The sequence below is a fragment of the Geotrypetes seraphini genome, chromosome 2 (genome assembly GCF_902459505.1).
Source record: "Geotrypetes seraphini chromosome 2, aGeoSer1.1, whole genome shotgun sequence".
In the NCBI taxonomy this organism is placed as follows: Eukaryota; Metazoa; Chordata; class Amphibia; order Gymnophiona; family Dermophiidae; genus Geotrypetes; species Geotrypetes seraphini.
Genome location: NC_047085.1, coordinates 405,334,215 through 405,622,572, shown reverse-complemented (window position 1 = coordinate 405,622,572; position 288,358 = coordinate 405,334,215). Strand labels below are relative to the sequence as shown.

The following is a 288,358-nucleotide window of genomic DNA, read 5'->3' as shown; positions in this document are numbered from 1 at the left end:
TTGGAATCTAGGATTTGGAAGTGAAAGTGGTCGCGTAGTATGATGGCCAGGCCACCTCCCCTTTTAGAGTTTCTTGAGAGGGGGATAATTTTGTAGTGTGGTGGGAGAATTTCGGCTATGATGGCATCCTGGTCGGAAATGAGCCAAGTTTCAGTTAGAAGTACAATGTCTAGGTGGGATTCTTCAAGCCAATCTTTGAAGAGTTGGGCTTTGTTTCTGACTGAGCGGATGTTCAGGTAGGCACCATGAAGAATGGATTGTTCTAAGGGGGGCGAGGGTTCCGTGACTTGTAAATTTTTTAGGGATCGTTTTTTGTTTTGTGTTGGTCTGGGTGGGTGGTGTGTGGTGTGGATTACAGGGATGGGAAAAGGACCTGTTTCTGTGACATCTTGGACGAGCCGGTGGGATCGGGGGAGTTTGTCGGGTCCCTGGATTCTAGTCCATGTGATGTAGGTAGGTATAGGTTCGAAGGCTAAAGCTTTAGAAATCCAGCCTCTTGTGGTAAGCAGGTAAAGAAGGAGAAAGGCAGTGAGTTTGTGAGTGGGGCTAGACATGTTTGGTGATGGATAGATGGGATCTATCTAGGTACTTGGGACCTGGATTAGCCACTCCTGGAAACAGGATACTGGGCATGATGGACCTTTAGTTTGTCCTAGTATGGCAATTCTTATGTTTTTATGAACTCTTGTATTCTTCAGGCCTCCGGCAGCATGAAGTAAGCACAATGTCTTTGGCGGCCTGGAATTTTTCCCTCTACTACTGCTTTGCTCCTATGTGGGAACAGGAAGTATAGCAGAGGAAAAGCTTCCAGGCAGCAGAAGGCAGCATGTTTACTTCAGTCATGCTGTTGGTTGACCAAAGAGTGAAAGAGCAGCTGCAGCAATGGACCCCACCAGCCCCAGACCCACCATCTTTCTTTTTATCAACTACTCTTTCATCCAACATCGCTCTCCCTCCTTCACAACAACCCCAGGGTCCATTATCTTTCCTTTCTTATCCCAACTACTCTCCCATCCAGTATCTCTATAACCCCTCCCTCCACACCACCCCCTGGATCCAAATTTTCCTCCTTTCTTTTCTCTCTCTTCATCCCATTGTCCACATCTCTCTCCCTCTCCTCTGTTTCCAGGCCTATTATTTCTTCCCTTTCACCTGCCCCTCCCAATCCGGCATATTCCCTTTGAACCTCTTTCCCCCTCATGTACTTCAAGAAGGGCCTTTAGGGCAATCAGGGCAATTGTCCTTGGCCCCACGGTTTTAGAGCCATACCCCCTCCCATCCTCAAAGATCGGCATGGTTTTCCTTTGTTTTCACCTTCGTCTGGCATCTCCCTGGACTTCCTGGTCCTAATAGAAGTTAATTACCATCTGCAGAGGACTGCCGGCACTGGAGCATCTGTCCCACGCTGAAACAGGCTACCGAATCCTCTCACCTCCTCCTGCCCGCTGTGCTCACTGCTCACACTGAAACAGGCTTCTGAAATCGAATCCACTCATGCTGAAACAGGCTTCCGATTCCAAATGCTCTAACCTCCTCCTACTAATGCCGTGCTCAGCGATGGCTGTTCCTGCTGGACCGTTAGCGTCATTAATTTTCATTGGTTCAGTTGGGTCACAATGGACCAACCGGAAACAACCTCAGAATCTCTAAGGTAATTTGTGATTGGCCCGTTGTGCTGCAACAGAACCAATGGAAAAAAAAAAATCAGAAGTTTGCCGACAAATCCATTACCTGCCCAAAATAAGCCAAATTCTGGAGAAAAGTAGCCCCAAAACCAGCCACCCACCCAAGTCCTTTATTTTCCGCCCCTATTCCCTCTGACATATATTTCCTGTTCTGGGGCAAGGGACTGACCAAACCAACAGCTGTGCTCCTAAAGGAGTGAAGCTTTGCCTTTGGCTCACCCAAGCCCACCCATGACTATACCACTGAGTTATGTGCTTGTGAGGTAGCATTTACGACATGCTAAAATGCATGTTAACAACTAACAATAGCAAAAGGGTCTCTTAGTTTCAGTTTATTAAAACAAAGGTCTAACAAATAATTGTTGGTGATATTTTTTTATTGGACCAACTAAATATATTTGTGACAAGTTTTCCATGTATTTGACCAGGCTAACAACACGACAATCACTCTGCTTTACTCTAATCTTTTACAAAAGAAAATTTCTCTTTTATATATATTGTGATTACAAATATATGTAATCACTTTGGGTTCAGTTCAAAGAAAATATTTTTTGATCCTGCAGTGTAAATAGCTGGAATTTGCTGAATATCAGCTATTATAAATGAGAATATTCTATTGATATTTGGCTAGGAAACAATATTAAGCCTAGGCTGAAAAAGATGTGCAGCCCACACAGGTGAATGGGCCTTTATAGACACTCCAATAAAACACTTAACTCTGCCCACGAACCTCCCCACAAGGACTGATTCATCAGTCGAATGTATATGTACCATTTATTCATCGCCTTTGTCATCAGACTCAAATGGATTTGGCAGGAGTTACTCTGATCTAACAGCTGCTGCACATTCATTTCTGTGATTGCTTTTTTAACACTTTTAAATCTCATTTTGTTTTGCTTAAAATGTGTGAAAAGCACAACATGGAAATCATGTGTTATTGTACACAAAAATCAAGTGTTTTAGGACCCTATTTGCTAGGATTTTGCACAGTGAAGACATTTTATATTTACTTGTGGATTTTTGCCCTTTTCCCCAATTTTCACTTTTGGGGGAGTTTGTTTCATATATTCATATTAATGCATTTTTTAATAGCCATGCAAATGATTACTCGCAATTGGAAGAATTGGAAGCAGTTTTCCTTTCTGGTGGGCGAGCTTATGCTTAACTTATAAGTATGAGAAAATGAAAGCTGACTTGCTGGGACATAATAAGATATTCAAATTGGTTTGGGGTCCATTGACGTCTTTTGTAGATTTGTTATAGTTGCTCTTTATCTTTATTTTCCGTTGTATTGTACCCACATATCCCGGAGAGGGGGGGTGATGGATGGGCGAGGGAATTTTTATTTTTTGTATAGATTCTGATTGTTTATAAGTGCTTATTTGATTATTATTATTTGTATGTAAATTGTATTGCACTTTCTGTTGGCATTAAAAACTGAAAAAAAAAAGTGCATTAAAACGTTTTAACACATTGGGGAGTAGCCAAGATGGCAGCATGAGTGTTTGGCAGAGAGTACCTGTTCCATGATGTTGCACACAAAGAGAAAAGAGGTGCTTAAAGCCATTCATAGAAACATAGAAAATGACAGCAGAAAAGGGCCACGGCCCATCTAGTCTGCCCACTCTAATGACCCACACCCTAACTTCCTCCATGAAGAGATCCCACAAGCCTATTCCATTTTTTCTTAAAATCTGGCACACTGCTGGCCTCAATTACCTGTGGTAGAAGATTATTCCAGCGATCAACTACCCTTTCGGTGAAGAAATATTTTCTGGTGTCGCCATGAAATTTCCCACCTCTGATTTTCAACGGATGCCCTCTTGTTGCCGTGGGTCCTATAAGAACAAAGATGTCTTCTTCCACTTCGATATGGCCCATGACATATTTGAACGTCTCAATCATGTCTCCCCTCTCTCTGCATTCCTCGAGTGAGTATAGCTGCAACTTACCCAGCAGTTCCTCATACGGAAGATCCTTGAGTCCCGAGACCATCCTGGTGGCCATTCACAGAACCGACTCAACTCTCAGCACATCTTTTTGGTAATGTGGCCTCCAGAATTGTACACAGTATTCCAGATGAGGTCTCACCATGGATCTGTACAACGGCATTATGACCTCGGGCTTACAGCTGACGAAACTTCTACGGATACAACCCATGATTTGTCTAGCCTTGGATGATGCTTTCTCCACTTGATTGACGGGCTTCATGTCTTCACTAATGATCACTCCCAAGTCTCGTTCTGCTGCAGACCTTGCTAGGGTCTCACCATTTAGGGTGTAAGTTCTGCATGGATTTGTGCTGCCAAGGTGCATGACCTTACATTTTTTGGCATTGAAACTTAGTTGCCAAGTCTTTGACCAATGCTCCAGTAGGAGTAGGTCCTGCGTCATACTGTCGGGCACTGTGCTTTTGCCTACTATGTTGCATAGTTTGGCGTCATCGGCGAATAATGTAATTTTACCCTGAAGCCCCTCAGCCAAGTCTCTTACGAAGATGTTAAATAGGATCGGGCCCAAGACCGAGCCCTGCGGCACTCAACTGATCACCTCCATCATTTCGGAGAGGGTAACTTTTACCACCAACCTCTGAAGTCTACCTCTAAGTCGGTCCTTAACCCATGCAGTTAATGTTTCACCTAATCCCATCAAACTCATCTTGCTCAATAACCTGAGGTGTGGGACGCTACCAAACGCTTTGCTGAAGTCCAAGTACACGACGTCCAGGGACTCCCCTATATCCAGCTTTCTTGTTACCCAGTCAAAGAAGCTGATCAGATTGGATTGGCAGGACCTTCCCTTTGTAAATCCATGTTAATGGGGATCTCATAGATTCTCCTCATTCAGGATCGTATCCAATTGGTGTTTGAGATTAGTTTTTCCATAAGTTTACTCACTATCGATGTGAGACTAACCGGTCTGTAATTCGCAGCCTCCGTCCTGCATCCCTTTTTGTGGAGTGGAATGATGTTAGCCGTTTTCCAGTCCAATGGGACTCTTCCTGTACTTAGGGAAAGATTGAAGAGAGCGAGTAACAGTTCCGCCAGGACGTCACTCAATTCCCTGAGCACCCTGGGGTATAGTTTGTGTGGTCCCATAGCTTTGTTCACCTTGAGTCTTGATAGCTCATATTAGACACTGCTGGGCGTAAACTCGAAATTTTGAAACGGGTCTTCTGAGCTGTCCCTTGTCTGCAGCTGAGGGCCGGATCCCGGCGCCTCGCAGGTGAAGAGTGAGCAAAAGTATTCATTTAAAAGTTTGGCTTTATTGGCGTCCGATTCTACATAATTCCTGTCTGGTTTCCTAAGGCGTACTATCCCATCTGTGTTTCTTTTTCTGTCACTAATATACCTGAAGGATTTATCGCCCTTCTTGATGTTCTTCGCTAGATTCTCCTCCATTCGGAGTTTGGCCTCTCTGACTGCTGTTTTGACTGCTTTTGACTTGGACAGATAGTCTTCCTTAGATTCCCGCTTTCCTGATTGTTTGCAGGAGATGAATGCTTTTTTCTTCTTTTTTATGAGGTCTGAGATCTCCACAGAGAACCACTGTGGTCTATTGTTTCTTCGCCGTTTGCTTACTGATTTTATATAGCGGTTGGTTGCTTCGTGTATGGTTGATTTCAGAGTTGACTACATTACCTCTACATTATCTGTTTTGGCTTGGTTTTGCAGTGCCCGATGGACAAAATCTCCCATGCTTTTGAAGTTAGTGCCCTTAAAGTTGAGGACCTTGGTTGATGTGTTTGATTTAGTGAAACCTTTCCTGAGGTTGAACCATACCATGTTGTGGTCACTGGAGGCCAATGTATCGCATCAGGTCCAGTATTGCCTGATCCCTAGTGGGCTCTAATACCATTTGTCTGAGTCTTGCTCCCTTTATGGAGGTTAATAGCTTTCTGCTGCTTCTGGTTGTAGTGGAAAGTTTGTTCCAATCCACATCAGGCATATTGAAGTCACCTAACAATACTGTATCCCCACGCAAAGTGATATTCTCTATGTCCTCGATTAATTCTATATCTATGTCATCCTATTGCCTTGGAGGTCTGTATGCAATGCCAAGATATAGGCATTTGTCCTTCCCCCTAGCCAAATTCACCCAGAGGGATTCCCCAGTGTACTTGACATCTGCGATTTTGGTAACTTTGATGTCCTCTTTAGTGTATAGTGCTACCCCTCCTCCCATTTTGCCCTCTCTGTCTCGACGAAGTAAGTTGTATCCCGGTATAGCCATATCACACCCATGGAGTCCGTGAACCAAGTCTCAGATATCGCCACCATATCTAGGTTGGCGTTCCTCATTTCCGTCTCCAATTTCAGAATTTTATTGCCCAAACTGTGGGCATTAACATACATAGCCCTCCATACCTTATGTTTGCTATGTCTTTGTGGAGATTTGCCCGCTTGAGTTAATTTGACTCCTATAGTACTGTTTGCAATGTGTGTACTTACCTCAGACTCAGAAATGGATTGGCAACTTACCTCGCCAGGTTGGTTATTTATGCCAATATGTGAGTGGGTACCCTCCCCTAACTTACCTAGTTTAAAGTCCTATGAAGCAGGTGGGCTAGTCAGTATCCAAAGACGTTCTTTCCCCTTCTGGTCAGGTGGAGCCCGTCTGGTCCCTGTAGGCCTTGCAGCGTCTCTCCATGGTTCAGGAATCCGAAGTTCATCTCCTTGCACCATCCGTGCAGTCAGTTGTTTGTCCTCTGGATACAATCCTCCCTGGCTCTTCCCTTACCCCTCACTGGGAGGATCGAGGAGAAGACCACCTGCACTTCCATCCTCCTCAGCTTCTCACCTAGGGCTCCAAAGTCTTCAGGTATGTTCTCCGGGGTGTTCCTATCAGTGTCGTTCGTTCCGACGTGGATGAAAAGCATGGGGAAGTAGTCTTGGGGCTTGATGAGTCTGTCTAGGCAGGTGATTACATCTCGGATCCTGGCTCCTGGCAGACAGCAAACCTCTCTTGATTGCATATCCGGTCTGCAAATTGGTCCCTCGGTGCCCCTCAGCAGGGAGTCCCCAATGACTACCACTCTGCGCTTCTTTGGGGGGAGCTGATCTGTTGTCTCCGGAGCTGGATCCGTCTGTTGGACAACTTTCTGTACCTCATTGGCAGGTCCTTCCTATAACGGCTGGAATCTGTTTCTCAAGGTGATTTGTGGGGGTCGATGTAAAACTTTCCTGTATGCAAGAGAAAGAGACAGAAGAAGAGGAAGGTCTTCTGTGTTTGCCTTTGGAGGAAGTTGCCTGTGGAAGAACTTACTTCACTGACTGTTGCCTCTTCACCCATCCAGCAGAAACTGGACAAGTATGCTGTCAAAACCCTGCAATTCTCTGGCAAAAATGTTCCTGCTTCTAGTGTGGAGGAAGGAGCCTCCATGCTATTGGGGTGGATCAGATACTTTGTTGTTCCTGCCGGCTCTCGGCAATCCACCTTGTCCAGCAGAGCAGAGGTGTTATGCAAGATGAAAGTCGTTGAACAAGAGCACCAAGCAGAGGGAGCCAGACCCGATAAATCAACTGAGGATCAAGTGAACATAGGAGCAGCGTGTGTGTTAGCAGCTCCCAAAGTGGTAACCCTGGACAGCATTTGGTCAGTCCTAGAATGGCTGGATATTTCAGTTGTAAAATATTCACAAGAACTATTTTGTTAGGTAAAGTAGACATTTTATCCCAGAATCTTCAGGTGGTGAATAGGGATTGCATAGAGCAGGTTAAATAAGTGCAATTAGAACTTAGAAATCTAAAAGATAATATGGCCATGATGATTAGAGATAGCATAGTTACTCACCTGAAACAAGTGTTATCCGAGGACAGTAGGCAGATATTCTTACATGCTCTCTATGAAGGCGTCAAAAAGACTTGTTGCCTAGATTGAGGCTGTGGCTGAGTCTTCTATTGTCTTTGTTATGTTCATCAGGTTTTCTTTTGTGCCTTTGCCTATTCAGTTCAAGGTCAGATTACATTACAGTTACCCAGGAAGTTACAATGGACAGATTGTTGCCTGGGTTGTCTCTGAGTTGATGAGCAAGTAGACTTAGAAGGCTAGTTGTATCTCCATGTGGAACAGTAAGTGGAGCACCTAAAGGTATTAGAATATCTCCTTGGTGCTTCAGATTGGATCAACTTGGTGAATGATAAGGTGGTCAGGCAGTCAGTATGACTTTTGATCTGTGTTGCCTCTTCTATGTGATTTCCAAAGATACTGTCTCCTATGCAGGGATAGTCGATCCTGTACGTTGGCATCTAGGTCTGAAATTCATAGCCATGTCTGAGGTGCGAGAGACAATACCAAAAGCATCAAAAGTGGAATACACTATGTACTTTCTAGACTCTAGAAGATCATTTGTTAGGTGTTGATAGGAATTTAGATGTTCTGAGGGTATATATTGTTCAAAAGATGAAATTTTTTGGATGAGTGATTTGAAATAAAATGTCTTGTAGAAATTATAGTTTAAATTCTGTTAACCAGCATAATGTCTTGAAAGACTTTGCAACCAAATTTAGCCAATGTTCTGCCCTCTCTGCCTGGTGAAGTACTGTATATACTCGAATATAAGTCGATCCAAATATAAGTGAAGACCCATTTTCCCCCAAAAAGGAGGAAAATTGTTGACTCGAATTTAAGACGGGGCTTAATATTGAAGTGCCCTGCCCAGCCAGGATCTGTACCCCTCCCTTCCCTTCCCTCCCTGCCAGGCTCTGCACCCTGCCCCACACACTCCCTGACAGGCTCTGCACCCTGCCCTCTCCCTCCCTCACTACCCTGTACCATCTCTCTCCCTCCCGATGCCTTGCAGGCCTCCACCATGACAGCCGCAGGACCCAGTGGGCCAGTGGTGGGCCAGGATATGAGGGACCCCCATCTCTCGTCCTAGCCATATTTTTTTTAAAAAACCCTCTCACCTTCTACCCCATCTTCTCTGCGTAACACCCGACTCCTCGGCAGACTTGCAGTGGGTGGGACAGAAGGAATACCTTCTGCCTTCAGTGCCTGCTAAAATTGACAACCTCACATACCTTTCGGGTCCCTGGTAGCCAGCTGGTGCATGGAGCAGGAGCAATTTTCCTGCCCTCCTGCTCTGTTTGAGAGAACTTGCAGCAGCCAATCAGCCAGCGACCTCGAACAGTGCAGTAATGTGATTTTTGAGGGCAGAGGGGGTGAAATCTAAAATTCACTGTCAGATATTGACTCAGTATGGCCTTAGCACCATGAATCAACAAAAGGTTTATGAGTGGGTAAAAAGTTTTAAAGCGGGAAGAACAGGTGTAACCGATAAAGATCGTTCTGGCTGCCCATCAACATCATGCATAACATAATAATGAATTTCTAGACCGCATAACCCTTAGTTCAATGCAGTTAACGAAAGATTAGGCTTTGAGGGAATACAGAGATAATATAATATACAAAGAATTAACTAGCCAAAAATTTGGAGAAAATAAGTCTTCAGAAGTTTTATATAATGTTTATAAGATGTTGATCTGGTCAGTAATGGGCGAAAATCTTTGTCAAAATAAGCTGCTTGGTAGGAAAGACAGTGCCCATGATGTTTCTTGCTTTTACAGCCCTTAGCTCAAAAGAACGTAAATAGGGCATGAGATTTTCTACTGTTCTCATGTGTCATGAGAACAAATCTATCAACAAGATAGAATTGGGCAACACCAAAGGCGATTAAGAGAAAGAAGGTTATGTCTTGTTAAAGGCTGGAGGAGAACAGAGTGAAAGTTGGTAATTCCAGCAGGCTGAGTTCCCCTGGCCCCATCTACATGGAGTGAAGCTCTAATCATGTTTTAGAAAGGAACCAGATAACCTCCTACCAAGGAAGTTGCGGTAGGAAGGCTTGAGAGATCCAAAAGTGCTAATGAAGATAGAGCAGAGAATCTCCCTGTTTAAGGCCTGGAAAGGGAGAAGGGTTCCCCAGGGCCAGAGAAGCCTAGAAATGAGGGAAGGGTTCCTCAGCGGCAGTAAGAGACTCAGCATTTTAGAAGTTGAGCTTGGCTCAAGGAGGATTTCCAGAAGCAGAAGACAGGCACCTGGTGAGCCCAGGAGTCCATGGGGACTCAGCCTATGCTCACTTGGTCCTTACAGAGGGAAAGAAGTCATCCTAGCGTGAAGAGGAAGATGCTTGAGAGGAAGTAGTTTCCCATACCCAGACCTTGCAGCTTGGCAGTATGTAGGGTTATCAGATTTCTTCTTAAAAAAAGAGATTTGAAGTCAAGTCTTTTTAACAAACTCAGCATATAGACTTCTAAGGACTCCTTTTACAAAGGCACGATGGTGATTTCCCCCACAACAAATACACCGAAGCCGTTAGGAATTGAATGGACTTTGGTACATTTGCTACAGGGGAACTGCTACCACAGCTTTGTAAAAGAAGCCCTACACTAAGTCTCATATCTGTGTGAACCAAAGTAGATTCAGAAAGAGATGAATTAGCTCCAGTATATTATAATTTCCTTGATAAATACCGTATTTTTTGCTCTATAAGACGCACCTAACCATAAGACGCACCCTAGATTCAGAGTATGAAAATGAAAAAAAACATTCTGAACCAAATTCTCCCTGCCAGGCTCTGCACCCAACCCCCACACTCCTTGCCAGGCTCTGTACCCTGTCCCCCCTTTGGTGGTCTAGTGGTAGGCTGGGACAGGGTGGGCATGGACAGGGCATAGATATCAAGGCAGATGACGACATTAAAATATGCAATGTCACCTCAGTAACAACTATAGAAAAATAGACAAATATAGTGCAAAATATAGACAGCAGATATAAATTCTCAAAACTGACACATTTTGATCACTAAATTGAAAATAAAATCATTTTTCCTACCTTTATTGTCTGGTGATTTTTCTTTCTTTCTTTCCTCAGGCCCAACAATTGTCCGTTCCTCCCTCCCTCCCTCCTATGTCCCCCTCAATGCCTTCCAGCCTTTGTCCTCTTCCTCCACCCCCCCACCCCCATTGTCTGATGATTTCTTTCTTTCTTTTCTTCCTCAGGCCCAAGTGTCCCTTCCTCTCTCCCTCCTTCCTATGTCCCCCTCAATGCCTTTCAGCCTTTGTCCTCTTCCTGCCCCCCATTGTCTAGTGATTTCTTTCTTTCCTTCCTCAGGCCCAACAATTGTCCCTTCCTCCCACCCTCCTGTTCTCCCCACTGCCTTCCAGCCTCTCTCCTGTTCTGCCCCCTCCAAGTCTGCCCACCCACCCTCTGGATTTAATTACCTCCCGCTGCTGCTGTTGTGAGGACACGTCAACGAAACAGCAGAAGTGTGTGTGTGTGGGGGAATTCCTGACACAACAGCGCGGCACCCGAAATGGAAGGAATTGCTGGGAAGGGCCTGGTGGGTGCAGCGATTGCACACCGCTGGCCCAGAAGCCTTACCCCCGATGTCAATTCTGATGTTGTCAAGAAGGTCTGGGCCAACAGTAGCGACGGCGTCTGGTGAGGGACGGGCAGCAGTCCTTCAAGATAACGGGGGGGAATGGGGGGGAATATGGGTATTCGCTCCAAAGGATGCACCCTTTTTCCACCCAATTTTTTGTGGGGAAAAAAAATGCATCTTATGGAGTGAAAAATATGGTACTTTCTGTATTGTCTAGGGTTTGAAAATATCTATGGAAGTTTTTTATTGCATTATTTACAGAAGCACGGATTCTATCCAAATAGGACTACAGTTGGTGTTAAAAAATCATTCCCTGGCAATAAATTTCTTTCCCTAATGAGTCTTTAATTTTAAGCTAATGGTGTAAACAGGCATTCTATGCTAACTGATCTGATAGTAGAGCAGTATTTACAATTTTGCAGTTATGAGGCTGGTGTGTATCACAATGTTTCAGTCCCTCAGCTTCAATGTTTCATTAGAACATGCCTCAGTAAACTCATTATTAAACATCCATCTTGTTCCTTCTGGCAAGAATGCTTGACTGCTCATATGAGCGAGATATGATTGAAGACTTCTTTACTTAATTTTGCGAGTTTTCTTTGCTGACAATAGTGTTTTCCTTTTAATATAATTTGGATATTTTCCTTTAAGTTAGCAAAAAGTCATATTAATATTTCAAATATTACCTAATGAATATGTAATATAAATTGGTGGAAACGTAGAGCTATTTAATTTCTGTAAACGAAGTGGGGCCCAAAATGCTCTATGTAACAGAAAAAAACAATTTTGTCTCATAGATGCAGACACTGTACATCTCATCCTCCAAGACCAAATTTGTGGCCATTGAGACGCAGTAATTTGATGCTTAATCTTAATGCTCCAAATGTCCCGAAGACCAGTCTTTGGTTTCTTATTCATAAATCCAGATATTAATTTGTACCACTGAGCAGCCTGGCGTCCCAGAAAATCCACCTGAAGACACAAGAACGGCAAACTATACTGATTACTAAGATTTTTCCATTCAGGGAACCCTACCTGAATGGCCTGCTTCAATTGCAACCACTTACAATTTTGTGATTTATTAAGATCATATTTGTGTTGCAATTGTGAAAAGTCATGCAGCTTACCATTAAAAATAACATCATCTAAAGTGCGTCTACCTGCCTTCATCCAATATTTCCAGACGACCTTAAATCCACTAATTTGAATCTTGTTTAGCCATAGGGTCTGATACGTTGATTTAAGTATTGAAATAGGTGTTAAGTTATTAACATATCTTAAGGTTTTCCATGTATCTACTAATATTCTATTTTCTTTATATAACCTAGGCATTTTGATACTGAGAACATGGCTTAATCTCAGAGGAAATTCAAAAAGAGTAAAGATTAATAATCATAAGATCCACAAAAAAGTTAATCCAGAGAGCAATTATAAAGTCAAATCATTAGTATAAAAATTATTAATTAAGTGAAGGAAAAGATCTTAGAGTTGCCACTCTTAGGATCATAATAATATCATCCAATGTGGAATAGTGGCGTGGATATCTTTCATAGATCATAAAAACCTTCACTCATATTGTGTAATGATTTGACTAATTATGTCAACGTGATAATTAGAACTAAAACTCTCTACATCTTATTTAATAAAAAAGTACTTGAATAAAAACTATAAATAAAGTGACAAGCGCAATCCACAAGTTAAAGTGACTGATGCATTGGTTAAGAATGTAAACTTTAATGTGGCTGGTGCTATGACTGGCCTATTAAAGTGACTGATGCTATGGTTGACCTAACTAAGGTGACTAATGCTTTGTGCTACAAACTGTGCAAAAAAGACTAATGCTGGCTTAAATACTTTCCTAATTATAAAAAACTCTACAGTAGAAAAAGTGACTAGTGCAGAAAGCATTTTGATACTGAGAACATGGCTTAATCTCAGAGGAAACATGAGTTGCCATTCCAATGTCAACCAATCTGGGAACATTTCCTTGAGCTCTGGGAGGATCCAATACATACCTTGATGCATAATATAGGATTGAAGATACTTATAAAAATTAGGAAAATTTACCCCACCCTCCGTGATTGGCTTTTGTAAAGATACTAGAGCAATTCTTGCAATTTTACTCAGCCAAATAAATTTTGTAAGAATACTATTTAATTTTTTATAAAAGGACCCCAGAAAAAAAACCTGGCAACATACCCATTTGGTAACAAACCATAGGCAAAATCATCATTTTAATAGTTTGAACTCTTCCCCACCAAGACAGATGTAATGGATTCCAATGCTCACACATTTCTGTGATCTTCTGCAATAAAGATTTTTCATTTACTTTCATTGTCTCTTCCAGCGTATTTTTTATCCAAATACCTGGATATTTTATACCTTCTTCCTTCCAAACAAAGGGAAATGAATCAAATAATCCTTTTGTACAATGTACATTTAGTAGAATAATCTCTGATTTACTCCAATTTATTTTGTATCCTGAAAATTTCCCAAATTTCTCTATCAAATCCAGCAAATGTGGAATGGTTTCAGGATTCCTCAAATGAAGTCAAATAGATGCTGGCACTGTCATCTCGAAGCTGGGACATTAGATCATTTGTTATTCTATTGTCCATTGATTCTTGCTTTTTGGAAATCAATATGGGGTCAAATAAATTGTATGTTGGAAAATCCAGTGGTATTATCGTATGATACTGTGCTGTTTGGCATGTCAATGAGGGCTAAGAGCCAAATATCATCTAAGAATAACAGGCTTCTACTTATTATGACAGGGGTTTCCATACAACAGATTACGAGTAATTGGAAAAACTGGAAGAGACTTAATTACAGTTTCTGGTGGAACTCTTTGTCACATTTATAAAATGGAATGGACAATAGCCAAACAGCAGGGGAATTTTAGAAAATTTCCAGGAGATTTGGGAACCATTAACAAACTATTGTAATGATTGAGTATTATTTTTCCCCTTAAAAATGCACATCCAGGATGAGGGAGGGGGGAAAGGGTTTTTTGATTTGAATATTAAATAAGGTATATAGGAATGGGGTTTATGATAGGTTTTCTTGAATTTAAAGAATGTTATTGATTAGGGGGGGAAGGGGGATAAATTCTGATATGGATTTTAACAGAATATTAAGTGTTGTATTTGAGTTTAAAATGTTATAAATGCTGTTACACTTATTGTAAGTTTTTAAAAAATGAATAAAGAATTGGAAAAAAATAATAATAAATAGGTGGAAACTAGTTGCAGAGATTGGGCTCTAGGACATTGCTGGAATAGGAGCAGATGAGGACCAAAGGTAAAAGTTGATTTTAGGGGAGGTTGGTGTGTGGAAAAAAATAAATAAATAAATAAATAAAAACGGCAGGAACGGTGATATAGGATAGCCTAAAGGGAATGAGAGAGGCACAAGGGAGCCAGAGGAAACCTTAGGTTGGATAGTCTTCAAAACTTTTAAAGGGATAGTGATTATTGTATGAAGAGTGGGATGGCATATTTTAAGCTTATGGGGAGTATGGTGAGTGTTATGAATTGGTGTGAGTAGTTTTACTAGAGTGCTGGAATGCAGCATTGCTACTGAAGCCTAGGGCTTGAAGTTGTTAGGGGGGCCCACTGAAGAAACAGAGGACTCAGGTGTTTTTTTTCCTTTGGCAACATGGAGTCCCCCAGGAAAGATCGGCAGCACTGGGCCCTCCCCCTGACATCAACAGCAACGAACCAGAATAAGTAACGTCGAAGGGGGTGGACCGGCAGACGCGAGGAGTTGATGCAAGCTCCTGGGATGACTGCGTCTGCTGGTCCACTCCCTCTGACGTCATTTACTTCTTCCCTGAGCTAAGCCAGTAGACGCAATCATTGCGGGATCTTGCAGTAACTCCTCACGACTGCCAGTCCACCCCCTCTGACGTCACTTATTCTGGTTCATTGCTGTCGATTCCGGGGGAGGGCAGTGTTGTTGATCTCCCGGGGTGGGGGGTAGTGCTGCCAATCTTTCCCAGGGGGCCCGCATTGCCAAAGGAAAAAACAAACAAGACCTGAGTACTCTCTTTCTTCAGCAGGTCCCCTCTGACGTAGAAGGGTGGTGGAGGGAGAGAAAGAGGCCAGGGTGGTGGGGCAGGGTGGTATGGAAGGGTGGTGGAGGGAGAGAAAGGGGGCAGATGCTGATGGAAGTGGGAGGAAGGGAGAGGATAGACTGAAATCCCAGACCATGGGGATGTAAGAGAGGGAAGGGAAGGAGAGGAGAGAGATGCCAGACCATTGGAGGAGGGAAGGGAAGAAGATGGATGCCACACCAATAGGGGGGGGAGTAAGAGATGGAAGGGAGAGGCAGACAATTTATGGAAGAGGCATAGAAAGAGAGCAGATGCCATATGGAAGAGACAGCGAGAGGGCAGGTAGTGGATGGAAAGAAGAGAATGATGAGAAGATGAAGAAAGCAGAAACCAGACCACAAAGGTAGAAAAAAATTTCTATTTGTTTTATTTATTTCTTTTTGCTTTAGGATAAAGTATTATTGTAGTTGTGTTGATAATCGTTTATTAATAGAAAATGGAAATAAGGTGATTCTGTTTATTGGACTAATTTTAATACATTTTTTACCAATTCAGAGACCATAATTCCTTTCCTCAGGTCAGGACGGTGATACTATAACAGCAGTATAGTTTACTGACCTGAAGAAAGAGGTTTTAATCTCTGAAAGCTAAGTAAGAAATGTATTAGTCCAATAAAATGACAGGCACTAAATTTTCTTCCTGCCATGCCCCATGCCTCCTACCCATATGCAAAATTTTAATTGGTGGGCTTCCCAAAGCCCTGCCAGCTGAAGATCTCTTCATCTAGGAAGGAAGGGAAAATATTTTCAGAGATGTCTGGAGGTTGCATAGAAGAAAAACTGTACACTGGCACTGGTATGGTAATCTTTGTTGTTTGTTTTGAATTTTAAAAGAAAAGAAAGTAGAAATAAAGAAGTTTAAAAGGGGGTGGGGCATGGGTACAGGGCATGGAAGGGTAGGGCAGAGCAGGGGGACCAGTGTATTTGTGTGCCTAGGGGCCCTCGACAAATTAATCCTGCCCTGCATGAAACCTCTAAATGAGTATTCATATGAATTGAGAAATGAGGCTTGGGGAGATCAATGGAAATCACTGTTCCAAGTACATGTGTTTGAGTGTGGCTGCCTCTGAGCAAGTGTAAATGATGGTTTTTGATTGCTGAATGCATGGGTACTGGTAAAATTGATATTTAGTACCTATGAATGAAGTCTGGTTTTGAATTTGTGCTGAGATTCTATGAAAAAGTTTGATGAAGAGTGAGAAAGGAGACTATCAATAACTTTTGAAGAATATATGAGGGTAAATCAAAAAGTAAAGGCAAAATAAATTTAATGACTTTCTTGAAACTATTAGCAATTGAACATATCGCTTTTCCACATAGTCCCCATGCAAGACAACATTTGTTGTATTATTCTACTGGCTACTGCATTACTGCAGAGAAGAAGGTTTTTTTTAGCTGCTTCAGAAGCCAGATGGGCACCACTTCCTTTACTTCATCATGCTTTGTGTTTTGCTCTCCAGGTCACAGTGATGCACCCATGTCTCGTCACCAGTGACAATTCTCTCCAGAATACTCAGATCTTCTTCATACTGTCTCAGGAAATGGGTTGCAACTTCTACATTCTATTGCTTGTGCAGATCAGTAAGCTGTTTGGGAACCAATTGTACATAGACTTTCCTATATCCCAAGTCATCATGCATTATGGCAAATGCAGATCCAGATTTGCAGCCAACTGAGACACTTATCTATTAGTCTTCTCTAATCAAGGCATCCACCATGTCAATGTGCTCTTGTGTGTGCAATGATGATGGGTAACCAGAATGACCTTCATTAGTTACACCTGTTCTTCCCGCTTTAAATATTTTTACCCACTCATAAATCTTTCATTGATTCATGGAGTATTCATGTGGAGGGGCATAATCAAAAAAACCGTCTAAGTCCCCTTTTGGCCTAAGTCCTTAAATGTTCAAAGCAGAAGCAGGGAAAATGTCCATAACCAAAACAAACATCCTTGTTTTGATTATGGCCTGCCTCTACTAAACACCCAGATCACCACTATGTCTACAAGTAAACCCCCCACGACGTCTACACTTTTTGCCCATAATGAACCAAAAAATGACTAAGCCCCAAACGTCCAATACAAGAGCTTTTAGGCGAAGGAGGAGCCAGTCCTTCACCTAAAAACTGAATTCTGTAACTGGTGTCTGTCAAAAACAACACCGGTTACAGAACCCCCCCCCAACAATGATCCAGGCAGGAAGGTGCCCAAGCCCTCCTGCTCCGTCGAACCGCGACCCCCTCAATGACATTGGGGCAAGAGGGAACCCAAGCCCTCTTGCCCCGTCGAACTGTGACCCCCCCCTGATGGCACTGGAGCAAGAGGGAACCCAAGCCCTCTTGCCCTGTCGAACTGCGACCCCCCCCCCCCGACGGCATCGGGGCAAGAGGGAGCCCAAGCCCTCTTGCCCTGGTGATCATGCCCCCCCGACTCGATATAGCCAGGAGGGAGCCCAAGCCCTCCTGGCCCCGGCAACCCCCCCTCCGACACGAACGGGCCAGGAGAGAGCCCAAGCTCTCCTGGCCCCGGCGACCCCCCCCTCCCCGACTTTATTGGGCCAGGAGGGAGCCCAAGCCCTCCTGGCCCTGGTGACCCCCTACCCCCACTACAATACGGGCAGGAGGGATCCCAGGCCCTCCTGCCCTCGACGTGACCTCCCCGGCTGAACCCCCCACCCTCACCCCTTCCCCATACCTTTAATGTTGGCCAGACGGATGGGTGCCAAGCCCGCCCATCCGGCAGGCCAGCCGGGTCCAGAATGGAGCCGGATTGGCCCAGGTGGCAGAAACCCCGCCCACAGGTGCGGCCTCAGGTGCCTGGGCCAATCAAAATAGGCCTGGGAGCCTTAGACTCTTCCTTTGGATGGGGCCTTAAGCTTTTTGATCGTCCAAGTAGCCATTTAGGACACTTTTTAGATGTTTTTTTTTTTATTATGAACCCCATAGTTAATCCTGCGACACTTAGTCCTGCGACAGTTAATCACAGACACTTCAACCTTCAGACAGTTAATCCCACAACACTAAACAATGGAGCGAACACTAGTCCTGTGACTTCATTTCTGATTGTGTGTCTGTAGAGCCCTTCTCATCTCATGAATTCTCTTCTCCCAGACAGAAAATCAGACAATACTTGGCTGGGGTTCTTCATTGCCAGCCTGAGCAATGTGCCCTAGGGCATTGGGATACCAGGCATCCAGATCAGATTAGTTCTTCCTGGATCTCCATCAACTGTCTTAGATGTGAGAAAGAGAGCACATTGTTTGCTAAGTGAAAATAGAGAACAAAACGGTATCCCTGCTTCCTGAAGCCTGGAGAACAATGCACTAGAGAAGAATATGGGAAAAAATTTGTCCCTGTGAGCTCCATCCACACGAGCTCAGTCCCTGACCTACCCCATCTGTGTGAGCTTGGTCCCCATCCCTGCAAACCGTCTGATCCCATCTGCCCAAGCCTTGAATAGTTTTGATTTTATATTGAACTTATTTTATTAAAGTTTATAAAGAAACAATATTCTGTACAATTGTCATTTTATAAATCACAAATAATATAGAGCAAGAATCAACAAAACCCGTCTCCCCAACCCTCTTCCCCTCACAGGGCCGCCATCAGGGCAGTACTACCAGTCCTGCATTCAGGGGCCCGGAGCTGACAGGGGGCCCGGGCTCCCCCAGGGTCTCAAGCATAGTCTCCTCTCTTTCTCCTTACCTGCCCTGCCGCAGCACACAGCTGAATGGAAGTCTTCCCGATGTCAGCGCTGATGTCGGAGAGAGGGCTTAAGCAAAGCCCTCCCTTGCTCCGACGTCAGCGCTGACATCGGGAAGACTTCCAGTCGGCTGCTTGCAGCAGGGCAGGTAGGGAAAAGGCAGTCGTGTACCGAAGGGGGGGGCGGTCTGCCCCGGTGCAGTCATGGGGGGGAGTGTGCACAGCCGGTTAGGTCCCCTTAGCCTTGTGGCGCTTCCCCCGACCGACCGACAACAGGCCCGGCCGACAAACCTCCCTGCCCTGTAGCAGCGAATCTAAATTACCTTCTTACAGCAACTTCAATACTCCAGCTGCTGTAAGAAGGTAATTTAGATTCGCTGCTACAGGGCAGGGAGGTTTGTCGGACCGGGCCTGTTCTGCTGTCTGTCGGGTAGGGAAGCGCCACAAAGGTAAGGGGCAGGGAGGGAGAAAGGGAGGAAAGGTGGAGTGGAGAAGAAAAGACGCTTAAGGGAAATGGGTAAAACTGAGGGGGGAGAAGGCCGCTGAAAGCACTGGGGAAGACAAAGGGGTGGAGAAGGACACTGAAAGGACATGGGGAAGACAGGGGGGGGGAGAAGGATGCTGAAAGCACATGGGGAAGACAGAGGGGGGAGAAGGACCCTGAAAGGACATGGGAAGATGGGGGGAGAAGGATGCTGAAAGGGCATGGGGAAGACAAAGGGGTGGAGAAGGACCCTGAAAGCACATGGGGAAGACAGAGGGGGGAGAAGGACACTGAAAGCAAATGTGGAAGACAGAGGGGGGAGAAAGATGCTGACAGGACATGGGAAAGATGGGGGGGAAGGACGCTGAAATGAAATGGGGAAGAGAGAGTGGGGAGAAGACATTGGCAGGGAAGAAGACAGAGATGCAAGACTATGGGGGGAGCAGAGGGAAGAAGATGGGTGCCAGACCAATTTGGGAGCGGGGAGAAAGGGAGAGGCACAGTAACAGAGCAAATGGAAGACGCAGAAAGAAGAGAGACAGTGGATGGAAGGAATTAAATGAGAACATGAGGAAAGCAGAAACCAGGCAATAAAGGTAGGAAAAAAATTCTTTTTTTTTTTTTTTTGCTTCAAGATAAAGTAGTATATTAGTTGATAAAAATTTATAAACATTAGAGGCTCTGGTTGAAACCCGTTTACAAAGTATGTATTCTTCCCAATTAATATTTCCAAATTAATAAAGTTTTTTTGCTTATTTTTAAATGGGTTTCTACCAGAGCCTTTAATTCAGTAGCATAATTAAATGAAATAACTATTTCTGTAGTTTATAGGGCCGGGCCGGGACGGAGAGGATTTCTCGCGGGGACGGGTGGGGACGGAGGAATTCCTCACGGGGACGGGTGTGATTTCTGTCCCCACGCAATTTAAACATGCACCTTTCTTCCTCCATCCCATGCACCTTTCTTCCTCCATCCCATAACACACACAGCCTGGTGGTGATGATTATCAGATTGATTCATGAATATATAATGATGTTATGAGTGTGCACCTCTTCCTTTCCATCCTCCTTAGCATGTCACATACACCATGTTACATTACACAAAGTCTGTGCAATGTAACATGCTGTATGTGACATGCTGAGGAGGATGGGAAGGAAGAGGTGCACACTCATAACATCATTATATATTCATCCATAGCTGCATGTTAATGATGTGCTCATATGCACTTATTTATCATCATAACATATACATCTTTATTAACATGCAGCTGTGGATGTGTAAGGATAGGCTGAGGAGGATGGATGGGAAGGAAGGAAGGTGCACATATCAACATATCGTACATTTTTAACATGCATGATGCAGCTATAGGCAAGCTGAGGAGGATGGGATCATACAGATGTGTATGTTTAGATATGCGCTCAGATGTGTAGTTTTTTCTGATATATTTATTAAGCTTACAGTATTTATAAAAACACATTTAATACTTGTTACAAAAAATATTGTGCAATTGTGATCTACTTCTGGCCTACAAAGGTCAAAAGAAATCCTTAACTGAGATTTTACATTCAAAAGTGAATTATAGCTACTAGCACTATTATTTATTAGTTATTTATTATGCAGATGTTTGTTAGTTTGTTATTAGTTCAGTATTAGACATATGTTAGTTTAGAATAGATAGGTATAGATTAGTTTAGTTTAGGTTAGGTTAGGGCCCTGCTGAAAGAGTCTACCTTGATGTGGTTGCAGGCTTACAAATCTTTTAGTCAAAGAATGCGGCGACAGAGAAAAGTATATGTGTATTCGGCCCATGGAAGAAGAGGGGTTCGGGGGGGGAAGGGGTGCATGGGGGGGGCCCAATAGGATTGCTCAGTAAGGGGCCTAGAAATTTCTGATGGCGGCCCTGTCCCCTCACAAATATACCCTCCACTATCAAGAAAACTGAACAAGCCAAATTATTACAGAATGCTACATAGAAAAATCAAGCTAACAGAAAACTTCAGTCTCACATGGCAGGAATAGTGTTAGGGGAGTGCAACTAGGGCAACTGCCCCCTGATCAGAGATAGCCCTAAGCCAACTAGAAGCTAAAGAAGCATGGCCTGGGCTTTGCGGTCCCCAGTTATATCTAACACCAGCTCTAGCAGGATACATATTTTAAATCTGATATATTCTAATCACAAAATAGAAAATAAAATTATTGTTTTCTACCTTTTGTTGTCTCGTCATTTTATTCTTTAAATCATGTTGGTCTTAGGCTCTGGTATCTGTTTTATTTTGTCTTCTCATAACTCACTTGCCAGGATCTCATGACCATTTGATATTTATTCTTTTACCATGCTCACCATCCATCTTCTATCTCTGTGTATGTATTGTTCCCCAAGTCCAGCATCTTCCTTCTGCGTTCTTATTCTCCCCCATGTCTAGCCATCTTCTCTCTGTGTCCATAAACCCTCCCATGTCTGGCATTACCCATCTGTATCCATATACCAACCCCATGCAGCATTCTCCATTTTGTCCCTCTGCCTATGCTCCCATCCATGCCCACCATCTCCCCTCTTTTTGTATATCTCCCTGTGTTGAGCTTCTTCCCTCTCTTACTCCTTTAAACTAATGTGTCTCTTATCCTCTCTTTCCTCCCTCCCTCTGCTATGTTCAATATTTCACTCACTCTTCTCTCATCCGCTTGGTTCAGCTTTTTTCTTTCCCTTCCCTATTCTCTCCTTCCTGCAAGTTGCACCTCTTTTACTTCCCTCTAGCCCCCTTCATATTGGTCTGGCACCTCTCCCCCACCAGGTCCAGTGCCCCCACCATATGAGTTCAATATCTCTTTCCCTTCTCCCCACACTCCAGACCAGATCCAGCGCCTGTCTCCCTTCCCTTCAACTCCAGCTCTGGAACTAGCCACTCAGCACCCCTCATGGGTCCAGCAGTCCAAGCAACCCCATCTCCCTTCATAGGTGCAGTAGCATTCCTCCATGATCATGAGTTTAGCAGCCCTCCTCCTTCTCTCTTGACTGAGTATCCTGCAACCCCAGCAAACTCTACCCCATGGTTTAAAAATGGCAATCCCCTCCCGCAAATTCCCTACCGAGTTGATCCCTTTGCACCTTCTACCCTGGGCCTACTAGCATCTTAGAAGCTTCAGTGACCAAAGAGGTAGCATCGCAGGCCTGCTCCAGGGCATTCCTCCAGTTAAGTCCCTCCTTACGATGTAACTTCCAGTTTTGCAGTTTTGGTTTGTTTGTTTTTTTACATTTGTAACCATGGGTCTAGGTTTGCTGGGGCTGCAGGACCCATGACTGGGAGTGAGTGAGTGAGGGAGGCTGCTGGACCCATGATCAGGAGGGGGCTGCTGGATCTGTGATTGGGCCAGAGGGGAGGGGGAGGTAGGGAGGGACTCATGAGAACTTGCAGCAGTCATTCAGCTATTGGCTCTGCGCCGAACAAGAGCGCCAGAAGATCGCACCTGCTTGGCCTTCTACTGGACCTCCAGGGAATTGAAAGGTATATGGGGGAGGTGGGAGGTAAAAATTGTCGCAGTTGGTTGGGACAGGTGGTGGGAGGGATCCCTCCTGTCCCGGTCCACTGTGAGAGCACCAGGGAATTCAAAAGGTATGCGAGGGAGGTGGGAGGGAAATAAAACTTCTTAGTATATGGGTATAGGAGGCAAGAGGGATCACTCCTGTCCCGGCCCACCACGGGACCACCAGGTCTTATAGCAGGCCCAGTGGAGGATTGCAACAGGTCCAGGAGGAGGATGAGTGGGCGCTGACCCAAATATAAGCTAAGACTCCTATTTTTGGGCCCCAAAATCTTGGCTTATTATTGAGTATATAGAATAATTAGTTCTTTACTGGTAATATTGGCTTTTTAAATTTACTTGTGAACTTTTTATCAACTCCTAAGTGTTTGGTTTTGTAGGAGAAAAATGTTTCAGTTTCAAAGCTGTGGTAGAGTGTTTCTATTTTGCACCTAACAGAGACTGGGTTCATTTATAATGTATGACATGTACAATTCTTTTTCTTCTCTCTCCATTCATTATTTCTTACTAAGGATGAAAAAACTGTCACCAATATGCACAGAAGGGGCTCCTTTGGGTGGCATCATAAATATAGAACAGGTGCTCCTTTTCTCCTGCTGTCTCCCTGATTCCTCCAAAAGACTTATTTCAGATATTGTGAGAAAATATTAGCAAAAATATCGCTTACAAATCCTTCTTTTTGGTCTACCAAATTGCAAATGAAACCAGCAAAACCTTTGCAAGTAAATCTACCTAAGGGCTTCCCATAGCCAAATTTACTGTTTGTTATTTTCATTGTTGCCTAACGGCAATTCAGAGAAGGAAAATCCGTTGAATATATAAACTTTTAATGAATAAAATAGCAACAACATGTATCCAATTCACACGTCATAGAAAACAGCCTTGTTTTAGGTAAAGACAAAAGAATTCAAGCTATTTTGGGTCCTGGGTGATATCCAATTATCAACTATCCAAAATAGAAGACCAACTCAAACAAAATTCTTGTTCTTATTGTAATACCGCTCTCAGAGACCTGTGATGGTAGAACACAGCTGTGTTTTAAAACCACTCTGACAGGTAAATGGTATCTTTCATTGAGCCGGTATTGAACAATGCAGAAACTGCAAACTTTCTACAAGCTTTTATAAAGTGCTAAATGTAATAAATGTTTAAAATGTATATCAAAAAATTCTTTGCACTTATCTTGTGAAAGCTGATTTGTAGTTAGCAAAGGTAGTAATGCATGGCTGAACGCCCTACGGGACCCGTTTCACCACACACAATGGCTTCTTCAGGGGTCATGTCATTGAAAACTACAAAAAAAACAAAACAAAAAATCATTAATGAAAAAATGCAATAACAAGATACAAGAACCTAAACTAAATGAAGAAATAGACATACTCACAGTGCGACTTAGTGTTCGTCTGCACATAAAAAATGGCGCTGGCAAACCAGATTTTAATCCACGTGAGTATTTCACTCTCGATCCCATGGCTCGCAATTTTTTGAAGTAGCCGTTCAAATGGGACCTTGTCGAATGCCTTCTGAAAATGCAGATATACAATGTCGACCAGGTCACCCTTGTCTATCTGCCTGTTTACAACCTCAAAGAAGTGCAGTAAGTTCGTCAAACAAGATCTTCCTTTGCTGAAGCCGCGCTGGCTGGTCCTCATTAGATTGTGTCCATCTAGGTGATCAATGATTCAATCCTTTATCAGTGCCTCTACTACCTTTCCTGGTACCGAGGTCAGACTCACCGGTCTGTAGTTTCCCGGTTCTCCCCTCAAACCTTTCATGAAGATCGTAGTAACATTTGCCACTTTCCAGTCTTCCGGAATCCTTTACGATTTGATCGACAGATTGGCTATTAGTTGGAGCAATTCAGCTATAGCCCCTTTCAGTTCCTTGATTACCCTCAGATGGATGCCATCCGGTCCTGAGGATTTATCAATTTTAAACCTATCAATATGTCTGTATACCTCTACTAGACTGACTGTCAACCCTTTCATTTTCCAATCTTCGTTTCCTGCGTATAGCCTGTTGGATTCCGGTATGTTGAGTATATCCTCTTCGGTAAATACAGATGCAAAAAATGTGTTTAGTTTGTCGGTGATGGCTTTGTCCTCCTTTAGCACTCCTTTTATTTCATAGTCATCCAACGGCCCCACCGCTTCCTTCGTGGGTTGTTTCCCCTTAATATATTGAAAAAATGGCTTGAAGTTTTTTGCCTCCTTAACTATTTTTCCTTCGTAGTCTCTTTTGGCCCCTCTTACCGCTTTATGGCACCTGCTTTGATGTCATTTGTGCTTTTTCCAGTTTTCGTCCGTTCTTGACCTTTTCCATTCCTTACACGAAGTCTTCTTGTCTCTAATCGCTTCCTTCACCGCTACAGTAAGCCACGCCGGTTCCTTTTTCTTTTTCCTCTTGGAACCCTTGTTGATACGTGGTATATATAGATTTTGCACTTCGCTGTCTGTGTCATTTAAAAGGGACCATGCTTGCTCTAGTGATTTTACAGTGCTTATCCTCTTTTTAATCTTCTTTCCCACCATGGGTCTCATCGCTTCATAATTTCCTTTTCGAAGTTCAGTGCCATGACCGTCGTTCTGGATCATATTGTGATCACTGCTTCCTAGTGTCCCTTCTACTTCTACGCTTTGTGCCGGTCCTCGTAGTCCATTTAGCATTAAGTCCAGAATTGCATTTCCTCTTGTATTTTCCTTGACGATTTGGTCCAGGAAGCAATCGCCTACAACATCCAGGAACTTGGTCTCCCTACTGCAGCTGGAGGTGCCTAGGTTCCAGTTTATCCCTGGATAATTGAAGTCACCCATGATAACTGTGTTGCCTCCCTTGCAGTTGCGTTTAATCTTATCCGTCATTTCTCCATCAGTTTCTTTGGACTGCCCTAGGGGTCGGTAGTAGATGCTGTCTTCATTTCTGTTCCATTTATTCCTGGAATTTTGGCCCATAGAGACTCTACCTTATTTTTCATTTCCAGCGTGTTCTGTCTGGTAGACTCAATTCCCTCTTTGATGTATAGGGCAATACCCCCATCTTTTGACCTACTCTGTCTCTGCGGTATAGCTTGTATCCTGGTAGTACAGTGTCCCAGATGTTTCCTCATTCCACCATGTTTCTGTGATGCCGATGATGTCAAGGTTATCTTTTTGTGCCATATCTTCCAATTTCCTCATCTTATTCCTTAGGCTCCTTGCGTTCGTATATATACACTTGAGTTTGCGGTCTGTTACTTTATTGTATTTCCTTATCTCTTGTGTCCCTTTCGATCTCTTAAGATTTCTGTCTTGCCTATGATTCGGTGAATCTTCCCCCGCTATCTTCCTGCACGGTATCCTCTGGGTATACCATTTCCCGAACCATCGACTCTTGGTCGACTGTCAGTTTTCCCCGTCTTCCTAGTTTAAAAACTTCTCAATTTCTCTCTTGATGATGCTTGCAAGTAGCCTTGTTCCATCTCCGCTGAGGTGGAGTCCATCCTTCCTGTATAGCTTGCTCTTCCCCCAGAACATCATCCAGTTGCGCACAAAGTGGAATACTTCTTCCTCAGACCAGCGCCTCATCCATGCGTTAACTGTTTGCAGCTCCGTCTGCCTCTTCTCATCGGCCCTGGGTACCATCAGGATCTCTGAGAGCACTACCCTCAGCGTTCTGGTCTTCAGCTTCCCTCCTGGCATCCTGAACTGGTACTTCAGTCCTTCTCTGCTGTAGTTCCTGTTGCTCACATTGTTTGTCCCCACGTGGATCACCACCGCCGTATCTTCCTCTTCCATGGTGTCGATGATCCTGTCAATGCGGCTCACTATATCTTCTATCTTGGCTCCGGGTAGGTAGGTCACCAGCCGATCCTGTCTTCCTCCCGCTATGTGGCTGTCGACTTGTCTGATAATGGAGTCCCCCATAACAATCGCTGTTCTCTCTATCTTCTCTTGTCTCTTCAGCCGCAGGCCGTGTCTCAGGTGTATGTTCACATTAGCATTAAATCTTAGTTGCCAAACTTCAGACCATTCCTCAAACTTTGCTAGGTTCTTCCTCATGCTATCCAAACCATCAGGGGTGTATTTTAGCATGTAGTTAGTGCACACAAATTGCAGATTTTGGTATCATCCACAAAGAGGCAAATCTTACCATATAGCCCTTCAAAAATATTGCTTACATAAATGTAATGCAGCTTAAAAGGGTATACTATGGGATTCACTCAGGTATTTAAATTTATATTGCAAATGTTTTCATTGTAAACTGCTTAGAATTTTCAGATTTGTGTTCTATAAGGTCTGAAATAATTTTTGTTAAAAGTCCTGATAACTGTCAAATCTGTGTGTACTAACTACATTCTAAAATACATACATACATAGTAAATTAATGAAATGATGGCAGATAAAGGCCTGAATGGTCCATCCAGTCTGCTCAATTATACATAAATTAATCATTTAATTTAAATCAGTGTCTCGCAAACTTTCTGGCCAGCGGCACACTAAATGCAGTGCCCCGGTTGGAATTTACCCAGAAGTGTGTGGTCGTCGAATCGATGACATCATGTGCATGCCTTATGTCATTGCGTCAACATCTGCACATCTGGCTGCAACCCGCATCATTGGAAGGATCCAGAAGGAGGAGAGGTACGGGGAGAGGAGGAGAGATGCCGGTGAGGAGGAGAATCATCCGCGCCAGCTGACTGCCTACAGGATGTGCCTCTCGCTGCGAGAGGCACGTCATGTAGGCAGTCAGCCGGCGCAGATGACTCTACTCCTTGCCAGTGTGTCACAGCACAACTGAAATCTCAGGAGGCACACAGTTTGCGATACACTGATTTAAATGGTCCTTTTTTCTTAGATATTTCTGGCCCAGAAATCCAGATCCCTGCCCAGTAGTGTGCTTAGGTTTTATCTACTGGAGCCTCTATCAAAACTCACTCTAGCCCATCTTAACCATCCCAGCTATCAAAGCCCTCCTCAACTGAATATCCATATTTTTAGGGGGCTTGTCAGTGGGGGAGAGAATGGATATTCCTGCTCTAGTTAGTGCAGCTACATTACCATTTGATAACTGGTTAGCATAGCAATAGCATATGAGCCATTACTTCCTATAAAATGGGTGGTAAAGGGCTCGTGTGATAAATTTTTTTTAAAGTATTGTATATATTTGAATATAAACCGAGATTTGCAACTTGGGTGATCCTGGTGAGCCAGTCTACAAAGATTAGACATCCTTGCCATAAGTTTTAACACAATTTTTTTTAACAACTTTGGAAATGACCCCTTATGATGGCAGGCATCCCTATCATATTTGTTTGCAATATCAGCAGCAGATTGGGGCAGGATCAAAAGGTTAATTCTCACATTATAGTAAATATTTTGCAATAATAATTATGGCAATAGACCCCCTTAAAAAAATACGCATCAGGAAGCAAAAATACCCCTTGAACACCCCCAATAGTTAGCACTTACAGTGTGAGCACACAGGGAAAAGATGAGGGAAGAATACCAGACCTTAAAGACTTACAGCACTTTAGTAAAAGGGACTCTAAGTTAAATGCATGGGATATACCAATGATTTACCGTAGTATGAACATCACATAGGTACTGGTATGTCTCTAAAAAGGTCAACAGGTATTCCATATGCTGACTGAGTGTGGGGTCCTGAGCATCCGTGCATGCCCAAGGCCTGGCGGCTCCCGCCTTCTCCGAGAATCATGGAGGGAGTGGGAGCTGGTAAACTTCAAACATGCGGAGACAATCAGGGCCATATTCTATAAACGGCATCCTGATTGTAGGAGGTCAACTGCTGCCTAACCAGCTAAGCGGGACACACGTTAAAAAAACCAACCTCCTGAGGCAGGCCTCCAGGTCCCTAGGGAGGCGTGTCGGCATGCCTAAGCTCGCCTAAGGCTAGGTGTGGGCGTGACTTAGCGCATAAAGTAGCTTTAGGCAAGCCTAGGCGGCCCTATGTGCTTCCATATACCCGCGGTAGATGCGTACAATGTAGACCAGCAAAATGCTGGCCTACATTGTAAGCATACGCGGCTGCTGAGCTTATCACGGTAAGGGTTCTCCCTGCCACGATAAGTTTAGAAAAATCATATTATTTTTATTCTATATAGTTCATTGTCCATGCACCTTAAGCTCACCATTAGCAGATACCTAACCTTTGCATTTTCAGGCTTTGCCAACGGAGACATTGTCATGTATTAACTATGCCCAAGCAAGAATTTTCTCAGGGAGGAGACTTTAAAGTATCTAGTTAGGATCGTATGAACAGGCAAATTTTGGTATCTCTTTAAAAGTGAACTTAAAAGAGATCAAATAGTGGAAGTATCTTCATTGAACAGCTCCTAGACTGGATGAGAGTTTTAAAAACTTTGATGGGATAATCGATGCTTGTGTGCATGTGACATCAATGGCTTACACCATAAAATGTCGGCTTTTTTGATGGTTAATGTCAAATGGAATGAGTTGAAAATAGTGAAGGGCTATAAGAATATTGATATTTGATCACTTGAACCTTGATCATATGAATCATGAATATGAGTTTAATTTTGTTTTACTGTGATTTTTGTTGCAGAGACCATATTTACAATCTAATTAGCATGTACTCTTAGCGAATATACTCCCATATGGTGCCAAAGCTATGGGATCAACTGCCTCATCACATTAGATCAATAGACAAACTGTTGTCCTTCCACAAAGCAGTGAAAACAATCCTGTTTAGTATCCAACTTACATTCTTACTTATATGGTTCTAAAATTACACTTCTTGCCCTGTATTTCTTTCCTAAGTATATTGATGTTTGTCATATATCTCTTGAACTATGTGCATTGTTTAGTTTAATTGTACTGTCCAATGTCTGTCAGCAAACTGTTCTGAGATCTTCTGGGGGGACGAACTAGAAAATGAATAAAACGGTACCCAGCACACGAGATAAGTTCAGGGTTTTTTTAAACTGAATTTACAAACTAGAGAAACTGAATGAAAAAATTGAACCACAAATGTGTAATGATAGGAATATGAGACTTTTCATTTTGGTCTTCACTGATTTCTGAGCAGAAGTGAGATCTGAAGAAGCCTCTATTGAAAATATAAATGCTTATTTAATAAGTGGTTTGCTGAAGGTTGTTTGTTTTTTGGGGGGAGGGGTTATGTCTCTTTAAAAGTTTCATATACAGACTGTAAGAAGAAGAAAAAATGGCCATGAGCAAAAATTTCAGAAGGGTGATCCCAGTGAAAGAGCTTTCATGGGTTAAGGGATAAGGCTTCTTGTTGCATTAATTTTGAGATATTCTATAACACGTACTGATTGTTTAAATATTCATACTATTTAGCTTCATAAACAATTTATTTCAGAGAAGTACATGATTATTCATCAATAGTTCATTTAATAGATTACAGATGCATTATTCATTTCCATTGTTTATGAATATCTTTGATTAGTCACAAAAGTTTGATGAATATTCTAGAACAGTAGTTCTTAAACCTGTCCTGAGGGACCCCCAGCCAGTTGGGTTTTCAAGATATCCCTAATGAATATGCATTGATTCACCAACTCCTCATTAGTAAATGGGATACCAGTATCCATCTATAGCTTCAATTACTAACCTTTAACTCCACAGGGAAGCATTGATTAAACATAAGGTATATTAAAATGATGGATGTTTATAGTTCTTTTGTGATACGTTTGTATGAATGTTTAGATGACACTGGGGGTCCTTACAGACACAGCTTCTGAAAGTGCGTAACAGCGAAACACAGCTTGGTGTTGGGCTACACTACATATTATGTATAGAAGAACTTTTATGAGCTTGTAGAACATTTAATGATCGTTTAAGGATCAATGTAGGATCTGGAGTTAATGAACACATTGATATATCTAGCAGTTTTGGAAAAAGGAACTAATGATATATGATGAATAAGGACAACTGCAGTTTTGAGGATGTAATGAATGGTGTTTAGTGTGTGAATGTTTGGTCTCTCTTGTGTAATTTTATGCATATAGTTATTTAAATAATTTTATAATGATTGTGAAAGTATTTTCTGTAACAAGGTGGTAAACCAATAGTTTAATAAAATATTTGAATGTTAAACTGTTAGTCTTGAGTATAACAGCTTCCCTGTGGAGTTAGAGTTAATGAATATGCCAGAGGCAGATTTGCATGCCTGCCACATCTATTATATGCTTATCTGCCTCATGCATATTCATTACCAAAATATCAATAAAGTTAGGACTTATTAAACCAATTCAATAGTTTGGCTAATCAATAAAAGATTAGACAACATATCCTGTATTTAAAGAGAAACTATTTTTACAATAAATATAGTATAAATATTTATACTATTTTTAATCTTTGTATTCTTTTTAATAATTTATCAATTTTCACATATAAATACAACACATTCTAACACAGAGAACCCCCCTACAATATATGCTAACTGTTCATCTTTCAATAAAGGAATACTAGATATGTCCATATTGTTTCACAACTTATTCAAATTCCTCTGTATCCAGTTCAATACTTGCTGTATGAAAACCTCCACAAACTGTCCAAATTGCAGATGAAGATGCAATTCCTCGCAATCTGAGCTGGTTATGTCCAATAAAATCACTTGCTCAATAGTATCACTTGCTCAACACGAGCCCATGTTTCACCTCACAGGGCGTCTTCAGGAGCTAATAGAGCTGAGGTTCCGTCTATTTTCAAATATACATAGTAATATTATAAACCCTATTCACTGAACATACTTATTAATTTTAACAGTTATCATCTATCTTATCATACCTGAGTATTCATAATATCTTTACTTCAGAAGGCTACTTGGTAGGTGATAATATCCAAACCAAGTTCACACCAACAATCTCATATACCAACATTCCAATTTCAGTTAAATCCCTCCTCTTCCTGTTTCCTTTTAACAGGTCACTGCATTAGATCAGGTGCCACTCAACTTCCTTGTTTAAACCATAGACTCTACCATATTCCAAGAATATATTAAACATTGCTCTTTCTTTCTTAGTATTTCAGAAATAATACCACTCCTATGTAATTGAACCTTCATCAATATCACAAATTTAAGAACATCTACCTCATGTTTATATTGACTCCAATGAGCTACTAGGGGCATATCATTCTTTATTAAATGAAGATTACTTAAATGCTGAGCAATCCGCTATTTAACTTTACGTTTGGTTTGTCCTAAATACTATTTATGACATGGGCACCTGATCCCATACACGACCTGGCTTGTATTGCAATCAATTTTATCATTCAATCTAAACACCTTTTGACTATTACGTATCTGAATAGTATCAGTTTCTAAAACAAATTTGCAATATACACAATTATTACATTTCAAATGTCCTCCCCCAGTATGCTCTCCTTGGGTAACACTATTGATTGACAACATTTCTTGTAAATTCCCCCCCCCCCTCATAAAGGCAAATCATGGTAAGTACTGTAAGCCAGGATGCAGCTGTAATACATGCCAATTCTGCCATATCACTTTTCTAACCTGCTGAGATTGCTTGGAAAATGGCAAAATACATGTCACACGTTTATCATTAATATTTTCTGCCGTTTAACCATCAACCAATCCCTATCCACATTTTTTGCTCTTTTCCAAAGCATGCTTAATGATTTTATGAGGATATCCTCACTGTTGTTTAACCCATAAAAATTGTCCAACCGGAACACTGACCTTCAGCGCCTTAGGATGGTAACCTACTGACCGGAACACTGTCCTTCATTATCATAGTTATCATCCTAAGGCACTGAAGGATAGTGTTCCGGTTGGACAATTTTTACAGGTTAAATGTCTTTGTAGTGAGCCAGCAGAATTCATAGTTCAATTTAATGAAATGACTAAGTGGTTTCAACAGCGAGGATATCCTCATAAAATCATTAAGCGTGCTTTGAAAAGGGCAAAAAATGTGGATAGGGATTGGTTGATGGTTAAACGCCTTCTCTCCACTCTGTCTTCCCCAATCCCCATTTCCCTTCAGCATATTCTCCCCACTCTGTCATCCGCGTTTCCCTTCAGCGTCTTCTGCCCACTCTGCCTTCCTCATTTTTTCCCTTCATCGTCTTCTCTCCACTCTGCCTTCCCCATTTTTCCCTTAGTTCCAGCAGTTAAGGGAGGGAATGCGCGCAGTCACCTCCCTCCTTCCTACCTACCAAATCTATCTCCCTCCCTCTCCCTTACCTTCGCGACGCATTAGTAAAGTGACTTGCTGAAGTTGGTCGAGCATGCCTGCAGTCGCGTGTGTGTGGGCGGAAGTTTCTCCTCTGACGCAACCGGAAGGTAGGAAGTAGAGAATGACACGGTGAAAAAATTGGTCCCCGTCACCGCCCCGTCCCCGTCTCACCATCCCCGTCACCGCCCCGTCCCCGTCTCACCATCCCCGTCACCGCCCCGTCCCCGTCTCACCATCCTCTTCACCGCCCCGTCACCGCCACTGCCACCCCATTCACCGCCCCGTCACCGCCACTGCAATCCCATTCACTTTTCTTTATTTACGTATAAAGGAAACATTCTTTAAAACTTTAAAACTTAGTTAAATATTAGTTAATAACTATACAAAAACAAAACACGCAGAGAAAAAATTAATTAATATAAATTCTCAAAACTGACACATTTTGATCACTAAATTTAAAATAGTTATTTTTCATACAGTTTTTCAATCACTAATCTTCCACCACCCCTGGGGCTAGCAATGCAAAAACAAACACGACATGTACTTTAAATGCTTACAATGTTAGCCTATATGGTAAGTAGACGCGGCCGCTGTACCTAATCGCGGCAAAGATCTCCCTGCCGTGATTAGCATAGTGACCGCGGCTACGGCTGCAAGTCTCCCCTCCCCCCAGCGATCATGGCAGGAGGGCACCCAACCCCTCCTGTAGACCCCCCCAACGGCCCTCCCGACAATCGCAGCAGAAGGGTACCCAACCCCTCCTGCCGGTCCTCCCAATGGCCTCCCCTAAGATCGCCGGCAGGAGGGTACCCAACCCCTCCTGCTGGACCCCCCCCCAACGAACCCTCCCACCCCGGAACCCCCTTAGTCTTACTTTCCAAGTTGGACCGGACGGCTCCTCACACGTATGGCCAGCAGGCTTGCCTCCGTCCAAATGAGGCGGGCCCGCCCCTACCCTGCCCAACCCACAGGATCCTAGGGCCTGATTGGTCTAGGCACCTAAAGCCACTCCCGCTATAGGAGGGGCCTTAGGTGCTTGGGCCAATCAGGCCCTAGGATCCTGTGGGTTAGGCAGGGGAGGGGAGGGGCGGGCCCGCCTCATTTGGACGGAGGCAGGCCTGCTGGCCAGACGAGCGAGGAGCTGTCCGGTCCAACTTGGAAAGTAAGACTAAGGGTGGTGTTTCGGGATGGCGGGGTTTGTTGGGGGAGGGACCGGCAGGAGGGGTTGGGCACCCTCCTATTGGCGATATAGGGGGCCGTTGGGGGTGCCGGCAGGAGGGGTTGGGCACCCTCCTACCAGTGAGGGCGATCGTCGGGGGGGGGGGGCGGGTTCTATTGGCAGGAAGGGTTGATCTGACAAATGAGGAGCACGGTGAAAATACAGGTAAATTGCGGTTCCTAGAGGGGGGGACATTGGCCTGCGGGGACAAATCTATTCACCGTTTTTGCGGTCGGTGAAAGGATTTGTCCCCGCGTCTGCGGCGATTTGCTAATGAGGTCACCATAACCCGCAGCCAAACCGCAGCCACGCAGCGGTTCGCTGCGGGGATCGCTCCCCGTGTCATTCTCTAGTAGGAAGGAGGGAGGTGACCGCACACGTTCCCTCCCTTAACTGCGGGGACAAGGCCATTCACCGCTCCACAGGGCAGTGGATAGCCTTGTCCCCATGCCTGCAGTGAGCACTTCCCCTCCCCCCACCATTTCAGTGGGTTACCCACGGCTAGCTGCATGTAACAGCCACTGTGTCATTCTCTACTCCCAACTTCAGGGTGCAGCTTTCACCACTGTGCTACAATCTCCCTAGACCTACAGTCTGTGATACAGATTAATGCATATATATGGCAAAGAAAAATTGAAGGTACATATATGTAATCATAAGGCTGGCTTTTGAAAGGACATGTGGTTTAATGGCTGAGGTGGGGGTAATGAGTGCAGGCAGACAAGCACTTTTATATTGTACTTTATTTTGGCGAAGTTGATTTCAATATGTTTCTATTACAAATGACATGCTAGTGATCCTAAAGTTGCTTGTGTAACAGAGATTAAAGTGTATTTTGTGAATGGGATAGTGGGCTGAAGAATTTGAGTTTGTAAGTTCAAATCCCAGTACTGCTCCTTCGGGAAGTGTTGAGCTATTTGATACAGGTTTACATAATTTTTTTTTACATTATTATTTGTGAGAACCTGACTATAAATATTTACATTCCTAGGAAAGGAGGCCTGCCTGTTAAACCTCCTGGTGAGGTGGTGCCAGGGCTCCCTATACTGGAGGTAAGTCCTGCGGCGGCCAGGGAGCATAAAATAATGATGCTCCCTGGGCAGGAAAAGGCTGACAAGGAGCCTGGAGTCTTTTGTGCCAAAACATGGCTGCCTCCTTGCAGCCAAGGTTCCAGAAATAACTGTGTTGTAAAAATCAGTGAATCTATGACATCACAACGCAAAAACGCAATTACGTCATTGCGAACCGCTTGGGTGTGCTTCAGGTGCTCTGGATCGGTGCTTCGATGACGCTGCTCCTATATACGTTTAAGGATGCCTAAATCGTTTCAAGTTTCAAGTTTATTATGGTTTGTTATCTACACAATATCATATATTTCAATGCGTATAACAGTTTTTTTTAAAAAAAGGGGAAGACAAAACAAACATTGTATACAAATTATATACGTTCTAATACAAACTGGTACAAAAGGCAAGAGGGATGAGCTACAATCTTTAAAGGAAAAAAGAAACATTTAGGGAAGAACACATATGGTGGGAACACATAAGAAAAAAAAAAGGAAAAGTAGAAGAAATAAATAAAAGGATTTAAATTTAGCGACCTACTCGTAGGATTGATTAAGGCCTAAGGATTTAGTAATTAGTAAGTTATGCTGTCTATGTTTCAAATGCATCCTTATACAGGTGAAAGCTTTTTAGGGAGTGCTTGAATTTATCTAAGGAAGGTTCATTACATAGGTATAGTGGTAAATTGTTCCAAAGCTGGGGTGCTATGACCGAGAAAATGGTAGATCTCCTGGTCCCTATTATTTTAGAGAAGGAATAGTTAATAAATGTTGTTGTGTTGATCTGAGTGCCCTAAATGGAGAATACGGTATTAAAAGACGATCCAAAAATATTGGAGCATGCGATTGTTGAATGTTAAAGGATAACAGTACGTTGTCATATTTTCATTTAATAAACAGTACACAGTGTCATATTTTCATTTAATAAAACGTTTTGGTTCCTGCTTCATTCTATAGCACAGTGGTTAGACTGAAGGTTGGCACATAAACCTTGTGTAAGTTCTAATCCCCCCAAGTACTTCAGTTTACAGAATAAACATTTTTTAAAAAAAAATACACACTTTAAATCTCAAACAGCAACACATTGCAATACTAGGTTATAAATGCTTAGGATATCCTAGCCATGGCATGATCTAAAGAGGTGTACCTGCAAACTGCACAATGCTGATGAAAAATGGCAACGTTCACCATCTATCCTCTCTTATGAGAGCAAATAGGAAGCTTTTAAAATTAGTGGAGGTGAGGGTGGGATTTGAACCTGTGAGCTCGAAAGGATGGACAAGGTTGAAGAAGGTGCCATAATCAGGTGAGCTACAAATGCTTTCTTTGTGGTGATTGTGATAGTATACCTAAGCAGATGATACATAAGCAGGTCAGTAAGCTATGATATGACAGGGCAGTCAGATCCACCTGATCAGAAGCTGATGTAGCTCAATATGTTAAAATCCTATGCTGATTTTCCACAGGTTGCGAGTTCAACTCCCAGCACATCTTTTTAATTGTGGCATTGTACCTTGCAGGTGCACCCTGATGATCTCATAGCCACATTAAGGTCTGTATCTGTTTTTTCTATTTTTAAGCTTTGGGAAATGAAGTTATTTATGTATGCAAATTATATTTTTTCATGTTTTTCCTTTGCTTTCAAGAATGAGCTGATTGCAGCACACTTTGGTCAGAAAAAAAGTGGAGGGTATTTTTTATTTTTTTTTTTTAGCAAGAAACCTGAAGCTGTGTTGTTCATGTGCTGTAATTAGCAAATCACTTGGCTGTTTGGCCAGAAAACTAGTAGGTTTGGCATGCAGTATGTTTGTATCAATTGTGTCCTGTTTATGTGGTGGCTGAATAACAAAATAAAATCCCAGAATTGTATTTGGAAGATCACATTGGAAACGTCCAAAGCCTGCCTATGTCCCATTCAGAGAACTCACATCTATCTAAAACTCAAACAACACTCAAACATCAATTTGTTTATATTGCCTATAGGACCTAGTTATTATGCAGCTTGTTAGCTTCCTGTGTAGCACACTGGTTAAAATTACACTCAATCCCACTCAGTACCTAGTTCAAATCCCACTCAGTACCTTTCACTGAAAATAAAATATTACAAATAATCCTTAAAAAAATGGCATGGTGTTATTTTACATTTAATAATGAAAAATAGTAAAAAATCATTAAATACTTTATATGGCCATCTTAAGTGTCGCCCAACTTTCATTAAAAAAACAAACACATAACAACGTGATTCTGTAAAGTACATCTAACATTTGGGATGCCTAAGTGACGCTGAGCATTCTTAAGCGCGATTCTACAAAGCACGTCTAGGCGGGACGTCCAAAGGACACCTTACTCTAGGCGCAGTTTATAGAATCAGGGCCTTTATGCTTGCCAAATTGCCCAAGGTCATCAGGAGAATATATGTATTGAATTCAAACACTGTAGTTAATTCCAGGTGCATTCTGGTTCTCATAGTTGACAAGTGAAAAGTTGCTATAGTTCTGAAAAGAATACATATAAAAAATAAAATTGATTTGTCTGATATTCAAAAGCATCTGAGCTCATAAATTTAAGCTCCCTAATTATGCCCCTGTTTGTGTTCCCATTTGCTGCCAGACTTAGGAGCTTAATTTTTGAGATGACCTGGATATGCTCCTAAACACTGTTTTGTAACTACTAGTGCACAGTTAGCAGGTGGAAAAATAACGCTTAGAATTTAGGAAGTTGTTTGCCTGGGCTGAGAATTTTCAGCACTCGCGTGTAACTTTTGGGACTGCCCCAACTCCACCCCAGACCACCTGAACAATGCCTGGACAGTAACATGGTGGTCAGAGGCGTTGGTCATAAGTGCTGCTGAATATACTCTTCCAGCCCAGTTAAACTCTTTTGAATATCGGCTCCTACTTTCTATGCTGCTAAATTCAGGAGTTTAGTGAAAGTTTTGAGTATAAATTTTAACCTTTAGGAGCACAACTCAAAGTTAGAAGCATAAAATCTTTAAATATCAGGTTGTCCTCTTTCCAGAATTCTCCCCTTTCTTCCTCACTCACTTTTCTGCCTCACACCCCCCCCCTCAAGTGTTGCAAGTATTAATGCTGAATTGGACCCTTGGTCCTACTGTTAATATGACATACTTACCTTTTGCCCCCTCCCCCTCCACTCACCATCCTTAAGTAAACAGGCAAACTACTTCTATGAAGCATTTCTGAGATAGCTGCCATGGTTATACTGGATTTCAACAGTTTTTCTAGAAGCTAAATTTGGCATCTAGAACCTCCCTACCACAACTTTCTATACCACAGGTGTCAAAGTCGGTCCTCGAGGGCCGGAATCCAGTCGGGTTTTCAGGATTTCCCCAATGAATCTGCATGAGATCTATTTGCATGTACTGCTTTCAATGCATATTCATTGGGGAAATCCAGAAAACCCGACTGGATTCCGGCCCTCGAGGACCGACTTTGACACCCCTGTTCTATACCATTGTTACCCACATCTATTTTGATATCTACGTCTTCCTAGCACTATCCAAAATTATGTCAAGGCCTTCACGGCTGGCAGGTAAGTTGCCAAGTAATCCTCATGTCCACTAGTCCTCAGTCTGGATTGGAGGCTTATGCTGATTGAACAATATAAGTAATTAAAACTGGAAAACTTTAAGAATTAAGAAGAGAGAACCTCAGAACTGATTAAGCATTTCTAATTGGATCATTAATATAAGGAACAACTGGTCTGGTCAAGCCTACAGATTACTACTCAAGGAGATATTGGGACTTTAATTGACTCATCAAGATAAGTGAGCTTAATTGGGCCTTAGCATCATTAAGAACCTTGAAGATTGATTGATGGACTCTACTTTAAAGCTTTAGATAGAACCTGTAGCTTTCCTCAGCCTATGATTTTGTTATTAGTAGCACTTTCCACTTTGTATTACATGTTATTGTAGATTTTAAATGTAGATTAAATAAATTTTGTTAATTTTTAGGATATGAATTGAATTAAATAAATCAATAAATTAAATCCTAACCCTTCCCTCTTGGGTGCACACCCCTGGAGACACATCCTTGGTGTGAAAGTATACTACATCAACAGGAGAGCATGTCTAGGCTACGGAATTAAGTACAGTGCTCCCCTGCAAATTCACGGTTGGTGGATCGCGGTCTCGGTCATTTGCGGTATTTTCCAACCGCGAATGACCAGGCAGGAGAAGGCAGCCACAGCACAAATGAGTGAAGGAGCTGCGTGTCAAAGCAGCTCATGATTGGTAAGGCCCGACTGTAGTACAGGAAGAGGTGGTCGGAGCATACAGCGAGTGATTTCCTTCACTCGTTAGCGCTCCAGCTGCCGTCTCCTGTCTCCCCTGCCTAAAAAAATGTATTTGCGGTTTTTCTAAATTCGCAGGGTTCCTGGAACGTAGCCCCCATGAATTTTGGGGGAATACTGTTCTGCAACTCCAAGATGATGCTCTTTTTCTAGGTGAACTTTCTTTTCCAAGGAAGCACAGAGGTTGCCAAAGCAGAGTTGGAACTTCTCTACTGAGTCCCTAATGACACCTTCTATATATCACACTGTTCTCAAGTCTGCGGCTCTACTGTAGCTTCCAGAGATTAGACTCATTCTCTGAGAAACAAGAGCTCTTTGCCCAGAATAACACATATATCCTCTTATCAACTGGGAGATAGTTATATTTGTTTGAGGGATAGTAGTTTGGGTGGAAGAGATGAAAAGTTGCAAAGTATGCACATATGAACACATAAAAATGTATGCTTTCAGAGTTGGTGTAAATATGTTCATGAGGATTTGTGTGCTACTGGGACTAGTTCTGGTTGCTTACTCCCATATATAGTGGCAAAATATTTTATATTATCTATATAATTTTTTTTATTGTACTTGTTTTGTTGTAGAATACCATGGAATGCAAAATATCATCACTAACCATATAGCTTTAGGGTCCGCTCTGGAATACTCTTAGCTCTGGCTATATACCACTGTATATAGGAAGAGCTGTGGCTCACTGGGTAAGCTGCTGCCTCTGCACTCCGAGATTGTGAGATCATAACCCAGTGCTGTCCCTTGTGACCCTGGGCAGGTCACTTAATTCTTCAGCACCCACCACTTTGAATGTCAGCTTTGAAATGCCAAAGCAACAAAAAGGCAGTATACAATTCCCCTATATGACCAAAAATTGTTTTTCTGAGTGCCCTGGAAAATTCAAACAGTACCCCAGAATGGTTGCATATGTCCATTACAGCATGTATTTTATAGGATTGCTCAGAGGGTTGATGCTGGAATAGCCATAATTTTAATGTTTAATTATTGAAAATTAGTCAGGGGTTATTGAAGGCTAAAAGTTCATTCTGGGCTCCTAATCCTCTTGCCCTGCCTAGGAGGAGATGAGGAGAAAGCTAACCAGATATTATGGGTAAATCATATAGGTGAAAACTATTTGCATACAATAGAGGCATCAGGATTTCCCCAATGAATATTGCCCTAGGTACATTAGATAGACTGTGAGCCCGCCAGGACAAACAGGAAAAAATGTTTGAGTGCCTGAATAAATTCATGTAAACAATTCTGAACTCCCCTGGGAAAATGGTATGCAAAACTGAATAAATAAATAAATTATTTGGATGTCTATCAGGTACATTGAGGAGGGAGATGAATAGAGATGACAAACAAGATAAGGCAGTGGAACCTGTATATACAAAGAAGAATCAGTTGTAGAAAACCTATCACAGGAATAATGCTAAACTTGAGGAAGGAGTTTCACAGGGTATTCAAGGGGAAAATACATTAAATATGATTTCTGCTAAATCAGAGGTGGGCAACCTTGGCCCTCAAGGGCTGTAACTGAGCCAGGTTTAAAGTATCTTCCTAATTTATATGCATAAGATCTATTTGCATACAATGGGGCATCAGGATTTCCCTAATGAATATGTATAAGATGTATTTTTATACCATGGGAGCAGTGCATGCAAATAGATCTCATGCATATTAATTGGAGGAATCCTGAAAACCCGACTTTTATTTATTTATTTATTCAATTTTCTATACCGTTCTCCCAAGTGAGCTCAGAACAGTTTACATGAATTTATTCAGGTACTCATGCATTTTTCCTTGTCTGTCCAAGTGGGCTTTCATATCTAATGTACCTGGGGCAATGAGGGGTTAGGTGATTTGCCCAGAGTCACAAGGTGCAGTGTGGGTTTGAACCCACAACCTCAGGGTGCTGAGGCTGTAGCTTTAACCACTGTGCCACACTCTCAAGAATCAAGGTTGCCTACCCCTATGCCATATAGATTTTTAATATAATTCCTAAGCAAAATTTGTGTTGTGTTGAAACCAGTGGCGTTCCAAGGGGGGGAGGTCTGCCCCTGGTGCAGCTTTAGGGGGGGGTGCACAGCCAGCCCGGTCCCTATCGCGCTCCCACCCTCCCAGCGAGAGCAACAAACCGCCCTACAGTAGCATTGGCTGCATCGCGGCTTTCTCCTCCCTCTGCCGTGTCACTGATGATGTCATCAGCGACGCTGCACCGGCAGGAGAAAGCCGCGAAGCAGCCGACGCTACTGTAGGGAGGTTTGCTGCTCTCGCTGGGAGGGTGGGCTAGGTTCACTTGGCGGGGGGGGGGAGGAGAGATAGGAGGGTCAGCAGGGGTTCGACTGGGAGGGGAGAGAAGCCGTCTGCCTCGGGTGCTCCAAGGCCTGGTGCCATTATCTTCTTCGGGCAGCAGCAGCGTTTACAATTCGCTGCTGTTGCCGGCTTCCGGTTTTCATGAAGACAGGACCCGACAGAGAGGAAGGCCTGAAGCCGGCAACAGCAGTGAATTGTGAATGCTGCTGCTGCCCGAAGAAGTTCAGGACACCAGGTTTTGGGTGACAGAAGGAGGAAAGGGAGCAGAGGGGGAGAGTGTTGCTCTACCCAACTGGAGGGAATAAAAGGAGATGCCAGGGCTTGGAGGGAAGAAGAGACGCCAGGGCATGGAGGGAAGGAGGAAGGTATGCCAGATCAAGGGAAACGGAAGGGGGAAAGGAAGGAGGAGATGTCAGAGCATGGAGGGGGAGGGAGAGATGGAAGAAAAGGAAAGGAGAGAGATGCCGGGAATCAGGGAAGGGATGATGCCAGACCGTGAGGTGGGAAGGAAAGAAAGGAGAAGAGAGAGATGCCAGAGCATAGGGGAGGGGGGTGGTGACAGAGAGAGAAAAACGGAGAGGTGACAGAGTTGAAATCAATCATGTACAAAGGAGAGAAGGGGCACGGGATAGATAGTTTATGGAAGGAGCATAGAAAGAGGGAAGATGCCATATGGAAGAGAGAGAGAGAGAGAGAGGGTGCACACTGGATAGAAAGAGCACAGAGGGCAGTGAATGGAAGGGGCGAGATAGAGGGTGAACAGTAGATGGAAGGGGTAGAGAGAGGGAAACAGACACTGAATGGAAGTGTGGGGGAGAGGAAGGACAGCTGCTGAATGGAAGTGTGAGGGAAAGGGGGAGCAGATGCTGGAAGGAAGTGGGGAGGAGAAAGAAAAAAAGGGCACATGCAGGATTGAGGGAAGAGGATAGAGTTAGTTACTGGAAGGGGTGAGGAAAAGAAGTGGCAAGCTATAAGTAGACACAGTGAAAGAGGGAAATTGAGGACTGAATAGTAAAAAATAATTTAGACAAAGGCAGAAAATAAATTGAGGAGGAGGACCAGGGAAGAACAGAAAGAAGGGAGCGGAGAGAGAGATGCCAGAGCAGGGAGGAAGGAGAGGAGACAAATACCAGACCAATAGGGGTGAAAGGAGAGATGGAAGGGGGAGGCATACAGTTTCTAGAAGGGGCATAGGATAGAAGATGCTATATAGGGGCAGAGAGATGGCAGACAGTGGATGGAAGGAAGAGAGTAACAAGAAGATGAGGAAAGCAGAAACCAGAGAAGACAAAGGTAGAACAAAAATTTTCTATTTATTTATTGCTTTAGGAGACATGTGTCACTGTTTCTGTGGTATTGCTTCTTGCTGGTTCAATTTAACCTTTGTCTATGTATTTCTATTTTATCCCCCCTTTTACAAAACTGTGGAGTGTTTTTTAGCGCCAGCCGTGGTGGTAGCAGCTCTGATGCTCAGAATTCTATGAGCGTCAGAGTCGTTACCATCGTGGCTAAAATCCACAGGGGGAGGGGTAAGTTTGTGATGACATTCCATACTAGGCGAATATGTTTTCTGTGTTCTGTGTGTTCAAAAGACATGGTTTTCTGTTAGGATTGACTGCAGGATTGATCTGTACTAGTCTGGCTTGTTTAGTTTTACAATGGATGTATTGCTATTGTACTTCTCACTACAGTATGTAAGATGCTGCCTTTTCCTAGGTACTCATGTGTGACGTGTGGCTTGTTACTAAAAATCATGTTTTTCGTACAGATGGGGGGGGTGCCAAAAAATGATGGGCCCCGGGTGTCACACATGCTAGGTACGCCACTGGTTGAAACACTACATATGCCTTGAAAGAAACCCTTTCCCACCTGTTTGAAGAGCCATTACTATGTCCTTCATTGGGAGAGGGGTACACACATAGATTAGGTGAAGAGAAATAGGAATAGTTCCCGCTGTTTTCTATATCATCTAGGACCTGGATGATATTGAAATCTGCAGAACCATTTCTCTATCTCTAGCCCTCAGACCCCCTACAAGGAGTAGATTTTCACCTGTAATGAGCTGTGGTTTGCATTTTTTTGAGATCATTAGGTTAGACTTTTTTGTTTACTTCTGCTGAGGCAAAACATTAAAATGACAGGATCCTGTCAGGTGCACTTCCTAGGCATTGCATTTCTCTGAAGTCCTCTATGTTTGTTTGGTTTTGGTTTTTTTAAATAATATGTTCATTGAAACAGGCAGGACAGCCAGAACACAGGTACAAACAAAGCAACAATGTGTCAATACAAAGCAAGAATATAATACAAGAAGTAAAGTTTTAGTCCTGAAGATAATTTGAAACAGAAAAGAATCAGTTGCTCTTGAGCTCCACTGAGTGGTTCTTGCTGTTACCGCAGACTAGCAAAATATTACTTTAAAAAAAAAAAAAAAATCTAATGAGTACCGTAATACCTTCATTGAACCTCTTGTTTTAAACTTTTGGTTAACTTATCCTTAAATAAATTACTGCTATTTATCCAATTAGCTTTATGATATAATTAGACTTTTTGTACAAAAGGAACCTGAATATTTAGAGCAGATGTTCCCATTTCAGGACATGCAATTTACCATTGTCCCTTTACTTCCTTGCACACTCTTTATCTAACCTTCAGATCACAAACTAATGTGGATATCAAGTATATAAAGAACTTTAACTTGTTGTCTAACAAGTTATAGGGGCCTTTTACTAAGCTGCAGTAATTGTGCTTAAAAGGGCTTGCTGCAGAAGATCTTGTGGTAAGTCTGAGACTATTAGTATTTTTATAGCAGGGGGCATGTTTGTGGGGGTGAAGATGGAAGTGTCATCACTGATCAGTTAGCCTATTGCGTGCTGATTAGTGCATGATTAGAAAAGGCAGCGGTGAAAGCTAGAAAGATGATTGTGTGTATAAGAAGAGAAATGACCAGTAAGAAAAAGGAGATAACGATGTCCCTGTATAAGAATGATAAAACCTCATTTAGAATATTGTACACACTTCTAAAGACAGCATCTTAAAAAAAATATAAACAGGATAGTGTTGGTCCAGAGGACAGCTACTAAAATGCTCAGTAGTCTTCATCTTAAAGCGTATAGTAACAAACTTAAAGATCTCAATATGTGGGGGGCACTAGAGAGCACCGCACGGTATGGTCGCCTAAAACCAAAGCTCTGGCATGAATTATTATACAGAATCAAAAATCACTATTAGTTTATTGTGCAACGACGACTAATCCTGCTTGACCGCTAGCATAAGGCCATGGCTACAACTAAATCTGTTAAGTGGTGAAATCCTATGGTAAAAGCGCCTCAAAAGATCGACACAACTAAATCTGTTAAGTGGTGAAATCCTATGGTAAAAGCGCCTCAAAAGATCGACGACGACACGTCCTGCACTCTCCTGGAAGAATGCGTGAACTGCGTTCACTGATGTTGGATCTGAAAAGCAACTTCGATGAGATTAAAATGTAGTTTGCCACCTATAGAGCTGAACTCACTGATTTAAACAAATGAATGGAGAGTGCAGAGACAAAAATTTCTGTTAATAAGGATAATATAAGCACACTGCAGCGGCAGGTAAAACAGATTGAGTGATTGGTGTTTGAATTAGAAGACTCTAACAATCGAGCAGTAATTTTAGGGCTGCCAGAAGCGTGTGAGGGACATGACATGCTGAAGTTTCTGGAAACCATGCTGCCAAAATTGCTAGGCCTTGAATTCACGCAGCAATTTGAAATTGAGAGAGCGCATAGGGTGCCTGCACATACTACACAAACCGACATATCCACGTGCAGTGGTAGCAAAATTGATAAGGTATAATCAAGTACTTGACATTATGCAGAAGGCCCGTCTCAATAACCCGGTCAAATTTGAGGGGTGCACACTGTGTAAACATACAACTAAGGCCCGTAAACAACTTCTCGAGTACCAACCAAAGCTGAAATCCTTGGGAGCAAAGTTTGGAATGTTATACCCAGCAAAAATGCGAGTCACCTACAACAACTGCACCAAGGATTTTACTAAGCCCATGAAGCTCGCTGATTACCTGGAAAAGCTGTCATCCACCAGAATTGACAATGCCTGATGAATATAACTTTAGTTGCTCTTCTCTCATATCATCTTTGACTGTATACTACTTTGCTTCTATGGCGTAGAGCCTCTCCTTATATTACAGCTCCAGGCCTGTATGCTTATCAATTGTTATATAATATATGATAATTCTGCATAATTTCTATTTCACGCTGTTATGTTTTGGTTAAGCACCACCTGTGGGTTCTCTGACCCGTGTTCCTCTTCACCCAATGCATAATGAGTTCTTGTATAGGTTTTTTTTCATTGTTAATGGATGACAGCCTTAGGATTATTTCACACTATGTTACTTTATTTATTGATGTACCAGCCTTCATGTACGTAGACTCACGCTGCATAATATGACATGTCCCTAACTTGTTTAACCTTAAATGTTAAAGGTATGAATAACATTATCAAAAGGAAAAAACTACTAAACTATTTTACTGAATTCAAAGCAGATATCATAATGATACAGGAAACGCCCCTTGATGAATGTGAATCTAAGAAATTCTCATTAGCTTGGGCTTTCCCTGTAATTTTTTTCTCCCTCGGTATATAGAAAAAATGGTGTGTTGATGTTAATTAGGAATAGACCTGATATTACTATTATGTCTCAGCTCACTGACAAACAAGGTCGGTGGATATTGGTAATACTTGACATAGTGAGTTGTAAAACTATGTTCATGAATATCTATGGCCCAAATATTGATGATGTCAATTTCTATAATGATATTGCTGATCAATTGCACAATCTTGCTGATTTGCCATGTGTACTAGGGGGTGATTTTAACCTGGTTTTAGACCCTATTAAAGATAGGAAGTCTACTTGTACACATAAAAAAACAAGTCCTGGCATAAGTTGCAGGATATCAGTGATTTAGATTACACTTTCTACTCAGCACCACATAATTCGTACTCCTGAATAGACTACTTTTTGGTTAGTCTACCACTGGTGCAACATGTCCAGACTACTGATATTAAAGGAATTAATGTGTTGGAGCATGCTTCTGTTCTGCTAACATTTTCTGGCATAGGCAAGCCTTCGCCTCGCAGACATTGGCGATTCAATAATAGTCTGTTACAAGATGCTGACTTTATACCATTTATTTCTAAAGCCATTAGAGATTATTTTGACCTAAACAGCCCTGGGGATACCTCTCAAATTGTATTGTGGGATGCATTTAAAGCCTACTTAAGGGGCATGATTATATCTTACGCTGCCCACAAAAAAAGCAGGCCAAAGACCAACTTCTGAGTCTTGAAGTAGAGATTAAAGCACTTGAAAATCAGCACAGCGGTTGTACTTCAAATATGCAACAATTACAAGCCCTTTGTCTCACAGTTTGAAATTCTCTGTTCACAACTATCCAGCCTGGTATTGGATATTTGTATCTGATGGGTCGAATTTGTCAGCTTTTCCTGGAGTGATGCTAACTTCAGAGAATTATTCTGTATCTGTTGAGAGTTATCCTGTAACATCACCTGCAGGTTTTTCATTCGTACGGTCAAGGATCTCCATAGAGTCTGATGGTAAAGGCACTTTAGATGGAGTCACTGGGGTTGGTTTTAGTCTTTTGCCTTTCCCCTTGGCAGCAAATGCAGAATCCAGAGTCAGTTGTTTTCCTGAGGTCATCAGAAGTCAAATTGGTCAAACTAAAGGGAATCAAATAGTTATAAAGGTTCAGTGTATATGTCCAAGGGAGGAGCACTGCACTCACACAGCCATTCTCATCGCCTCCAAGTTTCGAAATCAACACTGAAACTTTCTAAAGACCATGGTAAATTGCTAAGATGCCTATTACTTATTGCACTTAAAACTATACTATCTAATTGGAAAAACAGTCATAATCTTTCTTATAACTTATGGTGGCACAATGTATGCACGATTGCTAAATTTGACCGTATATACGCTGAAAAATTGGTCATGTAGCTGTGCATGACACAGTTTGGTTACCATTGACTGAGTTTTGCAACTCATAAAGTTATTTCTGTTGAAGGTTTTCTTCTACCTTTTATGCTGGTGCACTTCTTTTTCACCCTTTACATAAGAACATAAGAATTGCCGCTGCTGGGTCAGACCGGTGGTCCATCATGCCCAGCAGTCCATATTAATGTTAATTTTAGATATTAGAGGCTTAAGATTAGGGAGGCCTTACCGGGGTTTCTGTCTACCCTCTCGCCCCCCAAAAAAAACAGAGGCATACACCATGGTTAATTTTCCGCTAAGGAGTTTATTCATGGCCGCAGCATGGTTATAACACAATAACATTAACCATAATCACATTTATGTTCATAACATGATTAATATGATAACATTGGAATAACAATAACTTGTAAACATACCATACTTCAAATCATCCTAACTTATACTAGCCTCACCCTTGGGGGAGGGATCTACCACCCTACCAAGCGGGGCCCAAACTGGGGGGTCAATCAGCACTGCATATAAGTAGGCACCGCCGTTCAAGCGAATGCTCTACTCCCACTTGGCCCGAGCCACCGTCCAAGCATCCCGGGCCCCGTTTGCTGTCCCCCCAGATCGACGTCCAAGTGATTGGGGGTAGCGATGGTCCATCCTGTGCTTGCCCCTCCATCTAAGAGGGGTCCCAGGCACGCCGCAAAAGGAATGGCTGCCAGGAGAGTCCGTTTTTTAAAGTTTCCCGCTGCCCCTCCCTTCTGCCTATCCCTGCCTGGCCCTTATGTCCCATAGGGGTTGGAGAAAAGGGAGGGATATAGAGAAGAGCATCAGGGAGGGGGACTTTAGATAAGAGCATTGGGAAAGGGAGCTAGAGAGTATAGGGGTGACATTGTACATTTTAAAGTCATCTGCCTTGACCTCTCTGAAAAAAATCAGAATATAAAATGATAATTAAAATTTTCTCTGCATAAAGTAAGCTTTGTGCAGGTTAATTTTCCGGTTACCATTTTGTATTGTTAATAAGATTATATTGTGTGTATATGAAGAATGAATGGAGGAAATGACATTACAATTAGTACTATTATTATGGGGTAGGGTGTGGGGTAGAGCTTGGGTAGGGTCTAGGGCGGAACTTTTGGGTCTCAACAAAATTTAAAAAGCATTCTGCTGCCTATGGGCTATGGTCTTTATCTCATTCATTTCTCTCTGTTTTCTCTATTATCTAAGTTTCTAAGAAGAGTTTGCTTTATGTATATAAGAATGTTACTGGTAAGAGCTAGATATGGCTTTGTACTATAGTGATATCTCTATGAAATTTAACTTAATTAAGTGAACCCTAGTGTGACAGATTAAGGGGTTTCCCTCCGCATGAAAATATTATACCCCCAGGCAGCAGGGGATGCTAATCAGAAAGTGAATGAACTACATGTCCTAGAATGCCCTGAAATTTGGGATTCAGTGCTAAGTCACAGGGGTGAGACTCACTCAAGAGAGGTATTTCTACCCAGGCTAGGGTCTTCTAGAGAGGTCCCTGAGAGAAAAAGAGGAACTCTCAAGTTTTCCCTAGACATAAGCAGTGGCAGGCCTTGTTAAAATAAATTGATGCCTGTAGCAGCTGACTGAGGTAAGACAGGGCTATATTCTTTGATTGGTGTGAGGCAAACAATAAAGCAAATTGTTTATGTTTCTGTGAAAGGTATTTCTGTGCTAATTGCTCCTAACAAGCCAAGCTAGCCTGCCAAGCAAGGCTAATCTCCCACACCTAGGGAAAGATTCTCAAAATTTTAACCTGGTTACTAAACCGGTTCCAGCAGGTTTAGCATTCATGTATTTTAGCAGCGGATTATCAAAACAGCTTACCTTGGTATTTTCCAAGCTTCCTAGCAATGTTTGACTCTGCCATGCATATGTATTACAATAAGGTCATTAATATTTAAATGAGCACTCCGGGTGATTCTCTATTATCGCTGGGTGATTCCCTAACCCTGCTGTCCTACATTTGCAAGCAAAATTTTCTGGCAGGTCTGAGCTGTCTTAGCCTTGCTTTCTGGTCAGTGCCTGAGCACTGATTGGCTCAGGAATTGACAGCAAAGTAAGACTTGACAGCTCAGACCTGCCAGAAAATTTTGCCACAATTAAGCAACCCCCTCCCCCTCCCCATACCACCACCCGACATCCCCCGGCAACAGGAAGGATGCCCACTCCCTCCCACTGCTGCTGTTAAACAAACACACACACTCCCAGCAGTGGGATGGATGCCCACTCCCTCCCACCACAGCCGTTAAGCAACTCCCCTGACACCCCCCCAGCAAAGGGAGGGATGCCCACTCCCTCCAGCTACTGCCATTAAGCAACCTCTCATACATTCTCAGCAGTGGGAGGGATGGCCACTCCCAACTGCCGCCATGCCTCCGATGATCTCCTCACCCCCTTACCTTGTTTACGAAGGCTGGTCTGAGGGATGCCTACTTCCTCCAGCCAGCAGTCCCACTTCTTCAAAATAGTGGGCCTTCCCTCCACGGTGCATCCTGGGATGTGCTGGGGAAGGGCTTCAGGTTCTGATTGGCCCAGGTTGCTTAAGGCCCCTATGGGCCCCAAAGTAGGGACATTAAACAACCTAGGGAAGACCTGCCATTTTGAAGAGATGGGCTTGCTGGCCAGAAGAAGTAGGCATCCCTCCGACCAGCTTTTATAAAAAAGGCAAAGGGGTCATCAGGGGCATAACGGCAGCGGTGGGAAGGAGTGGGCATCCTTCTCACTGCCAGGGGTGGGGGGTGGGGTAGTTTGAGGGCAGCTGGAAGGAGTGGGCATGCCTGCTGCCAATCTTTGATTTTGGATCTTTTATTATTTGTGGGTTTATTCTGTGCATGTGCCAATCGCTATCACCAGCATTCGGCACATGCAAATTTATCAACCCTCTGCAAACCTCATTTACATGCAAGTATTTTTTTTGTAAGAATGACTCACCCTTTTGAAATTGTTACAGTAGTTGCTGTGACAGGGGCCTGTTGGATTTTGAAGCAAACATTTGAGAATCTTCCTCTTTTTGAAAGAGTGAAAAAAAAAGGATTCAGGTTTACCTGTTCTACCCTATTCTCTGCTTATGTTTTTGAAGCTGATTACAAAAAAATACCAATTTCATAATTGGTGAAAATCTTCATTGATCAATCATTAGTGTTCTTTTCTGTTTACGTTTCTTGCTGTTTAGACTAACCTTTGAAAAAATGAATACATTACTGTCTGTGATTATCCTTTTGCAAAAAGCATATGATTCAACTTTGTTTTCTGGAGCTTCTCAAGGAATAATTCATGTGAAACTTACCCCCCTTCTACAAAGCCGCGCATTAATGGCCCCAAAGCCCATAGAGATTTAAAGGGCTTCAGGGCTGTTGTCACGCGGCTTTGTAGAAGAGAGGGTTAGTTGTTGAACTTGCACAACCAGCAATCTGGCAAGGCAGTGTTTGTCAACCTGAATTTGGATCAGGGTGTGTTCTAACTTTGCAAAAGAACTCCCTGTCCTGTCTCCCAGGTTGCATCAGCAGTGTACGGAGTGTTTTCCATTGGCTGTCACATCAGCCTGTGGTCAGAGTGTGCTGCAAGTAGCATTAGCAGCAGGCACTGCTCCTGTCACCAGGGGTAATTACTGTAACCAATCTGCGCAGTGGGATACTGCTTCATCTCCCTTCAAGCGTGGACGCGCTACAGCTACCTCCAGCGTGACGGGCTCTACAAGTCTCAAGCGGCTGTCCATCTAGCAGGGCACGCACATGATGGTCTACGCACTACAGTCCAACATGAGCACCTTCAGCAGCGCGGACGAACAGCACAAATACCTGGAACAGGTGAGAAGAAAGGAAAAAATGTGGGTAAAATCCAATGGGTGGATATATAACAGCCCCAAAGAGAAAATAATAAAATATAAAGATTAGTTCCAGATAGATGAGGAGAAGGAGAGGGAAGAAATGGGAAAAGCAAACCTGTAAAATAATTAGAAGACCGATACATGGAAAGTGTAGAAGAGACTGGGACCAGCCCATTAGAGAAACAAAGTGTGCAGACAGCAAAGGTAAAAAAACAAAATTATTAAAAGCCACACTAGAAACAGCTGTGCAGCCAAGGCCTCGAAGCCCTTTAAATCCCTATGTGCTTTGGGGCAGTTACCGCAGTGGCAATCACTACATGGCTTTGTAAAAAAGGGGAGGGGGTAATTCTTTTAAAGAATCAAGATGTGTCTGTTGTGGGAAAGGCCTCAGCGGCGACACCTGAACAAACATATTTCAGTTCAGTTCAGGTATTCATGCATCTAGCCTCCACATTGGTCAGCCCTCCATTTTCCACCGTATCTATATTTTCTTTTATATTTCTCTTTCTAACTTAGGCCCTCTTTTACTAAGGTGCGCTAACTGATTAGTGCATGCTAATCGATTTAGTACGCGTTAAACGCTAACGCGTCCATAGACTAACATGCCTGCGTTAGAGTTTAGCGCATGCTACATTGATTAGTAAAGAGGGGGGTTAGTTTTAAAGTGAGTATTTACTCAAATATAAACTGGAATTTTGGGGCCAGTAAGGAAGCCGCTCAGCACCGAGAAGCAGCGCCAAATCGCGCTGCTACTCATACTGCTCAGAGGAGATCGCGCAGCGGGTCAGGAGTTTGGAACGCTTGCTCCTGCCCGCTGCACCTTCACCAGTGATCGGCAGAGGACCCGCTTCACCTCCACCAGGGATCAGCAGAGGTATGAAGATAGGGCAGGGAGGGGGGGGACAGAGGGCAGAGCCTGGGAGGGAGAGTGCAGAGTCTGACACGGTAAGGAAGGAAGGGTGCTAGGTGCAGAGCCTGTCAGGGTAAGGAAGAAAGGGTGCTTGGTGCATAGCCTGACAGGGGAGGGGAGGATGGAAGGGTGCTGTGGGCAGAGCCTGACATGGGAGGGAAGGAAGGATGCTTGGTGCAGAGGCTGACAGGGGAGGAGAGGAAAGAAGGGTGGTGGGTGCAGAGTCTGACAGGGGAGGGGAGGAATGAAAGATGCTGGGTGCAGTGCCTGACAGGGGTGGGATGGAGGGAAGGGGGCTGGTGCAGAGCTTAGCAAGGAGGGGGTTGGGTACAGAGCCTGACAGGGCAGGACACTTGACTATTAAGCTGCTCAACTTATATTTGAGTCAACCATTTTCCCTCCTTTTTTGGGGGGTGAAGGGGGTCTCGACTTACATTCGGATTGATTTATATTCAAGTATATACAGTATCACAAATTTAAAGCTGCTCTGTGCTCATGTAGGGTAGGACACACCGTACCCTACATGAATACCTGAACTGAACTGAAATATGTTTGTTCAGGTGTAGCCGCTGAGGTCTTTTCTCCATATAAATGATTATATAAGATACACGTTAAATGTTTTGAAAAATTGTGAATAGAAGTGTGAAAGACTCAGAGTAAAGAAGATTAATAAAAGATTGAATTAATACTAAAGTGGAGTTTGATAAATGGACTGAATGATATAAGGAATTGCTTCACTTATAATAGATAAAGAATTTTTGCCAGTTAAGTGAGTGCTTTGGGAAATGTGCATCTTTTATTTTTTTGTATTTTGCAGAATACAAGAGAAAATGCATTACCGTTACGTATGCATTACAGTATTTTCATTGCTTATAGAGTCTGATTTTCTTTGGGAGGAGGTATCTCCATTTCAGGGTTTGTTTGTTTTTTCTGCATGTGCACAAATGAGTGAAGCGAAGGATTCATATTTCACATTTATTTAATATATTAATTTATTCATTCAGTTTTCTATACCATTCTCCAAGGAGAGCTCAGAACGTTTTTTTTTCCATCTGTCCCGGTGAGCTTACAATCTATCTAATGTACCTGGGGCAATGGGGGGATTAAGTGACTTGCCCAGAGTCAGAAGGAAAAGCATGGGTTTGAACCCACAACCCCAGGGTGCTGAGGCTGTAGCTTTTAGCCACAGAAAATACTTATCTAAGTTTACAATACAATTAAAATCAGAGGAGAGGAAGAAAAGGAAAATATGAGAGGATATCTAGGATTCTATAAAATGTGCCTAAACCTAAATGCGCCTAGGAATGTGGTACTTAATGCACATCAATCTTAAGTTAAGTGCCGTTCATAGAATTCCAATTAGCAGCACCTAAAGTGGACTTAGTCACACCCTATTTATAGCAGGATTTTCTGGCCTAAATATCAGTGCCTAAACCCACTTTAGGCACCTACATGGAAAACATGCCTATGATCCACCCATAATCTGCCTCTAACCATGCCTACTTTCCTCAGTACGAGAGGACATTGCATCTTCTGGAGGGCATGTCTTAGCTATAGGATTGCTTCTTACTTCACCAGGGTGATGATCTCCTTTAAGAAGACCTTCCTCTCCGAGGCAGCACAGAGACTTCTAGGCTGGAGGCGGGACTTCTCTACAATGTCCCTGTAGGTCTTCCTTATGTACCTCACTGTCTCCCTCTGCTTCTCCAAATCTTCTTCTCTAGCCTCAAGAGATCACACCCATTCCCTGAGAGCTAGAAGCTCTCTACTCTGAGCACACACATAAGACCATAAGGTATGTATCTTACAGAGTAAATTTTTCTCTATCAAACAGTGTTGCTTTTAGGAAGATATAGTTAAAAACAAAAAATGGGAGAAAGCACAATTCAAAAAGAAGCGTGAAAAGTATAATCCAACAGTAAAAAAATAACATGCTTACTGGAAACACTTAAATAAACTCAGAATAACTGTCAAAAGAGTTTATAATTCAAATTTTCATATGTGGAAAGGTTGTGCTCAGAGACATGGAGGAAAAAGGGGAGAAAGTCCCCAAAAAACCTCACCACCCAATCATTGCAGTACTTCCACTTGTAAAATAATAAATAGAGTGCAAAGCATCAAATGTTGAAACAACAGCACTTATCTTGTTGTGTAAAGTTCTTTGGCCTCGACGTGCCACGTTTCAGTATTTCTTCAGGAAGCCAAACGAAGCCTTTAAATGACAACAGTCTTCTATACTGGGTGTCAGTCTCTGAAACACAAACCGCAAAATAACATTATATTAGCAAATAAAGAGAAACTGAATAGCACTCAAAAAATTATTATATGGAAACTAATATTAAAGTGATTTAAGGCAAAAAACAGAAGGGTACCTTCTGAAGCTCATTAGATGAAATTTAACAAGTTCCACTCCTCTGCTCACAGTGTGTTTAAAAAGGAGAAAAATTAGCACCAGGCAGCATCAACCGCGTAAGCGGGCTTGACATACAAAACATGCACTACTGCTACGGATGGTAACATAGGACAAACCACCTCTGAAAATAATACGGGCATAAAGGATATGTAAAAGCTGAGATGGTAAATAGGCTGAAAGCGGCAACTTAAGATGCAAGAAAGGTTTGCCACTCTATTTCATCGTACCGGTCTTGTTATGTGTCTCACATAAAGCTTCAGGCAAGAGCACCGAATAATATAGAGTTGCTCATCCCATGCTGATTTTATCATCAAAGCCGAGGAAATGAAAAATAGGATTCTGGCACGGGAATATCCACAGACAGTCATCAAAAAGGCTTATAAACGTGCTTTATATGCCCAGTGGTGCACCCTACTTACTCCTAGTGTTAAATCTCAAGAATCCTCTCTCGTATATGTTTTACCTCATACACAATATTAAGCATATTATTAAGTCTAATTGGGGTGTCTTATGTTTTCATCCCATCTTTCATGCACCATCACGGTCTGCCTTCTCTAGAGGCAAAAACCTACGGTAGACATTGATGAAATCTCAATTTAAATCCAGCCATGTTGGGGACAGTATGATCAGAAGAGGCCATTATGCCTGCGGCAAGTGTAAAATGTGTGATCTCAGTGTCCCTTTAAGAGATTTGGACCTTCCAGAATGGGTCAACAAATGTGGGAGTCAAAGTTTTTCCACTTGTGAAACGAGTGGGGTCTATATTATTCGGTGCCCTTACCTGAAGCTTTTTGTGGGACACACAGCAAGACCAGTTCGATCCCGTATAGGGGAACAAATTAGTAGGATTCACACACAGACTCTTTCAGCCCCCCTGGTACAACATTGGCTGTCATGCCAGCACACTACAGCACAATTACAATATTCAGTTTTAGAGGTTCCTCAATTAACTTGAGGTGGTGACCTTGCAAGTGTTTTATGGAGTAGAGAACAAAAATGGATTTACAAATTGAACACCTTAAACACGCCAACAGTGTGTTTAAAAAGAAGAAAAATTAGCGCTGGGCAGCGTCAACTGCATAAGCGGGCTTAAGATACAAAACGTGCACTACTGCTACGGATGGTAACATAGGACAAACCACCTCTGAAAATAATACGGGCATAAAGGATATGTAAAAGCTGAGATGGCAAACAGGCTGAAAGCGGCAACTTAAGATGCAAGAAAGGCTTGCCACTCTATTTCAATATTTAGCCCAGCCGGAGATTTAGCCCAGCGAGCAAGCAGGCACGCCTCGTCGAAATGAGGCGGGCCCGCCCCTTCCCGGCCCATCCCGCCGAAGCCTAAGGCCTGATTGGCCCAGGCTCTAGAAGCCTGGACCAATCAGGCCTTAGGAATAGCGGGTCCGCCCATCCCTACTAAGTCTAAGGTCTGATTGGCCAATCAGGCCTTTGATTAAGTGGGGATGGGCGGACCCGCTATGCCTAAGGCCTGATTGGTCCAGGCTTCTAGAGCCTGGGCCAATCAGGCCTTAGGCTTTGGCGGGATGGGCCGGGAAGGGGCGGGCCCGCCTCATTTCGACGAGGCGTGCCTGCTTGCTCGACGTGCAAGACCCATCTGTAAGAACAGGTTTGGTGGAGTGGGGGTTGTTAGCGCCCGGGGGGGGTGCGTCTTCGGGCAAGAGGGATTGGGCACCCTCCTGCCAGCAACCGATATTGTCGGGAGGGGCGGTCGGTAGTGTCAGGGAGGGGGGTGCGTCTTCGGGCAGGAGGGTTTGGGCACCCTCCTGCCAGTGATCGGTCAGGGGCCACGGCCCGCTATACTTATAGCGGCAGAGAGATCCCTTGCCGTGATAAGTATAGCGGCCGCGTTTACTTACAATGTAGACCAGCATTTTGCTGGCCTACATTTTTAAGCTTCTCATCTACTAGGGAGACGCGTAGGGCCGCCTAGGTTCAGCCTAAGGCCCGCCTAAGGCCCTTAGACGAGCTTAGGCATCTTGCGGGTCTCCCTAGGCTCCCGGAGGCGCCTTCAGGCCTGCCTGGGGAGCATTTTTTTTTAAAAAATGTGCATCCCGATTGGCTGATTAGACAGCTGTAGGACGCCTACAGCTGCCTAAAATCGGGACGCACTTTTAGAGAATCTGGGCCTCAGTGTGGATATCAAGAAAACCGAGCCTCATACTCAGGCTCAAATGGATTTAGGCAATATTTCAGATATTTTGGAATCATCGTTGGTGCATATTGAGGAGAGGGCAACTCTGCTTGTCTCGTTTGTGTTTCAACAAGATTTAAATGCTATAATGAAAATGTACTTCAGGAATGCACAGAATTCTTTCATGGGTCAACGGATTTGGATTTATCTGGATGTCAACAAAGAAACCCAAGAGAGGAGGAAAATTTTCCTAAATATGAGACAAGAAGTAAAGGATTTGGGGGCAAATTTCCAACTAGCATATCCGTGTAAATGCCTCATTAAATATCTCGGATTGAAGTACACTTTCTTTGTTCCAGACCATTTACGGTCGTTTCTGGACTTAAAGAAGATCACCAAGGGTTAGATTTGGTCAATAAGTCTTTAGAGGAGAATACCCGTTAATGCCTATTTTGATTGCTTGTTGGATATATAAGTCTTTATTTGCTTTGGGCCACCATACTGTATTCTAAGTTGGGGTCTAAGAAGAAGTTATGAATGTTTATGTTTCAGTAATATTATATTACCTTGTATTTTGTTTCCTTTCGCTTTGCTTAAACAAGCATTGATGCTTGCTTTATATTTTAAAACTTAATAAAAAAAAAAAAAGAAAACCTTACTGGCTAGGGTTCACCTAGGACAGGTTTTATCAAGCTGCGTTAGAGGTTTTTAGCATAGGCCAGTGAGGTATGTGCTCTGACGCTCATAAGAATTCTATAAAATAAACTTTTTTCCTTGAGAGGAGTATGTTTGATATTGGAGGAAGATGTAAGAGTAATATGTTACTGTATTTAGTTTTGTTTTTTTGTGTTGTTATCTTTTATGATATCTTGTTTTATCCTGTGGTTCAATGTGGCTATTTGTAAAAATCTTTCCCATTAATAAATGAAGTTCTTTTCTCCCTTTTATTTTTTAGTCTGTACACCACCTTGTCTGCTTGACAGATAAGGCAGTATAGCAAGTGTAAATAAGCCATAAATCATTGCAACAATAGTGTGTCCTGTTCAGTAATGTGCACTATTTACCAGTAGGCACATTATTGCTTAATAATACATACTATTAAGAAACAATGTGTGCTATAGATGACATTGGCCCCCCCAGTGAAAAAAACAAAGGGATTCTTATACTAAACCAATGCAAAATTTGCAGTTTTCATGGAGTTTTACCATGCGGTAGCATCAAATTTAACATGGCGTTCCCAGCATTTGTCACATTAAATTTGCTGATGATTTGCAATACTGTGTTTTATTAATGCTGAAGCTCTACAGTAAGTCATTTTGCATTAACTGGAAATGTGGCAATTAGTATAAATTATTTGTACTGCACTGATCACCAAACATTTTCTATGCCCATTCTCATAAGAACATAAGAACTGCCATCTCCGGATCAGACCTTCGGTCCATCGAGTCCGGCGATCCGCACATGCGGAGGCCCAGCCAGGTATACACCTGGCGTAATTTTAGTCACCATATCCCTCTAAGCCTCTCCTAACACAAAAAGCACTTAACGTGTAGCTTACTGTGCATTAATTGCAAAAATACTGCAAAGCCCCTTAATATAGTTCTGCGCTAGCAGTTATCACTTGGTAAACTATGTGATAAGTGCTTGTTTCGGTTTAATAAAAGGGCTTCCATAAGCAACATAGAAAACGAAACGCAGTGAAAGTATTAGTCGTGCCCACTCTGTTGGTTATCATGTGATATTCTTTTGCCCTAGACTTTTTGCTTGTACTGATATTCATTTGCAATGCTATATTCACTGCCTGCTATATTTTTTCCCATAAATTTCTCTTTCAGGCTGCCCCTTTTTTGATCTTGTTCATGTGTCTTGAATTGATTATCAGCTGGATTTGGAAGGGAAAGCCAATCCATATCAACGAACGTTTGACTTCCCTCTCTGCAGGCATTTTATCTCTTCTTCCAGAGTAAGTCTGATTGTTCTTGTCTTTGATGAAGGAGACCCATGGGACAGGGATGGATGGCAAGACTAACTGGTGGTGATGGGATGGAGGGAAAGAGACTGTAGAGATAGTTTGAAAGAGGCAGAGAGACTAGTAGAGATGGAAAATGAGTGAAAAGAGCAGTAGCGTACTAAGGGGGGGCATGGGGGGCGGTCCGCCTCAGGTGCATGCCTTGGGGGGGGGGGGGTGCACAGCCGGCCCGGTTTTGAAGGCGATGTCAGACGCTTAGCTGTCCTGTTCTCATTGCATGTAACGCCGGCCCTGCAGCTCCGGACTTCCCCCCCCTCCCCCCCCCGATCGCTATTATTTTAAATGTTATAGCCGCAGCGCTGTATCCATCAGTGGAGACGTCTAACCTCAGCCTGCCCCGGAACTCTTACTGCAACAGTGACTTCCTGTTCCTGCCTAGACAGGAGGCTGCTGCAGTAAGAGTTCCGGGGCAGGCCGAGGTTAGATGTCTCCACTGATGGATACAGTGCCGCGGCTATAACATTTAAAATAATGGCGATCCGGGGTGGAGGGGGGGAGAAGGTGTGGGGAAGTCCAGAGCTGCAAGGCCGGTGTTAGAGGGAGTAAGAGTTGATGGTGCCGCAGGGTCCCGCGGGGGGAGGGAGGAAGGAAGAAGAGGAACCAAAGCATGGCAATTTTGGGGGAGCAGGTGTGGGGAAGTCCAGAGCTGCAGGGGAGAGTGTTGCTGTACCCAGCTGGAGGGAGAAGGAAGATGAGGGAGGGAATGAAAGGAGATGTCAGGGCTTGGAGGGAAGGAGGAAGGTATGCCAGACTAAGGGAAAAGGAAGGGGGAGATGTGAGAGCATGGAGGGGGAGGGAAAGATGGAAGAAAAGGAAAGGAGAAAGATGCCAGAGAATCAGGAAAGGGAAGATACCAGACTATGGGGTGCGAAGGAAAGAAAGGAGAAGAGAGAGATGCCAGAGCATAGGGGATGGGGTGATGACAGAGAGAAAAAAATGGAGAGGTGGCAGAGCTGGCTGGCTTTTGGGGTGGGCAAAATCTGGAAGGCAGTGGGGGGACATAAGAAGGAGGCACTGGGGGCACTAAGGACATGGGAAGGAGGCACTGGGGGCACTATGGACATGGGAAGGAGGCACTGGGAGCACTAAGGACATAGGAAGGAAGGAGGGAGGGAATAGAAAGGGACAATTGTTGGGCTGCGTGCAGAAAGAAAGGATACACAGTCAATTAATAGATATCCCCTTTTGATGAAAAAAATAAATGGTCACATTACCACTGACTTACTTTCTCTTCAGCAGAGTCGGCAGCTGCGCTGAGGTGCAGGAAGGTCCCGCGATGACTCGTCTGCTGCCTCTGCTCCGGAAGAAGTAAGTTATGTCAGAGGGGGTGGACCCGGCGGGGCTTTGCCACAACTCCCTGCGTCTGCCGGGTCCACCCCCTCCAACGTAACTTACTTCTTGCAGAGCAGAGCCAGAAGACAAGTTATCGCGGGACCTTCCAGCATGCGGCTGCTGAGTCCGCTCTAGAGCAAGTACGTCGGAGTGGGGTGGACTGGCAGCAGGCAGCTACAGTCATCGCGGGACCTTGCTGCATGAAGGGAGAGAAAGGAGCAGGACTCCTGGAATGGAAGAGTGGTGGAGGGAAAGAAAGGGGGCAGGGTGGTATGGAAGGGTGGTGCTGATGGAATTGATGTACAGAGAAAGGGGAGAGACATAAGGGGGAAGGATATTGGAGGGAAAGAAAGGGGGAAGATGCTGATTGAAGTGGGGTGGATGGAGGGAGAAAGGGCAGACATTGGATGGTAGTGGGGAGCCTATGCTAGATGGAAGTGTAGATGGGAGAGATAAGGGAGCAAATGCCAGAAGGAAATGGGAGGAGAGAAAGAGGGGAGTTTATGCTGGATGGAAGTGGACAGAGAGAGGAGAAGGTACTAGATGGAAGGGTTGGAGAAAGAGGGTACATGATGGAAGGAGGGGATAAATAAAAGGAGGACACATGATGGGGAGAAAAGGATTGAGTTAGGGAAACACTGGAGGGGTGAGGGAAAGAGGTGGCAAGCTTTAGGTAGACAGTAAAAAAGGACATTGATGAGAGGGTAGTAAGAACATAATCTAGACAGATGCAGAAAATAAATTGAAAAGGGAAATGAGGGAAAAAAGGGAAAGGGTATGCAGAGGAGAGGTGTGGGAGAGGGAAGGAGAGGAGAGAGATGCCAGACCAATGGGGGTGAAAGGAGAGATGGAAGGGGGAGGCATACAGTTTCTGGAAGGGGCATAGAAGGAGAGAAGATGCAATATAGGGGAAGAGAGACGGCAGACAGTGGATGGAAGGAAGAGAGTTACAAGAAGATGAGGAAAGCAGAAACCACAGAAGACAAAGGTAGAAAAAAAATTTCTATTTATTTATTGATTTAGGAGACATGTGTCACTGTTTCTGTGAAGCATTGTATGCAGAGTCCAGCTTCTTGCTGGTTCAATTTAACCTTTGTCTATGTATTTCTATTTTACCCCCCCCTTTTACAAAACTGTGAAGCGTTTTTTAGCACCAGCTGTGGTGGTAGCAGCTCTGATGCTCAGAATTCTATGAGCATCAGAGCTGTTACCTCCGTAGCTAAAATCCACACTACAGTTTTGTAAAAGAGGGAGGGGTTAGTTTGTGATTACATATTCTATACTAGGCGAAGGTGTGTTCTGTGTGTTCGAAAGACATGTTTTTTTGTTAGGATTGACTGCAGGATTGATCTGTACTAGTCTGGCTTGTTTAGTTTTACAATGGGTGTATTGATGTTGTACTGCTCATTGCAGTATGTAAGATGCTGCCTTTTCCTAGGTACTCATGTGTGACGTGTGGATTGTTACTAAAAATCATGTTTTCATACAGATGGGGGAGGTGTCAAAAAATGATGGGCCCCGGGTGTCACATATGCTAGGTATGCCACTGGAAAAGAGAGATTCTGGTGGGGGTGAGCGTAGTTGTGGCAGGTCAGTACTTCTACAGGAAGAAGAGGTGTGGTATGCAATAGTTAAAATTGAATTAAAGTTTGAACATCTATTAAATATTGTACTTCCCAATTTTAGAGGCAGTCAAAGTCCTTGTTTACTACTACTATCTACCTACTACTATCATTTCTACCAGATGTACGCAGCGGTGTACAGAGTCACAAAGAAGAAGAAACTGGCCCTGCTCAAAAGAGCTTACAATCTAAACAGGCAAGACAGAGAAACAAGATGTCATGGATACAGTTAAGGGGAATGATTAATCAGCTGGCTGGGTTGGAGGGCAGAGGAGTAGGGTTAAGGATTGAAGGCTACATCAAAAAGGTGAGTTTTCAGTTTGCTTTTAAACAAGGGTAAGGGAAGGGGCTTGGCGGACAAACTCAGGTAATTTATTCCAGGTACAGGGAGCAGCTAGATGAAAGGAATGACGTCTGGAATTGGCTGAGGAGGAGAAGGGGACAGCTAAGAGTGGCTTATCTGAGGAACGGAGTTCTCTGGGAGGTGTATAAGGAGAGAGAAGAAAGGAGAGATATTGAAGGGCAACAGAATGAACACACTTGTAGGTCAGCAATAGGAGCTTGGGAGCCAGTGAAGTGATTTTAGGAGAGGGGTGACATGAGTGTAGCGAGGTTGGTAGAATATGAATCATGCAGCAGAGTTTTGCACAAATTGTAGGGGGGGAGAGGTGACACTGCGGGAGACCAGTTAGGGTAAGATGTCAGTCCCTCATGTTAAGACTGGGGCAGCAATGCTGTCTGTAGTAGGTGCCAAGCTCTGAATGCGCTGCCTGGTATTCTGCGATTCTGTGATGGGAGACTGAACTTTAAGAAAATGTTGAAAACACAATTATTTGTCAATGCCTTCATGTGCTAATGCTATTTTCTGTTAATGCTTTCCTGTCCTGTAAATGTTTTTATGGGATTTTGTCTTTCCATCTTGTAGGATGAATTTAAAAGAAGGTTCTAATGATACCGTTAGTTAATGTTTTATTATATCTGTCTTGTTGAAACATGTTTAGCATTTTTAAATATATATGCATTTAATTTTGTAAACTGCATAGTTTTTATGCGGTATATAAATTTTTAAATAAATAAATAATAAACAAATAAGTAGATTGCAGTAATCTAAGCATGAGGTTATGAGAGTGTGGACAAGGGTCTGGGTAGTGTGCTCAGAGAGGAAAGGGTGAATTTTGGTGATATTGAAGAGATAGAAGTGACAGGTTCTAGCAGCTTGCTGGATGTATGTAGAAAATGAGAGTTCAGAATCGAAGATGACTCCAAGGTTGAGAGCAAAGGAGACTGGAACAATGATAGTATTATTTACTGAGATGGAGAAAGGAGGAGGAGGAGGAGCAGATAGTTTAGGAGGAAAGAAGAGCAGCAGCTCAGTCTTGGACATATTTAGTTTCAGATGATTCCAGGACATCCAGGCAGCAATGCCAGCCAAACAGAGACTTTTTCTTGGACTTTAGATGAAATTTTGGGTGTAGAGAGGTTGATCTGGGAGTCATCAGCATATACATAGGTGATACTGGAAGCCATGGGAGGAGATCATGGCACCGAGGGAAGAGGTGTAGCGAGAGAAGAGGTCCTAAGACAGAACTCTGGGGTGTGCCAACTGTTAGCGGGGTAGCAGCAGAAGAGAACCCTCCAACGCATACACTAAAGGTGCGTTGGGAGAGATAGGAGCTAGAGAATGACACAGTGGCGATTTACCCGCGGCCACCGCATTTAGCCGCGGGTAACCCACCAAAACGGGGAATGAAAACTAGCAGTCGCTGCGGGGACGGGGACAAGGCCATTCACCGCCCCGTGGAGCGGTGAATGGTCTTGTCCCCGCAGTGAGGCATGAAGGATCGCGCGGTCCCCGCAGTCCACACCAGCCTGCCCAATCGATCCTAGTGATTAGCCAGCTCTCTCCCTTCTCCTCACCTTAGTTTGTAGGTTTCCTTTTTTGGCGACCCGCACGCTATCAAAGAGCCGCGCACCCGCTGCTGCTCAGTTTTGATCTTCTGCTCTGACGCAACCGGAAACAGGAAGTTGCAGCAGAGCAGAAGATTGAACTCTGAGCAGCCGCGCATGCGCGGCTCTTTGGGAAAGCGTGCAGGTCGCCGAAAAAGAAAACCTACAAACTAAGGTGAGGAGAAGGGAGAGAGCTGGCTAATCACTACGATCGATTGGGCAGGCGGGTGGGGGCTCTTTGGGAAAGCGTGCAGGTCGCCGAAAAAGAAAGCCTGCAAACTAAGTTGAGGAGAAGGGAGAGAGCTGGCTAATCACTACTATCGATTGGGCAGGCGGGTGGGGGCTGCGAGGACCGTGCGATCGCCATTGTTCCCGGCTTAAACTGGAAGGAGGGAGTGAAAGGGAAAAGGATTCTGGGCCAAGGGGATGAAAACGGAAAGAAAAACCCACAGCAGGAAAGAAAGGGAAGGACAGGCAGGTGAGCCAGATGCTAGAAGCAGGGGGGGGGAAGAAAGAGGGGAAAAAGCTAGATGGGGTTGAAAAGAAGAGACACACTGGTATGGAAGAGGAAGATAGGGGAAATCTCGACACAGGAAGGTAACAGAAAGAGGGGAAATTATGTGCATGGGGCATAGGGACAGAGACATAAAGGGGACATGCCATGGGGATGGTATATGGACACAGGGGGGGTGGGCAATGGCAGATACATAGGGGAGATATTAGAAATGGGGAAAATAGGAGCACAGAAGCGAGATGGTTTGTGGGGATGGGACAGGGACCGAGCTCGCAGGCTCCAGTGGCTTGCACAAATTACATTGTAACGTGCCATGAAAATAAGAGGGAGGAAGGTAGATAGATAGGCCACGCAAGAGGAGCTGAAGGGTGGTAGAAAGGAACAGATGGTAAAGGAGGGAGGGAAGGGTGGTGGTGGAAAGGAATAGGACAGACATTGAAGGAGGGTGGAGAGGAACAGAAGACAGATGCCAGACTATGGGGGAGCGGAGGGAAGAAGATGGGTGCTAGACCAATTGGGGGGGGGGGGTGAAGGGAGAGGCACAGTAACAGCAAATGGAAGACGCAGAGAGAAGACACACAGTGGATGGAAGGAATTGAATGAGAAGATGTGGAAAGCAGAAACCAGACAACAAAGGTAGAAAAAAAATTCTATTTATTTATTTTTTGCTTTAGGATAAAGTAGTATATTAGTTGTGTTGATAAAAATTTATAAACAAAGCCCTGCCAGCTGAACATCTCTTTCTCTAGTTCAGCAGCAGGAACTTTGATTTATAAGAAAGGAATAAGCTAAATATTACAGTACTAAGACTTATATGGATGCAGCGGGGACGGTGACGGGGCAGTGAATGGGATGGCAGTGGTGGTGACGGGGCGGTGAAAGGGGTGACGGTGACGGGGCGGTGAAGGGAACGGTGGTGACGGGGCAGTGCAGAGGATGGTGGGCCGGGTACAGGGCGGTGGCGGGGACAAATTTTTTCCCCGTGTCATTCTCTAATAGGAGCCAAACCAGGAGAGGACAGATTCACGGAATCCAAGTGAGGACAGTGTATCAAGGAGTAACCTATGATTAACAGTATCAAAGGCAGCAGACAGGTCAAAAAGGATGATGATCAAGTAAAGACCCTTAGATCTTGTCATGAACAAGTCACTTCAGACTTTAGTGAGGGCAGTCTCTGTGGAGTGTTGAGGCGAAAGCCAGATTGTAGAAGACTTAGAAACTGTTGAGTTGAAAGTAAGTCCAGACAAAGACAGAGAACAGCATGCTGGAGTTGCTTGGATAGGAATGGAAGAAGGGAGACATAGAACTACACTATTACTTTTAACTTTTTTTCACATGGGGGAAGGGAGGTTGTGTGTGCAAAAGGAAAATCAATCCACCAATGCCTTTAATAAAACATTCAGATTTTGTTTTGGAATATTTACCTACAGTAAATTGCTTATCACAGAGTCCATACAAGGCTCAAGGTTAACTGAGAATGACTGCAGCCTGTGTCAATTTACCAGATTTTACACGTGTAAACAAAATGACTGATCAAAGCTCCCAACATTTTCAAGAGCATTGTTTTTCTATTAATTTTTATGCATGCTTCTTTATCATTACTCCTGCCAAACTCCCCAGCAAACCTCTGCATTCAGCTATGAAAGAGTATTTATCTGCTGTGCATATATTATTCACAAATTTATTATAGCATATGCTGGCAGGAGCTTGTTTTGTTAATGATTACATTATGATAACTTACAAGGGAACCATTGCTATATACAGAGTATTTGTAGCAGAACTGACAAGTCATACATGTGTTATTTTTGTGTTGGAAATCTATATTGCTATTATTTCATCATAACAAATGAAAACAGCAAATAAATTTATAAGAGAAAAATGAAGGAAAGATGAGTTGAAGTCTATGTACCCAAAGCTAGGGGCCCAGATAATCTATACCCTAGAGTACTTCGAGAATTGAAAGATGTCCTGGCAGAGCTCTTCAATATTTCCCTATGCAAGTGAAGAGTGGCCCTGGACCGAAAAACTGCCAACGTTATCCTGCTCCACAAAAAGGGAGCAGGTCAGAGGCCAAAAATTATAGACCGGTGAGTCTCACATCAATAGTAAGTAAACTCATGGAAACATTGATTAAAAACAGATTGGACACGATTCTGGATGATGAAAGATTAAGGGATCCCCACCAGCATGACTTTACGAAGGGAAAGTCTTGTCAATCCAATCTGATAAGCTTCTTCGACTGGTAACAAAAAAACTGGATGGGGGAGTCCCTGGACATCATTTATTTAGACATCAGTAAGGCTTTTGACAGTGTCCCACACCGCAGGTTATTGAACAAGATGAACTCATTAGGACTAGGAGAAACACTGACAGCATGGGTAAAAGACTGGCTTAGGGTAATGGTAAATGGTATTCCCTCAAAAACGTCGAAAGTGACCAGTGGAGTGCCACAGGGCTCGGTCTTGGGCCCAATGCTATTCAATATCTTTGTAAGGGATCTCTGACTCAGGGACTTTGAGGCAAAAGTACATTATTTGCCAATGACGCTAAACTATGTTTCCACTATAAGCAGGAAGAGTATAACCAAGAGTCAGAAAAACACTATGCTATGAACAAGACAGACTGACTCTGTAACAGTATCACAACCCCGGAGGAGGACTCGTTGCACTAAAACTTAGCTCAGAGATATAAAACTCTGAAGAGGGAGAGGTAACCCCCTCTTAGGGAAAGAGTTTATCTTCCAATCATTGCTTCATAATATGTAACAAACGAGTCCAGCTCAAAGGTCTAAAAAGTTACAGCTGTGTATATATCTTAATGATGATGCAATATGCATTCCAAATACTTTCAAAAATCAGGTAAATTTTTGCATTCAGGTAAGCACTGAAATATTCATATGGATAAGTCTCAAAAAAATACTTATCAGGGTCCCGACGCGGCCCCGTTTCGGTGTCTACTTCAGGAGACCCCGTCCGACTAATAGAATTCTGCCATAGGTAAATAACTATAAAAAATTTCCAAAGCAGGTTCTGAAATGCAAAAACAAAGAGTCAAATTGCAGTAGATATGGGCTAATACGATTCAAATAGCCACAAACCCATGCAAAATGTAACAAAACTTCCAGCTAGCTTAAAGGACAGGAGCATAAAGGTGTACATACCGTTCTACAGTTGAAAAATCTCCGTGCTACACAAGGCGCCCGCCCCCACTACGGTATTTAAACCGGAGAAAGGCGGGAAAACGAACGTAGCAAACGTGATGATGTCACTGTAGCGCTGAAAAGTCAACACAGAGCAGAAAAACTTCAAAACAGAGCAAAAAACTTCAAATGTACCTAGTAAGTGCCAGACGAGATCAGAGGAACGCTACCCACTCGATTTCATTGTTGAGGCCAGAAGGATGAAGGGTGTTGAGATCATAAATCCATTTCTGTTCCTTTCTCCACAGCATACGGGCTATGTCACCTCCTCTGGTGTTGCAATAATAATCCAATACTGTGAATCTTAAATCTGTTATGGCATGATCGTTTCTCTGCCAATGCTGCACGAGAGGGGCCTCCTGCACTGCGGTGCGTATGCGGCTCATATGTTCTCCAATACGGTGTTTCAAACTATGGGTAGTATTCCCCACATATACAAGCTGGCACGGACATGATATAGCGTAAATAACATGATGAGTGTTGCAATTAGTCGCATGCTGAGTGTATTTGCATCGAGAAGGTAATGACATTTGTGAAGTCGTGACACTGAACTGACAGTATTTACAATGTCCACATGGTAGATGCTGGCCTCTGACGTAATCCAAAACCTCAGAGCTTAAAAATTGTGAATGCGTGATACGTTGTTTCAAATTGGAAGCTTTGGAAAAGGCAAATCTAGGGATTTCTTGAAAAGCTTCGTGGTACTGTAAAATGGACCAATGACGCTTGATGATTTTCTTTATTTGAAAAGCATGAATAGAATAAGGAATCACACATACCAATGAGCTACCTTTAGATTCATGTTGCGATTGCAGCAACAACGACCTGTTGGCGTATAATGCTCATTTGTAAGCTTTCTGAAGGGGGGTAACCCTTCTCCAAAAATCTGTGTTGCATTTCATCCGCTTTATGCACATATTCCTGCACTGTAGAGCAAAGTCTCCGAAGACGTAAAAACTGTCCCGTAGGTATGTTATTTCGCAGATGTTTCGGGTGAAAGCTATCGTATTGTAGCAGATTGTTTCTGTTTGTGGGCTTGCGGAAAATAGATGTATTAAACTGCCCATTGGTCAATGTGATCTGAATGTCCAAAAAAGCAATATGGTGAAGGTCCATAGTCATAGTAAACTGTAAGTTGGAATCACAGCTATTAAGCCAATCATAAAACCGTGCCAAGTCCTCGGGAGTGCCAATCCAAACTGCCAGCACATCATCAATATATCTCTTCCAGAATAGAAAAAATTGCCAAAACTCAGAAGGATACAAGAACTTACTTTCAAACTGAGATACATAAAGGCAGGCTATGGACGGGGCCATTTTAGACCCCATAGCCGTGCCTTTAATTTGTTTGAAAAAATCAAGGTCAAACTGGAAGTAATTCATGTTAAGAGCAATCTGAGCCAAATCTAGCAAAAACTGTACCCTAGTGGCAGGCAACTCCTGAGATTGTAATTCAACTTTAATAACCTCAATGGCTTCTCTTTGAGGAATATTAGTATATAAAGCTGAAATGTCAAAGGTCAGTAAAATAGCATGTGATGGTATATTCTGAAGGGAGGACAAAAATTGTATCATACTGGTGGAATCCAAAACATATGAGGGGGCCAACGGGACCCTGTCTTTTAGATAAGAATCTAAAAAAGCTGACAGAGGTTCCAAAAGTGATCCTATACCTGAGACTATAGGTCTACCTGGAGGGCTAGACAATGATTTATGAATCTTGGGAATAAAATAAATGACCGGGGTTCGAGGGTGTTTACAATTCAAATATCTGAACTCCTTGTCAGTAATGACTGCAGATTCTAAAGCTTGTAACAATACGTCAGAAATGACGTCATGAATGGATTGTGTGGGATCATGCGGTAATAGTGTGTAATATGTAGGGTCACCTAGCTGTCGTTGTGCCTCTCTAACATATGCACTAGTATCTTGAATAACTATTCCTCCTCCCTTATCTGCTGGATGGATAACAATGTTCGTGTCAGATGACAGGGTAGAAATTGCTATTTGTTGTTGTTTGGATAAATTGAACCGAGTGTGAAGAGGATTAATTTCCAAATCCCCAATGTCTTTTAAAATTAAATCCTCAAAAGTTTGAATATGTGGATCAACAACCGGAGGACACCAAGAGGATTTAACATGAAAAACTGGATAATTATCCTGGGAAGATTCGGTAGAAATGTCTTCTGTAAAAAAGAATTTTTTGAGTTTACAGGATCTTATAAATTTAAACATAGCCACTCTAGTGTCGAAAGCCGTGTAACGGCTAGTAGGGACAAAAGACAGGCCTTTATTCAAAACTGACAATTCTATAGGAGATAAGTCACGGTGGGAGAGATTGAAAACATTGGATGTTAGGGTTGTGTCCGGGGTTGTTTAGATCGTACCGGTCTTTTGTTGGGTGGTTTGGGGCCCCCCTGAAAATGGACATTGTGAGAAGGAACTTGACCGGAACCCTGACGTAACTTGTTGTCATCTTCTGATGTATCTGAAGAAGTATGCGTATATGTGGGACGTTTAGGACGCTTGATGTTACGAGTTTTATCCATCCACGCATATACAAACCCTTTCGTGTAGTCTATCTCGTCCCTACGAAGTTTTTTAATCTTAGTTTTCCTCAAATCTTCCTTAAATGTATCTATTTTAGAATTTAACTCCTGTAATGTTTTAGTGTAGTCATCTGTGTTAGTACTGGTGTGTAAAGAATCTTTAGCTTGTTGAAGTTCTTCTTGATAAGAACCTAATTCAATCTTGGTAGTTTCAATGACTAAAAGCATTAAATCTAAGGAACACTTATTAAGTATAGCGTTCCATTTGTCAAGGAATGTAGTGTTATCTAAAAATAACCTAGGTTCTGTCCTCATGCGTAGACCTCTAGGAATCCTTTTTAGACGACAATATTCAGCTAATGTGGCAGCATGCAGTTCAGCACGTACTATACGCTTCTGCAAGTTTTCTAAATGTTCCCAATCTGAAGGGATCATGGAATTCTCTTCTGACGTGAATAAATGAAAAGCTGATAATAAATCTGAAGCTTGTTGCTCATTATAAGAATGTGCTTCCCATCCTATAGCAGCCATGATGTAACCCTGCAATTAGGTGCAACTGTGTTTCCACTATAAGCAGGAAGAGTATAACCAAGAGTCAGAAAAACACTATGCTATGAACAAGACAGACTGACTCTGTAACAGTATCACAACCCCGGAGGAGGACTCCTCCGGGGTTGTGATACTGTTACAGAGTCAGATGACGCTAAACTATGCAACATTGTGGGCAGGGCAACAGTACCTGACACCGCATCCAGGCCCAACACTATGGAGCAGGACTTACTTTTACTGGAACAATGGTCCAGTACTTGGCAACTGAACTTTAATGCCAATAAATGTAAAGTAATGCATCTTGGAAGCGGAAATCCATGCAGAACATACACCTTGAATGGTGAAAACTTAACAAGAGCTACTGCAGAAAGGGACTTGGGAGTACTCATCCGGGAAGATATGAAGGCTGCTGATTAGGTGGAGAAAGCTTCAGCAAAGGCTAGACAAATGCTGGGTTGCATCAGAAGGAGCTTTATCAGCCGAAAGCCTGAAGTCATACTGCCGTTATACAGATCTATGGTGAGACCTCACCTCGAGTACTGTGTCCAGTTTTGGAGGCCACACTATCAAAAGGATGTGAAGAGAATGGAATTGATCCAGAGAATGGCCACTAGAATGGTCTCAGGTCTTAAAGATATCCCATATGAAGAACGGTTTGACCAGATTGTGCTTATATTCTCTCGAGGAGCGCAGAGAAAGGGGAGACATGATAGAAACTTTCAAAAACATCACGGGCCGCATTAAAGTGGAGGAAGAAATCTTTTTTCTTAAGGGTCCCAAGGCGACAAGAGGGCATCCGCTAAAACTTAAGGGGGGAAGATTTCATAGTAACACCAGGAAATACTTCTTCAACGAAAGGGTGATTGATCGATGGAATAGTCTTCCATGACAAGTGGTCAAGGCCAGTAGTGTGCTCAACTTCAAGAGTCGATGGGACAGGTAGGTGGGGTTGCTACAGAGTTATGCTTAAAAGATGATCTGTGAAGGGAGGGAGGGTTCTTGAGTGGGCAGACTTGTTGGGCCGCCGGCCCTTTTCTGCCGTCATACTCTATGTTTCTATGTTTCTATGAGGAACTAGGTGATTCCAGGAAATTTAAGGAAATTTGGGGACCATTGGAACTTTACATAAAAGATCTTTAAATAAGGTTTATATGATCCTGTCAACTTTCAAATTCTGAAAGCGTATTCAGAGTAAAAATGAGAGGGTGGAATTGGGAGGAAGGGTGGGTGAGAGGAAAAGGATTTAATGTTTTATATGTAGAACTGATGTGCTTTTATGGATTTGATTGCATTATATTTTATGCATTTTATGTATGATGTTATAAAATTAATAAACAGTTGAAACACTAAAATCACAACTTAGTGGTAAAGTAAACTATCTTAACCAGTAGCCTACATTGATAATTATGCCTCCTAGTGTCCTACATTTTAAGCTTCTTAAATTTAGTGACTTTACAACTTATCATTTAGAGGTCCTTTTACCAGATCTTGCTTATGCAATCATTCTGACACACTAAGGCCATTTTTACTGCATGGATAAAATGGCTGAATTTCCTTTTTTTTTTTTCAATTAATGGCCATGCACTAATTTTCCCTTTAGCATGGGCCATTGGTTCATGAGCCCCTACTACCACTTATTTTGTAGGCGGCAAGGGCTCATATGCAAACTGCATGCTAATTGGTTAACATACTGCAATGCCCATGTGCTAACCAATTAGTGCAGAACTAAATTTGTTTAAAACAGATGCCTATGATTAGTTATTTAAGGGCTCAAATATTGGCCACATTCACAAGAGCTAGAAATATGTCTAGTGAATGGCCTAGGTAAAGGGGTAGATGCAATGCTAATTTGACTGAAAACAGGAAATTTGTTTTTCTAATTTTAAGCAGTGTTTTTCAAAATCCTGTAAGAAAATACATTTTTTTAGCGCAGGCTAGCATGCTGAATGTTCTGCGCTGCTCCCACTATGCATGGGAACTCTATGAGTGTTGGTAGCAGCACAAAGTATTCAGCGCATTGGCCTGCAACTAAAAACCACTTTCACGGTTTTGTAAAATGGAGGGGGAGGTATATTACAGAAAAAAACCAATTAATTGATATTTTGATAATTACATTACATTACATTACATTAGGGATTTCTATTCCGCCATTACCTTGCGGTTCAAGGCGGATTACAAAAGGTTAGTTTAAAAAAAAACAGAGTTACAATGATTAGCTAGAGAGGTAAGTCGTAGATCTTATAAACATTTAGCAGGTTGTTGAGGGTGAGGTGGTTTGTAAAAGAGTTAATAGGTGGTCATAGTGGGAGTTCTTTTGTTATTATTAGTGCAGTAGTGGGTAGATCAAGTGTCAGTTTTAGAGTTACTAAGCGGTCGTGATGTTATTGCTGCTTCAGGAATTTCTTGAAAAGTGTGGTTTTTATTTCTTTTCTGAACGTCCTATAGTCTGGGGTGGTCATCAAGAGGTTGGAGATCTGGTTGTCCAGCCTTGCGGCTTGGGTGGCTAGGAGGCCGTCGTGTAGTTTTGTTCTTTTTACTTCCTTGATTGGGGGGGGTATGAATGGGGCGTGCGTTTTTCTTTGTCTTGTAGTGGGTGCTTGTATGAGGCGATTGTTCAAGTATGATGGACTGTCTCCGTGTAGTGTTTTGAATAGTATGCAGTAGAATTTGAATTGGATTCTTTCTTGGATTGGAAGCCAATGTGAGTTGATGAAGGCTTCAGTGATGTGGTCATGTTTTTTCAATGAGTAGATGAGTCTCAAAGCTGTATTTTGGATTGTTTGGAGTTGTCTGATCGTAGTTGCAGGGCAAGGAAGGAAGAGGATGTTGCAGTAGTCCAATATCCCTAGTATTAGGGATTGTACTATAAGTTGGAATTGTGTTCTTTCAAAGAATTTTCGGACTTGTCTCAGATTTCTCATGATTGCGAATGATTTCTGAATTGTTTTATTTATTTGCGGTTGCATAGTGCAGCATCTGTCTATGGTCATGCCAAGTAGTTTTATGGTGGTTTGGATGGGATATTTGATTGTGTTTATGTCTAAGTTGGTTGTGGTTTGGATCTTGTCATTTTCGAGAAGGATGAATTTGGTTTTGTCTTGGTTGAGTTTAAGTTTGTGATTTTTCATCCAGGTTGTGACTGTTTCAAGTATTTGGTGAAGTTTGTCTGTCATGGTAGGTTTAGAGTGATCGTATGGGATGAGGATGGTGATGTCATCAGCATAACTATAGGTGGTTATGCCCATATTGTCCAGATGCGTTCCTAGAGAAGCAGTGTAGAGATTGAAGAGGGTGGGGGATAGTGGAGATCCTTGTGGTACGCCGCAGGGGTTTGACCAGGATTCTGACTTTTCTTTGTTTGATTTTACGCTGTAGGTTCTGAGTTTTAGGAATCCTTCAAACCAAGAGTATACTTTATCTGAGATGCCTATTGCGTCTAAGATCTGTAGAAGGATGTTGTGATCCACTAAGTCGAATGCCGCAGTTAAGTCCAGTTGTATGAGAAGCATTTTTTTCCCTGTGCTAAGGTGTTGTCTGACGGTATCCATAAGGGAGCCTAGTAGTGTCTCTGTACTGAAGTTTGTTCTGAAGCCTGATTGCATGGGGTGGAGTAGGTTGTGGTCATCTATGTAATTGGTGAGGAGTTTGGCTACTAGGCCTTCTATAATTTTGACATATAGCGGAATTGAGGCTATAGGTCTAAAGTTAGATGGGTGGTTTTGTGGTGCTTTTGGGTCTTTTTGGATTGGGGTAATGACGATTTCGCTGAGGTCAGCAGGGAATGTGCCTTCTGTGAGCATGAATTGAATCCATTGAAGAATTGTGGTGCGGAATTTTACACTAGAGGTGGTGAGGAGATATGAGGGGCAATGGTTGAGGTCACAGGAGGCATGGCTGTATTTTTTGTAGAATTTGTTGAATTCTGACCATTGTATGTTGGGGAATTGAGTCCAAATTCTGTCTGCTGCAGTTGCCTCTTTTCCTGGAGGGTGGATTGTGATTGGGTTTTGATGGGATGGGTTAAGGATGAGAGTGGCTCTGGTGTTGGTAATTTTGTTCTTGAAGTGTTCTGCTAAGAGGGTGGGTGATGGTGGAGGAGTATTCGTGGTGGTTGTGTATGGTTTGGTGTCTGTTAATTCTTTCAGGATTTGGAATATTTTTTTGGAATCTTGGGTTTCCGTGCCTATGAGGTTAGTATAGTAGCTTTTCCTCTTATCCCTTAGTTGATTTTTGTATTGTTTGTTGATTTTTTTCCATTCGGTTTTTGTTTGATCTTGGTTCTTTTTTCTCCATTTTCTTTCTAATCTTCTACACTGTCTTTTGAGTTGGAGTAATTCATTATCAAACCATTGGTCTGATTTCCTGCTGGTTCTGGTTTTGGTTTGTAGGGGGGCCAGATCATCAAGGATGTTGGTGGACACATTTTTCCAGTGGGAGATGAAGTTTTTTGGGTCGCAGTCTTGTATAGTTTCGTCTACATTTGACCAAAAGATGGTTGGGTCGATATGTTTGCGTGTGGTATATGTGGTTTTTTTTGATTGGGGTGTGTGTTTGGTCATGGTCCAGTTGATGTTGAAGTTGTATGTGTAGTGGTCTGACCATAGGGATGGGGACCATGTTCCGTTAGGAGTTTGGATTGCTGGGTTGGATGGTTGGTGAGTCATGAATGCAGCAATGTCCAGTTGATGACCTTTTTCATGGGTGGTTTGTGGGTTTAGGATCTGGAAGGATAAGGCTTTGAGGAAGGATAGACAGTTATTTGCTGGTGTGGAGGTTGTGTCTTCTAGGTGTAGGTTTAGGTCTCCTAGGATGAGGTTATATTCTGCTGTTAATGAGTTTTGGTAGATGAAGTTTTCAAATTCAGGTCTCACTGTGGTCCAGTTTCCTGGTGTTATGTAGCAGAGCAAGCAGTTTAGTGAGTTTTTTAGTGTTGGGTTTGTGAGATGACATGCTAGGAGATCCATTTGCGGGGTGGATGTTTTTTCAAGTATGTTTAGAGTTAGGGAATTCTTGATTATTATTGCTAGTCCTCCTCCTCTTTTTTTTTCTCTATCTTTTTCTACGAGGTGAAAATATAAAAGTGTATGTTTTGAAATAGTCGTTTTTTCTTCCCTCAGTACAATAAACATACATGAGTGTAAAGAGCAAAGCAAATGTGGTTGTCATTTTCATTTCAGTGCTTTGATCATAGAAATTGAGCTTCTCTTTTACATCCACATTTGGAATAACTACAGACTGTTTGATTTGCCCGAGGACTCTCCTTGGACATGGTGGTTGACGTTCCTTGGTATGGACTTTGCATTTTATTGGCTTCATCGCACAGTTCACGGTAGGATGTTCAAAGATTTCTAATGTATGTGTACAGGTGTATATGTGTCTTGCTATATAAAAATTCATGTTTTCTGCATTCCAATTATTAAAGAAATTTTGCAGATTGATATTAGATCTAAAGAAAACACAGTCTAGAGCAAGTATTGTATTAACCATGTATTTTGAAACCTTTGGGAATCTGAGGCAGCAAAATATCTATTTTGGAGGTTTGTACTAAATTGTACAGAATTATGCATGGGCTGTTTTGCATGGTAAAATCATTAATGATGCATGTGCATCAGGATATCAGAGAACAAACTTTAGGTATCAACTTTGCATTCAGTTGCAGACTTCCAGCTTGATAGTTCTGCTCACACATTGGTAAAAAAAAAAAGATCAAGCTGGAAGTCTGTATTTCACTTTGAATTTACAGTGGTAACCCATGACACAACTGTGGATGAAATGGGGACTTCCTGTCGGGTTGAAGAGAGGTGGCTCGTTGTCCAGGACATGGATGGTTTGAGAGCGACAATATTTAATTCCAGATAAGTAATTATGTAAAACAAATGAAAATTTTGATAGTGCATGTTGATGTTTTGTATGCATTCCTGACTACTACTTACTGTTGATCCTGGGAATTCATATAAAACTAATTGAGATTTGATATTGAGCAGAAGCATATCCCAGTCATTATGTAACTTTGAACTGAAGACAATGAACTCTATTGCTGCTGGACTATATATGGTGGAGTATTTTCTTTGACCCATGAAGCATAACTGTTTCTCCATATTTAGTTTATATGAATCTTAAAGGCAATTTAGTTAGGTAGGTTGGTTAAGGTATAGAATTATATATTACTGGTATTCAGATAACACACCTCTTCCTGAAATATTTATAGTATGATTTCAATTACCTCAATATTGACTGGGTAAATGTAACAACAAGGGAGATAAGAAATTAAGGACTGCTTTATGTAGCAACTAGTTCAGGAACCAACAAGAGGTAAATCAATTCTAGATCTAGTTCTTAGTGGAGCACATTAATTGGTGCAGGAGGTAATGGTGCTGGGAATGTTTGATAACAGTGATCATAACATGATCATATTTGATATACAGTAATCCCTGGAATAAGTTTGCACAGGAAATCCAATACAACAGAACTTAACTTTAAAAAAAGGTGACTATGATAACATGAGAAGATGGCCTTTTCCCACAAGACCTCAGCTAAATCATCATAACTCTGATACTAAAAGACCCCAAAGGAACAACGGACCAACCATCCAACTACAGACCCATAACCTCAATCCCACTGTACTTCAAGCTAATGGAAGGCCTCATAGCTAAAGCCCTAACCTTATATGTAGAAAACCACAACTTACTCCACCCCACACAGTCTGGTTTCAGCAAAGAGACCCTACTAGGAACACTCATGGACACAGCTAGACAACACCTCAGCACTGGCAAGAAAATGCTGATCATACAACTAGACCTCTCTGCAACCTTCGACCTGGTAGACCATGACATCCTCCTATAAACACTAGACTCTGTAGGAATCTCAGGCAAGGTACTATCATGGTTTAAAGGCTTCCTACAATCCAGAACTTACAGGATTAAAACAAGCAAAGAAAAATCAGAACCATGGTCCAACCCCTGCGGAGTACCTTAAGGATCACCTCTGTCTCCCACACTCTTCAACCTATACATTGCTTCCATCAGCTCCTGCCTAGACAAACATGGCCTAACCTACTACAGCTATGCAGAGGACATCACCATTCGCCTCCCCTTCGACCAACCAGCGCCCACCATGATATGTACAATACACAGAACACTTGAAACAGTAAACATAGAAACATAGAAAATGATGGCAGAAAAGGGCTATAGCCCACCAAGTCTGCCCATTCCAAGTATCCGCCCCCCTGAATTCACTCCCTTAAAGATCCCACGTGAGCATTCCATTTGCTCTTAAAATCCGTCACGCTGTTGGCCTCAATTACCTGCAGTGGGAGCCTGTTCCACTGATCCACCACTCTTTCGGTGAAGAAGTACTTTCTGGAGTCTCCATGAAACTTTCCTCCCCTGATTTTCAGCGGATGTCCTCTGGTGGTCGAGGGTCCCCTGAGACAGAAGATATCATCATCTGACTCGATGCGACCCGTGATGTACTTAAACGTTTCAATCATGTCTCCCCTCTCTCTTCGTTCCTCAAGTGAGTACAGCCGCAACTTCTTTAGTCTTTCTTCATACATTAGGTCCTTTAGCCCCAAGACCATCCTGGTGGCCATTCGCTGAACCGACTCGATCCTCAGCACGTCCTTACGGTAGTGTGGTCTCCAGAATTGAACACAGTACTCCATGTGAGGCCTCACCATGGATCTGTACAGCGGCATAATGACTTCAGGTCTCCTGCTGACAAAACCTCTACGGATACAACCCATCATTTGTCTTGCCTTGGAGGAAGCCTTCTCCACTTGATTGGCAGCCTTCATGTCATCACTAATGATCACCCCTAGATCACGTTCCGCCGTGGTCCTAACCAAGGTCTCACCATTTAGTGTATAAGTTCTGCGTGGGTTTCTCTTACCCAGGTGCATTACCTTGCATTTTTTAGCATTGAAGCCTAGTTGCCAAGTCGTTGACCATCGTTCCAGCAGCATTAGGTCCTGTGTCATATTATCAGGTAACAAGCTTTTGCTTACTATATTGCAAATTTTGGTGTCGTTGGCGAACAGTGATACCTTTCCCCTAAGTCCTTGCGTCATGTCTCTTATGAATAAGTTGAAAAGAATTGGGCCCAAGACTGAGCCCTGTGGCACTCCACTAAGCACGCTCGATGCTTCTGACGGGGTACCGTTCACCACCACCCTCTGTAGTCTACCGTTCAGCCAGTCCCCAACCCATGTAGTTAGAGTGTCTCCCAATCCTATTGATTTCAGCTTGTTCAATAACCTTCGGTGTGGGACGCTATCAAAGGCTTTACTGAAGTCCAAATATACCACGTCCAGTGACTCTCCGGCATCCAGTTGTCTAGTAACCCAGTCAAAAAAGCTAATAAGATTGGATTGGCAGGATCTGCCCTGGGTGAACCCGTGTTGGTGGGGATCACGTAGATTTTCCTCATCTAGGAATGTGTCAAGATTCCGTTTGATTAGTGTTTCCATGAGCTTACACACTATAGACGTGAGACTCACTGGTCTGTAGTTTGCTGTCTCTGTCCTGCAGCCCTTTTTGTGGAGTGGGATTACGTTGGCGGTTTTCCAGTCTAAGGGGACTCTTTCTGTGTGTAGGGAAAGATTGATAAGCACAGATAATGGTTCCGCCAGGACCTCCCTTAGCTCCCTGAGCACCCTGGGGTGTAGGTTGTCCGGTCCCATGGCTTTGTTTACCTTGAGTCTTGTTAGTTCGTTGTAGACGTCACTGGGCGTAAATTCGAAATCCTGAAATGGGTCTTTTTGGTTATCTCCCATCTGAAGCTGTGGACCATCTCCCGGTGCTTCACATGTGAAGACTGAGCAGAAATATTCGTTTAGTAGTTTTGCCTTGGCAGAATCTGATTCTACAAAATTACCGTCTGATTGCTTCAGGCGTTCAATCCCATCTTTGTTTCTTTTCCTGTCACTAATATAGCTGAAGAAAGATTTATCCCCTTTCTTAATGTTCCGTGCTAGAGTTACCTCCATTTGTGTTTTGGCCTCTCTGACTACTTTTTTGACAGCTCTAGATCTGTCTAGATAGTCCTCTTTCGCCTCTTGTTTTCCTAAATGTTTGTAGGTGTTGAATGCTTCTTTTTTCTTTTTGACTAGGTCTGAAATTTCTTTGCTAAACCATTGGGGTTTTTTGTTTCTCCTGCGTTTACTTATTGTTCTTATGTAGCGGGTTGTTGCTTCCTGTAGGATGGACTTCAGAGTCAACCACATATCCTCCACATTGTCAGCTTTTGCCTGTTTATGTAGCTCTTGATGGACAAAATCTCCCATGCGGTTGAAGTCTGTGCCTCTAAAGTTGAGAACCCTCGTTGCTGTGTTTGACTTAGAGAAACCTTTCTTGAGGTTGAGCCATACCATATTATGGTCGCTGGAGGCCAGTGTATCACCTACTGAGACTTCCGAGACGCTATCTCCGTTGGTGAGTACTAGGTCTAGTATCGCCGGTCCCTGGTTGGCTCCAATACCATTTGCTTGAGACGTGCACCTTTTATGGAGGTTAAAATTCTTTTGCTGCTACATGTAGTCGCGGAGAGTGTGCTCCAATCTGCATCAGGCATGTTGAAGTCTCCTAGTATTACTGTGTCCCCGCGCAGTGTGATGTTCTCTATGTCCTCTAATAAACCCAGTAGCAACATGGATGACAGAACACAAACTAAAACTTAATCCTGACAAAACAAACTTCATCCTCCTAGAACAGTGTTCATCAACCACCGGTCCATGGACCGGTGCCGGTCCACAGAAATTTCCTGCCAGTCCACAGGGCTGGCAAGTGCATGAGGCCTAAAACTGTGTTCTTCAACTGCCGGTCTGAGGTGCTATCGATGCGTTATTAATAAGATTATATTGTATGTATATATGAAAAATGAATGGAAAAAAATAGTGTTACAATTAGGACTATGGGGGCAGGGTCTGGGGTGGAGACTGGGTAGAGATGGGCAGGGTCTGGCCAACAACTTAGCCCAGTGTTCTTCAACCGCTGGTCTGCGGACCGATCCTGTTCCACAAAATAATTATTTTATTTCTGCCGGTCCATAGGTGTAAAAAGGTTGAAAAACACTGTCCTAGAAAACAGCAAAACCCCAACCTTAACAAACCTAGTAATAAACTCGATCTCATACCCCATTCAACCCACGCTAAAACTCCATGGAGTTCTGATTGACAGAGGCTGTACCACGCAACCACAAATAAACAAAATAATAAAAACATCATTCACAACTATGAGAAACCTAAGACAAGTTCGAAAATTCTTCAACAGGAAGCAATTCCAGATTTTGGTACAATCTCTAATCCTTGGCCTAATAGACTACTGCAACCTACTATACCTCCCCTGCCCAGCGACCATGATAAAACAACTACAAACAATACAAAACACAGCCCTAAGGCTCACCTATTCGCTGAAAAAATACGACCACATCACAGAAGCAAACCATGACTCACACTGACTCCCAATACAAGCAAAAGTACACTTCAAATTCCATTGCCTACTATTTAAAGCTATAAACGGAGACAGCCCAACCTACTGGAACAACCAACTTACTCAATCCACCTCAACCAGACACAGGAGAACCCACACACTATTCACACAACCGCCAACCAAAAATGTCAAACGAAGAAGACTATATGACAACCTACTGGTCACCAGAGCAGCAAAACTGGACAGACAACTCACCAATCTGCTGTCTTCGACCACAGACAACAAAACCTTCAAAAAAGAAACAAAAACTCTACTCTTCAAAAAATATATAAAACCTATATAACACAACCAGATCCATCCCAAGCTTCACCTATAATACTATCTACTCTTTAACAAATCTAAAATGTTCAAACTACTCCTTATGTATTTCCTAATATCATGGCAATTCTTATGTAATCCACCTTGAATCGCAAGGTAATGGCGGAATAGAAATCACTAATGTAATGCAATGTAATTAATATGAAAGAGACTCACCTGTCTGCAATTGAATCTGCTAAGTTAGAAGGAGGATGGATAAAGCACTGTTTCTTTGCTCCAGCAATTGGGAAAAAGGCAGGAGTATCAATCCTGATCAACAGAAAGTACTCAGCCACATTTGATAATATTAGGACTGATCCTATGGGAAGATGGCTTCACATTAATATGACTTCAGGAAAAGATACCCTGATGCTTTTTAATAGTTATGCACCTAATTCGAATCAGGCTGAATTCTTTAAAAAACTCCAACAAATAATTCTGTCACAGGCTACTGTTAACTTTGTTATGGCCGGAGACTTCAATGCTATTATGGATCCATTGATTGACAAACAACCCAATAAACAATTAAAATCATTAGGGGCTCCTTTTATGAAGCCGCATTTGCAGTTTAACACTCATAATAGCATGCGCTAATTTGCTGGCCACGCTAGCCACTATGCCTCCTCTTGAGCAGGTAGTAGTTTTTCAGCTAGTGTGGGGGTTAGCGCGCGCTAAAAGTTGCATGCGATAAATGCACTAACGCGGCTTCATAAAAGGAGCCCTAGGTCTATATAACCTTATACAGTCATGTGGATTGAAGGATATATGTCAGATTTTCCATTTTAATGCTCACGAATTTTCGTTCTTTTCCCCAGTTCATAAATCATTTTAAAGAATTGATTATTTTTTTTATTTCGGATCATTTAATCCAACAGGTTACAAAGGCCAGCATAGATCTGATTCTTTTGTCGGATCATGCTAGAATTTGGATGGAATATCAGTTTACTGAAGTAGTTTCTAATAGACCTGTGTGGAGGTTTAATAATACATTGCTTGCAGATTCCAGCTTTCTAGAGGAAATTCAATTAAAAATGAATGAATTTTTCAATTCAACACCTCAGATAGAATCTTTTTGGAAATCATTTGGGATGCTTTCAAAGCTACAGTAAGAGGGCAAATAATTTCATATTTGGCGCATATTAGGAAATTGCTTAAATTGGAATTTTTCAATTTGGAGCAAACTATTCAGACTTTGGAGTCACAATTGGCCTTGAAATGGGAACAAAATACTTTGAATGCCTTGATGAAAGCTAAATATAAATATAATGAGATTTCCTCACAATTGGCTAGGAAAGAGTTGTTTTCTCAGCAGGCTCTGTATTATGGAAACTTGAATAAAGCAGGAAGATTATTGGCCAATTAACTTAAAGCAAAAAAGAGAAAAGTTAAAATTGTGGCCATTAAAGATGAAAAAGGTAAAATTCATAATTCTATTGAAGATGTTTTAAGACAATTTTTGGATTATTATAAAGCTTTATATTCTTCTGAGCTTTATTCAAATAAAGAAGTTGAAGGGAAGAGATTTCTTACATTTAATCAATGGGCCCAAAATTCCTGAGCATATAAAAAGAAATCTTGAAGCGCCTATATCATTTAAGGAGCTCCAGACAGCATTAAAGTCTCTCAGAGTTGGGTAGTGATGGATTTACAGTGGAGTTTTTCAAAATTTACAAAATTTACTATTACTTCATCTTTTAAATTTATATCAATCACAACTGACTAAGGGTTGTATATCAGGTACTATGGCGGAATCGTTAACCATTCTTTTGCCAAAGCCAAACAAAGATCCTATGTTGGTTTCAAGCTACAGGCCTATTTCTTTAATGTGGATGGGAAAATCCTGGCTAAGCTATTGGCATTAATGCTGGCGTTAAGGTCTAGTGCATGGCAATTTAGCGCATGCTATTCCGCGCGTTAAGGCTCTAATGCACCTTAGTAAAAGGAGCCCTTTATCCTTAGACCATAACGTCCATTCTACTAAATAACTAATTTTTCAAAACCCATGTTTCAGTTTACAAAATAAGTGCTGTTTCAGCAGCTTTTAAAGGTACACAAATCCCCTTGCTGCCTTATATAGGCCAGAAGTACATTCCATTCTCCTGGGACTGCGCTTGAGAAAATGCCCGCTCTAGTTGTTTGTAATCTTAAGTCTTTCCTTGGTGGTATAGATAAATCACTGTCCTGCAGAACGCAACTTTTGAAGCAGGACATAAGGCAAAATACTATCAATCAAATATTTTTGTGCCAACTGATATATACAGATAAGTTAGTAACAGCAATTTATATTGCACTCTATATTCTATTTTAAGCCAACAGAATGCCACATAATATTCCAACACATAATCACATTTTGCCACCCTAAAAAGGGCCCGAATGATGGAATTCTGGGTTACGTGTAGGACAATCGCAGCCAAGGAGGCACCTAACAGTACCAGATTACAGTAGTCAAGGCTAGTTGCACAACTGTCTGAAGAACAAGTTTATAGTCATTTCTGGAAATATTTAACCTTCATTCAACAATATTTGACCTTCATTCAACAAGAATATAATTTATATATGATTTCTAATATATAATAACCAATGAATAATATATATATATCCATATATAAGCATACCATATATTATAATTATAATATAATATAATCAAGTATTTGAAATTAATTTTAATCATGAACTAAGGGCTCCTTTTATGAAGGTGCACTAGTGTTTTTAGTGCACGCATCGGATTGGCACGCGCTATAGCTATAGCCGAAAATCTACCGCCTGCTCAAAAGGAGGCGGTAGCAGCTAGTGCATGCGGCAATTTAGCACATGCGATTCAGCGCGTTAAGGCCCTAGCGAACCTTCGTAAAAGGAGCCCTAAATAAATGCTATGAATAAAACCAAATGCCTTCCTTAGTAGATCCTTTCAAAACCTTAAAAAACATATCCCCAGCTACCTCATAAAATACAAATTTTGGGGGGTAAAAATTTTGTTCTTTTAAATGCTGTAAGTCCTAAGTTTTTTCAGTACAGGTTTGCCTAAAGTTAAGCACTGGGATGCTGTGCGCTATGAGCAATCCTCTCTTGCCCCCCCCCCTCCATCTGCACCCCCAGACCCACCCCATACCTCTTTAAATCTTCTTCAGCATGAGCTGCTTGCACTGACTTTCCCTCTGATGTAACTTCCTGCCCCCACAGCTAAGAAGTGATTTCAGAGGGAGCCAGGCTGGCACAAGCCGCAGGCTTAAGTAGTTCGCACTGGCGAAAATTTTAAAGAGGTATGTTGAGGGCAGGGAAGGGAGGGCATGAGCGTAACTTGGGGGGTGGAGAGTTGCTGGCACCTCTACCAAGACGACGCCCGGGGTAGTCCACCTCCCCCCTCTTACTATGCCACTGCATGTAATTGCTGTTATAGTTGTAAGCTGATACCAGTGCATTTAGGCACAGTTGCTTACACCATGTCAATGTCTGATGTAATGTCTATGCCTAAATGTTTTACTTGTACAGTACAGTAGACTCTCAGTTAACCGGCACCCATGGAGATCGATAGATGCTGGATAAATGTAGTTTCTGGTTGCTTGAGAGTTACTATAAAAATAGGCCTAACTAATACTATACACTAGACACTATGTTCCAGACACTATGTTCCAGACAAACTACCGGACATGTAGTAGGCAAAGCGTGAGCGTACTCAGATGTGGCATGCCAAGTTTACACTTAAATTTCTGCCTGAAATTGATTTTATTTTCATTTTTATTTAAAGTATTACAGTATTTCTTTGATTTTTTTTTTTTTTGCTTGTTGCTTGAGAGTTCTGGTTAATGGATCCAGTTAACAGTCTACAGTATTCTGTAACATTGGCATTCACACTATAGTACGTTCACGCTCTAACCAACACTACTTTGAAATTAATACTCCACAGACTTAGTTTTGGATAAATAAATTCTGGCCGCAGTTTTATTTATCAAGCAATGCAATAACATTTACCATGAATATACATCAATGAAATTTTCCCAAAGCAGTCTTCCCAAAACCCCAACCCATGTCAGCTGATCAGTAACGACCTAGCTAACAGCTCCCACAAATTCAAACTGTGTTCCCTCTTCACATTGATCCAGTCCTTGCCACCCGGCCTCACCAATACGTGTAGCAGTATCACAGATAAGTCCCATAAATAAATCATTGACCACCTGGAAACCCAATTTTCCGCCACAGCGGTGACAGTGCAAGCTTGTCACCGCTCCCCCCAAAATGATAGCATTAGGTTGTGTTTGCAGTACTAGTGGGACAATGACACACTAACTGCGGCCAGCCCGAGTCCCAAAAAGAGACTCTAACAGGTCCTGAATGGAACTCAAAAATATATCCAAACCAATATCGGAAAGATGAACCCCATCTGGACGATAAAGCCCAGGACAGTCCACCGTAAGCAAATCATGATGCAAAACCAAACCCCCAATGAACATACAAACTTAGCCATTTCCACATTCACTCACTTGTGCAAATGCTCTATACCCTTACTATTCCTCACCCTCCGCCAAACCAGTCGAGGAATAATTTGAGACCATACGAGTGAGGGGCAAACAGCAGGTAAGAACCATAAAATCCCTTCTCATGCAGCATTTAAGATCATCCCTTTAACAGTACATTCCCATCCAAATGCAATAGAATCAAGTCAGGATATGAATAGCATTGAGCATCCAACAACGCTTGTATCAATTGTTCCCAGAGCATTCCATGAAGTCCCAGCCATCGAATCTCAATGTCCAAATAAAATAAAGTGCAGTACACATAACTTATCCACTGCACATGTCAGTCCTGTGCCAAATCCCTGCATAAATGTCTGAAAACAGGACCAACCCATAGCATACCCCCTCCAAGTACTCCTATCCAAAGAAGTTTTCAACAATTCTTCAAAGATGACTGGACATGCTTCCAAAAATCCTCTGGCACAGCTGTCGGGGCCTGGTCCGCTGCTGGAGCTAATGCTCGAAAATGCACCCACTGAAAGCGAGAGAGAGCATGAGCGAGATCATTACAAACACCATGCACATGTCTAGCACCAAAGATAAATTAAGATGAAGGCATAACAGAACTATCAAACGCAACAGCTCTACCAACATAGGACAACGGGCAGTTTGCTTATTTATAGCTTCCACGACTGCAACATTATCAGAATATTCTGCAACTGCCCACCCCACAACAGTATAGCCACTTAAGTTGGAAAACGCTAATGCCACATTGGTACACCAACCCTTGTCCCTCCACCACTCAGGCCAAGGTTGAGTACACCACACTCCCTGAAAAAAGATGCCAAAACCATGATTGTCAGCTGCGTCTGTAAACATCTGCAAATCCAAGACAGACACTGCCGGCTTCTGCCAAATACAAATCCCATTAAAACTGGACAAAAAAGTCTACCACAAATGCAGATCCTCCTTAACCCTTTTGGGAAGACGAATATGATGATATTTCTTCAAAATCCCCATAGTCAATAAAGCTAGATGGTGAGAAAATACCCTTCCCATTACAATCACCCGAGAAGCAAAATTAAAACTACCCACCAGTGATTGAATCTCACGCAATGTGAACTTACTCTTCCTCAATGCCCTATCAATCTCCACCTGTAACGCTATCACCGTCACCCTGGGCAACCTGGAAACCATCTGCACAGAATCCAATTCAATGCCCAGAAAAAACAAACAAGAACAAGGGCCCTCCGATTTCTCTACTGCCATCGGAACACCCAACTCCAGCATGACAGTCTGAAAAACCTCCATTAAGTGTTCACACTGACCAGACGAAGTCGCACCCGCCAATAAAAAATCATCCAAAAAGTGAACCATGTAAGTAGATCCCGAACGTTGTTGCACCATCCAATGAAGAAATCTAGCAAATGCCTCAAAATAGACGCATAGAAACATAGAAAAGACGGCAGATAAGGGCCGCGGCCCATCTAGTCTGCCCACCCTAATAACCCTCCCCTATTTAACTCTGTGCAGAGATCCCACGTGACGATCCCATTTCTTCTTAAAATCAGGCACGCTGCTTGCCTCGATCACCTGAAGTGGAAGTCTATTCCAGCGATCAACCACTCTTTCTGTGAAAAAGTATTTCCTGGTGTCGCCGTGCAATTTCCCCCCCCCCCCCTGATTTTCCATGGATGTCCTCTTGTCGCCGTCGGACCTTTGAAAAAGAAGATATCTTCTTCTACCTCAATACGGCCCGTGAGGTATTTGAACGTCTCGATCATGTCTCCCCTCTCTCTGCGTTCCTCGAGCGAGTATAGCCGTAATTTGTCCAGCCGTTCCTCGTACGGGAGATCCTTGAGTCCCGAGACCATCCGGGTGGCCATTCGCTGGACTGACTCAAGCCTCAGTACATCCTTGCGGTAATGAGGCCTCCAGAATTGCACGCAATATTCCAGATGGGGTATCACCATAGATCTATACAACGGCATAATGACTTCAGGCTTACGGCTGACGAAACTCCTATGTATACATCCTATGATCTGCCTAGCCTTAGATGAAGCTCGCTCCACTTGATTGGCAGTCTTCATGTCTTCACTGATGATCACCCCTAAGTCCCGTTCTGCAACCGTCCTTGCTAGGATCTCGCCATTTAGGGTGTAAGTCTCGCATGGATTTTGACTGCCAAGGTGCATGACTTTGCATTTCTTGGCATTGAAACTCAGTTGCCAGGTCTTTGACCATTGCTCCAATAGGAGTAGGTCGTGTTTCATATTGTCCGTTGTGCTCTTGCTTGTTATATTACACAGTTTGGCGTCATCGGCGAATAACGTTATTTTACCGCGAAGCCCCTCAGCCAGGTCCCTTATAAAGATATTGAAAAGGATCGGGCCTAAGACCGAGCCCTGTGGCACCCCGCTGATCACTGCCGTCGTTACGGAGGGGGTGCCGTTCACCACCACCCTCTGAAGCCTACCACCAAGCCAGTCCCCAACCCATTTTGTCAAAGTGTCACCTAATCCTATAGAACTCATTTTGCACAACAACCTGCGGTGTGGGACACTATCATGCTTTGCTGAAATCCAAGTATACAACGTCCAAGGACTCTCCAATATCAAGCTTCCCCGTCACCCAGTCAAAGAAGCTGATCAAGTTGGATTGGCAGGACACCGAGCAGCCCATAGGCATACATTTGTCGAAATAATATTGCTCCTCAAAATTAAAACCCAACAAATAAAAAGATAGGACAGGAAACAAAGGAAAAGCAGACTCAAAATTTGCCTTAGCCATCAAGGCTGCTGGCCCCAGGGAATGCAACATATCTACAGCAGAATCAAATGAAGTATTATGAGCAGAACAATAACCCGGATCGATAAAGGAATTTACACTGTGACCCAAAGGGAAAGACAAATTATGAATGAGATGGAATTTCCCAGCCTCTTTCTTGGGCACTATCCCCAAAGGAGAAAGCACCAAATTAGCATAAGGAGGATCCCGAAAAGGCCCTGCAATCCTCCCCAAACCCATCTCCTTTTCCAATTTTCCCAAACCACCCCAGCATGAATCCGCATGTACTTAGCATTACTACAATGATGCATCAAAGGAGGCCCAGGAAAGGGTATTACAAACCTATCCGAAAACCCACCCCACAGTAAACTCGCATCACAACGATTAAGATATAAAGGCAACATTTTTTTTAACCCACAAATTAACGGGGGAAGGAGCCTTGACCAGCCACTCCGGAGGCTCCCGACCACCCAATCCGGACTGACTGACCCCTACCCCACACTCCCACACACCGAACTGCGGGGTGAGGTCCATTACACTTGGTACACTTGTGCAGGAATCGACAACCCAGCTCACAACACCCAGCATTGAACTGGAAGCAAGGCCCCCCGAACGATGATCCTCACTGACCACCTGGCCAACTACCTGACCCCCCTCTCCCCATTCTCCCTCCCCCCCCCGGCCGTCCTTCAAATGAAAATCCATATGCTCCTGCAGAAACTCCTGCCCCCAATGCCCCATGAACCCCTGGAGCCCCCGAAGGGGCACCCCCTCGAAAAAAGGATGGGTGTCCCACAGTCATATTAGACAACCATAAGTCGGCATCGCAGAAACCCCAAGCCTCAGATTTGTTCTTAGCCAAACTATGATGAAAATGCTCGTCATAATTTAGCCAAGCCAAGCCAAGCCTCCATACATACAATAAGACCGCAAAATCATATCCCAATAACTCAACAATCCAGGATATAAGTGAGGCTTAACTCCACCAAGAACATGAATAAATATTGAACCCCAATAACCAGTTAAAAATTGTCTTAGATACCCACATCTTTTTCTTTTTGCCATCATCCTTCCCTTCATCACTCCACTTCCCATCCTCATGCTACAATAAAGAAGAGAAATCAACATAATGTCCCTTCAAAATCTTCCGCTGCCACTTCTGGGACAGCAGACCATCTAAAGGAGCAATAGCAGACAAAGTATGACCACTAGGAGAAATCTGAACTATACCACCAGCATCAGGAACCAGCACTGGATGCCCAACCACAGGAACTACATCAGATGAAGAGGAGGAGGAAGGGGAGTCAAGGAATCAAGAAAAGATTAGATAAGTTCCTACTGAACTAGAACATACGCAGGTAAGGCTAGACTCATATAGGGCACTAGTCTTTGACCTAAGGGCTGCCGCATGAGCAGACTGCTGGGCACGATGGACTACTGGTCTGACCCAGCAGCGGAAGTTCTTATGTTTTTATGAATCGGATGATTCCCATACCTGCATAGCATCACCCACAGACATCCTCTGACTACTCTTTTCCCTATCCAAGTGCTTAACCACATGCTATAATCTCTTCAAAAACTTCTTCTCTCGCAAGGTCTTACCCAAAGACTTCTGCCCCCTACCAACCCTACCTCCTCCCTTATCACCCCTATCTCCCACCTGCACCACTCCACAATTCCACAAACCCACCCTCTAAAATAAACTAGCACATTGACTCAACTCACCCACAGTCAGCACAAAGGCACCAGCACACACACCAGAGGGACCTGGTACTTCACATAAGAACATCAAAATTGCCGCTGCTGGGTCAGACCAGTGGTCCATTGTGCCCAGCAGTCCGCTAGACTCTAGACTTGAGGAACAGGCACCACAAGGCTAGCAGCGGCCCGACGAGATGGCTGTTGATGAGACCCTCCTCTGGCAAGGGAAGAAACTCGCTAGGATGCCACCAGACCAGCAGCAGCTTGGCCACGAACACCCGCACCAGGCGCTTTCCGCCATGTCACACTGCTTCTCACACATGGCAAAAAAGTCACAATGAGCAGATGTCAATAATTTAGCCAAATGATATATTGCAACTTCTTTATTTATATGGATGCCACAATGGCTCAAATAGACATTGTGCCTTTATAGGGCACCAGAACTCCAAGGCACTATAAACCACAAAGAAAATGCAGGCAAAGAATAAGAACAGCCCAAAAGTAAAACAAACCACTCAGAAACCCCCCCCCCCCCTCAAAAAAAAAAGCAAAAAACAAAACACAGAATCACCCAATAAATAAAATCCAGCAATCACTCACCCTTACTGGCAATCGCTGACAGCAGCGGCGTACCAAGGTGGGGGCAGTCTGCCCTAGGGGAACATTTCAAGGGGATGCACAGCCGGCTGGGTCCGGAACCTTCCGCACTGTTCAAAACGGCACCTCAGCGTGGCTGCTGTATTTATTCCAGAGCAGAGTCGGCAGCCGCGCTAAAGTGCAGAAAAGTCCTGCGATGACTACTTCTGCTGCCTCTGCTCCCGAAGACGTAAGTGACGTCGGGGGGGGGGGGGGGGGGGGGGTTTGGACCAGCAGCTTCCGTCATCACGGGATCTTGCCGCAACTCCCTGTATCTGCTAGCCCAGCCCCCTTCCGATGTCACTTACCTCTTCCGGAGCAGATGCAGCAGAAGTAGTCATCATGGGACCTTGCTGATTTGGATGAAGAGAGAAAGGAGCATAGAAGGGTGGTGGAAGGAGAAAAAGGGGGTCAGGGTGGTATGGAAGGGTGGTGAAGGGAGATAAAGGGGGTCAGGGTGGTAAGGAAGGGTGTAGAGGGTGAAAAAGGGGGTCAGGGTGGTATGGAAGCGTGGTAAAGGGTGAGAAAGGGGGTCAGGGTGGTATGGAAGCATGAAGGATGAGAAAGGATGTCAGGGGGTTATGGAAGCATGGTGGAGGGAGAGAAAAAGGGGCAGATGCTGATGGAATTGCAGGGAAAGGGGAAAGAGGAGAGAGTGAAATGCCAGACCATGGGGGTGTGGGAGAGGGAAGGAGAGGAAAGAGATGCCAGACCATTGGAGGAGGGAAGGGAAGAAGATGGATGCCAGACCAATGGAGATGAAGGGAGAGATGGAAGGGGGAGGCATTAAGTTTCTGGAAGGGGAATAGAAGGAGAGAAGATGCCATATAGAAGGGGCAGAGAGAAGGTAGACAGTGGATGAAAGGAAGAGAGTGACAAGAAGATAAGGAAAGCAGAAACCAGAAAAGACAAGGTAGAAAAAAATTCTTTTTTTTTTTTTTTTGCTTTAGGGGAGATGCATCGCTGTTTCTGTGGTGTTGCATGGTGCTTCAGTTTAACCTTTGTCTGCGTATTTTTATTCTATCTCCCCATTTACAAAACTGTAGAGCGTTTTTAGTGTTGGCATCTGAGCTGTTACCATCATGGCTAAAAACCACACTACAGTTTTGTAAAAGGGGGAGGGGATAGTTTGTGATTACATACTAGACGAAGGTGTTTTCGGTGTTCTGTGTGTTCGAAAAGACATGGTTTTCTGTTAAGATTGACTGTGTAGGATTGATCTGTACTAGTCTGGCTTTTTTAGTTTTACAATAGGTGTATTGATGTACTGCTCACTGCAGTATGTAAGATGCTGCCTTTTGCTAGGTACACTCTTGTGTGACGTGTGGATTGTTACTAAAAAATCATGTTTTTCATACAGATGGGGGGGTGTCAAAAAATGATGGCCTTGGTTGTCACATATGCTAGGTATGCCACTGGCTGACAGGAGCCACTCTACATAGCAAACTGCTCCCGCACTACATGTTCCCTAGCCGCAGCAAACATACACCAGCCAATCACAATGCTGGGAAGCCATGGTCAGTGCAGGAGAAAACTCAGCCGCTCCTATTAAAGCACTGGGACGCCGGCAAGTCAAGCTCAAAACGAGAGTCTTCCAGCCGCTCCAATGTAACACTGCAATGCCGGCAAGATGAGCTCGCAACAGAAGAACCTCCCCTCCATTCCCGTGGACAGCAGAGAAGAAACCCCTTCGTGACACTGCAAACCTGGGCCCAACTCAAAAATTACCCCAACCACTGCAATTAGCACCGCGAACTCCAGCAAATTGCGTCCCCAGTCCAGAAAGGACACAGCCATCACCCAAACTGTGCCACAGACACCACCTCAAATCAAACTCACCCGGAAGTGTACCGAAGTGCTACATCACTGAAAAGGGCCCTGGAAACGGCTCCAACACTTCACACCAGTTCACCCCTGTCACCGAATCCAAGAAACCACACCAAACCTGATCCACCAGGTAAGCAGCCAATAATAAATAACACCAAAGATTCAAAATCCTCAATTTTCTTCACTTCCATCCACCTCCCTACACTACCTATTCACCAGCACCCCAACCACCCTCTCCTCGCTTAAATCCCCAATACTAAATTCCAACTCTCTCACAGCCTCAAACTCACGCCCAATCCCCCAACATTCTACCAATCATTTACCACTTTTCCCTAGCAACCATCCATTCCCTCACTATCCAACCATAACACCTCTTCAACCAACCTCCTCTTCTTCTAACCCCCCCCCAACCCATCAATACAAAGCTTCACTCTTCATCAGTGCAGCCAATGTTTAATCCGTGGGCCCTTTAATCTTAGTACATAAGTGCTGGGCACACCCCTAACCAGTCCATGGCCTGGATTCACTAAACTCACCGATCTGGATCATTGTTGGGCGATTCTGGGCCGAGTTTTGCCGAGCGACCGATTCACTACAGATTCTGCATGTAAATGATCCGATCGGATGCATGCCCTACAGTGATCCCACAGATTGTTGTAGAGCGATCGAGACGCATGCGCAGATTATCATTGTTGGTTGTAGATGCAATTTGCGCATGTGCTTGCTCTTTCCACAAGCAAGCTCAAAATAAAGGGGGAGGGGTGGCTGCAATTTACTTGCTGGCCCTATGAGTGGACATTTTAAAAGGAATGATTTCAATTTTTGTGCAGCCAGATTATGGAACAGAACACATTTAAACCCCCAGGTTAAAACCACGGGCTTGCACTGCGCTTTTTGCAGAATATATAAAAAGGGAGTTCGTATGCATATGTATAGTAGTTTTACAGTTTTATTTTTTATTTTGATGGTTGTTTTATATGGGGTTGTAACCTCGATACTGGGATTTCAGGGAGGCAGAGAGCAGGAGAGTCGGCAAGGACAGTAGCGGCTGGTCCTCAGCAGTCGCTTCATTTCGGATTGGCAAACCCAATCGGTGTTTCTTCTTCTGCTTCCGACTTATTCATGCCATTTCCCCGTCATTTGCATGGGCGGATCGGATCGGATAGGAGATTGATCAAGTAGAAGATTAGTGAATCAGGTCGGGACACGATTGGAATGTTTAGTTAATCTAGCCCCATATCTCCCCACTTGCAGTTGCATGCTATAGAATTTGTGTGCTAAGGTTATAGAATACCAAATGCAATTATGCATGTAACTGCAAATTAGTGCCAATTAACTCCAGTTATCACTAATTAGTTGTTTATGACAGCAGCTAATTTGTCAATTAACTTAAGTACATAACTGTTTGGTGTTCTATAACCTGCATACACAAAAGAAATGGGAGACTACGTTCTTCTTCACCGAAAGGATGGTTGATCATTGGAATGAACTTCCACTTCAGGTGATTGAGGCCAGCAGCGTGCCAGATTTTAAAAGGAAATGGGATACACATGTGGGATCTCTAGGGGGGTAAAATCAAGGGGGGTGGGTCATTAGAGTGGGCAGACTTGATGAGCTATGGCCCTTTTCTGCCGTCATCTTCTATGTTTCTATCTCTAACGAATTAAAGTGTTAGCCACATGTATAAGGAAGATTGTTATTCTTTTGCTTCGTCAACTGGAATAAAAGTAAAGTGCCTTAAACATTAAAAGTACTGTACACGTACTTATAAAAGTATTTATAAAATGGAAAGAACAATAGCCATTCAAAAAGGGAATTTTAATAAATTTCAGGATGTGTGGAGGCCATTATCTGAATATTGTAAAGAATAAGTATATATTTTTCTTCCCTATTTAGTACAAATGAAAAATTGGGAGGGGGGAGGGGGGATTTTTTTATTGAAGAAAATGATTTTATGAAATATAAAATGAAGGGAGAGTGGGAAATAAATTTAATTTGATAAAGATCAATTGTAAAATCTCAAGTAAATTATCTATGTTACAATGTTAATATCAATATTGATGTACTTGATGTAAGTTATAAAATGAATAAAGAATGACAAAAAAAAAAAAAGTACTATACTATAACCTGCATGGGCAGTTGTGACTATGCAGGTTATAGAATGTATAGGCTGAATATAAAACTGTGCATGTATGATTGTAGAATGAGGAGGAACGGGCTTGATTACTGTCAGACAAATCTACAAATGTGACTCTATCCCAGCTTGGCAATCCTTTCATATTTGAACTTTTTCTGTTTTGTAGAGGTTCATTTTATATGGGCGACACACCAAGTACATCACAGTGCAGAAACTTATAACTTATCCTTAGCACTAAGAATACCTATACTGCAGAGGTATACAGATTGGGTAAGTGACTTGTCATAATAGGAAAGTTTATACAATCTAAAAGTACCATATTTTCACGTATATAACGCGTGCGTTATACACGGTTTTTACAAACCGTGCATAACCTTGCGTGTTATACGCGTGAGCGCATTTTACAAATTTTTTTTACATAATTTCCCCCTCCCCCGACGTCCGATTCACCCCCCTGCAAGACCGCTCGCACCCCCACCCCGAAGGACCGCTCACCCGCACCCTCACCCCGAAGGACCGCTCACACGCACTCCCACCCGCACCCCCACCCTGAAGGACCGCTCGCACCCCCACAGCCTCCCGACCCCTCCCCTCATCATGTAGAAGCTCCTACCTGTGTCCTGCTGCTTCCTCTTGGCGGTCCCAGCCCTTCTGTGAGCCCTGCGTCTGTGCTGCTTCGTCTTCCGGCGGTCCCGCCCTTTCTCTGACGTCTTGCTCACCTCTAGTTGGACCAGATTTTCATCCTGATCTCCTTTTACAATCTCCTCGGGTTCCGGAATGTTGGTTGTGTCCTCCCTCGTGAAAACTGACGTGAAGAACTCATTTAACCTGTCAGCTATCTCCTTTTCCTCCTTTACCACTCCCTTTCTGTCTCCATCATCCAAGGGTCCCACTTCCTCCCTTGCTGGTTGCTTCCCCTTGACGTACCTGAAGAATGATTTGAAGTTTGTTGCTTCCCCCGCCAGTCTCTCTTCATATTCTCTTTTTGCTTTCCTAACCACTCGGTGACACTCCTTTTGGTGTTTTTTATGCTCCTTTTGGTTGTCCTCTGTTTGATCCTTTTTCCATTTCTTGAATGATGCCTTCTTGTCACTTATCGCCTTTTTCACTGCATTGGTTATCCACACTGGGTTTTTTGTTCTATTTTTTTTGCACCCTTTCCTGAACTTGTGGACGCACAGGTTTTGTGCTTCGTGCACCGTACCCTTGAGTAGGGTCCAGGCTTTTTCTACGGACTCCATCTTCCTTGCGGTGTCGTTGAGTTTCTTTCCCACCATTTTCCTCATGGCCTCATAATTCCCTTTTTTAAAGTTCAGTGCTGTCGTTGTAGTTCTTTTCACCTTTGATGATCCAATTTCAAGCCTGTACTGGATCGTGTTGTGATCGCTGTTTCCTAGTGGGGCTAGTACCGCCACCTCCTTAGCGGGCCCCCCTAGTCCGTTGAAGATTAGGTCAAGAGTGGCATCTCCCCGTGTTGGTTCCGTGACCAGCTGTTCCATGAAACAGTCCCTCGTGACCTCCAGGAATTTGGTCTCCCTCTTGCAGTTTGAGTGCCCGATACTCCAGTCTATTCCCAGGTAGTTGAAGTCCCCCATCACCACCACACTTCCGCTTTTGCATACCTGCCTCAGCTCAGCCTCCAGATCCTGGTCGATTTCATCCGTTTGTCCAGGTGGGCGATAGTACAGACCCAGTTTTATGTCTGCTCCAGTTCCTCCTGGTAGCTTAACCCATAGTGATTCCAAGTCATCCACCCTTACTGTTGTTTCCATCCTGGTTGAAGGTATGGAATCTTTTATATATAGAGCTTTTCCTCCACCCTTTTTGTGTGACCTATCTCTCCTGTAGAGTTTGAATTATCCCAGGACAAGCAGGCAGCATATTCTTGCCTGATGGGTGACGGCACCGACGGAGCCCCAGTACGGACAATTTTAGAGTGATTGCACTCTAAGAACTTGGAAAGTTCTAGCAGGCCGCACCGCGCACGCGCGAGTGCCTTCCCGCCCGACGGAGGCGCGCGGTCCCCAGTTTCTTAGTTTCTGCGGAGCTAAGAAGACGTGTGTTCAACGGCTGTTGAATATATTTTTCGATTTTTGCCTTCCACGCTCGTGTAAACCAATTGGAAAATATCATTTTCCTCATTTTTTCTTTAAAACTTAGTTTTCTTTAAAACTTAGTTATTTTTTCTTTTCTTTCGGTTTCGCCCCAGCGGGGCCTATTGCCACTATCGAAGCCTCGGGCTTCGATTTGGCTGAAGCCGTTTTTCCATTCATGCCCCCTCAACCCGGGTTTAAAAAGTGCCAGCGGTGCGCTCGGCCAATTTCACTAACAGACCCACATAACTGGTGTCTGCAGTGTCTTGGTCCTGATCATCGAGCGTCATCTTGTACCCGCTGCGCATCGTTAAAGAAAAGGACTCTAAAAAACCGCCAGATCCAACAGCGGTTACTTTTCGGTGCCGAGATGTCCGACTCCGCTGCACCGGCACCGACATTGGTTCCATCTCAGTCGGCACCTTCTTCATCGACACCGCGCGATACCGCGCCGGCGTTGCACCCCCCAGGTAAGCCGGCTAAGAAGCCTTCCCCGCTGGAGCGTCCTCCGGTCTCCTCTGCAGTGAGCCCAATCCTGCCGACCGTGAAACGCCAGCGGAAGTGCTCCACTCCGATCGAGGTTAGCCCTTCGACATCGGGTTCCTCTTCGGAGTGTAGAGCGGCACCCAAGGTACCACAGAAGAAAAAAGCGGTACCGGTGCCCTCATTAGATGAGCGCATTGCCGCTGTCTTACAGGTTCAGCTCAGGGAACAACTCCAGCAGCTGCTTCCTGCTATTTTAACCCCGAACCTTCCAGACCCGGTCCGGTCTGAGCCGCCGGTACCGGTAGTGCAGCAACCCCTTCTTTCTGCTTCAACTACTTCGGTACCGGTCCACTCGGCCTCATCGACATCGAAGCCACTCCTTGCTCCGTAGCCGAGACATCAGTCGGTGCAGACTTCGGCACCGGTACAACCGATGACATCTCCCGGTACCGTGTCGATGAGATCGGGTAAGTCAATGCGCAAATCACGACATTTAGAACCCTCGACTCCAGAGTCCCGGGACCGTACATCTCATGTAAGAGACCCTGATCTGTGGGGTGACTCTGAAGAGCCTTTTCTTTCTGAGGGTGAGTGTTCCTTTGAAGAAGATAATTCTGCGGTACCTGATCCATCTTCAAAGCAAGAATCCACATCTTTCACTTCCTTTTTGAAAGATATGTGTGATTCCATGTCCTTTCCTTTGGAGGCTGAGTCTAAAAAATCTAAAGCTTTTTTAGACGCTCTTGACTTTGACCAGCCTCCCAAGGAATTCTTGAAACTACCTCTGCATGATATCTTAAGGGAGACATTCTACAAGAATCTAGAGACTCCTTTAATAATTCCTGGAGCTCTCCGTAAACTAGATTCTTTGTACAAGGTAATCCCTATTCCTGGATTCGACAAACCCCAGCTTCCACATGAATCATTATTAGTGGAATCTACCCTAAAAAAATCCTCAGGAGCTAGTGTATATGCTTCTGTACCTCCTGGCAGAGAGGGCAAAGCCATGGATAAATTTGGTAAGAGGCTTTACCAAAATGCAATGTTGGCTAATAGATCTGGCAACTATGCGTTCCATTTTTCATTTTATTTGAAACATCTCCTTACCACCATGGCTTCATTTGAACAGTACCTTCCCCAACGAAAACAACAGGCTTTTCATCAATGCTCCTCTTCTCTATTCCAACTTCGAAAATTTATGGTTAGGTCTATCTATGATACTTTCGAGCTTACCTCCAGAGCAACGGCTATGTCTGTGGCCATGCGTCGACTTGCCTGGCTTCGGGTATCCGAGCTTGATGTTAATCATCAAGATCGGTTAGCCAATGCACCGTGCCTGGGGGATGAGCTCTTTGGTGAATCCATGGACTCCACCACTCAAAAGCTTTCGGCTCATGAAACACGCTGGGATACTCTGCTCAAAACTAAAAAGAAGCCCCCTACTGCACGGCCTTTCAGACAGCAGTCGGCTTATCAGCGCCGCTATGCAGCTCGACCATTGCAGACACCTTCCCAGCCACCTAGACGTCAACGTCAACAACAACGTCAACCTCCAAGAACTCAACAGCAACAGCAGCCTGTGAAGCCACCTCCACAGCCAAAGTCACAACCCTTTTGACTTAATTCTCCAAAGCATAGCCAGGGTTCAAATCTCCACCCACCTTCCTCAACCCATAGGTGGTCGTCTATCTCTTTTCCTCAGCCGATGGGAAATCATCACCTCGGACCAATGGGTCCTCAACATCATCCACCACGGCTACTCTCTCAACTTTCAAACTCTACCGGCTCTAAGTCCGCCAAAAGAGTCTGCTTTGAACACTCCTCAATCTGCTCTCCTTATTCAGGAAGTTCAATCCCTTCTCCTTTTAAACGCTATAGAGGAGGTTCCTCCAGATCAGCAGGGGCAGGGATTCTACTCCCGTTACTTTCTAGTCCCCAAAAAAACAGGGGATCTCAGACCAATCCTAGATCTTCGCGATCTCAACAAATGTTTGGTCAAGGAGAAATTCAAAATGCTTTCTCTGGCCACTCTTTACCCTCTTCTCAATCAAAACGACTGGCTATGCTCTCTCGATCTCAAAGAAGCATACACTCACATACCGGTCAATCTAAACTCCAGACAATATCTTCGCTTCATGATCAATCGTCGGCATTACCAATACAAGGTGCTTCCTTTCGGTCTTGCCTCCTCTCCAAGGGTGTTCACCAAGTGCCTCATTGTGGTGGAAGCATTTCTACGCTCTCATCACCTTCAGGTCTTTCCTTACCTAGACGACTGGTTAATCAAGGCCGACTCATCTCAGTCAGTTCTTCTGGCCACAAATTAAACCATCTTTTTTCTACAAATCCTGGGATTCGAGATCAATCTACCAAAATCTCACCTCATTCCCACTCAAAGGCTGCAGTTCATTGGAGCAATACTGGACACAATCCTGATGAGATCATTCCTACCATCCAATCGTCTTCACACTCTCCAATTTCTCTGTCAGCAGATACTTCCTCAACGTTCCATCTCTGCCAAGCAGATGATGGTTCTTTTAGGTCACATGGCCTCCACGGTTCATGTCACTCCCCTTGCGCATCTCCACCTGCGCACTCCACAATGGACCTTGGCTACTCAGTGGTCCCAGGCGACAGATCCTTGCTCACGACACATATCTGTGACATCATCGCTTCGTCAGTCTCTGCAATGGTGGTTGATATCCTCAAATCTGTCCAGAGGTCTTCTATTTCACCTACCTCCACATCAGCTTGTCATCACCACCGACGCCTCCCCTTATGCCTGGGGAGCGCATTTGGACGAGTTTCAAACTCAGGGGCTTTGGACACCTCAGGAAATGAAGCATCACATCAATTTCCTGGAACTCAGAGCAATGTTTTATGCCCTCAAAGCATTTCAACATCTTCTCTTTCCTCAGGTCCTTCTGCTATGCACAGACAATCAGGTTGCGATGTACTACATCAACAAACAAGGTGGGACAGGCTCTCGCCTCTTGTGCCAAGAAGCCCAGAGAATCTGGACTTGGGCCATAGATCACCACTTATTCCTGAAGGCGATCTACATCCAGGGAGAGCAGAACTCGTTAGCAGACAAGCTCAGCAGAGTCCTACAACCACACGAATGGACTCTCGACCCCTCGACCTTGCAGTCCATCTTCGACCAGTTTCAAGTTTATTAGGATTTTATATACCGCCTATCAAGGTTATCTAAGCGGTTTTTACAATCAGGTACTCAAGCATTTTTCCCTCTCTGTCCCGGTAGGGGCACTCCTCAAGTGGACCTCTTTGCAGCTCCTCACAATCATCAACTGCCCCACTTCTGCTCAAGACTCTACACTCCTCACCGTCTGGCAGCGGATGCTTTCCTACTAGATTGGTCCAATCTGTTCCTGTATGCTTTCCCTCCGCTACCACTCATGTTACGCACCTTGTTCAAGCTCAAGAGGGACAGAGCCACCATGATTCTGATTGCTCCAAAATGGCCCAGGCAGCATTGGTTCTCCCTTCTACTTCAACTCAGTTCCAGGGAACCTTTTCAACTTCCAATATTTCCTTCTCTGCTTATGCAACATCAGGAGACCCTTCTGCATCCCAACCTCCAGTCTCTACACCTGACAGCTTGGTATCTCTCGGGCTGACTTCACATGATTCTCTGCTGTCTCAGCCCGTTCGTTCTGTTCTGGGATGCTTCCAGGAAACTGGCCACTCTTCAATGTTACCATCAGAAGTGGACACGGTTTTCTTCTTGGTGTCTTCATCATCATCATAATCCTACGTCCCTTGCAGTGGAGACATTGTTGGATTATCTGCTTTCTCTGTCTGACTCTGGCCTCAAATCTACCTCCATCAGAGTCCATCTCAGTGCTATCGCGGCTTTTCATGAGCCAGTCCATGGGAAACTCCTTTCAGCTCATCCCCTGGTCTCCAGATTCATGCGAGGTCTTTTCAATGTAAAACCACCTCTTAAAGCACCTCCTGTAATCTGGGATCTTAATGTGGTTCTCTCCGCTTTGATGAAGCCTCCATTTGAACCTTTAGCTACTGCCACTTTCAAGTTTCTCACTTGGAAGGCACTTTTCCTTATTGCTCTCACCTCTGCCAGGAGGATCAGTGAGATCCATGCACTAGTTTCAGACCCACCTTTCACAGTCTTTCATCATGACAAGGTGGTTCTGCGTACACATCCAAAGTTTCTTCCTAAGGTTGTCTCTGAGTTCCATCTCAATCAATCTATTGTTCTGCCTGTCTTTTTTCCAAAACCTCATTCTCATCCTGGAGAACAGGCTCTTCATACTTTGGACTGTAAGCGGGCTTTAGCTTACTATTTAGATCGTTCTAAGCCTCACAGATCATCTCCCCAACTTTTTCTGTCCTTTGATCAGAATAAATTGGGATGTCCTGTTTCTAAACGTACGCTATCAAATTGGCTTGCAGCGTGCATTTCATTCTGCTAAGCTCAGTCCGGACTAACACTGGAAGGTTCAGTCACGGCCCATAGAGTGAGAGCTATGGCAGCATCTGTGGCTTTCCTCCGCTCTACGCCTATTGAGGAAATCTGCAAAGCTGCTACTTGGTCCTCAGTTCATACTTTTACATCTCATTATTGTCTGGATGCATTCTCCAGACGGGATGGTCTCTTCGGCCAATCTGTTTTGCAAAATTTGTTTTTCTAATGGCCAACCTTCCCACCATCCCTCTTTTTGTTAGCTTGGAGGTCACCCATCAGTCAAGAATATGCTGCCTGCTTGTCCTGGGATAAAGCACAGTTACTTACCGTAACAGGTGTTATCCAGGGACAGCAGGCAGATATTCTTGCGTCCCACCCCGGGTTGGCTTCTTAGCTAGCTTATCCTAACTGGGGACCGCGCGCCTCCGTCGGGCGGGAAGGCACTCGCGCGTGCGCGGTGCGGCCTGCTAGAACTTTCCAAGTTCTTAGAGTGCAATCACTCTAAAATTGTCCGTACCGGGGCTCCGTCGGTGCCGTCACCCATCATTCAAGAATATCTGCCTGCTGTCCCTGGATAACACCTGTTACGGTAAGTAACTGTGCTCTCTGGTAAGGCCACATCCCATTTATTGTCGTCAGTCCACCACGTTTCTGTGACTCCAATTATGTCTAGGCCCTTTTTGCTGGCTAAGACTTCCAGCTCTCCCATTTTAGCCTTTAGGCTCCTAGCAATGGTGTATAGGCAATGTAAGTCCCGGTTTTTCACCTTTCTTGCTGGTTTTCCTCATGGTTTGGCACTCCTGGCGACCCCCTCGTGTGTTGCCAGTCCCCAAGCCTCGTCTCGGTCATCCTCCTCCTGTGGTGTGTCAATTCCGTCCTCAGCCGGTTCCCCCATTTTTGGTTGTCCCTCTGGATTCCGTTGTTCTCTGTTAGTCCTGCTTGCCAATTTCATTTGTGCCCTAGACCCCTGCAATTCGTCCTTAGGTTATTTTTCAAAAAATACCCACTTAGTCTTGAGCCCTCTTTTACAGTGTCCTTGTTCAGTGTCCTTGGCCCAGGTCCCCTGCAATGCGTCCTCAGGTCCTTTTCCCAAAAATTCCCACTCAGATTTAGAATTAAACTGAAGTTGATGCATGAATGGGGTTTTTTTTATTTATTTATTTATTTTTTTTTTTTTTCAGCAAATAATAATAAACTTTTATTTTTTTTTAAAAATTTTTATTTATAAATTTTCCATTCTTACAATATCTGAATCATAGTAAATATTATTAAATATTACATATCTAGTATATTATCATTAATAATTCATAGTATTTAAAATATAATATGATAAAGATTATACAATAACATAAAAATATAAATCCCTCCCCCTTTTTATATAACATGTTTCCAATAATTAATCAAATCCCACCCCAATCATATATAATTTTTATCATTGTGCTAAGAAAACTAATCATTAGAATAATTAGTCAATGGTTGCCAAATTTTCTTGAAATTAAGATGATTCCCTTGTTGTAACGCTAATATTTTTTCCATTTTATAAATATGACAGACAGAATTCCACCAGAACTGCTTAGTTTTTCACAATTGCAAAATAAATTTGGATTAAATAAAACACAATATTTTAAATGGATGCAATTGAAGCAGGCCATTCAGGTAGGGTTCCCTGAATGGAAAAATCTAAATAATCAATATAGTCTACAGGTTCTATGTTTCCAGGCGGATTTTTTGGGTCACCAAGCCGCAAAATGGTACAAATTGATATACGGATTTTTAAATAAAAAAAAGAAAACAGGTCTTAGGGATATTTGGAGTATTGAGATTGGTCAGACAATTTCTGAGTCTCAATGGCCACGATTTTGGTCCTGGAGATTAAGATCTACAAAGTCAGCATCTATGAATCAAACATGGTTGTTCTTATTACATAGAGTGTTCTGGACCCCAACGCGCCTGCAAAAAATAGATAGTACTAGATCTAATAGATGCTGGCATTGTAAATTGGAAATAGGGACGTTAGATCATTTAATCTTTTTCTGTCCCTGTGTAAACGCATTTTGGAATTCAATTTGGCCCCAAATTAATAAGTTACTAGAGAATTATGTAGGACTCTCATATGATACCATATTATTTGGCACTGCAATGAGAACTAAGAGTCCGATTTCAGCAAATAATAATAAGCTATTACTAATACTAACAGGAGTCGCCATGCAACAAATTACTCAAAATTGGAAAGATTATACCAAATTAAATGGGGTTTTTTTTAAATAAAAATGTTGCCATTCCAACGGTTCTAATGCATTTAACCTAAAGACCCATCTCTGCTCTTTTTTGAGCTAGAGATCTTTTAAAATCCCCACCTCTCCTCCCTCTCTGTATTACATCAATGACAATTGCTCTTAAGGAAAAAAAATTCATGCTTTTTGTTTTTACAATGTCTTTCCATACGTGCCATTAATATCTCTCTATTGATGTTGCTTTTATGTTCATTAAGGCGTAAATTAAATTGTCTGGAGGTTTGCCTGACGTAGATTAAATTACAGGGGCATCTGATCACATATAATACCCCTATTGTTTTGCAATTTGAAGCATGTTTTAACTGGGCACCGTAGGGAAAATGTATTATCCCAGGACAAGCAGGCAGCATATTCTCACTGATGGGTGATGTCACCGATGGAGCCCCGGAACGGACCACTTCAAAAAGTGCATCGTCATTTTAAGTCTTTGGAAAGTTCTCGATAGCCCTCACTGCACATGTGCGAGTGCCTTCTCGCCCGACATAGGTGTGCGGTCCCTCAGTTTCTTAGTTTCCGTGGAGCTAAGAAGACACTTTTCAATGGCCGTTGAGACTTTTTTGCCTTCTCGCTCATGTGTTTTTGACTTTTCAGTCATTGTCGTGTTTCTTTTCCTTTACTTTTACCTTGCCTTCGGTAAAAAAAAAAAAAATATATATATATATATATATATATATATATATATATTTATTTTTCTCAATCACGGGTTTTTGGCCCGGCGGAGCCTGTTTGCCAGCCTGAACATTGATTTCAATTTGGCTGCGGTGGTATTCCTGTCGATGTCACGTCTGCTGACAGATTTCAAGAAGTACAGTTGCTGTGCTCGGCCCATCTCTTTGACTGACTCACATCGCTGGTGTCTCCAGTGTTTGGGCCCAGAGCACCGTCCCGAGACCTGTACGCATTGTTCTTTGCTGCAGAAAAGAACTCTCAAAAACCGTCTTCAACAACAGCAAAGAATATTCGGTGTTGCCATGGAAGGGGATCTGACATCGCTACTGACACTGGCAGCTCCAACCAAGATGACCCCGTGCATCTCGACACTGAGTGAGGCTCCGGTGTCGCAGCACACAGTGAGTAAGCTGGCTAAGAAGCCTTCCCCTACTCCATCTGGGACTCAGGTCAAAGCAGCAGTGAGCCAAGTTCTGCTGACCTCGAGAAAGTCCCATAAGCGCTTCGATATCGGTGAGTGCCTCGACATTGGCCAACTCATTGCCGGAGCGTAGCGCGGAACCGAAGATACTGGAAAGGAAGCCAGCGGTACCGGTGCTCTCCCTGAAGCAAAAGATTGACAACTTGCTACGGGAGGAACTGGGTTAGCATTTCCAGATGCTGGTGCCGACGCAGCTTTATGCTGTGACCAGCCAGGCTCTGTGCATGACATGTTCACAGGGGAAAACCCCAGGAGAAGCAGGACTAAGGCTAGGAAAGCTGTTCCTAAGCCCTGTAGAGCCCAGCTGCCTAGGTTCCCTGATTACGCTAGGAAGAATTTCACTGAAGAGGAGGTTCTTTCTGACTACTCAGAATCTGAGGAAATGGAGACTCAGCCCAGCTCTGCAAGGTTGGTTTCCAAACCTGTGAATATTAGGTTTAAGCAATCTGCCCCTGGGAAAAAACCTGGCATTTACCCAAGCATCCACAGGGGGAGCCCAAGAGAGCCTCAAAGCAGTGTAGGTACACTGAGAGCAGGGTGGAGCTCTCTCACTGAAAAGCCAGCAGCTTTCTCTCCAGAGTTAGAGAGGACAAGGAAGGGGAAGGGATCTCTCTCCAGTGCTCAGCAGCCAGCCAGACCAGAGCAACTGAATAATCTGGACCAGGAAGCTGAGGCCTTACCTCAGGTGGAAGAAATGGAGGTTTTTGAACAGGTATTTCCAGAACCTGAAGCCATGGAAATAGGTGTTGCCTGTATGGCCAACTGACTCAAAACTGTACTTGTTTTGTGGGAAGTTTTCAAAGCTATCCACTGTTCTGAACTGAACTGTTTTTGAATACTGCTTTGGATTTCTGGTGTGGACAATTAATGGGACTTGTGCTACAGCCTGTGACTTAGTATGAAAGAGGGTTTTTTCCTTTTTTCTACATGGGCTCACAGCACTGCTGAGGCCCAATGCAAGGCCGCAGGCGGGGGTAGGGCTCTTTAGCTGTAATTTCATAAAGGTCTGTTGCTGATGCTTTCTCAGTTTGTTTGCTGGAGAAATGGTTTGTTTTGTTTGAACGGCATTGTTTTTGTTTGAGTGCAGTAAAGACAGAGCAAAAGGGTCTGCAGTCAAAGATACAAGGGCAAACTAAAACAAGAAAAACTGCAGACAGGCATACAATGATGCAGGCTAAGTTTATTGTGACAATGGTTAAAATGCGGTTAAAAACAAACAAACCAATGGACCCAACACGGTCCGTGTATCGGAAAACACACCTTCATCAGGGGTCCCAAATGAAGAAGAGATCAGTAAAAACCACAAACAAGCTTATGCCCAAATGAAAGGAACTCCGGGAAGGAGTCTGTGTATGTGCTGCTGAAAAGCCCAGGAACTGAGAACTGTACTATTTTGGGAGAAGTTTGTCAAGATCTCGGGTGGGAATATTTGAATGCTGTGAATAGCGTGAAGACAAACTTGGCAATTCTCCTGACCTAGTTCAAGAGCAGAGTTGAGGACACTCCTGAACATTTTCTTTTGCATTTATGTTTTGTGGAAGTAATGCGGTGAAGATTATTGCACTGTGCTAGGTGAACTTAAAACTCCTGTTTGAGTAAGGCCCGATTCTAGGGCCAGAATAAAGCCTAGGCCCAGGTGAGGCCTAGCTTTAGAAGGCTATGCTGAAACTACTGAGGCACAGGGACTGTTTGTATATCCTGATTTGCTGTCCAGGATTTTCTGGCCTGGAGTTTTCCCTTTTTGTTTCTTGTTTGCCATTCTGTTTTTTGCACCATGAAGAAATAAAGAATTGTTGTTTTGCCTAATTGCTTGACTTTCTTTTTGACTATATTATTGAGAGAAGTTGCCTATGGGAACTGTCTTCTTATTGAGCAGCACACCAGAGCGGTTTGTCTGTGGGTCACTCAGGACACTATCAACCTAGGCGAGGGCCTAGTGGCCACAATGCCCATGTTGACACTGACTCTCCTGGTGCCGGTCTGGTCTGAGCCCACGACTCCGACTGCACCTACCTCTGATGCTACCCTGGTGTGGAGAAGATCTTCGACCTGGGAGTCAATACCTCCAGCTCCATGGCACCAGTCTTCCTCAATGCAAACATCTCCAGAGGTGACTCCAGTGTAGTCCCAGAAAGTATTGCATAAGTTGAAGCATCTCAAGCCTTTGACACCGAGTCTTCAACACCGTCCACATTCCATCCAGGATTCAGACTTGTTGGGAGACTCTGAGCAGGATCCATTCTTCTCTGCTGATGAGGGTTCTTCTGATTCTGATTCACCTTCACAGCTCATCTCGGGTTTCTCACCTGGAAAATTGTCTTCCTTATTGCTCTCACTTCTGCCAGGAGGGTTAGTGAGTTGCAAGCATTATTGGCAGATCCTCCATTCACAGTTTTCCACCATGATAAAGTGGTTCTCTGCATGCATCCGAAGTTTCTAGTGAAAGTAGTCACGGAGTTGCATCTCAATCAGCCAATTGTTCTCCCAGTTTTTTTCCCTAAGCCTCATTCTCATGCAGGAGAAATGGCATTACACACTCTAGACTGTAAGTGGGCTGTGGCCTATTGTATCAACATGTCAAAGCCCCATCGTACCTCTCCCCAACTCTTCATCTAATTTGATCCAAACAAGTTGGGGCATCCTGTTTCCAAGAGAATGATTTCCAACTCGCTGGCTGCTTGTATATTGTTCTACTATGCTTAAACTGGAGAGTCGTGTCACAGCCCACAAAATCAGAGCTATGGCAGCTTCTGTTGCTTTCCTTAGATCTACTCCCATTGAGGAAATCTGTAAAGCTGCTACCTGGTCCTCAGTTCATACCTTCACTTCTCACTATTGTCTGGAGTCTTTCTCCAGATGGGATAGGCACTTCGGCCAATCTCTATTACAAAATTTACTTTCCTAAAGGCCAACACTCCCACCATCCCATTCTAGTTAACTTGGAGGTCACCGATCAGTGAGAATATGCTGCCTGCTTGTCCTGGGATAAAGCACAGTTACTTACCGTAACAGTGTTATCGAGGGACAGCAGGCAGATATGCTCACGACCCTTTCACCTCCCCTGATTGGCTTCTTAGCTGGCTTATCTTAACTGAGGGACTGCACGTCTATGTCAGGCAGGAAGTCACTTGCGCATGCGCAATGTGGGTTATCGCGAACTTTCCAAAGACTTAAAGTGGCGATGCACTTTTGAAGTGGTCTGTACCAGGGCTCTGTCGGTGATGTTACCCATCAGTGAGAATATCTGCCTGCTGTCCCTGGATAACACCTGTTATGGTAAGTAACTGTGCTTTCCTTCTTATCCAAAGGGTTACAAAACACCCTAGTGAAATCCATGATCTTGCACACCTGACAAGTCCCACATATGGAGTGACCAATAGTACTTGTACTCTGCTTAATCAAGTTTCAAGTTTAATGAGGTTTTTATTAATCGCTTAATCATAAATTCTAAATGATGTATACAATAGTAAAATTACAAAATTTGGGGAACAATACGATGCTTAATAGAAGTTGAGTCCTGCAGGTCTATTGACAGACATGACAAAACTAAAAACACAAGGAAGGAAGGGAAAAGAACTACAAGTTATTTGAAAGTAAAGAAAACATTTAAGGGGGCACATGATGAAAGGGGGATTTACTTCAATATAAATATATAGTGAAGTTATAATTGGCTAGCAATCTAGCTAGCTAATTATCAAAGGCATCGTTAAAAGGAAAGCTCTTTAGTTTAATCACAGTTGTTGGTAGCATTTCTGGACATAATATCTCTTTCAAGTTTTTTGTTCTGTGATAAGCTATTCTCCAGTCCTGACCTTTAAATCTTCCAGTAATTTTCAACATCTGCCAGTGTTTTCTTATTATTTTGGAGACAGTATGACTGTTTTGAGCATAAGTAAGTACACGTCAGGTTCTCCTCCTGGCTATATGCATCGTCCTGTCGTTTTGAAGTCAACAACAGATCTCTATTATTATATGAGGCTCTTTTAAAAGCTATGTTAATAACCTTACTGGGGTAATCCCTCCTAAGAAATCTGTTCTTCATTTCTTTAGCCTGGTCCTTGAATTCTTCCACTGAAGAGCATATTCTCCTCAATCTTAGAAATTGAGAGTGCGGGAGGCTTTTCTTCAAAGCCGTGGGGTGGAACCTGGAGAAATGCAGTGCAGAATTTCTATCTGTCTCCTTTCTAAACACCTTAGTGTGGAATTCATTATTTTGCCAAACAATGCTGACATCCAGAAAGGACACTTTAGAGGTGTCATGTGTCTGGATAAACTTGACATTAGGATGACATGAATTTATGTGTGGAAAAAAACTTTTCTAATTCTGTATTTGTGTCAGTCTAGATGAAAAAAATGCAAATTGTTCTCTGGAAAAGCCATGTTTTAATAAGTGCAAGACATATAGAAGAATTGATACTCTTTTATGTAAAACTTAATGTACAATGTAAGTGACCTGGAAACGAATGACAATGCATGTGTCTTTTTCATTTTTCAGGTTTTTTACCTTCCCTTGGCTCTCTTTATACCGGTCCCAGTGTTTTCTGCTTGTTTTCAGTTCAGCCTTCTTTACCAGTTTGGGATACACACAGAGGTAAATCAGGGCTTGAGCTATACTTTCAAAGTAATCCTCACGCAGTATTCCAACAATCTACTTACAGAAGCTTTTTTTTTTCTGAATCCTTTAAGAAAAAATAAGTTTATTCTTTTTAACTGAATATATATTGCCAAGTTTATGTGAAACAATAAGACCACTTGGTCCCAATTAGATAACTCAACTCAAAAAAGCCTCCACCATATGAATCATCTGACTTAGGGTTGCCAGATTTTACATTCATAAAATCTGGACCCCTAGACCCGCCCCTAGCCTACTCATCCCTAGCCATTATGCCCCTAATCCTAGTCCTGCCCCTAATCCTGCTCTAGCCCCTCCCCACTGCATGCTCTGGTTGGGCAGGAGGGCATCCGTGCAAACACGGATGCCCTCCTGCCCAACACAATTTGGAGGAAGCATTTCAAAACCCGGCAAAGTGCCAGGTTTTGAAAAGCCGTCTGGATCCCCATATGTGTCCTCAAAAGGAGTACATGTCCAGGGAAATCCGGACGTCTGGTAACCCTAATCTGACTGTTCTTCTACATTTCTGTATCTTGTAGTTTATTAAACCTTGCTGGTAAAGTAATGATGGGTTAGATCAGGGGTCTCAAAGTCCCTCCTTGAGGGCCGCAATCCAGTCGGGTTTTCAGGATTTACCCAATAAATATGCATGAGATCTATGTGCATGCACTGCTTTCAATGCATATTCATTGGGGAAATCCTGAAAACCTGACTGGATTGCGGCATCAAGGAGGGACTTTGAGATCCCTGGGTTAGATGGAGATTCTGAGATGAAAAGCATTGTAATGTTCATTATGTAGCAGGAGCATTTTTGGATCATCACAGGTCAGTTGTGGCTTAGTTCAAGAGTTAAAATCTTGACGTGCAAAATATTGCATCCAGGTTTTTTTTATCAGGCAATTTATCTGTTTATGTATGCTAATCACACACTATCTTTTGTTTGGTTTTGTTTTTGTTACTGGGGCCATGTCATGGATTGGAAATGGGCATTTCAGCATCATCCACCTAGCCAGTGGCGTAGTGAGAGTGAGAGGTGCCGGGAACAGTGGTGCCTCTCCCCCCTCCTCATCTTCCCCACCCCTACCAAACACCCCCTTTCCCCCGTAACTGTGAGCAGCATCACCACCAACTTCAAGCTCGCGTCTGCTTTCCCTCTGAGGTCACTTCCTAAGCACTGGACCTGGAAGTAACATCAGAGGGAGAGCTTTCAATAAACAATATCATTAGGCATCTAGGAAAACAGCACCTACTGTATGTCATTCCAAGTTAGGCTCCGTATGTACAGGCCAGGGTTTTTGTGGCCTAAAATACCAGTGCCTTTCTTAATACATGCCCAAATTCTGTCCCTAACCATGCCTACTTTTTGGGTAGGCACCTTGGTGTAGGCGCCTACCAGCAATTTTTTAAATTGTTTTTTTTAATAGGTTTTTAATAGTACTTTCAATTATCAGCGCCAATTAAACAATTAAAAAATATTAAATTAGGTGCCTATCGATAAGTGCCATTTATAGAATCAGGGCCCAAATGTTCATGCCTTAATTTTTTGCAAGCTCTGCATTCTAATGCAAAACATACCCCTCCCCCTTTTACTAAACCATGATAGCAGATTTCATTTTAATTTATAAACCACTTAAGTCAATAAAATGCTGGAGCGGTATATCAAATCTTAAACAAACATAAACATAGTGCAGGGAGCCGCGCAGAATGCTCTGCGGAGCTCCTAATGCTCATAGAGTTCCTATAATCATGAGGAGCAGCGTGGAGTATGGTTTAGTAAAAGGGGGGGATAGTTCAGGACCTGAAAAAAACCTCTATTTTACAAATTATCACATTAAAAATGGGTTTATTGCATGGGAAAGTCCCACATTAAAATGTGGTAATCCTATTTTTAATGCATTTATGCTTATAAACTAGCATTTTTGAAAATATACTTGGGCTAAGTACCTATCATTTTACTCACAATTTTACTATACTCCTAAATTTAGAAGCATTTAAATAAAATGGACGGCAACAGGAGGTTTAATAGATTTCAATGCATTTTTTTCACTATCTGATGACGATTCACTAGTGGATAAATTGAATGCCACTTTTTTGATGTTGTTTGTTTGACGTTGCTGTTTGGTTTTCGCATTGCAATTCATCCATGGATATATGTGTCCTTAGTGAAATCCATCTCATCTCTTCGGAATTTTTTTATTTTAAATTGCCTTTGTTAGATTCTATATTTGTCCATTGTCGCCATGTGTTCCTGATATGAACTAGCAAATCCATCCTCTGAAGCATGTTGTGAGTGGGGTTGGGAAGAGATGGACTGGGGGTGGGAAGGAGGGATGTCACATTTGAGGGAAGGGATGAGGAGAAAGAGGGAAAGCATGCAGGAGGCAGAAAGTGGGAATCATGGGGAGAGAGGGAGAGATGGATGGGGAGGGTAGAAAGGAGGGATGGAGAAATGTCACACTCAGGGGAAGAGGGCAGAGAATACAAAGTTGGACATGGAGAGAGAGAAAGTTGCTTTGGAGGAGGGAACAAGGACTGGAGGAGATGAAGTATGCAAGAGGCAGAGAGAAAGAAATGTTGGATGTGGTAGCAGAGGGAGTGGGAGAGCTGCACCCTGGATATCTCTCTCTCTCTTTCCCCATTCCCTTTGCAGCAAGGGAGGGAATAAGAGAAAGACAGTGAGAGAGAGGGAGACATATTGCCAATGGGGGTGGAGGAGAGAGGAAGAAAAGTTGGACTTGTGGAGGGACAGAGAAAGATGTTTGTTGGGGAAGGGAATGAGGTCTGGAGGAGAGGAAGCATGCAGGAGGCAGAAAGAAAGAAATATTGCACAGTCAGAAGGAAGTGCAACCAGAGACTGATGAAATCACCAGACAACAAAGGTAGGAAAATGATTTTATTTTCAATTTAGTGATTGAAATGTGTCATTTTTGAGAATTTATATCTGCTGTCTATATTTAGCACTATACAAGTATTTGTCTATTTTTCTGTAGTTGTTACTGAGGTGACATTGCATATTTTAAAGTCATCTGCCTTGACCTCTTTGGAAAAAAACCCAAAACAAATATAAATGAGAATTAACATTTTCTCTGTGTACAGTGTGTTTTGTGTTTTTTTTTTTTAATTTTGTGGTTACCAGTATGTATTAATAAGATTACATTGTGTGTATATGAAAAATGGATGGAAGAAATTGCATTACAACTAGTACTATTATTATGGGGGTGGGGTCTGGGGCAGAGTTTGGGTGGGGGATACTCAGTTGATATTTGTTAGACTTAGGGGGTACTTGACTTGAAGTTGAGAAACTCTGATCAATTCAATGTGTTCTGTTGTCCTATCACTTGAGTTTACTTCGTCTCCAGTAATTCCCAGCCCTCAGCCACCATTTCTTTCTTTCCTTTATAACAGCCTCATTTTCATTGCTGTTTTTATGCTCTTTCATCTTAAGTAAATTGTAATTAATTAATTTTTTTTTTTTTTTTTAGATAATTGATAACTTGGGTCCTCTGGAACTAATTCTCAATACTCCCAGTCACCACCGAGTTCACCATGGTAAATCAATATTAGTATCAATCTCTTTCGTACTATTTACTTTCCTTATGCTCTGCTTTTCCTGACTCTACTGAAATATAAAACACTTAAGAGTCATGATTGAAGGCACATCGCTCGAAAGTAGACTGATGATATGCCATTAAAATAAAACAGAAATCTAATTATAGCGGCTATTTAATAAACCTGATCCAAGAATTAGCTCTAAAATGATTTAATTCAGAAAGCACACCAACTCAGTATCTCATACGACTAAAGAATCTACTTGTCAATCTTCTGGGATCTCAGTGATGTTACCCAATAGTGATTCAAACTTTCATTATCGCTAGGGATGTATGCATAAATCCCAATACATTTCTTAACTTCTTCTTAAATGACATTAATTCTCTTATAAATAGATTATATGATATTGATTGGGTGTATTCTCTGAATTTAAAATAAAGCAAAATATATGACTATGAAAGTTGGGTAGAGGGGAATGGGTAGGGAAAGTGAGATAATGAAAAGACCCAAGAATTGGGAATTTGTCAGAAGTTTTGCTATGTTGGAGAACAGTTCAGTAGTTAGATAAAGGCAGTATTCCTTGGACTAATAATAAATATATTCTATCTATCTATAGAGAATGAATGAATGAATATATTTATTATTAGTCCATGGAATACTGCATTTGTCTAACTACTGAACTGTTCTCCAACCTATATACTATATATAAAGTTATAGATAGATATAATCATAAACCAATCTTAACTCAACTTTTGTCACCTTAACTCTTCCATCTTTACTTGAGATACATCTACTTATCATTTCCATGCCTCTCTGCTAAATGTATGCCAGAGTTTGTGCTCCATTTGCTTTAAAATGGATGTATATAACAGCTGAAATTCTTTTCTATTAGCACAAAGAAATGACAAGCTGTTTTAATAGTGAATACTTTCCATGTTCTCTGTGGCAGAAGAAAAACATGAGTAAGAACTAGAAATGCTTTACTTTTCCATTCCAAATTTAGTTCAAATATTGTTTTCCTAAAGAAAGTGCAGTCTTTCAATGGTGATAATGTACATGCCTCCGTTTTGTATTCCATGAATTAATCACTTCTTAAAATTGCATTTCATAGGCAGAAATCCTTATTATGTTGACTCAAATTTCGGTGGCGTCCTCATTATTTGGGATAAGCTTTTTGGTAAGTGGAATATATTTTGCTATTAAGTTTTGTGGTTAGCAGTTTATGTCCCATTAACTTTACATTTTCTCTCGATTGTTCCAGGAACATTTGTGCCAGAAAAAGAGACAGTTATATTTGGGCTAATACACCCTATAAATACATTTGAACTTTTCCAGGTCCAGGTAGTTATTGATTTTTATTACATAATATTATGAAATTCTTTCATGTCACCTACAGTCTGAGCCTAATGAGATGACATTTTTGGACATACTAGAAACAAATCATAAAGTATTGTTATAAATGTCCTAAGATGTTATAGTTTCACATGCGCACAAAAACAACAACGAAGGAGACCAGGTGGTACTCAATCCTATTTATTAAACAGACTCGACATGATCGTGTTTCGGCCTACAAGGGCCTGCCTTAGGAGTCTAAGAAATAAAACATGTATTGAAAATGAAATTAAAATTAAAAAATGTGGAGGAGACTCGGGATCCAAGATGGCTGCTGACTAGTCTGGTTGAACGCCACGATTTGGAGCACCTCCATATACGGTTTTCTTTTTCTCTACTTACCTTGAAGCTAAAATGCCCAAGTGGAGAGGAAGGAGTTCTGCTACGACCTCGCGGAACTCTGGAGCGGCAGCTTTGGGTAATATTGAGGAGCTCCTGCGGCGGATGCAGGGATCCTCACAGCAAATCGGGACTTCCCCGCTGGAGACGCTCTGTGGGAACTGCACGGAAGGGATCACCTTGGGCCTTGAAACCACCCTCAGCCCCGATACTAGGGCGCCACCTCCTGTTGCCCGGATTGCCAGTTCCCCGTGGGCGGAAGAGCTTCCGGAAGTAAGAGCTCACCTTGTACCGGAGGTAGGAAAGATTACTGAGGGGAGCTTGGAGCTAGACTCCCTGCATTTTGAAGAGAGTCCAAGTCTGGATACCGAGGAAGAGGCACCGGAAGGAGCTGGCAGAATACAGAAGGGCAAACGATGAGAGACTGAGCCAGTTGGTGAGGAAAGTTTTAAACTTTGTATTTCTCAATTACAGAAACCCCAAGAGGTTAATTTAGACGTGATTTGAGACCTAGTTGCCAATCTTCCTAAATCGATAAACCCGCATTTCCAGTAGATAGAAGAGAAAATATAGATTCAGACAAGTGAAATTGAGAAATTAAAAACTGAATTGACTGGCTCTAAATCAGTCATGGACAATAACAGACGGGACGTTAAAACTACTAAACAAGTTCAAGAAACTATTATCAAAGACAGCATAAATCTCAGAAGGAAAGTAGAATTTCTAGAGAATGTTTCAAGAAATAATAACCTGAGACTAGTGAACTTCCCTAGGGTAATAACGGTAACCCCTAGGGAAATGTTGAAGAGATATATAATGGAAATTTTGGAAGTTACAGAGGAGGTTATACCTCCATTTTCCCAAGTCTACTATTTGCCTAACAGTCCTCAAAATCAACAAGGAAACAAACAGGAGATAATGAATGTATCTGCAATGCTAGAGATGTCTGAAAATGATTTGGTGGTACCAGCAACATTGCTTCTAATGGTAGCTTTGGCACTGGATAAAAACTTTCTGCTAAGACTATTCTTTAAAAAATAGACAAAAAGAATTTTTGGGTTTGAAAGTTCAAATGTACCCCGATTTATTTAGGGATACCAAAAAGCGTCGTAGAGAATTTCTATTGTTAAAACCTGGAGTACTAGCCCTTGGGGTGACTGTCTATTTGCATCACCCATGTAAATGTGTTGTGCATTATTCTTCACAAAGGTTTGTCTCTTTTGAACCCTTCCAATTGTCCACGTTTCTCTTTTTCTCACGGATGGAAAAAAAAAAGGATAAGACCTAAAGCCCTAACATGAAAATATGAACTGATTTTCCCTCTATTCAGCTAATCTAGCCTATGTTCTATTTAAGTTTTCCTTTAGTAACCGTTAAATATATCTTGGATCTAATTAAAGTGCACTTGAGCTGGAGACCAAATTAATAATTTGTTCCTTTTAATATAATATATAGAATTTTCTTTTCATATGTTTAGATCCTGCTTCTGTACAAGTTCATGCTTGATATGTTTAATCTAAAATTGATTTAAAAAATGGTTAAAAAATTAAAAAATGTATAATTATATAAAGAAACCTTCACTTAAAAATCACACAAATAAATGAATCCTTAACATACAAATATATAAATGACATGCATAAATACATAAATACCAAATTTCATGAATATTAAAAAAGAACATATATTAAAGTTATATCATAAATAATTTCATAACATATAATAAGAATGTCTCAAAAAACATAATGTCAGCACTTTGTCACCTTCATCCAAGACCATAAAATTAACTCAATAATACAACTTACAAAGTTTTGTAATATAATATTTTGGCTGCAGCTTTATTCAAACCAAGATTAACATGTTACAATAACACATTACTTCATAAACAATTCCAACACATAATGCGGCTATTTCCCAAGACCCCCTTTTCCTTAAGCTATTCGGTAACGAAAGTAGCTCTTCCTTCTTCCCAACCCCATGCCCCTTTTAACCATAGCATGATCCATGGTATCATCAGGTCATATCCCTCCCACTCATCACGGTAACGCCCATGAGTGATCCCATGAAATTCCCCCACCTCATGACGGTATCACCCATGAGTTATTCATTTCCATTCCCTCTTTTTCCATGTCCCTTAACTCTCCACCCAGCCGCATTTTACAATAATTTATCCCCAAACTTCGGCCACAAGTGGTGACAGCCAACTGCTTGTCACCGCTCCCTGCTCCCCATCCTCAAGCTATGGCCAAACCATCCCTCAAACACTCTTCCAATAAATCCCGAATACTACTCAAGAAAATGTCTAAGCTAATATTTGATAAATGAACACCATCCTGTCGATATAAACCAACGCAATCAGCAGTCAACAATTCATGCGCTAATACTACCCCCTAATCACTGACACAAACTTGGACACTTCAGCATTCACTCTACGGTGCAACTTTTCAATTGCCTTCACCTTCCAAATACCTTTCCATACTTTCCGAGGGATAACCTTAGACCATACAACCCTAGCATTTGGGAAAGAACTATTTACAGAACATAAATCTCTTTTCATACACTTGATCAACTCCGCCCCTTTAACTGAACATAAATCATTACTCCCCAGATGGATAACAATCAATACAGGAGAAGAAAACCGACTCGCTTGATGTACAGTCGGTAATAGTTGATCCCACAACATTCCTTGAATGCCCAGCCATCAAATTCGAATCCCTTTTTCCACTAGTCCCAGATTTGTACCCCAATGTGACTCTACTGCATACTTATGTGCCCAAAATACATAAGAGTGTCAACAGATCCACACACAAATGTCAGGAAGCGGGGGAGCTGAAATCCAATCGAGAAGCTGAACTGAAAGAAAAAGAATTAACAATAAGAAGTGCACACCTTATCAGCACCACACACATATCTCCTAAAGCGAGTAGATCTCCGTCTCCCTATTTTACAAATCAAAGCCTCAGATCCCCCATGACGAGCAGCAAAAGTGGCCGCCCCAATACGAAATGAATGAGTACTATATTCCCTGGGGTTAAACCCAGCCACCGCCAAACCTTTTTTCAATACTGCCATAAATTGAAATCTGGTCAAAGGCGCTGTATTAGCATGCATCAACCAAAACAGACCATCCATTGGTCGAATTGATGCATATTCATACGCTCAATGCACAGGGCAGGCCTCAACCTGCAATCTCTGATGCAATTGCACCCATGCTCCTTTACCTGCCTGATCAGTTTTAGACCGGCGGATACATAAACTAAGCCTCTGCTGCTCCAATTCAAAATCCCTCCAAAGCAAACTAGTTGCTCCCTGAGCCAATCATGAGGGTGCAACTAATTCCCCAATTCTACAAGCAGCAAAGAATGCCACTACAAAAGCTACTTTAAAGAACACAACTTCATATGGGGAAGCACAAACAGCAGGTAAGGCTGAAAATAATTTTACCAACTTGTCATAATCAATAGGCAAACGTACCAAACGGGGGCGAGTTAAAACCCCATGCCTTGAATATCCAATCAATAGCTTGCACACATAAAATGTTCATGTGGGATCCTGCCAACCCCAAATTTTAGCTAGGAATCCCACAGAAGCTATCGACTAGGTCACCATTCCATATGGCCAGCTCTGATCCAAAGAAAATAACAAAAATTGAATTATGCACTCTTCAGATAAAGGAAAAGCACACTGCCATCCAAACTGATCTAGAAAATGTCTATAACGTAGCCAACCAGTACAATATGCCTTCCAAGTACTAGTTGCTAACGCCTGCTGTAACAAAAATCCACTTGCAGACAAATATTTTTTTTGTTTACCCGCAACACCACACCTACCCTCTCACCACCTCTGAGCCCCCGATCCCTCTTATCCAGCACATTCCCCAAAACATTAAGCAAATCAGATAATAACTACCATCCGGTGCATGTGTTCCTGAATTATGAGAACCACTAGCCATGACTTCTGAAACATTCGGATCTTTATCCACCACCTCTTCGGGAAGCACCTCGTGCCCCCACCCGATCCTTCCCTTTTCCTCTACCTGTCAGGCAGCAACTTTCGCTTGAGCTCCAACCAATACTAGACCACCAGCATGTGGTCGACCTCTTCCAACCCCACGAACTGAAGTTCGACCACGCCCCCTTGACTTGTCGCCACCCTACGACATTGTCTTTCTAGGAGCCATCACCAGACCCCTTGAATGAAAATTCAACAATGCAAACAAACCACGTCCCAATAAAGTAAAATTGTTAGTTTAGTTAGTTTTTTTTTTAATCCAATACAATCCCCATAAACCCCAACAACCAAACAACTCCCTACAACTTCCCACTTCAACAAATCATGTCACATACCCCAAATTTCCAGAATCAACCCACCCCAAGACCCACCAAAATATTTCCCAGAAGCAAATATCACTCAGCAAAAAACCCTACCCAAAAACTGAATTATTACCATTCCCCACCCACACTTGCTATCCCGTAGCAATCAACACCCTTAATGGCTAAACAGAATCTAGTCTTCCCCGCACCACTTTCAATGCTACAAGCAGCCAAACCTCCGATACCTGAAAGGGCCGCCCACACTAAATGACACCAACTTCCTGCGTCTACCAACGGAGGCTCCTCCCGCAGATTTCCCAGACACCCCATACTGCACTGAATAATGTACTCACGTACAGCACCACAACTCCTGACTGCAGCACCGAATTGGCAGAGAAGAAATTTTAATATCGCCCCTCTGTCAGCACCCGAAATTAGCGCTGCACTACAACAAAAAAACAGCAACTACAAAGCAGCCCAAACCAATAATCTATCTTCTTCGTCCCAAACCCCCCCGAATTTGTCACATATCACCGCAACCTCCCTCTAAACACATTCGCACACCTCCCTCCAAACCTCCCACACCAGAATTAACCTTAACCTGCCAGAATCCATACACATTCCAACCAATCCTCAGCCTTCACTTCCAACCTATCATACTATTCCTCACCGTTCTTAGCACTTTTTTCCCCCAACAATAACTTTATCCCATAAATCCCCTAACCATTCCTTAATTTCCCGATTTCCTCCCTCCCCACACACACACACCTTCTCATAAATTATAACCACACAGTGACTGGCTCAGCTAATATTATGATCCCATCAGTCAAGTCTGGTGGGACCCTCTAAAATTAAAATGGACATAACAAGTAAACTTTAATGAAAATAACATACAATTTAAAAACAATGAATTCACTAAAATGTGCTTTAAATTTCAAAAACTATACAAAGACAATATACTTTGGTATTGAGTAATAAAACCTATGATGTATCAATCCAAATATTCCAATATTGCAATAAAAACACTGAAACAAAAAAACAGAAAAAGAGAATAAATAAGACCCCCAGAAAACATGAAGAAAAAGAAGAAGAGAGAAAAAAGAAAGAGAAAAAAAGGAATTTTTGTTTACAATACATCTGAAGCAAAAGTGTTGTATAATATAAATGCATTCTGTTTAAGTCTATCAATATTTTATGTTAAATAAATGATAAATTGATGCATAAATTAGTAAAGAATATAAGGAAAGAATGAATGAAATCTAATACAACAAAAAACCAAATTGATCACCAAATAAACTAAGGGCTCCTTTTACGAAGGCGAGTTAGGGCCTTAACATGCAGAATAACGCGCACTAAATTGCTGCGCTTGCTAGCCATTACCACCTCCTTTTGAGCAGGCAGTAGATTTTCGGCTAGCACACGCTAATCCGGTGCATGCGCTAAAACGCTTAGCGCACCTTCGTAAAAGGAGCCCTAAGTAAATCACATCAAGGAAATGATGTACTAACAATTGTGTGAATGAATTTCATATCAAGGTATGCTTTGCCTCCCATGGCCACTGTTCTCCCATACCAGTCCTGCCACAGACAAAGCAATTGCTAACATTAAGAGTCTGGCCTATGATTTCAACAAATTGCACAAACAGATTTCTAGTAATCACAGGTATGTCTATATCCACTTTCATATTTTTATAAAACTGGGGAAACACAACGGAGTGATGTACAGGGGCACGAGGGCTGGATACAACACGGACATACATGACAGTTCCTTGGTCCAGCCCTTTACCATCAATGTAGAATCCCATGCGGCTGGCGGTGGATTGGATCTGGGCATTCCAGGTCTGGAGGTTGTGGATAGTAAAGACCATAGGGTTACAGTGGCCCACAGAAAAGAGGGGCCAGGGTTAGGACCTTTGACAAGTGAAACAGAGGGGACCTTAGCTGGGTATGCGTAGGTAGGTAGGTAGGTAGGTGACACAGTGCCACACGGGGCATGCTCCACCTGTAAGGAAGTGTTCATCCTGGGGGCAGCTTTAAGGGTAGTTGGTTATACAGACACATATATTTATCACACGAGGTATAATAGCGTTGCCACTCTAGAGAACCACACAAAACCATATTAGGGGCTGTACCATGGCCTTGGGCGATATCAGACAACACACATGCATCAAAATACAAAGATACAGGATGCGTGGGGTCAACGATAAGGGTCTGGTTGAGGAGTGGGCCTTCAGCATTATCAATGCGGATCTCAGCCCACTTTTCAACCTCATTGTCGGTAGGTTGGAAACAGATGATACCCTCTGATGTTTGACACTTTCCGTACTTAACCCCTTCATGCTGGCAAACATCAGGCAAAAGGGAAGTGGGGCACTTAAATTGGGTACGGTACAAAAGGGCTGTTTCTTCCCTATTCCCATTATGGACCTGGGAAAGGCACGGCTTGCAGGGGCTAAGAGACTGTGACTTGTCCCCTAGTACAATAGGGAAGAAATACAGAAGAAAGAAACACAGGACAGTGAGGGCAAAGCAAAAATCAGATATATAATACAGAAGGTGCTGACAGTGCTGACATAGGAAGCTCATCTTGTCAGAAACAGTTAGAAACCAAAGACGGTTATACTCAAGACACCTGCTAGAGGCAGTGGTGAACCACAGGCTGTCAGTTAAACTCAAAACATTTGTGAAAGGGTTATACTCAAAACACCTGCTAAGCACAGTGGTAAATGTTCAAAACACTTTTGAGGTTTTTTAGAGATCTTCCACTGGAGATATGTGTTGCCTGGGGTGGCTTGCCATATGGCAGCTGGCTTGACTGTGCTGTAGTGAAACCAAGTTTCGTGTCTAGACACCTTGACAGTGGTGGGGGAAGAATTGAGAACAGTAAAAGGACCTATCCACCTAGGCTTCAGGTGATCTGCCTTCCATGTTTTCAGCCATAATGTATCTCCAGGGACATAATCATGAACTTGTGTGGCTATCGGTAGTGGGGCCCTTTCCATGAACCATTTGTGGAGCTCTTGGAGGGCCTTGGCTAAAGATTGGACCCAACTCCAGGATATCCGATCCCAGAGTAGCAAATGAACCAGGGTCTGGGTTCATGATGGGCGGTGGGCGGCCGAACATGAGCTCAAATGGGGATAATCCAGTGGGTTTGGATGGGGTGCACCTGATCTGAAATAGGACAGTGGGCAACAGGACAGGCCAGGACAGATTGGTTCCTTCAATTCGTTTTGTGAGAAGGGTCTTAAGGGTTCTGTTCATCCTTTCTACCTGACCAGAGCTTTCAGGTTTAGATGCAGTGTATAGCTTCCACTTAATTTGGAGGGCCTGAGCAGGTGTTGAATGACCTCGGCGATAAAGGCGGGGCCGTTGTCGCTGCCTATAGAAATGGGAAGACCGAAGCGCGGGATTATGTCATTCAGGAGGTGTTTGGTTACCTCCCTGGCGCATTCAATGCGAGTAGGAAAGGCTTTGACGTATCTGGTTAGGGTGTCTTTGAAGACCAGGAGGTGGCTAAGGGAGCGAAAAATGGGCATGTGGGTGAAATCTACAGATAGGACCAGCATCAGATGTGTCTCAACGGGTTGGGGGGATTTGTTTTAGAATAGATTATGCACTGTCAGACTGTATTTCGGACTAACTGATCAAGGTGATTGATAAAAAATGTCTCTTGAGGGTCATTTTCATAGCAGGTTCTCCAGAGTGTGCCAGGTCAATGCATTTCTTGGCAATCATGAGGGCCAAGTGTTGAGGAATGAATATGAGGGTACCCACTGCATTCGCGTTCGGTGTGTCGGTGTCTGAGTCTGAATTGGCGCATATCTTTATCCGCGCATATCTGTATCCACCCCCCTTTCAGGACAGATGGCCCGAGAGAGTGCGGGCCCAAGTCTGTTCCTGAGAAGATTGGGGCTGAGTGTAGGCTGTGGCCTCCGAATAAGAAGGCAGAGCAGTGGGTATGTCAAGTATGTCAGTTGAAGGGTCAGACCCAAGAACAGGAGTAGGACAATAGCGGTCATTGGTGGTTTTCCTAAGGGCGAGGACCTGAGACTGGAGTTTTGTGAGCACAGGAGGGAAAAGCCAAGAAGGCTTGCAATGGACCAGGTCTAACCAACTATCTATAGAAGGGAGTTGATTAGGGTGGCCAGTCTTAGGGTGGGTTATTACGATGAAAACCTGACGAGTTATGTCCTCATACAGGGAGCCAGACGGGGGCCAGCCCACATCGAACGTCGGCCATTCTAACTGGCACAGACAAATAAGGGTTGATCATTTAAGTGTGGTCCCATAATCAGAGCCACATCCCTTTTTAAAATTGACTAACATTGTATCAAGGAGTTCCCCATGGGTAGACGGACTTCCCCCCATCATGCAATGGAGGACAAAAACATAACATAAAATAACATTATACTTATAGACTGCGTTACCAAAAAGTTCTATGCGGTTTACAAAAGATTATAAACATTAAACATAATTGTATAATTGAATGAGCCAGCTAGTCAGGTATTTGGAGAAAAGATAGGTTTTTAGCTGTTTTCAAAAATATATGTAATAAACAGCTGTGAGTAACAATGATCAAAACTCTTTTTCATGAGAAGCTGCCTGAGATTCTAAAGCATAATTTAGGAATTTCTTGCTTTTACAACTTTTTACAGAAGGGAAATTAAACAGAGCATTAGTTTTTCTACTGCATTTGTGCATTGCTATAGAAAAACTATTAGCCAGATAAGTAGGGGCGGCACCATATAAAACCTTGTAACAAAAACAGCCCAGCTTGAACAATACCCGAGCTTCCACAGACAACCAATGCAATTCGCAATAAAATAATGTAACATGATCGTATTTCTTCAATCCGTAAATCTATCTAACTGCTATGTTCTGTATCAATGATAATCTCAATAATTCCTTCTTAGTAATTGATAAATAAGCAACATTGCAATAGTCAAGGAGACTCAACAGTAATGACTGGACCAATAATTTAAAGGCTGAAAATTCAAAATAGGGTCTAATTGTTCATAGTCTCCATAAAGTAAAATAACTTTTACGTACAACAGCATCTAACTGGGTTTTCATAGTAAGATGTTGATCTAATACGATTCCTAAAATTTTAATCTTTGGATGGATTGTATAAGATGTTGAAAGTATATTGATGGAAAGTTCATGAAAAATTTTGGTAGAAGATGCTACAAAGAATTTTGTTTAATCAGAATTAAGATTAAGTTTGAATTGCATCTAAAGATTCATCCTTTCCATTACAGTCTCAATTTGAGTAGTAATCTGAGATAGAACCAAATTACAAGGTAAAACTATTGTGATGTAATCGGCATAACTGAACAGTCTTATATCCAGATTGCTTAGGCACGAACCTAGTGATGAAAGGTAGACATTAAATAATGTAGGTGATAGTAGAGATCCTTGAGGCACGCCACATGTATTCCTGGCCCCGCCCATCTCCGGACTAGGGAAACACAGTACTAACAGGTCAATGGGTTGGGCACTCAGACACTCTCAAACAAAAACATAGATGACTTCAGCTTAGTTACCCAATCAGAAAGTAACAGTTCCTAGAAGTCCTCCCCGCGACTTCAGTGACAGATCAAGTAGCTCTACTAGGCAGAGGAAGAAAACAGGACAGAAATGGTGGGCCACCCCAGATTCAGACAGGTATCAGGTTCTGTACTTTAAACCAGGACTGGATAAATCAATTGAGCCAGTCGAAGCCACCGAAGTCTGCCGATCCCAAATAGGGAACCAGCCGGCTAGGCAGACGTGTCGACTCTTAGACTGGACACAAGTGACCGATCGAGTGACCGGTGGTCAAATGACCTTAAGTCCCTGTTCGTGCGCCAAATGAAAGGTCACTTGTGCAGTCACAAAACCAGAGACGTGAAGAAAATACAAAAGTATCTCTATTCAGCATATGCAGGACTCCTGGACAGTAAACATGCTGCCTCAGAAGTGCAGAAAACAAGAACTACAGTGACATTTATACATTTCCTGGCTAGACAGCTGGATGCTAGATACAATTCTTCATTTGCTAATTTTGCTATATTTCCTTAGCAAACATTGGTCCTAAGCCCGCACTTACTATTGGTTGAGGGCTTAACCTTATAGTCCTATAGGGATCAACTCTACTTTCCTAAGCCTTGCAGTTTCATTGTTACATGTCCAGGAGGGCAAAGTACATTATGCTTATGTCAGTATACATTATAAGTACAGTATAAGAAGCTAAGGCACACAGTACAGGCAAGCTAATATGAGAGATAGGTCATATCTGTATTTAAACACAAGATAGCATCCTTGGAAAAGGGAGAGCTTAGTCCAGAACTCAGGAAAACCAGTCCAGGACTCCTTCATATCTAGGAAGTGCAAACCTTTGCCACACTTTAGTAAAAAGGCCCTTAACTGTTATTTATACTAAAATATGTCAAAGCCCATTTTTAGACAGAACATAGAAATTGTAATTGAAGGAGCTCCCATCTGACCAGCATCTTAGTGCACACTGTTCAGCAATTGGGCAGGCACTGTAGCAGATTCCCCTTTGGTGATATCATCCAAGACCTAAGGCTGAATAAAAGCTGGGACTTTCACAGGATACCAGAGCTACCATCTGACTGGCATCTGAGTGCACACTGTTTAGCAATCAGGCAGGTACTGTAGTGGACTCCCCAATAGTGACATCATCCGGGGCCTGAGGCAAAATAAAAGCTGGGCCCTTGCATGGAATGTGGCACAAGGACATGTGCTTGATGGGGAGTTACCAAAAAGGTAGTCCATACCTCTTTGGAGCCTCTTCAGAGTCCAAAGGAGCAGGAACATAAATCTATCTTTAGCACTACGGGGAAGAAAAGAAGAGTATGAGTGCAAATAAAATTGGAAAGAGTCATCTGTGCGGGATCTTCTGGACCAAAAATTAGGGAATGGAGGGAAAATAATCAAAAAGCAAAAAAAACTCACTATATGAATGATATGACTAAAACAGCTGTGCACCAAGTCAGTCCCACAAACAAAAGAAAAAGCCTTCTGCTAATGAATACACTCAAGTTTCAAGTTTATTAAGTATTTTGTTATGTATGCAATATCAATGGCTTCAAAGCGTATAACAGTTTAAAAATGGGGGGCAGAACAAAACTGTTTTACATAATTACTAACAAATTCTATCCATTCTAATACATAACTGGTACGAAAGGTGAAAGGGATGAACTACAATTTTTAACGAGAGAAAGAAAACATTTAGTGGGAAACACATTTGGTAGGTAACACAAAAAGGAAAAAAAAAAGAGAAAGGAAGAGAAAAAAAAAGATGAATCTGTAATCTATACAGTAATCTAATTTAGATCTAAGAAGTTTAGTGATTTATAAAATTGTGTTATCTATTTATAAAATTGTGTTGTCTATTTTTCAAGTATTTACTGGTCTTTTGAGTGAAAACCCTGTTTCATACTACAAGCTGAGGATTGGGTGTGGCCCTGCTTCAAACTCACAACCACAGCAGCCATCTTGTAGCCCTGCAGCCACTGAGGATTCTCTCCCCACTGAAGAGTGCATGTTTTACCATCTGTTATTTCTGCTGCACATTGTTTATTGTGGTTTTTCACCTGTCTTATTTTATGCAATTATTTTTGAGCACAAAAAGACTTGTGCAATAATTTTTTTTATTTTTCCATTGTGAGAAACAAACCTTTTGTGTTTTACCTTTTTTGCTTCGGAAGAAGCAGTTCCTATAGCTGAAGCCTAAAGTAAATGACTGGCCATGGATGGGAATAACAAATATTTTTTTTGTTGATCCTTTCCATTTGGAAACATTTCTAGTGGACAAACCTATACTTCAAGGGGAAAGTGCCTAATATCTGGGGGAAATTTTCCAGGTATGATAAATGAAGAGGAAGGCTTATATAGTTTATTTCCTGGCCAATGTGAATTATAATTATTCTTGGTAAAAAAAAAAAAAAATTTTAGATGATAATTTTATTGGCTTCTTAGATGTGGACTAAATGGAAAAGATTTTGGATTTCTTTGTATTTGATTTTGTATTATTCTGATTACATTTTTTTATTTTGTATAGTGAATATATTGCAAAGAATACTAAAAAAAAAAAAAAAAAAAGAAAGAATATGAAATGTAGCTGCAAATGTTGGAAGCATCCATTTTACAGCTGTCAACATAGAAATCATCAATAGAAAGACATCTGCAACTTAAATATATAAGTGCCACCAATGGCACATGTAAAAGGGTATTTCAGAATATGTGTGCATATCTCCCATTTTAGAATCCTGCACATGTTAATGCTCATAATTAAGCACAGAGGGAAAATCAATGGGAGATTAAGAGGGAGGCCTCTCTTAATTACGTCTGTCCAAAAACAAGTGTTTTAAAAAAATAAACGCATGTGCCCTGCAGCAGCTGTAAATCAGAAGTTGAAAAATTAAGACATCCATGTATTTTCCTTTTGTGAAATAGAGAATGCAAGTGTAGATTTTGGTCCCTTTCAAGCCTCATTTCCCTGCCATCTGCATGAAGTGCAGCTTTGCGTGTATACATGCCAGCTCTCTAAAATTAGTATTTCTCATGTGTATCCTGCATATAAAAATGACATTGTATACATGTGTAAATCACAAAGAGAGCTTCTAAAATAACCACCATGATGATTTTCTGTTTATCCACAGTTTCATTATTACGGCCATATGTGGAACTCATTGCGGAACTCACCTGGTGTCTGCAATAAGCTTTCAGTCCTGTTCAAAGGACCAAGATGGAGTCCAGGCAAACCACGACTTGGCCTTCGTGAGGACATCCCTCCGGTAAACAGAGCTTAAACGATGTCTCTATTTTTCTAGTGTGTGTTTGGGTTTTGCTTCTTACATCATTTCTGTAGTAATATTTGTTTAGAATTATGATTTTTCCGTGATGCCATCATGAAGCAGCAAACGCAACAGGAGGCTTTAGGCAGAGAGAATCTTAAAGCAAGCGAACGGAAACTGCGGTTCAGCTGTGTTCTCCAAAGCAGATCTTTTATTGCCATCCTGAATGGCACACAGGTTTAGTATATTTACCCCCTGATTCTATAAAGTTATGCTTAGCTATGCTTAGAAGAGTGGCAGATATGTGTATAACATAATTTAATAATGAGATGATAATTGATGTTAATGAACAAGTATTGCCTGTAATTGCTGTTTGGGCACTAATTAATAGTTATACTCGTAACTTTCATTCTCATAGTCGGGATTCTAGAATTTGTGCATTGAAAATTTGTAGCGTGCATGTCATCCTGCACACATGGAATATTATTAGTTATACACCTGCCAGCAGTTAGACACAAGCCTTTATACCAGCCATTAAGGTGGCATAAGTGCTCTCACCAAAAATTAGATGTGGACTTATGGACTCAGGCACCTATTCTATAATAGTGATTATGTATACAATTGCCGTTATAGAATCCGTGTTTAGCACACATCATCCTGGCACCTATCTTTAGGCAAACGACAAAGCAAAAAGCAAAGGAACAAAGCCCCACGATAAATAAGCAAGCAATAAAGGAGTGGGGATGGAACTTGTGCACATCAACCAGAGATGAAAATCATTTAGTATTTATTGAAAAGTTCATAAAAAGACTCTCTATTAAGTATTTTTTTTTAATCTTTATTGATTTTCAAACTTCGACACTGCAATACAAATGATAAATCAGAAAAACTGCACAAAACACACTATTCACTATACAATCATTTTCTCCCATCCTCATCTTCATTCTTAATATAATAATACATATTAAGTATTGATTATTGATTTCAAACAATGTTGCAGAAGCTATAAAGCTATGCTAAAATCAGCACATGGTACACAATGGTTCCAACATGCCCTAGAGGTAGTCTCACAATAATGTCACTAGAGAATGCCAATACCACTTTGTACCCAGCACAAATAAGAGCAGAAGTGACTGAGGATCACTATTACCTGAACCCCAGCTAGACCGAAAGGACAATATATGAGGTGTATGGGGACAGATTTAAAGTCTGTATACTTTGGAGGAAAAGTGGGAGAAGGGAGATATCAAATAACATATGCAGATAAAGACCTGCATGGTCCATCCAGTCTGCCCAACAGTCATGTTAGAGACATTTAAATCCAAGCTCAAAAAATATATCAATGTTATTAGCCTAGTGGTGAAGATACCCACTGAAGCACATTTACTAATAGTGGAGAAAAAGCCTCAACTGCCTTAAAAAAATGCTTTCAATATCAGATGGCAACCCAATGGGTTATAAGCCAGTCAAATTCTGTCTCATAGACAAAAAACTCCATCAAGTAGAAAATGCTGTTTTCAAAAATGGGTTAACCCACACCACTGTGCACAAGAAAACAACAGAAGAACATAAAAAAGAACAGGAAAAATGCTTAACTTATCTTCACTAGCTGGTATCCTTGCTCACAGACTGTTGCAATCGGGCCCACAGCTGTTCATGTTGAAATCACGTCTCAACTAATCCACAGCACTGTGGTGAAGACAAGCAGCAATTATTCCAACGAGGCTCTTGTTTCGCCACCTAGTGGCTGCATCAGGGAAATATCCAATGGTCTCTCTCCAGCTCCGTGCACTGAAGACTTTACGCTGATGCCTGGATTTACAGCCAAGCTCCTCCTGACATCACTTCCGGTTAGATCAATTTCCACTCAAAAAAAGAGGAAAAAAAGGGGAAAAAACCTCTAATAAAATGCACACCATTCAATTCTTTGATTCAATCCTTTAGACCAGTGTCCAAAAAGAAAATGAACCGTTGCTCACTCTGGTAGAGTCTGGTTTTCACATCACCCCTCCATTGCGTCACGGACATTTAAATATCTACATGGTGTAAATGTGCATGAGTCGAGTCTCTTTCATTTGAAAGGGAGCTCTGGAATGAGAGGACATAGGATGAAGTTTAGAGGAGTAATCTAAGGAAATACTTTTTTTAAAGAAAGGGTGATACAGGCATGGAATAGTCTCTGGTAGAGGTGGTGGAGACAAAGACTGGGACAGACATATGGGATCTCTTAGAGAAAGGAGGAGATAGTAGATGCTGCGGATGGGCAGATTGGATGGGCCAATAAGAGAAAGGAGGAGATAATGGATGCTGCGGATGGGCAGACTGGATGGGCCATTTGGCCTTTATCTGTCATTATGTATCTATGATAGAGCTATGACTGAAGAGGAGCTTGACAGAGTGGGGGGCTTTAGGAGATGATTGTGCTTGGGGGGTCACTTGGAGAGCAGTTACTGGAAATTGTGGTCAGGCTTTGGCTTTGCAGACCAGTGCTTTTTGCTGAGATTATTTTTCTGGCTACACTACAAGCTGCATTACAGAATTTTTTATTTGCATTTATAATTATACATAATCCACACAAATGAAATACAAAGAAATCATAGTCTACACCAATAGGGAAAAAGCAACCAAAATAAAATAAAAAATTTGCTTTGATGAAGGTTTGGAAAATTAAGGGTCCACATATTGACTCTCTTCCAATAGTGGGGAATTCAACCTTTCCTCCTGGTATGGTTCAAGGCCCTATTCGTAGATGCACAGATTCTTTGATAGAACATATATTTTCCTTTGTGGGAGAGGAAAACAATATACTTTCATTTGAAGAATTATTAACTAAACTGGGAGTGAGATACACTGACATATATGCTTATGTGCAATTAATTCATTATATTAACACATTGAAAAAGGAAGGTTTGACATTGGGAGTGGGATATAGATTGGGAATGTTATTTGAACAGCTGGAAGCTCTACCCTCAATTTCATACTTTAAGAAATCCCTTGATTCTGTATACCCACATATGAGCTATAAAGGGATAGCAGATAAGTGGATTGAGGAATTGGGAATGGAAATTAGTGAGGTAATAATAGACAAGGCTCTTCAATTAGGCATTTCTTCAATTTGCAATACTTATTATAGAGAGTCTATTTTGAATGGTTATGAGAGCTTATGTTTCTCAAGTTAAGGCTTTTCACTTTGGTTGTGTTGAGTCAAGAATATGCCTAAAATGTCAAACGGATAATACATTTAGAAACAGAGTATGACGGCAGAATAGGGCTGGCGGCCCAAGTCTGCCCACTCAAGAACTCTCCCTCCCTTAAGAAACCATCTTTTAAGCATAACTCTGTAACAACCCCACCTGCCTGTCCCATCGACTCTTGAAGTTGAGCACGCTACTGGCCTCGACCACCTGGCGTGGAAGACCAATCCATCGATCAATCACCCTTTCGGTGAAGCAGTATTTCCTGGTGTCACTATGAAATCTTCCCCCCTTAATTTTTAGTGGATGCCCTCTTGTCGCCGTGGGACCCTTAAGAAAAAAGATTTCTTCGTCCACTTCAATGTGGCCCGTGATGTATTTGAATGTTTCTATCATGTCTCCCCTTTCTCTGCGCTCCTCGAGAGAATATAAGCGCAATCTGGTCAGATATTCTTCATATGGGATATCTTTAAATCCTGAGACCATTCTAGTGGCCATTCTCTGGATCAACTCCATTTTCTTCACATCCTTTTGATAATGTGGCCTCCAAAACTGGACACAGTACTCGAGGTGAGGTCTCACCATGGATCTGTATAACGGCAGTATGACTACAGGCTTTCGGCTTATAAAGCTCCTTCTGTTGCAACCCAGCATTTGTCTAGCCTTTGCTGAAGCTTTCTCCACCTGATTGGCAGCCTTCATATCTTCCCGGATGATTACTCCCATGTCCCTTTCTGCAGTAGTTCTTGTTAAGTTTTCAAGGTGTATGTTCTGCATGGATTTCCGCTTCCAAGATGCATTACTTTACATTTTTTGGCATTAAAGTTCAGTTGCCAAGTACTGGACCATTGTTCCAGTAAAAGTAGGTCCTGCTACATAGTGTTGGGCCATAGAGTTGATCATGCTTTTTGGTTATGTCCCAGAATTAGGAATTTTATAAATCTTATTTGTGCATTTATTGGATCAATTATTTCTAGGAATGTGATTCATTTCCCCCAGATGGTATTATTTCTTCAATGGGAAAGGAATTTTAAGAAAGGGATTAGGGGATTATTACGTAAATCTTTTATTGTGGGTCAGAAATGTATTCTACAACATTGGTTGGAAGAAAGTCCACCATCATTCATGCTGTTATGATTATGGAAGCTAGGGTGACCTCTCCATCTTATAAAAAGCAGCATAAATTTTGGATGCTCTGGGAACCTTATATACAGCAATTATCAGCCAGAGCACGCAGTTTTGTATTGAACTCATTACATTTGTAACCAGAAAGAAAAGCACTATTAATTAGTAATATCTGGGAGGGGGAGGATGGGAAGGGGGAGGGAGTATGTGGAGGTGATTTTGATAGGAATAGGGATTATGTAACGTGTTTATATTGTGATGGTATTGATTGTGATATCTTGAAATATATAAAATTCATATGGAATTGATATAATATTCATTGTAAGATTTTTGATATGTATATTTTATTATTAAAACTAAATAAAAATTAATGAAACATAAATTCAACAGTTTAAAACTCTCTCCCATTATCACCAGACAATTTTCTAATTTCAATGTATTCACTTTACCTCTCAACAGAAGCTTCTTTTTCAATCTTTCAAACTGGGTAGGTTCGAAGTAAATATATCTCATAGAATTCAATGTTATCACATATTTATAGGGAAACTGGAGGAAAAAAATTCCTCCTAACGCTGTTATCCTGTCTTTCAATTTGCATTATAGAATTAAATAGCTTTGCATCTTATTACTATGCACCATAAGATAACCTCAATTATGCTGCATTAAGGCCTCAACCTACATTAGAGTCCTTTAACACTCATTAAGAAGCAAATAATATCAGTTATTTATTTTATTTATTTAGCCTAAACAGCTTACAATATTCACAAACACAAATCCAGGATAAAACAACAAAATACATCATACAAGAAATAAAACAGCATAATACATCATTACAAGGACTCTGACACAGCTTATAAGTACTCCTTTAAATGGCTTTTCATCAGTTACTCTATTTACCACAAAGAAAATGACATTTTACTTTATAGAGCTGTGTACAGGCATTTTTAATGAAACATTTGAGTTGAATCCTGCACTATGTCTTCTAACATATTCTCTCCTTCCAGCAAGTTGCAGCTCATTTAAATAAATTAATTCAGGCCACTACAAGTGTTTGCAAACTTTGATATCTAGAATGTTAATCTATACCAGGGGTAGGCAATTCCGGTCCTCGAGAGCCAGAGCCAGGTCAGGTTTTCAGGATATCTACAATAAATATGCATGAGATAAATTTGCATCTGAAGGAGGCAGTGCATGCAAATCCATCTCATACATATTCATTGTAGATATCCTGAAAACCTGACCTGGCTCTGGCTCTCGAGGACCGGAATTGCCTACCCCCAACCTATATCACTGGCCCGCCATCCGAAAAGAACCCCTCTGGTTTTTTTTTAATTTTAGCTGCTTAGTATAAGATAAACATAAGTAATCTAGTCACAGTTTATAGAGCTAACGGAGCAAGAGTCTTTGACTTGGACATTCACTGACACTGAATGAACATAAGAACATAAGAAATGCCTCTGCTGGGTCAGACCCGAGGTCCATCGTGCCCAGCAGTCTGCTCACGCGGTGGCCCAACAGGTCCAAGACCTGTGCAGTAATCTTCTATCTATACCCCTCTATCCCCTTTTCCAGTAGGAATTTGTCTAATCCTTTCTTGAACCCCAGTACCGTTTTCTGCCCAATTATGTCCTCTGGAAGCGCATTCCAGGTGTCCACCACACGTTGGGTAAAAAAGAACTTCCTAGTATTTGTTTTGAATCTGTCTCCTATCAACTTTTCTGAGTGCCCTCTTGTTCTTTTATTATTCGAAAGTTTGAAGAATCTGTCCCTCTCTACTCTCTCTATGCCCTTCATGATCTTATAACTCTCTATCATATCCCCTCTAAGTCTCCTCTTCTCCACGGAAAAGAGACCCAGCTTCTCCAATCTCTCAGCATATGACAGGTTTTCCATACCTTTTATCAGACGTGTCGCTCTCCTCAGAACCCCCTCGACTAACGCCATATCCTTCTTAAGGTATGGCGACCAAAGGGAGGTAGGGGAGGGTCATTGATGTGGGCAGACTTGATGGGCCTTGGCCCTTATCTGCCGTCACCTTCTATGTTTCTATGTTTCTATGTTAATATTGGACGCAGTACTCCAAATGCGGGCGCACCATTGCCCGATACAACGGCAGGATAACCTCTTTCGTTCTGGCTGTAATACCTTTTTTGATTATACCAAGCATTCTATTCGCTCTCTTAGCGGCCGCTGCACACTGTGCCGTCGGCTTCATTGTCATGTCCACCACCCTTTCCTGGGTACTCTTATTCAATAATATCCCTCCCATTGTATAGTTGTACCTCGAGTTTCTGCTCCCCACATGTAATACCTTACATTTCTCAACGTTGAACTTCATCTGCCATCTCGTCGCCCAATCTTCTAGTTTGTTCAAGTCCCTTTGCAATTCTTCGCATTCCTCTGTAGTCCGAGCTCCATTAAATAGTTTAGTGTCGGGGGGCGTGGCTTGGAGCGCGCACAACATGGTGGCTTAGCCGCGGCGCTCCTCGTATCCAGGCAACTAACTGTAAAAAATCAACTGTTTTGCTTCGCTCGCCCGAGTTAAAAATATTAAAAAACAGCGTCGGAAATGGCTGCGACAAGGCAGGGAAAGTCCGAAAAGCCGTGCACTTCGGGTGTTTCGGCGAAAAGGTCAAAGGTTACTCCTGTGTCGCCGTCGAGTGTGCCAATCCCGCTGGAAACTGAAGATTTTACTGATAAAGCGGATATTATGGCAGAACTGTTCAAAATCAAGCTAATGTTAACTGACAACACCACCAAAATTTCAGAAGTCAAAGAAGAAGTGCTCAGTCTAAAGCAAGAGATCCAGACTGACAGGCAAAGGATCTCAGTGATTGAAGAGAGAGTCGAGCAGCTGGAAACTATCACACAAAAGTGTGAAGAGAAAAGGAAAGATGTAGCAGCCTTAAAAAATCAACTGGTGGATTTGGAAAATCGGGGAAAGAGAAAAAACATAAGAGTGCTTGGTTTAGCTGAAAATCTTGAAGGGGGAGATGCTATACAGTTTTTAGAGAACCTTTTACCTAAACTGTTACAGTTAAATTCTAAGTGGCCGTTAGAAATAGAACGTGCACACAGAATCCCCTCAAGAAAACCAGTAAACCAGGCTGGCCCTAGACCCTTGATTTTTAAAGTTTTAAGGTATTAGCAAGCTTTGGAAATCTTAAAAGTGGCAAAAGCAAATAAAAACTTAAATTATAAGGGGTCTAAATTGATGTTGGTTCCAGATTTTGCTAAATACACTGCAAATATAAGGAAACAGTTTATCACGTTCAGGCAGCAATTAAAAGAAAAAGGCTACATGTATGGCTTGTACTATCCATCGACAATGAGAGTGTCTAATGGGAATAAGTCCATGTATTTTCAAGATCCTGGAAAACTTAAAGAATTTTTAGCACAAGAGGAACCAATGTCTACATGAAAAGAAACAGAGTAATAGGAAAATTTCATCTGAAGGGAGAAGAAAGAAAGAAGAAGAAAGAAAAATGGGAGATAAAATGAACAAGAAGAAGATGGACAAGAAGAAAGAAGAGGACAAAGACTAATGATTGAACAGAATATTTTTAATTCATTTGAAAATTTTTGATTTAAATATTATAATATATTAAATGATATGACATAATCTTAATTACAAAGGAATCAAATTATTTTATGGAAGTTAGTACATTCATATATATTTATGCTAATATTAATTGAGATGAATGATAAGAAATTGTTAATTAAGAATATAAAGATAGGGAATTGGGTATTTGAATGGGGGATAATTAATAAAGAAGGAATTAATTTTAGATTTTTTATTAATTGATATGAAAATATCTACTTTATTCAAATAACTATTCATATTGAATTTATTATGAATAATGATGTGTGAGAATGTTTAAATTGATTATATTAATATTGTTATCAATATATATTAATTGTATGAAAGGGTATATCTAATTTAAACAATGATTATTTAATATACATGGAATATAGCTAAATTTGAACAATTAAAAAAAAACATATTGAGGGGGTAATATATTACTTAGAAGAAAGGATATGTTTATAATTTTATGACTTAATTACATATAAATCTTATAATCATAATTTCACGTATATATTAATTGATATGAATAACAAATTTATTAAATAAAGGGTTAAGTCTAGGGAATTGGGACTTTTAAAGAAGGGATAATTAATTAATGAGCAGGTAAAGGAAAATGGGATCTTAATTAAATTATATTACTATTTTTACTATATAATTATATTGAATTTTATATAGATTCTTTTCTGTAAGAATGTGGAAATGAATATTAAATGACTGAGTATATATAGATAAAGTAATTAAATATTTATATATAAGGGGAGAAAAGAATTGTTGAACTTTTGTGATATGTTAAATTAATATAGAGGGATATTAGTTGCCTGAGGGAGGGGATTTAGGTTTTGCTTTTACCAATGTGTGTTCCAGGTCAGACATTGATTATGGGAGGGAGGGGAGGGAAAATAGAGGGAGGGAGAGGGGATCAGAGGATTAATGTATTTATGAGAAATCAAAATGGAAGAACCATAAAATTTGAATTGTCTTTATATAATTTTATTTTTGGGGAGGGGAGGGGATGGGGGGATTGGGAAAAGGAAATATACCTAATAAATGTGCTGAGATCTGGTCATGTATGTTATCATAGAATATTGGTTAAAATTTGATTATGACTAGATGGATATAAAAATTTATTCTATTAATGTCAATGGTTTAAATCACCCTATTAAGAAGAAGAAAGTATTATCGTTCCTTAAGAATCAAAATGCGGACATCTATTTCATTCAAGAGACGCATCTTTCTGAAATTGAATCTAAAAAATTATCTGGGGGTTGGATTTCTAAATGTTTCTTTGCATCTGCAGTGGGGGAAAAAAGCTGGGGTTGCTGTCCTGATAAATAGAAAGTGCAATGCTGATTTCAAATTAATAAATTATGATCCTTTAGGAAAATGGGTGCATATCAAAATGGTTCTGGGAAATACAACCCTGGATTTATTAAATTTATATGCTCCTAATTCGAATCAAATGGAGTTTTTCAAACAAGTTCAACAATTACTGTTACCACTGGCTGTTTCTAATTTAGTCGTAGCAGGGGATTTCATTGCTGTAATGGATCCGATTTTGGATAAGAGACCAAGTAGAATTATGAAATCGTTAGGTTTAGATAATTTGGTTCAATCTTGTAATTTAGTTGATATATGGCGTATTCTTCATTTTAATGATCAGGAATTCTCTTTTTGTTCTCAGGTCCACAAATCTTTCTCACTAATTGATTATATATTTGTGTCTAATAATATAGCGCAGCGTGTGTTAAATGCAGTTATTGATCCCATTGTAATTTCTGACCATGCTGGAGTGTGGATTGACTTTCAGAATATTGATATAGTACATTTTAATCCAATTTGGAGATTTGATAATGCTTTACTTGCGGATTCGAACTTTATGGAAGATCTTAAAATAAAGATGAATGAATTTTTTCAAATTAATAATTCGGATAATATTAATGCTGAGATTTTGTGGGACGTGTTTAAAGCAACAATAAGAAGAAATATTATTTCATATTCAGCATTTATTAAAAAACAACTTAAAAAACAATATGTTGATTTGGAAAAACAAATTAAAATATTAGAAAATAAATTAATTGAAAAATGGGAACATAATACACTACAAAATTTATTAAAAGTAAAAGCGAAATATAATGAGATTTCTTCTCAATTTGTGAGGAAAGATATCTTCTATAAGCAAGTTCAGTACTATGGTAATTCAAACAAAGCTGGAAGATTATTAGCAAATTTTCTTAAAGCAAAAAAAGGAAATCTAAGATTATTGCAATTAAAGATACACAAGGCAATACACACACTAACACTAAGGATATTTTAATACAGTTTCTTGATTTTTATAAAGATTTATATTCTTCTGAATCTTATGAAAATAAAGAACAAGATGGGTTAAATTTCTTAAATTCATTTATTGGACCAAATGTTCCGGATCATATAAAATGAAGTTTAGAAGATCCTATATCTTTAAAAGAAATAGAATCAGCATTGAAGTCTCTTAGAGTTGGATCCGCTCCGGGTGGTGATGGTTATACTGTTGAATTTTACAAAACATTTCAAAATATTATCTTACCATACTTATTAAATTTGTATCAATACCAAATAAATAATGGGAATATATCAGGTACTATGGCTGATTCGATAATTATTGTCTTACCAAAACCAAACAGGGATCCTACCTTGGTTTCAAACTACAGGCCTATCTCTTTATTAAATGTAGATGGTAAGTTGATTGCTAAAGTATTAGTAATAAGATTGGCAAAAGCTCTTCCTTTTATTATTGATGTACACCAAACAGGATTTATTGCTAAAAGACACTCATCAAATAATACTAGATTAGCATTTCACTCTTTAAATTTAGCGAAAAAAATGAATGATCCAGCTTTTATGGTATCTTTAGATGCAGAAAAAGCATTTGATAGAGTGGAATGGAATTATATGTATCAAGCTCTGGAATGGTTTGGAATAGGCCCCGGTTTTATTAAAATGATTCAGACATTGTATAGCTCTCCTGGTGCAAGATTATATATTAATAATAATTTATCAGATAGATTTAACTTGCGTAGGGGAGTTAGACAAGGATGTCCTTTGTCCCCCTTATTATTTGATGTTGTTTTAGAACCCTTATTAATTGCAATTAATCAAACTAAGGAGATAAAGGGAATCCCATTTTCTTACTGGGAATTTAAACTTTCTGCATATGCAGATGATATATTATTATATTTAAGAGAACCGGGGAATACTGTTCCAAGTTTACTTAATCTTCTGGAGAAATTTGGAAAATTTTCGGGATACAAAATTAATTGGAGTAAATCGGAAATTCTTCCAATTAATGTTCACTATAACAAAGGATTATTTGACTCATATTCATTTATTTGGAAAGAGGACGGGTTAAAATATTTAGGAATTATTATCAAAAATACAATTGAAGATACAGTCAAAGAAAATGAAAAACTTTTATTAAAAAAAACAACAGAAATGTGTGAGCAATGGAATCCTTTACATCTTTCTTGGTGGGGAAGAGTTCAAACAATTAAAATGATGATATTGCCTGTGGTTTATTATCAAATGAGTATGATACCAATATTTTTTCAGGGGTCATTTTATAAGAAGTTAAACAATATTCTTACAAAATTTGTTTGGTTTGGGAAAAGACCCAGAATTGCTTTAGTATCTTTACAAAGAGCAATTGTGGAGGGAGGGTTAAATTGTCCAAATTTTTATAGGTACCATCAAGCCTATATTCTAAGACAGGGTATGTATTGGATCCTCCCAGATCTCATGGAGAATGTACCAGATTGGCTATATCTAGAATGGCGGCTCCTGTTCCCATTACATTTAGAACATCTAATTAGTATAAAAATGCCTAGACGATATAAGGATAACAGAATTCTATCAGATACTTGTAAGACATTAAGATATATTAGTAATCTATCACCAGAGCCAATTGCTAAATCTTTAAATCAATCTATTTGGGTAAACTCCAGGATCAAGATTGGCGGATACAAAATCGTCTGGAAACAATGGATAATTGCAGGTATACGAACATTGAATGATGTTATTTCAGAAGGATCAATGCTTAGTTTTTCACAATTGCAACATAAATTTGGATTAAATAAAACACAATATTTTAAATGGATGCAATTGAAGCAAGCTATTCAGGCAGGGTTCCCTGAATGGAAAGATCTTAATACCCAATACAGCCTGCAGGTTCTATGTTTCCAGGCGGATTTTTTTGGATCACCAAGCCGCAAAATGGTATAAATTGTTAAATGGATTTTTAAATAAAAAAAAGAAAACTGGACTTAGGGATATTTGGAGTATTGAGATTGGTCAGACAATTTCTGAGTCTCAATGGCCACGATTTTGGTCCTGGAGATTAAGATCTACAAAGTCAGCATCTATGAGTCAAACTTGGATGTTTTTGTTACATAGTTTTATGGACCCCTACGCGCTTACAAAAGATAGATAGTACTAGATCTAATAGATGCTGGCATTGCAGAGTAGAAGTTGGGACATTAGACCACTTAATTTTATTTTTGTCCCTGTGTAAATGCATTTTGGAAACTAATTTGGCCCCAAATTAATGAATTATTAGAAAATCATGTAGGACTCTCATATGATACTATACTATTTGGAACAGCAATGAGAACTCAGAATCAGATTTCAGCAAACAATAACAAACTATTATTAATATTGACAGGGATCGCCATGCAACAAATAACTCAAAATTGGAAGGATTATACCAAATTAAACTTTACATTTTGGTGGAATTCAGTCTGTCATATATACAAAATGGAAAAAACAATAGCATTACAACAGGAAAATATTCATAATTTTAAGAAAATTTGGGAACCATTGACTCGTTATTCCAATGATCAGATTTCATAGCACATTAGTAATAGTAATATTAGAATGGAGAGGGGAATGTATATTAAATGGATTTAAGAAATGGAAAAAGGGGAGGGTTATATTTTATGTGATAAGATGAATTCTTGTAATCACAATTTTTCATGTATTATTTGAAGTTTGATGTACAATTAAAATATTGTAAGAATGAAAAATTTATAAATAAAATATTAAAAAATAAATAAATAAATAAATAGTTTAGTGTCATACGCAAATTTTATTATCTCGCACTTCATCCCTGTTTCTAGATCATTTATGAAGATATTAAATAGCAGCGGGACTAGAGCATTGGTCTCCAATCTTTTTCATATAAAAGGCCACAAGAAATCTCAGAGGGCCACCAAAATATTTAAAGGGAAAGGAATTGGGACTTGTAAAACTACAAAAGGCAGTATAGAACAACACTGAAAACAATTTACATACAGGTACTTAAAGCATTTTCCCTATATGTCCAGGTGGGCTCACATTCTATCTAATGTACCTGGGGCACTAGAGGATTAAGTGATCTGGCCAGGTTTACAAAGAGCATCACGGGATTTAAACCCACAACATCAGGGTGCCGAGGCTGTGGCTCTAACCATTACACCACCCTCTCCTGCTTACATATATAAGCTTATACTAGTTAAATACCCTTTGTAATACTGCTACAGTTCACGTGCATCTAAATATGAGTGCTGATCTTTGCCCTGTCCTGTGCCTATATGTATGTATGAACAGCACAGGCATAGTAGGTCTTACTCCTGCCCTATACCTTGATCTGTCCTTGCCTGGCCGAAGGCAATAATTTTTTTCAAACTTTTAGGGGAGGGAATTCTATAAATGGCGCCTAGGTTAGACACTGCTAGGCGCCTACATCAACAGTGCCTTGTGGCGCCTAGCCGAATTCCGTGCGCACCTCCAAATTTGTTAATTGGCCACTACTGGAAACAGGAAACTGGGTTTGATGGAACTTTGGTCTGTCCAAGTATGGCAATTCTTAATTGACATTTTAATTGAAAACACCTTTTTAAAAGTCGATTTTTTAAAAACATTAACTTTAATTGAAGTTCTATGTTAAATTCAGCACCTAAGTCAAGGCACCTACTTGGCCTTAACGATGCTTACTTGAAAAATAGGTGAATATAGGGGGGGGGGGAATAGGTGTGGTAAGACTTAGGTGCTAGTAGCACCTGTGTTAGGCATCGTGGCCTAATAAACCAGTGCCTAATACTAGGGTGCTTACTGGTGCCTAAGTCAAGTTAGGCGCAATTCTGTAAACAGGGCCTAGTGGTTGATTGTCAGTAGCGCCGAGGGGTGCCTAGGAGATAGCCGCCACTAGGTGCCGTTTATAGAATCAGCCCCTATCCGTGCAGGCAGGATTGAACACCATGCATTTGCAGGACTTGAGCATTTCAACCAATTGTTTGAAGGCCACTATGGATGGCTTTGGGGACTGAGCTGCAGGTTGGAGACCACTGGTCTAGAGAGTCTGAAGAAAGAAATGGTTTATTGTACTGTAGAATGGGAATCTTGACTGAAAAATGCTTGAAGAGAGTCACTAAGGTTTAAGAGGAGAGTACTGAGGATGTGATATGCATTAATGTATAAAAAAGGGAGTCTGCTAGGAGGAGAAGTTTAGAGCAGCAGCATATTCTGGAAATGTCTGCCTGCAGAGAGAGTGAAGTGGCAAGAAGAAGCACCCAGAAGCCTAGAGGGCAAGGAAAGGGAGCAGTTGGATCAGAGCTTGAGACTACATCACAATGAGCATCACTCAGTCACTGAGGGCAGCACTTGATTGGAGGGAGAGTGTTACTTACTTCTGGCAGGGCAGAAAATGACAGTAGGGAGATAAAGGGAAAGGGGATGGTATTTGAAATACCACCTTTCTGTGGTTACAACCAAAGCAGTTTGCTTATTATATACAAGCTGTCCCCGAGTTACAGATTAGAGAATGACACGGTGACAAAATTCATCACCGTTCCCGCGGATAACCGCGGGAAACCATCTTCATGTCATTCTTTAAGGAGAGAGGGAAGAATCAGAGTATGAATGGCCAAAACCACTGACCCCCAAGCTTTGCTTTGAAGAATGCTGGTGTATAAGGACTGAGGCTGAAATAGACACTAAAAAATAACATGGGATTATTTCCCGCGGTTATCCGCGAGGACGGGAACGGTGATGAATTTTGTCACTGTGTCATTCTCTATTACAGATGCCTGACTTAAGTACAACTTGTACTTAAGAACGCGGTTGCAGCTACATTTGATTTCACTGAGCAGTGTTTCCAGGGGCATACACTTCTCCTGTAGCAGATTCAAAAATGATGCACACCATATTAAGAACAGTGTATGGTTGTGCATGTTGTACCTTAGAGGGAACACTGGTAGGGACAGTTGGCCCTTTTGTCAGTTGGGAGCAGAGGTAAGCAGCAAGAATCTTAAAATCTACTAGTTCTGACTTACATACAAATCCAACTTAAAAACAGTTTTAAAAACGTTCTTAAACCGGGGACTGCCTGTATAGGTATTCATTAGTACTGGAGCAATGGACGATTAATTAACTTGCCTAGTAACAAGGTGCTGCAGTGGGAACTGAATCCAGTTCCCCTGGTTTTCAAGTCACTGCACTAAACGTTAGGCTACTTACTCCTCCAATGATACAGATTAAAGTTATACCTTTCCTTGACTTCTGCTAATAAATTGACTTTGAGCATCCTGTGTTTGACCCTTTCATTTTGTAAAGGCACATTGATATCTGTGCTGCCTTTATAAAATAGGCTTCAAATAGGTGCCATCTTGGGACTTGGGTTGGCAAAAATCATAGAAACATGATGGCAGATAAAGGCCAAATAGCCCATCTAGTCTGCCCATCCACAGTAACCATTCTCTCTTTCTCTCTCCGAGAGATCCCACGTGCCAATCCCAGGCCCTTTTGAATTCAGACTGTCTCTGTCTCCACCACCTCTTCTGGGAGGCTGTTCCATGCACCTACCACCCTTTCTGAAAAAAGTATTTCCTTAGATTACTCCAGAGCCCATCACCTCTTAACTTCATCCTATGCCCTCTCATTGCAGAGTTTCCTTTCAAATTATAGAGACTCAACTCATGCGCATTTACATTACATAGGTATTTAAACGTCTCTATCATATCTCCCCTCTCCTGCCTTTCCTTCAAAGTATACAGATCAGGCCCAGAACTTAGAAAATCAGGCCTAAATGAATTTTTTGTGTACTGTTAAACATGCATCTAACATTCTTTATTGTGAAATTTTGCTGATCTTCATGATGGAAAATGGTGGACCAGAAGAATTTACCAGAGAAAACTGAAACTCATAATGAGTGTGCTTTGTTTTAGGTAACTGGAAAGGAGCTTCCATATAACCCAAAGATGCCTGTTTATCTTCAAGTTTATACTGTGCTACATGTTTTCATTATATTAGAATGTTTCCTGGACCTATTTCTTAATAAGATGGTAAGTACATTATCCCACCATCTCTTAACATTGCAGATAATTTCCTTTCTCTAAGGTCATCCATTTCCATAATGGTGGTAATCTTTCTGTCAAATATTTATCAAAGCGCTTAATGAAACTAGTGTTTTCTCTCCTGTGCTTGATTTTTTGTATGCCTTCTCTAAGCTAGAGCATCATTATGTACATTGCATAGCAGTGATTTTATAAAGATTTCTTTTTAAAGTATATGGAAATTGACCATTATAAAATTGCACAGGAATACTATATAATAATACAGAGTAGCTGCACCAAAAGATTGTGCCTACTTTTACATAATCTACTCATAAGTATGCATGAAGGTATAGTTTGCGTAATGCAAGTGTGTAGTGGCGAGGTATATGCATGTTGTGTTCTTATACTTGCAAGTACGTAAATGATTAGAAAAGCATTTGTGTTCTTGCTAACTAAAATTATAGAATTACACCCCCTCCTCCCAAATGGTACATGCATAGCTGTTAATTTGTGTGAGAATGTTTATGCACCATTGAGAATAATTGAGACCTTAATTTTATAAAAGCACATATTACTCCAATGATGGTTGGAGCCATAGGCAGCGGAATGCATTTTTTTTTTTGGGGGGGGGCTAAAAGCTCCACCCCCCCGGACCACACCCCATAATAATGATTAATAGTAATACCATTTTTTCCATTCATTTTTCAAATATACACACAGTATAATGTTATTAACAACATATAATGGTTAATCACAAAATTAAACTACACAAAGCACACTGTATGCTTCTCAACATTCATTCCTACCTGAACACCTGGCCTTGGTCACACATTGAGAACACAGATAATAATCCCTATGCTAACACAGGACCACAAACTAAAAGTACTAATATATACAAACGAAACCCTAAGATACCAGACTCTACATGGATTATAACACCTGAGAAATAGAAATTAATTTCTTCTTGAACAGTGCAAAATATAGGTAGCAAATATGAATTCTCAAAACTGACACATTTCAATCAGTAAATTGAAAATAAAATCATATTCCCTACTTTTATTGTCTGGTAATCTAATCATCATTTCCCAGTCTCTGGTTACACTTCTTTCTGTCTGTGCTCTTGTATTTCCATGGCCTTCTTATCCATTTGTTGTTTTTCTCTCCTTCACTTTCTGCCCTACATTCATTGTTGAACAAAACACAAAAAAACCCTCTCATCAATACTAGGCAAGTTTCTCAAGTAATATCTTCATATAACATTTAAAGGTTTAAATATTTAAATGTGCTCATAAGTGAAAGGTCACTTGGATACACAAAGTCAGAGGCGTGAAGAAAGTACAAGAGTTTTTATTCACAGCATGCCGGGACTCTAGTGCAGTTAATAGCCTGCCTACTAGAGTGTCAGAAACAGGAAATACACGGACTTTTATGCCCTTTTCGCAAACTAATATATGCAAAAACTACAATTTTCATTTGTTACTTCTATAACTTTCTACAATTATTATTGGTCCTAAGCCAGCACTTATGATAGGCTCAGGGATACAACTTATAGTCCTATAGGAAACTAGCTCATTTCTCTGCTTATCTAAATCTTACAGGTCTAAAGGCTACATGTACAGAAGGGCAGGGCACATCATGGCTCAAACTCTTATCTATTCAGCTTACAATGTGGTAGGGCAAGGACATACATTTCAGGCAGATGCAGTCAATAGATTATACACTGTTTTTAGCTATGTAGGCCAGAGCAATATTTTAAACAACAGTTAACTATTTCATGACCCTACATTCCCCCCTTTCAGGCTGGCGTACCTAAGGAGCCAAGCCTGACAAAATAAAGTTAGGGGTCAGAAAAGTCGGGGTTCCCAGTGGGTAAGGGACGATACTGGGAGAGGGCAAGGGCCAATTCAGCAGTGGAACGGTTGACAGCAGAGTCCACAGTGTGGTGAAGAAATTTCATAGCCAGTGGAACTAAACAAGGTAGACAACATAGTACCAGGGAGGACAAAGCAGTTATCAGCAGAATTGTTTTCAGGGTCATACCAGACGGTAACCAAGAGCCCAGGGAACCAGAGAACCAGTCTGTATTGAGGCCATGCCAGGTTTGAACAGGAACATGAGCCAGTTTGGTGATACGATCCACAACTTCCTCAATCACTTTACCATCATCATCAAGTTCAAGGCAACAGTTGGAAAGGTTGAATTTACCACAGACACCCCCTTCAGCAGCTAGTAAATAGTCCAAAGCTAGACGATTCTGATAAATAGCAGTGCGCATTTTAGCATTCGCTCTGCCAATGGTACTCAAAGCTCTGGAAGTCTCATTGGTTATCAGTTCAAGTACAGCTTGTAGACGAATAATGCGGTTCAGCATGTAGATTGGGGTCCGATAGCCCCAGGTGCCATCTTCGGCCCATGTGGCAGGTCCGTAAACAGCAATGATCCGTTCTGCAGGCCAGTCATTACCCCATTCACCTATTTTAAGGGAATTGGTGGAAGTAGACCGCTTTTGGCGACCCCTGGTGTTGAATACAGGGGCTCCCAGGTGTTCACCATCAGCCAGCGGTAACAGGAAGAAGCTGGGGCGGATCATGCCGAGTACACAAGTTCCAGTCCAATTTGCTGGCAACCAGGAGTATGCAAATAAGCCGCAGAGCCAGTATCGACCATCAGGGGCTGGCCAGTGATCATAGGAGATACCCTTGAGTAGATTCTGGAGGGGACTACCTGGCAGAGTGGAGGTGAGGTTAGCAGGCCAGGGAGTCCAGGTAGCTGTTGTGGCATTGAAGGACCAGAGCGAGGTACATTTGAGGTGTCCAACTTGAACATTGAAGGGACCATCAATCCGCTGCAGGCAGTGAGAGGCAATAATGGAGGTCCGCAAAGTCCATCGAGGAGGCCGAGGAGTGGAAGCAAAAGTAAGGTTCTGTGTAGATAAGCTTAACATGTCTAACTGCTTTGCCTCCCATGGCCATTGCTCACCCATATTAGTGCCACCACAAACAAAACAATTGCTAATATTAAGGGTTTGTCCAATAGCCTCAGCAAACTGTATAAACAAGTTTCGAGTAACTGCTGGAATTTCAATGTCTACTTTCATGTTTTCATAAAACTGTGGAAATACAATGGAGTGATGTACTGATGCTCGGGGTCGGGTCACTACATGGATGTATAGGTCTGCACCTGGGTCAGACCCTTTGCCTGAAATTCTAAACCCAATACGCCATTTCACATACTCTAATTTCTGATTCCAATTTTGGGGTTTCATGATAGTGAAGGAAACTGGGTTGCAGGCCCCTATCGGGCAGGTTGGGCTAGGCATAGGGCCTAAACGTAGAGTAGCAGAAGCTGGGGGCGGCTGGCCTTTTCCGTGGGTTAGGGGGTAAGTAGCCCACTTAATCTGATGGTCATATTGACAGGCAAAGGCACCATACTTTCTCTGCCTGTACAGTGGAGAGATTATAAAAGGGCACATGTATTTATCACATGTGGAGTAATATCTCTGCCAACTGAGGGACCCACAAGTAACAGAATACTTAGAGTTCTCCAGACCTGCAGCCCTATCAGCAACCCCACATGCATCAAAATACACAGTTACTGGCTTCCTGGGATCCACTATGGGAGTTTGGTTAACAAGCGGACCATCAGCCCCATTAATGCGGACTTCTACCCATTTTTCATCTTTAATACTAGTGGGTTGGTAACATATGACTCCATCAGTGGTTCGGCACTTACGATAATTGACTCCCTCATAGGAACAGACATCAGATAAGGGAGCAATATGACAACGGAATTGGGTTCTATACAGGAGGATAACAAACAAACTTTACACAGGTTCCAAATGCAATTGTCTAGATACTTTTGAATTATTGAGAATTTTTACTCTTGAGAATAGGAGGGGAAGACCTCAGAAGCCTGCACCATCAAGAATATCAATTCTCTAATGATCGTTCAGCAGGACAGGTTTTTAATCATAGGTCTCATACGCCCCTCCACACCGGTTAACAGCTTAATACTCCGATTATATATTTAAATCCTTTGCTCATTTAGACCGGTGAAAGAATGAAATGCACTTATCTGTGGTTAGGAATAAGAGCCCGACGGGACCCGTTTCGCCACACTCTAGGCTTCGTCGGGGGACTTTTTTTGAGAGCTGTGAAACAACACAGAACAAAAAGACAAGCGCTGTAACATTCCATATAAACAATTGTCTTCATTTTTATACGAAATAGTACTCACTGTGTTCAGTTTAGACAAACACTTCAAAAAATGGCGCCGGTGGCGCTAAGACGCCACACCGGCGTATTTCTAAGCAAAGCGTGATGACGTCACTCTGCACGTCCACAAAGTTAAAGCACATTAGAAAGTTCAAGCACATCTAGAGGACTTCAAAAGAAAGAGTGCCAGCCAATATTGCTATTCAAACCCGGGTTTGAATAGCAATATTGGCTGGCACTCTTTCTTTTGAAGTCCTCTAGATGTGCTTGAACTTTCTAATGTGCTTTAACTTTGTGGACGTGCAGAGTGACGTCATCACGCTTTGCTTAGAAATACGCCGGTGTGGCGTCTTAGCGCCACCGGCGCCATTTTTTGAAGTGTTTGTCTAAACTGAACACAGTGAGTACTATTTCGTATAAAAATGAAGACAATTGTTTATATGGAATGTTACAGCGCTTGTCTTTTTGTTCTGTGTTGTTTCACAGCTCTCAAAAAAAGTCCCCCGACGAAGCCTAGAGTGTGGCGAAACGGGTCCCGTCGGGCTCTTATTCCTAACCACAGATAAGTGCATTTCATTCTTTCACCGGTCTAAATGAGCAAAGGATTTAAATATATAATCGGAGTATTAAGCTGTTAACCGGTGTGGAGGGGCGTATGAGACCTATGATTAAAAACCTGTCCTGCTGAACGATCATTAGAGAATTGATATTCTTGATGGTGCAGGCTTCTGAGGTCTTCCCCTCCTATTCTCAAGAGTAAAAATTCTCAATAATTCAAAAGTATCTAGACAATTGCATTTGGAACCTGTGTAAAGTTTGTTTGTTATCCACAGTAAGGAGGTTCAATTCCATTTCAATCGTATGGTAGTTTCTATACAGGAGGGCCATTTCTACCTGATTTCCATTACGGACCTCAGAAAGACATGGTTTACAGGACTTAAGGGGTTGTGCCTGAGCTTCTGGCACAACAGGAAACAAATACAAAAGGAAGAAGCATAAGACAGTAAGAAGAAAACAGCAGTCGGATATAACACATAGGAGCATTCGGCAATGTATACACAGAAAACCCATTTGTCACAGAGTGACTCTCAATGCACATAGAAGAAGGTTCAATTGGGGCAGTGGTTAACCACAAACAGTCAGTAAAACTCAAACACTTATGAAAAGGTTATATTCAGAACACCTGTCAAATACAGTGGTAAATGTTCAAAGCAATTTTGAGGTTTTAGAAATTTTCAGCTGGAGGTCTGTCTTGCCTGGGGTAGCTTGCCATACAGCAGCAGGCTTGACTCTGCTGTAATGAAACCAGGTTTCGTGTCCGGACACCTTGACAGCTGTAGGGGAAGAAATGAGGATAGTGAAAGGGCCTGTCCACCTAGGTTTTAGGGGGTCTGACTTCCAAGTTTTTAGCCATACCGTATCCCCAGGGATGTATCCATGGACTTGTGTAGCTATCGGTAGTGGGGCCCTTTCCAGGACCCATTTGTGGAGCTCTTGAAGGGCCTTAGCTAAAGATTGGACCTAACTCTGGAGGATATCTGATCCCAGAGTAGCAAAGGAACCAGGATCTGGGTTCACAATGGGTGGTGGCCGGCCGAACATGAGCTCAAATGGGGACAATTTAGTGGGTTTAGATGGGGTACATCTAATCTGAAATAGGACAGAGGGCAGCAGGACAGGCCAGGACAGATTGGTTTCTTCAATTCGTTTCGTGAGAAGGGTCTTAAGAGTTCTGTTCATTCTTTCGACCTGACCAGAGCTCTCAGGATGGTAAGCAGCATGTAACTTCCATTCAATTTGGAGAGCCTGAGCAGTTTGTTGGACAACATCAGCAATGAAAGCAGGGCCGTTGTCACTGCCTATAGAAACAGAAAGACCAAAGCGCGGAATTATGTCGTTTAGGAGGTGCTGGGTTACTTCTCTGGCGCGTTCAGTGCGAGTAGGGAAGGCTTCAACCCATCTAGTCAGAGTGTCTGTGAAGACTAGAAGGTGACTGAAGGAACGGGAAGTGGGCATGTGGGTGAAGTCTACAGACAGAACCTGCATCGGATATGTTCCAATGGGTTGGTGTCCAGGAGGTGGCAGTCGTCTGATTGGGGAATTTATTCTAGAACAGACAACACACTGTCGGACCGTATTCCGGACTAGCTGATCAAGGTGATTGATAAAGAAATGTCTCTTGAGAGTCATTTTCATAGCGGGTTCTCCAGAGTGTGCCAAATCATGGCATCTTTTGACAATCGTGAGGGCCAGATGTTGAGGAATGAATATGAGGGTACCCACTGTGCTCGTGTTTGAAGTATCAGTGTGTGGGTCTGGATTGGCACTTGAATTGGCGCATATTTGTATCCACCCCCCTTTCAGGACAGACTGGCCCGAAAGAGTGCGGGCCCAAGTCTGTTCCTGAGAAGTGTATTGGGGTGTAAGGGAGTCCAGAAAAGGAATGATGGTGTACAGAGGAGCCGAAGGAGGGGGGCAGAGGCTGGCAGCTCGGGCTGTGCGGTCGGCAAGGGCATTGCCACGTGAGATGAGATCAGTGACACGACGGTGGGCACGACAGTGCATAACCGCGACACGGGAGGGCAATTTAACAGCCTCAAGGAGGTCAAGAATGAGGGGAGCATGATGGATCAGGCGGCCGGAGGCTGTAATGAAACCTCGATGTTTCCAGATGGCCCCATGGGCATGCAAGGTAAGGAAAGCATATTTGGAGTCAGTGTAGATGTTGCAAGACTGAGAGGCAGAGTGGCGAAGGGCAGAAGTGAGGGCATACAGCTCAGCTTCTTGGGCGGAAGTGCCAGAGGGCAGAGGGCCCATGAGTAAAGGGGAAGTGGCAGAGACTACTGCATAACCAGCAATACGAGTACCAGAAGGGGTGACAGACGAACTGCCATCTGTGAAAAGAGTGAGATCAGGATCCCGGAGGGGGATATCAGTGAGATCAGGACGGGAAGAATAAACTAAGTCAACGGTGTCAAGGCAGTTGTGCACGACCGGCTGGGAGGAGATAGGGAGGAGAGTGGAGGGGTCAAGGAGTGAAGAAACAACAAGAGAGACCTGTGGGTTTTCACAAAGAAGGGCTTGGTATTTAAGGAGGCGCTCATTCGTGAGCCACAGGGAGCCTTTATGTTCTAGAAGAGAGGTCACACAATGTGGGACAAAGAGGTCAATATGTTGGCCAAAAGTGAGTTTATTAGCGTGCTGTAAGAGATCTGATACGGCGGCAATTGCCCGAAGGCAGGGAGGCCACCCAGCAACAACAGGATCCAATTGTCGAGAGAGATAGGCAATGGGCCTACGCCAAGAACCAAGGAATTGAGTAAGGACACCGGCTGCGATACCAGATTTTTCATGAACATAGAGCTGGAAAGGTTTGGAGGGGTCAGGAAGGCCAAGGGCAGGAGCCTGAGTCAGAAGTTTTTGGAGGCAGCGAAAAGACCGCTCCTGAAGTTGGGTCCAGACAAAAGGGGCTGAGTCAGCGCCCTTGGTGGAATCATACAGAGGACGAGCAATAGTACTGAAATCAGGGATCCAGATGCGACAGTATCCGGCAATACCGAGGAAGGCGCGCAGGGCTTTGCGAGTATCAGGAACAGGGAGACTACAGACAGCCTGGACACGGGTGTGGGGAAGGGACCTGGTACCCTGGGAAATATGAAACCCAAGGTAGGTGACACGAGGAAGGCACAACTGAGCCTTCCGGAGAGACACACGGTATCCGCAATGGAGGAGAAACTGAAGGAGAGAGCGAGTGTCCTCCTGACAAGCAGAGATAGATAGAGAGCAGAGAAGAAGATCATCTACGTACTGCAGGACTTGGGAATCAGATGAAGGGGAGAAATTAGCAAGGTCTGAAGCAAGGGCGGTGCTGAATAGAGTGGGGCTATTTTTAAAGCCCTGGGGTAGACGGGTCCAGGTTACTTGGGAGGTTTGTCCAGTGGAAGGGTTTTCCCATTGGAATGCAAAAATTGGCTGACTGGTAGGGGCTAACCGACAACAAAAGAATGCATCCTTGAGATCCAAAACAGTGAAGTAGGTAGCTCCAGGGGGAACCAATCCCAACAGGGTATAAGGATTAGGGACAGTAGGATGGATATCCTCTACAAGACGGTTGACAGCACGGAGGTCCTGGACGGGGCGGTAATCAGGGGGATCACCGGGTTTCAAAACTGGAAGGAGGGGGGTATTCCAAGGTGATTTGCAAGGAACCAAAAACCCACAATCTAGCAAACGAGACAAATGGACGTGTATTCCCTGGAGAGCAGACTGGGATATGCGGTACTGCTTGATAGAGACCGGACTGGCAGAAGCCTTGAGGGTAACAACAAAGGGTGGGATGTTACGTGCTAGTCCGGGGGACCCAGACTCAGCCCAAACAGTTGAATCAAGGCCCTCAAGAAAATCAGGTACAGAGAGTGGGGGTTTGCTTGCCATGGGTTCTGACAATAGGGAACAGAGGAAGCTTGGTGAGGGGGCAGCGGAGCGGTCAGGAATGGGTGTGAGGTTTGCAGAAGGAAGGTCCATAGTCAGACCATGAGAGGACAGACGAATAGTGGCTCCCAAGCGCTGGAGAAGGTCCCGACCAAGCAAGGGGACAGGACAAGAAGGCATGTACACAAAAGAATGTGGTATGGAATGACCACCAATGCGAACCGAAACTGGTTCAAGGATAGGGACAGAATCAGAAGAGCCAGTTGCACCCATAATGGAGATAGATTTGGAAGAACGCTTACTGAGAGGGCGGGTCAGAACTGAGTGTTTGGCGCCGGTGTCGACCAGCATAGAGATAGAATGGTCCCCTATACGGACATTGACCAAGGGCTCGTGGGAACCGAGCGAGTAAGTTGGGAACAATCCGGAAAGTCCCTGGTACTCACTGCGAGCCGGTCTGTCTCAGTAATCAGTTTCAGAGTCAGACTGAAAGGATGCCAAACCAATAGTAGGTTGGTCCTTAGTTTTAGCCTGACAGGTACGGGGCTTGCTTGGACATTCGTTCTTCCAGTGACCCCTCTCCTTGCAATAGGCACACTGATCCCGTTCCAAATTCCTAGGGGGTCCTGTCCTATCAAGCTGGGACCCCGTAGGTTTTGAAGGGCCAGAAAAATAGGGGGGGGGCGCTTGGAAGAGCGGGACTCAGAGTTTCGGGTAGGGGGCCGGTTACTTGGGAAAGTATTTTGAAGGGCTACAGCAAGGAGGTCCGCTTTGCGCCGGAGAAGCTTATCAGCTTCTTGCCGGTTAGCGCTGTCCCGGTTCATGAAAACGCGCTGGGCAATCTCAAGGAGCTGGACAGTGTTCATGCCTGCGAACCCATCCTGCTTCTGGAGTTTCCTACGGATATCAGGTTGTGTCTGGCTCACAAACGAGGTATTAACCATACGGAGGTTTTCAGGTTTTTCTGGGTCAAAGGGAGTAAAGGTACGGTAAGCGTCACAGAGACGTTCATAGAATGCGGCTGGGGATTCATTAGACTTTTGGAGGACCTCAGATACTTTAGAAATGTTGGTGGGTTTCCGAGAAGCCAACCGGAGACCCTCAAGGATATACTGGCGGTACCGCATAAGGAAAGTATTATGAGTGGCATCATTGGGGTCCCAATTAGGGTCCTGAGAAGGGAAATGGTTATTGATCCAGTTGGGGTCGGCTGCATCTGCATCCGCCTGGGCCTTTGTAAGGGATTCTTGCAGAACCCGTTTACGTTCTTCGGTATTTAGGAGACAGAGAAGTAGTTCCTGGCAATCTGACCACGTGGGGCGGTGTGTGCGAATGATGGATGTAATTAGATCAATAGTTGCCTGTGGCCGCTCTGAGTAAGGAGGACAATGGGATTTCCAATTGTATAAATCAGTGGTGGTGAAGGGCTGATATACAAGGCTAATAGTGGGTGGTCTAGGATGCCCGGCGGCATCCGGTGGATTGGCAACAGGAACCTGACGAAGGGGCATGGCCAAATTTGTAGCCTCCAGAGTCCCCTGTTTCATTTGTCTTCTCATGGGAACTATTTGAGGAGGATCAGGTCTCAAGCGATGGCTGATAGGAGAATCATCGGAAAGAGAAAGAGAGTCCAGAGGTGGATAAAGGACTGGGGAGGACAGAATGTCATGAGCTGGGCTATCAGCCAGGGCTCGGGAAGGGGAAGCTGGAAATTGAGCAGGGAGTTGTACAGGCTGGGAAACAGAAGGCTGAGCAAGAGAGACAGAACTGGGATTGGGTATGGGCTGTGGTGTTACCGAGTAAGAAGGAGGAGCAGTAGGTATTTCAAGTATGTCAGTTGAAAGGTCAGACTCAAAAACATGAGTAGGACGATAATTCTCATTGACAGTCTTCCTGAGGGTGAGAACTTGGGACTGGAGTTTCTTGGGTACAGAAGGGAAAAGCCAAGAAGGCTTGCTACGGACTAAGTCTAACCAACTATCTATATAGGGGAATTGATCAGGATGGCCAGTCTTAGGGTGAGTTACTATAATAAAAACCTGACGGGTTATGTCCTCTTCCAGGGAGCCAGAGGGGGGCCAGCCCACACCAAAAGTCGGCCATTCTAACTGGCACAGACGAATAAGGGTTGATTTTTTAAGTCTAGTCCCATAATCAGAGCCAAATCCCTTTTTAAAATTAACTAACATTGTATCAAGGGGGTCCCCATAGGTAGACTGACATCCCCCCATTGTGCAATGGAGGACAAAAACACTTCCCTGTATTCCTGGCCCCGCCCGTCTCCGGGCTAGGGAAACGCAGTACTAACAGGTCCGCACTCGCTTCGTCCTCAAGGACGTCTCAGACACTCTCAAACACACAAAACACAACAGACTTCAGTTTAGTTACCCAATCAGAAAATAACAGTTCCTATAATCCCTCCCAACGACTTCAGCGACTGATCAAGTGGCTTACTAGGCAGGAGAATAGAGACAGGATAGGAAAGATCAATTCCTACTTACCAGATAGTGGCCACTCCAAGACAGAATTAAACTGATACAGATTCTTGTACTTTAAGCTGAGACTGGATAAGTCAGTTGAAGTGGTCAAACTTCCTGAGGTCTGCCAAACCCAAAAGAAGGGATGCCGGCTAAGCAGACTAGTCAGCTGTAGGACCAGAAACAAGTGACCAATCGAGTAACCAGTGGTCAAGAGACCTTCAAGTCCCTGTTCGGGCGCCAAATGAAAGGTCACTTGGATACACAAAGTCAGAGGCGTGAAGAAAGTACAAGAGTTTTTATTCACAGCATGCCGGGACTCTAGTGCAGTTAATAGCCTGCCTACTAGAGTGTCAGAAACAGGAAATACACGGACTTTTATGCCCTTTTCGCAAACTAATATATGCAAAAACTACAATTTTCATTTGTTACTTCTATAACTTTCTACAATTATTATTGGTCCTAAGCCAGCACTTATGATAGGCTCAGGGATACAACTTATAGTCCTATAGGAAACTAGCTCATTTCTCTGCTTATCTAAATCTTACAGGTCTAAAGGCTACATGTACAGAAGGGCAGGGCACATCATGGCTCAAACTCTTATCTATTCAGCTTACAATGTGGTAGGGCAAGGACATACATTTCAGGCAGATGCAGTCAATAGATTATACACTGTTTTTAGCTATGTAGGCCAGAGCAATATTTTAAACAACAGTTAACTATTTCATGACCCTACAATAAGCTCTTCAGCAAGGCGCCACAGCAGCGGTACAATGTCGCTGGAAAGGTGCTTGAATTTTAATCACAACACATTGTATGGAGCAAGGATTCTTGCTTCTACTGGAGTGGCAAATGTTATAGCTCTACAAAAGTTGTTTAACAGTAGACCACTTATCTGAAAAGGTCAGTTCACGGCTCCAACACAGACTGTGTTTCACTACGCTACATCAGGAAGCCGGAAGAATAAGCTTTTTATATTGATTTTATTTGCAGTGTGCAGTGCCTAAGAATAAAAAAGTGCTATGAAAATTGACTCATAGTTAAGAAACAAAATTCATTATAAATATATAACAACTACCCCTCCCCTAACCCATAACCAAGGTTTTCTCCCCTCTCTGGGCCCTGACCATTTAATCTCCCTCCCAACCCCACGATGCCCCCATCCTCCTGGGCCTACCGAGGAAATGCTATGAGCAGCTGTAAGAGGTCACAGCAGCTATTTTAGAAGCCAGCCATGAGGAGGCAGGAGTGAGAATACCATGGTCCTGCCATGAAGGCCCCTGCTGGACCACCAGGTACCTTGTAGGCCCGGGGGTGATTGGGGGTTTTGGGGGGGATATTAAAGTGCCAGGTTTGGAGAGCAATTCCATCAGGCAGCCTCAAGGTTTTAGCTAGGCCGATCTGCCTCCAATGATGCAATTTCCTCTTTCCTTGGAGGCAGCTGGCCTAGCAAAGACCCCGAGGCTGCCTGATGGAAATCAATAAAATAATGCTAGCAGCAGCAGTGTGGGACAGTTAAAAACACAGTGAGCTGCCCCTGTAAGTACAAGAGGGCTGGGAAGAGAAGCTGATGGTGGTAAAATGTGACGACAGAAGGAGGGTAGGAGACTTACATCACCATGCCTTATACCCCTGAGAATGGTGCATGTACCTTCTGGGGTATGCGTATCGCATGTTGGGAACCTCTATTTTATGCGGTAAACAGTTTCCTGTTTCTGTTAAGATACATTTTCCAGTAGCATGGCCTCATCATGGGCCAAGGCAATCAACTCTGTGGAGATTTGTAGAGTGGCTACCCAGTCCACTCTGCACATGTTTGCCAAATTCTAGAGTGGATGTGGCGGTAAGACAGGACTCTGCCTTTGTGTCCTCAATCTTGAGGGTCGGCGCAGTCAACCCGCCCTCATTTTTGGGGGCTGCTTTTGCACGTCCCACTTGTCTAGAATGTCTTACCTATTTCACTGGAAAAATATATTATGTCCTTACCTTGATAATATATTTTCCAGTAGATAGGTGAGACATTCTAAACTTCCACCCTGTCTATCCTGTACCTGCTTACTGTCTCGTTCTGTTTATACTTCTCCAAGTTGATTCTTGATTGCTAGTCAGCCCTTTGGGCTGGGAATAATTCTGTACATACGTTTCCGATGCATACAGGGGTCTGTTTCCTGAGCTCCATTTATACTTTTGTTTGCTGTTTCAATTTGAGTTTACACTTTGAGCAGAACAGTTGTTTTATGGAATTTTCCCTTTCATGTCTCTACTTCACATTGATGTGGGAGCTCTCGGTGCTTGGGTACTAACTACAGGTGATGCTATAGCTCCTAGTGAAATACAGAAAAAAATCCAGAGTGGCCATTGGGATACAACCCACTTGTCTAGAATGTCTCACCTATCTACTGGAAAAGATATTATCAAGGTAAGGACATAATTTCTTTTTCTAATCTAATCTAATTTCCATCTTATATACCGGATCATTCCAGAACAGACTCGAGCCGGTTAACAAAGTTTAAAAGAATATAATATAAAATAATAATGAAGTTATTTCAATGAATTAGATCAGTCCTTGGTTAAGAAACTCTGAAAGGAGGGAAATTGTCAAGGTGTGGTAAAAGGTGGTCTTTTAGTGTATCGATTTTACTCTCAGAAACCTGTGATATCTCAGTCCCACAGGTTGCTAAATCCTATGCTAAAAGAATAACACTGCTTGTGAGCATTATTTTAGAGGCTTGGGAGTATCAGGCCACAAAGCTATGACCCGAAGCTCCTGGGCCTCTTCCTTAAGCCCCCACTCTGCCAATGGCTCAAGTCGCACTCCCTCCCCTCCCCCAATGTTTGAAACATAACCCCTAGTAGTAATCATGCATGACCATAGCTAGGGCTGCCATTTTGAAGACAGTGCTAGACTGAGCAGGAGCTACTGGCTATCACTTCTACCCAAAGAGCCCCTGGACCACCAATGCTTAATATAATAGGCCTTTTTGGGGTTTAGGATCCTTTAGGAGATATGGGGGTTTGAGCTTTGTGGGGGATGAAGCTTAAGCTGGGGTGGCTGTTAATGCCAGACAGAGCATCGGATTGTGGCCTTGAGGCTCAAACTCCATCTTTTAGCTGAAATTATTTTACCATGATTTATGGGCCCCAACATGACTTATGTCACTGCAGCAGCTTAAATATCATCATAGTAAATTAAGTCCCACAAAGAAACATTTCTCCACAGCGCTATATATATATATGTACATGCTGATCATAAAGCAAGAATGCCGTTTCACCACCGTGATATCGTATTGACATTGCTGATGTTTTCCATATCCAGTAATAAAGCCGATGGTTTTTTCATGGGGTATTTTTTATACATGGCAACATTTTTCTGTGAACAGTGATGCCAACTGTAGACATCGATTTCCCAAAACATTTTAGGCATTTTTTGATTAACGCTGTTAGATTTTGGGCATCTTCTGGGTGACAGCTAACTTCAGGTTTAGAAGTCATCAAAAATGTCCCTCTGTACCAATGTTTTAACATAGTAGCATAGTAAATGACAGCAGATAAAGACCTGAACGGTCCATCCAGTCATCAAAAACAACAATTAATTATTTATGTAGTGCTACCAGGTGCACGCAGAGCTATATATGCAAAAGATGGTCCCTGCTCAGAAGAGCTTGCAATCTAATTATGACAGAAACATGATTAAGTGTTTGAGGAAGAAGGATGGGGGGAGGGACAGATTTCATGTCAGATTAATTGTATTATCAAAAAGGGATGTATAATTATATATAAATTTGGAAGGAATATTTTATTGATATGGAAAAGGGTGAGAGGTGGGGGGGGGGGAATAAAAACATGTATAATAATATTGTTTAAGAATGCCAAGTGTGTTATGTAAATTAATTGTAATAATACTGTACACTTGTTGAAAGAAATAAAAAGGAATAAAGATTAAAAAAAAAAAAAAAAGAAACGTGATTAAATTGTCTTTCTTTGGCATTTCTGGGACAAAGATCATAGACATCCACCTGTTACTGTCCTTGTATCCTAACTACTGGAATTGTCATCGAAGCCCACTACCTAGTCTATGCAAACCATGAAAAAGTAGAACCTCTACAGCAGGGGTGCCCACACCTTTTAGTCTTGCAAGCTACTTTACAATGATCAAGTCAAAATGGTTAAATGCAGGAATACAAACTTTAAATGATATTATTTCAAATGGAAATATGCTTGAGTTTACACAATTGCAAAATAAATTTGGACTGAATAAATCACAATTTTATAAATGGTTGCAATTGAAGCAGGCCATTCAGGCAGGGTTCCCTGAATGGAAAAATATAAATTCTCAATATAGCATGTAATTTTTATGCTTCCAGGCAGATTTTCTGGGTCACCAGGCCGCGCAGTGGTATAAAGTTATTAGTGAATTGGTTAATAAAAAACCTAAAAATAGTCTTAGGGATATTTGGAGCATTGAGATTAAGCATCAAATTTCAGCATCTCAATGGCCACAAATTTGGTCTTGGAGAATAAGATGTACACTGTCAGCATCTATGAGACAAACTTGGTTTTTTCTCTTGCATAGAGCATTTTGGACCCCTGTTAGATTACAAAAATTAAATAGTTCATTGTCTAATAGATGCTGGCATTGTAAGCTTGATGTAGGGACTTTGGATCATCTTTTATTTTTTTGTCCCTATATATTAGCCTTTTGGAATTCGATCTGGGATCAAATAAATTCTTTATTAGAAAATCCTGTAGCATTAACTTATGATACTGTGATATTTGGCATGTCTATGAGAAAAAAGAGTCAGATATCGGCAAGTAATAACAAACTTTTATTGATTATGACAGGAGTTGCCATGCAACATATTACTAACAATTGGAAAGATCACAGCAGACTTAACTTTAATTTTTGGTGGAATTCACTTTGTCATCTATACAAAATGGAATGTTCAATATCAATACAAAATGGAAATTATAAAAGGTTTAATAAAATATGGGAGCCATTGACATTGTTTTGTAATGACTAAACACCATTTTCTTAACATAACTTATGAATGGAGGGGAAAGGGGAGGGATTGTATAAATGAAGAAAAAGGTAAAAAGAAAATATGAAAAAAAAAAAGATTGATTCAATTAAGAAAATAGTATGGAAAGGGAGGGGGGAGAAGGGTTTAGATATATATACATTTGTTATCCCAGGACAAGCAGGCATGATATTCTCACATGTGGGTGACGTCATCTACGGAGCCCCAGCGCGGACAGCTTTTCAAGCATACTTGATTGAAGTTTCAAGTTTGCTACACTGCACCACGCATGTGCATGCCTTCTTGCCCACTAGAGGGCGCATCCCCACCTCGTGGTCCTCAGTTCAGTTTTTTCCGCGGAGCCAGAAGCCCTGTGGAAATTGTGCTCTTCGAATTTAGCCTTCTGACACCGTGGCTGTGCGTTATTTCACGGTCGCTGTGCTTGATTTGCTTTTCTTTCTTTCTTTTCTTTTAGTTTTCGTCGAAAAAAAAAAAAGTATTTTGGTTCGGCTCCGGGGGCTCCGGGGGCTCCTCGTTCGTTCCCGGCCGGGTTTTGTGTCCATGTCCCGTCCCTTGACGGGCTTTAAAAAGTGCACCCGGTGCGATCGGTTGCTCTCAATTACCGATCCTCACCGGTGGTGCTTGGTGTGTTTGGGTCCTGAGCATCCTACAGACTCCTGTGATAGGTGCTCAACTTTTCAGTCTAGAGCTCTCTGCCGACGCCTTGCCCGGATGGCGGAGCTCTTCTCTGCGGACCCCGCGGCGGGGAAAGCCTCGACGTCGGCCTCGGCTTCGGCCCCGGCCTCGACCTCGGCCTCCGGTCCCCCGACCTCGCCTCGACCCTCGACTTCCTCCAAGCCTGCTGCCTCGACCAAGCCTGCTTCAGGTAAGTCCTCTCTTCCTTCCTCGACTCCAGGGTCAGCGAAGAAGCCATCCTCGGGCTCCTCGACTGCGGGTGGGTCGTCCTCTGCCCCGCCCCGAGTTGCAAAGCCCAGTGCCCCGAGGGAATACTCGAGACCGAGGTCGCCCTCCAGGGAGCACTCCTCGGCCCCGGACCTGCCTGATATGATGGGGGTTCCGGTCTTCCAGGACTTGCTTCGAGCGCTGATTGCCTCGGAGCTATCCAGGGCCCTCACGCACCTGCAGCAGGCTTCGGCCTCGACTGCTCCGGCCTCGACTGCCCCGGCGTCGGCGGCCTCGGTCTCGGTGCCTTCGGCTTCGGCCCCCGGGGGTCGGCCGTCCTCGACCTCGACCTCGGTTGACCAGCCTGAGAGGAGTGTCAGGCCTCGGGACAAGGTGCGTCGGGTTCGGAGGATCTCTTCCACGTCCTCTTCCTCGAGGTCCTCCCGGGGCTCTTCGCCCTCGGGTCGGCCTTGGATGAGGCGTCGGCCGAGGAAACCTAAGCGTTCTCGCGCTTCCCCTCGGAGACGCGGTCGCTCCTCGCCGACCGGGGGTGAGACATTGCGTGTCTTGGAGCTCCGCCTCGACAATCCGAGGCTCTTCCGCACCCCTGGGGGAAGGGGTTCGAGAGACTCCTCGCCGAGGCGCAGGGGAAGGACCTCGGTTCCTCATACCCCGGGGTCTTCCCCCAAGGGCTCCTCGGGGCTTAGGCGGTCCCCGACCTCTTCGAGGTCCCTCGGCACGGCCTCCTGGGGATCGGGTTCTGGTAGGGAGCCTCGGTATTCCCGCGAGGCCTCCCCCTCTTTCTTGGCGGCTCGGACCTCGCGTACTCCTTCCCCGCCAGCGAGGCCCTCTTCCTTTTCAAAATTTGTGCAGGATATGGCGCGGGCCTTGGACCTAGACTTGCTTGCTGGGTCTCAGTATACGAAGGAGTTTTTGGAGGAACAAGACCTGCCCACTTCCCCGAGAGAAACTCCTCGTCTGCCTCTCAATAAGGTCCTCCACCAGACCTTCCTGAGAAATTTAGACTCCCCTCTTACAGTCACAGCGGTGCCTTCTAAGATGGAGTCCAAATACCGGACCATACTGTGGAAGGGCTTCGATAAGGCACAACTGTCTCACCAGTCGTTGCTGGTGGAGTCGGCACTGAAAAAGTCGCAGCCCGCTAAGGTTTCGGCGGCGGTCCCGCCCGGACGGGAGGGGCGGACCCTGGACAATTTTGGTCGTCGCCTCTATTCCAACTCATTGATGGCTACCAGGGTCCTTAATTATGCCTTTACATTCTCCTCTTATCTTCGAGGCATGGTCAAAGACTTGCCCCGTTATCAAGGGGTTATGCCGGATTCCCACAAGGAGGGTTTTGCCACGTTCATGTCCAACTTATCTCAGCTGCGTCTATACCTGTTTCACGCTGTCTACGACGCATTTGAACTGGCCTCCAGGGTATCCGCCTTTGCCGTGGCGATGCACCGGCTGGCTTGGCTACGTACCCTGGACATGGACCCGAACTTGCAGGAACGTCTGGCCAATCTACCCTGTGTTGGCTCTGAATTATTTGATGAGTCCCTGGAGGCGGCGACCAAACGTCTGTCGGAACAGGAGCGCTCTCTTGCCTCCTTGGTCTGTCCTAAACCTCGGGCCCCGCCGCAGAAGCCCTTTCGACCTCCCCCGCGGCGATACCCCCAGAAGTCAACGTCGGCCTTCTCTAGGCCTCCGCCCCGCCGCCCACCGCAGCAGGGTAGGGAAGGCCAACAAAAACCTCAGGCGCAGGGGACGCCCAAGCCGTCGCCGTCCTTTAGACGGGATGTGCAGATGGGGGCGGGCCCACTCCGCGCTCTCGCCGAACCCCCTTCCTATAGGGGGTCGACTCCGATCCTTTTCTGTGGCCTGGACCGGGATCACATCAGATGCTTGGGTGCTCCGGATTATCTCCGAGGGCTACTCGCTCAATTTCTTGATCACGCCGCCGGAACATCCGCCGGCTGCTTACCCATTCAGCCAAACCCAACTTCCCCTTCTTCTCGCGGAAGCGAGGGCCTTGTTGAGCCTTCGGGTGGTGGAACCTGTACCCCCCGATCAACGGGGGCGGGGATTTTACTCCCGTTACTTTTTGGTCCCAAAGAAGACAGGGGACTTACGGCCCATTTTGGACCTCCGGAAGCTCAACAAGTTCCTAGTCCGGGAGAAGTTCCGTATGTTGTCGCTTCCGGTGTTGTATCCTCTTTTGGAGGAAGGGGATTGGATGTGCTCCCTAGACTTAAAGGAAGCATATACTCATGTTCCGGTGCATCCCGCCTTCCGCAAATTCTTACGGTTTCAAGTGGGGGAGTTGCACCTTCAATACCGGGTCCTCCCCTTCGGACTGGCTTCGTCCCCTCGAGTCTTCACGAAGTGTATGGTGGTGGTCGCTGCAGCTCTGAGATCTCGGGGGCTACAGGTCTTTCCCTACCTGGACGATTGGCTGATCAAAGCGTTGACCAGGGAGGGGGTTATCTCAGCGACCCAACAGACTATCATCTTCCTTCAACGTCTGGGGTTCGAAGTGAACTTTCCCAAGTCTCATTTGTGCCCGACTCAATCCCTTCAGTTTATTGGAGCCGTGCTGGACACGGTTCGCCTTCGTTCGTTCCTCCCCCCTCCTCGGTTGGAGGCCCTACTTCGATTGAGTCGTCAGGTCTCGCTGATGCCTGTAGTATCGGCTCAGCGCATGATGGTTCTTCTGGGCCACATGGCATCGACGGTCCACGTTACTCCGTTCGCCCGCTTGCATCTGAGGCTTCCTCAGTGGACCTTGGCCTCGCAGTGGCGTCAGGATCGCGACCCAGTATCTCGTCCAATAACAGTGACTCCTTCTTTGAGACGCTCGCTCCGTTGGTGGACCAACTCTTCCAATCTTTCCGGGGGTTTGCTCTTTCTCGTTCCTCCGCATCGCAAGGTCCTGACCACGGACTCCTCGGAGTACGCGTGGGGGGCTCATCTTGACGGTCTGCAGACTCAGGGTCTATGGTCGGCAGAGGACCGTCTTTGTCACATCAATGTGTTGGAGCTTCGGGTCATTTTTCTGGCGGCTCGAGTGTTCTGCTACTTGCTACACGATCAGGTAGTCCTCGTGCGGACAGACAACCAGGTGGCAATGTATTATGTAAACAAACAGGGCGGAACGGGCTCTTGGTCTCTGTGCCGGGAAGCCCTGCGCCTTTGGGAATGGGCGGTCTCCCAGAACATGTTCCTGCGTGCGGTTTACATTCAGGGAGAGAGGAACTGTCTGGCAGACAAACTCAGTCGTCTTCTCCAGCCGCATGAGTGGTCGTTGAACTCCTGGGTTCTACGCGAGGTCTTCGACCGCTGGGGGACTCCTCAGGTGGATCTGTTTGCCTCCCCGGAGACTCACAAACTGCCCCTCTATTGTTCTCGGATGTACTCCCGGGACCGTCTCGAGGCCGATGCCTTCCTTCTCGACTGGGAGGGGAGGTTCCTTTATGCGTTCCCTCCTTTTCCTCTGATCTTGAGAACATTGGTCCATCTCAAATCGACCAGGGCCACTATGATTCTCATTGCGCCTCGTTGGCCCAGGCAGCACTGGTTCTCCCTGCTCCTTCAACTCAGTGTAAGGGAACCTCTGTTTCTGCCTGTTTTTCCCTCTCTGCTGTCTCAGAGTCGGGGTTCGCTGTTACATCCCAATCTTCAGTCTTTACATCTGACCGCTTGGTTCCTTTCCCCTTGACTTCGGTTCCTGTTTCTCAGTCGGTGAGGGAGATTTTGGAAGCCTCGCGCAAGGTCTCAACTAGGCTTTGTTATTTCCAGAAGTGGACCAGATTTTCATCCTGGTGCTCCTCTAACCATCTGGACCCGAGTTCGGTTCCAGTGTCTTCGGTGCTGGAATATTTGTTGCATCTGTCTAAGTCTGGGCTGAAGACGACTTCCATTCGGGTGCATCTCAGTGCCATTGCGGCGTTCCATCGGCATATCGAGGGTCGGTCTCTTTCTCTTCATCCTCTGGTAACTCGTTTCATGAGGGGTCTCGTGAATGTTCATCCTCCTCTGAAACCTCCTCCTGTAGTTTGGGATCTTAATATGGTATTAGCTCAACTGATGAAGCCTCCTTTTGAGCCTATCGACAAATCTCATCTTAAGTTTCTCACTTGGAAGGTGGTCTTTTTGCTTGCGCTCACATCCGCTCGTCGGATTAGTGAGCTGCAGGCTTTGGTTGCGGATCCACCTTTTACTGTGTTTCATCATGACAAGGTGGTTCTTCGCACCCATCCTAAATTTTTACCTAAGGTTGTGTCTGATTTCCACCTCAATCAGTCCATTGTTCTTCCGGTGTTCTTCCCGAAGCCCCACTCTCATCCTGGTGAGGCGGCGCTTCACACGCTTGACTGTAAGAGGGCGTTGGCCTTTTATCTCCAACGTACCAAGTCTCATCGGAAGGTTCCTCAATTGTTTTTGTCCTTTGATCCTAATCGGTTGGGACATCCTGTTTCCAAGCGCACCTTGTCCAACTGGTTGGCTGCTTGTATTTCTTTTTGCTACGCTAAGGCTGGTCTCACGCTCCATGGTCGAGTCACGGGGCATAAGGTCCGGGCTATGGCAGCTTCTGTTGCTTTCCTCCGGTCTACTCCTGTGGAGGATATATGTAAAGCTGCTACTTGGTCTTCGGTTCATACGTTCACCTCCCACTACTGTCTGGACACTTTGTCCAGAAGCGACGGCCGGTTTGGCCAGTTGGTGTTACGTAACCTGTTTTCCTAAATTGCCATCCTCCCACCTGCCCTTTTTTGGTTGGCTTGGAGGTCACCCACATGTGAGAATATCATGCCTGCTTGTCCTGGGATAAAGCACAGTTACTTACCGTAACAGGTGTTATCCAGGGACAGCAGGCATATATTCTCACAACCCGCCCTCCTCCCCGGGGATGGCTTCTTTGCTGGTTATGGAACTGAGGACCACGAGGTGGGGATGCGCCCTCTAGTGGGCAAGAAGGCATGCACATGCGTGGTGCAGTGTAGCAAACTTGAAACTTCAATCAAGTTTGCTTGAAAAGCTGTCCGCGCTGGGGCTCCGTAGATGACGTCACCCACATGTGAGAATATATGCCTGCTGTTCCTGGATAACACCTGTTACGGTAAGTAACTGTGCTTTATTATCTTGATAGATTTATCAAGTGTTGTTTGTAAATCTATGTATCACTTTTATTGTACACTTGCTGAAAGATTAAAAATGAATAAAGAATTAAAAAAAACAAAAAAAACACAAAGCACACTGTACGCAGAGAAAATATTAATTATAATTTATATTCAGATTTTTTTTTTCAAAGAGGTCAAGGCAGATTACTTTAAAATATGCAATGTCACCTCAGTAACAACTATAGAAAAATAGACAAATCGGGAGAGGGACGAGATTAAGGGGATTGGTTTGGGTACCCAGCAATATAAAATCTTATATGCTGATGATATTTTACTCCTTTTGTATGACCCGGAATGCTCTTTGCCGGTGGTGGTTCAGGAATTAGATACTTTTGGCCTTCTTTCTGGCTTTCGCGGCAATATGACTAATATGACAATATGGGAGAATTCGTCCATCAGACGCTGCAGGATCAAGAAGCAACTGATAATGTGGAAGCCATGTGGTCAAACATGAAATTGACCCTACACGAAGCAACTATCCACTACATAAAATCAGTAAATAAACAACAAAGAATCAAAAAACCTAAATGGTTCACTACAGAGGTCGCGTACCTAGTCAAGGAAAAAAAAAGAGCGTTTCTTTCATACAAACGTACGGGAACAGGTGAAGCTAACATTGAATATAGGACCAGGTCTGCAGCAGTCAAAACAGCAGTCAGGGAGGCCAAACTTGCAGTGGAAGAAACTCTAGCAAAGAACATTAAGAAGGGGGACAAATCCTTCTTCAGGTACATTAGTGACAGAAAAAAAAAACACGAACGGGATAGTACGCCTCAGAACACCGGACGGGAACTACGCGGAAACAGATTCCGATAAAGCCAAACTACTGAATGAATACTTCTGCTCGGTTTTTACCTGCGAGGCACCGGGGCAAGGGCCACATCTGGAAGCAATGTCAAGCGTGGAAGACCCATTTCAGAATTTTGAGTTCACACCAACTGATGTCTACAGCGAATTGTCAAGACTCCAGGTGAGCAAAGCCATGGGTCCAGATGAACTGCACCCTAGAGTGCTCAGAGAGCTGTGCGATGTCCTGGCGGAACCATTAGCCATGCTCTTCAATCTCTCCCTAAAAAAGGGGAGAGTCCCCCTGGACTGGAAAACGGCGAATGTTGTTCCTCTGCACAAGAAGGGTTGCAGAGCGGAGGCTGCGAATTACCGACCAGTGAGTCTCACATCGATAGTATGTAAACTCATGGAAACACTAATTAAACATAAGTTGGACATGATCTTGGATGAGGAGAATCTTAGGGACCCTAGTCAGCATGGATTCACTAAGGGTAGGTCGTGTCAATCCAACCTCATCAGCTTCTTTGATTGGGTGACAGGAAAGTTGGACTCAGGAGAGTCTCTGGACATAGTATATTTGGATTTCAGCAAGGCTTTTGACAGCGTCCCACACCGCAGGCTACTAAACAAGATGAAATCAATGGGGTTGGGTGAGACGATAACTGCATGGGTCAATGATTGGCTGAGTGGTAGACTTCAGAGGGTGGTGGTTAACGGTACCCTATCTGAAGCATCGGAGGTGACCAGCGGAGTGCCGCAGGGCTCGGTCCTTGGTCCTCTCCTTTTTAACATATTTATAAGGGACTTGACACGAGGACTACAGGGTAAAGCAACATTATTCGCCGATGACGCAAAACTGTGCAACATAGTAAGTGGAAGCTTTTTACAGGATAGTATGACAAAGGACCTTCGTATGTTGGAAAACTGGTCCTCGACATGGCAGCTAGGCTTCAATGCTATGAAATGTAAGGTCATGCACCTCGGTAGTAGAAATCCGTGCAGAACTTACACCTTAAACGGAGTAACATTAGCTAGGACCTCAGTAGAACGAGATTTGGGAGTAATCATCAGTGCAGACATGAAGGCTGCCAATCAGGTGGAGAAGGCCACATCCAAGGCAAGGCAAATGATGGGATGTATCAAAAGAAGTTTTGTCAGTCGGAAACCAGAAGTCATAATGCCGCTGTACAGAACCATGGTGAGACCTCATCTGGAATACTGTGTGCAATTCTGGAGGCCACATTACCGTAAAGACGTGCTTAGAGTCGAATCGGTTCAGCGGATGGCCACTAGGATGCTCTTGGGGTTCAAGGGTCTCTCGTACGAAGAGAGACTGAGCAGACTGCAGCTCTACACTCTAGAGGAGCGCAAGGAGAGGGGGGACATGATTGAGACATTTAAGTTCATCACGGGACGTATCGAGGTGGAAGATGACATTCTCTTCCCCAAGGGACCCTCGACCACAAGAGGGCATCCGCTTAAACTTAGAGGAGGGAAATTTAGTAGCGACACCAGGAAGTATTTTTTCACGGAAAGGGTGGTGGACCACTGGAATGAACTTCCGATGCAGGTGGTCGAGGCCACCGGCGTGCTCGACTTTAAGAGAAAATGGGACACTTACGTGGGATCCCTACGTAAGTCGAGTCACTAGCATCTAGACTATTGGGGTGGGTCAGTGGAGTGGGCAGACTTGATGGGCTATAGCCCTTTTCTGCCGTCATCTTTCTATGTTTCTATGTTTCTAAATCGGAAATTCTAAATCTTACTTTGCAGGAACCCGCCATTCGACGCCTGCAATCTGCTTTCTCTTTTATATGGGCCACTCATTTTATTACATATTTAGGTGTAAACCTTACTGCTGATCATACACATTTGTATTGCTATAATTATCCAGCGCGCTTGCATGCTTTGTTTGAGGAATTAGATCGTTGGGAAGGGTTAAATCTTAGCTGGATTGGCAGAGTGTCAGCTATTAAAATGATGCTTCTTCCAAAATTGCTCTATGTTTTTTTGGCTCTTACTATTGCTCTGCCTGAGGTTTTTTTTTGCTCTTTGTCACATAAGGTTTTTGCTTATATTTGGCGGAAAAAGCCGCCACGAGTGCGCTGGAGTATTTTGTATAAACCTAAATTGGAAGGGGGTATGGGGATTCCTGATTTTCGGCTATATTACCAAGCTGCTTTGCTACAGGAGATGGTGATGTGGGTTACTTATGAAGACCGCCCATGGATTCATATGGAACAGAGCTTTCTCCCTACGATTTCTCTCTGGATGTTACAGTGGTTGCCTAGGGTTCGTTTGCGCATAGCCTTGAGATCACCTAACCCTTACCTACAGACTGTTTTATCTTGTTGGTATGCAGTTCGTAAGCGTATGTTTCCTGAGCGTCAATATTTTTCTCAAATGACTATAGTTGCTTTGCCTGCTGGTTCTCCGGGTCGGGAGGATGCGGTTCGCAAGGTGTGGCTTCCCGCGGGCCTTCATACTTTGGGTCAGTTTTGGGAGGGTCATTCTATGCATCCTTTTGAAATGTTACAGGAGGAATATGGTTTGGTGGCTCGAGATTCGTTTCTCTATACCCGCTTGCGGACTTACCTGTATAAGTGGGCGTTTTGGGAGCTTGAATTAGCTATGCGAGCTGGGGGTGGGGGGGGGAGTCTCTCGTTTCTATAAGGCTTTATTGAAGCAGGAATCCCCTCTTGATCCTTATAAATTGGCTTGGGAAAAAGATATGCCTGTTGGGCGTAGCTTGCCTAGTGGGGAGGTATTCTATCGCAATTTATTCAAATTAACTTTATCTCTTAACTTTATAGAAAATGGCTATAAAATGTATTATAGATGGTATTACACCCCCTCTAGGCTATTTTCTATTTTTTCTAAGGGTACTGATCACTGCTGGCATGGCTGTGGACAGAAGGGAGATTTTTTACATATTTGGTGGACGTGTCCACCTGTGTGTTTATATTGGCAGCGGGTGGGTTGTTTGTTAGTTAAAATGTTACAAAAACATTGTTGTATTCTTATAGACTGTTGTTTGCTTAATGTTGGGGTCCCGGGGTTTACTCATTATGAGCAGAAGTTGGCAGCTTACAGTTGGCTGCTCGCTTGGCATTGGCACAGTGCTGGCGTTCTCCCCGAATCCCTGGTTTAGAAGCTATTTATTCTCGTTTGGACTATTTGCAACTAATGTCTAAGTTGACGGCGCTACGTCATAATATGTTGGCCTCTTATACTAAGACCTGGGATCCTTATATACTTTGGAGACAGCTTCCTCCTTAGTTTTGTTTTGCTTTGTTGTCCATTGCACTTCTTCTTTTGTATAGCAAAAATTTTTTGTACTTTGGGTGGGGGGGATGGGTGCTTTTCCCTCCTTTTTTTTTCTCTTTGTGTTCTTTTGCATTGTACTTAAGAGTTCCTGTACAACAATTGAGCTGGGAGCTGTGAAGGGAAAAGCACTGAGATATTGTGTATTGATATTGTATTTTATGGCTTTTTGTATTGATTTTATATTCTCAACAAAAATTTGGTAAAAAAAAAAAATAGACAAATATACCCCTCCCCTTTTACTAAATCGTGATAGCGGTTTTAGCACAGAGAGCTGTGCTGAATGCCCTGCGCTGCTCCCGACGCTCATAGGCTCCCTGTGCTAAAAACCACTATTGCAGTTTAGTAAAAGGGGGCCATAGTGCAAAATATAGACATCAGATATAAATTCTCAAAAAGGACACATTTTGATCACTAAATTGAAAATAAAATAATTTTTCCTACCTTTGTTGTCTGGTGATTTCATGAGTCTCTGGATGCACTTCCTTCTGACTGTACATCCAATATTCCCTTCTTTTTTCCTCCTACATGCTTCCTCTCTTCCAGACCTCATTACATTCCCCAACCAGCATCTCTCTCTGTCTCTCCTTGAGTCCAACTTTTTCTTCCTCTCTCCCTGCCTGCTCCCTGTCATCAGACACACTCCATTCCCTTCCCAACTTTTCCTTCCTATCTCCCTGCCCCCTCCCCTTTCTTTCCTTTGCTCTCTCTCCCTACCCCCTTTCTTTCTTTCTGACTGTCTTTCTGTCTTTCTTTCTCCCTGCCCTCCCCAGCGACTGCCGCTGATTTTCTCCCTGCTTCCCCGACGCCACAAAAGCCAGGCCCGTGCAGCCACTGCACAAGCGCAGGGCCCACAAGCCTTCCCTCCCGACGGCAATTCTGATGTAGGAGAGGAAATTCTGGGCCATCCAGGCAGCGATTGACTGGCCCGGAACTTCCTCTTTGATGTCAGAATTGACGGGTGAGGGGGGGGAGGCTTGTGGGCCCGGCACTTGTCCAGTGGCTGCACGGGCCTGGCTTATAATTTCCCAGATCATCTCTAGAACGCTTTTTAAAAATTGTCATTACTTTGACCACCCTCTAATCTTCTGGTACCATGCTGGATTTTAAAGATAAATTACAATAGCTCTGCAAGTTCATTTTTTCTATTCTATCAGTACTCTGGGATGAATATAATCTGCTCCAGGTGATTTGTCAAATTGTCCCATTGCATTTAGGTATACAGAGATTTGTTTCTCTGGCTCGTCAGCACTGAATACCATTTCTGGCACCGGTATCTCCCTCGATGAAAACCGAAGCAAAGAATTAATTTAACAATTCTGCTATAGCCTTATTTTCTCTGTGTACTCCTTTTACCCCTCGGTTCTCTAGCTGCCCAACTAATTATTTTACCAGCTTCTTGCTTCTAATATGCCTAAAAAAAGTTTTTTTTTCTATGTACTTTTGTCTCCGACTCAATCTTCCTTTCAAGGTTTCTCTTTGAATTGAGTAGCATTGGCTTTAGTTGAGATATGAAGCTGCATAACAGATATCTGTACTGGAATTCAGTTTCCCTTTAGAGACTTTTTCTAATGGAGTAATCTGTTGGTTTGTTTAACAGTTATCACAGATTACCATTCTCCTGAGGATTGCCTACATTATCCTGACTTTGACCTCCATGGGATTCCTTATGGAACAAAGGCAAGACATGGAATTCATTCTCTTTCCTTTAAAAAAAATATAATTGTCTTTTTCTGACAAAAATTGTTCTTTTCACAGCAGTGAATTTATACCTGTTAATTTGAATTTACTTTATTCTCTGAGTTATGTTTGCTATGAAAGTACAACCGATGTGAAAAGATCATTTACTTAAAATGAAAAACTGTAAATATATAATTGTTGGTTGTCTTTCAGTAATTCAAAGACATAATGGTAGCCCACATGGAAAACTAAGACATGTCATCCCAGGACAAGCAGGCAGCATATTCTCACATGTGGGTGACGTCATCCATGGAGCCCTGGCGCGGACAGCTTTTCAAGCAAACTTGAAAAAAATGTCAAGCTTGCTATGCTGCACCACGCATGTGCATGCCTTCCCGCTCCACTAGAGGGCGCATCCCCACCTCGTGGTCCTCAGTTCTAAAGTTTCCGCGGAGCCAGAAGCCCTGATCTTTTACTCTCCGTGTGTTTTGCCTTCTAGCACCGCAGCTTTGTTATTTTCTTGTCAGAGTCGCTGTGCACGTTCGTTTTGTTGTTTTCTATATAAAAAAAAAAACTTTTATTTTTTCAGCATCGTGCTCGGCATCCAGGGGCTCCTGGATTGCCGTGGCCGCGTGGCCCCGTTCGGTTGCGGCCTGTGTTTTTCATGTCCCGGCCCTTGTCCGGGTTTAAGAAGTGCACCCGCTGTGATCGGCTGTTGTCGATCACTGACCCCCATCAATGGTGCATCCTGTGCCTGGGGGCTGATCATCCCACCGATTCATGTCTCAGGTGTGCGGCTTTCCAACCCCGAGCACTCCGCCGCCGCCGGGCTCGTATGGCGGACCTGTTTGTGGTGGAGCCGATCGCGGCCTCGACATCGGCCTCAGGTTTGGCCCCGCCCCGGCTGTCCTCGGCCTCGAAGCCCTCGACTTCGGGTCCGAAGTCTTCACAGGGTAAGTCCCCGCTTCTCTCCTCAGGTGCCACTCCGGCGAAGAAGCCATCCTCGGGGACCTCGGCGGGGCATGGGAGGGGGGGGCGTCATCCTCGGCCTCGGTCCGGTCCTCCATGTCGATGGCATGTTTCCACTCCCAGGGAATACTTGGTACCGAGGTCGCCCTCTGTGGAATGTACAGCCGCCCCGGATATGCCATCCATGATGGCGGTCCCGGTCTTTCAGGACATGCTCCGGGCTTTAATTTTGTAGGAGCTGTCCTCGGCATTGGCCCACTTGCAGCCTCCCTCGACTTTGGACCAGCCTGAGCGAAGTGTTGCAGCATCTCGGGGCAAGGTGCGCGGGACCCGGCGGCTCTCGTCCTCGGAGTCTTCGCCCCGGGCATCGGGCCGTTACTTGCCCTCGGGCTGGCCTCGATCGAAGCGCCGATCTAAGTGTCCTTCATCGGTCGTCTAAGCGTCCCCGGGGTTCCCCCCCAGGATGGGGCCGCTCCCCGACGGGCCATGCCGTCGAGGCGCTCCGGGTCTCTGATCTTTCACTCTCGAACCCGCAGTTGCTTCGGTCGCCTCCTCGGTCTAAGGGTTTGCCCCGGGGCTCTCGGGACACTTCTCCGAGGCGTCGGAGAGTTTCGGTGCCCCGTACCCCGAGGTCTTCCCTGAGGTGATCCTCGGAGCCTCGGCGGTCCTCGACCCCGGCGCGTTCTTGGGGTTCGGGTCTTGGTGCAGGTCGTGAACCCCGGTATTCTTGCGAAGCCTCGCCCTCTTTTTTGGTGGCTCGCTGTTCCCGCTCATCTACCCCGGCGGATGACCGGTCCGGTGCTTGTCCTTCCTCGTTTTCGAGGTTTGTCCTGGATATGGGGCGGGCGTTGGATTTGGACCTTAAGTCTGGCTCCAAATATACTAAAGAGTTCCTGGCGGAGATGGATTTACCTTCCCCGCCCCGGGAATCTCTCCGCCTTCCCTTAAATCCGGTGCTTCGCCAGGCTTTTTTGAGGAACCTGGAAACCCCGTACGCTGTTACTGCGGTTCCGTCTAAAATGGAGTCCAAGTACCGTACAGTGCCCTGCCCGGGGTTTGAGCGGGCCCAGTTATCCCACCAGTCGTTGCTGGTGGAGTCCTCGCTTAAAAAGACTAACCCTTCCCGGGTTTCTGCGGCGGTCCCGCCGGGGCGAGAAGGCCGCACTCTTGACAAATTTGGACGGAGACTATATCAGAACTCGATGATGGCCAATCGTGTTCTGAATTATTCCTTCACTTATTCCTCCTATCTCAGGCAGTTGGTGAAGTCTATGCCTGCCTTTCTTGGGGTTTTGCCGGATTCTCACTGGGACGACTTTGGGCAGTTGATCAAGTCCCTCTCTCAGCTGCGTCTTTATCTTTTCCATGTTACTTACGACGCCTTCGAGCTCACCTCCAGGGTATCCGCGTTCACTGTGGCCATGCGCCGGCTGGCGTGGCTCCGGATTGTTGATATGGTTCCTAATCTTCAGGATCGCCTCGCTAACCTTCCCTGTGTGGGCTCGGAGCTCTTCGATGACTCTATCGAGGCGGCCACGAAGTGCCTCTCTGAGCACGAAAGATATTTCGCTTCTCTGGTGCGTCCCAAAGTGAAGCCCGCCATTCCTAAGACCTATCAGGCTCCGCCTCGGCGCTACCCTCAGAAGACCACTCCGGCTTTCTCGAGACCGCCCCCTCGAAGGCCACTTCAGCAGTCGCGGGCGCAGCAGAAACCGTAGGTGCCGGCCGCGTCTAAGCCCGCGCTGTCTTTTTTACGGTCTGTGCGGTTGGGGGCGGGCCCCCTCCTCACTGTCGTCGACCCCGCTCCCCATCGGGGGTCGTCTCCGGCATTTTATCCTGCTTGGACCCTTATCACCTCAGATGCTTGGGTCCTCAAGGTCGTGTCCGAGGGTTATTCTCTCAATTTCCGGGAGGTTCCTCCAGACAGTCCACCCGGCGCGTGTCCTTCCAACAAGTCACTGCTCCCGCTCCTGTTATCGGAGGCTAGGGCCCTTTTGCGCCTCCGTGCGGTGGAGCATGTCCCACTTTGTCAGCAGGGCCGGGGGTTCTATTCCCGATACTTCTTGGTTCCCAAGAAGACCGGGGATCTTCGTCCAATCCTTGACCTCCGGCTGCTCAACAAGTACCTTATCCGGGAGAAGTTCAGAATGCTCTCCCTTCTGGTTCTGTACCTGCTGCTCGACGTAGGGGACTGGATGTGCTCCCTCGATCTGAAGAAGGCTTATACACATGTGCCGGTGCATCCCGCCTTTCGCAAGTACCTGCGCTTTCAAGTGGGGGAGTTGCACCTCCAATATCGGGTCCTCCCCTTTGGACTGGCTTCGTCCCCTTGAGTCTTCACGAGGTGTCTAGTTGTTGTCGCAGCGGCCCTGCGGTCCCGGGGCCTTCAGGTCTTCCCTTACCTCGACGACTGGTTGATAAAGGCGCCTTCAAGGGAGGGGGTTATTGCAGCGACCCGACAGACTATTTCATGTCTTCAAAGTCTGGGGTTCGAGGTGAACTTCCCCAAGTCTCAGTTGTGCCCCTCGCAGTCACTGCAATTCATTGGAGCCTTGCTGGACACTGTTCAGCTTCACTCGTTCCTTCCTCGGCCCCGTCGGGAGGCTCTTGTCAGACTATGCGAGCAGATTTCCCTGAGGTCCTGGGTCTCGGCCAAGCAGCTGATGGTCCTCTTGGGTCACATGGCCTCCACCATTCATGTCACGCCATTTGCCCGGCTGCATCTTTGAGTTCCTCAGTGGACCTTGGTGTCCCAATGGCGGCAGAATCGGGACCCGGTTTCCCGTCTTGTTGCCGTGACTCCTTCTTTGAGACGCTCGCTCCGTTGGTGGACTGTCTCTTCCAATCTTTCCAGGGGTTTGCTCTTTCTCGCTCCTCCGCATCACAAGGTCCTGACCACGGACTCCTCGGAGTATGCGTGGGGGGCGCACCTCGATGGTCTTCGGACCCAGGGAGCTTGGTCGGCGGTGGATCACCTCTGTCACATCAATCTGCTGGAGCTTCGCGCCATTTACTTGGCGGTGGTGGCTTTTTGTCATCTGCTTCGGGACAAGGTGGTCCTCGTTCGCACGGACAATCAAGTGGCGATGTATTATGTCAACAATCAGGGGGGCACGGGGTCCCTGTCTCTTTGCAGGGAGGCCCTTCGCCTGTGGGATTGGGCGTTCCGCCACAACGTCTTTCTTCATGCGGTTTACATTCAGGGAGACCACAATTGTTTGGCGGACAAACTGAGTCGTCTCCTGCGGCCGCACGAATGGTCTCTTCATTCTCAGATGTTACGTTGGGTGTTTGAGAGTTGGGGGACTCCTCAGATAGATCTGTTTGCTTCCCCCCTCAACCACAAGTTGCTTCTCTTCTGTTCCCGGATATACTCGCCGGATCGTCTCGAGGCGGATGCTTTCCTCCTGGCTTGGGAAGGGAAGTTCCTTTACGCGTTCCCGCCTTTTCCTCTGATTTTGAGAACGCTGGTACATCTCAAGTCAACTCATGCCGATCTGATCCTGATTGCGCCTCGGTGGCCTCAGCAGCCCTGGTTCTCCCTGCTTCTTCAACTCAGTGTCAGGGAGCCTCTTCTTCTGCCTGTTTTTCCTTCTCTGCTGTCTCAGAGTCGGGGGTCACTGTTGCATCCTAATCTGCAGTCTCTTCATCTGACAGTTTGGTTCCTTTCCACCTGATTCCGTCTCTTCAGTTGTCCCAGTCGGTGCTGGATGTTTTGGAGACCTCTCGTAAGGCTTCTACGCGGCAATGTTATTCCCAGAAGTGGACTAGATTCACTTCCTGGTGTGCTTCGCATTCTATTCATCCTTCGTCTGCGACTTTGTCTTCCATTCTGGATTATTTGCTTCATTTGTCTCGTTCGGGCCTTAAGACGAATTCTGTTCGGGTTCATCTTAGTGCTATTGCTGCATTTCATCAGCAGCTTGATGGCAAGCCCATTTCTGTTCATCCTTTGATTTCTCGCTTTATGAGAGGGCTCTTGAATGTCCATCCTCCTCTCAAGCCTCCTCCTGTGAATTGGGATCTCAACGTGGTTCTTGCTCAGCTAATGAAGCCTCCGTTTGAGCCTCTGGATAAGTCTCACCTGAAGTTTCTTACTTGGAAGGTGATCTTTTTGCTTGCGCTCACCTCTGCTCGTAGAATTAGTGAGCTGCAGGCTTTAGTGGCGGATCTGCCTTTTACTGTATTCCATCATGACAAGGTGGTTCTCCGCACTCATCCTAAATTCTTGCCCAAGGTGGTATCTGATTTTCATCTCAATCAGTCCATTGTGCTTCCTGTCTTTTTTCCTAAGCCACAATCTCATCCTGGAGCAGTGGCGTTGCATACTCTTGACTGTAAGCGGGCGTTGGCTTTCTATCTTCAATGCACTCAGTCTCATCGGAAGGTTCCTTGGTTGTTTTTGTCCTTTGATCCCAATAGATTGGGTCGGCCGGTTTCCAAGCGCACTTTGTCCAATTGGTTGGCGGCTTGTATTTCCTTCTGCTACGTTCAGGCTGGTCTCGCGCTGCGGGGTCAGGTCACGGGGCATAAAGTCCGAGCGATGGCAGCTTCTGTCGCTTTCTTCAGGTCTACGCCTATCGAGGAGATCTGCAAGGCTGCCACTTGGTCTTCGGTTCATACCTTTACCTTACACTACTGATTGGATACTTTGTCCAGGAGTGACGGCCGGTTTGGCCAGTTGGTTTTGCGTAATCTGTTTTCCTGAATTGCCATCTTCCCACCATCTCTTTTTTGCTTGGCTTGGAGGTCACCCACATGTGAGAATATGCTGCCTGCTTGTCCTGGGATAAAGCACAGTTACTTACTGTAACAGGTGTTATCCAGGGACAGCAGGCAGATATTCTTGCAACCCACCCTCCTCCCCGGGGATGGCTTCCTTGCTGGCTATGTGAACTGAGGACCACGAGATGGGGATGCGCCCTCTAGTGGATCGGGAAGGCATGCACATGCGGGGTGCAGCATAGCAAGCTTGAAATTTCTTTCAAGTTTGCTTGAAAAGCTGTCCGCGTCGGGGCTCCGTGGATGACGTCACCCACATGAGAGAATATCTGCCTGCTGTCCATGGATAACACCTGTTACGGTAAGTAACTGTGCTTTATTGTACCACTAAATGTGCAATTTTAGCACAGGTCCCATGTTATGCAGTGAGATCTAATTACTAATATCTGATTTTGACAGTACAATGACACATCTGTATAGTAATCCTTGTTGATAACTTTTCCCCTTATATGGCTATGAATAGTCAATATTCAGCTAACAGCAGTCAGTCTAGGCACTGGCATTGAATATCTTAGTCTGTCTGGCCAAAGGTTTGCTCCAGAGCTTATGTGGGTCCTGGCCAATATACAGCCAGCACCCATATAAAACAGAAAGCCCTGGCTGACTATCAACCAGAACTTGCATAACAATAAGTGCCAGTCTGATTGCTCTAACCCCATCAAATTAACCACTAGGGATCTCCATTGAAAAATTTTCTAGGCTAAAGAGAGAGCGATGAAGAAATTTGGGTTCACCGGGAGGATGTGAGTTTTGGGTTGTAGTGAGCTTTCCAGTTTGGTAAAGGATTGGGAGTTCAGATCTGTAGGGGGGAATTTAGGTTTGGAGAGGGTAATCGAGATAGGGGGATCAGAACCTTAATAGGGTGGAGGGAGACCCAAATGGGGGGAATCAGAAAGGGGGCATGATTAGACAAGAGAGAGAAACCATGGGGAGGGATGAAGTGGGGAGCCAGTAAACTGGGTACCCAGAGGTTATACAGGTGCCAGCCAAAATTTAGTGGTGACACCTGCATAGCTAAGCAGGCATAGTTAAGAAATGACTAGGTTGTGCCAGTAATCAGTGGCACTGATCCATTTAATAACACTGAATATCGGCGGATAGCTGGTAACAAGAAATTTAAGTGAGCAGGAGTCCATCCTTATAGGAGAAGTTTGTTAAAACTTAATATGCTTGTTTTTCCCATTTCTTATACCACCTGTCATTCAGTTCTATTCAGTGTGGTGCAGTGGTTGAAGCTAGAGCCTCAGTACTCTGAAGTTGTTGGTTCAAACCCATGCTGCTCCTCGTGACCCTGGGCAAGTCACTTAATCCCCTCCCCCCAATGCCCCTGGTATATTAGATAGTGTGAGGCCAGTGCGATAGACAGGGACAAATGCTTGAGTGCCTGAATAAATTCATGTAAACTGTTCTGAGCTCCCCTGGGAGAACAGTATTGAAAATTGGCCAGTTAAATAGCAGTAGTGCTGAATATTAGAGCTTAATGGCAAGCCCAGTCACTGATTATGTCACGCGACACAGCCAGTTAGCGCCAATATTCATTGGCTGATTGGCTAGGTTTACTGGCCAGATAGACCCGCATAAATAGCAGGTCTATCTTTGGCCATTACAATGATGAATTTTGGCTTAACTGGCTTGTTTAAAGCAGCTGTAACACCTCCCCCCCAATTCAATGCCAGTCAATGGACATAACTAAGTATTTAATTTCTGGGTTCGCTGTCGATTGCGGGAGATATCAGATCCATAGTGTCCAAAATGTAATAAATAATAATGTTTACGAATAAAATTATTCTACAGTTTTTCTTTCCCTTTAAATATATGAATTCTTGTAAACACACATAATTACATTTGGGCCAGATTTATAAAATGTTTGCAGTGATGCAACACCCTCTCCTTTCAGACCATCAGGAAGTTAGTCATAGCCTAGGGAGCCATTTGCTATCCCTATTTGTTTTAAGGCTTAACTTTTACAGCCAGCATAAACAGAAATGTGCCCGAGAGCACCAGGAGGCACAAGTGCAAATCATTTGCAATTTATTGAAGAGTTATACAAAGGCAGTTCAGTATAATTTTTTAATATAACACTTATTTTTATTCCGCAAAACCTTCCAGTTCTATGTGGACAATAAAATAAGAAAAACTGCACACAGTAATTTACAAAATCATAACTAATACATAACAAAACATATCAACTAGCTATCATATCACCACAGGATGATGACTCAATGCTGCTGGTAAACTATACCCTGGCACTTTTTCTCTCATGAAGGATGTGGCATCCTCCCTTCTCTCCCTCCTCATAAGTGATAACAGCTGATTCTCAGGTATTGTAACTTCGTCCAGTATTCCCAGCACCTGGCACTTTTTCTGTGAAAGAGAGACTTGGCTCGGGAGTCTGGAATGAAGGATGCTGTTTAGCACATGTTCTCTAAGCTATGGTTAAGTCTCTAGCCAGGCTTCATTTGGAGTGTTTTGTACACTTCTGGAAATATAAACAGAATGGAGTCTTTACTAAATGGTTGGTGGTCTTTGTCACAAAGCTTATACAGTGGTACCTCGGTTTACGAGTGCACCGGTTTGCGAGTGTTTTGCAAGACGAGCAAAACATTTGCAAAATCGGTGCCTCGGAAACCGAGCATGGCTCGATTTACGAGCACCCCCCCTGCAATCCGGCCCCCCCCTGTGATCCGGCACCCCCCTGCCTCGAACCGGCACCCTCCTGACACGATCCGACCCCCCCCCGACACGATTGGGCACCCCCCCGCCACGATTGGGCACCCCCCCCCCGACATGATCCGACCCCCCCCTCCCGACACAATTGGGCACCCCCCCGCCGCTTCTTACCCTCATCTGGGCACTCTTGAAGATCGGCCCTCGTCTGCTGGGCCTTGAGCATCTGAGCATGCTCAAGGCCTGCGAGTTCACGTTCTGAACGTAAACGTGAACTCGCAGGCCTTGAGCATGCTCAGATGCTTCAAGGCCCAGCAGACGAGGAGTCCGATCTTCTAGAGTGCCCAGATGAGGGTAAGAAGCGGCGGGGGGGTGCCCAATCGTGGCGGGGGGGGAGGTCGGATCGTGGCGGGGGGGTGCCGGTTCGAGGCAGGGGGGTGCCTGATCGCAGGGGGGGGCCTTCGAGGGGAGAAATGCCGGTTCTCGGGGAGGGGGGGGAAACGCATCAAAGCGAGTTTCCATTATTTCCTATGGGGAAACTCGCTTTGATAAATGAGCATTTTGGATTACGAGCATGCTCCTGGAACGGATTATGCTCTTAATCCAAGTACTACTGTATATACTTTGGAAAGAAGATGAGAAGGAAGATAAGATAGAGACATTTAAATACCTCCTTAGCATAGGCAGCGGAAAGCTTTTTTATTGGGAGGGGGGGCACAAGCTCTGCCCCAGACCCTACCCAGTCTCCACCCCAGACATACCCCCATAATAGTATTACTTGTAATACCATTTTTTCCATTCAGTTTTCATATATACACACAATATAATAATGGTTAACCACAAAATTAAACTACACAAAGCACACAGTACATTCATTCCTACCAGAACTCAGATAACCCCTATGCAAATACAAGACCACAAACTAAAAGTACTAATATATATATATATATAAATGAAACCCTAAGATTCAAAACTCTGCATGTAGTACAACCTCAGAGAAATAGAAACAAATGCATTTCTTCCTTAACAATGTAAAATAAAAACAGCAGATGTAATTTCTCAAAACTGACACAATCCAATCACTAAACTGAAAATAAAATCATTTCCCCTACCTTTGTTGTCTGGTGATTTTGGTTTTCAAACCATATTTCCCAGTCCCCTCCCTCCCCTGTCAGGCACTGCACCCAGCCCCCTCTCTATCAGGCTCTGCACCCAGCCCCCTTCCCTTCCCTGCCAGGCTCTGGACCCAGCCCTCCCCCCGGTTTCTGCATCGAGGCCCCCTCCCTGCCTGCCCTCTAAGACTCTATGCCCTGTCCCCTCTCCCTGCCCTGTCTGCAGGGCCGGATTAAAGAATAGGCCCTGAAATGGTTAGGGGGGCCCGCCGGTGCTAGATTCACTGGCGGCAGCAGCAGCATCGTCATCGTCCTACCCCCCACTTGACCCAAACTTCCTATCTCTCCCTCCCATCATGACTCTCTAAATTGACGCGCCAGAGGGAATCACCGGCAGGAGAAAGCCATGAAGCAGCCTGCTTAGAGTGCTTCGGTGCTGTATAGAGTCTCGCAATGGAAGGGAGGGAGAGATAGGATGGGCGGGGCGAGGGGAGAGTAGCGGTCTCCCCGGGTGCTCTGCCTGGTGTCATGAACTTCTTCGGCTAGCAACAGCATTTACAATTTGCTGCTGTTGCCAGCTTCAGGCCTTCCTCTCTGCTGGGTCCTGCCTACTTCCTGTTTCCATGAAGGCAGGACCCGACAGAGAAGAAGGCTCAAAGCCAGCAACAGCAGCGAATTGTGAATGTTGCTGTTGCCCGAACAAGTTCATGATGCCAGGCCTTGGGTGACAGAAGGAGGAAAGAGAGCAGAAGGGGAGAGACTTGCTACAACTGGAGGAAGAAAGAGAGGGAGAAGGAAGATGAGGGAGGGAATGAAAGGAGACGCCAGGGCTTGGAGGGAAGGAGGAAAGTATGCCAGACTAAAGGAAAAGGAAGGGGAAAAGGAAAGAGGAGATGTCAGAGCATGGAGGATGAGGGAGAGATGGAAGAAAAGGAAAGGAGAGAGATGCCAGAGAATCAGGGAAGGGAAGATACCAGACCATGGGGTGAGAAGGAAAGAAAGGAGAAGAGAGAGATGCCAGAGCATAGGGGACGGGGTGGTGACAGAGAGAGAAAAATGGAGAGGTGGCAGAGCTGAAATCAATCATGTACAAAGGAGAGAAGGGGCACAGGATAGACAATTTATGGAAGGAGCATAGAAAGAGGGAAGATGCCATATGGAACGGGGAGAAGGCGGACTGGATGGAAAGGGCAGAGAGAGAGGGCAGACAGTGGATGGAAGGGGCTAATGCTGCATGAAAGACAGAGAGAGGACAGATTCTGACTAGAATGAAGAGAGTGAAGACAAGATGATTAAAGCAGAAATGACAAAAGGTAGAAAAAATATTTTTTTTTGTTGCTTTAGAATAAAATAGTATTGATAAAACTTTTATAAGCAGAAAATAAGGTAATCTTTTTATTGGACTAATTTTAATACATTTTTTACTAACTTTTAGAGACCAAAACCCCGTTTCTCAGGTCAGGACAGTATAATGTAATAGTAGTATACTATATTGACCTGAAGAAAGAGGCTATGGCCTCTGAAAGTTAATTGAAAAATGGATTAGTCCAATAAAATGGTATATTTTTATTTTCAGTTTTTGTTTTATTTAAGAACATAAGAAGTTGCCTCCGCTGAGGCAGACCAGAGGTCCATCTCGCCCAGCGGTCCGCTCCCGCGATGGCCCATCAGGCCTATTGCCTGAGCAGTGGTCCCTGACTATCCCTATAACCAACCTCTACTCCTATCTGTACCCCTCAATCCCTTTATCCTCTAGGAACCTATCCAAACCTTCTTTGAAGCCCTGTAACGTGCTCCGGCCTATCACAGCCTCCGGAAGCACATTCCATGTATCCACCACCCTCTGGGTGAAAAAGAACTTCCTAGCGTTTGTTCTAAACCTATCCCCTATTAATTTCTCCGAGTGCCCCCTTGTACTTGTGGTTCCCCATAATCTGAAAAATCTGTCCCTGTCTACCTTTTCTATGCCCTTCAGGATCTTGAAGGTTTTTATCATGTCTCCTCTAAGTCTTCGCTTTTCCAGGGAGAACAGCCCCAGCTTTTTCAGTCTGTCAGTATATGAGAGGTTTTCCATACCCTTTATCAGTTTAGTTGCTCTTCTCTGGACTCCCTCAAGTACTGCCATGTCTTTCTTGAGGTACGGCAACCAGTGCTGGACACAGTACTCCAGATGCGGGCGCACCATTGCACGATATAGTGGCAGGGTTACTTTCTTCGTCCTGGTCTTGATACCCTTCTTAATGATACCCAAAATTTTGTTTGCTTTCCTTGAGGCTGTGGCGCACTGTTCCGACGCCTTCAATGTTGTGTCTACCATCACTCCCAGGTCTCTTTCAAGGTTACTTACCCCTAGCAGTGATCCCCCCATTTTGTAGATGAACATCGGGTTCTTTTTCCCTACATGCATGACCTTGCATTTCCCTATGTTAAAGCTCATTTGCCATTTTTTGGCCCACTCTTCCAGTGTCGTTAGGTCCCTTTGGAGATCTTCGCAGTTTTCCGTGGTTTTAACCCTGCTGTAGAGTTTGGTGTCATCTGCAAATTTAATAATCTCACATTTTGTTCCCGCCTCCAGGTCGTTAATAAATATATTGAACAGGGGCGGCCCCAGCACCGACCCCTGCGGAACTCCGCTCGTGACCCATTGCCAGTCTGAGTAATGGCCCTTTAATCCAACACTCTGTTTTCTGCCTGCCAGCCAGTTTTTGATCCATCGGTGGACCTCCCCTTGCACCCCGTGATTCCACAGCTTCTTGAGCAGTCGTTCGTGTGGTACCTTGTCGAAGGCTTTTTGGAAGTCAAGGTAAATGATGTCTATGGATTCCACCTTTATCCATAATAAGTTTGTGAGGCATGACCTACCCTTGCAGAAGCCGTGCTGACTCGACTTTAGCTGTCCATTGTTTTCTATGTGTTCACAGATGCTGTCCTTAATCAGTGCTTCCATCATCTTTCCCGGGACCGAGGTCAAGCTCACCGGCCTATAGTTTCCCGGGTCACCCCTTGAACCCTTCTTGAAGATGGGCGTGACATTTGCTATTTTCCAGTCCTCCGGGATCTCTCCAGTATTTAAGGATAGGTTACATATTTGGCGAAGTGGCTCTGCTATTTCGTTCCTTAGTTCCTTGAGTACCCTTGGGTGAATGCCATCCAGACCTGGCGATTTGTCGCTCTTTAGTCTGTCTATATACCTGAGGACATCCTCTTGGCTTACCTCTAGTTGGACCAGCTTTTCATCCTGATCCCCATTTACGATCTCCTTGGGTTCCAGAATATTGGATGTGTCCTCCCTCGTGAAGACTGATGTGAAGAACTTATTCAACCTGTCAGCTATCTCTTTTTCCTCCTTTACCACTCCCTTTTTGTCTCCATCATCCAATGGCCCCACTTCCTCCCTTGCCGGTTGCTTCCCCTTCATGTACCTGAAGAACGATTTGAAGTTTGTTGCTTCCCCCGCCAGTCTCTCCTCATATTCTCTTTTTGCTTTCCTAACCACTCGGTGACACTCCCTTTGGTTTTCTTTGTGCTCCTTTTGGTTGTCCTTTGTTTGGTCCTTTTTCCATTTTTTGAACGATGCTTTCTTGTCACTTATCGCCTTTTTCACTGCATTTGTTATCCACACTGGGTTTTTTGTTTGATTTATTTTTGCACCCTTTCCTGAACCTGGGGACGTACAGGTTCTGTGCTTCGTGCACCATGCCCTTGATTAGTGACCAGGCTTTTTCTACGGACTCCATCTTCCTTGCGTTGCCGTTGATTTTCTTTCTCACCATTTTCCTCATGGCATCATAATTCCCTTTTTTGAAGTTGAGTGCTGTCGTTGTGGTTCTTTTCACCTTAGATGATCCAATTTCTAGCCTGCACTGGATCATTTTGTGATCGCTGTTTCCTAGTGGTGCTAGTACCGCCACCTCCTTAGCGGGTCCCCCTAATCCGTTGAGGATTAGGTCAAGAGTGGCTTCTCCCCGTGTTGGTTCCGTGACCAGCTGTTCCATGAAACAATCCCTCGTGGCCTCCTGGAATTTGGTCTCTCTCGTGCAGTTTGAGTGTCCATTACTCCAGTCTATCCCAGGGTAGTTGAAGTCCCCCATCACCACCACACTTCCGCTTTTGCATACCTGCCTCAGTTCAGCCTCCAGGTCCTGGTCGATTGTTTCCGGTTGTCCAGGTGGGCAATAGTACAGACCCAATTTTATGTCTGCTCCAGTTCCTTCTGGTAGCTTAACCCATAGTGATTCCAAGCCGTCCGCCCTTACTGTTGTTTCCATCCTGGTTGAAGGTATAGAGTCCTTTATATATAGCGCTATTCCTCCACCCTTCTTGTGTGTCCTGGGTAAGGGTGTATCTATGTTCTGTGTGTATGAAAGACATGGTTTTCTATTAGTGTTGACTAGCCTTGTTTGGCGAAACGCATCGGACATGGTTCTTGGGAGCACCTTGAATAGACCTGATTTGAATCTCCTTATTTTCTGCCAATCTTATTTTGTTTCATGTTGGATTCTTTGGACTGCTTGCCTTGTTGTTTCGTTACAAGTTAACATACATGGAGTGGAATGTACTAGAGGAGTTACAGATTTGGTTATTTATACATACATATGGGTTATAGTTGGTTGACGTAGAGTGAGGCAGTTGAGAGGCGTTGTAAACTTGGTTATTAATATAGACTTATATTTCGGATAGTATTACTGCTTTACAATATATTTGAACACTTTTATATATGTATGAAAAGAGTTCCCAGTTAAAGTCCTCGGTAAGTAGGTGGGAAGGGAAGGAAGGGGGATTTGTTCAGAGATGTTTGGGGGTTGCATAGAAGAAAAACTGTGATCTGGTATGCTAATCTTTGTTTTGTTTTGTTTTTATTTAAAAAAAAAGAAATAGAAGTGAATAAGAAAACAGATAAATGGGGGCATGGCAGGGGGCAGGGCAGGGGGAAGGGCAGGGCCAGGGGGGGGGCCCAATATACTTGTGTGCCTAGGGGCCCTCGAAGAATTAATCTTGCCCTGCCTGTCTGTGTACCTCCCCCAGAACAATTCCAGCATCCAACACAAGTTGAGTATAGTAGCTCCAAATTAGTTAAATCAATATACTGGGAGGTAGCTGTAATTTTCTCTCTTTCTTTTAATTACTAATTTTACCCTTTTAATTTATGGCTCAGCTGTATGGTCGTTGACTGCCGGCATTCTCTTTTCTTCAGCTGCTGAGCGGCACCGAGCAGAAGCGTGCTTTGGCGCTTCTGCTCGGCGCTGAGTGGATTCCTCATTTGCTCCCGTGAATTCTCGCAAATCTGAGCGGCTTCCTGATTGGCTCCCGCAAATTCTCACGATTTGCAAGAATTTGTGGGAGCCAACCAGGAATCCGCTCAGCACTGAGCAGCAGCACCAAAGCGTGCTCCTACTCGGTGCCGCTCAGCGGCTGAAGAGAACTCCGGCAGCCACCAACAACTAGGTTAGCAGCGCGGTAGGAGCATGAGAAGGTCGCTCCTGCCCACTGCACCTCTGCAGAGGACAGCCAGGACATGGCAGGAGTGCCAATTTTTGGAGAGACCATGGCCTCTGTGGCTCCACTCCCCACCCCCCCGTTCCGATGCCTATGCTCCTTAGCATGAATGTAGAGAAGCTGTAGAACAAGGGGGCTACCTTTTTGACCTTATACAAGCATATGAAGTCACAACACATAATTTTCCTGGAATAAAATATCAGAGTTCAAGCGAATGAGATAGTGTTTCATAATGCTCCATTAAACAATCTGAGTGAAGACTGCAAGTTTAAAGATGGTTGGAAGGAATGTATTTGCTCAGCTAAGATTTACCTAACTCCAGAGCAGGAAGCTAATTCACTAGTTACCTGTTTTACTAAGAACACGCATTGCAGAGCTATATAATAGGATAAAGTGGGGACCGAGAAGACTCTATGGTTAAATCACCATAAGGGAAGCCACCTACACCAATGATCACTGACCTGGACCACCCCCTGTTCTCTATAGCTTAGTCAATTAAGCTTTGAAAGTGAGAATGGAGTGGTGGACATTAGTCCTTCTTTGCTTATGCTCTACCTCTCTGTGGCATCGACATTTGACCAATCCCAGTTAGGTACATCCCTTGGAGACTCACATCTCGCACCAAACCTACACACACCTTCCAAAACCTGATTACCTGTGCCGACCTAGGTTTATGCTCTATTCCAACTATGTGAGCATAGGAAATCCTATCGAGGACATAGCCCCAGTGAGCTGCCTATGTACAGCAGGCACCCTCACACAGCACTAGTAACTTGATGAATTACAGATCTAAAAAGAGATCAATTTTGTGCCAGTTCAGTAAGGCCCTCCAGGGTCATCTCCATGGTTGTTTTCAACATGTCCAGCCATCTGATTGCAGGTTGCCCTCTTCATCTGGTCACAGTACTGTTTTAGATACTCATTATATGAGTACATCTTATGTGTACCACCTGCCCAACATACTATATCCCCACACCTACATAAGCCTAACCCCAGATACCCCTCAATTTACACCCATACCCCATGTATCACTTCCTTCCACTTCCTGTCTGGAACTCTGGGAAGGACTCCCTTCCCTAAAGCCCCACTTCCTTGGACAACAAGGTGCTATAGGAGCCTTTCTTAATTTTTCCACCAGGGCCTATTCACTATGCCACTGTTGGGGATGCGGATGATTTTCCCTTTCCTGAAGTAAGTTGTTTCTTGATTTTTATATTATGGCTGCCAACTGCAAAGCTCTTCCTTTCCCATTTTCTGCAAGCAGATTTTTGCATAAATTAAGAGGTACAGATTGGGAAAATGAAGCTCTTTAGTAGTCTGGCCTGTATGATACATAAGGCTACAATACGATATCATTTAAACCACAAATATTGAAGAGAAGAATAATGACTAGCATATTTAAGTCTAAACACAAAGGATCTGTTCTTTCCATAGGCCTAAAGCGGCTATCTTAGAAACTGTGCGTTGTTCCAGCTTTCTGATTTTGCAGCAATATGGATACCTGACATCAAATTTCACTTATTTGGTATTGATTTATGAGGTAAGAAGTATTTATTGCTTCCACAGTTATGCCATCAGTATCAGTGTGAATACTTATATAAATTGTTCATAAAACAACCTACATCATTGCAAGTCGCAAAGAAGTAGAAAACATTTTCCATTATCATTATCCCCATCCAGATAGTACCTATTTGGATAAAGAAAAAAAAAAAAGTGATGAAGTACAAAAACATTATCATTAGTTTTATCTGGGGGAGGGGGTGGAGTGTGAGAATAAGCAATTTGAAATTAACCCTAGACTGTGAAAGAGAGGAGTTCAGTTACTTTTTTTTTTTTTTAGTTCAGTAAAGTTTTATTGAAATTTTGTACAAAACATGAGATTACATTAGGCATCATGATGAATAGATACAAATCAATTAATAGAATAGAAATACCGTACAGTGCCTCTCTGAAGGCTCATAGTGTGAAGAAAAGAGAGAAGAATAAAAGGTGAAGGGAAGGAAGAAGAAAGCAAATGGAAGATAAAAGAAACATACAGTTCAGAGTATAAACCAAAAATGATCAGGTAACATCTATATGTCAAATAGAGGTATGAATCAAGTTGTTACTTCCAACATAAGTACAAGGGTAATAATAGGTTCTACCATATTAGTGAATAGACAATAATTCAAGCTCAAATCAGGCTCAAGAAACCCAAGGTCATAGGAAATCAGTATTTGGCTGAGTAGGGAAGTTTAGCAAATTCCAACAAGGGAGCCCATATTCGTTCAAATTTTTTCAAGGAACAAGTTCTTTCCGCCGCAATGCGTTCAAATTTAACTATCATACAAACAGTGTTCCACCACATGTTATATTCCAATGCCTCTAAATTCTTCCAATTAGAAAGAATGAGTTTTATAGCTATGAGGACAAGTATATGCAGTAGGCTATCAGGTTCCTTTGGGAGTGGCCTCCTACTATAATAGTGTTAAATGTCAAGGAGGTAGACACCTGAAGCAAGGAGCAGATGTCGGATCATACCTTATGCCAAAAGGCCTGTAGCAATGGGCAATCAAATAGCATGTGACGTAGTGTACCACTTGAGTTACCGCAAGACCAGCATTTGTCACTCAAATTATGATTAAACTTAGCTAGTCGACTGAGAGTCCAATAGGCTCTGCACAGGAGAAAAAAGGAGGTTTGAAGGAAGGACGCAGCCTCACATGCAAAGGCTGTACAGGACCATATAGATTGCCAATCTTCCTCAGTCAGTTTCCATTGTAATTCATCAGACCATCGGTTTTCCACTTCATGTGGTCTCAATGATTTTTTAAGTCTGATAAACTTGTACCACTTAGATGCTTCTTTCATGCTGCAAGAAGTAGAGAGACATATCGTATCGTATCGTATCGTATCGTCCACCAGTGATTTAGAGCGGAGCAGCCCCTGTATGACATGTCTAAGTTAAATCCATTGAAATTGCTGGGTGCAAGGCAAACCCGTGGTTTTGCACAACTGTTCAAATGAGATCCATTCAGATCCATTGTATAGCTGACTTATCTGCCAAACCCCCGCTTTTTGCCAAAGTTTCAAATCTATCATGTTTTTTTGAATTCTAATCGAGTTGTTACACCATATAAGGGAGTGTAATGTATCAAGCCAGGATAGGCCGAGTAGGCATTCTATCTGTTTGAATACCGTTTTCATTGTTAAAAGTAAGTGATCACGATCATGTTTAGGTGGTTTCATGAAGGGCAGATATCGTAGATGATAAGGGTAGAGTAGTTCTTTTTCAAAGGGTAACCAGTTGCTATTGAGTAAAAGGGGAATATCTCAAAGAATCCAGCGAGAGCCCTGCCTAAGTCGAAATAGTCTGGGAAATTGACTCCTCCATCATTTTTGCATTGTTTAAGCTTATGAAGTGCAATCCTGGGAGTGTTGTTGCCACAAATATCGAGACAAAGCTGAGTCTATTTTTTTGTATAAAGATGATGTAGTAGTATTGGCAACATGCTCAGAGTATATAATATCTTGGGTATTAGCACTATTTTGATGGATTCTAATCTTCCCTACCATGAGAGATTTAATGGGGTCCATTTACCAATTTGATCCTTGATAAGCTGTAGTATGTCGCGGTATAAATCCCTGAAAGCATGACCACAAGTTTTAAGCTAAGTATTTAAACTATTTATACACTAAGGTGGAAAAACGTATTTATAAATTTTTTAGCAAAGTATGAAAGATCCAGTGAGGAAGTAGTACATAAAGCCTGACACAATGAATTTGTGGTACTTCTGAGGATCTATAAATGTTGTACTATTTACTGTGAAGAGAGTTAGGAGGGATTAGAGAATATACCCCCTTCCAATCTGAAGTTTGGGCTATACTCTCTTAGAAAATTTAACTTGAACTATTGTGCTGTTAGGTCAACCCATTACGTCTGAGCCATATTTTGAGTATCAAGTTTCCTAGAATATACAAGGATAATGTTATTCTTCTTTCCACCTGGAATACATTAAAATATATAAACACCTTAATGACCATTCCAATACAAAAATCTGTGTGTCAATCCCTATGGTTAAACTCCAAGATACAAATCGTCGAGTCTTAAAATCCTCTGGGAACATTGATTGCATCTAGATGATGTGATATCAAATGGGAAAATGGTAAATTTATTGCAATTGCAACAATCATTTGGCATACCAAAGTCTTAAGGTTATAAATAGTTGCAGTTGAAACAGGCCATTCAGAAAGGGTTCCCTAATTGGCGCACCTTAAAAAATCTGTATAGCTTGCCGGGCCTATGTTTCCAGATAGATTTACAAGGGCATCAGGCAGCCAAGTGGTACAAATTACTATCTGAATATTTGAATCAAAAACCCAAAAACAAGCTTAAAAATATTTGGAGTATTGAAGCAAAGCAGCATATTTCTGCTACTCAATGGCCATGGATTTGGACTTGGAGGATGAGATGAACAGCGTCAGCATCTATATGAGACAAACTTGGGATTTGTTAAAACTGATTAATCAATTAAACCTTTAATTCCTACTTGATTTCTACACACATCCAGAGAGATGGGGGGAATGTACTTTTTATTAATATTTGTTTGGCTATAAGTGCTGTTTAATGTATTAACTGATTGTATATTGTTCAGTAACAACTATAGAAAAATAGACAAATATGGTGCACAATATAGACAGCAGATATAAATTCTCAAAACAGACACATTTTGATCACTAAATTGAAAGTGAAATCATTTTTCCTACCTTTGTTGTCTGGTGAGCCTCTGGTTGCACTTCCTTCTGACTGTGCATCCTTTCTTTCTTTCTCTCTCCCTGCCACCCCTTCCCCCTTTCTTTCTCTTTCATTTGTGATTGATGCTGTCATTCGATATCCAGTAAAAGTTATTTCATACCAGCCAGGTTTCTGGGAGATGAATAAGTTTGCCTGGATTCAGTATGTCAGCATTCTACTCGTTTTCCTCTGGGTGTTTGAAAGAATAAAAATCTTTGTGTTTAAAAATCAGGTATTAACAACAATGCTAGTATCACCAGTTCCACTAGTGCCTTTGTACAAACAGTACCAGTGTTAAACAAGCTTACAAAGATTTAGTAGTGACTGATACTAGAGAATGACACGGTGAAAAAATTGGTCCCCGTCACCGCCCCGTCCCCGTCTCACCATCCTCTGCACCGCCCCGTCACCGCCATTCCCTTCACCGCCCCGTCACCGCCACTGCCACCCCATTCACCGCCCCGTCACCGCCACTGCAACCCCATTCACCGCCCCGTCACCGTCACCGCTGCATATATAAAAGCCTCAAACGGGTACGATTTTAAATACTTTTCTTTATTTACGTATAAAGGAAACATTCTTTAAAACTTTAAAACTTAGTTAAATATTAGTTAATAACTATAAAAAAACAAACACGACATGTACTTTTAATGCTTACAATGTTAGCCTACATGGTAAGTAGACGCGGCCGCTGTACCTAATCGCGGCAAAGATCTCCCTGCCGTGATTAGCATAGTGACCGCGGCTACGGCTGCAAGTCTCCCCTCCCCCAGCGATCACGGCAGGAGGGCACCAAACCCCTCCTGTAGACCCCCCCCCAACGGCCCTCCCGACAATCGCAGCAGAAGGGTACCCAACCCCTCCTGCCGGTCCTCCCAATGGCCTCCCCTAAGATCGCCGGCAGGAGGGTACCCAACCCCTCCTGCTGGAATCCCCCCGACGATCGCAGCAGGAGGATATCCAACCCCTCCTGCCAGCTCCCCAACAGCCCCCCTATGATCACTGGTAGGAGGGTGCCCAACCCCTCCTGCCGGCCCCCCCAACGGCCCCCTATATCGCCAATAGGAGGGTACCCAACCCCTCCTGCTGGACCCCCCCCCAACGAACCCTCCCACCCCGGAACCCCCTTAGTCTTACTTTCCAAGTTGGACCGGACGGCTCCTCACACGTATGGCCAGCAGGCTTGCCTCCGTCCAAATGAGGCGGGCCCGTCCCTACCCTGCCCAACCCACAGGATCCTAGGGCCTGATTGGTCTAGGCACCTAAAGCCACTCCCGCTATAGGAGGGGCAAAGATCTCCCTGCCGTGATTAGCATAGTGACCACGGCTACGGCTGCAAGTCTCCCCTCCCCCCAGCGATCACGGCAGGAGGGCACCCAACCCCTCCTGTAGACCCCCCCCAACGGCCCTCCCGACAATCGCAGCAGAAGGGTACCCAACCCCTCCTGCCGGTCCTCCCAATGGCCTCCCCTAAGATCGCCGGCAGGAGGTACCCAACCCCTCCTGCTGGACCCCCCCCAACGAACCCTCCCACCCCGGAACCCCCTTAGTCTTACTTTCCAAGTTGGACCGGACGGCTCCTCACACGTATGGCCAGCAGGCTTGCCTCCGTCCAAATGAGGCGGGCCCGCCCCTACCCTGCCCAACCCACAGGATCCTAGGGCCTGATTGGTCTAGGCACCTAAAGCCACTCCCGCTATAGGAGGGGCCTTAGGTGCTTGGGCCAATCAGGCCCTAGGATCCTGTGGGTTAGGCAGGGGAGGGGAGGGGCGGGCCCGCCTCATTTGGACGGAGGCAGGCCTGCTGGCCAGACGAGCGAGGAGCTGTCCGGTCCAACTTGGAAAGTAAGACTAAGGGGGTTCCGGGGTGGGAGGGTTCGTTGGGGGGGGGTCCAGCAGGAGGGGTTGGGCACCCTCCTATTGGCGATATAGGGGGCCGTTGGGGAGGCCGGCAGGAGGGGTTGGGCACCCTCCTACCAGTGATCATAGGGGGGCTGTTGGGGAGCTGGCAGGAGGGGTTGGATATCCTCCTGCTGCGATCGTCGGGGGGGGCTGTTGGGGTAGGCAGGAGGGGATGGGTACCCTCCTGCCGCGATCGTTGGGGAGGGCTGGTTCTGTCGGCATGAAGGGCTGAGCACCTTCCTGCCGGCGATCGTCGGGGGGGGGGCGGGTTCTATTGGCAGGAAGGGTTGATCTGACAAATGAGGAGCCAGTATATTGGGGGGCGGAGTCAATGCGGCAACGTGCAAGTTGGATCGAGAGTTGGAGGAGATAGACAACATGGCGGAGACATCGAACACCCGGTCACGAACACGGTGAAACACAGGTAAATAGCGGTTCCTAGAAGGGGGAACATTGGCCTGCGGGGACAAATCTTTTCACCGTTTTTGCGGGCGGTGAAAACTTTTGTCCCCGTGTCTGCGGTGATTTGGCTTTGGAGTCTCCATAACCCGCAGCCAAACCGCAGCCACGCCGCAGCTGCCTGCGGGGATCGCTCCCCGTGTCATTCTCTAACTGATACCAAATAGAAGATGCCTTCTTGACTGTGTGTTTAGATTTTAATAAGGGGTTCTGTCATTGTGGTTTTAGAGAAAATGCAGTGGGTTCTAATTTTCTTGTCTTATTGTCATTCTCTAGCCTCAGTCATATATTGTTTCCAGAAAGCTTTCTCTCTCCCTGCCCCCTTTCTGTCTTTCTTTCTTTCTGTTTCTTTCTCTCTCCTTCCCACCCCCCCAAGCCACCGCCATCTCCAAGCCACCGCCACCACACTCCCCTAACTTTTTCTTTCTTTCTCTCTCCCTTCACACCACCGCCGCCACCACTGATTTCTCCCTGCTTCCCCGCTGCCACCGATGCAACAACAGGGCCAGGACAGGCGAGTGCAGCGATTGCACAACGGCCAGCCCTCAAGCCTTCTCCCCAACGCCAATTCTGACATCGGAGAAAAAGTTCCAGACCACCCAATCGCTGCCTGGCTGGCTCGGAACTTCCTCTCCGATTTCAGAATCGACATCGGAGAGAAGGCTTGTGGGCCGGCCGTTGTGGAGTCGCTGCACTCGCTTGGCCTGGCCCTGTTGCTGCGTCGGCGGTGGGGAAGCAGGGAGAGAGTCACTAGCAGGATACAGAAGATGGTGAAGTGAGGTTAACTGGAACCATCCACAAAGAGTGTCCAGTATAAGGATGGAGGGTAAAGGGTCTCAAAAACCCGCTTGATTCAACCCCTCAATGTGTAATGTCAATACTTTATGGGTTAGAGTATTAATCATTGGCCCATATTATCACCTCCTCCTTAATGTATTGCTTAACACTTGCTGTTGTTAACTAGTTATATGAATCACTCTCAATGAAACATCACAACAGTAAGTATTTTCACTTATCTTTAATACCATGCACCCATATCCCTCATGTCCTACCCCTTCCCTCTATCTCATTTCTTCTAATATTATGTAACTTTTCCCTTCCTCCCTACTCATCCTCACTGTTAGGTTTGTCAGTACATGTATTATATGTTTTCTCTAATTTTTCTAATACACCAAATAACTAGTTCTTTTTAATCTATTTTAAATTTTATTGTTAACCGGTCAGATATTTGTTTTATGATCGGGATATTAAAAACTAATAAACTTGAAACTTGAAACTTTAATATGCAGAATCACTAGCCTGCCCCTATGGGACCCATTTCGCCATACAAAGGCTTTGTCAAGGGTTCTAAAGGAGCTCTGCATGATATAAGAAAAATGTGTTCAAATGTATTCAAGCATACATTATAAACACCCTAAGACTGTGTTAAAACTTCAAATAAATATGTATTTTTCTTTAGTCCATTAAAATTTATTAATTTTTAAATTCATTATTAATTAATTCATCATTCTTTCATCCTCTTATTATCTAAAATCACAAACTACATGGCCAAGTGCAACTTGATAATTAAATATTCTCAAATGTGATATTGTGAATTCCACTATAAATTGTTTTCACAAACACTTACTTCAATTGTGAATCAACACACATTCTAAAACACTTTATTAACTTAGGGATTACTTTTAAACTATCTGAAAATACTCTCTACTCTGGCATGCTCTAAACCACAGTTTTGCACATGCGCAATTCACTCATTCCTACATCAGTGCCAAACCTTTTTAATATCCCATAAGTAGTTTACTTCAACTTTCATTCATACCAATTCATTACTACATAACTTACTATCACTATTTCTCTTAACGCTTAAATTACCCAACTACATAATCCCATCTAATTAGGAGTTTAAAGTTTATCAGTTACGGCTTTTAAGTAACATAATATTTCTACTTCCATTCAGAATCAATACCAAGGAAAGCTTTTCAACTAGAGAGGACTTATAATCTAGAGCGTCTTTCCTCATTTAGGGGCAGTATGTTGTTAAGAACATAAGAACATAAGAAGTTGCCTCCACCGGGATCAGACCAGAGGTCCATCGCACCCAGCGGTCCGCACCCGCGGCGGCCCATCAGGTCCATGACCTGTCAAGTGTTCCCTGCCCTAAAAAAACCTATCCTTACTTCTATCTGTATCCCTCAATCCCCTTTTCCTTCAAGAATTTATCCAAACCTTCTTTGAATCCCTGTAGTGTCTTCTGCCCCACCACTACCTCCGGGAGTGTGTTCCATGTGTCCACCACTCTCTGGGTGAAGAAGAACTTCCTGGCATTGGTTCTAAACCTATCCCCTTTCAGTTTCTCCGAGTGCCCCCTTGTACTTGTTGTTCCCCACAGTCTGAAGAATCTGTCCCTGTCTACCTTATCTATGCCTTTCAGGATCTTGAAAGTTTGTATCATGTCTACTCTAAGTCTCCTCTTTTCCAGGGAGAACAGCCCCAGCTGTTCTAGCCTGTCGGCATATGAAAGGTTTTCCATACCTCTTACCATTTTCGTCGCTCTTCTCTGGACCCCCTCAAGCAATGCTATGTCCTTCTTGAGGTACGGCGACCAATACTGGACACAGTACTCCAGATGCGGGCGCACCATTGCACGGTACAGTGGCATGATGACTTCCTTTGTCCTGGTCGTGATACCCTTTTTGATGATACCCAGCATTCTGTTTGCTTTCTTTGAGGCTGTCGCGCATTGTGCTGATGCTTTCATTGTTGTATCCACCAGCACACCCAGGTCTCTTTCAAGGGTACTTACATCTAGCAATGTTCCCCCCATTGTATAGCTGAACATCGGGTTCTTTTTCCCAACATGCATGACCTTGCATTTCTCTATATTAAAACGCATCTGCCACTTTTTGGCCCACTCTTCCAGCTTCGTTAGGTCCCTTTGCAGGTTTTCACAGTCTTCCGTGGTTCTAACCCTGCTGCAGAGTTTGGTGTCATCTGCAAATTTGATAACCTCACATTTCGTCCCTGTCTCCAGATCGTCTGTAAATATATTGAACAGGAGCGGTCCCAACACCGACCCCTGCGGAACTCCGCTCGTGACCCGTTGCCAGTCTGAGTATTGGCCCTTCACTCCAACCCTCTGTTTTCTGCCCGCCAACCAGTGTTTAATCCATCGGTATACATCCCCCTCCACTCCGTGGTTCCACAGCTTCCTAAGCAGCCGTTCGTGGGGTACCTTGTCGAAAGCTTTTTGGAAGTCGAGGTAAATTATGTCTATGGGTTCCCCTTTGTCTATCTGGCTGTTTATTCCCTCAAAGAAATGTAGTAAGTTTGTGAGGCAAGACCTTCCCTTGCAGAAGCCATGTTGGCTCTCCCTCAGCTGCCCATTTTTTTCCATGTGCTCGCAGATGCTGTCCTTAATAAGTGCTTCCATCATCTTACCCGGAACCGAAGTCAAGCTCACCGGCCTGTAGTTTCCCGGGTCTCCTCTTGATCCTTTCTTAAAGATAGGCGTGACATTTGCTATTTTCCAGTCCTCCGGGATCTCCCCAGTTTTCAATGATAGATTACATATTTGCTGGAGTGTTTCCGCTATTTCCTTTCTCAGTTCTTTTAGTACCCTTGGGTGGATTCCATCCAGGCCCGGTGATTTGTCGCTTTTTAATCTATCTATCTGTCATAGGACGTCCTCATGGCTTACTTCTATTTGCTCCAGCTTTTCATCTAGATCCCCACTTATAATCTCCTCAGGTTCTGGTACATTGGATGTGTCCTCGCTCGTGAAGACCGACGAGAAAAACTTGTTTAACCTGTCTGCTACCTCTTTTTCCTCTCTTACCACTCCCTTTCTGGTTCCATCATCCAACGGTCCCACTTCCTCCCTTGCCGGTTGCCTCCCCTTCACGTACCTAAAGAACGGTTTGAAGTTTCTCGCCTCCCCAGCCAGCTTCTCTTCGTATTCTCTTTTTGCTTCCCTAACCACTCGGTGGCACTTTTTCTGGTGTTTTTTGTGTTCCTTCCGGTTTTCCTCAGTTTGGTCCTTTTTCCATTTTCTGAATGATGATCTCTTGTCGCTTATCGCCTTCTTCACTTCCTTTGTTATCCACACCTTGTTTTTTGTTTGATTCTGTTTGCGCCCTTTCCTAAACCTGGGGATGTACATGTTTTGTGCTTTTTGCACCGTGTTCTTGAGTAGGGACCAGGCTTTCTCTACGGTCTCCATCTTCCGTGAGCTGTTTCTGAGTTTATGTCTCACCATTTTCCTCATAGCTTCGTAGTTCCCTTTTCTGAAGTTGAGTGTAATGTAATGTAATTTATTTCTTATATACCGCTACATCCGTTAGGTTCTAAGCGGTTTACAGAAAATATACATTAAGATTAGAAATAAGAAAGGTACTTGAAAAATTCCCTTACTGTCCCGAAGGCTCACAATCTAACTAAAGTACCTGGAGGGTAATAGAGAAGTGAAAAGTAGAGTTAGAGGAAAAATAAAAATAAAATAAACATTTTAACAAGACAGCATTGATCTAAATACTTTGGAAGGTAGAAGAGAGGAGAGAAAGGAATAGAAGCAGAAGGGGGAGCCGTTGAACAGTAGAATTCTGGAGAAATTTAAATGATAGAAATAGAACAAAACAAAGACAAAAGGCAAAACAATAGATAAGATTAAAGATAAATCATAAGCTGGAAAGAAAAATAAAATAAAACTTTGTCTTCAATCCACGGTTTCAGCGTCAGTGATGAAGTGGAGCAAGTAAGTTTAGGAGGAGCGATTGACGTTTCCAGAAAGGGCTTCTTCAGGGAAGAGACTTGGCAGACAGTCCCAGGATGCCTATGTCTCCTCCCCTGCGATGTTCTCCCATCCATGCATTCCCTCCCAGACACACTGCCCGTGCCCCAGCCGCTCCAAGGAGGCTGCCCCAGATGAGGCCCACGGTGAATGCAGGATTCTCTCCTCTGCGGGAAAGCCGCCCGGAGCCGACAGTCGATCTTCTTAGCGGATTGCATGGGGGGAAGAGTTCACACTCTTGGTAGGATCGGGTCTGTATGCTCTCGGTGGTTGTGGCTGGTCTCGTTGCTGCTTAGGTGTAAAAGCAGTTGATCTCCACTGCTGCTGATATTTAAAAGCAGGCAGATTGATCTCTCCAATGGACTGCAGGGGGAGGAGTTCACACTCCTGGCAGGATCGGGTCTGTGGGCTCTTGGTGGTTGCGGTAGGTCTCGCTGCTGCTTGTATGTAAAAGCAGTTGTTTTTCTACTGCTGCTGATATTTAAAGCAGGTAGATTGATCTCTTAAACGGGATATAGGGGGAGGAGCTCACATGCCTGGTTGGATCGGGGCAAGGGCTCCTATTATAGGCTGCTTTGGTGTAAAAGCAGTTGATCTCCTACTTCTGATAATATTTAAAAGCAAGCATATTGATTTTTCCAACAGAATGCTGGGGGAAGAGCTTACTTGTTTGGCTGGATCAGGGCAAAGTGCCATCGCTGTGGTTCTCTTCACTTTTGATGTTCCCATTTCTAGTTTGTTATCGCACAAATTTTCAAAAGTAATATTCCCATATCTCAAATCGCCCCCTCAAACAAACTAATATCAAGATTACTTAACAAAGCCATTCTCAATGATTATATTTACACATAGCTATTCCTGGAAGTTGAAAACATTAATTCTAACTAGATTCAATCTTAAGCATGCGCATTTGCATCCACTCATTCTACATATGATAAAACTTCACACATGCCCTAAGTAAATAAATACATATATCTCATTTAAAGTGCTTAATCCTACATTATAATTAGTAAAAGTCTATATAATACAATTCATCTACTTTAAAATCTCAGCAATTAATATTTGAAATAGGACAATTCTGTCTCTGCTAAAGTGCTTCATGCTACACTATGGGCTCCTTTTACTAAGTTTTAGCACGAGCTTAGCATGTGCTAAATTGTCGCACGCTGGACGCTGACACCAGCACTGAGCTGGCATTGGTTCTAGCCGTGTAGCGCGGGTTTATCACACGTTAAAATTCTGCGCACCCTAAAAACGCTATTGCAGCTTAGTAAAAGGAGCCCTATAATTTATAAAATTATGTCTTAATGATAAATTATTGTTTCCATTCAAATTGAAATCCCATCAATTAATAGTTAGGATGCCCTTCTTTCTTATCATAAAATCAATTTTTGCTACTGACTAGTGAATTAATAGTCTTCTTAGTAAACCTGACATACAAAAAAGTCATTAAAAAGGTTTCCAGTCAATATGCATGTTAAGTCTATATGGTTCAAAGGATTGTATCATATAAGTCCATCTTGTCTCCTTCTGAAGCAGTCTGTTTTTCCTATCATCTTCCCTCAGTTCAGATACAACATGATCAATGGCTAAACATTTTAAATCTTCAAATTTAAGTTGGTATGTTAGGCAATGTTCTACCAATGGCTCTGCAATTTTTTAACATCTAATGTTTGATTTGTGTTCCATCATTCTTTTCTTAAACGCTCTTGTTGACATCCCCACATACACCTTGTTACAGGGACAAAGAATGAGGTATACAATAAATGTTGAATTGCAGTTCAAAATGTGATTAATCTTGAATTCCTTATGATCTACTGGATTCTTAAATGTTTTTATTTGCCAGCATACATCACACACTGCAATTAAGGCATTTGAAGAAACCCAGAGGAGCAGTATTTTTCTTTTTCATACATTGATTTTCTCCGCTCTTCAAAATTTTTCCTCTTGAAAATGCTACTCTAAGGTTTACATCAGTAAATGCGGGATGCAGAGTAATGATGTTCCAATACTTATGAAGTACGGTATATTAACATTACTTTGTCCATTATGTCTTAAAACATAAGTGATTATGTTGTTGTCCTCTTCTTCCTTAGATCTCTTCAGTAGTAGCCACTCTCTGTTACAGTATTTAGTCCTCTTATATGTTTTTTTTAATAATGTTATTTGGATAACCTCTTTCTGACAATTTCTTTTTAATCTTATAAATTGTGAATAAGGAAGACTATTTTTCAGCCTTTTAGGGTGGTTACTTCCTTAAAATAAAAAAAATATTTTTTGTCTGTCTCATTTTGACTGCTTCACTGGCTGCCAATGGAGGCACGAATAATTTTCAAGTTCTCTTGTATTTGTTTCAAACTGGTTTGGGGACTAGCTCCTACCTACCTGCTACCTCACTTCGTACTATACAGCCCTACAAGACAAACCAGAAACAGCAACCTATTTGCATACCCAAGCACTACCGGCTGCAGATACAAAACCTTCCTGGATAGAACTTTTATGTACCAAGCTAACAAACAACAACACTGGTTAGACAGCTACATAAATGGAGCAAGACTGACATATAATGCCTTTAGAAAAGCCATAAAAACTGCCTTATTCAACAAAATCACCACCTAAAAAAGTATCTACACCTAACACTACATATATCCACTCCTGTTTTTAAGTCTGAAATGCCTAACATTAATTTTGCTGCCTTTTTAAGATTCTGTTTAAGATTCTGCTTGCTATATTTCACTGCTTTTGTAAGATTCTATATGCTGTATCTCTCTACCTTTCTATAAGACTCTATATGCTCTTTGTAAGATTCTATATGTTGTATCTCAGACCTTTTGTAAGATTCTATGTGCTTTTTTGTAAGTTTTCTACATACTGTATCCCGGATTTCTACATATTGTAACTCGCTGACTGTCCAGCTCTCTTCAGTGTGAACCGCCTAGAAGTCTCACAACTATGGCGGTATAGAAGAATAAAGTTATTATTATTATTAATGAAAACATCAGTACTAAAGCAGGATTCTTTTTGCTGTATTTCCAAGTCCAAAAAATTTATTGCTGACCCTGAATGTTCCATTTTGAAACTTAAAATCTCATCACAAGAATTCAACCATTGTAGGAAGGTAGTCAACATATTTTCAGGACCCTTCCATAACATAAACCTGTTTTATGGTAAACATAAATCTACCAAAAAATGGTGGAAATGGATAATAAATAACAATGAATAAAAATACTCCACTTGTTAAATACGGAAGCACTATCCACAACGGAAGAAAAAGCCTCAGGTAAATCACGGCAGAGCATTCATCACGGCAGACAATTAGTAAAAGGCAGCTATCGAATTTTGTCCTGCAAAAATAGAGTAGTGGTTTTTACACATTCCCTTCAGAAGTTTTTTGCCGGTGATGTGGGTGGAGGAGGTTTTAGCATTTCTTGCTCTGCCGTGATATACCTGAGGCTTTTTCTTCCGTTGTGGATAGTGCTTCCATATTTAACAAGTAGAGTATTTTTATTCATTGTTAAACATAAATCTACGCCACATGTAAATATGTTGGACAAACAGTGAATTCTTGATCCACTCTGATTCAAACTTGGCCATATAAAGATTAGCTGTTAAAGGAGCAAATGTGGCACCCATAGCTACTACCGATTTTTGTATATAATAGTAATCTTGATGTAGGAAATAATTGTTCTTCGTTGCAATCATTGTTAATTGCATTAAAAATTCTGTAGGCACTTGAAGTGGTCTATCTCTCCCTTCTAAACATTCCCTTACCACTTCGATGGCTTCATTCTGTATCGAGGTATAAAGAGGTATAAAGAGATACCACATCAAAAGTTACCATAATGAACGGGAAATCTTCTGTTGGTATTTCTGTCAATAAATTTAGTACATGGCCCATATCCCTGATATAAGAAGGAGTTTTTTCAACAATGGGACTAAGGAAATAATTTACAAAACAGGAAAGTGGTTCCAATACTGACCCCTTTGATGACATAATGGGGTTATTTTTATCTTTTTGTATTTAAGGGAGGATATAAAATATGGGTGTAATGGGATTTTCATTAATTAAATACCTCTTATCTCTATTAGTCAAAAAACCCAATTTACTCCCTTCTTTCACTATTTTTTTAATTTTACCCATAAGTCTTTTAGTTGGATCTAAACTTGTTTTATGGTAAACATTTTTATCTGTCAATTGATTCTCAATCTCCTTATGGTAATCTACTTTATTTTGCACCACCACTGCTCCCCCTTTGTTTGCTTTACATATAATGATAGTAGGATCATTTTTCAGATCTCTCAAGGCTGTTTTTTCTTCCCTATTTAAATTATGATATCCCAAATAATTATCATTTCTATATTCTTCAATCTCTTTAGCTACACACTATTTAAAAATCCTGATGTTTTCATCAACCAAGCCTGGTGGGCACCAGTTAGATTTAGGATTTAATATGGTATGATCATTTTGATTTTCCTTTCCAGAACAGAATGTTCTTAAATGTAATTTTCTACTAAATTTTTCTAAATCAATTTTAAACTAAAATTCATCAAATGTTTTAGTAGGAACAAAGGAGAGGCCTTTAGAGAGAATGGAGATCTCAGCTTGTGATAAATTTTTATTAGAGATATTGACTACCACTCCGTCTGTTTTGTCTGTGATCTGGTGTTTGGTCTTGTCCTGTTCTGTCCTCTTCCTCTTCTGCCTTTGTTCTTCCCCCTCTTTTGCCATAAAAAACATTTTCTAGTTGAAGAAATACTACCTGGCCCTGTTGTTGCGTCGGCGGTGGGGAAGCAGAGAGAGAGCTCAGGCTCCGCGATCGCCTGTCCCGTTGTCCCCACACACAGCATCTGGATGCTCTCTCTGAAAACGGGACATTTCGGCATCCCGAAGCTGTGCGTGGGGACAACGGGACAGTGGATCTAAAAACGGGACGGTCCCATTCAATGGTCACATTATATATCACCCTTTTGCAGATAGTAAGCAATCCTGACTTTATTCCAGGATATGCAGAACATGGTTTGATAGCTGTGGGGAGGTTGACCAGTTTTCTAAGTTGGGAAAGGAAGATTTCCCAACATTCACTCAAATTAAAGAAAAATGGAACACCCATAATGCTCAATTTTTATAATTTTTGCAGATAAGACACTACTATATGGGTCCCATAAACAGAGATACTAGAGGATTAAGCTATACGCTCATAGATATGATATTTATGAATATTGTGGCCTGGCATGGGCGTGACTGAGTGAGTTGAGCACACTGACCTGACCAAGCAGATTTTAGAGTTGGTAGAAATTTGGATACTGCACCAAGATATTTTCCTTTTAAAAATTCCACTGTTCCAAAATCACTACCAGAACCAGTGCTTTTTTTTTTTTTTTAATCTTTATTCATTTTCAAATATTACAAGTGTATAATAGTCAAACAGAAAATCTTTAACTAATCACTTGACAATCTTACTTAAATTCCTTCAAACATATAAATATAAAAGAATCCCTACCCACCCACCCATATTAATAATAAACAATTATCAATTATTATCTTTCACATTCCCACCCCCCCCCCCTTTTATTGAAGCATACACTATATTTTCAAACAGTCCAAAATGGCTTTACAGGAACCAAAAATTATAGAACCTTCTAACATATGGTCCACAGGCATACTAGACAGCAGTTCAATTTTCAAATCAAACAATTTTAAATTTGAAAAAAAACAAACCCACATTTCTTTTCTCTCCAATGTTCCTTTGGCAGGTGCTAATCTGGTGCAATTCCAACCAGGCCAGACCAGTAAACTCCATTAAGAAATGACCATTGGGGGTCACCTGATGAAGCAGAGCTAAGCGGTGGCTCCTAGCCTTAGCTCTGACCTTCCCACGCTCAATTTAGCATTTTTTGTCTTAAAAAATTCCACCTGCGAGTACCTGGACCGACACTTCCCAGTTTTGACATTTGGAAGGGTGACCCGCGCTGTATTTCCAGGTGGTTTGGCCAAGTTATGCCCATTAAAAAGTCCTGACCTGCCAAGACATAGTGGCAGCCAGGAATAGGCAATATGGCATCTGCATCTCCATCCCCACCACACCTGCTCCTGCAGGAGGACGCGGTCAAGGAGCTCACAAAAAAACATCTCAGTGGTGATTGACGATCACCTCTCAAAACTTCAAGCCGCGGTGTAGGTGTGATTCTGTTAGTGATGCCTGATCTTCCCCTAACCCCACCTACATGGTGTTAGATGCAACTGTACCCACCCCCCAATTAAGCTTAATTTTTATTTCATTATGAGCTTGTTAAAGCTCATTAATGATATCATTAACTCTAATTATAGGTGCCACATATAGAATTTCCCCCTTCTAGCTTTCTCTAGAGCAACAGGAGCTTCTTCCATTGGGTCTTCCTCCATGTCATCTAATCTCCCTGTTTCATTTCAAGCACCATCATCGTTTCCACTTCTGCTAATCTTTTTTCATTTCATTGTCTACTTTTCTTCACTTTCCTTCCTTTTTACCTGCTTTTCCTTCTGTAGTTCTAGTCTTCTAGTCTCAGGGAGACTCCCAACTTTCCCTCTTTGACCTTTTATAAAGGCTAACTCAATCACAGGAATCCTTTTCTCTCTGCTGCAGTCACTAAGGGCCAGATTCTGCAAATGGCACTACATTGATTGATTATTGAAAGCGGTTTACATGAGCTTCTGTAATGGTGTTATATGGGGTATCGGCTACAAAAATGGTACCGAACATGTGTCAATCATGTATCACACCATTAACAGAATCGTGGCTATAGAAAACTTAGGTACCAGTAAAGTAGGCATGTGCTTTTAAAGGCCTACGTTGCCAGTGCCTAGAGTTACTAGATTTTCCAAATGGAGAATCTGAACCCATGGCCCCACCCCCATGCCTGCCCTGTTCTGGCCAGGCACACCCTGTTCTGCCCCCAGCCCTGCCCCATGCCCCGCTCCCTCGACCTGCACGAGCAACGAGCGATGTTGGATGGAATTTGCGCATGTGCTGGTGTGACACGATGACATCATGGACATGCGTGTGATGTCATCACATTGCATCCATGTATGTGTGAATGCTGTCCCGATGTCACTCGCTGCCAGAAGCTTTTCAAAACCCGGACAAAGTGCCGAGTTTGAAAAGACATCCGGAACCCCGGACATGTCCCCACATGTTCATGGAAATCCAGATGTCTGGTAACCCTACCTGTGCCTAAGTTAGAGAATCGTAGCTAATGGCACTTAATGTCATCTCTAACCATGCCTACTTTGACCTTATGCGCCTAGCTTTCTAGGCGCCTCCCAGAACCTACTTTTTTAAATAAATTTTTAATTGGCTTTTAACAGTGCGGTCAATTACTGTGCTAATTAAAACCAATTAAAGCAATTAAGTTATGTGGCAGTAGTGAGCGTACCATTGCCTGACTTTTGGCACCATTTCTAGAATCCAGGCCTATGTGTGTGTATTCCACTGGCATCTCACATTGGCACAACTCTTTATGTCATACTTGTCCATCAGTGTGTATCTTTCACCTCTAGTTTTGTCCTGACTACAGAAACTTTGCTGGTTTGTTCCCATATGAATTTCAACTTTGCTTTAATCCTAACGTGGCTATGTATAACAAGAAATCTGAATTTTGGATTTGCTTTGTACCACTGAGAAAGTAATCCAGTCCTTAAGTCATAGACCAGTTCATCAGTGTTGTAATTTCATTTGTCTCGATCACTGATGTCTCTCAAATACAACCCATATCTAATGAGATCCCTAATAGCTGAGAATTCAGCTACAGGTAAGTCCAAATTTGCAGATGTGTTTTTCTTTTGAACATTTTTAATATTAGATTATTGCTTTGACGACGCTATGTTGAAAACCTATGAATGAGAAAATGAAACTAATGTGTTAGTAGCAATATGAGTAAATAAGTGAGATAAATTGATAATTGAGGAACAAAAGGCATGAATATGCAATGCAAACACATACGTGTAAAATCTATTATCAGAGCACTTAAACATATTTCAGTAATTTGCATATTTTTGCATAATTTCCTAAAAATTCCAGTTAGGTACACAAACTTCAAAGCTAGTTATACCATTTTTTCACCAGTATTTTTTAAAATTATGACTTTTCCAAAATTGACACACACTGATATATCATGGGTATTGTATTCATTATAGCTTCCAATTGCTCTGACTGTTTTGACTCCTTTATGCTAGTGTTCTCTGATATTTTCTCATGTTTCTTGGCAGTCCTGGCACCTCTCCAGATCTCATTTTTCTCTATATATTTCTCCTTTGGCATCATCACTCCACAATTTTATGGTGTCATCACTAGGGCACTTCTATGCTTTGTGCAATCAGAAATCTTAAATCTGCATCAGCTGGCTTTTTGCAGTTCTCCCCTTTTATATGTTGCTCTTTCAGTGTTTGGCACATTCTTTGCATACCCTCAAGATTTCCTTTCAATCTTTAGGAATCCATTTAACCATTCTCAGCCTTTTCATTCATTCCCATAAGAACATAAAAATTGCCGCTGCTGGGTCAGACCAGTGGTCCATCATGCCCAGCAGTCCGCTTCTGCGGTGTCCCTTAGGTCAAAGACCAGTGCCCTAACTGAGACTAGCCTTACCTGCATACGTTCTGGTTCCGCAGGAACTTGTCTAACTTTGTCTTGAATCCCTGGAAGGTGTTTTCCCCTATAACAGCCTCCGGAAGAGCGTTCCAGTTTTCTACCACCCTCTGGATGAAGAAGAACTTCCTTACGTTTGTACGGAATCTATCCCCTTTTAACTTTAGAGGGTGAACAATCTGTCTTTATCTACTAAGTCTATTCCCTTCATTATCTTCAATGTTTCGATCATGTCCCCTCTCAGTCTCCTCAGGCCCAGTTTCTCTAATCTCTCACTGTACGGCAAATCCTCCAGCCCCTTAACCATTTTAGTCGCTCTTCTCTGGACCCTTTCAAGTAGTACTGTGTCCTTCTTCATGTACGGCGACCAGTGCTAGATGCAGTAATCCAGGTGGGAGCGTATCATGGCCCAGTACAGCGGCATAAAGACCTTCTCCGATCTGTTTGTGATCCCCTTCTTAATCATTCTTAGCATTCTGTTTGCCCTTTTTGCTGCCGCCATGCATTGCGCGGACAGCTTCATTGACTTGTCAACCAGTACTCCCAAGTCTTTTTCCTGGGGGGTCTATCCGAGTACTGCACTGTACATCCTGTATTCGTGTATAAGATTTTTGCTACCGACATGCATCACCTTACACTTATCCACGTTAAACCTCATTTGCTATGTCGCGGCCCATTTCTCAAGCATGTTTATGTCACGATGCAGGTCTTCGCAATCCTTCTGCATTTTCACTACTCTGAATAACTTTGTATCATCTGCAAATTTAATCACCTCGCTCATCTTACCAATTTCTAGGTCGTTTATCAATATGTTGAAGAGCATGGGTCCAAGCACCGAACCCTGCGGCACTCCACTGTTGATGCTTTTCCAGTCCAAGTATTGTCCATATAACCCCACTCTCTGTTTCCTATCTGCCAGCCAGTTTTTAATCCACGTGAGTATTTCACCCTCAATTCCATGGCTCACAATTTTTCAAAGTAGTCATTCATGCGGGACCTTGTCGAACACCTTCTGAAAATCCAGATATATAATGTCGATGGGTCACCCTTGTCTATCTGCCTGTTTACTCCCTCAAAGAAGTGCAACAAGTTCGACAAGCAAGATCTTCCTTTGCTGAAGCCGTGCTGGCTGGTCCTCATCAGATCCTGTCCGTCAAGGTGATCAATGATGCGGTTCTTTATCAGCGCCTCTACCATCTTTCCCAGTACCAAGGTCAGACTCACCGGTCTGTAGTTTCCCGGATCTCCCCTCGAACCTTTCTTGAAGATCGGCGTAACATTCGCCACTTTCCAGTCTTCCGGAATCCTTCCCAATTTGATCGACAGATTGGCTATTAGTTGAAGCAGTTTAGCTATAGCCCCTTTCAGTTCATTGATTATCCTCAGATGGATGCCATCCAGTCCCGGGGATTTATCGTTTTTAAGCCTAACAATCTGCCTGCATACCTCTTCTAGACTGACCGTCAATCCTGTCAGTTTCCCGTCTTCGTTTCCTGCGTATAGCCTGTAAGCTTCCGGTATGCTGTGTATATCCTCTTCAGTAATAACAAATGCAAAAAATGTGTTCAGTTTGTTAGCAATGGCTTTGTCCTCCTTTAGCACTCCCTTTATTCCATGGTCATCCAATGGCCCCACAACTTCCTTCGCAGGTCGTTTCCCTTTAATATATTGAAAGAACAACTTGAAGTTTTTTGCCTCCTTGGCTATTTTTTCCTCATAGTCTTTTTTGGCCCCTCTGCTTTGATGCTGTTTGTGTTTTTTCCAGTTTTCCTCCGTTTTTGACCTTTTTCATTCCTTAAACGAAGTCTTCTTGTCTCTGATCACTTCCTTCACCGCTACAGTGAGCCACGCCAGCTCCTTGTTCTTTTTCCTCTTAGATCCCTTGTTGATACGTGGTATATATAGATTTTGCGCCTCGGTGAATGTGTCCTTAAAAAGAGACCATGCTTGCTTTAGCGTTTTTACAGTGTGTATCCTCTTCTTAATCTTCTTCCTCACCATGAGTTTCATCCTTTCGTAATTCCCTTTTCGGAAGTTCAATGCCATGTCTGTCATTCTGGATCGATGTTATGTCCAGGTTGAAGTGGATCATATTGTGATCACTGATTCCCAGCGTCCCTTCTATTTCTGCACCTTGCGCCGGTCCTCGTAGTCCATTTAGAATTAAGCCCAGAATTGCATATCCTCTAGTATTTTCCTTGACAGGTTGTTCCAGGAAGTAATCGCCTACAGCATCCAGGAACTTGGTCTCCCTACTGCAGCCAGAAGTGCCTAAGTTCCAGTCTATCCCTGGATAATTGAAGTCACCCATGATAACTGTGTTGCCTCCCTTGCTGTTGTGTTTAATCTCTTCAGTCATTTCTCCATCAATTTCTTTGGACTGCCCTGGGGATCGGTAGTAGATGCCGATCTTCGTTTCTGTTTCATTTGTTCCTGGAATTTTGGCTCATAGAGTCTCTACCTTATTTTTTGTTTCCGGTGTATTCTCTCCGATAGACTCAATTCCTTCTTTCACCTATAGGGCAATACCACCACCTTTTTGACCTATTCTTTCTCTGCGGTATAGCTTGTATCCCAGTAGCAAAATGTCCCAGATATTTTCCTCGTTCCAGCATGTTTCCGTGATGCCAGTGATGTTAAGGTTATCTTGTATGACATAGCTTCCAATTCCCCCATCTTATTCCTTAGGCTCCTTGCGTTCGTGTACATACACTTGAGTTTGCGGCATGTTACTTTCTTGCATTTCATTCCCTCTTGTGTCCTTTTTGATCCATCAGGATTTCTGTCTTGCCTATAATCCGGTGAGTCTTCCCCGCTATATTCCTGCATGGTATCCTCTGGGTATACCGGTTCCCAAACCATCGACTCTCGATCGACTGTCAGCTTTCCCCTTCTTCCTAAATTAAAAACTTCTCATTTTCTCTCTTGATGTTGCTTGCAAGTAGCTTTGTTCCGTCTCCGCTGAGATGGAGTCCATCCTTCCTTAATAGCTTGCTCTTCCCCAGAACGTCGTCCAGTTGTGGGCGAAGTGTAATCCTTCTTCTTCACACCAACACCTCATCCATGTGTCGACTGCTATAGTGGGCCATGATGAAGCTGCTTATGGCTTATTACTGTACCAGGAAAAAATCTTCTGTCATGTCTGTACTTGTGTGCTGTGCTGATTGTTTGTAGCCACTTAACTACTTGGATTTTTTATGACTTGTATGTTTTTATATTTGACAGCCATGGACCCTATATGAGCCCTGAGGAAGGCATTTTTATTTTGTCAAAACATGGCCTCTGTTAGTTCATTTATATTCTATACATTCTTTGGTTTTTATATTGTGGGTCACTTGTGGATTGTTTTTAAGTTATATGGACGCTAACAAACTGGTACAACCAATCTTCTGTACCAAAATCTTTTGGGGGTTTTTGCTGCTTTTTTATCCTTCCTACCATACTTCCATTGTAGGGGGGTCACCTTGCTGAGACTGGTACAGATGTTATGCAACAAGGTGATCAAGTGAAGGCACAACAGTTTGGGAGAAATTGTTTCTGCTGTTCACATACTTTTCTTCTCTGTGTTATATATCTGAATATATTCACCTGTTCTTGATTTCTTCAAGCCTAGTTATAGTATCTTAGTGAGTTTCAGAAATCAGGCCTAAGGCTCATGACTGAAATAAACAGATTTGTTAAGATAATTTATAGAAGTAGTTGTAATCGTTCTTCTACTTTCTTGGTCTGCCCAGATGGAGCCTGAATCTCGGACTCTTGGCTGTATTGTAATGTTGTCCTCAAGCTGGGGTAAATAAAACTGAACTTGTAGGAACACACCGGGACTACTGGGATATGATTCTCAAGCCCATAATGCCAGCTTGCTAGAATAAAATATTCAACATGTGCAACTGATGACTAATATTTGTATAAAATGTTTCATTCTGCCCATATTTTTCCTTTTAGATTCTATTTTGGATCTGCACTGCATTTTGGGGAGCACAAAGCATCAAGCAAGTGGTTCGAGACAAAGTCAAACAATATTGATGGAATATATATCTCTCATTTCGATTTTACACACGAAGGGCCTGATTCGGTAAATGGTGTGTAAGTTAGCCAGTTTTAGGCACCCTACCACTGCCTAATTTAATTGTTTTAATTGGCTTTAATCAGTGCGATAATTGACCGCACCGTTAAAAACCAATAAAAACTTGCTAAAAAAAAGTAGGAGGTAGGAGGCGCCTACTAGAGAAGGCATCGTAATTGCGTCCACACAAAGCCGCTAAACAGCGCCTAAGCTCAGAGTAGACATGGTTAGGGGCAGAGATGACCTTATGGTGCCATTAGATGCGATTCTCAAAAGAACTTGGGAATCTGTAATATAGGCCAGTAAAACCCTGGCCTACATTGCAGATACATAGGTTTTGTGGTAGGCGCCATTAGCCGTGATTCTTTAAATGGCATCTAAGCATGATTGATAGCGACTGGTGCCATTTTTGTAGGTGACTGCCGATTTAGGCACCATTTATAGAATCTGGCCCCAAATGGTTAACTCAGTAAAAATAATGCAAACATTTTAGTGTCAAGAATTCACATAAATGATCAGAATTCAGGCATATACGCATATATGATTTATTGTTTTATGTGAGCGTTATAATAAATTATATAATAAACATAAATTGTATAATAATAATACACATATTTACAGGTACTAATATTCTGGCCAGGACTCCTGATCTGGGTCATTTTCTTCAAGGTAGGCAGCCAGGTCCTCTAAAGCAGTGTTCTTCAACCTTTAGACACCTATGGACCGGCAACACACACACACACACACACGCACGCACACACACACACACACACACACTATTAAGCACACACACACACACATTACTAAGCACACACACACATACACACACACACACACACTACTAAGCACACTGTATGCTTCTCATCATTCATTCCAACCAGAACACAGATAACCCCATGCAAATACACCAGAGAAAAAGGAACAAATGCATTTATTCCTGAACAGTGCAAAATATAGACAACAGATGTAAATTCTCAAAATTGACACAATTCAATCACTAAATTTAAAACTAAAATAATTCTCCCTCCCTCCATACTGTTCCTTACCTAATGGCCTGTTCCTGCCTGGTTATTTTATGCCATCCCCGGTGTTATCTTCGGGCCAGCTCCCTCTTCCTCACTAATTCAGTGCACTAAGACCCGGGCAGCGGCTCCTCGCGTGTCCCGCGCCTCATCTGGAAGCCTTCCCTCTGAAGTTGCGAGAGAAGGCTTCCGGTTCAGGTGCAGGACGCACGTAGGAGCCGCTGCCCACAGCTTTGTGCCGTATCGATCACACTGCAGACTGGCGGTTGAAGAATACTGTCTCGGACCCAATGCACGTGCCAGCCCTGCAGACCAGCAGAAAATTTCTGTGGACCGGTACCGGTCCGTGGACCAGTGTTTGAAGAGCACTGCTCTAAAGCATCTTAATCACTGGTTGAGAGTGCATTTCTACCTTTGGGAACAATTCTCACCTTGTTTACAAAGGGACAGATCTATCTATGGGGCTGGATTTGTGTCAATATAGAAGACACCAGAATGAGCTGGTGGAATATAACATTTGCTGAGCCTAGTCACCTGTGAGGAGTAATTATAGATTAAGGGGGGAGGGGGGTAATAAACAGGTTAGTATAGGTGCTGAAGGTCAGGGGAATAAGGATTGTAGATGGTTGTGAAGGAAGTGATAAAGGGTTAATGGAGCTATAAGTGCACATGTGATTGGTTGAGGTAAATGGGGAGATTGGGGGAGGGCTTGACTTTGTGATTGGTTAGGTGTTTTGGCGGTTTGGAGGGACAGTGTGAGGAAAACGATGGATAGCTTAGGGCTATGTGAAATGATCCCACCCTCCCTCCCATGGTTTGTGTTTTTGTTGTGGCAGACTTTTGGGTTGGGATTTTTTGGGTTGTTGGGGCTTGGGGAAGTCACAGCTGGAACGGGAGTGGAAAAGGTAGTATTGAACCCAGTGGCGGTTGAGACATCAGCAGTTAATAAATAATTACATGTAACACTCTCAGGCGACACTGCTACAAGGGGAGGCATGGCCTGGCATTACCGTAGTTCATGTTTAGATGATGTTACAGGAACTAGTTTCGTCACTGAATAGCTCTTTGAGGTTGTGAAATCCACATTGGGGGTTTGTTGCTGTTTTGATATATATTGTATGGTGATGTTGAGATGATATTATACAGTTTAAGAAATTAAATGGAGCTAGTTTCATCACTGAATAGTTTCTGGGGGTATGAAAACCACATTGGGTGTTTGTGGTTATTTGATCTGAATTGTATTGTAATAGTGATAAAGTTATGATAATTAATAAAGCTGCATCCAAAATTGTTCTTACACTACAATGAGTTATGTGATTATTTAGTTGTATGTGAGTCATACTGTTGGTGACAGGTGACAAAAGTGTGAATGCTAATGTTATGATCTTCAGGGAAGATGCTGATGAAAATATCAATGGATAGCTAAGTTTTGCTTCATTTTTTTCTAGTGTGCACAGTGGGTTGTCCTCTCTAGAGGATTTTTTTTTTCCTATGATAGTAAATCGGCAGCTTGAGCAGAGTGTTTAATCACTGCTGAAATTGTTTTGAGACTTTTTTTCTCCACTTTATTATTGAAAGCCATCTACTCTGAGTAGTTTACCCATTATTGGCTTAGTAGCAGTGCAATTTAAGTGCTGTGTCAATCAAATGTTACTACAATACTTTACGATTTGTGTGATACAAAAGTTAGCATGTGACCATTATTAGAAACAGGAAATTCAGCCATTTACCGGCAATGGTAGCACAGGCCACATTTTAGCTCTGCTAAGAAAAGAGCCCCACAGAATATGATTTACCTGTGGGTTTTTTAGCAATCAAGGTGCAAGCTTTAATACCAGCTCTGTGCCTGCTATAAATGGTTGTGTATACATACTGTTTCTGACCTGTTACACTAGTATTCTTTACAGGAATGTAAGTACCTACTTTTATTTATAGAACAGGTTCCAGATAGATACCTTCTTGGCACCTAAATCTAGATAAACTGCTGTGAGGACAAACAACACAAAATATTAACCAATACACCTCAAAAAATGTTGTCTGACCGTGGCACCGAGGGTCCTCCCAATTCCAACCCAGCATGCACCAAAAATAAGGGGAGAAAAAAGCCTCAGATTAATGAAGCAGTACAGGACCAAAAGGTACAGAAAAATAAACTGCTTTCAGTATTTTCACTGGCAAATAAACTCCCCAAACAACAGCTCAAGTTAGGGGACGATGGACGAGATCTGACAGCGCTGGAGCTCAAGTCTTCTCTTTCAGATAAGTCCTTGAATGCGCTTCTGGGTGTCCTGGTCCTGGTCCTAACCTGAGCTGTTGTATGGGCAGTTTTTTTTGCTGGTGAAAGTACTGAATGCAGTTTATTTCTCTGTACCTTTTGGTCCTGTACTGCTACATTAATTTGAGGCTATTTTCTCCCCTTATTTTTGGTGCATGCTGGGTTGGAATTGGGAGATCCTTCGTTGCCATGGTCAGACAACATTTTTTTGACCTAAATCTAGATGCAGTTCATAGAATTGATCTCAAAGTGACTTGATCTGTGCAAAGCCATCGTCAGTACCTCCACTGGTCTAGTTACCTTGTTTTATTTAATTTTAAACTAAATAATCAGGCTGTGTTTTAATCATTAATGGTCATTTTGTTTATTTATCTCCCACTCTTATCCAGGGCGAGTTACACAATTACATACAAAATAAGACAATACATGTGATGTCTAGGGGGGAAGGTGTGCTACAGGCTAGGGGCTTAAAAGTAAATTAAGAGTGGATGTAAGGCTGAATGTTCACCTTGAGTGCCTACTACCCTTGTATTCAGAATTAGCATGTAACCAGCTGTCAGTCAAGTGCTATTGCGTGAAGACTGGCTGGAGATAGTTTACCAGTTGCATGCTGAATATCGATTCCAAATAACCTTGGAATGATTTGTAATCTATCTAAACAAGTGAGCAAGATCACAGTTTTAATATAATATCAAGTACTTTCAGCGAGGAAGCTAAAGGAACAGATGTGTTAGAAAGAAGAATAGGAGTGGCTAGTTATCCAAGTATTTGGGTAGGGGGGGGATTGAATAGAAGTTGATTGTCATGAAGACGTGAATTAATCTGAACAAAGTTATGGTTGATACTGTGAATATTAGAAATATTGGCTGGATGAAATGGACAAAGAAGTTGTATATCATCTGCATAAATGAATGCTGTCAGATCCTATAGATCGTGCTAGAGTTAACAGTGGAGCTAAAAGGAGATTGAAAAGAATAGGGGCCAGAATGAGCCCTGAGGATTGCTATAGGGCAGGGTGTAATTTTAGATAATGACTCTTGAAAGTGGACTTGGTATCTTCTGTTAGTAAAGTAGGAAACAAACCAGTCAAAGATAATGAATATGATACCAATTTGGTGAAGCCTATTAAGCAGAAGAGAATGATCCATGGTACTAAATTTAGCTGTCAAATCGAGAGAAAGTAGAAGTACAGATTTACAATGGTCTAAATGATAGAGTAGACTTGTAGTAAGACCGATCAATGAAGTTTCAGTAGAATGATTTCCTTCAGTTTAGAACTTATGATAGCTAACTTTCAGGCTTATGGAACTAGGCCCTCCTTTTCTTCCCAGCCACTCTTTCCTATCAATTATCGTATTTCTGTCTCCATTCCCTCTCTCATTCTTCTTTTTACTTCTTATTTCCATTTTTTATCTTATTTGATTTGTTTATAAACCATTTAGATATTTTGCGATGAGCAGTATTTCAAGATGTAATTATATTTGAAACTTAAATTCTTAGTTAATCTCATTGTTTATGGCTTAATATTGTTTTTGTGTTTTTATTTTTTATGAGGTGTTATTGTAAACTATCCAGATCATTTTGATGGCCAGTATAGTAAATAAAGATGAAACTTGAAACTTTAAATTTAAGAAGCAGATTGCTATTTATGGCTTAAAAAATATATTATTGTAATGCCTATTGAAATCATTTGTCATTTTAATTTGTGACCTTGATTAGCAGTGGATCAAGGCCATTACTGAAGTGGAAAAATCAGTGTATTCACCCCAACCAAGCAAAATATTCAGAGACACAGGAAGATGAATCAATTCAGTTTCTAATGTACTGAGCACTGATCTGTATTTTGGAATAAGGAATTGTGATATGGGGACTGGTGAAAAAATAAACAAATTGTCTTTAAAGACCGGGGGAGGAGAATGAAAAGAAGCCTCACTGAAACCCCCTTAAAGTAGCCCATAGTAGTTCCAGGCTGAAAAAGAAGGGAAGCCTTAGGGATGCTGATGGACTTTGTTATTTTCCAGGACTCATATAAGGGGTCTGGGGTTTCCAACATGGAGGAGGTTATTTCCCTTTGAAGATAATACTGTAACCTGTACTTTGGTCTAAGTGGGTCTTGCACTGAAGAACACTGATCAAATATATACATGAATGTGTAGCACCTTTGCCGATACTGTGTTTCCCCGAAAATAAGCCTTAGCATGATTTTTAAAGATGCTCCTAATATAAGCCCTACCCCAAAAATAAGCCCTATGTAAGATGGACCCCTGAACCCTTCCCCCCGAATGTCCCTGACAATCCCTCAACTCCATCCCTGACACTAGTGCTGCCTGATTCACCAAAAATCAGACATGTCAATTCAGTGACCCCTCACCCCGTTGAGACCTGACATACCTCTGCTCCGAGGCCTCCTAAAGCAAAAGTGGCAGCACTCTGAAGGGCTGCTTCACTTTCTTCCCTGCTGGGGCTAGGCCTTCCCTCTGCATCATCTTTCTATCCCTTCCTCACTGACCCTCCCACTGTGAGACTGACATACCTTCTCTCTGAAGCCACAAAAACAGCAGAGATGACATAGCCTGTCAGTGTCAATAGCAGGTCTATATTTGGTTGCTATGACTTAGCCAGTCAGCTGATGAATATAGCTCAGCTGACTATGCCAAACATGGCTGAACATAGACTGGGGAAGTCATTGCCGGTTGCTGGATGCGGCCGCGTTGATTTCCAAGTTCGCCACTGACCGCGGGAGGTAGTAAGGCTGCTTCCTCCAGTCTGAAAATTGGCTCCTAAGTTATGCGCATAATTGCAATTTAATGCCAAGTAGCACCAATTAATGCCTCTTCTGGCTATTCTTGGTACTTAAAGCCAATTGGCAACTAATTTATCATTTAAGTTAGGTGCACAGCTGCATTATTTTATAATTTGTGCATCCAAATTTGTAAGCAAGACAGAAATCTGGGCATCTAACTCTATAGAAGCTGTGGAATAGTCCTTCTATGTCCCAAGGCTTCCATTTTATCCTCCTCCCTCCCTACAATAGTAAATACCGTATTTTCACACATATAACGCGCACCCGTGTAAAACGCACACACGGCTATAGCGCGCGGGAAACCGAAATATATGTAAAAAAAAAATTTATATAGCGCGCACACGTGTATACCGCGCATGCTGCTTGCCGCTCCGAGTCTCCTGTCGCTGCCCCGACTCTCCTGTCACCGCCCCGACTCTCCTTTCCAGCCCTGCCCTGAGTCTCCTCTGGTCACGACTCTCACTTTCCAGCCCTGCCCCGAGTCTCCTCTGGTCCCGACTCTCACTTTCCAACCCTGCCCCGAGTCTCCTCTAGTCCCAACTCTCACTTTCCAGCCCTGCCCCAAGTCTCCTCTGGTCCTGACTCTCACTTTCCAGCCCTGCCCCGAGTCTCCTCTGGTCCCGACTCTCACTTTCCAGCCCTGCCCCGAGTCCCCTCTGGTCCCCCCCCACCCCTTGAAGTCCTTTCCCCCCTTGAAGGTCTGCCTGTCCCCCTTGAAGTCTTGTCCCCCCTTGAAGTCCTGTCCCCCCTTGAAGGTCTGCCTGTCCCCCTTGAAGTCTTGTCCCCCCTTGAAGTCCTGTCCCTCCTTGAAGGTCTGCCTGTCCCCTCTTGAAGGTCTGCCTGTCCCCCTTGAAGTCTTGTCCCCCCTTGAAGTCCTGTCCCCCTTGAAGTCCTGTCCCCACCCTGAAAGCCTGATGCCCCCCCCAACGTCCAATTCATCACCCAGAAGGACCGCTCGCACCCCCACCCTGAAGGACCACTCTCATCCCCACCCCGAAGGACCGCTCGCACCCCCCCAGCCTCCCTCCCCGCATGGAGAAGCTGCCTACCGTTGTTTCTCGATGTCAGTGAGCCCTACTGCTTCCTCTGCTGGCGGTCCCGACCCTTCTCTGAGCCCTGCGCTGCGCTGCTTCCTCTGCCGCGGTCCCGCCCCTTGTCTGATGTCAGAGAAAAGGCGGGACCACTGGCATACGGGAGGGGGAGGCTGGGGGGGTGTGAACGGTCCTTCGGGGTGGGGGTGCGAGCAGTCCTTCGGGGTGATGAATCGGACATCGGGGGGGAAACTATGTAAAAAAAATTTGTACAACGCGATCACGCATATAACGCGCATGGTTATACTCGGTTTGTAAAATCGTGTATAACGCGTGCGTTATATGCGTGAAAATACGGTACTTTTTTATTATTATTTTTTTATTTATAACTTTTCAAATTATTTAATACGCATTTCATCTTGAACAGAAAGTGCAATTAAGAAAACATAATATTATCAAACATGAAAATAAACCAAAATTACAAAAGAAATATATTACTCAACTTAATCACACACTAGTCCTCAAAATTAGATTCAAGATTTAAAAATAGGAGTGAATAAAGTACAATATATCAATCAATTAAAGCAAATCATAATATCTGTTGCTGAAAGAGAGCTAAATTACTTGGACCCAGAAGTTTTTCCTTTTTCAAGGAGCTTCGAGAGAGGAAAGCCGTCAAGTGAGCTGGGTCAAAAAAGATATATTTTAAAGTACGGTATCTAATTACATATTTACAAGGGTATCTAAGGAAAAATAAACCCCCTATCTGGGTCACACCTGGTCTCAGTAATAAAAATTCTTTTCTTTTCTTCTAAGTCTTTCTCGAGACATCAGGGAAAATTTGAATAAGGAAACCCAGGAAGTCTCTAGATCTATTTTTATAGAAGAGCTTAAGGATCCAGTCTTTATCTGGAGCCAAAGCTACAGTCAGTAAGAGAGTGGCTGGACTAGCCACTTCTCTATCAGATTGTTCCAATAAAGCTGTAACATCCAGAGAACTTTTCGGCATTTTCCAGCGTGGTAAGAAAGACTCTTTCAGACGTCCTGCAGCAATTAGATAGCGGCAGCCATCTTGGATCACAAAAGTTCTAATGTATCCAATAGTAAATACTGGTGGCCTCAGTTGAGGGAGGCTCTTTACTGGAAAGGCATATCCTCTTTAATAATAATAATAATAATTTTATTTTTATATACCACCAAAGCCATAGTAGTTTGAGGCAGTTTACAACAAGAAGAGCTGGACAGTCAGCGAAAAAAAAATAACAATGAAGACTTTGGTTACATAAAGTCACAATGTAGGGAAATCAAGAATATGTGATAGGAGTACAGTGAAAGGTTTAAGAGTTCTTGGTTACAAATCGGTTAAACAGGTTGATTTTAACTAGTTTTCTGAATTTAAGGTAGGATGAGGAGTGCTTGATGATGTTGCCTAGCCAGCTGTTTTGTTGACTTACTTGGAAGGCTAGCGTTCTGTTAAGGAATCTTTTGTATTGGTAGGTTTTTATTGAAGGGTGGCTGAACGTATGTATTCTACATGTGGGTCTGGTGGAACAATCCAATTAAAAATGGGAGACCAGGTATAAGGGAGCCATGCCAAGAATAGATTTGAAACAAAGGCAGGCAAATTTGAACAGCACTCTTGCTTCTTGTGGCAGCCAATGGAGTTTTTGGTAGTACAGGGTTATGTGGTCCCATTTTTTTTATGCCGAAAATCAGTCGCACTGCAGAATTTTGTATGATTCGGAGTCTCTGAATGGTTTTCTTGAGGGACCCCAGATAGATGATATTACAGTAGTCGAGCAGGCTCAAGATGGAGGATTGTGCCAGTAGGCGAAAAGATGCTGCGTTGAAATACTTTCTGAAGGTTCTAAGTTTCCATAGTGTCGAGAAACCTTTTTTGATCAGTGACTCTGTGTGAATATCTATAGAGTGAGGTAACGGTCTAGTGTCACACCCAGGATTTTTAGGGACTCAACAATAGAGGTCTGTCCATTCAGGGAAATTAAAGTGTCTTTGATTTTGTCATTCGGGCTCGCCAGGAAGAATTTGTTTTTTTCAGAATTGAGTTTCAGTTTGAACTCGGTCATCCATGACTCAATATGCTTTAGTGTTGATGCTAGTTGATTCTTCATTTCAGGAGTCAGGTTTGTTAGAGGATGGACTATGGTGATGTCATCTGCATAGATGTAAAATTTGATTTTTAATTTTTGTAGTAGGGTCGCCAGTGAGGCAAGATAAATTTGAACAGGGTAAGGGATAGGGGGGAGCCCTATGGGACTCCGCATGGGTTTACCCAGCAGGAGGATTGATTGTTATCAATATGGACTTGGTATGATCGTTTAGTCTGGAAACCATGGAACCATTTCAATACATTGCCGGTGAATCCAATTGACTCCAAGCAGTCAGTTAGGATGGCATGAACGACTAAATCGAAGGCACTACTCAAATCTAGCTGAAGGATTAGTGCACTAGAGCCTTGGCTGAATAGATTCAGGAGGGAATTCAGCAATGAAGCAATAACTGTTTCCATGCTGAACCCGGAATGAAAACCTGATTGGTTGTCATGAAGTATGCTGAATTTGTCCAGGTACGATACTAAATCCTGGTTTACCAGGCCTTCCATCAGCTTTACAAAAAGGGGAATGTTTGCAATGGGCCTGTAATTTGAGGACAACTTAATAGAGTCCTTGGGATTTTTTATAATTGGTGTGATTAGTATCTTACCTAACTCCTTGGGAAACATACCAGACAGCAATAGAGAGGAGAGCCAATTGTGTAGCTTGGCTTTGAAGGTGACTGGAGCGGCTTTCATGATGTTAGGTGTGCAATTGTCTAATCTGCACTACGAATCGGCATATTTTGAGTAGAATTTGCAGAATTGGTTCCAGGTGGGGATAGAGAAATCGCTCCAGAGCATGTCTACCCTGGGTTCGTCAATGTGTTGGGTGACTGGGCAGTTCAAGTGGTTGGTTGTGGAGGTCAGTAGGTTGGATCTTAGGTTACTGATTTTGTAGTTGAAGAATTCAGCCAAAGCATTGGCCGATAGTGGGGAGTCTGTTATGGTGTGGGAAAAGGCATATATATCATAAAGATTATTAACTAGTTTAAATAGTCATTAGTGTTGGTGTTGGGAAAGTTTATTTTTTGTGCGTAAAAATTTGTGCGTTTTGTAGTTATAAGTTTTTTGTATTCTTTTAATTTTAGTGTCCAAGTTGTTCTTCCTTTGTTATCTCCTGATTTTAGCCATTGTCTTTCCAGTTTTCGTAATTCTCATTTTGTTGTTTCTAGTTCAGCGTCAAACCAGCCATCTAGGTTTTTATTTCTCATTTTTCTTAATTTGATGGTGCCATTTTGTTTAGAATTTGCATGCTCGTATTGGTCCAGGAGTCTACAGAGAGGGAGTCTGAGTCCGTCAAGACCTCGTAATGTGACCAGAATTCAGCTGGGTTTACCAAGCCTCTGGAAGCTGTCATTTTCCTAGTTCTTTTTGCCCCTTTGGGCTTGGTAGGGGAACGTTTGGCTTGCCAGTTGAATTGGAAATTGCATAGTGGTCTGACCATAGGGTGTCGGTCCAGGTGTTTGGATGCCAGAACATTTTTGGGTAGACTAGGTCTAGTTGGTGACCTTTTTGGTGGGTTCTTTCTGGGGGTGGCACAAAGAAGTCTAGAGAAGCGATAAAGGATAGTAATTCTTTGGTGTCGCCTTGTTCACCCTGCTCTAGGTGGATGTTCAGGTCACCAGTCAGTAGGTTGTAGGGACAAGTTGTTGAGTTTGTGAGGAGAAATTCGAAGAATGTATCCTTAGCTGTGGACCATTTCTTTGGAGAAAGAGAGGACACCAGCAGCAGCTAGCTACACGCCGGGCACACTCCAACACACCAAGGAACTTTAGGTATGAGAAAAGAGAAATGGAGGCAGCAGAAGCCCAGCGAAGCTTCCCAGTATACTGCATCGAGTGTCATATGTATGACTACCTCCCCTCCGGGAGACAGGCGTACATATGCAATTGATGTCAGGAACTGGATAGCTTAAAGAAGGAGGTCGGGAGACTGCAGGTCAAGGTCCAGGAGCTGGAGGGACTCCGCACCGTAGAGGAACCGTGGGTAACTGAGGCAACTGAGGATACAACCAGAGAGAGCCACATCAATGAGCAGGTTAGAGAGCTCGAGAGATTCATCGAGGAGGCCTGCAAGATGGTAGAGGCACAGGATCATCAGCAATTCAGAAGGGAACCAACAGATGGAGGACAGAACCCACCAGACACCTGGGGGAAGGACCTAGCGGAGGAACTGAGCAGGCAGAGGAGGCAGAGACCCATCAGAACCAGGAGGATGGATTGGAGGATCGAGTCACAGATACGGACCTGAGGCCTAAGAGGAAGCTGAGAAAAGGGAAATCTGCAATCGTGGTGGGAGACTCAATCCTGAGAGAGGTGGACAGTCACATAGCAGGAGGCAGAGGAGACCGACTAGTGACATGTCTCCCAGGGACGAGGACAAAGGACATCTCCGACAGAATCGAGAGAATCCTGAAAGGAGCTGAGATGGAGGAGACAGCAGTGATAATCCACGTTGGAACCAATGACATCAGCAGAAGGAACTACAACAGGACTACACTGACCGAGCAGTTTAAGATCCTGGGGAGGAGACTGAAGCTGAGGACAAGGAAGATAGCCTTCTCAGAGATCCTGCCAGTACCGAGGGCGGATGCAAGGAGGCAGACCGAGCTGCAAGCAATAAACGGTTGGCTGAGGAGATGGTGCGAATAGGAGGGTTTCCACTTTGTACGGAACTGGACAACCTTCCTGGGGAAAAACAAGCTTTACAGGAGGGACAGACTGCACCTGAGCACGGCTGGGACGAGGATGCTGGCACACAACATCCAGACCGGCATAGACATGGCTTTAAACTGAGGACAAGGGGAAAGCCGATAGTCGATCTGACATCGACACATCAGACTAAGTATCAAGCAAGGATGCTGAACCGGGAAAAGGCGGTAGAGGGCTCGAGACTGAGTGGACATTTTTTGAAAAAAAAACCCATAGACGCAATGCAGGGGCCCAAGGAACTAATGAAGCTAAAGAGCGGGAAAAGGAGGAAACAGCCGGAGCCAGAGGGACATCCAAAAATGGGGATGCAGGTAAAGGATGAGATAGGCACACCACAAGAGGGGGATGAGGATGAAACAGACACACCACAGGAGGAGGATGAACAGAACGAGGCTCGGGGACTGGCAGCCCATGAAGGGGTCGGCAGGAGCACCAAACCACGAGGAAAACCAACAGAGAAGGTAAATAGCAGGGACTTAATTTGCCTATACACAAATGCTAGGAGCCTAAGAACCAAAATGGGAGAGCTAGAATTTATAGCCTGTAAGGAGGACCTAGACATAATTTGAGTCACAGAAACATGGTGGTCCGTAGACAACAAATGGGATGTGGTCCTACCAGGGTACAAACTCTATAGGAGGGACAGTACACACAAGAAGAGTAGAGGAACAGCGCTATATATAAAAGACTCCATCCCTTCAACCAGGATGGAAACAACAGTAAGGGCAGATGGCTTGGAATCACTATGGGTTAAGCTGACAGGAGAAAATGGAGCAGACATAAAATTGGGACTGTACTATCGCCCACCAGGACAACCGGAAGCAAAACGACCAGGACCTGGAGGCTGAACTGAGGCAGGTATGCAAAAGCGAAAATGTGGTAGTAACGGGGGATTTCAACTACCCTGGAATAGACTGGAGCATTGGACACTCAAATTGCACGAGAGAAACAAAATTCCTGGAGGCGGTGAGGGACTGTTTCATGGAACAGCTGGTCACGGAACCAACACGAGGAGATGCCACTCTTGATCTAATCCTCAACGGGCTAGGGGGACCCGCAAAGGAGGTGGTAGTACTAGCGCCACTAGGAAACAGCGATCACAACATGATCCAGTGCAAGCTAAAAATAGGAACATCAAAGGTGAAAAGAACCACAACAACAGCACTCAATTTCAGAAAAGGAAATTACGAGGCCATGAGGAAAATGGTGGGAAAGAAGCTCAGCAACAGCTCAGGGAAGATGGAGACCGTAAAGGAAGCCTGGGCCCTACTCAAGAGCACGGTGCATGACGCACAAAACCTGTACATCCCCAGGTTTAGGAAAGGGTGCAAAAAGAATCGAACAAAAAACCCAGCGTGGATAACAAATGCAGTGAAAAAGGCGATAAGGGACAAGAAAACATCTTTCAGAAAATGGAAAAAGGACCCAACAAAGGACAACCAGAAGGAGCACAAAAGGCAACAAAAAGACTGTCACCGAGTAGTTAGAAAAGCAAAAAGAGAATATGAGGAGAGACTGGACGGGGGAAGCAAGAAACTTTAAACCATTCTTTAGGGAAGGGGAAACAACCAGCCAGGGAGGAAGTGGGACCATTGGACGATGGAGACAGGAAGGGAGTGGTAAAGGAGGAAAAAGAGATAGCTGACAGGTTAAACAAGTTCTTCTCGTCAGTTTTCACGAGAGAGGACACATCCAATATCCCAGAACCCAAGGAGATCATAAACGGAGACCATGATGAAAAGCTGGTCCAACTAGAGGTAAGCCGAGAGGATGTCCTCCGATAGGTAGACAGACTGAAGAGCGACAAATCACCTGGTCCAGACGGCATCCACCCAAGGGTACTAAAATAACTGAGAAACGAAATAGCGGAAACACTTCGCCAAATATGTAACCTATCCTTAAAAACTGGGGAGATCCCAGAGGACTGGAAAATAGCAAACGTCACGCCCATCTTTAAGAAGGGATCAAGGGATGACCTGGGAAACTACAGGCCGGTGAGCTTGACCTCGGTCCCGGGAAAGATGATGGAAGCACTGGTTAAGGACACAATCTGCGAACACATAGAAAACAATGGACAACTGAAGGCGAGCCAGCACGGCTTCTGCAAGGGAAGGTCGTGCCTCACAAACTTACTGTACTTCTTTGAGGGAATAAACAGCCAGATGGATAAAGGAGAATCCATAGACATCATTTACCTTGACTTCCAAAAAGCCTTTGACAAGGTACCTCACGAACGACTACTCAAGAAGCTATGGAACCACGGGGTGCAAGGCGATGTCCACCGATGGATCAAACACTGGCTGGCAAGCAGGAAACAGAGGGTTGGAGTAAAGGGCCATTACTCAGACTGTCAATGGGTCACGAGCGGAGTTCCACAGGGATCAGTGCTGGGACCGCTCCTGTTCAATATATTTATTAACGACCTGGAGACGGGGACGAAATGTGAGGTTATTAAATTTGCTGATGACACCAAACTCTGCGGCAGGGTTAGAACCACGGAAGACTGCGAAGACCTACAAAGGGACCTAATGAGACTGGAAGAGTAGGCAAAAAAGTGGCAAATGAGTTTTAACATAGAGAAATGCAAGGTCCTGCATGTAGGGAAAAAGAACCCAATGTTCAGCTACAAAATGGGGGGATCATTGCTAGGGGTGAGCAACCTTGAAAGAGACCTGGGGGTGATGGTGGACACAACATTGAAAGCATCGGCACAGTGTGCGATAGCCTCAAAGAAAGCAAACAGAATGTTGGGTATCATTAAAAGGGTATCACAACCAGGATGAAGGAAGTCATCATACCGCTGTATCGTGCAATGGTGCGCCCGCACCTGGAGTACTGTGTCCAGTACTGGTCGCCGTACCTCAAGAAGGACATGGCAGTACTTGAGGGGGTCCAGAGAAGAGTGACTAAACTGATAAAAGGTATGGAAAACTTTTCATACGCTGACAGGTTGAAAATGCTGGGGCTGTTCTCCCTAGAGAAGAGGAGACTCAGAGGAGACATGATAGAAACCTTCAAAATTCTGAAGGGCATAGAGAAGGTAGACAGAGACAGATTCTTCAGACTGTGGGGAACCACAAGTACTAGGGGTCACTCGGAGAAATTGAAAGGGGACAGGTTTAGAACAAATGCTAGGAAGTTCTTTTTTACCCAGAGTGTGGTGGACACATGGAACGCGCTTCCAGAGGTTGTGATAGGCCAGAGCACAGTACAGGGGTTCAAGGAAGGTTTAGATATGTTCCTAAAGAATAAGTGGATTGAGGGGTACAGATAGAAGCAGAGGTAGGTTATAGAAATGGTCAGGAACCACTTCACAGGTCATAGACCTGATGTGCCGCCGCGAGAGCAGACCGCTGGGCGCGATGGACCTCTGGTCTGACCCAGTAGAGGCAACTTCTTATATTCTTAAGAATTTTTCTCCAGCCAGTCTCTAATGAATCGCAGACAATTCATTACCTCTCCTTCCTCCAATGTGTCCTTAGGAAGGTGGATCTTCGAGGGAGTGGGAGGATCGTGTTTTTGCCTCTTAGGTTGAAAATCCAAATGGGATTGTTTTCCAGAAGACTTTTTCAAACAAAATATAGTAGAATGAAGGCAAAATAATTACTTTATAACTAAAAAAAAATTAGCTAAGCTTGCCTGGGTAGGAGGAGCAGTACACTCACACGTCCATCTTTGTCGGCATCCAAGCCACATACCCCTATTGTACACACTTCTAAAGACTGCATCTTAAAAAATAAATAAACAGGATGGTGTTGGTCCAGAGGACAGCTACTAAAATGGTCAGTGGTCTTCATCATAAAGCGTATAGGAACAGACTTAAAGATCTCAATATGTATACTTTGGAGCAAAGGCGGAAGAGGAGGGATATGATAGAGATGTTTAAATACCTGTGTGGCATTAATGAGGCTAGTCTCTTTCAATAGAAAGTAAACTCTGGAAGAGGGGGCATAGAAGGAAGGGTAAAGTAACGCCAGAAAATATTTTTTTCATGGAAAGGGTGGTGAGTGCATGGAACATAAGAACATAAGAATTGCCATCTCCGGATCAGACCCTAGGTCCATCAAGTCCGGTGATCCGCTCACAAGGAGGCCCAGCCAGGTGTAACGGGTATTGATGGTGGAGACGAAAAGTAGAGATGAAACGTGTATCTGAATCCAAGAAAGCTTGGAACAAGTATTTTGTATCTCTAAGGGAGAGGAACAGATAGTAGATGGCATGGTTAGGCAGACTGCCCCCCCCAAAAAAAAAAAAAAATTGGCAGTAGGAAATTATAATATATATAACTTCCTACTGTTTTCTGTTCAGCATCTGCTTACCTCTTCCTGCACAAGATCACTGACACCACCACCACCACCACCACAGCTAGACTGCCCCCAAGTCCAACAAACGCTGCCGCTTTGCTGTCTGGGGCCTCCACTGCTGCTACCGCAGGCTGCTACTACCACTGGCTGCTGATAACAGTTACTGCAGGATTTCTCTTCAGTTCCCTCTGGCCCAATTAGAGTCAACTAGCTGGGGCCTGGGGAGCAACAGGGGAGGCCTGGAGAGCATCAGAAGACCGGGAATGGAAGCCTAAAAACATCTTGCATCAGGAACAGGGCTGCTGGAGAACATGAGCTGTAGAGAAAAGCATTCCAGATAGGGGCTGGAGAAAAGGGAGGGATATAGAGAAGAGCATCAGGGAGGGGGACTTTAGATAAGAGCATCGGGGAAGGGAACTAGAGAGTATAGGGGTGACATTGCACATTTTAAAGTCATCTGCCTTAACCTCTCTGAAAAAAATCAGAATATAAATGATAATGAAAATTTTCTCTGCATAAAGTGAGCTTTGTGCAGGTTAATTTTTCGGTTACCATTTTGTATTGTTAATAAGATTATATTGTATATGAAGAATGAATGGAGGAAATGGCATTATAATTAGTACTATTATTATGGGGTAGGGTGTGGGGTAGAGAATGAGCAGGGTCTAGGGTGGAACTTTTGGGTCTCAACAAAATTAAAAAAGCATTCTGCTGCCTATGGGCTATGGTCTTTATCTGTACATAAGAAGCGTCATCTCTTGATCAGACCTTTGGTCCATCAAGTCTCTATTATCTAAGTTTCTAAGAAGAGTTTGTTTATGTATATAAGAATGTTACTGGTAAGAGCTAGATATGGCTTTGTACTATAGTGATGTCTCTATACCATTTAACTTCATTAAATGAACCCTAGTGTGACAGATTAAGGGGTTTTCTCTCCCCATGAAAATATTATACCCACAGGCAGCAGGGGATGCTAATCAGAAAGTGAATGAACTACATGTCCTAGAATGCCCTGAACTTTGAGATTCAGTGCTGTGTCACAGGGGTGAGACTCACCCAAAAGAGGTATTTCTACCCAGGCTAGGGTCTTCTAGAGAGGTCCTGTAGGGGTGTTTCCTTAATTGCACCTGAAGGTTAGGCCTCTCTGACATCATGCAAGAAGAAAAAGAAGAATACATCTTTTCTATTTCTGCCTGATGCATTCTGTGTATGTACCAGAATTGTATTCTAGTCAAGGACATCCAGCTATGCCTCCATGCCCAGCTTGTGTGAATATTGGGGGAGGAATTGCTCTTATGTTGTTCTTATCTAACGAAGGCCTCTGTTTCACAGCCTGTACGAGACTCTATACAGAAAGGCTATTCATCTGTTATGTTTCTGGATTGGTCCGGAGAGGTCATCTGATAAACCAAGTAGAATGTGTCTAATTCTTAATTAGTCTGTGCTAGGATGTGAGGGAACTTGCATCTTATCATAGGTGTTCTCTGCACTTCTTTTATAATAATTAAGACCTGAAAAGTTACCTCTTGTGAATCTCTGCCTGAGAGAGAGAGAGAAACCGGACTTTTATACCACTGGATTCCATCACATAAAGGAAACCTTTGCTACCAACCTAATTTACAGCTGTTCCAGTGACTAACGGACTCTTTCCTGTATCAAAATAATTTTTATCTTCAGTGATGAGTAGAGGACGTCTTTCCTTTCACCAGATTTTGTGCTACAGCCTAATCGGATGGTGAGAATAAGGAATTCTATTATCTTATCAGCTGGTGTTAGATAAATGAATCCTATTGTGGTTCGGGATAAGGAGAAGTGAATCACCTGTGGTGATAAGCTATATTTTAGTTGCTGCTAATCAGGAAATATTATAAGGAATTATTTAGAGTGTAAGAATTAGTTTTACTCATTTATCTAACAAGTGTGTGATAATTATGTACTGAGTTTCATATATGTATTCGGATATTTTGTGAACAATAATTAGTTATTGCTGCTGGCTTATGAATTTTGTTTTTCTATTTTCATAATAAAAGTATTTCATAATGCCTGGGTCTCTGTGTCGTGTAAGTAGGCAAAGTTTGCTGGACCTGGATGAGATATTATGGTCTTCCCTAGAAAACTAAAGCAGACACATATTTGTTTATGTAACTGATTAGTCTACCATAAATCTTACTACAGTCCCTGAGGGAAAAAGAGGAACTCTCAAGTTTTCCCTAGACATAGGTAGTGGCAGGCTTTGGGAAAATAAATTGATGCCTGTAGCAGCTGACTGAGGTAAGACAGGGCTATATTCTTTGATTGGTGTGAGGCAAGCAAAGCAAATTGTTTATGTTTCTGTGAAAGGTGTTTCTGTGCTAATTGCTCCTAACAAGCCAGGCTAGCCTGCCCAGCAAGGCTAGTCTCCCACACATAGGGAAAGATTCTCAAAATTTTAACCTGGTTACTAAACCAGTTCCAGCAGGTTTAGCATTCATATATTTTAGCAGCGGATTATCAAAACAGCTTACCCTGGTCTTTTCCAAGCTTCCTAGCAATCTCTGACTCTGCCATGCAAATGTATTACAATAAGGTCATTAATATTTAAATGAGCACTCCGGGTGATTCTCTATATCACCGGGTGATTTCCTAACCCTGCTGTCCTACATTTGCGAGCAAAATTTTCTGGCAGGTCTGAGCTGTCTTAGCCTTGCTTTCTGGTCAGTGCCTGAGCACTGATTGGCTCAGGAATTGACAGCAAAGTAAGACTTGACAGCTCAGACCTGCCAGAAAATTTTGCCACCATCAAGCAACCCCTCCCCACACCACCACCCGACATCCCCCCCCCCGGCAACAGGAAGGATGCCCACTCCCTCTCACAGCTGCTGTTAAGCAAACACCCCCCCCCCCCCGGCAGTGGGATAGATGCCCACTCCCTCTCACCACTGCCATTAAGCAACTCCCCTGACAACCCCCCAGCAAAGGGAGGGATGCCCACTCCCTCCAGCTACTGCCATTAAGCAAACTCCCATATACCCCCCAGCAGTGGGAGGGATGGCCACTCCCAACTGCTGCCATGCCTCCGATTATCCCCCCACCCCTTACCTTGTTTACGAAGGCCAGTCTGAGGGATGCTTATTTCCTCCGGCCAGCAATCCCACCTCTTCAAAATAGTGGGCCTTCCCTCAACAGTGCATCCTGGGATGTGCTGGGGAAGGGCTTAAGGTTCAGATTGGCCCAGGTTGCTTAAGGTCCCTATGGGCCCCATAGTAGGGCCTTAAACAACCTGGGCCAATCAGAGCCTTAGGCCCCTCCCTGGTGCATCCCAGGATGCACCAGGAAGGGGAAGACCTGCCATTTTGAAGAGGCGGGCTTGCTGGCCAGAAGAAGTAAGCATCCCTCCTACCAGCTTTTGTAAAAAAGGCAAAGGGGGCATCAGGGGCATAACGGCAGCGGTAGGAAGGAGTGGGCATCCTTCTCACTGCCAGGGGTGGGGGGGATGAGTAGTTTGAGGGCAGCAATAGGGAGTGGGCATCCCTGCTGCCAATCTTTGATTTGGGATCTTTTATTATTTGTGGGTTTATTCTGTGCATGTGCCAATTGCTATCACCAGCATTCGGCACATGCAAATTTAGAAACCCTCTGCGAACCTCATTTACATGTAAGGCTTTTTTTTTCTTTTGTAAGAATGACTCACCCTTTTGAAATTGTTACAGTAGTGACTGTGATAGGGGCCTGTTAGATTTTACTGCAAACATTTGAGAATCTTCCTCTTTTTGAAAGAGTGAAAAAAAAGGATTCAGGTTTACCCCATTCTCTGCTTATGTTTTTGAAGCTGATTACAAAAAACTACCAGTTTCATAATTGGTGAATAATGTGAAATCTTCATTGATCAATCATTAGTGTTCTTTTCTGTTTGCATTTCTTGCTGTTTAGACTAACCTTTGAAAAAATGAATACATTACTGTCTGTGATTATCCTTTTGCAAAAAGCATATGATTCAATTTTGTTTTCTGGAGCTTCTCAAGGAATAATTCATGTGAAATTTACCCCCTCTTCTACAAAGCTGCGCGTTAATGGCCTCAAAGCCCATAGAGATTTAAAGGGCTTCAGGGCTGTTGTCACATGGCTTTGTAGAAGAGAGGGTTAGTTGTTGAACTTGCACAACCAGCAATCTGGCAAGGCAGTGTTTGTCAACCTGAATTTGGATCAGGGTGTGTTCTAACTTTGCAAAAGAACTCCCTGTCCTGTCTCCAAGGTTGCATCGGCAGTGTACGGAGTGTTTTCCATTGGCTGTCACAGCAGCCTGTGGTCAGAGTGTGCTGCAAGTAGCATTAGCAGCAAGCACTGCTCCAGTCACCAGGGGTAATTACTGTAACCAATCTACGCAGTGGGATACTGCGTCATCTCTCTTCGAGCGTGCACGCGCTCTACAAGTCTCCCTTCAAGCGTGACGTGCTCCACAAGTCTCAAGCCACTGTCCATCTAGCAGGGCACGCACATGATGTTCTACACACTACAGTCCAATATGAGCACCTTCTGCAGTGTGGACGAACTACCCAAATACGTGGAACAGGTGAGAAGAAAGGAAAAAATGTGGGCAAAATCCGATGGGTGGATATATAACAGCCCAAAAGAGAAAATAATAAAATATGACATTTATTATCACATTTCAAATATTTCTTAAAATAACTACCATATAATACCTTAATATATAGTACCTTAATTCAGGTACTATATATTAAGGTATTATATGATAGTTATTTTAAGAAATATTTGAAATGTGTACTATATATTAAGGTATTATATGGTAGTTATTTTAAGAAATATTTGATATGTGTTAATAAATGTCAGTGTATAATTGATTTTATGATGATATTTAGGTAACAGTTATATTTATGATTTGGTAGATAATCCCTTCCTGAGGAAGCACACGTTATGCGAAACTCGAGTCAGAGGGAGGACTTGTGTTTCATGGCTTCCTAAGTTTTATAGTATGCACAAGCACATTACAACATCTAGTTGCTGATTGGGTTACCATCCACACTGAATTGACCACCAAAAAAAGATAAGTTCTTTGTATGAATAAAGCAAATGGAAAGTTTAATTGGTGGTATAGAGAAGAATAGCGTTATGATGGTCTAAAGGCAGCTAGTGTTGTGTATATGATTGCACTGAAACACTGATGGTTGCGGGTCTGAGCACTATTCATTTAACATTGAGTATATTGTGATGTTTGTAGTTTTATAAATTTTTATAAACACAACTAATGTACTACTTTATCCTAAAGCAATAAATAAATATAATTTTTTTTTCTACCTTTGTTGTCTGGTTTCTGTTTCCCTCATATTCTTATTCAATTCCTTCCATCCACTGTCTGTTTTCTCTCTGTGTCTTCCATTTGCTCTGTTACTGTGCCTCTCCCTTCACTCCCCCCCCCCCCCCCAATTGGTCTGGCATACATCTTCCCTCCGCTACCTCATAGTCTGGCATCTCTGTCTTCTTTCCTTCCAGCGTCTTCCCCATTTCCCTTCAGCATTTTCTCCCAATCTTTCTTCCCCATTTTCCTTCATTGTCTTCTCCCCACTCTGTCTTCCACATTTCCCTTCAGTGTCTTCTCCCCACTCTCTGTTCCCCATTTCCCTTCAGCGTCTTCTCCCCACTCTCTCTTCCCCATTTCCCTTCAGCGTCTTCTCCCCACTCTCTCTTCCCCATTTCCCTTCAGCGTCTTCTCCCAATCTTTCTTCCCCATTTCCCTTCAGCATCTTCTCCCCACTCTGTCTTCCCCATTTCCCTTCAGCGTCTTCTCCCCACTATCTGTTCCCCATTTTCTTTCAGCATCTGTTCCTCTCCACCCCCTTTCAGCATCTTCTCCTTTTCTCCACCATCCTTCCCTCTCGACACCTCACCGCCCTTCGGCACCCATCCCGTGGCCCCCTCCCTCCTTCCTACCTACCCGAATCTATCTATCTGCCTCCCCTTTACCTTCACAACGCGTTTTGAGTAACTTCTTCAAAACCGTCGGACCTGCAAGCAGCAGCGTGTGTCTGTGGGTGGAAGCTTGCATCAGAGGATAAGCTTACACCCACACACGCACGCTACTGCTTTCAGGCTCTGACGGCTTTGTGAAGAAGTTACTCAATGCACTGGTAAGGGGGAGGGAGGGAGATAGATAGATTTGGGTATGTAGGAAGGAGGGAGGTGGCCGCACGCGTTGTGCGTTCCCTCCCTTAACTGCGGGGACAAGGCCATTCACTGCTCCACGGGGCGGTGGATGGCCTTGTCGCCGTACCCGCAGTGAGCACTTTTTCCCCCTCACCATTTCGGCGGGTTGCCCGCGGCTACCCATGGCTAGCCGTGGGTAACAGCCATTGTGTCATTTCTACTCTGAGCACACACATAAGACCAAAAGGCATGTATCCTACAGAGTAAATTTTTCTCTATCAAACAGTGTTGCTTTTAGGAAGATATAGACAAACTCTTTTTTTTTAATAATTGACCCAGATAATTGATTAATTTCAGCCCCTGTGTCTAAGATGCCAAATTTGAAGGAACATTATGATTCAGCTATTCATGCAGAATTGCAACAAATTCGAGAGTGTAGTATTCAACGTAAGGATAATCTATATATATAAAATCGGAGGTATGTATGTGTGTATGTATGTGTGTGTGTATGTGCCGCGATCACGCAAAAACGGCTTGACCGATTTGAACGAAACTTGGTATGCAGATCCCTCACTACCGGGGATGATATGTTCTGGGGGTCTCGCGGCCCACCTGCACACGTGGGCGGAGCTACAAACATAAAATCAGATTTCACCCATTCATGTCAATGGAAAAAATGTAAAAAGCTGCCATTCTCACAGTAATTCAAAAACGGCTTGACCGATTTGAACAAAAATTGGTATGCAGATCCCTCACTACCTGTGGTGATATGTTCTGGGGGTCTCGCGGCCCACCTGCACACGTGGGTGGAGCTACAAACAGAAAATCGGATTTCACCCATTCATGTCAATGGAAAAAATGTAAAACGCTGCCATTCTCACAGTAATTCAAAAACGGCTTGACCGATTTGAACGAAACTTGGTATGTTGATCCCTCATTACTTGGGGTGATATGTTCTGGGTGTCTCCCGGCCCCCCTGCACACGTGGGCGGAGCTACAAACAGAAAATCAGATTTCACCCATTCATGTCAATGGAAAAAAATGTAAAAAGCTGCCATTCTCACAGTAATTCACAAACGGCTTGACCGATTTGAACGAAACTTGGTATGCAGATCCCTCACTACCTGGGGTGATATGTTCTGGGGGTCTCGCGGCCCTCCTGCACACGTGGGCGGAGCTACAAACAGAAAATCAGATTTCACCCATTCATGTCAATGGAAAAAATGTAAAAAGCTGCCATTCTCACTGTGACCAATTTGGACGAAACTTGGTATGCAGATCCCTCACTACCTGGGATGATATGTTCTGGGGGTCTCGCGGCCCACCTGCACACGTGGGCGGAGCTATAAACATAAAATCAGATTTCACCTATTCATGTCAATGGAAAAAATGTAAAAAGCTGCCATTCTCACAGTAATTCAAAAACGGCTTGACCGATTTGAACAAAAATTGGTATGCAGATCCCTCACTACCTGTGGTGATATGTTCTGGGGGTCTCGCGGCCCACCTGCACACGTGGGCGGAGCTACAAACAGAAAATCAGATTTCACCCATTCATGTCAATGGAAAAAATGTAAAAAGCTGCCATTCTCACAGTAATTCAAAAACGGCTTGACCGATTTGAACAAAAATTGGTATGCAGATCCCTCACTACCTGTGGTGATATGTTCTGGGGGTCTCGCGGCCCACCTGCACACGTGGGCGGAGCTACAAACAGAAAATCAGATTTCACCTATTCATGTCAATGGAAAAAATGTAAAACGCTGCCATTCTCACAGTAATTCAAAAACGGCTTGACCGATTTGAACGAAACTTGGTATGCAGATCCCTCACTACCTGGGGTGATATGTTCTGGGTGTCTCCCGGCCCCCCTGCACACGTGGGTGGAGCTACAAACAGAAAATCAGATTTCACCCATTCATGTCAATGGAAAAAATGTAAAAAGCTGCCATTCTCACAGTAATTCACAAACGGCTTGACCGATTTGAACGAAACTTGTTATGCAGATCCCTCACTACCTGGGGTGATATGTTCTGGGGGTCTCGCAGCCCTCCTGCACACGTGGGCGGAGCTACAAACAGAAAATCAGATTTCACCATTCATGTCAATGGAAAAAATGTAAAAAGCTGCCATTCTCACTGTGACCAATTTGGACGAAACTTGGTATGCAGATCCCTCACTACCTGGGATGATATGTTCTGGGGGTCTCGCGGCCCACCTGCACACGTGGGCGGAGCTATAAACATAAAATCAGATTTCACCTATTCATGTCAATGGAAAAAATGTAAAAAGCTGCCATTCTCACAGTAATTCAAAAACGGCTTGACCGATTTGAACAAAAATTGGTATGCAGATCCCTCACTACCTGTGGTGATATGTTCTGGGGGTCTCGCGGCCCACCTGCACACGTGGGCGGAGCTACAAACAGAAAATCAGATTTCACCCATTCATGTCAATGGAAAAAATGTAAAAAGCTGCCATTCTCACAGTAATTCAAAAACGGCTTGACCGATTTGAACAAAAATTGGTATGCAGATCCCTCACTACCTGTGGTGATATGTTCTGGGGGTCTCGCGGCCCACCTGCACACGTGGGCGGAGCTACAAACAGAAAATCAGATTTCACCCATTCATGTCAATGGAAAAAATGTAAAAAGCTGCCATTCTCACAGTAATTCAAAAACGGCTTGACCGATTTGAACAAAAATTGGTATGCAGATCCCTCACTACCTGTGGTGATATGTTCTGGGGGTCTCGCGGCCCACCTGCACACGTGGGCGGAGCTACAAACAGAAAATCAGATTTCACCTATTCATGTCAATGGAAAAAATGTAAAACGCTGCCATTCTCACAGTAATTCAAAAACGGCTTGACCGATTTGAACGAAACTTGGTATGCAGATCCCTCACTACCTGGGGTGATATGTTCTGGGTGTCTCCCGGCCCCCCTGCACACGTGGGTGGAGCTACAAACAGAAAATCAGATTTCACCCATTCATGTCAATGGAAAAAATGTAAAAAGCTGCCATTCTCACAGTAATTCACAAACGGCTTGACCGATTTGAACGAAACTTGTTATGCAGATCCCTCACTACCTGGGGTGATATGTTCTGGGGGTCTCGCAGCCCTCCTGCACACGTGGGCGGAGCTACAAACAGAAAATCAGATTTCACCATTCATGTCAATGGAAAAAAATGTAAAAAGCTGCCATTCTCACTGTGACCAATTTGGACGAAACTTGGTATGCAGATCCCTCACTACCTGGGATGATATGTTCTGGGGGTCTCGCGGCCCACCTGCACACGTGGGCGGAGCTATAAACATAAAATCAGATTTCACCTATTCATGTCAATGGAAAAAATGTAAAAAGCTGCCATTCTCACAGTAATTCAAAAACGGCTTGACCGATTTGAACAAAAATTGGTATGCAGATCCCTCACTACCTGTGGTGATATGTTCTGGGGGTCTCGCGGCCCACCTGCACACGTGGGCGGAGCTACAAACAGAAAATCAGATTTCACCCATTCATGTCAATGGAAAAAATGTAAAAAGCTGCCATTCTCACAGTAATTCAAAAACGGCTTGACCGATTTGAACAAAAATTGGTATGCAGATCCCTCACTACCTGTGGTGATATGTTCTGGGGGTCTCGCGGCCCACCTGCACACGTGGGCGGAGCTACAAACAGAAAATCAGATTTCACCTATTCATGTCAATGGAAAAAAATGTAAAACGCTGCCATTCTCACAGTAATTCAAAAACGGCTTGACCGATTTGAACGAAACTTGGTATGCAGATCCCTCACTACCTGGGGTGATATGTTCTGGGTGTCTCCCGGCCCCCCTGCACACGTGGGCGGAGCTACAAACAGAAAATCAGATTTCACCCATTCATGTCAATGGAAAAAATGTAAAAAGCTGCCATTCTCACAGTAATTCACAAACGGCTTGACCGATTTGAACGAAACTTGGTATGCAGATCCCTCACTACCTGGGGTGATATGTTCTGGGGGTCTCGCAGCCCTCCTGCACACGTGGGCAGAGCTACAAACAGAAAATCAGATTTCACCATTCATGTCAATGGAAAAAATGTAAAAAGCTGCCATTCTCACTGTGACCAATTTGGACGAAACTTGGTATGCAGATCCCTCACTACCTGGGGTGATATGTTCTGGGGGTCTCACGGCCCACAACTCTATTTTGCTTGCTCAAGGGTGGGTTCACCCAAGAATTTATATGTTCTTGCTCAAGGAGGTGAAACTAAAATTGTTGTTTATAATCATGTTTTGCGTTAGTTGTATTGTATTCATTTTGTCAAATGTTTCACTTTATAATTTGAATATTGTACTTTTTATTAAGCTGGAAAAAAATACTTTCATTCACCACTATAAAGTATCTTTATTTGAATCCATTTACAGTGTTATTGCTATAATTAAATACCCGTGCAACGCCGGGGCATCAGCTAGTCAATTATAAAACTCTGAAGTCTGTATTAACTCTTGCTCTGGACCTATAGCAGCTGATAAACTGGTCAAAATTTGTAGCAATAAACTGTGACAAATTTTTGGGCACTCTTTGAGCAAAATTTTCAAATGATGCATTGAGTCACCTGCACAGCTTCCATTGCATGTAAATTTCTCATGTATATTCAGTGTGGATATCAAGAAAACCTTACTGGCTAGGGTTCACCCAGGACAGGTTTAGGAACACTACCTTGCTATCCCCCTCTTTTATAAAGCTGCGGTTAGAGGTTTTTTAGTACAGACCGGTGAGGAAAGTGCTCTGACACTCATAAGAATTCTATAAAATAAGCTTTTTTCCTTGAGAGGAGTATGATTAATATTGGAGGAAGATGTAATATGTTACTGTATTTAGTTTTGCTTTAATAATGTTTATTATGCATTTTATAAGTCATTGTATTTTATGTATGTAATTTTGTATTCTGCTTGGGATTTAAGTGGGCTAGAAGTTTTTTAAACAAAAAAGTAAAATAAAACATTCTAGTGCTGCTTGATAAAAGCTGAATTGTCATAAGAACATAAGAATTGCCGCTGTTGGGTCAGACCAGTGGTCCATCGTGCTCAGCAGTCCGCTCACGTGGCAGCCCTTGGTCAAAGACCAGTGCCCTAACTGAGACTAGCCCTACCTACGTACGTTCTAGTTCAGCAGGAATTTGTCTTTGTCTTGAATCCCTGGAGTGTGTTTTCCCCTACGACAGACTCCGGAAGAGCGTTCCAGTTTTCTACCACTCTCTGAGTGAAGAAGAACTTCCTTACATTCGTATGGAATCTATCCCCTTTCAATTTTAGAGAGTGCCCTCTCGTTCTCCCTACCTTAGTTTGAGATGCTGCCTTTTCCTAGGTATACTCGTTTGGATTGTTACTAAAAATCATGTTTTTCATACAGATGGGGGAGGGGATCAAAAAACGATGGGCTGGAAAATTTTGCAGTAAAACATGGATATTTGGGTAGGCTTAGGGGGACACAAGGGGTTGATAGAATCTGGAGCACTATCCTGAACCATATTTTCATTTTCTTTCAGTTTATTTTTTTTTCTTTTATTTGTTTTTGTGTTGTTATCTTTTATGATATCTTGTTTTATCCTGTGGGTTCAATGTGGCTATTTGTAAAAATCTTTCCCGTTAGTGAATGAAGTTCTTTTTTCCCTTTTATTTTTTAGTCTATACACCACCTTGCCTGCTTGACATATAAGACAGTATAGCAAGCGCGAGAGGCCAAAAATTTCATGCCCTTTTTTAGATAACTAAAAGGGAAAAAACCCACAGGGGAGGCGGTAGGACCGCTGGACGACCTGGGAGGAAAAGGATGACAAACAAATTGCAGACAGACTGAATTCCTTCTTTGCGTCTGTCTTTACAAAGGAAGATACCGCAACAATACCTGACACAGTGAAAGTGTTCAAGGGAGTCGTACAGGACAGCCTCACCACAGTAGATGTGGACTTGGACCAGATTTACCACCAGATCGACAAAATTAAAAGTGATAAATCTCCTGGACCAGACGGAATTCATCCGAGAGTCCTAAAAGATCTGAAATTTGAAATCGGAAAACTATTGCAAAAACTTGCCAACCTGTCAATCAAAATAGGACAGATACCGGACGACTGGAAGATAGCGAACGTCACGCCGATATTTAAAAAAGGATCGTGAGGAGTGCCAGGCTACTACAGACCTGTGAGTCTCACGTCTGTCCCTGGAAAGATGGTTGAGGAGCTGATCAAAGATAGCATAGTCCGGCACCTAGACACACACGACCTGATGAGAGCCAATCAACATGGGTTCAGGAAAAGGAAATCATGTTTGACGAACCTACTTCAATTTTTTGAGACAGTGAACAGACAAATTAATAGTGGAGAACCGGTGGATATTGTATACTTGGACTTTCAGAAAGCGTTCGACAAGGTTCCACATGTAAGACTTCTCAGGAAATTGCAAGGCCATGGAATAGAGGGCGATATACTAAGATGGATAGGCAAATGGCTAGAGAACAGAAAACAGAGAGTGGGCATAAATGGGAAGTTCTCAGAATGGGAAAAAGTGACTAGTGGTGTACCCCAGGGCTCGGTACTTGGACCCATCTTATTTAATATTTTCATAAATGACCTGGAAGAAGGAACATCCGGTGAAATCATCAAGTTTGCAGACGACACAAAGCTATGCCAGGCAATCAGATCGCAGAAGGACAGCGAGGAATTCCAGAGCGACTTGAATCAATTGGAGAAGTGGGCAGATAAATGGCAGATGAATTTTAATGTGGAAAAATGAAAAGTGATGCATTTAGGCAGAAAAAATAAAGATCACAAGTATAGTATGTCAGGTGTAACTCTGGGAAAGACCGAACAGGAAAAGGACCTGGGTGTACTGATAGATAGGACCCTGAAACCGTCGGCACAATGTGCGGCAGCGGCAAAGAAAGCAAATAGAATGCTAGGCATGATAAAGAAGAGAATTACGAGTAGATCAGAGAAAGTTATAATACCTCTCTACACCTGGAATACTGTGTCCACCATTGGTCTCCATACCTAAAGAAGGATATAAAACTGCTAGAGAGGGTGCAGAGACGAGCAACAAAGCTAGTGAAAGGTATGGAGAACCTGGACTACGAGGAACGACTTAGGAGACTGGGGTTGTTCTCCCTTGAGAAGAGGAGACTACGAGGGGATATGATCGAGACATTCAAAATACTGAAAGGAATCGACAAATAGAGCAGGGAAAGCAGTTATTTATAATGTCCAATGTGACATGGACAAGAGGATATAGACATGGCAACTATAAGAGGCATTCCCAGCATTTGTCACATTAAATTTACTAATAGTTTGCAATACAGCTCTTTATTAGCGCCAAAGCTCTACGGTAAGTCATTTTGCATTAACTGGAAATGTGGCAATTAGTACACATTATTTGTACTGCACTGATCAAACATTTTCTATGCCTATTCTCTATCCATATCCTAATACAAAAAGCACTTAACGTGTGGCTTACTGTGCATTAACTGCAAAAATACTGCAAAGCCCCTTAGCATAGTTCTGCGCTAGCAGTTATCACGGTAAACTATGTGATAAGTGCTTATTTCGGTTTAATAAAAGGGCTTCCATAAGCAACATGGAAAACGAAACACAATGAAAGTTTTATCCGTGCCCACTCTGTTGGTTATCATGTGATAGTCCTTTGCCCTAGAAACTTTGCTTGTACTGATATTCATGTGCAATGTTATATTCACTTCCTGCTATATTTTTTTCCCTTAAATTTCTCTTTCAGGCCGCCCCTTGTTTGATCTTGTTCATGTGGCTTGAATTGATTATCTGCTGGACCAGGAAGGGAAAGCCAATCCATATCAACGAACGTTTGACTTCCCTCTCTGCAGGTCTTGTTTCTGTTCTTCCAGAGTAAGTCTGATTGTTCTTGTCTTTGATGATGGAGACCCATGGGACAGGGATGGTTGTCAAGACTAACTGGTGATGATGGGATGGAGGGAAAGAGATTGTAAAATAGTTTGAAGGAGGCAGCGAGACTAGTAGAGATGGAAAATGAGTGAAAAGAGAGATACTGGTGGGGGTGAGCATAGTTGTGGCAGGTCAGTACTTCTACAGGAAGAAGAGGTGTGGTATGCAATAGTTAAAATTGAATTAAAGTTTGAACTAATACATCTATTAAATATTGCACTTCCCAATTTTAGAGGCAGTCAAAGTCCTTGTTTACTACTACTACTAGCTACTGCTATCATTTCTATAGTGCTACCAGACGTACACAGCGCTGTACAGAGTTACAAAGAAGAAGAAACTGTCCCTGCTCAAAAGAGCTTACAATCTAAACAGGCAAGACAGACAAACAAGATGTCATGGATACAGTTAAGGGGAATGGTTAATCAGCTGGCTGGGTTGGAGGGCAGAGGAGTAGGGTTAATGATTGAAGGCTACATCAAGAGGTGGGTTTTCAGTCTGCTTTTAAACAAGGGTAATGGAAGGGGCTTGGCAAACAAACTCAGGTAATTTATTCCAGGCACAGGAAGCAGCTAGATGAAAGAAATGACATCTGGAATTGGCTGAGGAGGAGAAGGGTACAGCTAACAGCTGCTTATCTGAGGAATGGAGTTCTCTGGGAGGTGTATGAGGAGAGAGAAGAAAGGAGAGATATTGAAGGGCAACAGAATGAACACACTTGTAGGTCAGCAATAGGAGCTTGCGAGCCAATGATTTAAGGAGAGGGGTGACATGAGTGTAGTGAGGTTGGTAGAAGATGAATCATGCAGCAGAGTTTTGCACAAATTGCAGGGGGGAAGAGGTAGCACTGCAGGAGACCAGTTAGAAGTAGATTGTAGTAATCTAAGCGTGAGGTTCTGAGAGTGTGGACAAGGGTCCAGGTAGTGTGCTCAGAGAGAAAGGGGCAAATATTGAAGAGATAGAAGTGACAGGTCTTAGCAGCTTGTTGGATGTGCATAGCAAATGAGAGGTCAGAATCGAAGATGACTCTAAGGTTGTGAGCAAAGGAAACTGGAACAATGACAGTATTATTTACTGAGATGGAGAAAGGAGGAGGAGCATAGGATTTAGGAGGAAAGAAGAGCAGCTCAGTCTTGGACATATTTAGTTTCAGATGATAGCAGGCCATCTAGGCAGCAATGTCAGCCAAATAGTCAGAGACTTTTTCTTATACTTTAGATGAAATTTTGGATGTAGAGAGGTAGATCTTGGAGTCATCAACATATATGATACATAGGTGATACTGGAAGCGGGAGGAGATCAGGGCACTGAGGGAAGAGGTATAGAGAGAGAAGAGAAGAGGTCCTAATACAGAACCCTGGGGTGCACCAACTGCTAGCTGGGTAGTAGCAAAAGTGGACCCTACAACGCATACACTAAACATGCTTTCAGAGAAATAGGAGGCAAACCAGGAGAGGACAGATTCACGGAATCCAAGCGAGGACAGCGTATCAAGGAGTAAACTATGATTAACATTATCAAAGGCAGACAGGTCAAGAAGGATGATGATCAAGTAAAGGCCCTTACATCTGGTCATGAACAAGTCACTGGAGACTTTAATGAGGGCAGTTTCTGTGGAGTGTTGGGGGCAAAAGCCAGATTGTAGAGGATCGAGAATCTGTTGAGTTGAAAGGAAGTCCAGATAGCGACGGAGAACAGCATGCTGAAGTTGCTTGGATAGGAATGGAAGAAGGGAGACAGGGTGATAGTTGGACAGGCAGGTGGGGTCCAGCGAGGGTTTTCTGAGAAGCAGCTTAACCACCACATGTTTGAAGGCAGCAGGAACAGTTGCAGTGGAAACAAATAGATTGAGAATATGGCATATGGGAGGGATAACAGTATGTGAGATGGGGTCGAGTAGAGGGGTGGGAATAGGGTCTGAGGGACATGTAGTTAGCATGAAGACAGAAGTTGTGCAGTTTCTTCCTCTGTGATTTCAGAGAAGGAAGAAAACTCAGCAGTAGTTAATGGAGGGACAAGAGGATTGGACCAGACAGGAAAATCTTCCTGAGTTGTTTGGGTGAAGGATGAAGAGGTGGTGCAAGTTTGAAGTTCAGGAGAGTGGATAGTGGGTAGGGGAGAAGGATGTGACTTTGTAGTGAATTCAAGGGCGATCTTGCAGACCTTGTCATGGAAGTAATTGGCCATAGTCTGGGGAAAGAGAGAGAGAAGGTGGGGTCGAACGTGGGGGCACTTTGAGGAAGGAGTTTAGCATGGCAAAGATACAATGGGGGTTGGAAGAAATGGAATTAGTTAGTTGGATGTAGTAGTCTTGCTTGACCCGTGTAAGCTCAGAGGTCAGCATAAATTTAAAGTGAAGAAATTCAGCACGTATGCGAGATTTGAGCCAAAGGCTAAGGTGTTGTCATACCGCCACCCCTCAACCTGGGCGGTAGGCGGCATGCACAATAACTTTACTGGCATAATAACTTCCCTTGGAAAAGGGAAGGCCCTTCAGGTAAGCTACTCTAGGCAACAGCCTAGTATGTCAGAAGGTAATTCCTTTTTTATATATTCTGCTAAAAGCATTGCGAGCCCTTGGTTTTAAAGGGCAGGAGAGTTGGCCAGGATAGAAATGACTGCTCTTCAGCAGTCGCTTCTTTTATAATAGGTAAGCCCAATCGGTTTTGTAGAAATTGTTTAGTGAATCGCTGCCTTCCAAAATTTGCATGCCATTTCCCTCATGTGCATGCGCTGATCAGATCGGGTGCTGATCGGGAAGAAGGTTACTGAATCAGGTGGGGGAACAATCGGGTCGCAAAGGTGGGCTAGTGAATCTAGCCCTTAGTTGAATAAAGTCACATATAAGTTCTTATCAGGGTTTGCTAATACAAACAAACTTGATAACTCAGTAGCTGAGGAAGCAATGAGTTTTAAATGGAGGGATTTTTCCTCTCCCTGTTTGATTACAGCACCTGCACTCTATTCTCAGTATGCAAGCTAAACAAAAGCACAGTCTTTACTTTCAGAAACGCCAGGTTACTTCTCTTTGCTTAGGAGCTAGTATCCATCAAATCTTGTGAAACATTTACTTCTACAGATAGGTCTGAAGTATCCATAACTTCCTCTGCAGCATAGCTTGACAGTTGCTCAACCATGTCTATGTCCTGGTTTCTGGATTGCTGAGGCAAAGATTTCTTTCCCTCACCTTCCTGCCTGTCTGTGTTTCTTCCAGTGCTCTTCACAGGGCTTCTCTCCATGTTCCTCTCCACGTTGTTCCTCGCAGTCAGAGCCCTGTACTTATGTGAATCAAAGCCCAACCCTTCTCTCCTAGGAAGGGGGACGAGCTCCAGCTTATCTGGAAACTGAGTTTGATTTCCCTTGGATAACCACAGCTGGGGCTTTCTTAAAGGAACCTGTCTCCAATTCTCATGATAAACCTTAACAGATTTTCGAGTACTTTTAAACAGGTATGACACTTTCTGCTGGGTGACATGTTTGTGCTTTTCACATTCTGACTCAGAGTCTGAGAAGTAATCAGCCCATTCTAATTCTTTAAATTTAACTGGGTCAGCTCTTCTGACTAGGGACTATGCTTTACTGTCACTAACCCCTAGGACAAAGTCAGAGCTCGCTGTGGGTTTGTCACAGTGTGAGGCAGTAATTACCATATGATAATTGCCAACATTTATATACTCTATGACAGCAAAACCTCTGTATTAACTGCTGGGGATATTCTCAACATATTTCTGAGGGTAAAGAAAAGTAATTCATGCATTTTGGCCTGGATTCTGTTAGGCGGTAGTAGGCATCCTACTGCTGCCTAACTTAATTAGTTCAATTGTGCCAATCAACAAAACAATTAAAAAGCTGTTTAATAAAAATGAAGGTGCTTAACGGTGCTTCCAACAACAGCATCATTCTCTGGTCTAAGGAGGTACTTTGCGATGCTTAAGGCATGATTCACGTGAAAGTTAGGTGCTGGAAATGTAGGCCTTTAAAACCCTGGCCTACGTTTCTAGTGTCTACCTTTCACATAGCCACGATTCTCAAAATGTGCTGTTGTATGACTGACATGTGATCAGCGCCACTTTGGAGAAGAGTGTGGAGTAGTGGTTAGAACTGCAGCCTCAGTACTCTAAGGTTATGGGTTCAAACCCTGTGCTGCTCCCTGTGACCGTGGACAAGTCACATAGGGCTAGATTCACCAAGCCCTACCGATCAAGTTCTGACCACTTATCGACCCTTTTGCAACCCGATTTCCCTCCGACCCGATTCACTAACCTCTGTCCCGATCATCCTCCAAACCACGCATGCAAATGAGGGGGAATGGCATTCAAATGTAGGCAGGCAGCGATTCACTTAAAAAAAAAAAAATAAAAAAGCAATACCGACTTTGCTGGCTGATCAGCAAACAAGCGACTGCTGGGGACCAGTCGTTCATGTCGTTTCCAACTGCTCTGTCCCGAATCTCCTGCTCTCAGCCTCAACTCAAGCCGTGATACTCCTGCCGCCCTGCTCTGCCCCGAATCTCCTACTCCGATTTTCCCCGACTCTCCTGCCTTTCTCTGCTGTGCAAGCATGTGGTTTTAACCTTTGGGTTTAAAGCGGGTTAAAACCATGGGCTCGCGAAAAAGTAAAAAAATGTAGAATCCAGGCAGGCAGTTGGGGGCATGATTCCGATTGCCCTCATTTGCATGAGGGCTATTCGTAAATCAGCCCCCCTGACATGGATCGGATCGGATCCCTCACGGATCGAATCTGCTCTGTGCCCTTAGTGAATCTAGGTCTTAATCCTCCACTGGCCCAGCAACATTAGATAGAGTGTGAGCCCACTGGGACAGATAGAGAAAATGCTTGAAGTACCTGTATGTAAACCACTTTGAATGTGGTTGTATAACTACAAAAAGGCAGTATACAAATCCCTTTCCTAAATGTACCCTTTCACTTTAATTGATCAGTTGTGGAAATAACTAATAATAAAACCCTAAGTGCACATGTGCACTCTTACCTGCGTGATCTGTAACTCCGTGACTTCGCATGTGCAGTAAAAGGAGTCAGTGGTGGTTTCTTCTGCGCATGCGGAGGCACCTTAAGCAGGGATGCATGGAGGCGACTCCCCCTTCCGCCCTCACTCCGTCTAACATTGGTGTCAAACACGCGGCCCCCCCAGGTACTGTTCTGTGGCCCGCGGTCTGGCCGGCTCCCTTACCCTTGTCGAAGTTATTTTTAAGTTCAAAGCCACCGCTGCGGCTCCTCTCACGAGCCGCACTTGCATCAGAAGCCTCTCAGACGTCACATCAGAGAGAAGGCTTCCGATGCAGGTACGGATCATGAAAGAAACCGCAGCGGTGGCTATGAACTTAAAAATAACTTCGGCCAGGGTAAGGGAGCCGGCCAGAAACAAACAGAAATGCTGCTGCACAGGGAAGTGGGGGATGGGAGGGAAATGCTGCTGCTGCACAGGGAAGTGGAGGGGGGGAGAGGGAAAGGGGGCCAGGGAGTGAACTTGCTTTGCTTTCGGGGGAGGGGTGCTGGGGGGCAGGGAACAATCTTGGTTTGCTTTGGGGGAGACAGAAGGGGGCCACGGGGAAAGACAAAGAAAGGCAGGCAGGCAGGGGGCCACGGAGATAGACAGAAAGACAGGCAGGCAGCGTACGAGAACAAACGACAGTGGGCAAGGAGAGAGACAGAAAGAAAGACAGACATACAGACAAGGGACCAGGCAGACAGACAGACAGAAAGAAAGACAGACAAAGGGGGCCAGGGAGAGAGAAAGACAGGCAGACAGGGGGCAGGGAAAGAGAGAGAAAGAAAGAAAGAAACAAAGACAGATAGACAGCGGGAGGGAGAGAGACAGAAAGAAAGATAGACAGCGGGAGGGAGAGATGCAGAAAGAAAGGAAGAAAGAGACAGGGGCAGGGAGAGAGACAGAAAGAATGAAAGACAGACAGACAGACATATATTCTAGCACCCGTTAATGTAACGAAATTAAACACTAATAATTATATAATGGACGAACATCCTGTAGATGCTCCAATTTATCACACTGATTCCTTAGAATCTTGTGTTTCTCAGAAACTCACTGCATAGCCGGTTGCTATAAGCTTGTCAGTTCTCTCAACATCAATTAACAGTTCAGCTTCAGTTTTAACACTTTTCTTGCTTATTAAGGCCAAGATTCTCAAAAAAAGTGTTAAAAAACGACGGTCTGCTAATGCAACTGTTTTGATAGTGAATTCAAAAAAGCGATTCATTTTCAAAAAAATCGTGCATGCAAAGGAGTTGGTCAACAGTAGTGAAGATTCACTAAATCGTGATGGGCACATGCGCAGAAAAAAACATGAAAAGAGAACCCCCCCAAAAAAACACAACAGCGGGAGAGATGTTCAATCTCTCCCACTGCCAACCAACAATACCTCAGCAGCGGGAGAGATGCTGATTCTCTCCTGCTGCATTACAACACCCCCCCCCCCCCCGCCCTGCAGCAGAAGAGATGCCCACTATCTCCCAGAGCCATATGCTTCGGACACTTTCCACCCTTATCTCCATGTAGATCTCTGACTGGAAGGATGTGATTCTCTCAGTCCCTCCCTCTCATCCATCCCATATCAACCTTCTCTCCCTATCTCGCCATCCTTCCCTTCCTTTTGCCCTGGTTCTAACACCTCTGTTTCCACTCCCTATATCTAGCATCTCCTCCTTCCTCTCCTCCACCATCATATTCAATATTTCTCATTTTCTCCCCATGCACCATCTCTATCTTCCCTCCATATCCAACATTCTCACCCCTCATTCTTCCCCTCTACTCCATTGCTATATCTCCTTTCCTTCTTAGTCCCCTCCACCACATGTCCAACAATTCTTCCTCCCTCCCCCACCAATGCATCTCTCCCTTCCTCCCCAGATCCCTCTACCTCATGTCTGCAAATTCTCCCTCTTCCCCCACCCACACAGTATTTATTTTTTTATTTTTTTAAGTATTTATATACCACTTGTAGTCTAAGTGGTTTATATTCGGATGCTCAAACATATTCCCCTGTCTATCCTGGTGGGCTCACACTCTATCTAATGTACCTGGGGCAATGGGAGGGGGGAATTAAGTGACTTGCCCAAGGTCACAGGGAGCAACATGGGATTTGTACTCACAACCTCAGGGTACTGAGGCTGTAGCTCTAACCACTGCGCCACACACTTCTCTCTCTCATCTTACTCCACTTTGTTCTTGCTGCAATGTGTCAGCGGCAGTAGACGCAATTCACACATATTGGCAGATGTTAACCTTGAAGCCTCCAATTTGCTGTAAAGCGAAAAAGGAAATTGCAACAGAGGGTGGGACATGGCAGAGGAGTGGCTTCCAGGTTAGCAGCAGGTGATATGTGAGAATAGCTTTCAATGATCCGTTGCATGAACTGGAGAGTAGAGCAGGATGATGGAGGAAAAGAAAGATGTTGGTGGGGGGTAAGAAAGGGAGAATTGCTGGACATGGGGTGCCACTGAAGGAACAAGGCAGGACTATGGGAGTCTGTGCTGTCAATGTGCACTGCTGCTGGATGAGCCTGAGCCCAAACTGAGTGGTCCCAGGCCTACCCATAGCTATACCCCTGGTATGGTGGCCTTGAAGAGGTGGGGTATGGGTTAAGGGGCTATTACAAGGGAGGGACTGTGTTGAGAGATATTAGGGAGGAAGCAGGTAGGGGGCTGGGGAATCCCTGAACTCCTTACCTAGGAGCCAGGCACAGGTGATGTCCCCTCGGTCAAAACTACAGTAGATTCCTGAATGCTGGAGGATGTAGAGCCTGGGTAGTGGACACACACATCTATAGTCTTCTTCTAGGTGTCACTCACAACCTGAATATTCATGGAGTGGATGGATTTTCTATTAGAATAGGTGTCCACGTGTGCCTGGGGAAGTCTGAGTGTGACGTGTACAGTTGATGACACCTATGACTGAGAGGAAGCAGTCTATAGTATAGAACTGTGCCATGTTCTGGAGGGCCTTGACAGTGGTGGGTAATGTTATGCATTCTGAGATATGAGTGAGGAAGGCAGTGAGGAACTGAGCTAGACAGCTGGAGATAGCAGCCTGGGCGAGGCTTGTATTGACTGTAAGAACTGACTGGAAGTGGTGGTGGCCAGAAAGGTGAGGGAAGTGGTGACCTTCAGATGGACTTAGATTGTTCCTATGGATCCTGGCATGAAGCAGGGGTTGTAGCTGGTTACAGAAGTGCTGTATGGTAGCGCTGTCAAAGTGGTAGCTAGTGAGGCATTCCTGCTCAGTAAGGTCCAAGAAATGATTGCAGGGCCTGAAGACTCTCCTATGGGGCCTTCCCTCCAAACTCTCTTCTACCTCCAGCAAGGTGTGAGCCACTGGTGCATTTAGCGCATCTATATCCCATTACCATTACAGGTGCAACTCACTAAATACCTAGTCAGATGTGTTCCCATCAGATAGCACCTGGAAAGCACTTTTCCACCAATAGCACATGGTCCTCAGACAGACACTCCAACTGCAGCATTCAGACTCCCTACCCCAGCACATGGTCTTGACACACCCAAGTGCAGCACTCAGCGCTCACTTTCCGATCTCTTAGGGAGAGGAGGAGATAGTGAATACTGTGGATGGGCAGACTGGATGGACCATTTAGCCCATATCTGCCATCATGTTTCTATATATCTGTGATCCACAGCACATGGTCCTGACATACACACACAAAAGGCAGTGACAAAGATGACAAGGACTAATTGGGAGCGAACAGACAATGAGAGACAGAAGGCAAGCGGGTAAGGAGGGGTATTTAGAGATGTAGGGTTTTGGGGTAGTGAGTGTTAGCTGGGGGAAGGGGGTGGCTGGGGTTCTGACAGGTGTGGGTGAGAAGTTGAGAAGGTGGGAGGCAGAAGGTACAAGGCAGAATACAACAGGGTACAGAGGTTCAGATTGGGACACAGACACAAAGGTGACAGAGCACCCAACTCTCCAGTAAATTTCACAAATGTCTGCTTCCAGTTCACCACTCTCCAACTTTGCAAAATCATAAATGGATTTAAAGACAGGTTTGTTTTTGTCTTGGAATCTTGTAAAGTAGGCCTAACTCCTGAAATTTTTCTCTCTCCCAAACCAAATCATTTTGCTATCCGTTATAGAGGCAAAATGTCTATTGTGTAACACTGCTTATCGGCATCACGGAAACATGGTGGAATGAGGAAAACATCTGTGACACTGTGCTACTGGGATACAAGCTATACCGCAGAGACAGACTGGGCCCTATACATCAAAGAGGGAATTGAGTCTACCGGAGAGAACATGCCAGAAACGAAAAATAAGGTATTGTCTCTAAGGACCAAAATTCCAGGAACAAATGGAATGGAAAGGAAGATCAGCATCTACTACCGACCCCAGGGCAGTCCAAAGAAATGACGAATGAGATTAAACGCAACTGCAAGGGAGGCAAAGCAGTTATCATGGGCGGCTTCAATTATCTGGGGATAGACTGGAACCTAGGCATCTCTGGCTGCGGTTGGGAGACCAAGTTCCTGGATGCTGTAGGCGATTGCTTCCTGGAACAACTTGTCAAGGAAAATACGAGAGGAAATGCAATTCTAGACTTAATTCTAAATGGACTACAAGGACCGGCGCAAGGTGTAGAAGTAGAAGGGATGCTGGGAAGCAGTGATCACAATACGATCCACTTCAACCTGGACACGGGGAAGAAAACCATCAATCCAGAATGACGACCACAGCGTTGAACTTCCAAAAAGGGAATTACAAAGGGATGAGACTCATGGTGGGGAAGAAGATTAAGAAGAGGATAAGCACTGTAAAAACACTAGAGCAAGCATGGTCCCTTTTTAAGGACACAGTCACCGAGGCGCAAAATCTATATATACCACGTATCAATAAAGGATCCAAGAGGAAAAAGAACAAGGAACTAGCGTGGCTCACTGTAGCACTGAAAGAAGCGATCAGAGACAAGAAGACTTTGTTTAAGCAATGGAAAAGGTAAAAAATGGACAAAAACTGGAAAAAGCACAAACAATATCAAAGCAGGTGCAATAAGGCGGTAAGAGGGGCCAAAAGATACTATGAGGAAAAAATAGCCAAGTAAGCAAAAAACTTCAAGCTGTTCTTTCAATATATTAAGGGGAAATGACCCGCAAAGGAAGCGGTGGGGCCGTTGGATGACCATGGAATAAAGGGAGTGCTAAAGGAGGACAAAGCTATCGCCCGGATCGCCGACAAACTGAACACATTTTTTGCGTCTGTATTTACCAAAGAGGATATACACAACATACTGAAAGCTGACAGGCTATAAGCAAGAAGTGAAGACGGGAAACTGACAGGGTTGACGGTCAGTCTAGAAGAGGTACACAGGCAGATTGATAGGCTTAAAAACAATAAATCCCCTGGACCAGATGGCTTCCATCTGAGGGTAATCAAGAAACTGAAAGGGGTTATAGATGAACTGCTTCAACTAAAAGCCAATCTGTCGATCAAATCGGGAAGGATTCCGGAAGACTGGAAATTGGCAAATGTTCGCCGATCTTCAGAAAGGTTCAAGGGGAGATCGGGGAAACTACAAACTGGCGCTGATAACGGACCACATCATTGATCACCTTGACGGACACGATCTGATGAGGACCAGCCAGAATGGCTTCAGCAAAGGAAGATCTTGCTTGATGAACTTACTGCACTTCTTCGAGGGAGTTAACAGGCAGCTAGGCAGGTTGATCCGGTTGACCTTGTATATTTGGATTTTCAGAAGGCGTTGAACAAGGTCCCGCGTGAATGACTACTTCGAAAAATTGCGAGCCATGGAATCGAGGGTGAAATACTCTGGATTAAAAACTGGTTGGCAGATAGGAAGCAGAGAGTGGGGGGTAAATGGAGAATACTCAGACTGGAAAAGCGTCACAAGTGGAGTGCCGCAGGGTTCAGTGCTCTTCAACATATTTATAAATGACCTGGAAATTGGTACGATGAGCGTGGTTATTAAATTTGCAGACGATTCGAAGTTATTCAGAGTAGTGAAGACACAAGATTGTGAAGACCTGCAACGTGACATAAACATGCTCAAGAAATGGGCCGTGACATGGCAAATGAGGTTTAACGTGGATAAGTGTAAGGTGATGTACGTCGGTAACAAAACTCTTATATATAAATACAGAATGTCTGGTGCAGTATTCGGAGAGACCCCCCAGGTAAGAGACTTGGAAGTAGTGGTCGACAAGTCAATGAAGCCATCTGCGCAATATGCGGCGGCGGTCAAAAGGGCAAACAGAATACTAGGAGTGATTAAGAAGGTGATCACAAACAGATCAGAAAAGGTTATCATGCCGCTGTACCGGGCCATGGTACAGCCCCACCTGGAATACTGTATCCAGCACTGGTCGCCGTACTTTAAGAAGGACAAAGTACTATTCGAAAGGGTCCAGAGAAGAGCGACTAAAATGGTTAAGGGGCTGGATGAGTTGTCGTATAGTGAGAGATTAGAGAAACTGGGCCTCTTCTCCCTTGAAAAGAGGAGACTGAGAGGGGACATAATTGAAACATTCAAGATAATGAAGGGAATAGATTTGGTAGATAAAGACAGGTTATTCACCCTCTCCAAGGCAGGGAGAACGAGAGAACACTCTCTAAAGTTAAAAGGGGGTAGAGTGGTGGAAATCTGGAATGCTCTTCCGGAGGCTGTTATAGGAGAAAACAACCTCCAGGGATTCAAGATAAAGTTAGACAAGTTCCTGCTAAACCAGAACATACGCAGATAAGGCTAGACTCAGTTAGGGCACTGGTCTGTGACCTTAGGGCCGCCGTGGGAGCGGACTGCTGGGCATGATGGACCACTGGTCTGACCCAGCAGTGGCAGTTCTTATGTTCTTATGCTTATGTCATGCCCATGGAACATCCCCTTTTAGAACATTTTTTTGTGAATAGCAGACTTGGATGACATTTTTCACCTTTTTTAAAATTTAATTTATTTATTTATCAATTTCAATATAATCACAAGAAAATAAAACTTCTTGCTAAAGTAATACAGTAAATATAAATGTTAATTTCACATTAGTCAGAGCAAAATAACTTTTTCCTTTCTCTAGATTACTTATAATATTGGGGGGTTCAGGCAAGAAAATGAGATCTAACTCAGGTATAATTTTTAAGGAAAGGCTATAGCACTATAAATCTGTCCCATACTTCTTTTCATTCAGCTAAGCCAAGACCTTATAGTTCTGAAGAGAATGAACTTCATTTTGTATTTTTACAATTGAATTCTTAGTCTCAGTATTAGTTTGATTCAACACTTTAGTAATTTCATCAATTTCCCCCCCAAAACCAGCACCTCAATTGATATCTTCATAGTCACTGCATCCAATTTCTGGAGCATTTTCCAGATCGCCGTAAGCGTCACCTCAATAGAGGGGTTAAGGTCCTCAGAAATGGCCTCCAATGGCAGAAGCTCATCTACTGAAGAACTCTCCTCTGTGGGTTTTCATGTTGCTCCTCCGGCTTCGCGAGTCCCCTCTTTCACAGTAGGAGGAACTGCCAGGCAGGGAGATAGAATGGAAGATGTGGGCAAAAGTGAGATCTCGTGCCCCTACGAGATTGGGTCTTCTCCACCCTCTCTCGCTGCTGGAATCAGCTCCATCAGTCGTGGACAGAGTCCAGGCATAAAGTGCTCAATAGTGTACTGACTGGCCAGTAGCGAAGACGTTGAGGAGAGAAGAGCCTTCACGCTACCCTTCCATTTATGCGGCATAGTGAAACAAAGAAGAGGAAAAAAGAAAATCGTCAGCAACTCAACAAGAGCTTTCTTACTTACGGTAAGTGCCGCCATCTTGGCCATTCCCCCCTCCTTTGGATCAGCCAGTTTAGTTCTATTTTTTCACTCTTGATTATACACTATGGGATTCATCGAAAATGAAATATGTCCAAAAACCCACCCAAGTCGGCACTTGGAAGACCTAAAAGACAGGTCGTCCAAGTGTCGATAATGGAAACGGGTTGTTAGGCTTATCTAGAGGCATTTTAGGCATCTGACTGCTGCTGTGCATCCAGAGCGAAAAGGGGCATTTTTCAAGGAGTGGTTAGGGTGGGAGGTGGGCAGGATGTGGACTGACCAAACTTAGTTGTCCTGCAGTGATAATCGAAGGTTTGATGAGACTTCCTGGATGGAACTTATATGTTGTGAGTTAGGCAATCTAAAATCAGATATACTGTATGTGCCCAAAAAGTATCCGAAGTGACCAAGTTTAATGTTTATTTGATATATCACCTGTCGTAATACTAAGCAATTATACAAAATATTTAAAATCAGGAGGTACACAACAAAAATACATATTATCAGATACAAAGACAGAACGGACTAATATGGCACAAAAGGACTAAGGGTAAACTACATTAAGGTATAGTAAAGGAGAGAAAACAAAAAAGAAGGATAGAACAAAGGGGAGGGGGTAGGAGTTTTATTCAAACTGTTGATTATCTACATGGAATGGAGAGAGAGGAAAGTAGGAGATTAGATCATTGTTGAAAGGCATCTCTATATAAAAAAGATTTAAGAGCTCCTTTAAATTTATCTAGGCTTGCTTCATCTCTAATGTAAGGGGGGGGAGAGCATTCCAAGTGAGGGGAGCAGTTACGGTGAAACAGGAGTCCAGGCGAGTGCCAAATGTATTAAGAGTAGGCACGAAAAGTAAGTTTTCGGAAGAAGATCTGAGTGTTCTAAGTGTGGTATGAGGGATAAGTAACTTATCAATGAAGTATTTTAAATGTAAGTAATGCAACTTTGAACGTGATTCTATAACGGATAGGGAGCTAATGGGCATTTTTCAATAACAGAGAAGCATGCTCGTATTTCTTAGAATTAGTGAAGATTTTAATAGCTGTATTTTGGATTAGTTGGAGTCATTTGATTTCTTTTTTTATATATTCCGATGTACAAGGAGTTGCAGTAATCGCGTTTTGAAATTACTAGTGAATGAACTAAAATATTGAGAGAGGATGGATCTAGAAAGTTGGCTAAAGATCAGATCATTCATAGTTTGTAAAAGCAATTTTTGACAACGGCGCTTATCTGGTGATGATAATTTACTTTATTGTCAGAATTTTGGTGGAATGAACCTCTTTGATTGGACAGTTGTCAATAAGAAGAGCTGTGGATAATTGGATACCTTCTTTCCACAGGAATAAGAGACAGTTGGTCTTGGATATGCTAAGGGAAAGCATGTTGTCTCTGAGCCAATTATGGATGCTTGTTGGCTTTGCATTGATATCCTGAATTTCGTTCAAATTAGTAGGGTCAATCAGATGAATGACTGCAGAGACCAGGTAAAGACCCACATACACTTCCTCTGTGTTCCCTGACCTCATTGCACCCCCACAAAAATCGGAATAAAAATATACATACCTGCCTCCAGCACATCAGCACCTGGCATAGGAAAGCCTGGTAGAGCTGCACAGAGATGACTTAAATAGTCTGGGGTGGGCTACTAAACCATAGAGAGGAGGACCCAGACCCATAATCCACTCTTTTTTTTTTTTTTTTATTTATGCAATTTTATAAAAATTCCAAGCATAAACATCTTGTACAGAAAAGTATGATCAAGACATCTCTGTTAAAATTAGTTTTCAATTCTGAAAAACAAGTCACTCAAATTATAATAGGAAAAAAAAGAACAGCTTCCCTTGATCACACACAAGTCCTCTAAATTAAACTAGATCCAAGATTTAAAGAGTATCTTAATTAAATGCAAACAAATATAAAGAGGCACTTTAACTACTACTAATAACGAGAACTAATTTCCAATAGGAGCTGTTGTTACTTCATTCTCAAGGCGTTTCATTGAGATAAATCTTATCAAATGAGAAGGATCTACAAATACATATTTCAATGAACCATATCTAATGACACATTAACATGGGTATCTTAAAAAGAAAAGACCCCCAATTTGAGTCACTCCAGGCTTCAAATTTAGGAATTCTCTTCTTCTTTTTTGAGTCTCTCTTGAGACATCTGGAAAAAATTTGAATATGGAGACCCAGGAAATCCTTGGATCTATTCTTGAAGTAAAGATTCAGGATCCAGTCCTTGTCTGGAGCCAAAGCCACAGTCAGCAGAAAAGTGGCTGGCGTAGCCACTTCTCTGTCCAATTGTTCCAATATAGTGGAAATATCCAATGGATGTTCCTGAGGTTCTTCAGCTTTTTCTTTTTGAAGAGTTTGTGCTTTAACAGGAAGATAATAAGCCCTTGTAAGGGGAGGTAGAGAATTTTCAGGTATCTTGAGAATCTCTATGAAATATCGCTTTATCATATCTCGAGGGGAAACTGATAAAATCTTAGGAAAATTTACAATCCGCAGGTTATTAGCCCGAGTATTGTTCTCCAAAACTTCTAATTTCCTCCTCATGATTATATTATCTTTAACCAGTTGGTCTTGATTTTGTTTAACAGTTATTAATTCTTTATTGGTTTCCTGCTTTAATAAAAATACATCTTGTTTTAAGGAATTAATTTCTTCTTTCTGAGCTTTTATTTCTGTATCCAAGTTTTTTATTTGAGGATTTAAAGTGTTCCCCAAATTAACTACCAAATCCCAAAGAGCTTCTAATGTGACTTGTGGGGGTTTTACCACTGAAAATGATTGTACTTATGTAGTTAGAATCTGTTCTTGGATCTGATTTACCTCCGTGAAGCCTTGTCCTCCTCCAGCACTTGGTGTCCCGACTACAGGCAGAGATGTCCCATTCAGTGAGCCCTCCTGCATGCTTGCCTCTCGAGAGGAGTGAACTTCCTGACCAGATACACTCAACTCTCGCGGTGAGCTGGCTGCCTGTGGTTGTGGCTGGTGGGGTGTCGTCCGTTCGTCAGGGCTCAAAGAGATGTCGGGCCCTAGGGAACTCGTCGCTGCGATACTCTCCAGCGGCGTTCCCAGCGGTGATGTCCCTGGCGATCCTTGTTCCCGTTGCAGTCGCCGTAAAAGTTCATCAATTGTTGCCGACGGGGGTACTAAGCGTCGGGAGGCAGCACCAGCACTTTTCCCCCTCCTTTTCGGCATTTCTGTGCAAGGTAAGAGCAAAGTTACCAGCGTCTGAGCAGCAGTTAGCGAGTTGCGGCCATCTTGGATCATAATCCACTCTAAACATGACATTCACCAACCCCCCAACCCTACTGTACTGCCATATAGATGCCACCTGCAACCATAAGGGCTATTGGAGTTTTAGACAGGTGGGTATAGTGGGTTTGGGGTGTGAGTTCTGGTGAGATGTTTATGTGGCACCCTTTTTGTGAAGTTAACCACGGGCTAAAGAAATTGATCACGTGACACTTTACTACTGGCAGTTGCACTGGCTGCCCATGGAAGCACGCGTAAAGTTTAAGTTCGCCTGCCTCTGCTTTAAAGTACTATACAGACTAGCCCCTAAATACATAACTGGCCTTTTCTCCCTCTCAGCCAACAGACACAAGAGAAGCTCACATTTGACCTTCATTTCCCCCCCAGTTAGAGGATGTAAACTGAAAAAACACCATCAACACCTTTTCTCACATCAGGCAGCATTATGGGGTAAAGATCTTTCTAGAACAATTGCTTTTGCTCACTACTTATGAGGAATTCAGGAAGCGCCTAAAAACATATCTGTTCCTGAAATATATAGACAGTTGACCGGTACATCTCTTTCTCCTCAATAACGGTTCTCTTGACCTCTTAACCACTTTTTTCACCTCTTTTAAGTTCAATCAATTTGTACCTTCTTTTAATCTTATGTAAACCGCATAAACTATTATTATTATTAGCTACAGGCATTTCCTTTTAGGAGAGGTTCCTATTATTTTTTAGTGGCATTCTGGCATTTAGGTGCATCTTGACGATGTCACAGTGATGTCAAGATTGTGCATCAAATACATCTACTTGCTCTGAAGCACAGCTATTGTAAGTAGTGTATCTCTTTTTCTTTTCTTAACCTTTTATAAATAAGGTTTAGTATGCAGTATACATATGTGCTTTGCTGTTGTAATGCATTATTAAATATATTTTGCTATTATTAGAAAGACTTTTGGCCTTAATTAGTGTGGAAATTGCTACATTTTTATGTTCTCAACATACGTTCCTTTCTCCTCCCAACCCCTTTATCTTTCCAGCATCAACCCTTTTCCACTGCCAACATCAGTCCTCTTCCATCCTCAAGTTTCAGCCCCCTTACACCCAGCCACAACTATCCCCTCTCAGTCCTAGTCCTACTTCCTTTCCATGTACCTTGTTATAGAATTTCCATGCACATGTATTTTAGTTTTATTTTATTTGTTTTTATTGTGTTTATTTGATATTGATTGTATACCACCTTGGACAATTCTATGAGTTAGGGAGGTAGTGTATTTAACTTTTTTTAAAAAATAAATAAATGCCTATTAACTATAGTAATTTTCAACTTTTATTCAAGTGTTAGTCATTCATTAGAATTATTTATATTAAATAAATAATAGCATAGAACTACACTTTTTCACATGGGGGGATGTATGTGCAAGAGGGAAATCAATCCACCAATGCCTGTAATAAAACATTCAGGCAAAATTGGCACTCGGCCCTTGTTGCCCCCCACCCAACTCTTAATACCCTGCAAGTACTACACAGACATGCAGTTCTTTGACAATATGTGGATTTATTAATGGCCGCAGTTGTAAATGCCTTACTACCGAAACATCATCTACAAACTGCAAATACCAACATATCTAAACTTTAACCATGAACAATTTAGATACAAATGCATAAAAAAATACAGCCACACCTCATGTGACTTGAACTACTGCCCATCGTACCTACTTACAAATGCCTCCCCTAAATTCAAAACCAGCCTCACGCAATGGATACAAAGCACTCTCATAGAAGGCCAATTCCCACAAGAACTTGGAAAGATTATAATCACACCCCTACTGAAAGACCAAAAAGGTCCTATAGACACATCTACCAACTATAGACCTATCGCTTCGATCCCATTATATGTCAAGCTGATTGAAGGACTTGTGGCTCAATACCTCACCAACTACCTAGCTGACTATAATATACTCCACTCATCTCAATCAGGATTTAGATCTTACCACAGCACGGAAACACTACTAGCAACACTACTGGACATAGCCCGACAATACCTCAGTAAAGGACACAGGATCCTAATTATCCAACTAGATCTTTCCACCGCCTTCAATCTAGTTGATCATACCATACTACTCCAGATACTTGATGCAATAGGGATCTCAGGGGAGGTTTACAACTGGTTCCAAGGATTCCTTAAAACAAGAACGTACAGAGTTAAGATAAATGATACAAAATCTAACCCATGGTCAAATCCATGCGGAGTCCCGCAGGGATCTCCACTTTCGCCCATTCTATTCAATCTCTACATCTCCTCCCTTGGTACCACTCTAGACAACCTAAATGTAACATCATTCAGCTACGCAGACGACATAACTATTCTCCTCCTCTTCGAAATCCAAGACCACACCTCAACAGGACACCTGGAAACAATACTGGATGAAGTAGAAAAATGGATGACAAACCACAAATTAAAACTAAACTCGGACAAAACCAAATTCTTAATGCTTGAAACGGACAAAAACCCATCCATAACAGACCTGGAAATTAAAGCAATCATATACCCAATCCAAACCTCCCTCAAAATCCTGGGAGTGCTGATAGACAGATGCTGCACTATGCAGACTCAAATCAACAAAACTACCCAAAAAGCATTCTTCACAATGCGCAACTTAAGAAAAATAAGGAAATTCTTTGACAAAGAACACTACAGGATCATTGTACAATCCCTGGTACTAGGTCTTGTGGACTACTGCAATATCCTAGATCTACCATGCCCTACAAACATGATCAAAAAACTACAGACCGTTCAGAACACAGCTCTCAGACTAATCTACTCCCTCGGAAAATTTGACCACATCACCAATGCCTACCTAGACTCACATTGGCTACTGATTCGAACTAGAATTCAATTCAAACTATACTGTCTAATCTTCAAAGTAATCAACGGTACTGCACCTGCCTATCTAAACGATCGCCTAAACCGTAACCTTCCACCCAGAACAAGAAGAACACTGACACCATTCTCATACCCACCACTCAATGGCACTCATCGTAAAAAGCTTTATGATAACTTCATAGCAACGCATGCAGCAAAACTCGAACCCTCCATCACCAGATTGTTAACCTCAACATCTGACTTCAAAGCATTCCGTAAAGAAATCAAAACGCTGCTATTCAAAAAGTATATACAATCTACCTAATCTCCCTCTCCTCTTCCTCTAGAAATCAAAACACTGCTGTTCAATACCATTACAATCTTCCTAATCTCCCTCTCCTCTTCCACTTACACCGACCAGGTTCTGCGCACTCCCTGGCACCATACCCTCAATCGACCAATAAAAAAATGAAAACAAAAAAAAAGCCAACAAAGCTACCTGGAACCTAAATCATCCTACCAAAACCGATTACCTACCAACGTATGGAAACAGACAATTTGCTATGTAATGTAATGTAACCTGATTTATCTTCCAATGTTATTATGTCTATACACTCATTCTGTTATTAAATCTATAACCTCAATCTGTATTCTCCAATGTCATGTACCCTCCTGGAAATGTCCAGTTCTCTTCTTATGTAATCCGCTTTGAACCGCAAGGTACAAGCGGAATAAAAAATCACTAATGTAATGTAATGTAATATCATTATATTCATTTGCCTGAAAATTTTATATACTATAGGCACAATATCACCTTAATGCATCTCAGTTCTTATAACCATCAACTGATCCATGTATTGCCCAGCATCTCTGGCTGGGCCACCATTGTTCTCATGGGAGAGCCATTCAAGCTGCCCCGCCTTCTCCCCATCCCGTTCAAGGAAGGGCCATCCACAGTTGTTGAAGTCATGCCACACGGCCTCCCCGCCGTCCAAGCAGGGAGACAAGCAAGCCTCTGAGTGCTTAACTCACATGCTTCTGTAAGGCTATATGTTGCCACATCTTTTGCTATCAACAACTGTAATGCAGTGTTCTTTCTTATCTGTATGCTGTGCCTATGACCCCACTATGATTTTTTCCGTCACAACCCGAGATAGCGAAATCTCACTTATCTCGGGTCCCCACCAGGCATATGACAAGTACATATAGTATATATCTACACCAACATCTATGCACCCTTTAGGGTCCATCCTACATCCACACAACCCCCGTATGACTAGCCCCCCAATCACCTGAACCCCTAACCTCAAAGACGCTCCACCTCTTACCGTTTATTAGGACTCCTATGTTCAAGCAAAGAGGCACCTGAGGTGCTCCCCAGTCCCCGGCAACCACTGTCAGCAATCAATCCAGCAAGTCCCCTGTATATGTTAAGTTGTTGTGAGTGAGAGTAACAAATGCAACTTGACTTGAATGGTACCAGCATAACTTGCCTCAAGGTCTAGGGAAATCACCCCATGAATGTTTTGATATCAAGCGACTACCATTGCCTTGCTAATCAAGGTGGTGAATGGTGCAGGGCCATGTAGCAGACATCTGACAGCAGAAGAACATAGTCCTAGTGTGAGAGGACGGACATGCTCCAGTAAAATCCGGTTGCCTCTAGAAAATGGAAACTAATTAATGATTGTAGCACTCCTGCTATGCAATTCGTAGTTGTGCATCCGTGTCCCCCGGAGTAATGTCCCCTGCCGCATCTGCCCAAGTAAATTACCTGATAGACCATGGGCTTGATAAAGATTCATGGAAAAAAAGAAAATATTCTACAAGTATTGCTCCACCGGACTAACCCGTGCGTAACCACCTGGAAGATCAAGGCAAACCTCCCCAGAACCCCTGCCTCCAAGAACAAACCCGTGCTTGACCACCTGGAAGATCAAGTCAAACCTCCAGAGAACCCCTGCCTCCAAGTCCAACCACTACAGGGGAATGGAGGAGGAGCAAGTGTCTCCACAGAGCACCACCGAGGTATGTAGAGGGGGCCTCAAGAAAGTAGGTTGCAAAGCACCCTGTCCCCAGCAGGAACAGTGCTCTCTGGCTTGTCAGGCATCCCGGGAAACCATGTGACCTGATTAAAAGCAATCAAATACCATAGGGCCGGGAAAGAATTCCTACCTACTCTGATCTTCAACCAACAGCGGAACCTCAGCCGCCAGCAGAACCTGAACTAGGATCCTGCAGTTCCAAAATTCTATGTATTTCTAAAACTGTTGCCCTTGATATTAACTAAGGATCACAGGTGAACCAGGTGTTTCAAACATCCAGCTCAGCAATGCAAGGACGATTTCAAACGAATATCTCTAAACCCTGATCCTGACTGATACCTAACAGATATTTATTAAACCCTGATCCAGAACCAGGCGATGGATAATCTATCCTGAAGGTGAACCAACCGATGCCAAATGAAGAGCCATCAATGGTAACCAAATAAATCGACAGGTAACCTAGGGGGAAATTGAACTGGCCAGCTGATGCCAAAGCCAAATGAAGAGCCATCATCTAATGTTGAAAAGGAACAGGAAGAGGCAACAAAAATGCTCAATGGGGAGCCAGCAATACTAGAACTTTTGGGCTGATTTCAGAGAAAGGAACAGGAAGAATAAACATTCTTGCCAATGGTAGAGGACTATACCACAAGGTTTCTGTGTAGGACTTTAGTACATTGAAAATTACGTAAACCAGGATGCTGTGTAGAACTTTAGGACATTGGAAATTACGTAAATCATAACCAATATAGGACAGGAATCCAGCCAACAGGCTGTGGTCACCTGAATGGTTCTGAATCCATGAGGCAAGGATACCTGCCATCTTGCCGTGAAGCCAGCCTCAGAGAGCAACATGGTGTTAGCCTATCATGGCCTGTGCTATGAATAGGGTTGCCAGCACCTGAAAGAAATGCCATATCTGCCGAGAAAACCAAGAAAAAGAGTGACATAGTAGGAACTGGAGCAGGGCCTGCATGTGAGCAGGAGTCACAACACCTCTATCCCCTGCGCTTTCAAGGCAACGAGGAGTGGAGAAACACTCCGCAGAAATCGGACCCGGCCACTCCCCGAGAGATCTCACCCCAAGCCACACAAACTACCTGTGACATGCATACAAGAACATGTCAATGACCAGCCGCAAAGACCTACGAGAAAAAACCTACGAGAATCCAACCAAGCATCACCACCAGGACTATAACTGAAAACCACAGCAACAATATAATTCACCAAATGCCCAAAAACCTGACTAGGAAGAGACACTCTGCAGAACAGCCCTTGGCCACTCTCTGAAGGTTCTTGGTAAAAAAGCAACACCAACCATGAATGCTCACTGAGGCGCCAAACAAAACTCCATGGAAACAAAACCATACATTCGCCTCGCACGTAGTCTGTGCCCATGGCATGCGGGAATCCGTCTGGAGGCACCCAGCCCGAGCTGGCTCTCCCATGCCACCAGCTCGGGAGTACTTGACCTCCACTGGTCACTTCCTCCAGTCTGGTATGCACACCCACACTAATAGGTGACATGTCCCGGCACAACTATCCAAAAATTTAGAACTCAGAACCAAACAGTGGACGCATGGCACTCCGTACACAGGGTCTAAACCCAGTCCCATTCCATCCACCTCAGTGCCCTCAGAAACAGGCTGCATCCATGTCTTTGGCAATCAATGCCAAGTCAACAACCTCAAGGAAGTTCTTCTTTACCCAGAGTGGTAGAAAAACTGGGATGGTCTACTGGAGGCTGTTATAGAGGAAAACACCCTCCAGAGATTCAAGGCAAAGTTAGACCCTGAGGCTAGTCTCAGTTAGGGTACTGGTCTTTGCCTGAAAGGCCACCATGGGGGCGGACTGCTGGGCACAATGGACCACTTTTTTTGCTGGCATATCTACAGACCAGATAGGAAAGAGAAAACAATTATGAGGGTAAAGTTGAGAAGTAGGGTCATTGGGAGTGGGATCTCTGGGAAGGTAAGCCTAGGTGGGTGGGTCTGATAGGTGGGCAGACTTGATGGGCTGTGGCCCTTTTCTGCCGTCATTTTTCTATGTTTCTATGGACAGATATCTACTATGTAATTATACGCCCCCTACCCGAAGCACAGTATAGCGCTGTACGTGAAGTCTCCCAGACCAAGTCAGTCACATTATCATGATTAGTCAACACAATAGACTTGTGCATTTGGATCTATTGTCATTAAATTCCAGCATTAGACTTCAGAAGCTCCTGCAGGGCGTAGTTTAATTAATTCATGACTAATTGGGGCCAAGGACAAGGAAACCCAAACTACAGTCCATGTGATCCAACTGGGCTCAATATTTCAAACAAGAAAGCAGTCAGGGAGAAGATATGCATAACTGTTAGCCATCCAGCCCCTTGAACTGCCAAAACACATGGCTGCCCCCTACCCCGTGGGCCCAGCACCTAGCCTCCCCCACACAGCACCAGACCAACCACAGAAGAAGTGCCTTTTACCAGGGAGCCGCCTCAGCTCTCTAAACACCATAGCTCGAGAGGGAAGGACGTCCAATGGCCATCAGGGAAAACATAGAAACATGACGGCAAAATAAAGGCCAAATGACCCATCCAGCCTGCCCATCTGCAGTAACCATCTCTTGCTCTTTCTTGGAGATCCCACATGCTTAATAGAAACATGAATGTCAGGTGCAACTCTGGGTAAGAGCGAACAAGAAAAGGACCTGGATGTACTGATAGATAGGACCCTGAAACCGTCGGCACAATGTGCGGCAGCGGCAAAGAAAGCAAATAGAATGTTAGGCATGATAAAGAAAGGAATCACGAGTAGATTGGAGAAAGTTATAATGCCGCTTTATAGAGCAATGGTCAGACCACACTTGGAATACTGTGTCCAACATTGATCTCCCAAACTAAAGAAGGATATAAAACTGCTGGAGAGGGTGCAGAGACGAGCAACGAAGCTAATAAAAGGTATCGAGAACTTGGAATACGAGGAATGACTTAAGAGACTGGGATTGTTCTCCCTTGAGAAAAGGAGACTGCGAGGGGATATGATCGAGATTTTCAAAATACTGAAAGGAATCAACAAAATAGAGCAGGAAAAAATATTATTTACAATGTCCAATGTGACATGGACAAGAGGACATGGACTGAAGCTAAGGAGGGACAAGTCCAGGACAAATATCAGGAAGTTCTGCTTCACGCAACGAGTGATGGACCCTGGAATGCTCTCCCAGAGGAGGTTATTGCGGAATCCACTGTTCTAGGATTTAAAAGCAAACTAGATGCACATCTCCTTACGAGAGGCATAGAGGGATATGGGTGACTAAAATTACGCCAGGTGTACACCTGGCTGGGCCTCCGCATGTGCGGATTGTCGGACTTGATGGACCGAAGGTCTGATCCGGAGATGGCAGTTCTTATGTTCTTAAGATGGCAGGTAAAGGCCAGATGGCCCCTCCAGGCTGCCCATCCACAGTAACCCTTATCTCTTTATCTCTGAAGAAACCGTTCTTGCATGAAAAGTTTACCATTCAATCAGACAACCCCGAGCTTGTTGGCAACACCACACAGCCGCTGGCACAACATTCAAAGTGCCGAAGCTACATCACCCTTTGTCTTCAGCCACTTCTGCTTTGTCTGCCTTAATCCCCTTGACCGTACCAAATCATAAAGGCCATTGCAGGGAGCCATAATCATATGTGCTGTTCAAAACTAAATAAATTGCTAACAAAGTAATATGCTACACTCCCTCCCCTATGAGCTGAAATTGCAATGCAAAATTATTATTTTTAAATTATTTATTATACCTCTTCTCCAGTGCCGTTTATCCATGCTTACTTATATCACACTTTTTCACAAACACACACACACAGTCTGGAATTAGCTTCCCCGCATCTCTTGCTATTATTTAAAATTATGTCAGTCACACCACACTCCGCTGATGCCACTGTACTGAGCAGCCTGTAAAACTTTTAATCGCACTGAACGCTACCCTGCACCTTTTTGTCTTTTGTCACCTCTGCTGCCCATTTCCTTGACTGCGCCCTTTGTCTTTGATTGACGCTGCTCTGCATTTTGCCGCCGCGGTGAGGTGAGGTGCCACTTTCCCGGAGACCCGGTGTCACCAGGCAACCTCCCCTAAACCTGACTGCAGGCGCGGGAGCCCTGCACCTCTGTCTCCCCTCCTCCTTGAAGGCAAATGAAGTAGGAGTGCACAGCCGCCCATGTGCCCGAGTGCAAGCTAGCAAGGTCCAAAGGATGGATGCAGCCATTGGCTACAAAGCTAAACCACGTGCTACCTCAGCCTACATCAACAACTGGGGGTGTGACCCGCGCACCATGGCACTGCTGCACGTCGCACTGAGGTGCTATGGACCAGAGCCGACCTTGCGCTCGTGGGCAACACTTCTATTGAAGAGGTTGAGCCCCACTATCTCCCTCCCTGCTTGATGGTCACACTGCATGCGTGGAGCCGCTGCATGTCAGCTGCTCACAGTCTGCTATGCCTCCCCAAATGCCTCTGCCGCCCGCACACCACGTTCTCAAGCCGCGCCCTGCCTGCCACCTCACTACCTCGCTCAACGGTGCAGCAGGCAGCTGGAAGAAAGCTCCGATGGCCGCCCTGCACTCCGATGCCGCTGGCCACAGAGTGAAGCAGGAAGGGGCCAGATACCGCATTCAGTTCCAGTCTCAACAGCCACAATGCTCCCATGGTGAGTGCAAGAGCCTACCCCGAGGAAGAAACAAAATCTTCCTTCGCTGCCTCGTGCTCTCCTTCTGGCGGCTGCAGCAGATCTTGCCTATTGCCAGACACTCTGCACAAGGAACACATGAAGGAGCCTTGTAACACCTGCCCAACGCTGAAGCCAGCATAAAAAAAACGGTGAGCACGAGCAGGCTGGATTACCTAGGCAGTGGGGTGTCCTCTTCCTCCCTAAACACCGCAACGCTTCCATGGCGAGGGCCAAACTGCAGCTTCCACTTCAGTTCGGGTCGCCTCACCCTCACTCACCTTGCCCCTGTTCCTACGTCCCTGTTCCTAATTGGCCCCTCCAGGCTCTGTTTCTCTCTGTCCCTGATTTCCCCTCCCCTACCCCCCGCCCTCCTTTCCTTTCCCCACCCTGGGCAAAGGTCTCAGCCCTTTTGTTGCCGCTGCCCCCCTATTGGGGGGGGGGGCGCTTGTCCTTTTTGTTTGGGAATATTTACCTACAGTAAATTGCTTATCACGGAGTCAATACAAGGCTCAAGGTTAACCGAGAATGACTGCAGCCTGTGTCAATTTAGCAGATATACACAGATAAACAAAATTACTTATCAAAGCTCCCAGCATTCAAATGTGCACAAAGTTTCAAGTTAATCAACTTGTCAATATTTAGTTACCACCTCAAATATATCCAATTTCTACCAACATCATGTTCCTCAGAATGCCACACTAAATGTTGATTATAGTGTGGTAGCCATCCTCATAGGAACCTCTGTACGGTGCAATTTTCTATTAGATAAACTAATGGTTTCATTTGGACATTCTGATGCTAAGTATATCTAATTATATCTATTTATATCCATTTATAAAGTGCCAGTGCCAATATTTAAATATGAATAAATAATCTTGATTTCATTATAAACTTATTAAAGTGCCACTTAGCTTAGAACAGCTCTGCCTCAATCCCCACCGACGCGTTTCATTCTTCCTCAGGGTCGGGGAAGGAGAATACTGTAAATTAACAAGATATATTAGTTCTCCATATAAATCTAAGCAAGTAAAGCAATAGTTAAAAGTACTGGCTTACCAGACAGTTCAAAAACTTAGCGTTTAGCTAGATCCTTAAAGTGCTCGCCGGGACTGCAACATGGCCGCGGCGTTCTAGGTGGAGCTAAAGAAGGGAAATACCCCATGACGTACTAGAGTGACAGCCAATCAATTGCAAGTTACAAACGGGTTGGAACCGGAACTCAAAAACTGTCATATTGCTAAAGTCACTAGTTAGATTAAGCCCGTGAGTAATCATAGTGTTCAATTCGAACATCCAACGGAGTTCTTTAAGATTTAAATTGTGCTCAATGTTACCACCCTCCCACCAGACATGGATTGTATCTATTATATGCCATCTAAGGTCAGTGATTTTGTACTTAAACAGAGACCAGTGGCAAACTAAAGGGGCTGTCTCAGATCCCGTATTCACCCTAGATTTATATTCATTCAGTCTAATATTCATTGGCCTAGTGGTCCGTCCTATGTATATTTTAGGACAGGGGCATTGAATCATGTATATAACATGTGTGGATTTGCAATCTGTTCTAGTCTTAGCCTGATAAGTTTTACCTGATTGAGGATGTACCCAACTTTCCCCTGTCAGGGCAAATTCGCACCATTGACAAAGGCCACAAATAAAATGGCCTTTTTGCGTGCAGTCAGCCTGATTCCTATGGGGTTTAATAAGCTCACCCAAATTTTTAGCCCTTTTATAGGCAAAAATCAGAATTTCAAGGTTGGGTCCTAATACTAATTGAACTACATGCCAATGCTTCAAAATTATATTCTTTATATCACTGGCCAGGGAGGAGAACTGTTGAACACAAATAATTGCGTTTTCATCTGAAGAGTTCTGATTGTATTCAAGGAGCAACCTTCTATGAGCATATTTTGCTCTCATGTATGCTTGATGTACTACTTGCCGAGGATATCCTCTCTGTTTGAACCGATACTTAAGAATTTGTGCTTGCTTCTTATATTCCTCTAAAGAGTAACAAATCCTGCGCAATCGCAGAAATTGACTATGGGGCAAACTATCTTTGAGTTTATGAGGATGGAAACTATGATATCTGAGTAGGCTATTCCTATCAGTAGGTTTACGAAATATGATTGTCAATAGTTTCCCATGAAATTTCATAATTTGTAAATCCAAAAAAGATATTGCATGCTAATTCACAGTAGCAGAGAATTGGATATAGATGTCCATCTGATTTAGCCAAGAAATGAAAGATGTAAAATTATCCATATCAGACTTCCAGATGCAAAAAATATCGTCTAAATAACGCTTCCACAGGATTATATGCTGAAACCATTGGGAAGAATACAAATAGGATTCCTCTAATTTCACCATATAAAGTATCTCTATCCCCCTCCACACCATCCCTTGTGTCCAACTTCTCTCCCTTTCTGTTCCTTCCCTCCCTCCATCCCACTGTCCACCATCTCTCTCTCTCTCCTCTGTTTTTAGATCCATTATTTCTTCCCTCCCTCCCCTTCTCAGTCCGGTATATGCACATCTCTTTGAACCCCCTTTCTCCATGTACTTCTACACCAGGGCTCCATTCCCCATGTACTTCTATACCAGCCCCCCTCCCCCCCCCCCCAAAGCCTGGTACTCTCCATTTACATTAAAACAGACAGGAGGCTCCCCAACCAGGAACAGTGGTGAACAGTGTTGTATCCAGGAGGATCACTCACCCCCACCCTACCATCGAATGGATCAGCTACTCTGGTCATGAAACACACAAGAAAAAGAGTGTGGCATTCATCCTCAACAATAAGCTTTCAAAGACAGTACTAAAGTACAAAGTTATCAGTTATAGTCATGTCAATCCATCTACAGGGAAAGCCGATCAATATCACTTTGATCCAAATATATGCTCCAACAACAGACGTGGAAGATGAGGATGTAGAGTTGTTCTACAAACAACTTCAAAATGAAATAAAACAAACACTAAAACAAGATATACTGATCATTATGTTAGATTTCAATGCATAGGTAGGAAGTACATCTGAAGATTCAGAAGTTGGAAAGCACAGCATAGGAGAAAGAAATGAAGCTGGTGATAACATAGTATAGTTTTGCAAACCAATCCAACTGTCAATCATGAATATGCATTTCCAACACAACAAACATTGCCAGTACAAGTAGATCTCTCCAAATGGCATATATCAAAACCAAATTGACTACTTCTGCATTGGACAGAAAAAGAAAACTGCTGTTTTGACTTCAAGGACTAAACCAGGGAGCTCATTGTGGAAGTGACCATGAGCTGTTGACATGCAAGATGAAAGTAAAGCTTCGCAAGAAGAAGATCATTAGACACCTCCTAAAATATGACATTGAAAATATTCCAGTAGACTACTGGTTAAACTAGACAACAGATTTACCTGTCTTGATACAGGAGATAGAGAGCCTGAAGAGTTATAGAATTACATCAAAACTGTAATTAGTGATGAAGCTAAAAAAACACTCCAGAAGAGAAAAAAATTCAAGAAGTCACCTTGGATCTCAGAAGAAACCAGAAAAGTATCAGAAGAAAGAAGACAAGCAAAACTTTCATGTGATAGAGAAAAAGTATCACAAATGAACTGAGTGTTTCAACGTCAAGTTTGTCAAGATAAAGAACAATATCTAAAGGATATTTGTCAGAAAACTGAATCGGAACATGTAAATGGAAAAACCAGATTAGCGTATCAGATTAGCGTATCAGCAGAAATTCCAGCCTCGACTGGGGATGCTTAAAGATGCCAATGGAAAGATATTGAATGATCCAGAAAGCAGTAGAAAGAGATGGAAAGAATAAATGGAAAATTTATATGAAAAGGCAATGAGGATAACATTGGGGAAATTGAACAGGAAACTGATGCCAAAGAAGAACCAGATATTTTAAAAGAAGAAGTCATAGCAGCAATTAAAGCTTTATCGAAAAACAAGTAACCTGGTATCGATGGTATTCCAATTGCATTAATCTTTTTTTTTTTAGTTCAGTAATTTTATTAAATATTATAAGAATTATAAACAGAAAGCAGCTCAAACACATAGAATCATAATAAAAATCATGTATCAAATATTCGTATCTACAATCGTTTGAATAAAACTAGATTAATGAAAAGGATCCAGAGTATCTGGAACTGCTTAGAAAAGGAACAGAAAAAGACAGAGAAACAGGAGGGATAAGAGAAAGAGAGAGAAAGATAAAGGAAGAGAGAGAGAAAGAGAAATAGAGAGAGATAGAGAGAGAGAGAGAGAGAGAGAGGCAGAAGTGTCTATAGAGCAGAACGAACATATAAATCTAAGAATGACCAAGGTGATTTGTTTCGTGTCAAGTTTGTAGAGGATCTAGAAAACAATTTCTTTTCATATGCATAAGATTCAAATTTGTGGTACATACTTAAAGAGTTCCACCAGAAGGTGTAATCTAGTAATGAGGATGATTTCCAGTTTTTCAGAATATGCATTAGAGCTGTCACAAACATGTTGTCAATGAGTTTAGGCGGGCAGTTTGATTGTGCAAAACATGGGTGTTGCGAACGAAGAATTATAATGTCCATGGAGATCACTTCTGAACATTTAGTAATAGATTTTATGGTATCCCAAATACGGAGCCAAAAGGAATGAACCATATTGCAATGGAAAAGCATGTGATCGAGAGTTCCGGGTGCTTTCAGACAGTTCCAACAGGTAGAGTCTTGTTGTAGATTCGCTTTCCACATACGATATGGAGTCCATACTGCATTCCACATAACAAAATACATTGATTGCGAAACTCTGGATGATAAAAGAGGACGATTTGTGGAAGACCAGAAGAGTTCCCAATCTATTTCAGAAAGCGTGGTTTTCAAAATAGAGTCCCAATGGCTCATAGATTGAGATGAAAAAGTGAAGAAGTGATCTCTTAGTATACCATAAAAAAGAGATATTGCCTTACCCTTCAGTAAAGCCAGAGTAGACCAATGACGAACAGTATGAATAGAGATCATAAAGTCAGGGCGTGTATGTATATTAGCTAATATTCCAGTAAGCATAAGCCATTGTGAACGTACAGAGGATGGGAGTGAGTATGTGGAACGGAAAATATCAAAGGGGACAAAAGAATTAGAGGAGACCAATTGATGAACAAACCACACACCCGCCCGCTGCCACCTCTTCCATGAGAGGGATCTTCCGCTGATTTGAATTTTAGGATTATTCCAAAGGGACATGAGTGGGCCTTCATCAGCGTGAATCTCAGCCGCTGCATCTAATAGGCGTAAAGCATGTTGCGTTGCACATAATAAAGAATACCTTCTCAAGTGTCTAGGTATTGACACTGTAAGAAAGCACGAGACGTGCAGTGGTGTACATAAAAAGCGTTCCATTTCAAACCATGCTGGTTGATCTTGAGGGTTCGAATCAACTATCCATTAATTGCATTAATCAAAGGTTCAGAAAGTGCTATCATGGCCTCATTCCACTGTGTCAACAGATTTGGAAGGAAAAAACATGGTTAGCCAATTGGAGAAGATCATTGTTCATATCTATACCGAAGAAAGGTGACACCAAGGACTGTAACAACTAGAGAATGATTGCATTAATTCCACACGCCAGCAAAATATTGCTGAAAATAATACAACAAAAGCTACAATCATACATTGAGCAAGAGCTGCCAGAAGTTCAGGCTGGTTTCAGAAAAGGTCAAGGGACAAGAGATGTTTATTGGAGAAGAGCAAAGAAAACCAAAACCCCTATACTTTTGCTTCATTGATTACAGCAAAGCTTTTGACTGTGGATCATGAAAAATTATGGAGAACTCTAGCACAAATGGGATTACCCAAACACATAACTCAGCTGATAGAGCCTCTATGACAATCAAGAAGCTGCAGTGAGAATAGAATATGGCAACACTGATTGGTTCCAATAATACGTGGAATCAGGCAAGGATGCATCTTGTCACCTTACCTATTTAACCTTTATGGTGAAGTCATCATCAGAAAAACAAATAAAAGATTCCGGAACTTGGAGGCTTAGTTGATGGCAGGCTAACAGTTTAACTCCCACCTCTGGGCATCATTATTTAAGATTCAAATGAGTAAATTTTTCTTCTACTAAGGAAAAATTATCCAAAATAACTTCAAATAAGCAGAAGATCAAAGAGACACCTGTAAAATCTACAGGTAAAGTGAAAAGACTAAAGGAAGATCCACAGGTTCCTAGTGGGAGCCCTCTCCCAATGGATGCACTAGATATAAATGAGGTCTTAGAGGAACTGAAAAATATCAATCTATCAATAAAAGAAATGAACCTCATGAACTGCAAATTGGATATTGTAAACAAAAGATTGGACAAGATGGAAAACAGAATTGAAAAGATAGAACAGATACAACAAGACAACAAAGAAGACCACAACATATTAAATGAATTGAAAAATAAAATGACAGATCTGGAAAATAGATCCAGAAGACAGAGCATACGAATTTTAGGTTTAAAGGAAGGAGTTGAAGGGAAAAACATGCTTTCCTTTCTGGAGGAAATGATACCAAAAATCCTGCCGTTGAAGTTTAAAATGCCTATGGAAATAGAAAGAGCACATAGGATTGGAGTGAAACAATCTCAAGGTAAACCAAGACCTGTGATACTAAGGTTATTAAGATTTCAGCATGTATTTGAAATTTTAAAAACAGCAAGAGAAACAAAAAATATGACATATAAAGACTCCAAATTGCTTTTTGTACCAGACTTTGCTCAGGAAACTGTACAAATGAGGAAAAAATTTCTACAATTCAGACAACCATTGAAGGACATTGGTGCTAGATATGGATTATATTATCCTGCAATGATGAAAACAACTTATAAAGAAAAATCCTATCAATTCAATGATCCTGATAAACTTAAGGAATTCCTGTCAGCACAAGAAACACCTATGAACTAAGGATCATTATATGGATGTAAAACATATTTTGATTTTTACTTTTAATTACCTTGATTTGAAAAGTCTGGGAAATACAGAGTTATCCTAATGATATTTTTACTGGTTATTTGTTATCAAAATGGTTGATGCAATTGAATTTAACTGTCATGGAACTTTGGGAGTAATCACCATTTTAAAACGGATGAAGATTCTACATTTGAGTAAAAAAAAAAAAAAATTAACTAATACAATAAAATATTCTATAATCACCTGACGTCAGATGAAACGGCCGAGGAATCAGGAAGAAGGAATGGATTTGCAAATAGAGTTTGTTCTGATGTGGAGCGACGAGTTGCGAGGCTTCAATCCAGAATGGTAGAGTTGCGGAAGGCATCTGGATGAATCTTGCTGATGATGATGGGTTTGATATGTGAGCGGCACTCTGTTTTGGTTTCATCAAGGAGGATCTTCCCTTGACACGTATATTTTTAAGGAGAAAGCCGTTCACTCATCTCGCATGCCCGTGTCGGAAGTGCAAGTGGATGTTTATATGAGGAGCGCTGACTTCACATCCGGTTCCAGTGGAGTGTGTACTTGAGATGGGGCCTCGGACCGAGACATTTTTTTTTTTTTTTAATGTTATTTTTATTGAAAGTATCTGGTCAAACGCAAACATAGAATACACTCGCAGTGCAATAGCCTTAGCAATCCAACTGCTACAAAGAACTGCCCTTTCAAACAGAAAACATAAGCAAACAAGAGCAGGTTAAACCAACACAAACAAGTGCGTTTTACCCACATACCCTTATTTCCAGAATTGCAAACCCCAGACACACATGTTAACCCGACTTAGGGACTCCCTATCCCTCGTGAGCATAACCACCATCTGCACACTCATTCCCCGCCCTCCCATCTTGACTGCTGCCCTCCTGACATCGCTGCCAGTCAGTATTCTAAGAGTCCAATTATTTCTTTTTTTTTTCTCATTTTTTTTTATTTTTTTAAGATTTTTCAATAATTTTATTGAATATTATAAGTAATATACAAAAAGCAGTTCAAATACATAAAAATTGAATAAAAAATAATGATGTATAAACAAAAGAAACCATAATTGCATTCATTTGTATATAACAGATTAGTAAGAAGAATTCAGAGTGTTTGAAACTGCTAAGAAAAGAAATAGAAAGGGTAGAGAAGCAGAGATGATGAAGTAAAAGAAAAAAGAGAGATAAAGAAAGAGAGAGAGAGAGAAAGACCGAGACATTTTAACAGAAATTTATAGAAATACATCAGCTAACATTTTTGGCAGCAATTAGTGACATTACTTTAGAATGCTGCAGTATGTATGGGAATGAAGTGATTGTTGTCGTTGGAGAATTGGGTATGATACTTTGTTTTAGCACTGTCTGAATTCACTGTCAGCACAAGAAACACCTATGGATATATAGATATGTCTAAAAGCAAGTTTAAATATTGATTATTTTATAAATAAATTATATTGATTTTTATTTCATTTAGGTTTGATAGATTGAAGTATTGTAATACACTTTAAACTTAAATTAATTTGATATTATCAAGTGGAAATTATAAAGGAAAATCTAATGAATTTTTGATAATTGGAGTGATATATTGAACATAATATAAATTTTAATTATACATTTGATTTTTGCAATGAATTTATGCAGATTTTTATCTAATAACTTGGAATGGAGGTTTCATTATAAGGATCACATTAAAAGTGAAATTAAAAGGGTTTAAAATCTTTTACTTATATAGATTGATCAATTCTTAAAGTATAGAATAAATAATAATGTAAGATGCCTGGGAGGGTGGAAGGGGTGTTAGTCTGATCTTAATGTCTTCAAGTTATCGTAATATAAGTAAGGAAGGGTTATGGGAGGGAATAGGGAAGGTTTTTTGGGATTTTAGGAATGTAATACTTAAGAAATTAAGAGAAAGGGGGGACGTTCCACATAGTAAACTAAGGGAAAAGAGTTATCCTCTGGAAAATTATAATAAGATGAAGTATTTGTTGGAATTCATGTGTTAAAGGAGTAACGATCTTAATGGAGCTTAAATTATTTTCGTTAAATATTAATGGCCTCAACCATCCAATAAAAAGGAAGAAAACATTTTTGTTTTTAAAACAGCAGAATAATTCACCCTATTCCTATCTCCTAAAAACTTCTACTTCCCGTTGATAACTATTTTTACCCAACTTTGTTATTACCTTAAAATTTTATCTCACCGCTTATTCTATTCCTTCAAATTTTGAATGTAATTCTTGTTTAGTTTTGATGTAATCCGCCTTGAACCACAAGGTAATGGAGGAATGGAAATGTAATAATGTAATGTTATGTAATGTAATATATGTTATATTCAGGAGACTCATTTATCAGCTATAGAGTCCAAAAAGCTAGAAGGAAGTTGGGTAAAACATTGCTTTTTTGCCCCTGCTGTGAAGAAAAAAGCAGGTGTAGCAATATTAGTAAATAAAAAATGTAATGCTACGTTTAAGTTGATTGCAGCTGATCCTAAAGGAAGATGGTTACATGTAGACATGAGCATGGGAAATACTACCATGGCACTATTCAATGTATACACACCTAATTCAAACCAAATTGAATTTTTTAGATCTCTACAACTGGCTGCTTCTAATTTAGTTGTGGCAGGGAATTTTAATGCTGTTATAGATCCTTTAATGGATAAAAAACCTGGCAGAATTATGAAATCATTAGGATTAGATAATTTGATATAAAATTGTGATTTGAAAGATATATGGCAAATATTTCATTTTAATGATTGGGAATTTTCATTTTGCTCCCATGTTCACAAATAGTTTTCAAGAATAGATTATATATTTGTTTCAAATACATTAGTTCATCAAGTTACACAAGCCTCCATAGATCCAATTATTTTGTCTGATCATGGTGGGGTGTGGATTAAAATTAAAATAATTAACCAGGATTATAGCAGATCCATATGGAAATTCGATAATACATTGCTTGTAGAACCAAATTTTATTGAGGAAATTCAATTAAAAATAAATGATTATTTTCAAATTAATAATATGGAAAATATCTTAATGGAAACATTGTGGGATGCTTTTAAGGTAACCATGAGAAGTCAAATTATTTCTTTCTCAGCATATATTAAAAAGCAAATTAAAAATCAATTTTCCAGGTTAGAACAAGATATAAAGATATTGGAACCAAAATTAATTGATAAATGGGAATATTCTACACTACAGGATCTCTTAAAAGCTAAAGGGAAATATAATGAGATTTCTTCTAAATTGATAAGAAAAGATTTATTTTCTCAACAGGCGTTGTATTATGGGAATTCAAATAAGGCGGGAAGATTATTGGCAAATTATCTAAAAGCAAAAAAATGAAAAGCAAAAGTAAAGGCGGTAAAAGATGATAAAGGGAATTCTTATTCTCAAATTGGTCCTATTCTAAAACAGTTTTTAAATTTTTATAAAGATCTGTATTCTTCTGAGCCTTATTTAGATAAAGAAAAGGATGGATCAGAATTTTTAAAATTAATTAAATGACTAAAAATTCCTGACCATATAAAAGAAAGTTTAGAAAAGCCAATATGAATTAATGAATTACAAACAGCATTGAAGTCCCTTAGAGTTGGATCCGCTCCAGGTGGAGATGGTTTTATGGTAGAGTTTTAGAAATCATTCCAAATTACCCTATTACCATTTTTGTTAAATTTGTATCAGACTCAACTAACTAAAGGTTGTATTACAGGTACCATGGCAGAATCATTAACTATAGTTTTACCAAAGCCAAATAAAGATCCTACTCTGGTATCAAATTACAGTCCTATTTCCTTAATTAATGTAGATGGAAAACTTTTAGCTAAAACATTGGCTATACGTTTGGCTAAAGCTCTCCCTTTTATTATTGGAATGCATTAAACCGGATTCGTTGCTCAGAGATATTCTTCTAACAATACTAGGCTTACCTTACATATGTTGAATTTATCAAAAGCCTTAAATGATCTGGCTTTTTCTTTATCCCTGGATGCAGAGAAGGCCTTTGATCGAGTTGAATGGACCTTCATGTATCAAGCATTGGAATGGTTTGGTATAGGATCAGGATTTATACAAATGGTGCAAACATTGTATAGCTCCCCTGTTGCTAACTGTATATTAATAATAATTTTTCAGAAGGTTTCAGGTTGCAGAGGGGGGGGGGTTAGACACGGCTGTTCCTTATCTCCTCTGCTTTTTGATATTGCATCATAACCCTTGTTATTAGCTTTTCAGCAAGCGAAGGAGATACAGGGTATTCCTCGTAGAGATCGTAAATATAAAGTCTCTGCTTATGCGGATAATAAACTGCTTTATTTAAGAAATCCTGAGACAACCATTCCTTGCTTACTTGAAATAATAGAGAAATTTGGAAAATTTTCAGGATACAAGATAAATTGGAGTAAATCAGAAATTCTTCCACTTAATGTTCACTGTACAAAAAGTTTGTTTCATTCATTTCCCTTTCTTTGGAAAGAAGATGGAATAAAGTACTTAGGCATTTGGATTAAAAATACCCTGGAAGAAACAATGAAAATAAATGAAAAACTTTATTACAGAAGGTAACAGAAATGTGTGAGCAATGGAATCCTTTACATCTTTTGTGGTGGTGGGGGGGGGGGGGGGGAGTCCAAACTATTAAAATGATGATTTTGCCTGTGGTTTGTTATCAGATGGGTATGTTGCCATTTTTTTTTTTCAAGGGTCCTTTTATAAAAAATTAAATAGCATTCTTACAAAATTTATTTGGTTGGGTAAAATTCCTCAAGTTACAAAAGCCGATTTCAGAGGGAGGGGTAAATTTTCCCAATTTTTATAGGTACCATCAATCCTATATTTTGACCTTGCACAGACCACTTGAGGTTTGAGAAACCAATCAATGAATTTGGATAAAGGCTCCAGAACTGTGCCCCTTAGGGACACTATGGGCCTACCTGGAGGAAGAGTGATATTCTTATGAACTTTGGGGACTATATAGAAAGTCGGACGTCTGGGGGAGGATAGCTTGAGGAATTTAGTCTCTGCCTTAGTCAATTGGCCCTCTTCGTAAGCTTTGTCCACAATAGTGGCTATGGTGGTAATAAGGGAGTCAGTAGGGTCCCCTGAAAGAGTGGAATAAAAGAGCGTGTCAGATAAATGTCTGTTGATTTCCGCGATATACTGTTGGTTATTCAATACGACAATAGAGCCGCCCTTGTCAGCAGGTTTGATCACACAGCTATAAGGGCGGCACGTTCACGGGTGATGAGATTAGAATAACCCCGTGTATTAATAACCAAGGATTTTTCTAACATCTCTAAATCCCTAAGAATTAGCTCACGGAAGGTATGCAAAGCAGGGTCTAAAGGACCTGGGGGGAGCCATTTGGAAGGCACTCTGAAGATAGACAGATCTTCAATAAGGGGCTGTTTTTGAAAGAATAGCTTGATTTGTAAGGATCTAACAAATCGTTCAATGTTGCTCCGTGTTGTAAAAGGATCATAATGACAGGAAGGAACAAATGAAAGCCCCCTATTTAGCACCCCCAATTGGTCCGAAGAAAGGGCAATCCCTGATAAATTATTTACGATGGATTGGCTGGACCTGACGACCTCGTTTGAGGGCGTGTTGGTTGATTGAGGTTGGAATACTGTCCTCTGTTGGGCCCCCTGCTGGTTTGCCTGCCTCCCCTTTGTCTTCGTTGTCTGCCCCGACCTCCCCTGGGTAAAAAAACTGGAGACTTAGATCTAACGCTAAGATCGTCCGTGCCACTACTGGAGCCTGAAATGAGTGAACTTGTGCTGTATTCTGTGTTGTATCTTTAAACGTCAGCCAAGAATAGATGTTGCCCTTCATATAGTCATCCGCATCCCGCTGTCTACCCAAGCAGAACGAGTCCACGAAGAAATTCGCAAAGAACCAGAACTGTTTCAGTCCTTACAAGACAGTTTACCAACCATTCAACAATCGCTAGATCAATTAAGAACTAAGACACGGGCATCTAAAATCAAAAAATTTCAGCGGGATGCACTAAAAACCACTTTCACGGTTTTGTAAAATGGAGGGGTGGAAATTAGAGCAAAAACCCCCAATTAATTGATATTTTGATAATGACAACCCTATTATCTTTTTCTACGGGGTGAAAATATAAAAGTGTATGTTTTGAAATAGTGATTTTTTTCTTCCCTCTGTAAAATGAACATACGAGTGTAAAGCAGGGGTGTCAAAGTCCCTCTTCGAGGGCCGCAATCCAGTTGGGTTTTCAGGATTTCCCCAATGAATATGCATGAGATCTATTTGCATGCACTGCTTTAATTGTATGCTAATAGATCTCATGCATATTCATTAGGGAATGCCTGACAACCTGACTGGATTGCGCCCCTCGAGGAGGGACTTTGACATCCCTGGTGTAAAGAGCAATGCAAATGTGGTTGTCATTTTCATTTCAGTGCTTTGACCATAGAAATTGAGCTGCTGTTTTACATCTACATTTGGAATAACTACAGACTCTTTGATCTGCCCGGAGACTCTTCTTGGATATGGTGGTTGACATTCCTTGGTGTAGACTTTGCATATTATTGGCTTCATCGCATGGCTCATGGTAGGATGTTCAAATATTTCTAATGTATGTGTACAGGTGTATATTTATGTGTCTTGCTACATAAAAATTCATGTTTTCTTCATTTCAACTATTCAAGAAATTTTGCAGATTGGTTGATATCAGTTCTAAAGAAAACACTGTCTAGAGCAAGTACTGTATTAACCATGTATTTTGAAACCTTGGGGAATCCAAGGCAGCAAAATATCTATTTTGGAGGCTTGTACTAAATTGTACAAAATTGTGCAAGGACTGATTTGCTTGGTAAAATCAATAATGATGCATGTTATGACAGGGATCTGCGGCTGGCCGAACGGAGGCCTGTGTTGGGTTCCACAATCACAAAGTCAGGATGGCTACTTAGTCTTATTCCCAATTTCCCTTCCCCTTGTATCTCCCCAGGCATACCAAGGACTCTTGGAAAGGAAAACAAGACTGGTTTACTAGCATTAAGGAAAAAAACCATCAACAATTTCTCTTCACCAGGATGTCAGGTTGTCAAGATTTTCAAACACAATCAAACAGAACCTCCCCCCCTCCCAGCAAAACACTTTGCAACAGAAATTCACATGGTCCCACTTTGCTTTAGCAAACCCACAGTTCTCAGCAATCTGAGCAGGGCTTAAATTCTCAGTAGAGAATGACACGGGGAAAAATCTGTCCCAGTCACTGCACCGTCCCCGGCCCACCATCCTCTGCACCGCCCCTTCACCGCCGTTCCCTTCACCACCCCGTCACTGTCACCGCCATCCCTTTCACTGCCCTGTCACCGCCACTGCCATCCCATTCACCGCCCCATCACTGTCCCCGCAGCATCCATATAAGCCTCAGTACTGCGAAACACCATGAAGACAGAAGAGAGTCCTGCCACTACTACTACTGCACTGAGAATCTGTTTCAGTGCCTCTGCCCTGTAGTAAAAACAGAACATAAAATAAATCAATTGACTTGTCCTCCCTTGCAATGACGTATCCCCCATGTTCACCTATAGCTCGAATCAGGTCAATTGTGCACACTAAAAATGCAGGAGGATCTGGAACGTGAGCGCAGGCAGGCAGTGATACAAAACAGCAGACACCCGATCAATTGCAGCGTTCTGCCATCTCCCTCCCTCCACCTCACCTTAGATGTAGAGTATGCCAGCTTTCTTTTTCGCCCAGCCGCATGCGCGGCTGCTCATTTGTTCAATATTCTCCTCTGACGCAACCGGAAACAGGAAGTTGCAAGAGAGGAGAAGATTGATCAACTCGAGCAGCCGCGCATGTGCGGTTTTTTGAACGCGTGCGACTGGGTGAAAAAGAAAGCTGGCATACTCTATATCAGTGTTTTTCAACCTTTTTACACCCGTGGACTGGCAGAAATAAAAGAATTATTTTGTGGACTGGCAAACTAATAGGACTAAAATTTTAAAACCCTGTTTCCGCCCCATTCCTGCAAGCTCAGTCACCTCAGTAACTATAGAAAAATAGACAAATATAGTGCAAAATATAGACAGCAGATATAAATTCTCAAAACTGACACATTTTGATCACTAAATTGAAAATAAAATTATTTTTCCTACCTTTGCTGTCTGGTGATTGATTTCATGAGTCTGTGGTTGTGTTTCCTTCTGTCTGTGTATCCTTTCATTTCTTTCTTTCTGCACTCAGGCCCAAGAATTGTCCCTTTCTATTCCCTCCCTCTTTCCTTCCTATGTCCTTAGTTCCCCCGGTGCCTCCTTCCCATGTCTTTAGTGCCCCCGGTGCCTTTTTCCCATGTCTTTAGTGCCCCCGGTGCCTCCTTCCCATGTCCTTAGTGCCCCTTCCTGTCTTTAGTGGCCCCAGTGCTTCCTTCCTATGTCTTTAGTGCCCCAGTGCCTCCTTCCCATGATCTTAGTGCCCCTTCCTGTCTTTAGTGCCCCCAGTGCCTCCTTCCCATATCTTTAGTGCCCCAGTGCCTCCTTCCCATGTCTTTAGTGCCCCTTTCTGTCTTTAGTGCCCCCAGTGCCTCCTTCCCATGTCTTTAGTGCCCCAGTACCTTCTTCCCATGTCCTTAGTGCCCATTTCTGTCTTTAGTGCCCCCAGTGCCTCCTTCCTATGTCCATCTCACTACCTTCCACACTTTGTCCCACCCCCAACCCCGAAGCCTGCCTGCCTGTCTACCTTTCTCCCTCCCTAGCCAAAGCTAGCCTACTGCCTCCCTGCCGCTCAAAAAAAAAAAAAAAGCCTCCGTCCTTTTCCCCTTCTCTTACCGCCATGCTGCAGCTGCTAAAGCCGGAAGTCTTCTTTCCGACTCAATTCTGAAGTTAGAGAGGACGTTCTGGGCCAGCCAGGCAGCGATTGGCTAGCCCAGACCGTCCTCTCCGACATCAGAATTGATGTTGGAAAGACTTCCTGTCGGCTGCAACTGAGAGCAGGGGAAAAGGAGAGGCTTTTTATTTTGCGTGGACCGGCAGATATTCAACCGGCAATTGAGGAACAGTGCTCAATTCAAAGGTGAGGTGGAGGGAGAGAGATGGCCGGGTGGGGACCGCGCGATCCTTGCACTGCGGAGACAAGTCCATTCACCGCTCCACGGGGCGGTGAATGGCCTTGTCCCCATTTCGGCGGGTTACCCGGCTAGCCGCGGGTAACCGCCACCATGTCATTCTCTAATTCTCAGTTCAATTCCCCCTGTTATGGCAGATAGTGTTAGACAAAAGAAAAAGGTCATGAGATTCCGGAACTTGGAGACTTGGGGAATGGCTGGCTAGCAGTTAAGCTCCCTCTTCTAGACATCATTTGATAGACTTCAAAAATAAAATTGTTTCTTCTATCTGAGAATAAATACTCTAAAAACAATATTATTATTAATAATAATGGCATCAATCAAACAGAAGATACAGGAGACTCCAGCAAAAGCTACAGGAAAGACTAAAAGATTAAAGGAAGATCCACTGACTCCTGATTGGATCCCATTGCCTATGGATGCCTTAGATGTCATAGAGGTAATGGAAACACTTAGAAATATTAACTTAACATTAACTGAGATGAGAAAAGAGATGAGCATAATGAATGGTAAATCTGATATAATAAATAACAGAATGGATAAGTTGGAAAATAGAGTAGAAAAGATTGAACATGAGCAGTGAGAGTATAAGGAAAATCATAAGATCCTTAAAGAGATGAGGAAAAAAATAACGGATCTTGAAAACAGATCAAGGAAACAGAATATAAGGATCCTTGGATTAAAAGAAGGATTTGAAAAGGAAAATATGATACCTTTTCTAGAAGAAATAATTCCTAAAGTTTTTCCTATTAAATTTAAAACACCATTGCAAATAGAAAGAGCACACAGGATTGGAGGTAAAAAATCTCATCAGGAAAAGCCCAGGCCAATAATAATAAAATTATTAAGGTTTCAACATGTATTGGACATTTTAAAAGCTGCTAAAAAACAAAGAATCTGTCTTATAAAGACTCTAAACTACTATTTGTACCAGACTTTGCTAAAGAAACAGTTCAGCTGAGAAAGCAGTTTCTGGAGTTGAGACAACCACTAAGAGGTCTTGGAGCTAAATATAGGTTATATTATCCAGCTCTGATGAGAGTTACCTACAAAGATAAATTTCATGAATTTGAGGATCCTGAAAGACTCAAAGAATTTCTGTCAACTTTAGAAGTACCTATGAATTAATCATTATATGATGAAAATTGTGAATTTTTTTTTGCCCTGATTTTGAAAGTTTTGAGGAAATACATAAATAAATGAATAACTTATTATTGAAGTTTTTTATATCAAAAATGGATTCTACAACTGAATTTAACTGTAATGGAACCATTGGAATATTCACCATTTCAAATACAAGAAGTAACAGGAAATCAGCTGTTACTTTAATACATTCAAGTAATCACCTGATGTCAGACGTGGTGGATGATGGAAGGAGAGGGGAGGAGAAACAGTAGAGGCCTTGTGAGTCTTCATTCTGGAACACTTTGCATGCCTCCCTCCTTTGATGCAGGCTCACTGTGATCTCCATGGAGATGGTTCGGCTGATGAATTGCTGTAGCTGTGGTAACAGTAGAAAGTGGTTCTGATTTGGAGCGGTGATACAGGAAGAGAACCTTCGTAAATGGATGCGGTGGTGTTGTGGGGAAGGGAGCAGTGTGGGGTTTCCGATGACACACAATTTTGGTCCGTCCCTCTGAATGCTCCTCCCCTGCCGCATGATAGCCCAGCTTCTCATCAGATAGGGAAAAAGACATGGACAGGTGGAACATTTCAAGCGGATGTGTTACTTAGTAGAATGGGAGTGCTGTGGCCTTGTACCGGAACAGGTATTTTCTACACTGCACTAACGTATTGTTCCTTTAATGGGGATTTGGATCCTTCACTCTTTAGCCGTTCCCTCAGCATTGGACGGTAGTGTAGATGGTCGGAACGTGTTACAATTGTAATATGGAGCCAGCATCATTGTAAACTTTGTTGATTGAGTTACAGGGAAAAGGAAACGTGGGAAGAGTCAATGGGTACTGTCTGCACAATGAGTGTTACTTGAAGAATCAAAAAACAAACAAACCACATAACGTAACACTTGGGTAAAATCGTCATGAATACGTGGAGGGGCATAATAAAAAAAACCGTCTAAGTCCCTTTTTGGCCTAAGTCCTTAAACGTTCAAAGCAGAAGAAGGGAAAGTGTCCATAACCAAAACAAACGTCCTTGTTTTGATTATGGCCTGCCTCTACTAAATGCCCAGATCACCACTATGTCTACAAGTACAACCCTAAGCCCCAAACGTCCAACAGAAAGGCTTTTAGGCGAAGGAGGAGCCAGTCCTTCACCTAAAAGCTGGATTCTGTAACCGGTGTCTGTCAAAAACAACACCGGTTACAAAATTCCCCCCCCCCCCCACAATAATCCAGGCAGGAGGGTGCCCAAGCCCTCCTGCCATGTCGAACTGCGAACTCCCCCCCCCCCCCCCCGACAACATTGGGGCAAGAGAGAGCCCAAGTCCTCTTGTCCCGTGGCAGCCGCGGCACCCCCGACGATATCGGGGCAAGAGGGAGCCCAAGCCCTTTTGCCCCGGTGATCATGCCCACCCAACTCGATATGGCCAGGAGGGAGCCCAAGCTCTCCTGGCCCCGGCGACCCCCCCTCTGACAGGAACGGGCAAGGAGAGAGCCCAAGCCCTCCTGGCCCCGGCGACCCCCCCTCTGACAGGAATGGGCCAGGAGAGAGCCCAAGCACTCCTGGCCCCTGAGACCCTCCCCTCCGACAGGAACGGGCCAGAACCCCACCTCCGACAGGAACGGGTTGGGCCCATGTGCCTAAGGCCCTGTACACAGGAGGGGCCTAAGGCTCCTGAGCCTATTCTGATTGGCCCAGGTGCCTTTGGCCCCACCTGTGGGCGGGGATTCTGTCACCTGGGCCAATCCAGCCCCATTCTGAACCTGGCTGGCCTACCAGACGGGCGGGCTTGGCACCCGTCCGTCTGGCCAACGTGAAAGGTACAGGGAAGGGGGTGGGGGGTCGGGGGGTCGGCCGGGGGGGTCGCAGATCAGTGGGGGGGCCGATCGGGGGTTCTGGGGGGATGGTCTTTGGGGGGAGGGGGGTTCTGTCGAGGGCAGGAGGGCCTGGGATCCCTTCTGCCCGTATTGTAGTGGGGGTGGGGGGTAGGGGGTCGCCGGGGCCAGGAGGGCTTGGGCTCTCTCCTGGCCCATTCCTGTCGGAGGGGGGGGGGTTGCCGGGGCCAGGAGAGCTTGGGCTCTCTCCTGGTCCGTTCCTGTCGGAGGGGGGTGGGTCGCCGGGGCCAGGAGGGCTTGAGCTCCCTCCTGGCCATATCGAGTCGGGGGGGGGTATGATCGCCGACTTGGGCTTGGGCTCCCTCTTGCCCAGATGTTGTGTATGTGTGGGGGTGATGCATCGCGGCAGGAGAGATGCCTCATCTCCCCTACCGCGAAGCCATCACTCCTCTACCCGAACTGCTGCGACCCGCGGCAGGAGAGATAGGGCATCTCTCCTGCGTGGGTCACGGCAGTTCA

The 288,358-nt window shown here is 43.2% G+C and overlaps 1 protein-coding gene across 1 annotated transcript; it reads left to right on the top strand.

The window, feature by feature from the left end:
* The first annotated feature begins 51,527 nt into the window (after positions 1-51,527).
* LOC117354106 (alkylglycerol monooxygenase-like) lies at positions 51,528-215,092 on the top strand. The gene is made up of 13 exons (XM_033930994.1): positions 51,528-51,837; positions 59,168-59,295; positions 76,251-76,402; positions 95,563-95,666; positions 110,362-110,457; positions 113,961-114,027; positions 115,139-115,204; positions 115,289-115,368; positions 128,737-128,871; positions 145,008-145,124; positions 173,055-173,134; positions 189,595-189,700; positions 212,650-215,092. The coding sequence occupies exons 1-13, from the start codon at positions 51,763-51,765 to the stop codon at positions 212,728-212,730; spliced, it is 1,287 nt and encodes a 428-aa protein (XP_033786885.1). The 5' UTR covers positions 51,528-51,762; the 3' UTR covers positions 212,731-215,092.
* The last annotated feature ends 73,266 nt before the right edge of the window (positions 215,093-288,358 follow it).

Bases quoted from the DNA above. Each gene is read 5' to 3' on its own strand.
- LOC117354106 (XM_033930994.1), top strand. From the start codon at position 51,763: ATGATGGTCTACGCACTACAGTCCAACATGAGCACCTTCAGCAGCGCG. The intron at 114,028-115,138 runs GTAAATCAATAT...TGCATTTCATAG, and splicing joins TCACCACCGAGTTCACCATG to GCAGAAATCCTTATTATGTT. The intron at 115,205-115,288 runs GTAAGTGGAATA...CGATTGTTCCAG, and splicing joins TATTTGGGATAAGCTTTTTG to GAACATTTGTGCCAGAAAAA.